The 244,725-nt window shown below is 42.9% G+C and overlaps 15 protein-coding genes and 1 long non-coding RNA gene across 27 annotated transcripts in view; 7 read left to right on the top strand and 9 right to left on the bottom strand.

Annotated features, from left to right (window-relative positions):
* Nucleotides 1-1,724: 1,724 nt before the first annotated feature.
* Nucleotides 1,725-63,152, top strand: LOC144043022 (disco-interacting protein 2 homolog C-like). Of its 2 annotated transcripts, XM_077556208.1 has the most exons (37): nucleotides 1,725-1,993; nucleotides 23,417-23,482; nucleotides 24,374-24,523; nucleotides 24,692-24,817; nucleotides 25,583-25,876; nucleotides 29,980-30,153; nucleotides 31,129-31,248; nucleotides 32,259-32,456; nucleotides 33,912-34,003; nucleotides 35,076-35,186; nucleotides 35,276-35,399; nucleotides 36,871-36,980; nucleotides 38,732-38,834; nucleotides 38,932-38,996; nucleotides 40,856-40,949; nucleotides 41,015-41,134; nucleotides 42,548-42,662; nucleotides 43,934-44,073; nucleotides 44,372-44,508; nucleotides 44,604-44,812; nucleotides 46,447-46,561; nucleotides 46,645-46,846; nucleotides 47,552-47,652; nucleotides 48,052-48,132; nucleotides 48,236-48,359; nucleotides 49,497-49,618; nucleotides 50,784-50,895; nucleotides 51,000-51,109; nucleotides 52,431-52,561; nucleotides 52,625-52,793; nucleotides 52,859-53,029; nucleotides 58,931-58,992; nucleotides 59,066-59,123; nucleotides 59,771-59,845; nucleotides 59,943-60,117; nucleotides 60,280-60,403; nucleotides 62,030-63,152. In XM_077556208.1, exons 1-37 carry the CDS (start codon nucleotides 1,912-1,914, stop codon nucleotides 62,280-62,282), a joined length of 4,815 nt encoding a protein of 1,604 aa, XP_077412334.1. In that variant the 5' UTR covers nucleotides 1,725-1,911; the 3' UTR covers nucleotides 62,283-63,152. The 2 variants fall into 2 exon arrangements, with proteins under 2 accessions (XP_077412334.1, XP_077412335.1); XM_077556209.1 differs by lacking the exon at nucleotides 1,725-1,993 and having other exon boundaries at nucleotides 23,429-23,482; nucleotides 24,357-24,523.
* On the bottom strand, nucleotides 54,812-57,714 carry LOC144043023 (uncharacterized). The gene is made up of 4 exons (XM_077556210.1): nucleotides 57,703-57,714; nucleotides 56,102-56,214; nucleotides 55,279-55,365; nucleotides 54,812-55,200 (listed from the first exon to the last, which is right to left on the bottom strand). Exons 2-4 carry the CDS (start codon nucleotides 56,172-56,174, stop codon nucleotides 54,935-54,937), a joined length of 426 nt encoding a protein of 141 aa, XP_077412336.1. The 5' UTR covers nucleotides 56,175-56,214; nucleotides 57,703-57,714; the 3' UTR covers nucleotides 54,812-54,934.
* A 2,040-nt stretch (nucleotides 63,153-65,192) lies between the features above and the next one.
* zmynd11 (zinc finger, MYND-type containing 11) lies at nucleotides 65,193-95,058 on the top strand. Its single transcript, XM_077556979.1, has 16 exons — nucleotides 65,193-65,416; nucleotides 71,231-71,366; nucleotides 75,531-75,690; nucleotides 77,727-77,750; nucleotides 81,242-81,460; nucleotides 81,539-81,616; nucleotides 82,587-82,679; nucleotides 82,847-82,934; nucleotides 84,543-84,598; nucleotides 84,669-84,746; nucleotides 85,523-85,641; nucleotides 86,583-86,949; nucleotides 88,299-88,370; nucleotides 90,990-91,271; nucleotides 92,075-92,260; nucleotides 93,464-95,058. Exons 2-16 carry the CDS (start codon nucleotides 71,236-71,238, stop codon nucleotides 93,584-93,586), a joined length of 2,076 nt encoding a protein of 691 aa, XP_077413105.1. The 5' UTR covers nucleotides 65,193-65,416; nucleotides 71,231-71,235; the 3' UTR covers nucleotides 93,587-95,058.
* Nucleotides 95,059-96,009: 951 nt separating this feature from the next.
* On the top strand, nucleotides 96,010-111,928 carry LOC144042658 (vasoactive intestinal polypeptide receptor 2-like). Of its 2 annotated transcripts, none has more exons than XM_077555529.1 (13): nucleotides 96,010-96,254; nucleotides 97,970-98,075; nucleotides 101,549-101,662; nucleotides 102,745-102,836; nucleotides 104,095-104,168; nucleotides 106,570-106,702; nucleotides 106,767-106,917; nucleotides 107,781-107,841; nucleotides 107,909-107,978; nucleotides 108,760-108,851; nucleotides 110,199-110,328; nucleotides 110,452-110,493; nucleotides 110,917-111,928. In XM_077555529.1, exons 1-13 carry the CDS (start codon nucleotides 96,204-96,206, stop codon nucleotides 111,088-111,090), a joined length of 1,290 nt encoding a protein of 429 aa, XP_077411655.1. In that variant the 5' UTR covers nucleotides 96,010-96,203; the 3' UTR covers nucleotides 111,091-111,928. The 2 variants fall into 2 exon arrangements, with proteins under 2 accessions (XP_077411655.1, XP_077411653.1); XM_077555527.1 differs by having other exon boundaries at nucleotides 104,071-104,168.
* A 1,364-nt stretch (nucleotides 111,929-113,292) lies between these two features.
* Nucleotides 113,293-117,043, bottom strand: cavin4a (caveolae associated protein 4a). The gene is made up of 2 exons (XM_077558243.1): nucleotides 116,371-117,043; nucleotides 113,293-115,050 (listed from the first exon to the last, which is right to left on the bottom strand). Exons 1-2 carry the CDS (start codon nucleotides 116,767-116,769, stop codon nucleotides 114,424-114,426), a joined length of 1,026 nt encoding a protein of 341 aa, XP_077414369.1. The 5' UTR covers nucleotides 116,770-117,043; the 3' UTR covers nucleotides 113,293-114,423.
* A 1,699-nt stretch (nucleotides 117,044-118,742) lies between these two features.
* Nucleotides 118,743-137,303, bottom strand: LOC144042659 (tomoregulin-1-like). The gene is made up of 10 exons (XM_077555530.1): nucleotides 137,138-137,303; nucleotides 133,957-134,066; nucleotides 132,516-132,645; nucleotides 132,331-132,360; nucleotides 123,926-124,028; nucleotides 123,502-123,650; nucleotides 122,521-122,580; nucleotides 122,325-122,448; nucleotides 121,186-121,347; nucleotides 118,743-121,064 (listed from the first exon to the last, which is right to left on the bottom strand). The coding sequence occupies exons 1-10, from the start codon at nucleotides 137,301-137,303 to the stop codon at nucleotides 120,980-120,982; spliced, it is 1,119 nt and encodes a 372-aa protein (XP_077411656.1). The 3' UTR covers nucleotides 118,743-120,979.
* Nucleotides 137,304-137,384: 81 nt separating this feature from the next.
* Nucleotides 137,385-166,803, top strand: slc39a6 (solute carrier family 39 member 6). The gene is made up of 13 exons (XM_077555525.1): nucleotides 137,385-137,528; nucleotides 143,400-143,480; nucleotides 146,594-146,777; nucleotides 150,618-150,933; nucleotides 154,172-154,310; nucleotides 156,590-156,649; nucleotides 156,715-156,884; nucleotides 158,429-158,599; nucleotides 160,111-160,180; nucleotides 161,187-161,552; nucleotides 162,217-162,297; nucleotides 162,389-162,579; nucleotides 163,648-166,803. The coding sequence occupies exons 3-13, from the start codon at nucleotides 146,596-146,598 to the stop codon at nucleotides 163,798-163,800; spliced, it is 1,899 nt and encodes a 632-aa protein (XP_077411651.1). The 5' UTR covers nucleotides 137,385-137,528; nucleotides 143,400-143,480; nucleotides 146,594-146,595; the 3' UTR covers nucleotides 163,801-166,803.
* crfb16 (cytokine receptor family member B16) lies at nucleotides 164,315-177,099 on the bottom strand. The gene is made up of 9 exons (XM_077555526.1): nucleotides 176,926-177,099; nucleotides 175,580-175,707; nucleotides 175,369-175,516; nucleotides 174,433-174,550; nucleotides 172,580-172,770; nucleotides 170,550-170,677; nucleotides 170,345-170,486; nucleotides 168,722-168,873; nucleotides 164,315-168,353 (listed from the first exon to the last, which is right to left on the bottom strand). The coding sequence occupies exons 1-9, from the start codon at nucleotides 176,981-176,983 to the stop codon at nucleotides 168,045-168,047; spliced, it is 1,374 nt and encodes a 457-aa protein (XP_077411652.1). The 5' UTR covers nucleotides 176,984-177,099; the 3' UTR covers nucleotides 164,315-168,044.
* A 3,528-nt stretch (nucleotides 177,100-180,627) lies between these two features.
* On the top strand, nucleotides 180,628-184,976 carry cldn15la (claudin 15-like a). The gene is made up of 5 exons (XM_077555989.1): nucleotides 180,628-180,955; nucleotides 182,459-182,623; nucleotides 182,945-183,026; nucleotides 183,092-183,205; nucleotides 184,844-184,976. The coding sequence occupies exons 1-5, from the start codon at nucleotides 180,739-180,741 to the stop codon at nucleotides 184,890-184,892; spliced, it is 627 nt and encodes a 208-aa protein (XP_077412115.1). The 5' UTR covers nucleotides 180,628-180,738; the 3' UTR covers nucleotides 184,893-184,976.
* A 1,523-nt stretch (nucleotides 184,977-186,499) lies between these two features.
* Nucleotides 186,500-196,853, top strand: saga (S-antigen; retina and pineal gland (arrestin) a). Of its 2 annotated transcripts, none has more exons than XM_077555986.1 (16): nucleotides 186,500-186,591; nucleotides 186,679-186,730; nucleotides 186,957-187,017; nucleotides 187,421-187,465; nucleotides 187,528-187,727; nucleotides 187,820-187,879; nucleotides 190,359-190,426; nucleotides 190,486-190,618; nucleotides 190,710-190,794; nucleotides 192,280-192,349; nucleotides 192,920-193,057; nucleotides 193,126-193,203; nucleotides 193,340-193,354; nucleotides 195,712-195,779; nucleotides 195,874-195,883; nucleotides 196,492-196,853. In XM_077555986.1, exons 2-16 carry the CDS (start codon nucleotides 186,683-186,685, stop codon nucleotides 196,616-196,618), a joined length of 1,206 nt encoding a protein of 401 aa, XP_077412112.1. In that variant the 5' UTR covers nucleotides 186,500-186,591; nucleotides 186,679-186,682; the 3' UTR covers nucleotides 196,619-196,853. The 2 variants fall into 2 exon arrangements, with proteins under 2 accessions (XP_077412112.1, XP_077412113.1); XM_077555987.1 differs by having other exon boundaries at nucleotides 186,555-186,591; nucleotides 187,377-187,465.
* A 372-nt stretch (nucleotides 196,854-197,225) lies between these two features.
* On the bottom strand, nucleotides 197,226-202,949 carry LOC144042908 (uncharacterized). The gene is made up of 3 exons (XR_013291009.1): nucleotides 202,813-202,949; nucleotides 197,513-200,486; nucleotides 197,226-197,419 (listed from the first exon to the last, which is right to left on the bottom strand). It is a non-coding gene; the product is annotated as an uncharacterized LOC144042908 (long non-coding RNA).
* Nucleotides 198,323-204,304, top strand: proca (protein C (inactivator of coagulation factors Va and VIIIa), a). The gene is made up of 9 exons (XM_077555985.1): nucleotides 198,323-198,454; nucleotides 199,788-199,869; nucleotides 199,949-200,106; nucleotides 200,231-200,255; nucleotides 200,332-200,442; nucleotides 202,092-202,232; nucleotides 202,298-202,416; nucleotides 202,865-202,982; nucleotides 203,696-204,304. The coding sequence occupies exons 2-9, from the start codon at nucleotides 199,800-199,802 to the stop codon at nucleotides 204,271-204,273; spliced, it is 1,320 nt and encodes a 439-aa protein (XP_077412111.1). The 5' UTR covers nucleotides 198,323-198,454; nucleotides 199,788-199,799; the 3' UTR covers nucleotides 204,274-204,304.
* Nucleotides 204,305-206,169: 1,865 nt separating this feature from the next.
* On the bottom strand, nucleotides 206,170-210,816 carry dusp28 (dual specificity phosphatase 28). 4 transcript variants are annotated; one of them, XM_077558306.1, is made up of 4 exons: nucleotides 210,775-210,811; nucleotides 210,582-210,659; nucleotides 209,078-209,490; nucleotides 206,170-207,139 (listed from the first exon to the last, which is right to left on the bottom strand). In XM_077558306.1, the coding sequence occupies exons 3-4, from the start codon at nucleotides 209,423-209,425 to the stop codon at nucleotides 206,990-206,992; spliced, it is 498 nt and encodes a 165-aa protein (XP_077414432.1). In that variant the 5' UTR covers nucleotides 209,426-209,490; nucleotides 210,582-210,659; nucleotides 210,775-210,811; the 3' UTR covers nucleotides 206,170-206,989. The 4 variants fall into 4 exon arrangements, with proteins under 4 accessions (XP_077414432.1, XP_077414433.1, XP_077414431.1 ...); XM_077558307.1 differs by having other exon boundaries at nucleotides 210,443-210,659; nucleotides 210,775-210,809; XM_077558305.1 differs by having other exon boundaries at nucleotides 210,582-210,816.
* A 2,880-nt stretch (nucleotides 210,817-213,696) lies between these two features.
* On the bottom strand, nucleotides 213,697-223,629 carry vcpip1 (valosin containing protein (p97)/p47 complex interacting protein 1). Of its 4 annotated transcripts, XR_013291275.1 has the most exons (5): nucleotides 223,529-223,629; nucleotides 218,857-221,698; nucleotides 218,123-218,209; nucleotides 215,409-216,184; nucleotides 213,697-213,868 (listed from the first exon to the last, which is right to left on the bottom strand). XR_013291275.1 is itself a non-coding variant. In XM_077558869.1 (4 exons), exons 2-4 carry the CDS (start codon nucleotides 221,444-221,446, stop codon nucleotides 215,505-215,507), a joined length of 3,357 nt encoding a protein of 1,118 aa, XP_077414995.1. In that variant the 5' UTR covers nucleotides 221,447-221,698; nucleotides 223,529-223,629; the 3' UTR covers nucleotides 213,697-215,504. The 4 variants fall into 4 exon arrangements, 3 of the variants coding, with proteins under 3 accessions (XP_077414995.1, XP_077414997.1, XP_077414996.1); XM_077558869.1 differs by having other exon boundaries at nucleotides 213,697-216,184; XM_077558871.1 differs by lacking the exon at nucleotides 223,529-223,629 and adding an exon at nucleotides 222,305-222,320 and having other exon boundaries at nucleotides 213,697-216,184.
* A 933-nt stretch (nucleotides 223,630-224,562) lies between these two features.
* LOC144044622 (GPI-anchor transamidase component PIGS-like) lies at nucleotides 224,563-235,444 on the bottom strand. The gene is made up of 9 exons (XM_077559146.1): nucleotides 235,440-235,444; nucleotides 234,413-234,519; nucleotides 233,917-234,006; nucleotides 233,732-233,823; nucleotides 232,743-232,986; nucleotides 230,494-230,606; nucleotides 230,238-230,316; nucleotides 229,793-229,885; nucleotides 224,563-228,549 (listed from the first exon to the last, which is right to left on the bottom strand). Exons 3-6 carry the CDS (start codon nucleotides 233,951-233,953, stop codon nucleotides 230,569-230,571), a joined length of 411 nt encoding a protein of 136 aa, XP_077415272.1. The 5' UTR covers nucleotides 233,954-234,006; nucleotides 234,413-234,519; nucleotides 235,440-235,444; the 3' UTR covers nucleotides 224,563-228,549; nucleotides 229,793-229,885; nucleotides 230,238-230,316; nucleotides 230,494-230,568.
* Nucleotides 235,445-239,044: 3,600 nt separating this feature from the next.
* The window catches only part of adcy8 (adenylate cyclase 8 (brain)), a 58,454-nt gene continuing 52,773 nt past the window's right edge, over nucleotides 239,045-244,725 (bottom strand). For 2 of the 3 annotated variants that reach the window (XM_077556311.1, XM_077556313.1), the window contains 2 exons: nucleotides 244,536-244,725; nucleotides 239,045-242,674 (listed from right to left, as the gene is read on the bottom strand). The exon at nucleotides 244,536-244,725 is cut by the window's right edge and continues 96 nt beyond it. In XM_077556311.1, coding sequence (XP_077412437.1) covers nucleotides 242,178-242,674; nucleotides 244,536-244,725 — 687 coding nt within the window. In that variant the 3' untranslated portion in view covers nucleotides 239,045-242,177. The remainder of the gene's footprint in view (nucleotides 242,675-244,535) is intronic. The other variant, XM_077556312.1, reaches the window with a different exon arrangement.

Raw genomic sequence — 244,725 nt, 5'->3', positions numbered from 1 at the left:
TCACATTTAACATTCTTGTCAAGAAATGTTTTAGGTTGACTTCCCCTTTAAAGAACATTGCACCTGATTGGCAAACACATTTCATTTTATTTAATGTAATTCCAATGAACTCATAATTTTACCCATGTGATTGAAATATTGAATTCAAATGTAAATTGGTTTGTTTTACTTTTTTTAAATGTATAATTGAACATGAACAATTATTTAATGCAATGAAACAACTAAAATATTCACAATGTTTTAATGAAAATTCACATTCACTTATAAATGACTTAATACACAAATTTTAATTTCATGCAGTATGGACTTGTATTTATGGAATTGTGTTTATCATCAATCAATCTTATTTAATGTAAAATGCAAATGGTAATATATGTTTAATAACATTTGTGTCATGTCATTTGCAGAGTTGACCCATTTAATAAAAAACAAAGTACAAAAATGTATGTATTATTTAAACCATATTTTTATTTGCAATAAATCAATGAACCAATCAATTAATACAATACTGTAAAATACATTTGAACTCATTTCAGTGAGCGACTAAAGGAATGCCGAAAATGTTTCAGGACTTTTGCACATGTGAACATTCGGTGAGCCGTGGCAATGATGGCAATGATGGCAATGATGGCAATGATGGCATGGATCGCTGGTGAAGTTTGATTCCTGGCCTTAGCGACCACGTCAACGTGTGCTTGAGCAAGGCACCCAAGCCCCTGTTGGAAAAATACTATGCAAGTGAAATCCCATACCTTTTGATCAAGGTTATTTTAGTTAACGAAAAAACGAAAATTATAATTTCGTTAATGAAATAAAATGTTTTTTTAAAAACAAACTACATTTTATGTTTACAAAACTAATAAAAAATTAAAATGCCCTTCATTTGACTCTTTGGTAATTAATTTAATACATGAGCCTTTGGGGATGATTTTAAACGTGATTTTAAGTACATTTATTTCGGTATCAACCAGAATAAAGACATTTGAAAGTAGTGTAGGTCACACGGAAGTGACGTCATTTAGCAACAGCCAATAGAAAAACATCTTCAGATGACGTCGCAGCAAGGCGACAATTTTGAGTGCTTGACTTTTGGCTGCTTTTTCATTGAACTCTGCTGAAATGCAACGCTAGGTAAGAAATGTCTTGCTTTTTTTGTTTTACTTTGTTGTTTGTTAAAAACTGCGCACAAATAATACACACAAAAAAATTAATATTGAAACTGACTAAAACTAAGCATTTCTTTTTTAACTAAAACTAATCAAAACCACCCTGAAAACTAATTAAAACTAACTACATTTAAAAAGCAAAACGAAATCAAAACTAACTAAAAGGAAAATTCCCAAATTCTAATAAGCTGCTTTTGATGCACCGCTACTGTAACTTTTGCCTGGAAACTGCGTGCTCATAACGTTTGCTTAGTCCGACTCCAGGTGGCGCTAGACTCCAAATTAGAATGAATAATGGAGTTAACTTTCTGAACACTCAAAACGGGGCTTGACTCACTTACTTTGCGAATTGAAAGACCTTTTTTCACCATCCCGACTTGTATTCAGTTTTCCTTTTAGTGTTTAAACCATGATTTTGAAGACGTGTGTTGCTAACGGTCGTTAAGAGCGAAACCCGGAAAACGACGGAGGTTCCTTTCAAAGTTAAAGCATGGTTGGAGCGCAGTAGTTGTCGCTAACATTTCAGTTGTTTTGACAGACAAAACACCGGAAGTGGCTGTCTCGCATATCGGCCAACTTGTCGCCTCGGACGAGGAACAAATCCGCGCCGACGGACGGGCGACGAGGTTCCGACTCGGCTTGTTTCCCCCCTTGGATCTTTTTCGAGAGGATTTGACGAAGGGAGGAAACGCCAAAAGGAAGACGCGCGAAATCAAGGCGATTGAAGGCGCCCGACGACGGCGCAATGGCGGACAGGGACCCGCTGGTGCCGATACCCGCGGAGGTTCGGGCCAAACTGGCCGAGCTGGACTTGGAGTTATCCGAAGGTGAGTGGCAACGCTTGCTGGTTCCGCTCGGCCTTGCGGCTGGGCTGGGTCGGGCTGGGCTGGGCCGGGTTCGGCTCTGTGGTTTGCTGTCGGACGGGCTGGTTCGGAGTTGAAGCAGGAAAAGTGCAAGTTGTGCTGTGGCTTTTTCTTGGATGAAGTCATGAAGATGTTCTCGCGCGGGCAACGCAGCAACGCAGCAACGTCACTGTCAGGACAGCAGACAACTTTTAGGTCCTCTTCAAAGACGCTTTCTAGTTTTGAGTGGTTCACTTTTACATTTTTTGGGGGTTTGTTTGTTTTTTGCTACATCGTACAGAAGCGTATTGCATTCACTTGGGGAAAAAAAAGACTCCTGTTTTCTGACAGATTTTTTGGGGAGAGCTTTTTTTTTTTTTTTAAATAATATATTTGGTTTAATTTTCTGTTTCTCTGAATATTTTTTTTACAGTCATAAAAAAAAATTATAAAAAAAAAAAACAGGAAAAAAAAATTCGGGAAAACAAAGCTGGTGCTTCTGTTTTTGGGAGTATATTTTTTTGACCTCTGAACTCCAAGTGACTTGTTGCAGACTTGCTAATAGCAGTTTAAAAAAAAATAGAATTCTTTTTTTATAAAACGTTTTTTATAAAATGTTTTTTTTATAAAACATGGAAAAATTACTCAGAAAATTAAAAAAAAAATACTCAAAAAAACAAAGCTTCCCCAAAAATGAGTCAGAAAAACGGAATTTTCATTTTTTTTCCCAAGTGAATGCAATACGCTTCCGTAGCGTTGAATTTCATATGTGAAGTCAACATTTTTGGACTGGCGAGTACGTTCCAACGTACTTGAAATGCCACAGAGTATCACTTACGCCTGCGCGAGTGAAAAAAAGGTACGGTTTCTGTCTCCAATGTCCAACATGAGACGCTAATGCCACCTAGTGGCAGAAAATGACCTCAACGTAAATCAATCACTCATTCTTTTACACTCCTTTTAACTGTTTAGTGTATATTTTGAACACCAAATAACTTTATGAATGACTTACTATAAAGTATCAAACTAGGTCTGGGCAATGAATCAATCAAATTGATATGATTAATCGTCATTTTAAAAATGTGCTAAATCGTGAAATGATGATTATTATTATTAAGAGTTGTTGTGTTACGAACTTACATCCAGATATTATATGAATGCTAATTGTTTTGTGTTGGATGAGGGAGACACTTTGAGTGAGCTGACCTTCGTGATGGTTTTCATGCTGTATGTAATCATAACAATACTAACGTTTTTTTTTGGACAACTTTCTATCAGGGCTAGTCATGCGATAAGGCCAAAAAATACAATCTCCCAATTTTTTTCGGTCCTTCAGGACAATTTTGATTTTAATTGAAGCAATAAACCCAACAAATATTTATTTAAAGGTTTGGTTTATTCAAAAATGAATCCTGTGCAAAATGTATGCTGATTTTAAATAAGTTAACGTAAACTAGTGCCGTCACTATCGGATATTTTTTTGAATCGATTAATCTGTCGATTAGTCAATCGATTAATCGGATTCATTTAAATTTTTCATTCAAATGTATTACAAAAGCTTTTTTCCCCCCCGATTACTGTTCATTAACCGGTGATTGTTTTTTGTTTTTTTTGTACTTTGTATTCGTATAGTGATTAAAAAAAAAAAGTAAAGGTAAAAACAGGTGTTTGCAAATGTCTAATTTTGATTAACCACAGAAGATAATCAGTCTTCTTTCATGAATGACTACACAAATCAGTGTACAATTACTGTTGATATGCTGAAAATGTGAAGTTTTGGACAATGTTAAATAAAATAAAATAACGATTACTCGATTATTAAAGTAGTTGTCGATTAATTTGATAATCGATTAATTTTGACAGCTGTAACGTAAACGTAACATTCACAACTTGTACAAATTTTACAAATATTTATTAGTGTATATATATATTTTAATGTTTACTATTATTATTACAATATTATATTTAATCTATATTTTAATTTACATATAATTTTAGGTCAATGTATCATATTTATATGCACCTTGATTTCGCTATTTAGCAAATTTTCAACGATTTAATAAAAAAAAAAGATGATTAATGGAATGAATTTGATTTATTACTCTCTGTATAGTGGACTTGATTAATCTATTGATTATCCAATTGATTAATCAACTAATCGGATTCATTTTAATTTTACATTAAAGTTTATTACAAAAGCATTTTTTTGCCCTGATTACTGTTTATTAACCAGTGATTGGTGTTTATTTTGTACTCCATATTCATAAAGTGATAAAAAAAAAAAGGTACAAGTAAAAACAGATGTTTGCAAATATCATATTTTGATTAAACACAGAAGATAATCGCTTTTCTTTCATGAAGGACGACAAAAAATCAGGAAACAATTACTGTTGATATGCTGAAATCAGAGAATTTGGACAATTTTCAATTTAAAAAATGGCTCCAAACGATTACTCGATTATGAAAATAGTTGCCAATTGATTTGATAATTGATTACTTGTCGATTAATTGTGACAGCTCTGCTTGGCTCGGCTCCTAAAATGCCTGCTAGAAATCCCGTCGTCGCGATTCGTGAGCCATTCACTCATTCCCGACTTCTCAAATCCAACAAAAGTATTTTTAGTCGATCTGAACGGACCAAACTCGGCTAAAAGTCTCAAAAAGTCTGAAAAGAAACGAGGCCTTTTTTCTTCAAGCTGTTTAATGTTTACCTCCAAACTAAACATAAAACAAACAGAGCTTCACCTTGCGTGCCGCACCCAAACTGCCTGAATTTCCTGCCAGCTTCATGCTAATGCTAGTTAGCATCTGTGTGGCGACACTTGAACCCGCTGCGCGACACAATGAACACTGACGCTTGAGGCAGGCAGACGGCAGAGCGACACGCACAGACACGTTTTCTTTGTCATCGGCGTAGAAGCGCTCACGTTGGCGCTCAAAGCGGACATTTAATTGGACGCCAGACATGGCCGCTATTAAGCCGCCTGCTATGGTCGCGCGCACTTTGACCTCATTCTGATGTTGACACGTGTTCGCGGAAGACGTCTTCGTCTTGGCTTTTTCTTCTCATGCTTTTCATCGTCTTCATAATAACGCACGCACGCACGCACGCACACGCACTCACGCACACACACACGCACACACACACGCACACACTCCTCCCGCAGTGCTTCCCACCTGCTCCAAAGATGACATCACCTCCTGGACAAAAAAAAAAAAAAGTGTCCGTTTTCTTTCACACACTTCTGATTAGTTGCGTGTGTGCGTGTGTGTGTGTGTGTGTGTGTGTGTGTGTGTGTTTGACTTTGTGTCTTTGTGTGTGTTGGGGCTGTGCAATTAATTGAAATTCAATTACAATTCCACTCCACAATTACAAAATCAGCATAATCGCCCAAAAAAATTAATTATTAATACTAATTTTGAGTTGCTTAAATGTATACATTAGCCTCTTTTTTAAACATTTAAAAATATTAAAATAACAAATTTAATGAAATTTTGTTTCATCCAAAAGGAACTTACACAATTAAAGTGTTTCAAAGAATTGTAAATGTCTTAATAATTTTAAACATTTAATGTTCTGGTTTTGTACCCCAAAAATAAATGATCGTCCTAATCGTGTTACCAAAATCATCCAAATGAATATTTTCTTGATAATTGAGCATCCCGCGTGTGTGCGTTGGCGTTTGTCTGCATCTGTTTGTGTGTTCGGGCTGTGCAATTCATTGAAATTCAATTACAATTTCAATGATTACATTTTATTTTTATGAAAAAAATATTAATGCTATTTTTGAGTTGTTTAAATTGATAATTTTTTAGATAACTAATTTAATCAAATTCAGTTTCCTCCAAAAGGAACTTGCATAATGATCGCATAATTGTATTTGTTGAAAAAAAAAATTACGTTGAAAGATTTTTTTTTGTACCCCAAAAATAATCGTGATTTCAATCATGAACAAAATAATGGTGATGAATATAGCGAGCACGTTAGCTTAGCGGCCGGTTAGCATCACGAACTCACGTCAACGAGATGGCGGCTTACCGGTCACGGTCAAATAGCCGCCGCCGATTGTTGATCCTGGCGGAGTGCGTCGAGTCAAGAGTGCTGAAAAGTCATCAACTTTTGAGTTCCCGCCAAACAGCAGCAGTATTTGTATTCATGTATTTAAATATATTTATTATTATTTTATATATATATAAATATATATATATATATATATATATATATATATATATATATATATATATATATATATATGGGGTTGTCAATCGCAACCTGGCGACCAATCAGCAGTCTGTCTAAATTTGGCATGTGATATAATATATAATTGTATTATTATTGTTATATATTATATATATTTTATTACATATACATATTTTATTATATATAAATATATTTTATTATATATATATATATATATATTTTTTTTTTTTAAATTATATATAATTTCCCCAGTTCCTTCCCAATTTCCTGCTCCCATGATGCTTTGCAGGACATGTGGTGTTTCTTTTTGTTTAGTTTCTGATGTCAAGCGAGCAACACACCAAATAGTTGCTGCCAACCCGGACACAAATACATTTATTGTTGCCGTGCGTGCGTGCGAGATTCCCCGAGAGAAGCGGCGGGATTTCGGTTTCAGATTTCAGTGTTTGCATCTTCATCATCTTCATCATCGTCTCATGTCTGTCTGGTGTCGCTTCTCCACGCATGGGATGCGAAAATGCAAATTGCTGCCATTTCTCACCAAAACGGGTTTTCCTTTCTTTTTCTTTCTTTCTTTTCCTTTCTTGCCGCTTGCTTTTAAGCTTCTCAAACTTTCTCACCAAGGATTTCCATTTCACAGCATTTTTTTTATTTATTTAAAAAAAGTCCCATCCCTACTTAGTCACATCTTTTTTGGAGCAAATTTCACACATCTTTGTGTTTTATTTTAGCCAATCTAATCATGACTTCACTCTTTTGCTCCCAAAAACGTATAAATACGTTCTATTTGAAAGGGTTACAGTGTCCTAAAGTAGTAGAGGTGGCTTAAAGCAATGGTAGTTATTACAAAAAACGGCCAGCAGGTGGCAGCAGAGTATAAGAGCTCAACACGGGCCATGTTGCAAAAAGCTCTTTTCCCACCGTTTTCAACACGTTTGTGAAGAATGATGCAAAAATTGCTGCAAAACGGAAACGGATACAAATCTAATTTTTTCCTGACGAAAGAAGACACTCAAACTTTTCTTTCCATGTTTTTATAGCAATCAAACACAATATTCTGCGGACCTTGCCATATCGGTCCAAATCCAGTCAAACAGCCGGGAGCAAAGGGGGTTGCTTCAGTGGGAATGGCTGCCAGTCATTGAGTTAATCACATCCAAAAAGTTACGTAATAACCTGACCAATAAATGGTAATCAATTGATCGGATCGCCAAAATGAAAACATCCAAATTAAGGCGATCATGTTAAAGCGACAATTATTGATCGTTTTCTCAATGTTTGATCTTCTCCAACGTCAATTTCAGCCAAAATCCTCTCATTGCGTTCGTTTTGGCTCGTCGCGCTCAAACGGCGTTTGCGGTATTTTGGAAGGCTCCAACATTGCGTGTGTGTTTGGTTTCCTGACTTTTCTGTGCCCTGATGGTTTCAACACAGTGATGGCAGTTTGGACAAAAGTATTGGGACACACAGGAAGTGAAAAGATAAAGAAAATGCAGTTTGGCACAAAAGTATTGGGACACAGGAAGTGAAAGAGTGAAAAAGGGATCAAAGTATTGGGGTCAATAAAGGAAACAGTCAAAGTATTGGAAGCAAATAAGTGGAAAAAATGTCATTTGTTAGCTTTTCCTGCTAAACACACACACCTGTTTCAATCCCGATTGTTGTGAGGTTCGTAGGAGGATTATGAATGTGGCGAAGGACACTCAGACAGCGGATAGACGTGACTTTTGAAGACTTTTTCAAAATGGCGTACTCATCAACGTCTTGACATTTTGAGAAGAAGCTCTCGTACTCTCACTGGGTTGCCTTGAACATTTGAGGAAGTAAAGGTTCTTCTCGTTACTTTCCCCAGGAGTAATGACTGAGTCATCAGATTGACTTTTTTCAAAGGCAACAGCGGTGGGCGGGGCTTAGTCGGGGACTCGTTGACCCAGTTGCTTCGCCGTTCCGCTTTGGAGTCCGTCCAGCAGATTTAACGTCCTCAAGTGAAACAATCCCCGGCTCGCGCTGACGGGAAGAAGCGCACGACGTGACCGCCTGCTGCGACAGAACCAAAACCGCAACATGCCACTTTCAACTGGATCCCCAAAAAAATAAAAAAATAAAAAGGAAGAGAAAGACTGGCATCGTTTTCAACTTCCAAACTTCTCCAGAGGTGCAAATCCAGGTCCAGAAAGTAAAAACCCTGCCACAGTTTGGCTTTAGCCCCTCGTGCTAGCTCGCTAGCTCCCTAGCAGGTAGACTAGCACCCGGGGAGCTAGCTAGGAGGCTAGCTAGCTAGCTAGCACGAGGGGCTAAAGCCAAACTGTGGCAGGGTTTTTACTTTCAGGTGCTAGCTCGCTAGCTAGCGCCCATGGTGCTTGTTTACCAGCTAGGGAGCTAGCTTGCTAGCTAGCATCAGAGGCTAAAGGCAAAATGTGGCAGGGTTTTTACATTCAGGAGGTAGCTAGCTAGCTCGCTAGCATCAGAGGCTAAAGCCAAACTGTGGCAGGCTTTTTACGTTTAGGTGCTAGCTAGCTATTTCACTAGCTAGCTCCCATGGTGCTCGTTTACCTGCAAAGGAGCTAGCTAGCATCAGGGGCTAAAGCCAAACTGTGGCAGGCTTTTGACTTTCTGGACCGGCATTTGCCACCTCTGAAGTTCTCAAATGGACTCATTGCCCTGATGATGATGATGATGATGATGATGATGATGATGATGATGACGACGCGAGTAAACGAGCGCGGATGCTCGGCAAGCAGCCGTTGCCGCGGGCGAGCAGCGAGCGAGACACCGCGCGAGACGCCCGCGTGACTCCCGCCATCAATGCGCTCTTTGTTGACAATTTGCGACGCCTCATCATATTTTCTTCGTATTTACCAGCAAAACCTTCCTCACTCTTTGCTCAAAGGCAAGCACAAAGAAAGCCACGAGGTGCGCGAGAAAAAACGGAAGGTTCGGAGCCAAATGTCGATTTTGAGATTTCTCCACAAAAAGCCTTCTTCGGGTTTTGATCGTCATTTCTCAGCAGCACAAAATATTTGAAAAAATGGTTTGAAAAGAAGCAATTATTGGAACAAGTGCGTCTTTAGCCGACATGTTTTTAGCTGACTTGAGCTTCGTCTCGGAAACCTTTTTGGCCAAATTCCGAGAAAAAAAAACTCACAAGTTTGCCACTTTAAAAACTTAAAAACAAATTTATTAAGTGGCAAATTTGCAACTTTATAAAGTTTTTGTCAATGTTGAATTTTTTTAATTTATCTTGCCGATGAACATTCATTCATTCTTTTTTTTCATTCGCATCCCAAAAGTCCAAATCCAGCGTCATGTGTCCGATCAGCACAAAAGTGAGTAGAAGGACGCACGCCGCTTTGTTTGGCGCAGAAGCGAACGTCGTCGTCCAAACGGACAACGCGGATCGTCAAACGGAGATCGTCTTCATTTCCGGGATCTTTTTCATCAACGAGTCCATTTCTACTTTTCATTCAAACGAAAGCATTCATGCAATCGAGCGCGTCCGCTGACGAGTGGCAAAGTCGGGACGAGCGTCGTTAAAAGTTGTGAAACGTGCCAACGAGTTGAGGACCCTTTCGCCATTTCTTATCCGCGACAGGCCGACTTGGGCGACCAATCAACTTTTGAACAGTGCTATCACATGCTAAAGTTAGCACACGCACATCACACGCGTGTCACACGCCAAAGTGCAAATTGCCTGTTTGTCGCTGGCGAACGGACAAACAGGCTCATGATCGCCTCCGGGCCGAAACGAGCCGCCGCCATGTGATCGGCGCTCACTTCAAACACACGCTCGCTCGTTGAATAGCAACAAAGGACACTCGATTAGGTACGTTTCGCATGTACAGTCTTGGATGTATGTAGTTACGCGCACGCAAGTGTGTTGTTGAGGCTCCAGCGAGGGAGACGTCTGCTTTCTCTTTTTGTATGGAAGGCAAAGAATGTGTGTGTGTGTGTGTGTGTGTGTGTGTGTGTGTGTGTGTGGGCGCGAAGGCATCAGTTTGCATATTTTTGTACTCTGAGTAGCAGGAATGTGCTCAGTGATGACCAGCGACAGATGCCTCGCTTCAGGCCCCGCCGACATCTGTGTGTCGTCGGTGTGCGTTTGAGATTTGAGATTTTAGGGTTGAACTGGGTTACGGTTGAGGTTAGGGTAAGGCAGGGGTGGCCAAGTTGGGTCTTCGAGAGCTCCTGATTCATGATCAGGAGCGTTATCGGGCTTCTGCAAAGTGTGCTGATGAGCTGATCATTAGATTCAGCTGCACTGTAAGAGGGAAACGTGGAAAGCAGGCTGGATAGGAGCTCTCCAGGACCGGTTAGAAAGATTCCCGCAGAAATTTTGAATGGGACTGCTGACTCTTGCAGTAGTACTTGCAGAAGGAGTAGTAGCTGATTTTAGGCCACTTCCTGTGGGAATCAAGTCACTTCTGGGTCACTTCCTGCTGAAATCAGGTCTCTTCCTGTTGATTTTAAGCCACTTCCGGGTCACTCCCTGTTGAAATCAGGTCACTTCCTGTTGATTTTAAGCCACTTCCAGGTCACTTCCGGTTGATTTTAAGCCACTTCCGGCTTACTTTCTATTGCAACAGGCCACTTCCTGTTGATTTTAGGCCACTTCCGGGTTACTTCCTGTTGAAATCAGGTCACTTCCTGTTGATTTTAAGTCACTTCCGGTTGATTTTAAGCCACTTCCGGGTTACTTTCTATTGCAACAGGCCACTTCCTGTTGATTTTAGGCCACTTCCGGGTCACTTCCTGTTAAAATCAAGTCACTTCCTGTTGATTTTAGGACACTATTGGGTCACTTCCTGTTGATTTTAAGCCACTTCCAGGTCCCTTCCTGTTAAAATCAAGTCACTTCCTGTTGATTTTAAGCCACTTCCAGGTCCCTTCCTGTTAAAATCAAGTCACTTCCTGTTGATTTTAGGACACTATTGGGTCACTTCCTGTTGATTTTAAGCCACTTCCAGGTCCCTTCCTGTTGAAATCAAGTCACTTCCTGTTGATTATAGGACACTATTGGGTCACTTCCTGTTGATTTTAGGCCACTTTTGGGGTCACTTTCTTATAAAATAATGTATTGCTATAATAATTCAATGACAAGTCCCTACTTGGATAGTCAGGTGGGACTGTGTGTGCGTGCGTGCGTGTGTGTGTGTGTGTGTCTGCATAAGTGTGTGTGTGTGTGTGTGTGTGTGTGTGTGTGTGTGTGTTGATGCTGACCTTTGGACACAGCTGACGGTCTGACAAGTGTACATGCCTTCACCAGGCCCACATGACGCAAGCACACTATTTGACATGATGCATTTGCTAGCCCCTCCCCCTAACCCCAACCGTCCAAAATGATTGCCTACTTCTATTCCTGACCCTAACCTCAACCATAACCCAATTCAAACCTAAAGTCTAAAACCAAGTCCTCAAAAAGAGGTCTGAACTTGTGGGGCCCAGCAAAATGGCCCCACATGGACGGGTGGGCCCCACAACTCTGAAATCCCGGGATGTTGGCCCCCACTTTGTAACAAAAACAAGACCACACACACACACACAGGTCATGTCAGGTGACGCGGTGGTGTTGTGACATCATCACGTCCAATTCGATCCCTCTGATGTCAAATGATGGATTTTCTCGATTCTTGACGAAGAAAACGTCTTTTGCGCTTTTTGTGTTTCTGCGTTTGCTGCCGACTCGCGTTGATGACAAAAGTGATGCCATCGTGCACGTTGCAAGTCACGAAGGCAGCCTGTTGCTCTTTTGGGTTTTTGCGCTTTTGCTGACTCGTCAACACTCGGCGCTCATTAGCAAGCTAATTAGCAAGCTAATGAGCTAGCAAGCTGTTTTGCTCATTAACGCAATGCGCACACGTGACACTTTTCTCAGATGTGCTCAGAAGTTCTTTCTTTCACATGCTGCCTTCATTCTTCCCTTCCTTCTCTCCTTCCTCCCATTCTTCCTTCCTTCCTTTGACTGTCTTCTTTCCTGCTTTAGTCACTTTTCCTTCCTTCCTTCCTTCCTTCCTTCCTTGACTTGTCTTTCTATGTATCTTTGCTCCATCCATCCTTCTTTCAATCTTTCCATCGCTTCCTTCTTTTTCTTCCTCCATCTTTTCCTTACTTTCTTTGTCTTCCTTCCTGCCTTACCTTTCCTCCTTGCTTCCATTCCTTCACAGTCATCTTTCTTCCTTTTTACTCCCTTTTTCTTTTCTTCCATAATACCATCAATCTTTTCTTCTTTGTGTTCTTCCTTTCTGCCCCCATTCTCTTTGTTCCTGTCTTCCTCCTTGCCTTCCATACATCCTTCCTTCACTTACGGACTTTCCTCTTACCCTTCCTTCCTCCCGTCCTTCCTTCCTCTCTGTTTTTCCTTCCTTCCTTCCTTCTTTCTTTGCTTTCTGCCTCTATTCCCTTCTTCCCTATTTGTTCCTTCTTTCCTCATTGCCTTCCATACAATTTTCCTTCCTTCCTTCACTGTCTTTCCTCATTTTAACTCCTTTCTTTCCTTCTTTGTGTCTTTCCTTCTTTCCTTTCTGCCTTCATTCCCTTCTTCACTCTTTGTTCCTTCTTTATTGCCTTCCATACATTCTTCCCTTCTTCCTTCCTCCACTGTCTTCTTTCCTTCTTTAACTCCCTTTTCTTTTCTTCTTTTACACCATCCATCTTTCCTTCTTTGTGTCCTTTCTTTCCTTTCTGCCTCCATTTCCTTCTTCCCTCTTTATTCTTTCCTTCCTCATTTGCTTCCATACATTCTTTCCTTTCTTCCTTCCTCCTTTCCTCCTCTCCCTCCTCATCTCCTTGCTAAACGCAACTTCATTTATATCGCGCTTATGAAGCTAACAGGTGAACCGAAGCCTATCGCTGCCAACTTTTGGCGACCAGTCCGGGGTGTTACCCCAGCAGAGCACATTTGGACCAACGTTTCAAGCATTCCCAATTTGCAGTCTTGGATTTTGGGGAGAAGCCCCAGAAAACGATAACAAGCCACAAAGTCCGCACAGGAAGGCCGTCACAACTGTGAGGCAGACGTGATGGCCACTAGGCCACCGTGCTGTTGCCAGTCAAGTGGAATTAATCCACTCCTCCGAATATGCACACACACACACACACACACACACACACACACGCACACGCACGTGGCGGACTTTGGATGGAGTGCGACGCTATGAATAGAAGTGCGATGGTGTGGCATTGATGTCACGTGTATGTCATCATGTACGCGATTCTATCGTTCGATAAAATTCATTTTTTAACTTGAATAAAAAATATATCGGAAAGAAGACATTTGTGTTTTATTCATGGTGATAAATTAGCATTAATTGCTCTATAGCTCAAATTATGGAGAGATAATCCAATCGAAATCGAATCCAATTTAAAAATGAATTGATGCATCGAAAAACTATTTTCTAGATGAATCGATTGCAAAAATAATCGTTTAACCTAGCCCTAGAGTAAATATGGGATAACTAGAGAGGAAGTAAATATGGCATAGTTTTTATCCCACAGCAATAACGGCAGTAAACAACTCTACAAGGTAACACTGGTTGCTACTGCGAGATGGCACTATGTGCTTATTTTACTTGGTTTTATATTTCAAGTGTTTCTTTAAAAAAATGTCTTTTATAGTTTTATAGGACTTGAATGTTTTAGCACTGACTGGTTTGGCACGAATCTTTGTTGTACATGTTACAATGACAATTAAGATTCTATCTATTTTATGAACATTTATTCTAACATTAGGTGCCTTTGGTGTAGTACCATGTTGCGCCACAACATGCCTAGGCAGCACCGAGCTACTGGGGGACGTGCAGCATCCACAATTTCGCCAACCTGATTTTCCTGCCACAGTCGTATATATTGCTCGACGAGCGGTCCCCGAACAGGTTACGCCGATGCTAATTTCCATTAGCCCAGCGATGGTGCTTCGTGTTATATGTTAGCATCAGCTAGCTTTGATACTTAATTGCTAGAGATTGAGAGTGTCAGCAGGCGTTCTGATGTATGTTTCTGATTTTCTTCCTCAATGACATGAGACAATCCGGAAACAATGTGGGCCACTGGCGGGCGCATGCATTATTCCCTCACTGGAGAGCTTTGTTATCTTTGGAGCGACGCACTCATGCTCTGTGCTGCCAAATGAGCTCACAAAGCTCCTTTTCTCCATGACGCCGACTGCGCTCGGCCGCGTCCCAGCTTGCTTGACACTCCACTCTGCTAAATGAATGAATGAGACACGCACACACCAGCAGCCTCACTTAAATTGATTTGATTTGATTTGATTAGGAAATGATGCAGAGCTTCATCTTGGCAGAGGAGAGTTCTTAGAAAAGAAAAACAAATCCACGTCTGCCACGTTTCTCTTCCAGGAACTCTTTTCTTGAAACTTTCTGGAGGTGTCCCAATACTTTTGTGGTTCAATGTGTGTTATGTGTTGGTAGCTCACGTAACTTTTAATTGCCTCGTTTGCGTAGTTGAAGCTGTGGTGCTAAAAATAGAACGATGCTGTTACGTCCTCGCAGACGCTAATTTTCGCTCTCATACATACGACATGATATTTGTAATGAATGGAGAATGTGAAAACAGGAAACGGAAAACAGAGCAGCCTTCCAAATTAAGAGCATGGATTTCAAAACAAGATATCATTAAACACACACTAAACAGCTTGAGAAATTCTCAACATGGCGGAAATTACTAAATGACTTGAAGCCAAATTGTATTGAATTGAATTCTTTGCACTTCACTGAATTCCTTCAAAAGTTGTACAAGCACATCTTTTGATTGGGACTTTTTTTTTCTGGCTACTGGATTATTTGTTTCATTTTATTTATCGATTAAAAAAAATAATTTTATTGTGTGCTCTATGCAAAATGACTTTTATGAGCAAATTGTAAAAAATATACCGTATTTTTCGCACTATAAGGATTATAAGGCGAACTGTCGCTTTTTGAGAAAATGAAAGGCTTTTAGGTGCGCCTTATGTGCGGAAAATACGGTATATAATTGAATGTTTTTAAAGAGGCCATTCATTGAAGGTGCGCCTTATAATCCGATGGCCTTATAGTGTGAAAAATACGGTATATGTCATTTAAAATAGTTTTTTTTGGGGGGGGGTTATGTATCATAAGTACGAAATGGTATCGGCACTTGGTATCCGTATCGGTGAGTACTGAAGATTTAAATATTGCATCGGTCCCCAAAAAAAAGGGTGTCAAAAATCCCTAGTTTTGATGTCACTTGCCTTACGTATAGCAAATATTTGTCATCTTTTCTTCCATCTTCACCTCTTGTAGGTGTCCCAATACTTTTGTCCAAACACATTTTCTTCACTTCTTACTTCCTTTGAAGACGGCCCACATCTTTAATCATTGTTTCTTTTCTTCACTTCTTGCACGCGTCCAAATGTTCATCTCCTGTCGGTGTCCCAATACTTTTGTCTCCCCGTGTTGTTGGCGTGCCCATAAATGGAGACGGCGTGAAGAGAAGGATAGGGGGGTGGGGGGGGGGATGCCAGTGAAGGGAAAGAGAGAGAGGGGGAGAGAATTAGCAAAAGACAAAAATAGGAGAGTCAGGACGGCCAAAGAAAACAAAAGACGACAAGAAAGAAGGAGAAGGGCAGGAAGTCGTCTCTCGCTCGGCCAATCAAAACACAGGAAACTCCAAAAACAACACGATTTCACCCAATTGGAAAGTCATCTTCCACACGCTTACATAGTAACTAAATAGACACCTCAACATAAACTTGATTTACACTCCAACAGAGACTTGAGATCGTCTCAAACACAAAAAAAGGCAGTATTGTCTATTGATTAAAACAAATGTCTATAATAATATCATATATCATACTGCGGACTGCAAGCAGCCTCCAATCACACTCTGAGTGGCCCCTTAATTAATAATAATGATAATAATAAAAAAACTTGTTTTTCTCCAAATCCAAACAATTCTTGAAAACACGCTGATAAACATTCATTGCATGTTTTTTTGGGGAAAAACGTGGAGAAATGGGTAACAAAATCCCGGAAAAAAAAAACAAAACGAGATATATATATATATATATATATATATATATATATATATAAAATTCCCCATTTCGTACACATTTTTACAAGTTACGTTGATCACATCATATAATTTGCAACATTGACATCCGAAAAAAGGGCTGACGGGTAGAAGCCATGGCTTATATATATATATATATATATATATATATATATATATATAGCTGATATGATTTAGCACCAAATGTAAATGAGTGGAAATGTTTTTATCTTTGGCAATCAATTTCATGAACCTTCAGGGCAGAATTGAACGTGACGATGTGTAATCCTTAGCACCAGCTAATATTGAACTAATAATCCATTCCATTTAAAAACCCATATTGTTTTTAATAATATACCAAATTGAACCCCCAAAAACTAATACTAAAACTAAAATCATCACTTCCTGTTGATTTCCTGCTGCAGCGCGACTACTTCCTGTTCATCCGGGCTGGACGGCAACCAGCTCTCGCATGTGTCCCAATACTTTTGTCCACATTTTCTTGTCTTGGCAGAAGTGCGAAACAGGAAGTTGTCAAAAGGGCAACGGGGGTCAGGACGCACACATCCTGCGACGCACACGTGCGCAACTCCGCACGTCCACGCGCACCCCCGTACCCGCTGGCCAGTTCATCCCAATTTGCGATTTACATTTTGCTTTCAAAAGTGTTATCATCGGACAAAAAAAACAAAACGATGATTGTGCAGAGCGTCGCTAACAACTTTTTTTAAAAATCGACAATAATTGATTCCAATTTTTTTTAAATAAGTTTACTAAGTTTGAATGTGAGTTGAATTTAGTGGATATAAAGACCACCAACAAAACGAGCCTATGCTAAACGGTTAACAATTGTGGTTAGCATCGGCCCCGGATCAACTCGAATCACACAGCATAGCAACCGCACTTCCAGGTTGCCGCAAATGTGTTTTTTAAAATGATTTCATTTTTGAAATCAATCAATAATTGTTTTATTAATTGTAATTTAAATAGCAATCAGAATAAATGTGATTATTATTTTCATAATCCCAAACACACAAATACGCTCATACACGTCCACACATACACACATGCATGTACATTTACACGCATACACACACACACACACAAAAAATTAAAATGTGATCAAAAGTTTTGGAACAGCTCCAGAGGTGGCAAATCCAGGTCCAGAAAGTCAAAACCCTGCCACAGTTTGGCTTTAGCCCCTGAAGCTAGCTAGCTCCTGAGCTAGCTCTCATGGTGCTTGTTTACCTTTCAGGGAGCTAGCTAGCTAGCTAGCATCAGGGGCTAAAGCCAAACTGTGGCAGGGTTTTGACTTTCTGGACCTGGATTTGCCACCTCTGGACAGGTCCAGGAAGCAAGAAGAAAAGTTTGTGCGTGTGTGCTGAAAGTGGGTCAGTGGTCAAAGTGGCATCCGACACCGAGCACGCTTAAAATATCAACAACAAATGCGTGTGAGTGTGCGCGCATCTCAATTGAGTTGCCGAGGGTTTGACCCCGGAACCGATGAAGTGCAGATCCAAGTGTTGACCGATGAGGTTTGAAAAGGTGCCGGTTGATTGTGCCGCTTCTTCACTTCCTGCTTGCCTCGCACCAACTGCACTTTAGTACTGCCACGGAAAAAGGAAGGGAACGAAATCAAAAGTGAACCCGCAGCGCAACTCTTGCCGTCTATTTGCGGACTTCAGGGGAGACGTCCGTCCCCACAACACCCTCGGGACAAGTCTGCGATGGAAACACACGCGCGCTTGCAATTGGCTTCCGTCGAGAACGCTCTAAAAAGAGAATTGTTGAAGCAACTTTAAAAAATGGCTTCAGTTGGTAACACACATTTAAATAAAGTTCATCCAAAGTGAATATATTAAGTTGAATTAATCATAAGTTCATTCAACTTAATATATTCACTTTGGATGAACTTAATTAAATTGTGTGTTACCAATTGAAGCCATTTTTTTTTAAGTTGGTCAATAATTCAATTTGTAATCTTACATTTCTTCAACAATTCTCTTTTTTCGAATGTGTGTCCTGAAAGGAGCCGGCTCGGTAAGAAGGAGCAGGAAGAGGAGGACATCGACGTAAAATAGGAATAAAACATATGCATCTCACTTTGGCCTGCTAAGGAACAAACAGGGCTGCCTATGTGACTTCATTAGCTTTACTTTAGCATAGAGATCGACTGAGCTGCTTTTTTTTCAGGGCCGATACCGATTCTCGGCAATCAGGGAGGCCGATAACCGATAAGTGAAGCCGATAAAAAATTGGTGTCAAAATGTGCAATAATAATAAAAAGTCCAGCACATGACTTCTTAAATACTTTTCATCACATGTTTATTAAACAGCTTTTGTGATTTGCAACATGTTAAAGTGTTTTTAGATCTTAAAAAACAGACAACAACGAGGCTCAGCATGATGTCTTATGAAGTTCAATGAAAACAAATGTCTTATTACAATTGACTACAGTAAATAAGTTTCCCCCAAAATAAATATAACTGAAATGTTCAATGTTCATCTTTGACTTCTCTTTGTTTTCAAGTTGTAAAACAAAAAGTGTTTCCTAAACGAGCTGCTGGCCAGCTGAGAAACGAAACGTCCGATCAACGCGGCTTGTCTTCTCTCTTTTGCTTTTTGGGGAAGTTCGGTTAGCATGCAAGCTAACCGTTAGCTCGCGGGCTAACCTAATAGCCGTTAGCTCGTGGGCTAACCTAATAGCCGTTAGCTCGCGGGCTAACCGTTAGCTCGCGGGCTAACCTAACTCTTTGACTGCCAGACGTTTTCAGAAAAGGGTTGTCGCCAGTGCCAGCCGATTTAAGCATTTTGACTGATCTTTCAAGGTCCACAGAAAATGTTGTGTTTGGACTATGGAAACACACATACTACCAAATGAAAGATTGGACTCTCATCTTTCATCAGAAAAAAAAAAGTTTGTTTCTACCTTATTCCGTTTTTCAGTAATCAACAATAGAAAATGGTTAGTTTCACCTCTGTTTTGAAACATACGTCTTTTAACGTCTTTGGCACTCCGCCCGCACGCTAACTCCCAAATAGCCACTAATCATTATTAACAATATAGTCCTACAAATTACACAAAGATAATAGGAAAATAAAAACAATGCGCATAAAAAAAATAAGTTGCGCACCATATTCAACTTTCAATTCGAATAAGTGAAACAACAGCTCCTCCTACTGGTGAAACAGAAATTACAGGTAGACGTCAACTGTTGCAAAGGGAGAAAAACTGAGAAGAGAAGATGAGAACGGAAGAAGGACTTTTTTCCCTTTAAAACTTTATTTACAAAGGAAAATGGACAAGACAAAATGTGCAGGAAAATGACAAACTGGTTTTGCTGCTTCTTCAGTGGAGGCATGAAAAGCATCTCAACTTTTTTTCTTTTTCTTTCTTTCTTTTCTTTTGGTCTGCGTGTCAGTGAAGTGACGGTTGAAAGCAACGTCTCCTGTCGGCGTTCCAAAGCTGACTCAACATGTGGCTGATGTAAACACCTGCTGCTCCCTCAGGCGTGTGCGCGCGCGCGCGTGCGTGCGTGCGTGAATAGCAGAGCCCCGCTTATTACTATTTGTGTATTGATTTTGTTTTTGATAAGCTGCGTTTGCCGGACTTCCTGAATTTCCTTTTGAAAAATAAATAGTCCATCCAACTCCTCAACTGACTTTTTGTTTAAAAGCAAGAATGGGCAACTTCAAAGCTTCAATACATTTTTTCATCAGTGGCTTGTATGACAAAAAAATTAAATATGGACAAAATGCATGCATACGTTTTTTGTGTGTGTTCAAAAAAAAAATACATTCCTCAATACAACATGCTGGCATTTCTATTCTTTTTTGCTCTCATGCTTAAAATGACCATTCACACAAAAGTCAACTAAGCCATGTCTGCCATCTAGTGGTTGCAACTTGCAACAACAGTCCACGCATTTTTGCTGTTCGGCAATCACAAATTCGCAAAAAAAAAATTCTAACCCTAAGAAAAATATTTTTTCCCCCACCATTTACCGTAAAGCCTGTTTTTGTTGGAAAAAAATATGAATGTTTATCACCGTTTTATCAAAATATATATTTTTGTCCAATCCAAAATTTGCGGTTTTTAATCCCTGCCTCAAAGCGCTGCAAAATTATTTTGGGCCAACCATAGTTGCCATCTTCACATTCTACACTGTCATATCTGCAACTTTGAATGCGTGCAACTTTGAACTCATTGACTGGTAGCCATTTTCACTGAAGCAACCCCCTTCGCTCCCGACTCTCGTCTTACTGAATTTGGACCGATCTGGCAAGGCCCCCCACGAGATTGTGTTCTACGGACTGACCGGCGGAGGCACTTCGTTGTCACTTGTTAGCATTCGCAGGGATAACCAGCACGCAGTTGTCGACCACACGGGGGCGCCGTTTGTTAACATCACAGCTGTATTTGCAAGCTTCCACTTTGAGGTGTTGTTGCCGCTGGCTGATCTCTTGCTCTGCTGCCACCTGCTGGCCGTTTTTGTAATAACTGTTCTCTTCAGTTCCGAGGCTGCATCGCGCCTTCTTTCTGTATGCGCTAGCATCATTATTATTATTATTATTATTATTATTATTATTTTAAAGGTCTTTGGGAGCATGGCAATATTTAAAATCGAAGGTATTTGTATGTTTTTGGGAGCAAATGAGTTAAAGGCTGGTTCTGTCCTGGTGAGTGCCGTGGGTGGCGCTTTATGTGCCGACTGTGGGTTGTGTCTTGGCTGCAGCTCGTGCTCGTCGCGTGTTTATTGCGTTTGTAATGCTGCATATTTGGAAGGAAATTCCGCTAGAATACGGCGAGGGTCGGACTGCATAGTTTCGTTTTTGAGTTTGAGGTTCCGCGCTCGACTTGAGCTAGCATTGCAAATCTTTCTTTTTTTTGTCCCGAGCCGATTCCTTTCTTCTTCTTGTTCCCTCTCGTACTTCCTGGCGGCATCAAGCAAGAAAATCCGCTGTCTCCATTTCGCCACCTCCTCCTGTTCTCCGTCCTCCTCCTCTTCTTCTTTTTTCTTTTCTTTTCCCGCCGGTCCCGCCTTTGTCCCTGCTGGGTTCTGGTTCCCACAGCCCGGTGCCGGCCGGCTGCCTCTATTTGGTCTTGCAGCTTCACGCACACACATACGCAAAGCCGCTGAGCATTTGAAAAGGGTCGTGTGGAAAAAGTCACCAAGGTTCTGCTGGCGGCGCCCCCTTGTGGACACTCGTGTCCTGCTCCTCAATTTAGCATTTGGGTTAGCAGGTGACTCGTTGCGTGGCGTTCAATCCGGCTTTGATTCTCGATGACTTCCCGACACTCTCGATGAGTGACTTCAGTTTACAGTTGGGGTTTTTTTTTCTGACAAAAACTGGAAACTCTCCACTCAGTTGAAAAGTGGACAAGATGAAGGCCATCGCGAGACGACTGGAGATGATCGGTTCTGCTCTTGCAGATGATTTTATTCTCCGATTGATGATGACGATGGTCTTCGCTTTGAGATGATTCTCTTGTTCTAGAGCGATTCCATCAATTCTACAAATATTCAATGTTGCCAGCACGACTTCTTTTCTAGATGTTTGTCCTCATTTATACACACTTGTCTTCTACTCTAGATGACTTTTTGTCCTAGATTGTTGGGTTCTATTGTAGACAATTGCGTTCTATTCCAGGTGATTGTTTTCCATTCTAGATGGTTCTGTTCTAATCTAGATGGTTGCTTTTTCTTCCTTGTCTAAGACGACTGCCTTCTGTTCTAGATGTTTGTGCTCTTACGATGATGTTCTATTCTAGATGACTGACTATTGTTCTAGATTGTTGGGTTCTATTTGTAGACAATTGTGTTCTGTTCTTGGTGACTGTTTTTCAGTCTGGATTATCTTTTTTCCCCCTTCTTTTTCTTCTGTTCTAGACGTTTGTGTTCCTTTCTAAACGTTTTTTTTTTGCTGTAGATTGCTGTGTTCCGGATAATTGTGTTCTATTCGAGGTGTTTGTTTTCCGTTATTTTGATGATTGCATTGTAATCTAGATGATTGTTTTTGTTCTGGGGGTTTTCTTGTAGGTTCTAGAGTCTTGTACTCCTTCTTGTCTTACAATGTAGACGACTGTTGCTTTTTCTAGATGTTTGTCTTCTGTTGTGCTGTTCCAGATAAAACTTGTTTTTGTTCATTCTAGATGAGAATATTCTTTTGTAGATGGCGTTCTTGTCTCGATGCTCGCGTTGTCGTCAGCGATTGTGCCGCGATGGCCGTGACGTCATCGCGGGCGCATCCCGGCACACAAAACTATTTTTTGGGAGAACGAGCGTCCAATCGGATCATTTGAGTGTCACTTTCAATGACAGACTGTCTTTTGTCTTTGTCCAATTCCAATTAATCTGTCAGCCCACGCACGCACGCACGCACACGCACGCGCGCGCACGTCAAGATGTGCAGCGGTTGGTTGCGTCCTGTCGTGCTTTTGCTGATCCGAGCGGCGCGCGTCTGCTTAAGTCGGATTTGTCAAGTCGTCCGTGCAAAAGTCAGTTTTTTCTCTTCTTCTTTTTGGTTGGGAAGAAATCCTGTCAGGTTGTCACGTCTTTCCACTTCCTCCTTTTGGCTTTGAGGACTCGTCCGGCTGGCGTCCGCCCACTTTGATTAAAAAGCGACACGTTTAAATTGGGAATGACGGGAAGCCCCGCCCCCCTCCAGCGGACAAGACAAATGTAAGCCCCGCCCCCCTCCAGCGGATAAGACAAACGTCGGCTGATTGGAGCAACTCGTGCTGACTCAGCAACTTTTTACATCCATGATTAGTGCTGTCACTATCCAATATTTTTAGAATCGATTAATCGACTCATTGAATTATTTTCAATTTTGCATTAAATTGTATTATAAAAGCATTTTCTCTCTTAAGGACTATTTATGAACCAGCGATTGATGCTTATTTCATACTATATATGTATTTAAATAGTGATTAAGAAAAAAGCGGTGGATTGATGTTGTACTACGTAATCGGTTCAGCGTTAAACACAAAAGACAATCCGTTTTCTTTCATGAATGACTACGAAAATCCGTCAACAATGACTGTTGATATGCTGAAATCAATTCAAAAACCATGACTGGATTATTAAAATAGTTGTCGATGAATTTACTAATCAATGACTTGTCGATGAATCATTCATTCTGACTGATGACCAACGTCCTCTTTTCCGTCTTCTTGTCAGGTGACATCACGCAGAAAGGTTACGAGAAGAAAAGGTCTCAGCTGATTGGAGCCTTTTTACCACAAGGTAAGCACGGCTGCGCCTCCCGCATGCGCGAAGCACATTCAAACGTGTTCAACACGCTCATGTTTTGTTGTTGTTGTTGTTTTTTAAGATGATGACGCATTTAAAAATGTTTCTGTGCTCCAAAGAAGCCAAGTGTGCTCGCTTCAAGCTTTTGATTTCTCCTTGTTGACGTTTACTTTAAAAACAACAACATTGCGTGAGGGCTGCAACGAAGCATGATGTTTAGAATTGATGCATTTCTTGTTCATTTTTCCATTTTTTTTCCTAATGGATGAATCGAATAAAATCAATGTTTTGTATTTTCCATCCTTGCATTTCAAAACAAGACAATATTTGCAAATTGTCATACAACATAAATTGAAGATGATTCAATTACCGGCTTGGCCCGGAACATCCATTGAAAAATCGGTAAAAATAAAGTAAAAAACAAAAACTGATTTTTGAAAATTGTGCATTAAAAACAAAAAAAAACCACACCAAGCTTTTTAGTCTGCTTTCATGGAGGAATATAAAAATGGGGGAATATTTCCTGGTGAGTGGCTGAAATTTAAAGGATTTGCACAATTTTAAGTTAAACAAGGTTTCTAAACGATTGGTGAACAAAATAATTGCCCTCCTTAATTGATCATTAATTTTTGTACCTGCGCATCACATATTAAAACATCAAAACATTCAACACAACCAAATCATTTACCGAACCAAATGATGTTATCTTACCGCTAACATATAATGTGAAACGCCATAGACAAGCTAATGGAATTAGCATAAATGTTACGATAATTATAAGCCTTATAAGGACGCAACATTTTTTTTAACGAGTTAGCCAACCGATTAATCGGTAAGATCTGAACAAAAATGGTTAAATGTGGCAAAGTTGTATTTTGTGTGCAGCTGCGGACGCGTCGGGGGGGCAGGAGAGGAGAGCGCCGCTGGCCACGCCGACCTCGCCGTCCTCGGCGTCCTCGCCGTCCTCGCCGTCCTCGGCGTCCCGCCACCACCGCAGACGTTTGTCGGGTTCTCGGGACGAACGCTACCGCTCAGGTGAGGAGGCGACCGCACGCCGCAAAATCCTTTTGCCATAAAGTCGCCAAATAGAAGCCACTTCTTTTGTTCCCGTTCAAATCGGGATTGGTCGCCCGCCCGCCCCGCCCGGATCGGATCAGTTGTCCGTCCATCGTTAACGGGTTTGTGCGTCTTTTGCGCGCTCAGACATCCACAGCGAGGCGGTGCAGGCGGCGCTGGCCAAACAACGGGAGAGGAAGATGGCCGTCCCCATGCCGTCCAAGCGGCGCTCCCTGCTGGTGCACAACTGCGTGGACGCGTACACGCCGCCAGGTAGCCCACAAAGCGCCGCCTTAAAGGTCAAGTCCGGGCTTTTTTAAAGCGAACCCTAACAAACGTTGGGAAACCATATCAATCACATTACTTGAAGGTCATAGTTTATAGAAACATACAATTACAAAAAGAACATCTGTAGAATGTCTCCAGAGGTGCAAAAAAAGGATATTTTTGGAAAAAAATTCAATATAGCAGATAATTAATTGCTGAATATTGGAAGGGTTAATCCATCCTAGAGGGGTAGAATCTGTCCTAGGACTCTTTAATCCGGGGATTAATTTGTTCTAGGACACTTTAACCCCCGAGGATTACTCTGTCCTAGGACACTTTAATTCCCGGTGATTAATCTGTCCTAGGACGCTTTAATCCGGGGATTACTCTGTCCTAGGACACTTTAATTCCCGGTGATTAATCTGTCCTTGGACACTTTAATTCCCAGTGATTAATCTGTCCTAGGACGCTTTAACCCCCGGGTTAAAGTGTCAGGAGGGTTCACGTGTCCTGTTACACCTGGTCTAGGGCTGCTCGATTATGAAGAAAATATTCATCACAATTAATTTGGTAATAATTGAAATCAGGATTAGGGCGACCATTTGGTTTTTGGTGCAAAACAAGAAAATGTTTAAACCTAAAAAATATGGAGACAAATACAATTCTTTGAAAGACTATAATTATGCACGTTCCTTTTGGATGAAACAAAATTGAAGTATTTGTATTTGCCGTCTATATTTCCAAAGTCCAAACGTCTGCATTTGCTCTCAGATACGTCCTCGGGTTCCGAGGAGGAGGAGGGAGAAGGCGAGGAAGAGGAGGACGGAGGAGGAAATGCGGGCGTGGCGGGAACCTCCTCCAGCCTGGAGGGCGGCACCAACTGGACGGGTGGCGCCGGCTCGCCCGCCGTCACGACCAACTCGTCCACCGCCTCCTCGTCCTCGTCCGGCGGCAGCGGTGCGGCGGCGGCGGCCCGCGGGCGCCTGGCCCAGGTTCTGGCCCAGCACGTCCACATGGCAGCGCACCAGCAACACCTGCGTCTGCACCAGCAGCGCCACAAGACCGGTAAGGAGATGGACCACCGCGGAGTTGCCGCACTCGGGTCACACCAAGAAAAGAAAAACAAATCGAGTTTAAACGTGCGGGAATAAGTGGCGGCGCTTTGGATTGGTTTTGATCCCATTTGGTAAACATGACTACAGTATGTGTGTCTTATGGGGTTCCGCAGGGTTCGGTTATAGAGCCGCTGCTTTTCTCTTCGTATTTGCTGACTCGGGTTCCAACTAGTGCTGTCACTATCAAATATTTTTTTACATCTATTATTCAATCAATTAATCGACAAATCGGATTCATTTTTATTTTGCATTAAACTGTATTACAAAAGCAACCCCCCCCATTATTGTTTATTAACCAGTGATTGGTGTTTATTTTGTACTTATCATCCATATAGTAAAAAATAAATAAAACAAAAGGTAGATTGTTGTTTCCAAAGTGAAAGCAGATGTTTGCAAATGTTTTGATTAAACGCAGAAGATAATCGGACGACAGAAATCAATCAATCAAGCAATTACTGTTGATATCTCTTTGACTGCCAAAAACGTTAAATAACGTTTCGTAAAATCCTATGGAGGAGTGCCAAAGACGTTAAAAGACGTTTTTTTCAAAACAGGTGAAATAACCATTTTCTATTGTTGATTACTCAAAAACGGAATAAGGTAGAAACAAACTTTTTTTTTTCTGATGGAAGATGAGAGTCCAATCTTTCATTTGGTAGTATGTGTGTTTCCATAGTCCAAACACATAATTTTCTATGGACCTTGAAAGATCAGTCAAAATGCTTAAAATCGGCTGGCACCCACGGCATCCCTTTTCTGAAAACGTCTGGCAGTCAAAGAGATATGATGACATCAGAGGATTTGGACAATTTGAAATAAAAAAAAATGTCTCCAAACAATTACTCGATTATTGAGATAGTCGTCGATTCATTTGGTAATCAATTAATTTTGCCAGCTCTAGCTGTCACTATCGAATATTTTTAGAATGGATTAATCTATCGATTATTCAATCGATAACTTGACTAATCGGATTGGTTTAAATTTTGCATCAAGTGTATTACAACAGGATTGCTGTTGTACGATGTTACCGGTTCGATCATTGTTTTTGAAAGAAAAAAAGAGATGTTTGCAAAACACACCAGATAATCGTCTGTCTTCTTTCATGAACGATGACAGAAATCAGTCAACAATGACGGTTGATTTGCTCAAATCAGAAGATTTGGAACATTTGAAATGAAGAAAATGTCTGCAAACAATTACTGGAATATTCAAATAGTTGTCGATTCATTTAACTCAAGAAGAAGAATCGCTTTCATAATGTCAAGATTTCAGCTGTGATGCAACAAAGAATTGACGATTAATTGACAAATAATTGATTATCCGATTATAACAGAATCGTTCTGAAATATTTTATTTCAATTGTCCAAATGATCGCAATTTCAGCCTCTCACGAGAAATGATGCTGCCATTTTTGTAGTCCTCTCAGACTTTGTGTTTTTTCAAAATAAGACATTTACACAACATTGGCTTTTGTTTTGGAAAACAGTGGTCAAAACTTTGGCGGGTCTTCTGAAACCAAAGCAGTACTTGAATAATCTTGTAGACTCTAGATGCCACAAGACACGAGTGGCAAAGCCCTACTTTTGTCCAAATGAGGCTCCTCAACACAGCTGGCATGACAGACGGAAGAACAATTTCTATTTATAAGAAATAAATGATCGTTTCCAGACATATTTAGAGAAAGTGGATCAATGACAGCATTTGACGTCTTAAAGCCCGCCCCCAGCGAACCTGACCCCCAAAGTCCTATAAATGTCTCCAAGTCCAAATGAATTCCAAAACCGTCAGCTGGCGCGAGTGCAGCTCTCTCAAGGTCGCCGTCTGTTTTTTATTTATTGATGCGGACGATTGTCGGACGTCGGAATGCGCGGCGCCGGCGGCCTCCCTTCGTCTTCTTCTTCTTCTTCTTCTTCTTCTTCTTCTTCTTCTTCTTCCCGCCGCCGCCGCCTCGCAATCTGCCGTCCAATCACAAACAGCGCGCGCAAGAATGTCTGCCGCTTGTCAAGGTTAAACATCGCGTCCACGTCGGCAGGGGTCCAAGATCTTTTCTTTTCTTTCTTGCGGCGGAAATACTCGTCATTGTCTTCAACGCACATTTCTCAGCGGACAAAAACTGGACTAGCCAGGACGAAAAACCTCATTAATAAACAATAATTGGGACTGAAGCATTTTGCATTTTTGTCGACTCGTGAAGATGAGACAAAAAAACTTTACTTTATAAAAAAACTGGACTAAAATCAATGGACATTTTAGTTCTTGGACAAAAAGGAGACAAATATGATATGATTTTGTCAAATCCCGTCTCTGCTATTCTGTCATGTGACACGCAGTGACACGCCCCCTTTCAAGGAAGTGAATTCACGGTAAAAGTAAAAAAAAAAAAGAAAAAAGCTATAACGTAACATTAACTCTTTGACCGCCAAAAACGTTTAGTAACGTTTTGTGAAATCCAAATGAGTGCCGCCAAAAACGTTGATCCAACGGCTTTAATGTTCCAACGATAATGTTGATCTGACGGCTAACTAATGCTGACTAACTTATTAGCTGACTAACTTACTTGTTGTTGAATCAAGTCATCAAAAAGATGAGAGAAAATTGCACGTGAAATAGTTTTAGATCCGAAATGTTCAACACGAGCTGCTAACAAAAAAAAAATATACACGGATAAAAAGATTGTCCTGACGAAGACGTTGGCGGTTTTTGTTGACTAAAACTAGACCAATAAAATGATTTTTTTGGGGGACTAAAATAGAAACGAAAATGCTCGACTTCTAGTCGACTAAAAATGGGCTAAATGAAAAGTGGACGAGGTCGACAAGCAATGAGAAAAACCAACAAGCGCGATTGAAACTGGACATTTTAAAAAAGTCGCCTAAAATCAACACTAGTGGAAAAAGTCGAGGTGGACACGTCGGACTCAGTCCGGCTGCGGGAAAACTTGTATTTTCAGACCTCACAAGTCGGGTCATTTATTTTTATTTGTATTTTTTTTTCTTTCTGGAGAAAGAAAGGTCATTTATTTTTAGCTGCTAAGACGCAACAAATTGAGCTGGAAAAGTTCCTAACCATCTTTTCTTTGCGACACGAACACGTCGGGCTTCTCGACGATGAAGGAAAAATTGATCACGATTCTGATCAAGACGATCATTAGTTTTTTTGGTGAAAACGTCAAAAATCTTGAGACAAACACGTTTCTTTCAAGCACTTTAATTCCGCACGTTTCTTTAGGACCAAACGAGATGAAAGCTCTCAACTTTCCCACACATTAAAATAGTTGTCAAATGTGTCAAAGACGACACGTCTGTGACTCGCTTTCCTCAAAATTGACTTTTTTTGCTGTCCCTAAATCAGCCCAAAACGGCTCTGCTCAAAGCAGCCTGTTTTCGGGGCGTGTCCCTTTTATGTAAATCGCTGCACCAGGCCACGCCTTTTTGAAAATTGTGGAGTGTCGTTGTGTCAAATTGTCATTGAATTTCCAATCGTCGTTCCCGACCGACACGTTCGGCTTCTTCACACTCAAACGAAAAGAAATGCCTCAAAACACAACGAAAAAGTTTGTCTTTTTTAGAGGGATTAGGAAATGAACACGCACACTTTTGTGCTTTAAAAAATATACAATACTAATAATAAGAATACAATGATGATGATGACAGGGATAGGTACCAAAGACCTACTTTTTTTTTTTTGTTTTTGTATGGCCCAATTTGGGTCAGCACGACTGAGCCGCGATTCACTTTTTTTCTGGTTCCGGATTTTCCATCGGGCCATTTGGAAGAAGTTTCATTTGGAAATGGTTCTTGTGAGCAAACGCGCTCATCGATCGGCAATTTGCTGAGCTCGTGGAAGTTTTCTCTTTCGGTCATGATGTCATCGAGCGATGACATCATCCGTCTCTGCTGAAAATACAAATCGAGGCCAGAAGTTGACTTTTCGAGTAAAAAGAAAAAAAAGATGCGCTTGCAAAGTGTGGAATGTCGAGTGAGTGTCTCATTTTTCACTTCCTTGAGGTGTCCCAAAACTTTTGTCTCCCATTTCCCAACGTTTCCCCCCCAGAGCCGCACGGAGCCCCCCCGGACGTGACAAGTTACACAAACAACGGCGCAGTGGCCGACAGGATCCAGGCGGATAAAATGGCGGCGGACAAAATGGCGGCGGGCAACGGCGGCGGCGGACACAGGCAGACGGCGGCCAAGTACGGCAACGCTGAGCTGATGGACACCGGAGACGGTAAGACGCTAACCAGGAGTCGGCAAAGTGGAAAGGAACGACTCGTCACTAACCAGTTATCCATTAATGGATGACGATTGCATCATCAAATGAATCCGAAACGATTTTGACTCGGGATGTTTGATCTCACTTTTTTGAGACCGATACCATACTCAAATACTCAAAAATATTGATACCAAGTGCGATACCATTTCTACTTATGATACATAAAATTGCACCCAAAAATGTTTAACGGATGTTTTTGTTTTTTTTAAGCCCCGTGTATCCCAATTTCCTTAAAATGGCTTGAAATGAACGGCCATCAAATGTTTTCAATTAAAATGCAAAATAACCATTTTAGCTTTCGTTCATGTCCGATATCAGTACCGATATCTGTCGTGTGGACCGATTCCGTGAAAGTCCCGGCATCGGCCCAATGCTGCTACTCGCCCATCCCTAATTTTGACAACCGATTAATGATTTTGAGACCTAGTTTGACTTAAAAATGCCGTATTTTTTGATTCATCGTTAAATAATAATAATTTAAAAAAAAGCAACATTAGTTCTGTAGTGGCTGATAGAACACTTATGGCGTTCCACAGGGTTCAATTCTAGGGCCATTATTCGACTGATAATCGTAAGCAAATATATTGCAATAACGCGGTATTAAAATCACAGCTCTAAAATGACCTTTTAAAAAAAAAAAAAATATATATATATATATTTGGGTAAATAAAAACAGCAATTTTTCTCCCTGATTGGACACAATCTATTTTATTTTTTAAACAAAATACACAATCTTTGATACAGAAGAAACATGTAGCATGTGAAGATTAAATAAAAATCAAATAAATCAAATGTTAGCATTGCCTTTTTGTTTTAATTCTTCTTCCGAGCTATTTCTAGAACAGATCCGACAAGATGCTAACCGCTACAAGCTAGCAGGTTTCCAGGTCTGCCGTTCATGGTCACACTTTGTGCTGCGTTTGTCGTCAGGTGTTCCAGTCAGCAGCAGAGTTTCGGCCAAGATTCAGCAGCTGCTCAACACGCTGAAGAGGCCCAAGCGGCCTCCGCTGCCCGACTTCTTTGTCGACGACTTTGAGGAGATGCTGGAGGGTAAATCATCTTTACGCAATTTGACCGCCCCCAAACATTTCTTTCATGTCGAAGAGTTAGCGCCGATTAGCATTAGCTTCGGTTAAGAATGTTGTGCTAGTCGGCGTTTGTCCGAGTCATCCGCTTGAAAATGCACATTGCGCATTTTTTCTAGATTTGCCCGATTACGATAACCGTTGAATCGAGTGCTGGGTAAAAAAAACAGCTGTAATAAATCAAAGAAGTAGCATTTTGGTTGAGCAAAGATGTGAACGGCGCAACGTTTTGGTGGTCACAGTGCAGCAGGGTTAGCGCCGATTAGCATTAGCTTCGGTTAAGAATGTTGTGCTAGTCGGCGTTTGTCCGAGTCATCCGCTTGAAAATGCACGCAAATTTGAACAATGCGCATTTTTGCGATATTTGGCTGATTACAATTACGATAACCGATGAATCGAATGATGGGTAAAAAAAACAGCTGTAATAAATCAAAGAAGTAGCATTTTGGTTGAGCAAAGATGTGAACGGCGCAACGTTTTGGTGGTCACAGTGCAGCAGGGTTAGCGCCGATTAGCATTAGCTTCGGTTAAGAATGTTGTGCTAGTCGGCGTTTGTCCGAGTCATCCGCTTGAAAATGCACGCAAATTTGAACAATGCGCATTTTTGCGATATTTGGCCGATTACAATTACGATAACCGATGAATCGAATGATGGGTAAAAAAAACAGCTGTAATAAATCAAAGAAGTAGCATTTTGGTTGAGCAAAGATGTGAACGGCGCAACGTTTTGGTGGTCACAGTGCAGCAGGGTTAGCGCCGATTAGCATTAGCTTTGGTTAAGAATGTTGTGCTAGTCGGCGTTTGTCCGAGTCATCCGCTTGAAAATGCACGCAAATTTGAACAATGCGCATTTTTGCGATATTTGGCCGATTACAATTACGATAACCGATGAATCGAATGATGGGTAAAAAAAAAAATATATATATATATATCCAGCTGTAATGAATCAAAGAAGGACCGTTTTGGTGGTCACAGTGCAGCAGCCGGACCCCGACCTGCCCAAAGCCGAGGGGGCCCAGATGGCGCCCGCCCAGGGGGAGGATGTGGGCGTGGTCAGCAGCTGGCCGCCCTGCCTGGAGGCGGCCCTGCAGCGCTGGGGCACCATCTCCCCCAAGGCCCCCTGCCTCACCAGCGTGGACGCCAACGGGAAGCCGCTCTGCCAGCTGACGTACGGTGGGTCACGCCCCCACCGCTGACGTCCAATCAGATCACTTGTGGCCTTTCTTCGCTTCACCTGCCCCGATACAATTTGCTTTTCACATTTTTGCACATCTGTCCCAATATTTTTGTTCACATCTTCACTCTTCTACGTCTCCCAATACTTTTTTCCACACTTTTTCACTTATGTGCAATATTTGTGTTTTTTTCTACCTTTCTGTATGCGTCCCAATACTTTCGGCTCCATTTTTCTTTTGACGTTTTCACTCTCTGTATGTGTCCAATACTTTTGTCCCGTCTTCCCTTTGGCTTACTTGAGTGTTTTTGTTTATGTTAAATTGCACACAATGGGGCCTTTGTAAGTCAATTTCGTCACGCACGCGCACGCGCACGCGCACGCACACGCACACACACAGATGATGTTGCTGTGATGTGAGCTCACCCGACTGTGAAATGTCGATAACATGGAGAAGGGTGTGTGTGTGTGTGTGTGTGTGTGTGCGTGTGTGAAGCAAAAGCTCCATCTTTGTATCTTATCATCATTCCTGTCTCGCAAGTTTCGTGTTTTTGCAGTTCTAACGTTTTTACTTGAGAATAATCTGACTGGCGTGAAAGGGAAAGTAGTTGTCCAAATTTGATTTGAGTAAGTTGTTTTTTTGGCTTAAAAGAGAGAAAGAAAAAAAGTAGCTGCTGAATAACGTGATGGCAATTGAGTGTCATTTATTTTGGCAAATCTGTTTGGGGCACTTACAGAAAGTGAAAGAAATGTAGTCAAAAGTATTGGGACACGTCCAGGAAGTGAAAAAGTGTGAAATAAAATGCAGAAAGTGGAAAAAAAAAATACTCTGAAACGACTCCGAAAAGTACAGTTGAGTCCTTCAAATACTTTTTCCTAGAGATGGACCGATATGTTTTTTTTCAGAGCCGATACCATTACCGATTACTAGTAGCAGTCAAGGAGGCTGATCGCCGATATTCATGTTCACGTAAAAGAGAAAATATTGGCATCAAAATAAAAAAATCCAAGCTCTAACTTTTTTTTTTAAGCATATGTTTACTGAACAACTGGATTTTACGAGATTTACAAAATATTCAATTTTTGTGTGCGCTTTCTATCGAAACAATGTCGCAAAAAGTTCCTCCCAGCCTCATTTGCATATCTTCATGTTCAAAACGTCAACCAATAAATCGCTCCCTGTTGCGTTCTGCAGTCAATAAAGTTTTCCCAATTTCAAATGATCTGACATTTGACCTCGTGAAAGTCAACAAAACATCCGTTGCGTCACGATACCGTCCGTACGCATGAGCATGAAAAGCCCGCGTTCACGTTTATATTTACTTGTGATTATGATCGTATTCAACACACGCACATCGTCGAATTCTTTCTTTTCTTGTTTGATGCGTGTGTGCGTGTGCGTGTGCGTGTGCGTGTGCGTGTGCGTGTGCGTGCGCGTGCGTGTGTGCTTGCAGGTAAACTTTGGTCCCGGAGCGTGAAGGTGGCCTACAACCTGTCGCACAAGCTGGGAAGCAAACACGATCCCGTCATCAGACCCGGAGACCGAGTCAGTCCACTTTTTATTTTTTTTATTTTTGAAACATCAAATTTCCTTCTTTTTAGCATAAAAATAAATCAGTCTGGAAAATTCAAAAAAAATATCGTAGTATATATATAATATAAAATAATAATAATAATAAAAATAATAATAATAGTAAAAATTACAACATCTGTTAAAAAAAATCAGTAGAAGTGTTGCTGGTATAAATAAGCTTGTGGTGTGTTTTTGACATCCAATTTTGAATTTGAATTTAAAACATCTTTTACTCCGACTTTTTGTTTTGCCACCATGATTTTTTTTGTGTGTGTGTAAAAAAAAATATTTCTAAAAAAATTAACAGCTTGAAAAAAAAAGATCAGCTGATACAGACATTTTGTTTGGGAACGCATTTTATTTTTATTTTTTTAACCAGCAAATTTAAATGATTTATTAATAATATTTATTAATTAATATTCATATTTATTAATAGAAATAGATTAATATTACCATTTATAAATAGAAATAGAAATTTAACGACCAAAAAAATCTGCATTAGAAATCAATAAAGGTTGCGTGTAAAAATAGTTGTGGATTAATTTAATCAATTACTTTTCGATTAATCAATGAATTTTGCCAGCTCTAAAAAAAATTAAAATAAAAATAAAAATCAGTAGAAGTGTTGCTGGTACAAGCTTGTGGTTTGTTTTTGACATCCAATTGTTTTGCCCCCAAGATTTATTTGTTTTTAACCAGCAAATTTAAATGATTTATTAATAATATTTATGTTTTAATATTACTATTAATTAACAGAAATAGAAATTTAATTACAAAAAAAATCTGTGTTAGAAATCAATATAGGTTGCGTGTGAAAATAGGATTAATTAATAGGATTAATTGAATCGATTACTTGTCGATTAATCAATTAATTTTGCCGGCTGTAGTTGAAAGCAAATCCATGCTAGAAATGTGATGGCTAAAAAAGCTGTACAAATTCATTATCTTCAATTCAAATTTGAACCCGGGTTGTCCTAAAAGCGTCAAAGCACACAGGATAAAAATGTCCTGACGACAACGTGCGTGTTTGTCCTCCTTCCTGTAGGTGGCGCTGGTGTTCCCCAACAACGACCCCGGCTCATTCATGACGGCGTTCTACGGCTGCCTGCTGGCCGACGTGGTCCCCGTGCCCATCGAAGTGCCCCTGACCAGGAAGGCCAGTGCCCACTCAGGACTTTTCTTTGCGTCCGCCGGCGTGATGCTAACGCGCTAACGCAGCCGGCGCCGTTTTCTTTGGTCTTTCAGGACGCGGGCAGTCAGCAGATTGGCTTCCTGTTGGGCAGCTGTGGCGTCAGCGTGGCTCTCACCAGCGACCTCTGCCACAAAGGACTTCCCAAAAGTGCCACGGGGGAGATTCTGCACTTTAAAGGTCACGCACACGCGCAATAGTTGCGACGCCTTCGCAGAGTAAAAGTATTGGGGCGCCAAGAAATGTCAATGCTTTTAAAAAAAATAAAAAAAATTTATTGATTAATTGATTTGGTTATTTATTTACTTAAAATAGTAATAAAATAAAATAAAAAGGAAAATGTAAATGCTGAATTTGGACAAAAGTATTGGGACACCTACAGGACATGAGAAGTCATCAAGCGTCTACAGGAATACATGAACTCTTTTTTTTAGTCCCTAAATGATATCATAAAGATCTGAATTTCATGGAGAAGGTTTGATTGGTTTACAGACTTTGTCCTGAAGTATTTGCTGGATTGTTGCAAAAAAGCGAATATCGGCGGATTTATCGATTATTCGGTTGGGCTCGGTTACTCACCACAGAAATGAAACTCAATGAGGAAGTGAAAAGTTGCTCGTGTAGAGAAATAGAAAAGTTGTAATGTTAGATAAGAAATTATTTGAAGGAAAAAAGGTGGAAGGCCATCAGGTTTTTTTCCCCTCAGAAACAAAAGAGAAAAATAATCAAAAATTGGCAAATTTTACATTTTTTTGGGGGGGTGAGAATGTTTGAATGAAATTGTTGTTGTCAAGCATTAAATCTATCTGATGCATTCATATTAATATCATGTGTAGAAAACATAGGGATGTCTATAGGCGACTAAAATTTTAATCAAATTTATCACATGACTTTAATAGTTTTGTATCTATATACAATAAAATATAGAAAAATATATTCTTCTTAGTTTTCATATTCTTGTTAACATATAAATGGAAAAAATGAAACAAATAGAAATATGGCTGCATCTTTGTTATTGATACAGTAATTTCATAGTAATGAATGAAATTGAATTAAAATTAAAAAGACGTACTGAGCTGTAAAAACGAGTTTGATCTTGATTTGTGTTGAGGTCCTTTTTCTGCCACTAGATGGCAAAATTGCATTTGTAAGACGTTGGTGACAGCTCAGTGCATTTTTCTTTTCATATTAAGAGCTATCGAAGTAACTTTTTCAAATTGTAAAATACAACTTGACCCAGTCGACACAAATTAGCGTTACATTTATTTGTGCTCAATTTTGGCGCGGACGTGTCCGCGTCGTTGCCACGTGAATTCCCCCACTGCGGGCTTTCCGAGTAAGGGACGCTCATGAAAAGAAATGAGTGGCGTTAAAGGAAATTTAAATGAGCTCAAAATGAACGCACTCATTTTGCCACCCCGAGTAAAAATACATAAAAAATAATAATAATAATTAGCTGATTTTGAAGCAGCTATTATTGGCCAATGAAGTCTGCTGGCCGATGAATTGTCTTGAGCCGGCGTCCACCTTAACGGATGATTTTGGTGCGTGTGAGGCAAAGACACATGAAGTGAAAAAGGAGCGTTTGTGCGTGTGTGCGCGCGTGTGTGTGTGTGTGTGTGTGTGTACATTTGCGTGTGCGTGCTGGCAGGCTGGCCCAAGCTGCTGTGGATCGTGACGGAATCCAAACACTTGTGGAAACCCCCCCGAGACTGGTTCCCGCACATCAGGGACGCCGGACACGACACGGCATACATCGAGGTGACACACGCAACATGGCCGCCGCGATACTAAATACGGCTACATTTAAAAACAAAACAACAAAAACAACAAAAACACGGGCAGCACGGTGGCTGACTGGTTAGCACGTTCGCCGCCCAGTGCAGAGGACGTGAGATCGAGTCCGGGCTTCGGCCTTCCCGGGTGGAGTTTGCATGTCCTCCCCGTGCTTGCGTGGGTTTTCTCCGGGTACTCCGGTTTCCTCCCACATTCCAAAGACATGCACGGCAGGTTGATTGGACACTCCAAATTGTCCCTAGGTGTGATTGTGAGTGTGGTTGTTGGTCTGTGTGTGCCCTGCGATTGGCTGGCAAGCAGTTGAGGGTGTGACCCCGCCTACTGCCCGAAGCCAGCTGGGATAGGCTCCAGCAACCCCCGCGACCCTTGTGAGGACAAGCGGTCAAGAAAATGGATGGATGGACAAGAAAAACAAAATACGGCTTCAGGTTCCACTCGAGTGAAGTGGGGGAAAAAATGGCATCTTTATGCTACTGGTTGTCTAGAAAGTGAAAATACAAACGGATATAAAAAATATTATTTTGACCTGGCAAAGCGTCTGCAACATGAAATAAATAAATGTGAGAGCAGAACGTTTTTATTTATCAATTGATATTTAATTCTATTTATGTATTTATTTTTGCATTGGTTTCTATTTTTATTTTTTGAATCTCGTTTTTATTTTCTATTTTTACTCTTGTGTATTTATTTATGTTTTTAAAAAATTTTAATCTCGGTTTTTTTTTGTATTTATCTTTACTTTTTATATATAGTTTGATGTTTTTATTTCCATTTATATTTATTTTTGTATTTAATTTTTGAATTTTATTTTTTATATCAGTTTTTATTTTCACTTTATTTATTTATTGATTGATATTTAATTCTATTTATGTTTTTATTTTTATTTTTTGAATCTCGTGTTTCATTTCTATATTTATCTTTACTTTTTATATGTAGTTTGATGTTTTTGTTTCCATTTATATTTATTTTTTGTATTTAATTTTTGAATTATATATTTTTTATCTGTTTTTATTTTCACTTTATTTATTTATTTATTTATTTTTAATTTTGGCAGTTCTGATCCTCCATAACTGGAGTGTCCTTTCATGTGGGCAAGGAAACCCGAGTTCAGTCCTCCCCATTTTGCTGATATCTCTTATACTCTTCTTCTTTTTTTGTCTCCTTTTGGGGGAGCGCGGATTATATAGGGTGTAATTCCACTATTGACCACTAGATGGCATACTCTTATGTTTGGGGCAGAATTTGAAAGAAGAGTGAAAACAGGAAGTATTTCTGATTTTCGCTGGACACGAGTGAATGTCAAATCCTCTTCAATCCTGCTTTTTCTGCTTACAGACGGTTTATAAAGTACTAAACTTGTCCGTGATTATTGATGTATGTCATCAGATTACAGGGGATTTATTTTATCTATTTTTTCATACGGTTTGGTTTTGCATTTCTAAACCAATAAAACACATCATTTGGTTGATGTCAACACTTCTGGTTCCTGATTGGATCTTAGCTAACCAATCACAACCACAAGTTGATTTTTTAATATAATATAAGCTTGGTAAGTTTGCAACCTGTACAGTATTATCATATTATTATTATGATCCACTATAACAACTAAAAACATGAGATTTTTTCCCATCTTGTTATTAAATCTGAATAATATGATTGCGCTAAAAGCTTGACTTGAAGTCGGCCAATGAAAAGAATTGTGTGTTTGCGCGCAGTACAAGACGTGCAAAGATGGCGGCGTCCTGGGCGTGACGGTGACCCGCGCCGCCATGTTGTCTCACTGTCAGTCCCTCACGCAGGCCTGCGTCTACACCGAAGGTGACATCATCATCATCATCATCATCATCATCATCATCATCCTCCTCTAGGTGGCGCTCACGTGACGTTTTTGTGTGTGGGGTGTGTGTGTGTCCAGCCGAGACCATGGTCAACGTTCTGGACTTCAAGAAGGACGTTGGACTTTGGCATGCTGTCCTCACTGTGAGAAACGCACACAAACATCGACATACAGCATACACAGTGGCTAGCAAAACTCTACACACCCCTGTTGATAAACAATTCCTGTTTTCCCCGAACACTTTTCACTTTCATAATAATTAATTTCTTTCCATATTAACTCATTCAAACCCAAAAACCTGTAAATGTTTGTTAAATACTTTGTCCTTCATTCCCAAAAACGCATTTATACGTCTTTATGGTTTTTTGTTTTGTTTTTTAAAGCTAGAACATATAGAAGGCTCTGATGCAGCTTCTGACATGAAGAGGTCGCATAAATGGCAGTTATAACAAAAACGGGCAGCAGGTGGCAGCAGAGTATAAGAGATCAGCCAAGGCCATGTTGAAGAAAAAAAAGCAAATTTCCCCCACAGTTCTAAACTGATTTGTGAATAATGATGAAACTTGGCTATATTCTAATGCTAACTGCTGCAGATACAACCGAAACAAATACAAATGTACTTTTTTTCCTGATGAAAGAAGAGACTCTAATCTTTCTTTTGGTGGTTTCATGTTTTTATAGCAATAGAACACAATATTCTGTGGGTCTTGAAAAATCTGTCCAAATCCAGTAAAACAGCCGGGAGCGAAGGGGGTTGCTTCAGTGAAAAAGGCTGCCAGTCAATGAGTTCAGCAATTTCATTTGTTGACTTTGAAAAAATAAAAATCGAACTTTAATTTTGCTCAGATTAAAACAAAAGCAAAAAAAACAAAACAAATTCTTAGGGAAAAAAATTACAACTTTATTCTCAGAACATTATAACTTTTTAAAATCTAAATCCTCAATTTGCAACAATAAACCGATGAGCTTTTTGTTCCTCGTAAATCGGCAGCATTTGAACTGAACGATGACGACGTTTCGGAGGACGCACAGAAGTTATGTTGCATATTTTTGGGGTGATGATTTTCTTCCCTGGTTAAACTTCAAATTTCGATTTATTATTATTTTATTTAAGTATAATTTATTATATAAATAATACATATTTGTTGTTTTATTATTTTATTTTTTTACAATATATTATTCACACCATTTTCCTTCATTTTTTGGGGTGTTTCTTTATTTGCTTTCTCAAAATAGGTAACCTTTAACTTGTGCTTACGTCTTCTTCTCCTTCAGGTTTAGGAAACGGCAGTTGAGCCCGAATGGATAATTGGCTAATATTAGCCCTTGTAAAAAATTGGCAAAAATCTTGTCCTGATTTTTTTCTTGGTGTGTCAAAACAAGTTGTATTTTATAATTGACTTCATGTTAGATCTTAATATGAAAAGAAAAATGCACTGAGCTGTCACCAACGTCTTACAAATGCAATGATGCCACAAATGACATAAATCACACTTTTTTTTAACAGTACAAAACATCTTTTTTATTTGAACTCAATTTTATGAATTATTATGAAGTAATGATGATAGAGTAAGAGTATAAAAACAAAATATTTTTTTAGAACAGATATAAAATTTGAGATTAATCGTGAGTTTAACTATTGAAGTCGTGCGATTAATTACGATGAAAAATCGTCTGACACAAAAATGTTGTTAATTTTTTTTAATCAATCTTTTATTCCTTGGCTTTTAGTTCAGCATGAATTGTGTGGTTCTCGGGGTCTTTTTATGTTTTATTTATTTATTATTTTTTATTGTACATTTAGAACTGATATTAAATTTGCGATGAATTGTGAGTTAACTACTGAAGTCATACAATGAATTGATTGATTTAATCGGCAATTTTTTTCACATTATGACAAGACAAAAACAATCACATTTAAAGCAACGTCAAACCAAAGCACGTCGCGGACGGCGAGCCTTCGTCTGCGCTAACGTTGGCCAAACGCGTGTTTGTGCGTCAGAGCGTGATGAACATGATGCACGTGGTGAGCGTCCCGTACGCCCTGATGAAGATCAACCCGCTGTCGTGGATCCAGAAAGTCTGCCAGTTCAAAGGTAACGCAAGCGACCGCCGCCGCCAATCGCGCGACGCCACGCCCACGTGTGTGTGGCGTGTTCAGCCAAGGTGGCGTGCGTCAAGTCCCGCGACATGCATTGGGCGCTGGTGGCGCATCGGGACCAGCGCGACGTCGACTTGGCCTCGCTCAGGATGCTGCTGGTCGCCGACGGCGCCAATCCCTGTAAGTCCGCTCGCGCCATAAAACGCCGCCGACGCCCGACTGACGTGCAACGTACGCACGTGCCACTGAAATGCTCTCATGCGCACGACTGAAACTCTCACATGTACGCTGCTTACACATTCTCACACAGCTGACATAAGCACTAGTGAAATGCTCTCACATGCACTACTAAAAACACTCTCACACACAACTGAAACCTCTCACACAAATAACTGAACTTCATTATCTGACACAATTGACATGCTCTCACACGACACTAAATTCTTCTTCCTCAATTTATTCCCAAAACGCTTGCATATATTTTACAACGCTCTCACACATTACTGACATTTAATTAGCTTGCGTTCACAACTGACATTCTCTCACACTTTTAACAACACTAATGAAACACTCTCACAACACCCCAGAATAGTTTTTTTTTCAGCTCACATTCACACATAAAATGCCCTCACATAGTACTGATTTAGTTTGCTCATAAACCGTACACTACTGAAACGCTCTCACGTGCGCACCTGAAACTCTCAGTCACACAACAGAAACGCTTAAATGCACACGACTTAAACATTCGCACACACAGCTGACATAAACACAACTAAAATGTTCTCCTAACACTATTAAAATGTATACACACACACTACTGGAAGCCTCTCATTTGCACTATTAAAAACACTCTCGCACACAACTGACTCCTCTCACACAAATAAATGAACTTCATTATCTGACACGATTGATATGCTCTCAACACAAAACTTTTCTTGCTCAATTTATTCCCAAAACGCTTGCATACATTTTACAACAACGCTCTCACACATACTGACATTTACTTAGCTTGAATACACACAACTGAAATACTCTCACTTGAATAAAACACACACTAATGAAACACTGTCTCACCTCAGAACAGTTTTTTTTAGCTCAATAACACAACTAAAATGCTCTCACATTCTACTGATTTTTGTTTGCTCATATACAGTACACTACTGAAATACTCTCACATTCACGACTGAAACTCTCTTTCACACAACAGAAATAAACAAATACTACTGAAACATTCTCACACAAAGCTGACACAAGCACTACTGAAATATTCTCGTAACACTACTAAAACATTCGCACACACGCAACTGAAAGGCTCTCATTCACATTCTGAAAGATTCTCACACGTATGCTCTCACATGACAAAAAATTCTTCTTGCCTACATTTATTCCCTTGCATACATTTGACAAAAACGCTACTGACATTTAATTAGCTCACTTACACACAACTGAAATACTCTCACACACATATACAGTACACTACTAAAACGCTCTCATACACGGCACTAATGCACGTATTTCAGTTCATTTTGTGTTTCAACGTGATACGTGAGTGGATTGTACTCGTGTTGTGACTGCCGTGTTCCTCTCTCGTAGGGTCCGTCTGGTCCTGTGACGCCTTCCTCAACGTCTTCCACGCCAAAGGTTTGAAGTCGGACGTCATTTGTCCCTGCGCCAGCTCGCCCGAGGCGCTCACCGTGGCCATCAGGAGGTACGCGCGCACGCACGCGCGCACGCACGCAACATGCATGTGAGAGAGACGAATGGGAAAATTCCAAAATTATTGATTTATAAATAATTGCATTATCATTAACTCATTTGTTCCCCCAAAACGTATAAATACGTTCTATTTTAAATGTTTTAAGTGTCCCAAATATGTATTTATATGTTTTGCTATGCATGTTTAAAATACATGAAATAAAAAACAGCAACATTCCAGCAGTTGAAATGTTAGAAATCAGAGCTCATTCCAATTGGATCCAATTCATTTTTCAATGGTAGTTTAGCCTACCCACAATGCACCACGCCGCTACCCACAATGCACCGTGCAGTCCAGATGCGCACTTCACTTATTGGTCCGATATTAAAAAAAAATATTTTTGGACTTTACAAAATCGTCTTGCGGGCCGGATTAAACCCCTTTGCGGGACTAATTCCGCCCGCGGGCCGTATGTTTGACACGCCTGTGCTAGCGCATACAGAAAGCTTTTATGTAGCCAAACAACTGCAAAGAACGGTTGAGGAAATTGTAGTTTTTACACAAACGGCCAGCAGGTGGCAATAGAGTATAAGAGATCAACCAGGGCCATGTTTAAACCCCCCCCCACACACACACAGTTTTAAACAGATTTGTGAATAATGATGAAACGTAACTATATTCTAATGCTAATTGCTGCAAATCAGAAACAGATAGAAATATACTAATTTTCTGATGAAAGAAGAGACTCTAATCTTTCTTTTGGTGCATTCCATGATTTTATAGCAATAGAACGCAATATTCTGTGGGCCTTGCAAAATCTGTCCAAATCCAGTCAAACAGCCGGGAGCGAAGGGGGTTGCTTCAGTCAAAATGGCTGCAAGTGAATTTTTCGTTTTTTAACCCCCCAAAAATATTTTTTTAATTGACGTAAACCTTCCATAATTGTTTTTCAAGAAAAACAGGCATTGACTTTACCCAAAAATAAAATAATAAAAAGACCACACACAAAAAATGAGCCCATCAAAATTGGGCGAAAATTTGCTAACAAGTGACCCAACTTTCTGGGGGTTTTTTTTAATATACAAAAGGACCCGATTTTTTGGACCCAAGTAGAGGATCTGACCAATACTTATGAGTTGTTTTACACTAAAAGACACATTTTTTGACTCAAATGTACCCAAGTAGAGAATCGGTCCATTTGGAACGATCGTAAAAAACAGATTTTAGAGTGTAATAATCGACATCGATGATGAGGAGGCGGCGCGTGCGTCTTGCGTCGTCAGGCCTGCGGAGGACGCCAGCGGGACGCCACCTCGCGGCGTCCTGTCCATGCACAGTCTCAGTCACGGAGTGGTGAGACTGGACTCGGACGACAAACTGGCCGTGCTCGCCCTGCAGGACGTTGGACGCGTCATGCCCGGAGGTCAGCAAATGCACGCACGCACGCACGCACGCACGCACGCACGCACGCACCAACTACATTTGGACAAAAATATTAGGACGCCTACAGGAAGTGGGGAAATTGGCAAAATGCTCACACATACGCGCACACAACTTTGAGGAGATATTGAAAACTATTGGGACACCTTATAGGAAGTTTCAAAAACACTACGCAAACCTTTTGTCCAAAAATATTGGAAGTGCAAGTGTGAGAAAAAGACAACAGAAGGCAAAAGTGTTGAAAGTGTTGCAAGCGTTTCAATGTGTGTGGACGTCCACAGCGGTGGCGTGCGTGGTGAAGATGGACGGCGTCCCACAGCTGTGTAAAAGCGACGAGGTCGGCGAGTTGTGCGTGTGCACGCTGGCCACGGGGACGTCCTACTACGGCCTCAGCGGGATGACCAAGAACACCTTTCAGGTTGGGAGGGGCTGCATCGTCTTCTTCTTGGTCTTCTTCTTTGGCTTGTTGCCGACGTCGCTAAAGGGCCGAGCGCTCGCGCTGTCCGTCCGCAGGTGGTTCCCGTCACCGGCGCCGGCGCCGCCGTGGGCGACTTCCCCTTCACCAGGACGGGCCTGCTGGGCTTCGTGGGCTCGTCGGGCCTGGTGCACGTGGCGGGCAAGACGGACGGCCTGATGGCGGTGGGCGGGCGCCACCACAACGCCGACGACATCGTCGCCACCGCGCTGGCCGTGGAGCCCATGAAGTTCGTCTACAGGGGGCGGTGAGGAGACGTTCCGTATGCGGAGGTCCGGAAAGGAAAAACAAGGCCACAGTTTGGCTTTAGCCTCAGGTGGCAGCGAGCTAGCTAGCTCCCCGGGTGCTCGTTTACCTGCAAGTGAGCTAGCAAGCTTGCGCGAAAGGCTAAAGCCAAACTTTGGCAGGGTTTTGACTTTCTGAACCTGCACACATATAACAAGGATTGATGCCCTTATAAGGTCATGGTCTATTATTTACTAGTTTAAAGCTTGCTAATCAAAAGGTGAGATTAGCATTTAGCTTCCGATCATCGTTTGGATGGCGGCAAATCGTTTTCTATTGGGCGGCGCTCGCTGTCGCTTTGTGTCCGTCTTGGATTTGTCAACAACCAGTTTCTTTGTTGTCTTGTTTTCCAAACTCTTATTTTTAATTGTCAAATATAAAATGAGAATACATTCACAAATCTTGTCAATGTAACAAAAAATGAAGAAGCAACCACAAAAAGAGATCCAATCACTCGTTCCACTTTAATGTTACATCAACAAATAAGAATATCTTTTGGCCGTTTTTATTGTTTACAAATTTAAGAGACTGAATGTAACAACTAATATTGGTCAAAAATACGGTAAACGTAAAGCACGGATTACATTTGAAAACATGGAATTTCGCTCAACAAATGAAAAAGATCAACAATGTTGCGAATATCTTTGCATGCAAAGCAAGTGATGATATTTTTCATCTCACTTCTTTTTTTCTTTTCAGCTCAGCTATGCAATGAATGAAATCAGAGGAGTTCTTCTTCTTTGAGCGCGGCATTACGTGGCTGCCACCTAGTGGTCAGATCGAGACACCACCATTGCCAATGAATTCAACGCTGACTGACAATTTTGTGTTGCCACAACTCTGCTCTTTACGAGAAATTCTTAAATGTTATTTCAATTTGATTCATTGCACTTCAAAACAAAAAAAAAATTTTTACAACCAGATATATTGATTGGGACTTTTTCTGGCCACTGGTTTATTTGTTTCATTTTATTTATTTATTTAAATTATTTTTATTGTGTGCTCTATACAAAATGTGTCTTTTATTCTTATATGAACAAATGGAAAAAGATCATAGAAAATTGTCATTGACAATTTTAAGGGAATTTGCTATTTTGGGATATGTATAGGTCTTTCTTTAAAATGATCTGTCATTGTTTAAATAAAAAAAAAAAGAATATATATATATATATATATATATATATATATACTATATTATGGTGAAAAAATGTAGGATGTAAATCAAGCACTGCAGACATAATAATAAACCATAAAAATGACTGGTAAATAATATTTACTTGTTTTTGAATGTATTTGTATATAGGACAAAATGGTTCCAAAAATTCTCCTTGCGCATGTCAATACCTTTTTGGGGAGAAAAATGCTGTCTTTTTAGCATTTAGCTCACAAGTAGGTTGCTACGTAAACGGGATCAAAAAGTTTGCCAGTCAAAAATGTCGATTCCACATTCCGTATATTGATTGATGGCAAAACGTGCAATATCATATTTTAAGGTCATCCATTTGAGTGCTGACATTCAAATGTGAAAGTGGCCTGGTGGCCGGTGAGTGACATGGACGCCGGTGAGTCAGCGTATGTTTGCTGTGCGTGCGGCAGGATGGCGGTGTTCTCCATCGAGGTCCTGCATGACGAGAGGATGGTGGTGGTCGCCGAGCAGCGACCCGACTCCACGGAGGAGGACAGCTTCCAGTGGATGAGCCGCGTGCTGCAGGTACGAGCGTGCGCGCGCCGCAGGTACCAACGCGCCGGGTATCAACGCGCAGATAAACCGGCATGTGCGTTGGCGGCGTGCAGGCAATCGACGGCATCCACCAGGTGGGCGTGTACTGTCTGGTTCTGGTTCCGTCCAACACGCTGCCCAAGACCCCCCTGGGGGGCATCCACCTGTGCGAGACCAAGCGGCTCTTCCTGGAGGGGGCGCTGCACCCCTCCAACGTCCTGATGTGCCCGCACACCTGCGTCACCAACCTGCCCAAACCTCGACAGAAGCAACCAGGTGGGATGCGCGATGTTGCGCAATCGCCAGGACGGGACTTTGACATGGTGGGCGGGGCCTGAAAGCGTTCATCCAGGATTCCGAAATCACCACCCGCGGATTTCAATAGAATTGCTGAAGCATTCCCACAAATGCTATTGTGATTTTTACCCTCCACACTTTTTTGCCGTCAAACAATTCCCACATCATACTTTGGATTGACATCGTTCACGTTTCAAAATTCTCGCCTCCCGCTGGAAATATCGTCTGATTTTCACTTTACTTACAGTATTTGCACAATTTAACCTTAAATATCAACTTTTCCCCATTCATTGACATTGAACTTTTTCTAAATTTCAATGGGACTGCGATACAGACACATTTATATATAGTAACCAAACGTGTCCACTTTTATGTTAGCTAAAAAACTTGACTTAATTAGCGTATGAAAAACTTGCTAAATATATTTAATTGTCCGTTGAGATCAGATTGATTTATGATTAATCCTGGGTTAACTGTGGAAATCATACGATTAATTACGATTAAAAATGACAATGGACTGACAGCCCTAATATATAAACAGTAATTATGCATATGCACAGTTTGTGTGTGTGTGTGATGAAATGAGTTTGAAGTTGCTTTAAAAAGCATGAAATTTGATTTGCCGAAACCTGCAGAAATCCCCGTGGAGTCAAATGTCATGACCATCTTCTTGGTCCTCCGCAGAGATCGGTCCTGCGTCGGTGATGGTGGGAAATCTGGTGTCCGGGAAGAGGATCGCTCAGGCCAGCGGGAGAGACCTGACCCAGGTCGAGGACAGCCACCAGGTGGGGACACCTGACGCTAGCGCTGCGTTTGCATGGCTGAGACTGAAGCAGTACCGATGTGCGTCCCAATACTTTTGTCTAGGTACTGAGTCCAAGCAGTTAAGAGAATTCCAATAACTCATTGATGGATCGATCAACTTTCAGAAAGATAAACTTCCTTTTTGGGCCCTTAATGGTCACAGCGACCGCAACAGAGAGAGAAATCGGCAAAATCGGTTGTTGTTGTTTTTTAAGGCCTGACGTTTTTGTTTAAATGTTGTCATCATCTTTCTCTTGTGTTGTGTTAATGTGCACAAATACAAAAAACAAACCGGCCCACGTCTTTGCTGATTTGAAAAGGGCTCATATCGGCCGATTAATCGGTTGAGCCCCAACAAAGAGTACGTTTGTGTGTTCCAGTTCCTCTTCCTGTCTGAGGTGTTGCAGTGGCGAGCACAAAGCACACCTGAACACGTGCTGTACACGCTGATCAACTCTCGGGTTGGTACACGCGTGCACAAAACACACTCGCGCGTGCGGTCGCGCACACACACGAGCACACAACTATGCTCAAACATGTCCTCTGACCTCTGACCTCCCCCAGGGGACGACGGCCAGCTCAGTGACGTGCTCGCAGCTCCACAAGAAGGCGGAGAAGGTGGCGGCCATGTTGGCCGATCGCAGCAACCTGCAGGGCGGCGATCACGTTGCGCTGCTCTACCCTCCAGGTAAACACGCGCGTGCGCGCCCGTGCACACACGTGCACACGCGTGCGCACACGTGCATGCTGGGGGTGTGACAAAAAGCATTGCAAATTCTCCCAAGAACACAGAAAACATTCAGTACACTCAATTTTGGGGCACGATACCGTAAGCGGATACTTCAGAGTCCCGCCAGAGTCGTGAAGTTGTCAGGAGACCAGAAGAAGGATCAAAGGAAGGAAAGATAAAGCAAAGTGAAATCCAAAACCAACCAAACCAATGACTGATTTTCCATGTCAAATATCTGCCTATCCGATCCAGCCGATCAGAACTGTAAAGTCTACAAAAAAACAATTTGAATCGGAAAATCAATATAAATAGTTGTCTTGTCGATTGTCGATTGATCGATTAATTTTGACAGCTCTAGTTGAATCAAACCGAATCCAATTGTTACATTTTCAAATGATTACAGCCTGGACTTGGGTCATCAAAAATTGTACGGAATCGTATTTTGTGAGTGATCCATACTAGGGGTGGCAACCTCTGGGTACCTCACGATACAATACGATATGCGAAAAACAAGGCTCACGATAACGATTATCTCACCATATGACGATACCGCGATTATCGATATATCGGTCAGGAAATAAGTCCACGATAATCTACGATAAAACTACCCAAGATATAAATTGATGTTTTTTCAATGAGAAATTAGTTTTTTTTTTTTTATTACTTAAATATTAAATCCAATTAAATCAATATGAATCTTTTTCCAGAAATGATATGCTTCAAAAAGTCGAACCATAAAATAGGTTTTAAAATGTTCTGTATGCAAAACTGAGTCTGTTGCTGGACAGATAATAAATGTCTTACGCAATTAAAAGTAAGCTGACGAGTCTTCTTCGCCTGAAGACGTCCATACATTTTGCTGCCACTCTTATGAGAGGCTCCCCCTAGTGGCCCGCCAAGTAATTGCTCAATAAGTAATGAACAATGGAGCCGTTATAGTGACTGCATTTGAACTACAAATATCGCGATACCGATACGATTGATTGCGATATCGATAAATCGTCACACTCCTCATGCACACGCCTCGTGCGCAGCCATACATACAACCCCCGAAGAAGAAGCTGCTGTGACGTCACTTCCTGTTTGCGTGTCCAGGCATGGATCTGATCGTGTCCTTTTACGGCTGTTTGTACGCCGGCTGCGTTCCCGTCACCGTGCGTCCGCCTCACCCGCACAACATCGCCACAACGCTGCCCACCGTCAAGATGATCGTGGAGGTAATTTGTCCTGCCATCTACGGATAAACGTGCAAGCTCATTTCATATGCCAATATCATCATGTATATCGTATCCACGTCATATATGAATACATTGGCTGAACAGATTTACCAAATGAAAAACTGGGGCGCTACAATTCATCTAAAATCAATTCTATACTCGATTGAATTTGCTTTTGAGTAGGAGTGGAAACTACAATATTCGGTTGGTAGGACTACATTTCCCATGATTCTTAGGCACGAAAGCAGGAAGTCATTCTCGTTCCACAACTTCTGCCGATGAGATGTGAAGGACAATTTGGAAGTTAGTAGGAAAGAATTGAACATTAAATTCCCTTTTAAACATCAGACATCAAAACCTACCAAAAAAAAGATTCAAGTCTTTTCTTTCATCAGGGAGTTAATTTATAATATAATATATATATAAATGTGGAAATGAATCCGAAAATAAATGTATAAATAGAATGAAATATCAATCGATCAATAAAAATGCTCTGCTCTCACGTCACATTTATTTCACGCTGCAGATGTTCTGTCAGGCCGAAATGTTATTCAAATGAGGGGGCGGTCCTAAGCAGGAGAGCATTGGAACCTCTGTCCAAAGCTATTTTTAATCTCTGCCGTGGGCCACTAGAAAATGGACGACGGGCCGCAAATGGCCCCCCGAGCCATAGTTTGAATGGAGTCTGGTAGGAAAATCAAATTTGTTGGAGAAGAGCATCACAATCTTTCTTTTGTGGGTGTCATTTATAACATGTTCATTTGTTATAAAGAGTTCCCGGTGAGAATTTCTGCTATATTTGATTTTCAGCAAAATTGTGGTGTCCCAGTTTTTGGGTTTTGAAAATCTGCTCACTCCAACTATTGTTGAGACATCGTCTGTAAGTGACTTTGAAGACACTTTTACATGTGGAATGTAGAGTAACAGAAGTTAGTGTTTACATGAAACAGTCATCGCTAGCGCTAATGCTAATTGCCATTGCTAACCATTTAGCATAGGCTAATTTTCTTGGTGTTTAATAATGCATATGTACAGAATATATATGTAGCAACTATATAGAAGTAAATTAATGCAGAGGTCAGGGCAATTATTTGATGTCATAATTGATAAGATAAAAAAAAAAGAGTTGCTAGCCCGAGTTCCATGTTGCCGCTCCGCGTTGCAGGTGAGTCGCGCCGCGTGTGTGCTCACCACGCAGGTCGTCTCCAAGCTGCTCCGCTCCAAAGAGGCCTCGGCCGCCGTCGACCTGCGCACGTGGCCGCCCGTCCTGGACACGGGTACGCGCCAACACGCTACATGCTACATGCTACATGCTATGTGCGTGTTGATGCCAAAACAATATTAGGACATAGTGTGTGTGTGTGTGTGTTTTTTTTTTTAGATGATTTGCCAAAGAAGAAAATTCCTGCGCTGTACAAACCCAACAATCCTGACATGCTCGCATACCTGGACTTTAGCGTGTCCACCACCGGCATGCTCGCCGGAGTCAAAGTACAAAAAGCACACAAACACACAAAAAACGCACAACACATAAACAATAGGGGTGTCAGAATGAGTGCGTTAACACGTCCACGTCAAAATTGAGCAGTAATAAATCATATTTTACTATTTTAAAAATGTGACTTCATGTTAAAGATTAGCTAGCGCTTAATATGAAAATGATGCCATCTAGTGGCAGAAAAATGACCTCAAAACAAATCCATATCACACTCGTTTTTGACAGTACTCGACATCTTTTTAATTTGAACTCGATTTTATGAATTATTACTAAAAGATGCAGCCATATTTCTATTAGTTGAACATTTTTTCCCCCTGCTTTTATGTCAACAAGAGAACAAAAACTTGGAAAAAAAATTTGGGGTGTCAAAATGCTTGTGTTCATTTTGAGTTCATTTCAAGTTCCTTTCACGCCATGAATTTTTTTTAGTCGTCGCAAGGCAGCAGACGCGTCCGCGTCAAAATTCAGCAGTAATAATATTGCATATATTTGTGGAGACTGAGGTTAAGTTATTTTTTTTAAAAATGTGCAGAATTTCACAAGTTAATTATAATAAATAATAATGCATTTTATTTGTAAAGCACTTTCGGTTTGACATCAAACCTCAAAGTGAAACCGTGGGTGGAAAAAAAATAAAAATAATAATAAATAAATAAAATATCAGGCAGTAAAACCAATTTAAAAAAAAAAGTGACTTCATGTTAAAGATGATATTTGAAAAGATACCCTCAGTTACACAAATGATTTTTAAAAAATGGCAAAAAAATGTGTGATTTTTACATTGATTTGTTAAATCCGAATGGCCGTCAGAAAACAACTGATTTTATAAATACAACGTACACGAATAATCAATTCGCTGTAATTATGAAACCCACTAGAATAATTGATACAGCTTCACTTCTACACATGTTCAGAAATAAAATTTACCATAAAATAGAAAGTTATAAAAGTCTTGTTATTAATGATACAAGTGACCATCTTGCGGTCTTTGCGATCAACCAAGACTATTTTGATCAAAACAAATAAAACCAACAATAACGTCAGAAACAAAACTAAGAACACAACGCTGCATGGCTGCCTTTTTTTTTTTTTTTTTTTATTAAAAAAATTTAATTTTCCACTTTTATGTTATCAACAGTATAATTTTTTTTAAATGATTATTCCATCATTTTCTTGTACGTTTAGAACAGATATAAAATGTGCAATTAATTGCGAGTTAACTCTTGAAGTCATGCGATTGGTTCCGATTCCAAATGTTAATGGGCTTAAAAAAAGCCCAACGGTGAGTAAGGGCATGTTGTGGTGTCCGTCCAGATGTCCCACGCGGCCACCAGCACCTTGTGCCGCTCCATCAAGCTGCAGTGCGAGCTGTACCCGTCCCGGGAGGTGGCGGTCTGCCTGGACCCCTACGCCGGACTGGGCTTCGTCCTCTGGTGCCTCTGCAGGTGGGCCGGCGCAAGTGCGCGCTTGCGTTGTGGCTAACGTGCTAACGTGTGGCATGCGCGCAGCGTGTACTCGGGCCACCAGTCCATCCTGATCCCGCCGTGCGAGCTGGAGAGCAACGCGTCCTTGTGGCTTTGGGCCGTCAGCCACCACAAGGTGCGAGACACCTTCTGCTCGTACAGCGTCATGGACGCCAGCGCCAGAGGGCTCGCCGCGCAGACCGACGTCCTCAAGGTGAGAGTCAGACGACCGACGCTCCGTCCGGCAAAGGCGTGACCCATCCGCCGTCCTTCCGGCAGAGCCGCGGCGTGGACTTGTCCCGCGTGAGGACGTGCGTGGTGGTGGCCGAGGAGCGACCTCGAACCTCGCTGACTCAGTCCTTCTCCAAACTCTTCAAGGACCTCGGCCTTCACTCCCGAGCCGTTAGCACCGCCTTCGGCTGCCGGGTCAACATGGCCGTCTGCCTGCAGGTGAGTCCGCCGGACGGGAACCGCCGCCGCCGCCTTCTTTCATGCCGATGGCATTCACACCATTTAACGATTTGATTTGAATTCTCCTCACTCCACATTTCTTGACCGATTTTTCACCGATTTCCCACAATTGTTTTCACCCACAAATTCATTACCAACTGTGGGGTTTCCATCCAATTGTTTAAAACATTTTAAGCAAATTGACTGAAAATATGCAAAAGAGACATGAGCCCGTTTCCATTTGTTCTTCTTTTGCCAATATTGAGAGGGGACTCCGCCGCTGTAGGTGGCGCTATACACCATAGAGATGTGATTCCGTAGCGTTTCTTTGCTGTTTTCCAACTAAAATTGCATTCATTTTCTCTTCTTTAACTCAAAAAATGTATAAATATGTTTTAAGTATCTCAAAGACGCATTTATACGTTTTTTTTATGTTTCTTTATGCTAGAGCATACAGAAGGCTTTGATGCAGCCTCTGAGCTGAAGAGGACGCTAACCAATGGTAGTTTTTACAAAAACGGCCAGCAGGTGGCATCAGAGTATAAGAGATCAACCAGGTTGACTATTGGCGTCAAAAATTTTTTAAATACAAATGCCAATTTGACTTTGTTGCAAGGTTCTTTTAGTTAACGAAAACTAACAAAAAATAAATAGTTCAAAAAAAAATTGCATTAACGAAATAAAATCAAAACAAAAATGCTTTTTAAAAAACGAAAACTAACTGAAACGACAGTTACGTATGTTACTACGGTTCTATGAGTCCCGAACGACCACCAGGTGGCGCTGCTGAAACAGCACGAAACGGCCAATACCAGCCATGTTTTGGATGGTTTGGATGGTTTGGATGGTTTTGATTTGAGAGCCAAACAAAACTTTGGCCACAAAAGCAGAATTTGGCCACAATGTGACCCCTGACCCCCGTCAGGATGCCAGCGAAGGCATTTGGGGCTAACAGACTTAGCGGATGCTAGCGCAAGTAGAAAGGCCGTCTTACAAGACAGCCAGCCAAGTTCCCCTTCGGTCAACGGTTCGAAAGGGGACCTCCGCAGTGCGTGGAGCACCAGACGAAGGTCCCAGGCGGGGACTCGAGGCGGATCCTTCGAATGAGGGCGAAGGGCACCCCTGAGGAAGGAGGTCACTCGGTTATGGCAACCCACAGACTTGCCATCCACTGCAACGTGGCAGGCCAATATGGCCGCCACGTAGACCTTCATCGTAGAAGGGGAACGCTCCTTATCAGAAGCAGATTGGAGGAATTGTAGAACAGTGGGAATACGGAACGTCACGGGATCGATCCCGTAGCTTGCACCTACCTGTTAGCATACATCGAACCAGTGGACGGAGCCCCCAAGGGTCGTTTGTAAGCTGAACAGAAGACGACTACACGTGATTTGTCCACGTTTTGGACGCTTTGCTAGCTTCGTCTCCTCTCAGGTTATTTGTTCTCACCCGGACCTTTTTGGAGTCTGCAATCCACTTTTCATTCATTCAATAATGTCCGACCTTATTACGGTACATTCTTGTTGATCGATGACATTTTCTGTCGGGTCTTTTTCACGTCAAACGCGAGCGCTAATGTTATTTTCAGTTCTCCATTTTGTGTTTGGAGAATATGAAAGACGATGACGCGTTCACAACCAAAATTGGAGTGTGAAAACGTTGGTGTGAAAACGATTCGGATTTGAGTTCAAGCCCTAAAAGTGTGACGGTCCGAGGTCAGCGTTGGAGTCGTTTGACAGACTTGATTTATTTCGTGTTAAACCAACCGAACACGTCTTTGATTGTTAAACAATAAGAAAAGAATACAAAACAATATTGAAGTAACGATAAATAACACGTAGCGGATTTCGTCCCCGCATTCCTGCTCGGACGCTTTTCATTCAGCAACACTGGAAGGTTTCCCTCTCAAAGGGCCTGTTGAAGGTTCGGCTTCGGCCGCATCTTTTCCTGTTGGAGTCTCATCTCGGCGTACGGATCGTGTTCGACGACTGTGACGGCGTCGGCGGCTTCGCTTTCGGCGGCAGGTTCGCTTTCGGCGGCAGGTTCGCTTTCGGCGGCAGGTTCGCTTTTGGCGGCAGGTTCGTTTTCATCGGCCGTCACGCCGGCGAAGTTTGCTTCCTCGCGAACTGTCGGCTGCAGTCGGCGACCTTGGCTGACCTCTTCGTGGGCTCCTGAAGCCGGCAACAAGTTTGGGTCAGTCGTCCCACGTGAGGACATCCAGATTCACTTTGTGATATTTTTTTACTCACCAAGAATTAGAAATACCAAAACAAAAGTGTTGATGGTCATCATTGTGATGCTTTTTGATCCTCTAGCAAAGCAAACCTGGTGATTTTCTGTAAAAAAAAAAAAGATGAAAAACATTGAAAAGTCAAGTTCAGTTTGTTTTTCAAAATATTTTGTCTTTCGTCAAAAGCGACTTGGACTTTGTCATGTGATGAAAAGTGCGGCAAGATCGCTTTGTCGCGGCTGACGCCTGAAGCACGAGTTGACGGCAGAACGTTTGCATTTGCAACATTCATGAGGGACATTTGGACATTTGTCGGTCTGTCTTGTCTTGTCTTGTCTTGTCTATCTGTCTGCCATCGGCGCAAGCGTCTTTTCTCATCCGCTTTAAGTCCAGCAGCCACAAAAAGGCTATTTTGGACGCCGGCCGTGCCGTAGCAGTCGGTATGAAAGCCGTCGGTACCGGTCAAACCCGCTTCACTTACCGAGACATCAACACAATCCTCACACACCTGATGAAAAAAATCAATTCATTTTCTTTCTTGTTCTTGTCTTTTTTCTTCTCTTTATACATATATATATATATATATATATTTTATTTTCTGTCTTTCAAAGTCTTTTTTTTTTCCCGTTAGTGCCAATCAGTGTCTTGAAATCTTGAAATCCGAAACTATCGTCAATTTTGGACTTTTTGTGCTTTCAATCAGCTTTCGTCCTTTTGTCACTTCAATTGTGTAAAATCTGCAATTTCAAATTGTCCCAGAATGCAACCAGCAAAGTCCGCTTTCCCCGTCCAGTCCAAAATTTCCATCTTCTGAAAATTTTGACGATAAAGAAATTACTCACTGCGATCGATCAAGTCCGCCGTCGAAGTGCAACTGGAATGGATTTTGTGCTCCTCGAACCCTTTTTCTTGCATTCGAGCTCTTTTGTTGACCACGTTTGGGTTTTCCCCGCACCTCCAAACAATCATTTTAAAAATAAATGAATACATTTTCATCACCTGTCTTTGTCAAAGTCCAAACCTGTACCGGGTGGTTTTGGATTTGCGGTTACGCTGGTCACGTGTCACTCGAATTCTTGGAAGGAAACTTCGATGGAATCTTGTCGAGCGACATTTTTTTTTGCCGTCTGGAAATAAAACAATCCGACTCGATTTGGCACAAAAACACAATAGGTGACAATTGGATGCCATAAAGGTCTCAGATTATTCAACATTTCCGCGTACGAAAATAGTTTTCAAATGTGTTTGTGACAAAATTGTCTTTGGATCAAATTTTTTTGCTGTCCTTAAATCAGCCCCAAAACGCTCCACGTGAGCAGAAGAAAAGAAAAATGCTCATTAATGTTTTTGACACATTTATTTGAATATGTGAAAAAGTAGCATAACGTTATTACAGTGACGATGTTGTCGCGTTAGTTTGCGTGATTATTTTGCCGTAAGCGGCAAATCTGCCGCGAAGGTTATTTGGCCGCGAATCTGTGTCAAGAAGGGGGGGAAGCTTGGGGACCCAAATGCGGGAAGACAAGGCGAGGAGGCAGAGGTTCACTCGAAAAAGAATTTCATTTCTATGACAAAAAGATTTTCAAAGTACAAAGCAAAACATAAAACAAAACCATGAACCGAAACATGGGAGGGCAAAACTAGGCAAAAACAAACCGCATGACAAGACGATGCCAAAACGGGCAGCATGACGTGGAGAAAAACATACAATGAAGACAGCAGACTAAATACACCAACACGAATGACACAACAAGACACACCAGGGCAAGACACAAGTGGCTGAGGGCACTGATTGGTTGACGCGAGGAAGGGCGGGATCACAATTAACAAGACAAGAAGACAGAAACTAAACATGACAGAACAAGGAAGACACGCAAGGAAAACAGAAACGAAACATGACAATGTGTCCGATTTGCTGCGAATGCTTGTAGACATTTACAAGCGATTACGACTCAAACAAAAAGTGCACATTTGGGCCACCGCGACGTCGAGACCACTTAGCGGCCGCTTCACGTCACAAAGTCGCGTCAACTCGCTGGCGAGTTGCCAGTCACGGCAAAATAACCACCGCCGATTGTATCTTGACAAAATACGCAAGCGCTTGATCTGATCTGACCTCTCGTAACCAAACAAACTCCACACGGCAAACGTCGCTCCCACTTTAGGCACCAAAAATACAGCAGTAGTAAAAACAGGTCGAAGGTGCAAATCTCGCATTCGAAAAGATGGGAAGGAAGTTGAATCTGCCCGTTTGAAGCGCACATTTGAGGAAGGAGGAGAAAGATAAAGAAGTCGCCGATGGACTTTTTTCATAACTGCTTGGATTGTAGACAGGCCGCGGATGCATATTATTATTATTATTATTATTATTGATAGAAAACCACACTCAAGTGCATTTTCACACGATGGGACCTTTAAAATGATACGAGCAAAATACCGATACCTGCTATCAGTTCCCGCCCATCCCTGGTCAAAACGTGAGTGAAAACTCATGAAAGTTTGCACATCCATCAGACCTGGCACAACAAATCAGTATTCTTGTGCGATTTAAAAAAAAAATAAAAAAATTGATTGATATCAAATTAGACATGTTTAAACAAAATAAAAATTGGGAGGCAAATGTAGCAGCCCAAGAACTGCCAGAAAGTATTTTGTAGCCGTTGGCTAAACTTAACAGCAAGTCGGCCATTTTGACGCGCCATTTTCTACCTTTGATCGAGGTCGTACTTTAACCAACTCTCGATTTCATCTGACGGTCTTCAAACTTTGAGTATTTCATCTAAACATGATTGAGATGAGAAGTTATTGAAAGGTATTGATTTTGTGGAATGCTGTTGCCATGGCGATGCACTGTTTGTTTAGAAAATGGAGGCTGTTTTTGAGGGGGGCAAAAAAAAATGATAAAGAAATCTATTTTAAAGAATTCTAGCGCTCTTTTTTTTTATATTTTTTTTTGTTTTTGGGGGGACCAAAGTCACGTTTTTTGTGGAAAATGTATATTGGTTGGTTGATTCATTTTAACATATTGGAAGTTTTTTTGGTCTTTTTTTTTTTTTTTTTTTCTGGAGGGGCTTCAATAATACACGTGTGTAAAGTTGTGGGTGAACTTTGACCTGGTCCTTTTTATCTTAAACGATCCCAATATTATTGACGAGCAGAAGTCCGCATCTTCTCATTTGAGCAATTTAAATGGATACTTGACGTATTGAGACATTTTCAGCAGTAAAAGGTGAATATTTTGCCTCTAATGAATACGATAACTTCCTTATTTTTCATGTACAAAAAAAATATCTTTAAAAAGCATTTTTTTTCCCACTTGCTGTCGACTGAAGAGGACGTCAGCTGTCGACCAATCATGGCTCAGTTTGCTGACCAAAGCCAGAAAACAGGTGAGCCGTGATTGGTCGTTAGCGACTTCCTCAGCACAGCTGACGCCATCTTCAAAAATGGCGACGCACACAACTGCAAAGCCTTTTTCTGCCAGATGCGGAAGAAGGTCTAATCTGTCCAAAATGGTTCCTACTTTTCTACGGTGTGCCTGTTGTGGTCACAGTTGGGTTACGTTTCCCACGCTAAGTTGTACTCGCGTTTGCTTGTGGCTGGGATGTGTCGTGGGAGGAGCTAACGCGTCACCGCCAATCAACAAACCACTTGTGGAATGTTCTCCTCAGGGAACGTCCAGTCCTGACCCGACCACCGTCTTCGTGGACATGAGGGCGCTGCGCCACGACAGGTGCGCTAACCCGCGGCGGCTAACGAGCACGCGCTGACGTGCTGATTGAGAAATGTTGTTGTCGTTGTTTCAGGGTGCGGCTCGTGGAGAGGGGGTCGCCTCACAGTTTGCCCCTGATGGAGTCTGGGAAGGTGAGGGCAAATTTGTCTTTTGCTTTTTCTGATCCAAATCCAAAGTGCAAATATGGGCTTTCATTCATCTAAGCTCGTCGTAATGCCAGAAAACATTGAATATAAAACACGGTCTTACGCGAGCGTGGCTTCTACTTGTACGCGATGAAAACGTGTTCTCGTGCCATCTGGAATCTGGAAATGACGTCCAGACAGCTTTTAGAAATGATTATTTCTTCTTTTTCCCCAAAAAAAAAAGTAGGTCAGCGTTTTACGTATCTTGGTTCCTTAGTGTTCAAATAACGTCCTGAGCTGTAAAAGCTTGCTGGTAAAAATAATAATAATAATAAAAATTATAGTTACTTTATTATTTATGATTTGTCAAGACGTCAAAGAAAGCTTGCGTATTTTTATTTTTTTTATTTTTTGCTGTCTTTCTGCCAGAATCATCCAAATTGAAACTAATAAAAGCTTGAAATATTTCACTTGAGCTGATATAACAGATAAGCTTCACTTTTTCAACAAATTATAATTGCAATAAATGGACTTTCCCTCTATTTGTTTTATTATTTCTAATAAAGCTAATATGTTTTATTTAGTTTTTATAATCTAATAATAATATCGATATCGTATTTTTGCTTTGATTTTCGCATTCTTTGCTTGCTCAGATCCTTCCTGGCGTTCGCATCATCATCGCCAACCCGGAGACCAAAGGACCGATGGGAGAGTCTCACCTGGGCGAGGTTTGCATCCCAGCGACGGCGCGACGGCGCGACGGCGCGACGGGCCACGCTGGCGACCGCTCGCTCACGCCTCACTCGCTGTCTTGTTTTTGTGGAGATTTGGGTTCAGAGCGGCCACAACTCCAGCGGCGACGTCAGCGTGTACGGGGACGAGGCGCTGCGTTCCGATCACTTTGCGTGCAGGCTGAGCTTTGGGGACACGCACAGCGAATGGTCGCGGACCGGCTACCTGGGCTTCCTGCGCAGGACGCAGCTGACGGACGCCAACGGAGGTCAGCCGGCGACCGATCACAACATCCCAAAATATGTCGACGGGCAAGACATTGAATGGCGACCGATCCCTCGTCTACGTTGACTGGCGAGCGGTCGTCCGTTTGTCGAGATGAGTGTCGGACGGGAAAATGTGACCTTTGCCCTTCTGCGTTGGCCCGCAGAGCGCCACGACGCGCTCTACGTGGTGGGTGCCTTGGAGGAGGCCATGGAGCTGCGGGGGATGCGCTACCACCCCGTCGACATCGAGACCTCCGTCGTCAGGACGCACAAGAGCATCACGCAGTGGTCAGCAGCAACATTACACTCGCTCACTCACATTTCACCACATCTTTTCCTTGATTTATTTTATTTGATTTATTTAGTTTATAGTTATTTTTTTTCATTATTTCATTTTTTTTAATTTATTTATGTATTTCTTAATGATTTATTTTATTTATTATTCTATTAAGATTAATATGTTCTTTGCCCAGAAGAAATGTACTAAATTACTTTTTTTTTTTAAATAAAATTTATTTATTTTTTATTAAAAAAAAAAAAAAGAACTAATGTCACTGGTACTGTTTTGAAACATAAAATGTTCCCCAACAAACAATGTCAGATAATTATAAATAAAGACGTGAGGGCCTGATATCGGTACTTGCCCATCCTTAAAAATATAAAAAAAATGCACAAAACTTTATTCTCTGAAAATTAGATTTCTTCTTTTATAAATCAAAAAAGTACTTATTAGATGACTTTTTCTCTTAAAAAATACTTCTCCAAAAAATGACCCTTTCTTAGTGGCCTTTTTTTTTTAATTGAAAAACGCTCTTTCATTTGAAAAGAAAAAAAATTCGGGCAAACAAATCGTAGCATTCTGGAATTTTAATTTTTTTTTTTCTGTAAATTTCTGTTGAATCTTCGAAGTATTGACTTGATTCTCATGTTACAAATCATCAAATAGATTTTGTAAAGCAAGACTTTAGATTCTTCTAATTTGAATATTTTTTTCCCACTCTAAAATATTTTGTCTTCGCTATCGTATTTTTTTCCCTGGAAGAAATATGACTTTTACTGAGGAAAAACAATGCAACGTTACTTTCCGGAAAAAAAGTTTCATAAAAAGTAAAAAAAAAAAAATTGAGAATGGAAAATGACAACAATGGTCATACAGTGCCTTGCGAAAGTATTAGCCCCCCCTCATCATCAGTCATTTCAGTCAACGTTTTTCTATAAAATACAAAATTTCTATATTACGAGCTTTATCTTGCGTTGTACTTCAATATATTGCAGATTTTTCAAACATTATATAACCCCCTGCCAACTAGTTTTAATTTTGTCAACGAAAACTAAGCAAAAATAATTTTTCACCCGACTAAAACTCTCGTTAATAAACAATAAGAGGGACTAAATCAGTCTGCATTTTTGTTGACTCATGAAGACGAGATTCACATCTGGACATTTAGTTCTTGAACAAAGACGAGAGGAAAATGAATTTGGCCAAATCTTGTCTCTGCTCATCTGTCACGTGACTGTCATGTGACACACAGTGACACGCCCCCTTTCAAATCTGCAGCTAGCATTGGACAGACGGGAGGTGGGTTCAAGGTGAAATGTAAAAAAGAAAAAAATTGTTATATAATTATTACGTAGCATGAATCCAACGGCTATAACATTCCAACAATAATGTTAATTAAAAAAAACAAAAATTAATTATTTATTTATTTTACGTCCCCTACTTTGCGGATGTTCACCTAAAAGTGAGGGACACCTTTTGTAAACAAAAACAAAATGAAAATGTCATAAAAATGTTGATTCTCAAGCAAAAAAAAAATCCAATTTTATAAAATTGTGTGGGTGGCCAAAGGTTCAAAAGTTCAAGTTTGACTTTTTGTGTTTTTGATGCGTTTTCCTGCGCTGCGTTTGTGTCAGCGCGGTGTTCACGTGGAGCAACCTGCTGGTGGCGGTGGTGGAGCTGGCGGCGTCGGAGCAGGAGGCGCTGGACCTGGTGCCGCTGGTGACCAACGCCATCCTGGAGGAGCACTACCTGATCGTGGGCGTGGTGGTGGTCGCCGACGTGGGCGTGGTCCCCATCAACTCGCGCGGCGAGAAGCAGCGCATGCACCTGCGCGACGGATTCCTGGCCGACCAGCTCGACCCCGTCTACGTGGCCTACAACATGTAGACCGCTTGGGGACGTCCTCGCCGCAAGAAAAAAGGTGCGAGCTGTCGGCGAACGTTAGCGGCTTTGAACGAGCAGTGATGACAAATCAACATTAGCTCACAGGCAGATATTCTCTCTGCAACGTGCTAACGAGAGCTGGAGATGAATTAAGGACCTCCTCAACTTGCCAAAAACAAAACCAAAAAACAATTTGCGCTTTTTGTGGGGTCAGGAAGGATGAAACGCCATCTAGTGGAGGAACAGCAGAAGCCTGCCAACAATCAGCCTGGTGGACCGTTTTGCCATTTAAAAAAAAATTTTTTTTTTAAACAAACAAAAGCAAAACTGCTGAGTGACATTTTGTAATATTTTTGATACAAGGCCTTTCCAGTTGAATTTTCAGGTACTTTTGCCTTTTTTTTGCATATTCACAAGCCACACAAATGTGTAATTATGTACAAAAAAAAAAGTGATTTAATTTATTTTGTCTATTAGCAGTCATACAACAAAGAATTTAAATATTTGCTTATAAAAAAAAAAACTTTTGCAATCTAATGTTGGAAATGTTTAACTCCAACTTTTGTTTTCCACTCCGTCCGTCCGTCCGTCCATCCTTGTCGCGTGCAAACGTCCAAAACATTCGGCAAAGTCCTCCAAGACTTGAATGGCAGCAATTTAGATTTTCATTTTCAAGATTTCTTTTGTGTGTGTGAGTTGCAACGGGAAAGGAAAAAAAAAAAGCACTTTGCTCACACTGTTTGTCTGTTTTTTTTTTAAATGCTCGTATTTGGGTTTTAATGTCAATAAATGTGTCAATTGTTGCCTTCAATGTTTTGTGCACATTTGTGGCAGAAAGCGCCATTTTAGAAGAAATAAAACTTTTTGCCTGAATTCAAACCTCATGTCTAAAAAAAATCTGTATTACGGTTTTTGTATGAGTATAACAAATTTGAGAGGAAACGACTAGTCTTTAAGAAAAAGGGTTCTTATTAACATTTAATTTAAAAAAATATACATCTCCATTTAAAAAAGTATTTGTAAAATTAAAAAAAAATGAAAATAAAAATGTGCATTTTTTCAGCAAAATGACTTCTTGTCATGATGCTAAAAAACAAAATATTTTATTTCGGGGGGGAAATGTAAGATTTGAACAGTTGTCCTTTTTCCCCTCCATACAAATGTGACTTAAAAGAAATTGAAGTTGCACTAACGTGCTCCAAGCATGATTTGAACCCTCACGGCCCACTCGCCAGTCTTTTGCTCGAACCTCGGGACTATTTTCCACTTCAATAAATCTGTGACATGGTATGCGATAGTATTGAATAATGCAGTACAAATTTCAATGTTAGAATACAGAACGGAATGATATCGAAAAAAACATTGACAATGAGAAATGTTATTAAATGTCATGGATGTGAAATAATGAAACAATGATTATTATTAAAAATAAATTCAAAAAAGGCTGACTTGTTGAAAGTCTCAGCAACTTGCGTATTGAGATTGGAAATTGTATAATACAAGAAGCTGAATAAAACGTGTTCTGCTTGTTTTACATCTTTGACAGTTGTTGGGGGGGTCAATTTGTATTACCTGGCTAAGTTTTTTTCCCCCGGAGATAAACAAGAACAAAACAAGCAGTACTAGCATTGGTTGTCAATTGAGCCGGCCACTTTTTGACCTCCTTCCAGCTCAGAAGCAATTATTGACTGAGATCGATGAAATGGGGAATTTTTCAAGATCCCGGAGATTGTGATTTCCGCAAAAGCAGAAGAGCGCATTTCGCGAGGATGGCGTTGGCACAATGTTGTATCCATTGGTGCCCTCGTGTGGCTGCTGCTTGTATTACAATGCAAAAAGCCCACCTCGTTAGGGTTACAGGCACAGCTGGTGTCAAAGCCAAGGCCTGGGGGCCAGATCTGTCACACCACATTATTTTATGTGCAAAAGGGCATCAACTTCAAGGTTCTTGCTGAAATAGAAAAAAAAATTGCTAATTGTCTTCACTTTTACAAATGTTTTTTTTTTTAAATAAACAGTTTGTTTTGGCTTCCAATTTTGATAATTTTCAATTAATTTAATCTGCTCAACAGTGATTTAGATGCTGGCTCCCTCTAGTGGTATGCAAAATAATTGCCACTTAAGTCCAGTTTAGTTCTTGTGTTCATGTTTTGACTTATGGTACAATTTTATTTAACTCTATTTCATATTAATTAAATAGCTGCTGATGCCTTTTTCTTTTCCTGTATTTAAGAGCATTTGCATGTTCAAACTACATCGTGGCTTACAACCAATACAAGTGTAATTTGTACATTTTGTTCAACTCTTGAGCTTACAATGTGTTCAAGATTAGTTTTTGTCATATAACTTTACTAAACAATTTCAAACAGAATACACAAACAAATTGTAAACACGACACAAACACGTTATTAATACAAAAACAAACAAACAAAGAAGCCAGGGGATATTTAAATAAAAACATTTTTAAAAAAAAGAGCATAAAGCCACAGTTGTCATCACTTTCTTGTTGATAGATCTCAATATAGTAATAATGTATTGTTTGGTTTCCATTTCAAAAACTAAAAACAAAAGTTTTGAATAAGATGTCTTCAAGATGGCCGCAAATTGGTACGTCCGATGACATCATCGTCATGCCACGCCCATTGCAAGATTTTATTTTATTTTATGCCCAATGCAAGAAAGAAGAAGCACACATGGACATACACACACACAACAATAAAGTATACTTTTTTAATTATTTTATTAAAAACAAGCCACCATGTTCAAAGCGAATGTGACTCGTCTGCAAACTGGCTGTCGTCTGTTTTAAGAAATCGCAGCAGCGCATACAAGCGCTAAATTACCATACGGTATCGATTTCGTCGCCCTAGTATCGATCCGGTAATGATATTGGCTTAGTATCGTAATTTTCGATCGATCCGCCCACCACTAGTGTGCAGCAGCAGCAGACCGAGCGAGCGAGCCCTCTCCTCTCCTCTGTATTTACCTCCCAGCCGCGCGCTGCTCCACAGTGGCCGGCTGGACACGCACCGCCGCCCCGCCTCGCCCGCTACGGGTGTGAAAACCGCGCCCCGTCTCGCCCGCTACGGGTGTGAAAACCGCGCCCGCGTGGATCACGGTTGTCGACTGACCCGGAGGTGAGTAGCGCCAACAGCGGGCTCCGTTGACAGACAAGCTGACGGTACCGACCGCCGCTCGGCTCGGCTCGGCTGTCCGGGCGACGTGAGCTGCTAGCGGCTAATCTGGAGCTCCCTCCGCCGCGGTGCCGTCAACATGGCGCCCTCCAAAACAAACCATGACCTGCCAGTGTCGACCTTTGCCTGATAAACACATTTATAACAAAAGCGCGAAAGGATGTTATCATTTTCTTCTTTTTTTTTATTACTTTTTTTTTAATCGCTTTTCAAGCTGTCTAGCCAGACGGTAGCAACGTCACAACATTTTAGCATAGCCAACTTAAGCAACTTGTCGTCGCGTTACGTTTGCGGCCACCCTCGCGTTGAGCATATTTGACATTTTAGACAAAAATACAATCCAACAGTCCTTATTTAAGACGCCAGTCGGGATTTTTGAAGCAGTTTGTCTCGTACGTCAGCTATGTAGCTTGCTAGCTGCTAGCCGCAGTCCGTCTCCTGTATTGCAGCGTTCGTGGCCTGCCTTCATGCCCGCCTTCACGCCTGCCACGGTTGTTGTCTCTTTGTGGTCGAAAACAACTTGTTGTATTCATCAGCGTTCGGGTGTCCTTTCTGTGGCATTTGAAGAGTTTGACGACATTTGCCGAGGTTCAAGCGGTGGCTAGCAAAGCGCGCGATGGGGCTCAGCATCAGCGAGTGAGTGACAACGCCACATTCTCTTGTGTTTTGCTTCTTCTACAGCATTTGCTCTGTGTTTATGCGTATCCAATTTACAAAATGAATTGATTTACGCCAACTTGGCCTAAAGACCTTTCTGGTTATTTCATTTTCATTTTCCCGTCACGAAGCTTGAAGAATCGATTACAGTCAAATAATCGAGATTTGAGTTGGGACCTTTTTTGTTGAAGGGAAGCTTGTTTGACACAAAAGCATACAAAATATAATTATGTCAATAATTTTACAAAGCCAAGGGTCCAGGTTTACAAATAAATGACAAAATAATGTTGAAGAGCTAAAGAGAGTTGGCAGATGGCTGTTTGTGAGGTCCATTATGGTTTAATTTGGCACTCAAACATAATGCACAGAAGAAGAGAAAAACTTTAGTGGAATTAGCGTTGAAAACGGTGAAAAATATGAACCACGATGCCAGGTCGTAGTAACTTCGCAAGGGAACTGGCAAACTGGAAGCTAAATGTGTTGGTTGGCTAATTTGCTTGGAATTTGGCAGAACTACAGAAAAAACGTCCCCTAAATATGGACATCTGGATTTGAAAACGGGCGTACTTAGCTTAATGTTTTTGAAGATATTTTGTCAGTTGAAGCCACCATCATTTTGGAAAAACACAATGGCAGACATTTACACATGGTGGCATAAAAGTATAGTGCTAATTGTGCTATAGATAAAAATTTTTTGATCCTGCATTTTTCCGTAGCCTCTTTCTCCGCAATGATGCAATCACTCACCGTTCATTTTTCCTAAATGTGGCACAAACAACCTCTTTTTACTGTCCTCGGTCTTCAGTTCAATTGTTTTGGATCAGATCATCTTTTCTCCTTGTGTAAAAATGCTAGGAATATACAAATAATCGGCACCGATATTCAGCATTTTATGACTATCAGCATCTGCTTCTTTTTTTCTTTTGATGGCCGATATATTAAAAACTGTTATTTTTGCTCTTTTTTTCCCCTCTCCGACGTCAGCAGCTATTGGCTCCCCGCAACATTGGCCCGCCCACAGCACCATCTGATTCTACAGTACAGTGCTAACAGCCAATGAGGAGCAATTAGCGGCTATTAGCCCGCAAGCTAACCAGCCACCTTGCAAATGAACGGCTATTTGGCTAAAAGCCGCTAATTCGTGATCTAACGGTTAGCTCGCGGGCTAACCTAATAGCCGCTAAAAAGCGTCTATTTGGGAATTATCCCAGGGTTAGCATGTGGGTGATCGGTTAGCCCGTGAGCTAACACCTAGCTCGCGAATTAGCAGCTATTTGCCAGTTAGCGTGCGGGTTAGCCCACGAGCTGACCTTTAGCTCGCGAATTAGCGGCTATTAGCCCGCGAGCAAACCGGCTAGCTCGCGATTTAACGGCTATTAGGGTAGCCCGTGCGCTAATGTTTAGCTCGCGGGCTAACCTAATAGCTGTTTTTTAGCGGCTATTTGGGAGTTATCCTGGAGTTAGCCCGCAAGCTAACGGTTAGCCCGCAAATTAGCGTCTATTTGGGAGTTAGCCTGCGGAAGCTAAATTATAGTTGGTGCAAAAGCTAATGGCAAACAGAAAACCTTTAAGATTTTGCGAATCTCAAAAGCTGTGCTTGAAGGCATTTAAGCAGTCAAGTTTTAAATTATTTTATTATTAAAAATTTTGACACAAACTTTTTTTTTTTAAAAAATTATCGGCTTTAAATATCCGTTATCGGCCTCCCTGACTACTGCTAATTGGTATCGGAGCTGAAAAAAGCATATGGGTCTATCTGTAAATGCTCCCAGCCGTGTTGCTCGGATTCCCTTTCACGAAAGCGACACACTGGCTCGCTCACGCTTTCTCCGGGGGGGGGCACATGAAATGAGTGTCGATGAATTTTTGGAGGGAAGGTCGCTCAGACCTGTGCAGCCGACCGAGCATGAACACAAACACTGGCTTGAAAGAAATATCCTTGAAGGTCTCGTATTTTCCAGGAGGACGGCCAATCTCCATTTTGGTGCATTTTTGATGGTGTCGTAGGACGTTCTGGAAGTCGAGCTCATCTTTCAGTCTGTATTCTGAAATATCTGCAGCACAGACTGAAGGTGGGATCAGTAGATGGTCTCATCAACAAAATGCACATTTAGTAGCGTGTTCAGTATGTTTAGGGGGCCGTGCAAGTCATCAATATTCAATTACAATTTCAATTATTACACTTTACAATTACAAAATCAGCATCATCGTAAAAAAAAGATTATTCCAATTTTTGAGTTGTTTAAATTTTTCCTTTGCCCCTTTTTTAAATGTTAAAATAACTCATTTAAAAATTGTGTTAATTATAGTGTTTCAAATAATTTATTTTTTCTTAATATTTTTTTTAAATTGTTTTTTATGTTTAAACATTTTCTTGTTTTGTACCAAAAAAATAAAGGATCGTCCTATTGCACAGTGCACATGCTGCACTCCAACTTCCAAGTTTTTGCCAACATAAACAATAATAATAAATAAATGTTATTATAAGTATGTAATATTATTAAATTCTGTTTGCTCCAAAATGAACTTGCGTATTTAAAGTGTTTCTATTTTTTTAAATTGGTCTTAATATTTCTAAATGTGTAAATATTTTGTACCAAAAAAAAAAAGATTGTTCTGCAGTGCACAAGCTGCACGCCAACTTCAAGTTTTTGCCAACATAAATCAATATATATATATATATATATATATATATATATATACACATACATAGGAACTGACATAATTTTTTTTTTTTTTAATTGGTCTTAATATTTTTAAATGCTTAAACAGTTTCTTGTTTCATACCAAAAAAATAATCGTTTGGATAATCATGATTTCAATTATTGTCAAAATAATCATGATTATTATTTTTTCCCTAATCGATCAGCCCTATAGGAAGGGAAATCAGACAGCAAAAATTCACCTCTAATCAATTACCAAATTCATTAGAAACATTCAATGCCACTTTTTTTCTCGACCATTTTTTGATCAGGAACTAGAATTTAGAAGAATAGAAAATTGCTATTAATTTCACACAATTTTAAGGAAAAAAAGCCATATTGGCATATACAGGATGTACCGGTAGGTCTTATTTATGCTTGTATTGCATTCGTGCACTTATAGTACCTTCAGGTGGTTAGTTTATTAGTGCAGTTTAATTTTAATTAGGAATGTTTTGGCCACAGCGGCAGTTATCGCTCCCATAAATCAGTCATGTCAGCAAATCTTTTTCAACTTCACGTCATCAAAAAACATGACATTACGCCTGCCTGCTTTACGCCCGATTCACACGATAGCCGCACTTGTCTGTTGTCATATCAATATGCTTTTTAAACATTATTTCTGTGACTTCTACCATGGCTAAGTACGTTTTGTTTTGAAATAGTGTTTTGTCATGTTGAATTGAATCTGAGCTTGTTTTCTGTCTTAAATGTTTCACTCATGTCATGCTATGTCGTTAACGAGCTTCCCTTGAGTTGAAATGAGTTTGCAAACGGTTTTATTTTGAAATATACCGGAGCTACCTTGATGTCGACGCTTGACTTCCTGTCTGGCTCGGGTAATTTCTTCAGCTTCATGAGAATCCGCAAGCGTTCCGCATGCGGCGTCCGGAAAAAATCCGTACTGCAGCTGGTGCGAATCGACACGCAGACTCGGATGCTTTCGATTCCTTGCGGCGGCCGTATGGGAAACGCACCACGTCCGTTTCGCAGTCGGTCTGAATTGGCCGTTAGACGAACACAGCATTAACTAAACATACTTTGTGAAACAAAATCTCTATCCCCCCCCCCCGTCATTCAGTATGATTGTGAATTTTGAAATGAAAACCCAACAAACATTGAATTTATTAATAAATAATTCCTGTGCAAAATGTTCAGACAACAATAATGTATACTGATTGTAAATCAGCATCAACTTAACATTCATTGTTTGTGCTTAAATGCCGCAATAAAGCAGTTGTTGGCTATCGTAAACATGTCTTGTGAAGCTGCCAGCCAGCATTTTTCTCACAAAAAACATTCAAATATAACAGAACATAAGAACAACAGAAGACGAAACTCGATTTCGCAAATTTAGCACATTTTCAACGATTGGATTTTTAAAATGACAAATCATTGAATTTATTTGAATTATTGCCCAGCGCTACGTTGCGCCAACGAGCCAATAGGAGCACGTGACTTTGACATTTGACACGTATTTGTAATTTGTATTCTGGATTGTTAAGCGCTGTTGTTCTTATGTTGTTACATCCAGATGTTATTGTGAGTTGTCATTTTTCTAAATATGAATTAGGGCTGGGTATCGATTCAAATGTCCTCAATCGATTCGATTTCAATTCACAAGAGTTCAGTTGGATTTGATGCGATTCACTTGGTTCAATCCGATATTGATTAATTATGGAACATCAATTCTTCCCTAAATTACAAGGACATGATTTAAAAAAAAAAAAAAAACTCCACAAACATTAAATATAAATTTAAAAGATTCTGAATTGTCATGAAGTGCAATAAGTCCGGTCTTCGATAAATATAAGAAAATACTTTTAAATTCACAGTAATTCATAAACAGTCAATTTCAAGAAAACAGTAAGATGCAAAAAAAAATTGGCCTTTAAAATTCTATTTTGTTGTCAAATTAATGGGAAGAAATAGATATTAAAATAATCGATTCATTGTTCTATGAATCAATATAACGTTTGAAAAGAAAAATCGATTCAATATCAATTATTCGATTTTTAAAACCCAGCCCTAATATGAATGTTAAGTTTATGTTAAAACCGATTTAGAATCAGTTTACATTATCGTTGTCTGAACATTTTGCACAGGAATTTTGTTTGATTAACACTAAATGAAACCTTTAAAAAAATGTTTGTTGGATTAAAATCGTAATCATCCTGAATGGGGAAATTTTAATTTTTTTTTTGCCTTATCGCCCAGCCCTACATGATTGTTGTTAACAATAGCAACTAATTAGTCAAATAATAGGCCAGCAAATATTATATGGTGGAAAAATCTAAAGTTAAGTTTCTTTTGACAAAATTGAACTCATTTCCAGGAGGCTTTTTGGCAGATTTTTTGCGCTAACAAATGTGTTCACTATGTTGTGTTGTGTTGACAGTCGAGATGAATAAGGAAGTGATGTCCCGCGTTGAGAAGAAGAGGTTGGCGGACCCCAAGGTGGTCCAGTACGTGTGGGCTGCCATCGAGGTCATCCGCAACCAAAAGCAAATTGCCAACATGGATCGCATTTCCAAGTAAGTTTCCGCTTCCACCGTGGGATGATGTCGTCGTTATTTGGCGCCGCTTCCAGACAGAAACTCCAATACCGATAAACCAACCAATTAGAAAGTGCCGATGTCGTACAAATATTCTTTGGAGTCCTTCTATAAGGTTAACGTGTACAAATACTGTACGTTGAAACATTGTGTAAAGCACCATGAAGCGTTATTTTAGTGGTTGATAATTGCAGATAATTATCGGCGGATTTCTTTTAGAAATAGACCAATATTTGAAGCCGGTATACAGCTAACTGTTAGCTCACGGGCTAACCATTCACCCACACGCTAACCCCGGGGTAACTCCCAAATGGCCGCTAAAAAATGGCTATTAGGTTAGCCCGCGAGCTAACCGTTAGCTCGCGGGCTAACCTAATAGCGGTTAATTTGTGAGCTAGCCGGTTAGCTCACAATTCAAACGCACGCTAACTCACAAAGAGCTAGCTAATTGCTGTCATTATCGCAAGATTACACGTTGATGTCGCCGCGCGGTGGCGACATGTACGCTAGCTCGCACTTAGCGGAATGAAAGACAAGCTTACTTTCGCTCGCCGTGCCGGTGACACTTATCATTCTCTGCGTCGTCTGCGACATCAAATCCTTACGAAATGTAGTATCGTGGGCTGGCAAAGCTGATAACGGCCTATTTTCAGTGACAAAACAAAGTGAAAGGAGATCTATAGAAGGGCTGAACTTGGTGAAGCGGACTAATCACGGTAAAATAGCCGATGTACGGCAGGCCAAGACTTTCTTACTCGGCGGATTGGCCAATCAAATAACCCTAAAAGGAAATTTGCCAGCCACCTCAATTTACATAACAGTACTTGTACCTCGCTTCCTACAATAAAGCCTAAATGTGATGTTTATTTATGTCATATTGAGGGACACAAAAAAGTTTTACTTTTCTACTTTATCATCACATAGATTTACATTTCCAGAAGTATTTGATTCAAGGTAGAAGTTTTTCACATTGATTCCAAGAGGAGAAATATGGTTACTTTTGTTAACTGATCAAATAAAAACATCACTTTTTAACTTCTTGGTTTATGTCAAAAGAAATAAATAATATAAAATCGGGGCGGAAACATTGTAAATCCATTTTTTTTGTTAAAAAATCTGAGATTTTCTTTTCAGGCAAAATCGCCCGATGTCAAATTGGTTGATAATTGCTGATAATTATCGGCCTATTTCTTTATTTTCTGGTGTATCTGTTTGACGTCAAATTGGTCAATAATTGCCGCCAATTATCGGCCACCGATATTATCGTGCACCCCTTATTGAAATGTAAGAAAAGTTGCAAGACTGGATTTGAGATCAGGTTTCCTTCGTCTGAATCTCAGTCGCCGTCTACCGGAATGAAGCGTGGGGGGGGGGTGTGTGTTGTTGGCGGCGAGGATATCCATGGCAGTGTGCCGCTTGCCTGGCGTTACCGTGGCAACAAGAGTCGCTGCCAGCCAGCCAGTGCCGGCTTGGCAGTCGGCGAGCGTCGGCCCTTTGCCAACGTGCCGTGTCAAACAGCCCAGCAATCGTTTTGGGATTCGGAGAAGCATCCGAGAGCCTGACCTCAGCTTGCGGCCATCTTTGTTGTGGTTCTTCGCATTTGCGCAGGCAACGCCCACAAAAAACACTAGTGCTGTCACTTTCCAATATTTTTACAAATGATTTATCTATCAATTAGTCAATCGATTAATCGACTAATCGGAAGCATTTTTATTTTACTTGATTACTGTTTATTAACTCTTTGACTGCCAGACGTTTTCAGAAATGGGTTGTCCCCAGTGCCAGCCGATTTAAGCATTTTGACTGATCTTTCAAGGTCCACAGAAAAAGGTGTTGTGTTTGGACTATGGAAACACACATACTACCAAATGAAAGATTGGACTCTCATCTTTCATCAGAAAAAAAAAGTTTGTTTCTACCTTATTCCGTTTTTCAGTAATCAACAATAGAAAAGGGTTAGTTTCACCCAAATGCTCTGTTTTGAAACAAAAAAACGGCGAAATCAAGCTTTTTGTGAAACGATATTGTTTCATGCACTCTAGTGAATTTGAGACCTTTTTTTTTCGCTGCCATCTAGGGGCCAAAAATAGGCATTATACTAACTAGATCTGCTTGATACTTTCAGCACAGCTGGCCAAGGCTTTCCTCCACCCGTTTCCAAAAAAATAAAAATAATGATGTTGTACTATGTTACCAATTTGGTCATTGTTTTCCAGAGTAAAATGTAAATGCCTTATTTTGATTAAGCACACCTCTTTCATGAAGGACAACAGAAATCAGTGAACAATTACTGTTGATGCACTAAAATCAGAGGTTTTGGATAATTTGAATAAAAAAAGGCTCCAAACGATCACTCAATTATTAAAATAATCGTTGATTAATTTGATAATCGATTACTTGTCGATGAATCGAGTCATTTTGGCAGCTCTAAAAAAACACTAGTGCAGGGATGTGATTTTTCCGCTAATTCGCGGAATTCCGCTTTTTTTATCCCCCCCACCACCCCCCCAAAAAAAATCCGATTTTTTTAATTTTTTTTAGTAGTTCATTGTGTATGCATATGACTCCGACAGATAACATCTTCTGCTATAACAAAGACATTTGTGGTATGCTCTAATATGAGTTACTTTTCATTTGGTCATGATACAATTATTTGTTCATGAAATTTGAACTCTTCAACATTATTTATGTGTTAACTTAGTAATCACATTAGTTAGATATGATGATATTCTCAGTGATAGTTTTTAAAAGCAAAGGCAGTCCAATGTTTTTGAATGTGACTGATTTTGAGTTGACTAAAACTGCCATTTTATATGGGATAGTTTAATATACATTGAAAATTTATGCTGTTGTTTTGTCTATTTCTTTGTCATGTGAGTGCATTGAAAGTACTTAAAAACACGGACCCTGGACCTAGCTGGGTGCCAGCGGCCCCCAGACCCCCGGCTAAATTTTCAGATAATTTCACTTTGGTCAAATCACATCCCTGCTAGTGATGCACCGAAATGAAAATGTTTCGGCGAAACCGAAAATGAAAAATGCTTGGCCGAAAACCGAAACGCTGGGGGAAAAAAATATGATGCCAATGTTTACTGTCATTGCATTTATTCTAATTAATAAAAAATGGAATGTTATTATAAAATATTTATTTAGTACCGGCATTTTAGCCAAGCACAATATAAATTGAAATGTGCCCACACGGCAGACATGTTGGCTAAAACACATTAAACACCAAACAAACATTGAGCATTTTCTGGCGGTGCGATTGAAAAATTTCGATGTTTTCGAATATTCAGTGCATCACGAAACAACAGCAAAGTTTGCTTCTTTGAAACGTGTCTTTAAATCCAGGATACGAGTCGAGACCGGATCCTGTAATAAACACAACCATTATTACTCTATCAGCCGATTAATTGAAAAAATAAAATGACTTATTTTTGGGTCCCTTAACGCTTAGAACAATGCAAATTACAGGAAGAATATTTGCCTGTTTCAAATCGTACTTTGTATTTTAGTTCGAGCTGTCAAACGATAACATTTTTAAATCAGATTAATCACATCTTAGAAATTTGTTGAATCGTTTCATAAAAAAGGCTTTTTTATAAAAACATTTTTGAAGAGCACCGGTTATGTGTTAATTCTTTTGACATTTACTGTTCTGAGGACGTCGTCCACATTTTTGGATCCACCGCACGCGCTCATCCTCCGCTTTTTCTAATCACTTAATTACTCGCATCCTTTAAAATTGGAAAAAATGACCCCAATATTTTTGACGTGAACAAATATTCTAAATGTGATATGTTTTCTCTGGGGAATGTTTGAATGTCATAGTCTTTGTTAAATAATGTGTAAAAACACTTCAGTTGGCCCCAAAAAAAAAAAATCTGCAGGTTTTTGCCGATTGAAGTGTTTTTGTTTGTTTTGGTTTTTTTTTAAATATTGACCAGCCGAATATTCGGTTTTGCCTTAATTAGCTGGAGTGTTTGAACCCTTTGAGCAACAGATACTTCAAAACAAACGATAAACAATGCATATATTCTTTATCCTCAGGCTGGCGTCATTCTAAGCAAGCCTCGTTTTTAAGCTGCTGATCAATTTAAGTGGTGGTGGAGTTTGTGACTTTTGACCCCCCGACCCCCCCAGGTACCTGAGCCGCGTTTTCGGAATGCACCCGAAGGAGACGGCCCGACAGCTGAGCCTGGCCGTGAAGGACGGCCTGGTGGTGGAGACGCTGACGGTGGGCTGCAAAGGCTCCAAGGCGGGCATCGAGCAGGAGGGCTACTGGCTGCCCGGCGACGAGATGGTGAGTCTGCAAACTCCGCCCCCACAACCGCTATTTTGGCACTTGATCCGAATTTAGGAGTCGGGAATCAGTCAATGAACAGTTCTTGCTTTGGGAATCATTCACGCTATGAGAAACTGGGGCAGGCGGCGCCAACCTTAAATACGCCAACAGCCATTTGGACAATCTCACAAGGGGGAAGAAAAAAAGTGAGGATAACTGCATATTTCATGTTTTTTTTTTTTTTGTACCTGAATGTTAATAATAAAAAAAACTGTAAACTGCTACAGAGGACACAAGATATATATATTTTTTTAAGTCCTCGTCATATTCATAAAGCTAAATTGACTTTTTGTTTTTAACATACTGAGAGACCGCAAGAGCAAATGGATAATAAAAATATTCTACAAGTAGTAAAAAAATATATATATTAAAAAAATAAGAATAGAGTAATAACTAGAGCTGCCAAACCATTAAATTTGTTAATCAGATGAATCACGTCTTAGAATTGTGATTAATCACTTAATTATGAAAGGCTTTTTATCATCATTTTTTTCCTGGTCAAAATGGGTGAGCGCTCATTATGTGTTAATTCTTTTGACGTTTAACGTTACGAGGACGTCTTCCACATTTTTTGATCCACCGCACGCGCTCATCCTCCTCCTTCTCTAATCAGCTCATTACTTGCATCATTTAGAATGAAAAATAAATGACCACAATATTTTGACTAAAACTCATATTGTGAATGTCGTATGCAAACATTTATTAAATGATTTACTCAAATGCTGCGCTTCCTTTCGTGTCACCATCCGCTGTCAAGCTAAAGGATCATCTGCACTCAAAATTAACAGTGCGATTAATCTGCATTAATACGTGATTCATGTGATTAGTTGTTTTTATTAATCAATGAGTTAACGCGTTAACTTTGACGGCACTAGTAATAACATTAATAATGCTAAAAAAAAATGTGATATAACAGGACTGCAAAAACTGATCTGCTATAACGGAGGATGAGTGAAATGTTTTCAAATCCGATTTTTCAATATCAGAGTGTTATCCTGATAGCACCATCAAAAGATGTTCGCTGTAGTGCATTTTAGTTTCATCCTGGAATTTGACAGAAAGCCCAAAATCCACAATTTGTTGTCAAAAGTCTGTTATTAACTCATACACTGCCATAAATTCATTTGAACTATTTCTATTAGTTTAAAAAATGTCCCCACTTTTGTTAACAAGAGCATGAAAACCTAGACCTTTTTTTTTTGTACATTTCGAACAGATATAAAATTTGTGATTAATTGTGAGTTAACTAGTGGAGTCATGCGATTTATTACAATTAAAAATTGTAATCGCCTGACGCCCCTAATGTTTAATAATCTTTTCTTTTCTTTTTTTAATCTTTTCTTAAAATAAATAAATAACTCGTGAAGTCAGATTCAGAATATTTATTGTCATTGTCACAAGGGAACGAAACTTTGTTTGAAGCATCCATACAGCAAAATCCCACAAAATAAATACTTGTAAAATAAACAAGTCATGCGATTAATTACAATTAAAAAATTTAATCGCCTGACGCCACTAATTTTTAATGACCTTTTCCTTTTTTTAATATTTTCTTAAAAATAAAAAAAACTATTGTAGTCATGGGATTAATTACAATTAAGAATTTTAATCGCCTGACGCCCTAATTTTTAATCATCTTTTCTTTTTTGTAATCTCTAAAAAAGCAAAGATTACAAAAAAGAAAAGATTATTAAAAATTCGGGGCGTTAGGCGATACAATTTTTAAATTGTAATTAATCGCATGACTTCACGAGTTAACTCAGGATTAATCACACATTTTATAACTGTTTTAAATGTACAATATTTTTTCCCAAGGTTTTCATACTCTTGTTAACAAAAGTGGGAAAAAATGCCAAACTAATAGAAATAGTTTAAATGAATTTTTGACGTCTATATCCGTCAATGGCAGTGAATGAGTTGATTCTGCTTGTGTGTGGGCGTATGAGCTGGCGTCCCTTTTTAAACACTTGCTCTTTGAATCATTGTCATTACAGGAGCCTCAAGCGGAGGGAAGCAAGGTACGTACGTGCGGAATCTTTACTCTTACAACCTCCCATCATCTCTTTCTGTCAATCTCTACTCGCATGAAAGCACCACGGCCACACGCAGCGCAGCCACACATTTTCTGAGGGGGGTGGGGGGGGGGGGGTGCGACTGCACTACATACACTCTAATAGTGGACTGACCAATCAAACGAGACAAAATGTCGTCATCTTCCCAAAGTCTTTTTCAAACATCTCCGAGCGCCGAGTCATTCAATACTGGCTTATTTTGTTAGCCTGCTGCCATGCCAGGATTTTGCCCGCCTGCCAGCCTTTCTTTTATTAGGAATCACAAACACATTAGCCGGCGCCAAAATAGGACAACAGCAGCCTGAGACGAAGAGTACACGGAAGCCGAATGTCCACTCTCACGTCCGCACTTTCAACTCGTCCCTCTCCTTGGTGAAAGACGCTTGGAAATAGGAAATACAAAATACAACGTAGCATGTATACATTAACCAATTTGCTACACTATATTAGTATAAAATAATTATGACAGCAGTAATGTTATTTTGCTTCAGCATTCCCACAAGGAAGTCATTGATTTCGCAAAACTGCTCCACAAACAAAAAAATAATAATTACGGGCCTTGTGCATTTGTTTGGCAACACATCGCGATACTTGTTGACACGATCCGCAGTATCGATACATGAAATGGTATCGCGATACTAAATTGATATCATACATTGCCGTGTAGCCAGCCATATGCTAACGACTTGTCCCGTTGGCAAACGACCTATAGGAATTGCTGGATGTCCGTCGGTTGACTTGTTGAATGAATTGTAACAAGATACATTTTAAGTAATACAATAAAGAGGCTGAATTATGATTGCAAAAATGTTGAAGCCACGCAGACGTCTTTCCGTCGGTAGCCAAATACAATCACACAAGAAAACAAGCAGAAGGAGGCGAGCTGGTTCCGTAAAGTCTGTGGCTGCGCGACGCCCGTCGCTTCCTGACAGACGTGAGCGGGATTTCCGGGAAATACTCGCTCGTTACTCACGCACACATTTTGTCTGAAATGTCTGAAGCCACGTTTCCACTAAGCAATTATAATAAAGGTTTGATTGATTCTGCTAAATTTAAGCGCATTACTGAAAGGAGAGGAAAAGAAACTAACCGGTAGTGGCGAGTGAAGAGGGAACCTGCCGTTTGTCTTTGGTTGTTCCCGGTCCAAGGCCAACATATTGGCTAGTAGGCGACACTCTTGTTCATCTCTTGTATTGAGTTGCCTCTGAACTGCGGTGGCGCAATGCTGCCCCCCCTCTGGGATTGGCGGATTAACATATGGCTGACTGCACGACAATGTATGATATCAATTTAGTATCGTGATACCCTTTCATGTATCGATTCTGCGGATCGTGTCAACAAGTATCGCGATGTGTTGCCAAACGATATTTTGTCCCAGCCCTAATAATCTGTCTGCTTTCATGGAGGACTGAAGAAGTCAGAGAAGCTGAAATTCTGAAGATTTGGACAAATGAATTGAAATAGCGATTAATTATCAATTCATTGTTGAACCGTTACTGTTTTTTTTTAAAATCCGATTTATCCAAAATACAGTCAACACCTGAGTCACTTATTCAAATCGATGTGATTTTGGCGTCTGCTTGGTGGACACGGGGCTTCACGGGGCTTCTGTAATTGTGAGACTTGTGACGTAGCGGAGCCTCACAAGTTCTCTTTTGTGTTTTTCACTTGTGTCTGGCATGCTTCTTCTTTCCTCTCCTCTTCCTTTTGTGTTTACTTGTTCAAAACTCTCCCAGAGTCGTTCTACTAGTGTGCAGAGTGTCACAAGTAAGACCAGCTTCTTCTACTAGTGCAGCCTTTTACTATTGCATGGAAATACAGTCCTACAATAGTGGAAGGCAGTAGTGAAAAAAAAAAAAAAATAGTTTCCCTAGTAAGACGGTCATTAGGGGTGTGCCCAAAAAAAAGAATCCATTCTCATAAGAATAGCGATTCTCATTTAGTACGATTCAAAATCGATTTTATTAAAATTATTTTATACCGTCTTGCCCTTGTTTGTGTGCCTTTTATTGGGAGCGCTGTTCGTGTTGTACACGACTTGGCCACTAGGGGCAGTGTGGTTCCACATGTTCTGATACACTGTTGAGTTGAAGCCACATTAAAAAGTAGAAGGAAAAAGTCACAATCAAGTTATTCCAATAAAAAAATATTTATTTTTTTTTTGCAGCGTAGGAAGAGCTTATGCCGGTGATCATGTTAAGATGCTTCTCTGTTTAAATTCTTGAAGCGTTTTGTACGAATGGCTGCTCTTTTGAGTGCTAAAAGTGCTGCGTGTGGCGCGCTAATTAGCATTAGCAAGTCAGACTGGAGTAGATCATCATCATCGATTATTTGCAAATTTATCAATTGAAGCAGAAATCAGTCAATCAAATAATTTTGAATCAAAAATCGATTCTGAATCAAATCTCAGACCCAAAAATCGGAATCTAATCGTGAGACAGTCAAAGGTGAGAGAGTATCAGAATTTTTTTATTTTTTCGTTTGCCTACTAATGCGAACAAAACATACACGGACACTTGAGTGCACTTGTAGGATCCGGACTAAATCTTCAAACAGGTCAGCCCTTTGGCCCCTCCCCTCCCGCAGGTGCAGTCAATCTTACTGGCTTGCCTCCTTACACAAATCCGTCAATACTTTGTGGGCTGCCAGTCATTTCTGTTGATTGCTGCTACCCATCAACGTTTTTTGTCTTCATTAGTGGGTATGCGATTAAAAAAAAAAGCAATATTTGGTTTACTCCCTTGTCGATCTGTACAACCGACCACACAGCAAGATGTGACCATTTTATCAGATCATTGATTAGATGAAGGCCTTTTACGCTGTACGCGATTCAATGGTTACAATACAGGCAAGTGGTTCTTTTGCCGTCCAGCGTCCTGGAGGGGGCGTTCCCATGAGGGCGGTGACGTCACGTGCAAAAGGTCAATATAAATAAAGCTGCCCCAGCTAGTTGACAATACGTTAGCTCGCGATTTAGCGGCTATTTTGGAGTTAGCTTGTGGGTTAATGATTAGCCCGCGAGCTAACCGGCTAGCTCGCAAATTAACAGCTATTTGGGAGTTAGCGTGCAGCCTAAGTTAGTCGGCGAGCTAACTGTTATCTCGCAAATTAGCGGCTATTTGGGAGTTAGCGTGCGCGTTAACGGTTAGCCCGCGAGTTTTTATTACAAAAAATTTTGACACCAACTTTTTCTCTCTTTTTTTTCCTGCAAATGAATATCTGCTTCAAATATCGGTTATCGGCCTCCTTGACTACCGATAATCGGTATCGGCCCTGAAAAAAGCATATTGGACTATCTCTACTAAAAAGGTTACCGAAGGTCAATTGTTTCCCAGGAAAGGTTCTTTTGCATTTTTGGCTCATCCCATCTAAAAAAAAAAGTCTGCAAGCTTGAATGTGCTTTTGTGTCTCCTTCCGGCGCGCCGTGCGTCGGCCAGGACGGCGAGCAGGCCGCGGCCAGCGTGCTCCCTCCGCCGTGTCCTCCTCAGGAGTGGGAGGCGGAGAGCCACGACTGGTACTGCTTCCAGTGCCACCTGCCCGGCGACGTGCTGCCCTGCGATGACTGCTTCCGCGTCTTCCACCTCAAGTGTCTGTCGGAGGACTGCCGGCCCCGCGACGTCGCCACCGGGCCCCACTGGCAGTGCGTCTTCTGCAGGGTGCGTCGTATCATCCGATATCGCCGCCTTTCGTTCCGGCCGTCCGTACGTCTCCAAAGCCTTGTCTTATGTCCACAGGGGAGTAAAAAGAAGAACCTGAGCAAACAGGAGATGTGTAAATATCTGCGCTTCATCGTCCAGCGCATGAAGGAGAGGGTGAGTCGCCGCCATCGCGCTTTCTATCTCTTCTCCTCACTTTCTATCTATCCGCCTGTCCTTCTCTTTCACTCTCTTTTTAACTCATTTGCTCCAATGAGTTAACTCGATCCTTTTCTATTTCTTATCTACTATCTTTCTCTCTATCTATCCACTTCTCTCTCTACCTCATCTTTCTTTCTCTTATTCTTTCTTTTTCTTTCTTTCCTGCTTTCCTTCTTTCTTTCTCTCTTACTTAGTCGCTAATTTAGGTCCAATCCCATGATTTCCTCTTCACCCTGCACCCTTTGTCTCGTTTATCTCTCCCCTCTCCCTTTCTTTTTCTTTGGCGAGGCAAAGTAAAAAAAAAAAAAAAATCCCTCTAGAAATTATATAATAATCGTTACCTCAAGCCGCCGCAACTGCGTGCTGGTTGTGATGTAACGGACGCGACGATAGCGAGCGTTTACCAAAACACACAATTCCGCCAATTTTTGCCAAAGTATAGAACATTCGATAAAACTACTATCATTACTATCAGTAATCAGTAGTTGATAGACAAATGAAACTTCATGAAGCACTGGCGATATTTTTTGAGTCCTCTAGATGGCACTCTTGGTTTAAGGGTGTAGTGGGAATTAAATCAATTTATGTTTAAAAATCAGCTGCATATTGAATCGATACGAGAATTGCACACTGTAATATCACGATTTATTGCCGAATCGATTTTATTAATTTTTTTTAGCGCCCTAGTATTTCATAAAACAAAATCTATCCAAGGAGCCACCTACTAAAAACAAAACAATTGAATGCTCGAGTTGAACACCGATGAGGTTCGAATGCTGGTGTGGCTTTTGGAAAATTAATTGTTGACCTGTGCTGTGTTTGGTCAAGAAAGATGAGAAATCCGTCGCTATGGCGGAGGCGCGACTGATGAACTGTGAGAGAGCAGAGCGTCGCTTGACTTTCACATCGATTCTCGTCCTCGCAGGCGGTGGACCTCAACAAGAAAGGCAAAGACATCAAGCATCCCATGTACAGGCGGCTCGTCCACACTGCGCTGGACGTCGCCAACATCCAGGAGGTCTCACACACGCACGCACACACAAGCGCAATGAAGGCCACACCGATTAAAGGTGTATTCAAGGATTTTCTCGAAAAGTAGAAACGTTTTAAAAAAGGCGCATGCAAAAGAAGACCATCCTAGCACGACCACTCGAAATCAAAACGTGTGTTTCTTTTGGCCTGCAGAATCTGACGGAGGGCAAGTACAAGAACTTTGAGGAGTTCAAAGCTGACGCCCAGCTCATTGTTCACAACACGGCCATCTTGTATGGAGGTGGGTCTCTTCATATATGCTCAGATACTTTATGACCGAGGCGGCTGTGCATTTTAGGACTTAGTTGACCTAATCCACCTTTTTTGTCTCTCCTACATTTATTAAAGTATGAAGACGTGTCGTTATCAGTGCCTCTCTACTTAGAACAAAACTATTTGGCTCGCAGCACATAGCAAAAACAGCCACGTGACGGCTCAAAACCTAGAAACTCAAATTCACCGTTTTGCTGGATTATTATTCTGCTTTTAATGGAGTTTATTTCCATGAGCCAGAACGACGATATCTTGTGAAGAACACGGCAGCTTGTACGGTAGAAGCTGAGATCTGATCTGACCAAAACAATCGATTGCATGTAAAGGAAGCCGAGCAAGCGAGAGAAATGCTGCAAAATGAAGATGAAAGACTGTTGGGATGCATATATGGGTCTTTTTCAGGTTTTTGATCAATAACGAGGAGGATGCTTAAAGTCCTATTTTCAAAGTTAGTGAAGATTCAAAAGTGTAGGCATTCATATTAAAAGTCATCTTTATTGGCAATGTAATTTGTGGCGGCCCACAGAAATACATAACACTTCTTTAACTCTTTGACCGCCAAAAACGTTTAATAACGTTTAGTAAAATCCAAATGAGTGCCGCCAAAAATGTTTAATAACGTTTGTTAAAATCCAAATGAGTGCCGCCAAAAACGTTAAGACGTTAACTATGTTTTTTAAGGGAAACTGGTGGAGGAAAGCCTTGGCCAGCGGTGCTCAAAGTATCAAGCAGATCGAGTTAGTGTAATGACAATTTATGGGCACTAGATGGCAGCGATGACTCTCTTTGGACAAGATCGGGTAGGAGTCAGTAGTAGAAGACGTGAGGTGGAGCTAGAGTGTTGAGGGGAAAATGGCTGATTGAACACATTTGTAAATAGTTTGACAAATTGTTTTGTCAAATTGTTACACTGTTGAATGGAAATAAACGGATTTTGCAATCTAAAAACACTTTTTCATTGTTGCTGGTAGCGTTTTACAGAAGTAAAGCACTGTTTAGGAGTTTGTGGCATCATTCATGGGAAGAAAAAAAAGGTGTCAAATTAACTAGAGTGCATGAAACAATATCGTTTCACAAAAAGCTTGATTTCTACGTATTTTGGTCCAAAAACAATGGAAAACAATGACCAAATTGGTAACATAGTACAACATCATTATTTTTATTTTTTTGGAAACGGGTGGAGGAAAGCCTTGGCCAGCTGTGCTGAAAGTATCAAGCAGATCTAGTTAGTATAATGCCTATTTTTGGCCCCTAGATGGCAGCGAAAAAAAAAAGGGCTCAAATTCACTAGAGTGCATGAAACAATATCGTTTCACAAAAAGCTTGATTTCTACGTATTTTGGTCCAAAACAGCATTTGGGTGAAACTAACCGATTTTCTATTGTTGATTACTGAAAAACGGAATAAGGTAGAAACAAACTTCTTTTTTTTCGATGAAAGATGAGAGTTCAATCTTTCATTTGGTAGTATGTGTGTTTCCATAGTCCAAACACAGCATTTTCTGTGGACCTTGATGATTTGATGTTATTGATCAAATGACAAATGTTGAAAATGAGCAAGGCCCTTTTGTTTGTAGTGCACAGCGACCAGGCGGAGATGGCGCGTCTTCTCTTCAGCGACACCTGCCACGAGGTGCGCATCTTTCACACCTTCCGTTGGAGCGAAGCTGTCCCATTCATGACCGAGCCTCTTCTTTTCCCAGCTGAACGAGTTGCTGCTGTGTAAGAACTGCTTCTACCTGTCCAACGCCCGCCCCGACAACTGGTTCTGTTATCCCTGCGTGAGTACAAACCGACCCACCCGTGGCCAACATTTAGCAATCTTTATCAGGGATGCCATCCAATCACATTTAGTGCAGCAGTCGGATCCAAAATGGTGACCATCCCACGGTGCAAATAGGAGATACAAGTGACTCCACTTTTGCTGTTGCTGGGCCGTGCTACGTTCAGGTCTTCAATAAACACACAAAATAAAACGGCTAGCTTTCTACTCCCGACAGGCTGCAAGAAGTTGTAATCATAATAAAGAAGAAATCAACTCATTCACTGCCATTGACGGCTATAGACGTCCAAAATTCATTTGAACTATTTCTATTAGTTTCACGTTTTTTCCACTTTTGAAAATAAGAGTATGAAAACATCGATTTTTTTTTAATTTGTGATTAACGAATGAAGTCATGCGATTAATTACGATTACAAATTGTATCGCCTGACGCCCCTAATTTATAATAATATTTTCTTAAAATAAAAAAAGAAAGATTATTAAAAAGTAGGGGCCTCAGGCGATTACATTTTTTAATTGTAATTAATCGCATGACTTCATTAGTTAACTCATGATTAACGGATATTTGAACCTGTGAGGGCTGGAGGGTGATGTCATGCTCATCCCCGCTGACATTTAGTGTTAACACACAACACAATTGCTATGGAAACGGAAAGAAAAAAAAACCTACACAAATTTGAAATTGCACAATTCATTAAGATGTTGAAAAGCAAACGGAGATCTTCCGATTCTTCCGACTGCACCTGTGAAATGATGTACGCGTTTTGTCTCCAGAGTCCGAGTCACGACCTGGTGTGGGCGAAGATGAAAGGTTTTGGCTACTGGCCGGCCAAAGTGCTGCAGCGAGAAGACAACCAGGTGGACGTGCGCTTCTTTGGCCACCAGCACCAAAGGTTTGACGGACCTTCTCGACGCCACTTGTCATGACTTTGTGCCGTTGATCCCAAAACCGTCAGAGAGACTCGCTGCAATTATGGCGCTCTTGTGACGTTTTAGTTTACAATTGTAGATGTGCAACTACGGCACCAACATATATTGAACTATTCACTTGCTGGTAGGCTATAGGGAAAAAAATCTTTGAATTTAACATGTCATGCTGTGCCCTACATAAACTTTATTAAATACAAACATTGCTGGCATCACCTCACAGATGACGGCTTCCAATCATGTGAGTGTGAAGATGAAGGTGATCGTTTTCATTCCTGATTTGCTGTGTTGCCAGCAAGAGCAAAAATCGCATGAACTAAGTCAAATATATATTTTAATTGACTATTCCCTTTGGACCGAATAAAATGTATCAGTTATTTTTTTAAATTGTAATTAAAAAAATGTAAAAGGTGTAAATGTATAAATTTAAACAACTCAAAATGAGTATTAATATTTTTTTCTTTTCTTTTTTGACGATTATGCGGATTTTGTAACTGTGGAGTGTAATTAAATTGGGAACTTCATTTATGGATTCATTTAAATTCCCATTTTATAAAAAAAAATAATAATCCCTACACTTTATTTTTTTAAATAAAACAAAAAAATAAGAAATTATGTTGAAATCTTATAAAACTTTACTTACTTTACTTTACTTTAAAGTTATTAATTCTTTATATGTTTAAAATTAAAAGAAAACGTTTTTTTTTTAATTGACACTAATATTTTCTTTTACCGTAAATAAATATCGGCATGAAATATTGGTTATCAGTCTTCTTAACCACGAATAATCGTTATCTGCGGTCTATCACTAGACTTTAAATGCCGTGGACTACTAAAAACTGGATAGCTGTCTGAAAATGTAGTTTCTTTGATCCTTCATGATGGAGCTGCGTGTCGTCGTCACCAGGGCGTGGATTCCCTCGGAAAACATCCAGGACATCAAGGTGAGCGTGCAGCAGCTGCAGGTGAAGCGCAGCAACGGCTGGAAGAAAGCCTGCGACGAGCTGGAGGTCTACCAGCGCTTCCTCAAGGAGGGGCGATTCTGGAAAACCAAGATCTCGGAGGAAGGCGGTGACGGCGGCGGCGGCCGGCAGAGTCCGAGTCAGAGGAAGTCGCAGAAAGACGGCGGCCAGCGGACGGACAGGACGGTGAAGACGGAAAAGGCGCCCATTTCGGACATGTTGGAGAGGATGCACGGCGGCTCCAAGAGGACGGAGAGGAGCGAAGAGGCCGAGTCCAACATCTCGTCCACCAGCAACGAGCAAGTCCGACAGGTGAGTGCCCTGCATGCTTCTCAAACATTTTGCCATCCAGGGGCAGACATTTGTAGGGCTCGACCCAATATTGGACGGCTGCTTTGATTGACTCTTTTTTTTTTTTTTGAATTGAGGAAAAAAAAGACCATTTTCCCCCCGCTAATTTTTGCAGATTTTTTGGGGGGGTATTTACACATTCCAACACAAGACAAAGATAATGGCATTCAAATCTTCTCTACCCTACAAAATCATCAGATTAGCCATTTTTCTCTCCGTTGTCAAGTGAAATACTAAACGACAAAGTATCGTAAAAAGTCAAATAATCTGCCTAGAATTCATAACTTTGTAGTTGTCTATTCATTATACATTCTTTGAATTCATTCTGTCCAACATCAACAACTTCATGTTGGGGAGAAAGCAGCAGAAACGTCCACTTCAAAATTACCCAATAAAAATGCACTTTACTACGCTGGAGCAAAAACACACAATGTTAAAAATTTACATAGCTCTTAATATGAAAAGAAGACGATCATCTCTTCTGGGTCGTACGCAGTAAAATTGCGTCATTTTAGAATGAGCGTCCGTATTGAACTTAACAAAATAAAAGGATTTAATGTTGTGCAAAGGAGTGACTAACACAATTTAGCAGTAATAAATTAAACTAGAAAAATTCCCGTGGAAATAATGCATATATTTGTGGGGACTGGGGTCAAGTTGTATTTGACAGTTTTTAAAATGTGCAGAATTTCACAAGTTACTTCATGTTAAGAAAAACTAGTCAGCTCTTAAAATGAAATGATGGAAGGTTGATGGTGAGAAAAGCAGTGTGGCAGCAGAACAGGTCGTGTACAGTATGTAAGCAGCCAATAGTTCTTAAAAATATATATTTAAACCCTAACCCTCGGTCGCAGCAGCTCCCGGGGTCATTGCGCACACCCGAGAGAGGGAGAGTGCATTACAGGTGAGCCACTCTTTCTCCTGCAGTGCCCCACTTTCTTTTTTTTTTTTTAAATATAAGAGCCCTTTTAACGCTTCCACTTTTTCACCGGCATCCGGATGGCCATGCTAAGAATGCTAGTACTATTGCTATCAACAGTTTTAAACACACAAACACTTAACGCTATCTCCGGGTGGCGACAGACCCGTACAGGACGCCAGGTGTGACTTTGCAGTTCGTTCCCAAAGACGATTAGCTGGACTATAAAAGCGTTTCGGTTTTTGGCCAAGCATTTTTTATTTTTGGTTTTCGGTTTTGGCCAAACATTTTCATTTCAGTGCATCCCTACTTTTCAACCATGTGCAGTGTAACATTTTTGCAACACGCCGTCTTTGGAAGTGTTAAATGTGATCGGTCTCTCTCTCTGCAGATGAAAGGCAGCCAGGAGCCCAAAGCCAAGAAAAGTCGGCGGACGCCACAAGTGGAGCTCAAAGAAGCCAGTGTAGGTTTCTTCATCATCATCACCATCACCTAACACTCTTGAGCAAGATAGTGAAACCCCATTTGTATAAGCTTTTTGAATACCTCCAAGGTAGAAAAGTGCTACAAGTAAAAGTCTACGATCAATATGTCGACATGGCAACAACAAGCGATAGGACGGGGAAATTCCACTTGGCAGACCTCATTCGGAACTGACATGGCTGGCAAGCAGTCCGTGGTTTGTCCAGATGTGCACTGACATTGACTGCGGTAGTGGTCAATCGTTTGTGTATATAGTCAGACATGAACCCAGGCTCGAAATAAGCGGCACAGTTTGCCGGGCAATAAAAGCTTGACTGGGCTCAGGTGGTCGGAGGTCGAGGGAAGCTCGGCGCTGCTTACGCCGCAGCAGCTCGTTAGCAACAAGCTTCGGCCGGCGACGAGTGCGCCTGCAAATGTTGCACAATTGATCCGAAAAGTCAATTGTCATCGCCTCCGTGGCGGCCAAATAGCTACATTTCTGACAAGTATCATTCTCACAAACCAATGACCAGGAAAGTATAGCATAATTTGCCATCAGGCAAGGCAGGCTTGCTTGGGGCCCCTAAACCAGCAGCGGCTCCCAAAGGACCAACAGATTTGACACAAACGGCATAACCTTCGCGTTAGCAGTGCAGCAATCTCAAATTCCCCGAGTCAAGTGTAACATGCATCGTAAAGCTGATTATTTTGTATTTTTTGTAAATGATCGTGAATAACCCTCTTGCCATGGGCTCACCACTGGTGGGAGGGGTCAAATGGGTCAGGAGTGGGCTGGGCGGCAGCCAAAAGCTGGGACTTTGGCGGACCGATCCTCGGCTACAGAAGCTCGCGCTTGGGACGTGGGATGTCACCTCTCCGCCGGAAGGAGCCCGAGCTGGTGTGTGAGGCCGAGAAGTTCCGACGAGACGTAGTCAGACTCGCCTCCGCACACAGTTTGGGCTCTGGTACCGGTCCTCTCAAGAGTTGCCCACGGTGAGAGGCACAGAGCAGATGTGGGCATACTTATTGTGCCTGTGCGTTGGGGTTCACACCGGTAGACGAGAGGGTAGCTTCCCTCCGCCTTCGCCTCCGCCCCCCCCCCCCCCCCTTTTTCTGGAGTCCTTGGAGGGTGTGCTGGAGAGCGCACCCTCTGGGGACTCCCTCGTTCTGCTCTGGGGGACTTCAACGCTCACGTGGGTAATGACAGTGAGACCTGGAGGGCCATGATTGGAAGGAACGCCCCCCCCCCCCCAATCAGAACCCGAGTTATGTTCTGTTATTGGACTGGCGTGCTCGTCACGGATTGTCCATAACAAACACCATGTTCAAACATAGGGGTGTCCATATGTGCACTTGGCGTCAGGACACCCGAGTCCGCAGTTCCATGATCGACTTTGTAGTCGTGTCATTGGATTTGTGGTTGACACTCGGGTGAAGAGAGGGGCGGAGCTGTCAACTGATCACCACCTGGTGGCGTGTTGGCTCCGATGGTGGGGGAAGATGCCGGTCAGACCTGGCAGACCCAAACGTATTGTGAGGGTTTTCTGGGAACGTCTGGCGGATTCCCGTCAGAAAGAGTTTCAACACCCTCCTCTGGAAGAACTTCTCCCTTGTCCCGGGGGAGGCGGCGGACATTGAGTCCGAGTGGACCATGTTCCGCGCCTCCATTGTTGAGGCGGCTGATCGGAGGTGTGGCCATAAGGTGGTCGGTGCCTTTCGTGGCGGTAATCCTCGAACCTGCTGGTGGACACCAGCGTTAAGGGATGCCGTAAAGCTGAAGGAGAAGGCCTACCGGGCCTAATTGGCTTGTGGGACGGCAGTCGCTGAGGCAAAAACTCGTACATGGGAGGAGTTTGGTGAGGCCATGGAAAACGACTTCCGGACGTCTTCAAGGAAATGCTGGTCCACCATCCGGCGTCTCAGGAGAGGAAAGCAGTGCACCATCAACACTGTGTATAGTGGAGACGGGGTGCTGTTGTCCTCGACTCGGGATATCGTGAGTCGGTGGGGAGAACACTTCAAAGACCTCCTCAAGTCCACCGACAAGTCTTCCTTTGAGGAAGCAGAGTCTGGGGACTCTGAGGTGGGCTCTCCTATCTCTGGGGTTCGAGGTCACTGAAGTTGTTGGAAAGCTTCTCGGTGGCAGGGCCTCGGGGGTGGATGAGAGGCCGGAGTTCCTAAAGGCTCTGGATGTTGTGGGGCTGTCGTGGTTGACACGCCTCGACAACATCGCGTGGACATCGTGAACCGTGCCTCTGGATTGGCAGACCAGGGTGGTGGTCCCCCTTTTCCATCTATAGAGGGATCACACTCCTCAGCTTCCCTGGTAGGGTCTATTCAGGGGTGCTGGATAGAGGGTCCGTCGGGAAGTCGAATCTCGGATTCAGAAGGAGCAGTGGCCGGCATGTTTAACGCCGCAATTAAGAGCTCGTGTGATCAATTGCACTTTTCACAATAACTACTACATCGGCTTACCGCTCGATTAGGGAAAAGAGACATCATTGTTTTTTGGAGATTAAATGTGTGTCTAATGTGCCCTGTTGTTGACTGGCGACCATTCGCACGTTTGCCGAAGAGGAAGGCAAGTTGTTGAAACCTAAGCGCAGGTTTCTGTCAGCAGGACCCTGAGCCCGAAATGGAGGCGGTGAGCTCGAGCCAGGAGGTCCCCGTGTTGTGCGCGCCGCCGCCGCCCGAGAAGCAATCGGTGGCCACGCAGACCAAGAAGGCGAGCGGCGGGTCGCCGCGCACGCTCCACCGCGGCACGCAGACCAGCTCGGACGCCGCCACCTGCCACAACATGTGTCACGAAAAGTACACCAAGGTCTTCAACGACGTCAAGGACAGGATGAAGGCCGACAACAAGCGCGAGACCGAGAGGCTCGTCCGGGAAGCTCTGGAGAAGGTCAGACCGACGGCCGCCGCCGTTCGCGCTTTTAGGGTGTTTCCCGGAATTTTCCCGGAAGTTGGAAGCCTTCCATGGCAGTTAACGGCATTTTGGATTTCAAAATTGAAATATTCTTGAGCAAAATAAAAAGAGTTTGGACTTGATACAAAAAGGAATGAAAACAAGTGGAATAAAGTAAAAAAAATATATACAAAAAGGAGAAAATAAATGGAAAAAAAAGGAGCAATATAAAGTAAAACAATGTGAAAAAAGTTTTAAAAAAGCGCAAGAAAAAGTGGGGAAAGAATCAAGCCAAAAATGGGAAAATAAAAAAAGAGAAAAAGTAGGTGTAAAAAATACAAGTGAAAATTTTTTGACAGGGAAAAATGTCGGTTACAAAAAAAGTGGGTGAAAAAAAGGATTTAAAAAAACCTCATTGAAGATAAAAAAAAGAGCAAAAAAGTCATAAAAAACAAATCCTTAACGTGAGTTAACGCACAGACTTCTCTTTTCTTCTTTAAATGTTTTTTTTTTACTTTCTTCCACTCTTATTCAACCTTTATTCTTGCTGTCCATTTTCCCTTTTTTTTTTTACCTTTTCAGTTTCCAAATGTTTTTCAGTGTGACATTTTTCAGAATCTCTCCCTCTTTTTACTTCTTCTTCTTCTTCTTTTCTTTTTTTCTTTTTCCATCTCCCCCAGCATTCATTCGCCGCTTCCCAACTTTCGGCTTGCGACCGAGTCCGAACCTTCGAGTCCGAATCTGCAAGTCACGTGGCGGCTTTAGTTTTTGATGGCGTTTGTTTTGTGTGGTGGCTGCAGCTGCGCGGCGAGATGGAGGAGGAGAAGCAGGAGGCGGTCAACAAGGCGCTGAGCGGCGCGCAGGCCGAGCTGGAGCGCAAGTGCAAGCAGGTGAAGGACAAGTGCAAAGAGGAGCTGCTGGACGAGGTCAAGAAGCTGGTGGCGCAACACAAGCAGCTCGTCTCGCAGACCAAGAAGAAGCAGTGGGTAAGGACGGCCGCCTTCCAGCAGGGGGCGCACTTTGCTCTCTACTGAGACAATTGCGACCTCGCCATTCAAAGAAAGGGGCAAAAGGGGAAAAAAAAATGGAAACGGTTGGGGAATAAAACTCGAAAAAGAAAAACAAACAAACTTTTCTTTTAACATAATTTTGTTTGGTACGTTTTTCACTTAAAAAAAAAAAAAAACCCCGCTTTCATCTACTCTTTAAAATAAATCAATGCTACTTTTGCACTTAACTCTTTGACTGCTAAAAACGTTAAATAACGTTTAGTAAAATCCTAGGGAGGAGTGCCAAAGACGTTAAAAGACGTTTGTTTCAAAACAGAGGCGAGACTAACAATTTTCTATTGTTGATTACTCAAAAACGGAATAAGGTAGAAACAAACTTTTTTTCCTGATGAAAGATGAGAGTCCAATCTTTACTTAGTTTTCTTTCTTTTGTGCGGATAAAAAACATAATAATAATAATAAATAATATTAATAATTAAATAGAAATAATAAAAAGCAAAAAGTTCAACAATAGTTTTTTGTTGTTTTAATCTTGTTTGTTTAAAGTTCTCTACATTTTAATAAATGCTACTCTTTAGTTTTTATATATTTACCTTTTTACCTGCATTCTTCTGTCACTTTTTCACTGCGAAAAAGTTTTGGTCTCAAATTTTGCCCAAAAATTGTGGAACATCTGACCCCAAAAAATGTTATATTGAAAAAGTCACAGTTGGGGGGGTAAGCACCCCCAAAAGTCAAACTAAACAAAACCAAATTTTCATTTTACTTTTCTTCTAATTTTCCCTTTTTCTTATTTTTTTTTATAAAACAGTCTTCTTTGCATTTTTGACTTATTCTTCAGTTACTTTTTTTTCCAGTGAAAGAGTGTCGGTCTCAAATTTTGCAAAAAATGGTGGAAAATGTGACGCAAAAAAAATTAAATGACAGTCACAGTGGAAAAAAGTAACAATGGGGGCGAAAGCACACGCTAAAACTAAACCAAACCAAAATGTCCTCGATTTTTTTTCTTTTTTTTTTCTTTACCCACCGATCTTTTTTTTTTACTCAGTTTCACTTGTTCTTTGCATTTTTACTACCCCTGTCACTTTTTCACAGTTACTTTTTCACTTGTTGTTTTACAAGAGCAAGAAGTGTGATTTTTGGTGTGTATCATTTGTGAAACTGCGTGCGTGCGTTCAGTGTTACAACTGCGAGGAGGAGGCCATGTACCACTGCTGCTGGAACACGTCGTACTGCTCCATCAAGTGCCAGCAGGAGCACTGGCACGCCGACCACAAGCGCACCTGCCGCAGGAAGAGATGAAAAGCATCCGGACACGCCCACTTCCTTCCTCCTCGCACGCCATTGGCTCCTCCTGTCGTCAGTCAGTGTCTGCAACACACACGCTCACTCGTGTCTCTCTCTCTCTCTTGCTTTCCTTCTTTCCTTCCTTCCTTCCTTCCTTCCTCGGTGGCGCCCGTGTTTGCAACTTTTTTTAAATTTTCTATTATTTAACGTTGTTTTTATTTAGCGGCAATGATTTGTCTTTGTGTCACAGAATGTTATTTAAGCGTGTGCAACATTAAACTTTTTTTTTATATATATATATATATAAAATGCTTTTTTTTTTTAAAGTGCAGCAAGTGTGCGCGCTGCTTTCATGGAGAAAAGGCAAGAAAGCGGCTGGAAAAATGTGAAAAAGACGACGAGCGGACGACAGACGCAGGCAGGCTTCTTTTTTTGCAATCAATTCTTTCTACCTAAAATGGAAAAAACGAAAAGTTGTCGGTTTGTTATTGGCGACAGGGTTGCAGCATCGATGCTGACTAAACTAATCTTCCCGTCTTGTTTTGAATTATTCTGCACATTTTTCAATTTGCTAGACACTAAATTTGAGCGGTGAATTTCTATTTTTGGGATTTTAACAAGGCTTGGATTTGTACAAAGAACATTTTTAATCCAATCGAAACGGAATAACAAAAATGGACTCGTGATGGGACGATATTGAAATTATGCAAATGAGATGACCCAAGCGGTCTACAGGTGAGCCAGAGGATGTTTTTATTTTTCCTTCTGTGATGAGAGCGGACTGAACGGGGGCGAAATCATTCAACTATTTTTCTCATCCTTTGTTGTCTTTTTTTAACGATTATTTGTATTGTTAGCGTCAATTCATCAATTTGTGGCCGATGCACTACATGTAAATAACATGTTCCCACACGCCACGTCATGTTTGACTTCGGCGTTTCTCAACTCGCACTCAAGCTCCTCCTCCTCTTCTTCTCTCAAACTTCTTTTATGTTTAAAGGCTAACAAAATGTTGTTTTCCAGAGTAAAAGTTGAGATGTTTGCAAATGTCTTCTTTTGTAAAGAAGCAAAAATGCTTTTTGCGGAGGACGAGTGTTGAGCGGCTGAAATTCCAACCCGCATTCGACGTTATGCTTCAAGCAATCCTTCATCATCATCATCATCATCTATGTGTCATTCCATGATTTTTTTCTTTCTTTCTGTGTTTGGCAGAAGATGATTGTCGCCAACTCTTGCGCAATCACCTCGGGAGGCATTTTTTTTTACAAACCAATTGGATTGGAGCAAAAAAAAAAAAAAAGTCTCTTTGGCCAAGACGTTTCAACGTGCGCTCTCACTTCCTGCACGCTCGCCCGCTCGCACGCACGCACGCACGCGTCCTCGTGCTCCAAAATCAATTTTGGGTTTTTGATGCTCTAGCTAGCAATATGTATATAAATCTGTTCTATGTGCTAACATGGAGGAAATAAATGTATCAACAAGTTGCACACTTTTGTCTCCTTTGTTGCTGCTCTCTAGTGAGTTTTTCTTCCACACAAAAAAAAGCAACATGGACTCGTTTACTTACTTGGCACGACCACCAAAAAAAAAAACTCACAATCTTCCCGGGTGAAAAAGTTCCAAATATATATTTTTGTGTATTACAACACTAAAGTTGAATTTTGCAAGAAAAGGAACAATTGAGCTTTAAGGTAAAGTACATCGGATTTGTTCCGTTTGAATTTTTTTTTTAAATTTTATATATTTTTTTACAAAAATCTTTTAAATGTGGTGACGCATATCTTGCGTCATTAAACGCCTTTTAACACAAACTGGTGGACGACTCAAGTCAACATCACAATAATGACAGATTAATATTCTTTACCCTCTGCTAAGAATGACTTCTTTGGCTTACTCAGGACCTTTGACCCAAATGTGGTAAAACCCGTTGAAATCTTCACATTTGATTCTTTTATGTCATTACTGCGTGTGTGTTTTTTTTTTTTTTTTACGAAGCACACTACAATATTATTAAGTAGTGTTATTGGCTGGCGACCCGTTCCGCCCACTGACGGCTGGGACGAGGTCGCTGATCTGAATAAAGGACTGGATAGCCGTTAGGCCAAGACTTTTTGAAGCCGCCAGGCCGCCATATTGCTCCTCCCAAGAAACGTTTCTCGGCATACGATCCTATACACTTACAGTCTCAAAATTGGAAAACATTTGAGAACTTCAGACAATTTACAACTTGCCTTAAATAAATGTATAAATTATATGCTTAGTGATGAAGAAACTTGTATATTTTTATTAAAGAATTTGAACTGTTGAACTGGGGGGGGGGGGGGGCGTTGAGCCATGGGGAGTCCGTTTTGAATTGGTTGTTTACAAACACAAACGGACAAAACCAACGACCCCACTTTTATGCTTTACTTTGAAAGGATCAGGGGGAAGTGCTTTAGCCCACTGCGGGGAAATTGACAGCTCGGGCGTTGCGTGGGAAAGACGTGCGTCGTTCTCATCCCACTGGACCTTTCGGGTTCTTCTTCTTTTTCTCATTTTTTTAATTGGATATATATTTGAAACAGGACAGCTAACCTTCATCAGGCCAATTTGAATGATGAACACTTTTGCTTGTTGCGACTGAAGAGCAAAGATGAAAAGTTTCATTTTCTTCCTGGCTTTTTGCTCCGCGTCTGTGCTGATGGTGAGTTCATTGATTTTTTATTTATTTTTATTTTTTATTTTTTGTCCTCGTCTTGAATGATTCATAAGCGTGAGTCGTTTCATTTCGCCAACTGTAATTGTTTCATACAATATTAGGTTGGGATTAGAGTTTCAATTCAGCGTTTCAAACTTGAGCTAGTGTAATAAATGAGGGATTGCAAATAAGGTGTTTAGGCCTTCAAACGGGGGTGGTTAGGGGTTCAAAATGTGGTTTTCAGGAGATGGTAGGGTGTTGAGGGTCTCTCAGCCCAAGGTTAGAATTTCTAATTTGACTGGATGTTCAAATTAGAATGTCAAAGGAGAGTTCGGGTCTGCAATAAATGTTTCAATTAAGGGTTCAGGGTTTGATATTCAGCGCAAGGGGTTTGGGGTTTCAAACCAGGATTAGCCTTTAAAATTAATAAATAATCAATTTCAAATTAATCATTCGAAAATTAAATCCAAAAAAATCAATATAAATGCAAATAAAAACAAATAAAATATAATATAAAAAACAAAATATACATACTAGGGGTGTCAGAAAAAATCGATTTGGCAATATATCGCGATGTTACAGCGCGCAATTCTCGAATCGATTCGATATGCGGCCGAATCGATTTTTAAGCATTCATTTTTTTTATGGGAATATTCAACAAAATGTCTTACTTAGGGTTAGGATTCAGACATTAAACATGGAAGAATGTTAAATTAATGGAACATTAAGCCTTAATATTTGATTTCAGTGCTGTTCAAACATGAAACAAACTGCAACCTGTTTGTTAAATGCAGTAACTCAGAAGTCAGAATTTTCAGATCAAATACATTTTCATACAAATCTTGCAGTGTACATGGACAAATTTAAATACTGATTAGTATATTCTAAATTTGAGTAAAAAAAAATTGAAATAATCAATTTATAGATTCGTATCGGGATTAATCGGTATTGAATCAAATCGTGACCTATGAATCGTGATATGAATCGTGATACGAATCGAATCGCCAGGTACGAGGCAATTCACACCCCTAATATATACACATAAATAAATACATTTGTATTTAATTTTTGAATGATATTTTTTATATTCGTTTTTATTTTCATTTGCAGTCATTTATTTATTAAGTCATTTATTTATTTTTAATTTAGGCAGTATTGGACCCAAACTGCTAATAAATAAATAATAAATAAATGACTTAAATGAAATGAATAAATGGACTAAAAGTGAAAATGGATATAACGGATAAACGGATATAAACTATATAATATAATTAAAAAATTAAACACAAATGTATTTATTTATGTATGTATATATTTTTGTGGTTTTTATTTCCATTTATATTTATTATTTTGGATTTAATTTTCGAACTATATTTTTTATATGCATTTTTATTTTCACTTGTAGTCATATATTTATTTGGTCATATATTTATTTATTTAGTCATTTATTTATTTTGAAATTTTGCAGTTTTGGTCGCCCTTATCGGCCTTCGGAGTAAAATGAAGAATTTCTTTGTCCTCGTCGTTCAACAGGTCGCGAAGGCTGAGGGTTGCCGTGGCAACACGTTTGCTTCCAAACACTTATTTCTTGCTCTTCAAATTGCACATTTAAAACATGTGCAAAACATTTAGCATTTTTAAACGTAAAACACGTTTACCGTCGTGCGCGCGTCATTTGTGATTTTGAACATGACAAGATGTTTGTGTGATGCGCTCGGCAGGTGAGCGGTCGCCACCCCACTTGCAACTTCCTTTTGGAGGTGGAAAAAGATCGCGCCGAGTGCGTGAAGCGACTGGCCAAGCAAGAGAGACGAGCGCCGCACAAAGGTACCGAGGACAAACATCAACAGGAACAATTTCGAACCCGAACCCAGCCGGCTGCAATTTGACACCCTAATACTTGTTCAACTCATTCACTGCCATAAATTCATTTAAAAAAAAAAAAAAAGGTTATTAAAAATGAGGGGCGACAGGCCATCAAAAATTTTAATTGTAATTAATCGCATGACTTAACTAATGATTAATCACACATTTTATACCTAAATGTACAATAAAAAATGTTTAGGTTTTCATACTGTTTCTAACAAAAGTGGAAAAAAATGTTAAACTAATAGAAACAGTTGAAATGAATTTTTGACGTTTATAGCCGTCAATGGCAGTGAACGAGTTAAAACCCTAGCCCAGGCTTCAAGCCCAAATTTGAAAGCCCAACCCTGGCTTGAAACCTTATCCCAGGATACATTTGAAATGCGATCCCTGGTTTGAGACCCTCATTTGAAATCCCAAATGAAAATTTTGACCAATATCGGTATCGGCCTTTTTTCAAAATCTGACGGCCGACAAAAGGTCAATCTAAAAGCGTTAAAATATCGGGAAATGATTTATTTAAATTTTCAGTTCACTTTATAAGAGATGCTGCTGAACCTGGGAACCTTCGGAACCGTTTGCTTTTGTTTGACATTAGTTTAAGATTTCATGATTTTTTTAATTTTGGAAAAAAAACGGAGCTATTTTATTTACTTCAAGTTTCCATTTGACTTTTTAAGACGTACTGAATATTTTTTTGAAATTTAAAATGAAGTCAATTCTCTAAGATTAAAAAAAAAATCTACATTTGAAAAATGCCGGAAGAGGATTCGGGCCAGTGGAGAGAGAAACAAAAAAGTTTGTCGGGATTCTGCCTTCATTCTCGGGATTCTGAGAACAAACTTTTTTTTCCTCTTTACTGGCTCTCATCCTCTTCCGTAGAAAAGTTATTCAATCAGCATTAAATGCTTTAAGACATTAAAACAAAGTCAAGATTGGCATTTGCATTGAAAACAATCTTGTTTTACTGAAAATGAATCTGGTTTTTAAATATCGGTTATCGGCCTCCTTGACGACTATAATCGTCATCGGTATCGGCCCTGAAAAAAACATATCCATCCATTTGCCAAAAACAGTAGAGGGCGCTGTTGAAGCAATCTTACAAAATGGCGCCGTCAACCTTGAAATATTAAAACATATCATATATTTCAATAAATATCAGCGCTGTCAGTCAATTCAGACTTTTCAATCGTAATTCATCGCATGAGTTCCATAATTAACTCATAATTAATTGTAAATTAATCACACGTTTTATATTTGTTTAACGTGTACAATCAAATATTTTTTGAACAATTTTCTCTTGTTCAGTGCAGGCTTATCATAGTTTGGGAATTTTCATTTTGTTTTTTTAAATGTAGTTAGTTTTAATTAGTTTTCAGGGTGCTTCTGGTTTTAGTTTATAAAATGCTTAGTTTTAGTTTAGTTCAGTATTAGTTTAAATTTTTTGAAAAATGTGTATTACTTGTGCGCAATATTTAATAAACTGCTGCTGCTAGATGACATATTTTACTTCATTAATAAAATTGTTTTTTGAATTTGAATTAGAGTTTTTTCATTTTTTTTTGTTAACTACAATAACCTTGGTTGCGCGTTTCCACAATTTTTTTTCCAACACGGCGGCTTATTAAGGCCACTTCTAAAAAAAAAAATTAGAGCGCGGGATGAAAAAAAAGTGGCAAATTTGTGAGAAAAAAAACTCCCCAAAAATTTGAGAGTTTATAAAATTTCGGAGTTTTTTTCTCTAAAATTGGCCACTTTATAAAATATATTATCCTCCGAATATTGCTCCTGACCTCTAAAAAAACCAAAAAATAAAATTAGACGTGGCTCGAATACGTCGTCGTACAACACGGACTGCTTCAATTCATAAAAAATGGTGTTTTTTTTCGGGGGGGGGGTCAAAAGGGCGGTCAACTCCGTGAAAAGAAGGTCTACAACATCGACTATGATTGGACTTTGCATGGTTGTCATTTGCTTATTATTATTATTATCGAGTTGCATTCGAGAAATGTCAGAAATGGCAAATAATCTGATGCGATATTTTCATGCTGCAAAAACGGTGTTAAAGTAAAGTCTTGATTTGCGCGAGCTCCGAAATGACGCACACGAGGAGACGCGACTTGTGGCTCCGGGACCAGAACAATTCGATGGGAATCTGCTTTGTGAAATTGCTGAACAAACGAAAGCTGGCGTTTGAGAAAAAGCCAACGCGTTGACAATCGAGACGACGCGAGGCAGACGGACGCGACCTCGCAACGGGATCGATGCTAACTGCTAATCGGCAGCTAATCGGCAGCTCGGGGGAATTGAGGCGACTCCCGCCTTCCGACCTCGAGCGCCTCATGACCTCCAAGCGGGACAAGATGGCCGCCCGTGCAGGATTGCCAATGTTGCTCTTTAGACAACAATAACAAATCATACGTTATCCGTAAGCTCACGATTCTAAACATGACATTCTGACGAATATTACATTTGTGGAAGCAAAGTTGTGAAGCCAAATCCAGCCATTTTGATTCATCTCAGGGGGCGGCCATTTTGCCACTTGCTGTGGACTGACGATGTCGTCACCAGGGGGCTTTCCATCCAAATGGTTCGAATGTTTTAAGCGTGAAAATGCGCAAACGGGACCTGCCAACTTCTGCCCGTTTCCATCCGTTCTCCTTTTGCCAATATTGAGACGGGCCTCCACCGCTGTAGGTGGCGCTATACACCATAGAGATGTGATCCACCAGTCATTTAAAAGAAGAAAAAGACGACAAGGAAGCGACTTTTGTCATTCTTGACCAACCGCAGCGTTTCTTTGCTGTTTTCCATCTAAAATAGATTTTACATTGAATTCCTTCCAAAAAGATTTCTGTCGTCCCCCAAACAAACCTCACTTTATGGTCCGAATGTATAAATGTATATAAATGTATGTTCTGTTGAACTAAAATGCTAGATTTATAGGCCACTAAAAATCACAACCGCGATTGAAACTGTACTGAAACTGAGACTAAATTTTATAATGGCGGATAAAATTAACACTAGTGCAGTCAGACCATGTGAATAAAGTCCTCAATATACACCTGCGAGTATTGTTATATTGCCAGTTTTTTCCCCTTATATATATTTTTTTATTTATTTTTAAATACAGTTCAATATTATAGTGCTAATTTTCTTAATAAAAACTTTTTTTGCTTGGGTTCTCAATCAGGTTGGAACGGATTAACATCATTTCCGTTTATTTCAATGAGAAAAGATGATTTCAAATACTCTAAAAAAAACATGGAGGTGCCTTCAAAATTGGGGTTCAAGGGGTCAAGGCCAAGCTAACGCAAACGGCTTCAGATGTGACGAGGGTCGGATCAGCGACGATGTAAGAAGTCGTTCAAGTGCAGTTGATGCTGATTGGTTGACAACAAACGCTGGATGCTGATTGGCTTTTGCGCAATCAGAGGCGGGCTGCAAAGGCGCCTGGGACAACATCACGTGCTGGGACCGCACCGGGATCGGCCAGACCGCCTCCGTCCAGTGCCCGCGCTTCCTCACGACCGTCTTTGGCACCAACGGTAAAGTCGCACCCTTCCAATACTTTTGCACTTTTCGCTTTCGATGCGGGAATGCCGGAAGAACTTATTGTGGTTTTTATTCTCCACACTTTTTGGCCGCGTAACAACTCCCACATAAAACTTCAGATTTAGGCCATTTCAATTCCAACTTGCGTCAAAAATTCCCACTTTATGGTCTGATTCCACATCATTTACAGTATTGGCACATTTAAACGTTAAATATCAACTTCTCCCCACAATGGGACTGACATTGAACTTTTTCCTTCTTGCCACGCCCACTTGCAGACATTCAACTTACCTTCATTACCAGCTGATACCGCTCAGTAGCGCATTTGCTAAATTGCCTTGTCCAGTAACCAGGAGGTTGCGAGTTCGAATCCCACCTCCGACTGTACATTGCAAATAAATCCATGGCAATTATGCTACGGGACAGAAATGTATACCAACTGACTATCATAGTTCCACTTTCCATCTAAATGAATGGAGGGTACTGCAAGCCTAGGTGGCGCTACTTTTTTTTTTTTTTTGATCCATATAAATTTTAATTTGCTTCAAAAATTTACGCCTCCCGGATTCAAGTGTTCTTTTTATTCATTTATCTTTCAAATACAATCAATACTTTGTCATTTTCACATCATTTATCTTTCAATTTATTTCATAAGCATTCAGCTATTAGCATTCAGCTATTAGCATTCAGCTATTAGCATTCCCACGCAATTTGTGCAGAAATTGCACTTAGTCCAGTTTGCTTTGTCATTTGTTTTGAGAGCAGGTTTGTTGACATGTTTTCAAATGCTTTGTTTTAGTTGTGACAATTGACAAACAACTGTTGCCACGTAAGAACAAGTAATGCAAATGCTAGTTAGCCTTCAAAGCTTATGTATGGAAATAATTGAACAAAACATTTTTGCTGTCAATATGGTTACAAAATAAGTTTGAGTTACTTTTGTAAACATAAAATGTAGTTTGAGTTTGTTATTTTGTCAACTCTGGCTTCACTTGTTTATTTTTTAATGAACTCTAAGAACCTTGACCAAGACTCAAAACTCCTCCTTGATTTCAATCCCGATGACCTCCTGCAGGGAACATCAGCAGGAAGTGCACGGCGTCCGGATGGTCCGAGGTGTTCCCCAACATAACCAGCGCGTGCGGTTCGGACAGCGGCCAGGACAAGGTGCTTTCGGGCTCGCAATCCGCTTCACTTGACGTTGCCAAAAATGCAAAACAGCAAAACAGTAACGTGCAACGTAGATGCTAATTGTTGCCTGTGCCTGTTTTCCGTCGTATGTTAGCATTTCAGCTAGCAGAGGTTTCTGTGTTTGCTTCAAATACACAACATGTTATCTTTGAAAAGTGCTCGGTTTCGAGGCTTGGGTTGCTGATGCCAACTTTTGCCAGTCTGATCGTGGAAGTTGTGAACAAAGCCAACGTGAATTTGCATCCTTCACGTCACACCTTTCGCTAAAAGGAAAACAACTAGAAACATTGCTAACAAATCAGACACTCGGCATTGGTATCAACGCTTGTGCTAAGACTTTGGCTAATGCTATTGCTAATGCTATTGCTATTGCTATTGCTATTGCTATTGCTAATGCTATTGCTATTGCTAATGCTATTGCTAATGCTATAGTTTGGCTCACAGTAATCTACAACCAACAGCTGTTAACAAGTAACATAAATATTCTCGGCAGATATGACAACTTCCTTGCTCATCATTCTCCAGGCCTCCTCTTGTCTTTTTTTGTTGTTGTGTTTTTTTTGCCGTGTGTTCCTGTATTGGTAGCAGAAATGACCCAAAAATTGCAGGTACCCCAAAACAGGGAGTGCAACTATAACTTGTTTTCCTCAACAATTCCAGACATCGTGTGTGACATTTTGCATTCACAAACATTTGCTCAAACAAAAAGTGTGTCTTTGCCACGTTGTCATTTTTTGGCAGCACGTCCTTCTCCGCTAATTGCGGCTCCTCGCCTCAGTTGTGGCTCGAGTTCACTTGAGTTCATTTGAGGTCGCCAATGTCTGCTTGTGAACTCCTGCTTGTGTTTGTTCACTTAACTGGATAACGCACTGCATTGTGCGCCTCAGACAGCAGAGAGAGATACACAAAGGTACAAAAGATATCCGGATGCTCAGTTAGCCTAGCATACACTCGGCTTTGATAGACCAAAGTCTGTAAACTCACGTCCCGAAAATGCTTTCGGCCAGTACAAACATTGCAACCTGGAGCATCTAGCTAGCTAGCATCGTAGCGTTGTTGTTAGCGCCACTAATTGCATTTTAGCAAGGTTATTGCTTCGTAACATTATTGTTAGCAATTTGTTGTCAGCATCACTCAGCATAATTGTTGATGGCAATTTTAGTCCAACTATTATTTTAGCAAGATTTTGAACGTGCTTGTGTGTGTTCAGCTGGTGTTTTACGTTCTGGTGCAGACGTTGTACACGTTGGGCCACAGCCTGTCGCTTATCTTCCTCACCACCGGGAGCGCTGTCCTCTGCCTCTTCAGGTGAGATGCAACTTCTTATCAGCCTCCTTCACACTAGGGGGCGCACATGAGACATCGCAAAAAGTGACAAGGGAACAAAATATAGAGCACTTTTACAGGAAGTCAAAATAAGATGTGGACAAAAGTATTAGGACGCATACAGATATTGAAAGTGTGACAAATGTTGACTCCAGGACAACTCCAGGAAATGAGGAAAATGGGGACAAACAAATGGGACACTTACAGGAAGTCAAAATAAAATGTGGACAAATGTACTGGAACAAATATAGGACGTGAAGAAAACATGGACAAAAGTATTGAGGCACAAACAGAGAGTAGAAAAAAAGATGTTGACAAAAGTACAGGAAGTCAAAATCAGATCTGGACAAAAGTACTGGAACAACAACAGGAAGTGAAGAATACGCGGACAAATGTATCGGGACGTCCAATTGTCCAAAATTTCTTGATAAGATAAACAATTTGAATTCCGGGAAAACTCAAGCGGATTCATCTTTTCCATATTTTCGTGCGTCTGTAACGAAGCCAAATCCCGCATCACCGCGACGATCCCAACATGTGGCAGGACTTGCTCGTTATTGTTGCGCAGGATTAGGAAAAAGGAGAAAAGCACTCGATTGTGTCGGAGGAAGGAAAAGCGGCCGGCGTTTGTCATAAATCTCAAAGTTGTCTCTGAGCTTGATGCCTGGAGGACAAGTTGCCGCGTGTAGGAGAGATTAGCCGAGACGCTATTATGGGCCTGTCGCTTCCTGTGTGTGCGTGTTTGCAGCGCGTGGGTGCGTGTGGCTGCAGGTTTAGCAGATCGGCCCGATGAGATGATGACAAGTTGCCAAATTGGACAAATTATGGAAAAATAGAGGGACTCAAATCATTCTGGGACTGCTGAGGAGCAAAGCAGTAGCAGTAATCATACTGCAATGTAAAGTCATGCTAGCACCTGATTTCAACAGGAAGTGACTTGGAAGTGGCCTGATTTCAACAGGAAGTGACCTGACTTCAACAGGAAGCACCCGGAAGTGACCCGATTTCAAAACAGGAAGTGACCTGATTTCAACAGGAAGTGGCCTGATTTTAAAAGGAAGTGACAAGGGACCCAATTTCAACAGGAAGTGACCTGATTTCAACTGGATGTGACCCGGAAGTGACCTGATTTCAACAGGAAGTGACTTGGAAGTGGGCTGATTTAAAAAGGAAGTGACCCGGAAGAGACCTGATTTTAATAGGAAGTGGCCTGATTTCAACAGGAAGTGGCCTGATTTCAACATGAAGTGACCCGGAAGGGACCCAATTTCAACAGGAAGTGACCTGATTTCAAAAGGGAAGTCACTTGGAAGTGACCTGATTTCAACAGTAAGTGACTTGGAAGTGGCCTGATTTTAACAGGAAATGACCTGATTTCAACAGGAAGTGACCCTGAAGTGACCTGATTTCAACAGGAAGTGACCTGATTTCAACAGGAAGTGATCTAAAATCAACTACTATTACTGCTACAAATACTACATGCGACTTTCCACCTTGCAAGAGTTAGCAGTCAGTACCATTAAAAATTTCCGCGGAAATCTTTACATTCTATTTGATTATGCCGTATGTTGTCATGCAGTACAATGAAAATGTTCGTATTAAAAGCTACAGCATCAATTAAAAAAAGGGGTGAGATTAGAGATATGAGCCTTCCTTCGGCCGATTTTACTTTAGTTTTTACTTTAACTTATGATCAGTTTAGCTCAGTGCTAACACGCAATGCAAAACGCCATTGAACGGCTAACAAATAGCATCAATGTCACCCTTCATCTTACTGAGATTGTGATCGGCTTTGTGTTTCTGCATGTTTGCAGTGGCCAAGATAGTTTAAAAAATATATAGTTTTAGTTATTTAAAAAATGCTTAATTTTAGTTCAGTTTTGGTTGGTTTCAGTATTAGTTTTCGTTTTAAATTCTTTTTTTTTTAAATGTATATTACAGTTGTGCTCAATATTTAAGGAACACCATGGTCAAATGAAAAAAGTAACTTACCTAGCGTCTGAATTGAATGAAATAAAATAAAATATTGAATGGAGTCTTTTCTAATGACAGGGCACATTTAGACAACGGATTGGTCGGCAGTCAATGTCAAGACACATAGAGACAGACGGTAGAGTGGTCGCCATCTAATCACAGGGCACATATACAAACAATTGATTGGTCGACTTGCCAGTCAAAGTTAGGGCCCATACAGACAAATAATGGATTGGTCGCCAGTCAACAATGGATCGAAACTTTGAAAAACTATAACTAAGGACATTTTGGCTACAATTAGTTTTAGTTAGCTTTGTTAACATAAAATGTAGTTTTTCGTTTTTCGTTTTAACGAAATCCTTTTTAGAGTTGTATTTTTTCCATGAGTTTTGTTTTGTTTGCGTCACAGGAAGCTGCACTGCACCCGCAACTTCATCCACCTGAACCTGTTCCTGTCGTTCATCCTGAGGGCGGCGGCCGTGCTGGTGAAGGACCACTTCCTGTTTGACCGGGCGGCGCGCTGCTCGGCGCAGCCCTCGCTGGTGAGACGACCAACGATTGCGCGCCGGCGCGGACGAGCGTGACGTCCCGTTTTGCGCGTGTCAGGCGGCGTGTCGGGCCAGCCTGGTGTTGTTGCAGTACTTCATCATGGCCAACTTCTACTGGCTGCTGGCGGAGGCCTTGTACCTGCACACGCTTCTGGTGGCCATGTTCTCGCAGAACACGCACGTGGCGGTCTACATGCTCATCGGATGGGGTAGCACGTGTCATCGTCGCACACCAACGCCACAACATAAACAGACACATGACTTTTTTTTAGAATCCATATCAATGTCAAATCCTGTCAATAACTCTTTAAAAAAAAAAAAAGTAAAAGCACAAGTTGGCCTCTAAATGATGAATCGATTTTCTAAATATCTATTGATAATTTGAATACCGATTACTTCTCGATTGTTTTCTATCCACTAGGTCTGGGTATCGATTCAAATGTCATCGATCAATTCAATTTCGTTTCACATGAGTTCAGTTCGATTTGATTTCGATTTTTCCCGATTTGATTTCAATCCAATATTGATTATGGAACATCAAGTCTTCTTAAATATCAAGGACATGATTAAAAAAAACTTTACAAACATTATCATTTATCATCCACTGACACCACAATAAAAAAGGTAAGGTATTTTTTATTGTTTAAATGCTGTACTGTACTGTAAATGTAAAAAACATAAATAGAAATTAAAATAGGAATTTTCTGTTTTTGGAGCTTGGGAACGGATTAATGGCATTTTCATTATTTCTTACCTGAAAAATTCGGACTTTGAACACTTTGCAGGAACGAATTATGTTCAAACTCAGAGGTACCGCTGTGTGTGTGTGTGTGTGTGTGTGTGTGTGTGTGTGTGTGTGTGTGTGTGTGTGTGTATATATATTAATATTACATAATATACTAATATGAATTATGATCATGAACAAAGAATGACTACCGTAAAATGATCGCAATTTACTGCCCCCTGGTGGCCAAATGTAGTGAATGCAACCAAAAAGCCTGATCCAAATTCTTTTTCTTGATGATGTCATGACGAGAACCAAATTTGACATGAAATGCGGGATTTGCCGCAGGAATCCCCAGCGTCTTTGTGCTGACGTGGGTGCTGACACGAATTTTTCTGGAGGACACGGGGTGAGTGACAGGCCGCCGCGACCAATCGCACGTCGACGCCCCCTCGCGCGTTCCTTTCCATTGACAGGTGCTGGGAGAGGAACGACAACCCCGTCCCCAACTGGGTCATCAACGGACCCATCGGAATCGCCGTTGTGGTAAGAAGCCAGTACACGTATGCAGACTGGTCGCCACTCAATGGTGGGGGACACATGGAAGACAAACGGGGACCAAGGACGGGGAATATTTACACAAATAATTGACTGGATACTAACAACGGATTGGTCGCCAGTCAAACTTAGACATTGGACTGGTCACCATCTAATGACAGGGCACATACAGACAATCAATGAATTGGTTGCCATTTACATATATGCAAAGAATGGATTGGTCGCCAGTCAATGTCAGGGCCCATACAGGCAATCAATGGACTGGTCATTTACATATATGCAAATATTGGATTGGTCACCAGTCAATGTCAAGGCACATATAGACAAACAATGGATTGGTCGCCACGCCATGTCAGGGCAAGTTTAGACAGACAGACAGTGGGCTGGTTGCCATCTAATGACAGGACACATATCGACACTTGATAGGTCGCCGGTCAAGGTCAGGACACATATAGACCGACCGTGGACTGGTTGGCATTTAATGACAGGGCACATTTAGACAATGGATTGGTCGCCAGTCAACGTCAGTGCAAATTTAGACATCGGACTGGTCACCATCTAAAGAGAACCTTCTTTATATATACTCACAATTGATTGGTCGACTCGCCAGTCAATGTCAGGGCACATATGGACAGACAACGGACTGGTCGCCAGATAATACAAACAATGGACGGATGGTTAATCCCAATACCTTGCTCAAGTGATTGGGCACCAGGGAGGTGGAATGTTTTCCAGTCGTGTGAGTTTTTTGCATTGTGTCTTTTTCCAGGTCAACTTCCTGCTCTTCATCCGAATCGTTCGCATCTTGGTGCAGAAGCTGCAGTGTCCCGACGTGGCCGGCGGCGACCACTCTCAGTACGGGTGGGTAGCCGACTCACACGTTTCACGCGCATCATCTCTTTTGTCGTCATTTGAACGTCAGCGCTGCTAAACGGACGTCATCGTTTATCTTCAATAAAAATGGCTTTCTTGTCTGAGCACGTTTGTCGCGTCACGCATCGTTAATGAGTTACGCTGTCGGTGGATTAGCAAGATTAGCTTTGTTGTATGTTGACAACGTTCACATTTGCATATCGTCGCAAATCAAATCAATGTTCACATTTTTTAAATGATCCAAACAAACAAAAATATGTCAATATTTAAAATCACAATCATCGTCAAATATTTAGTGCATTTGTACAATGTTGACAAAAGACGCTACATGGAGCTGAGGATGATGACACATATTGAAAGACAGTGGACTGGTCGCCATCTAATCACATATACACAAATAAACAATTGATTGGTCGCCAGTCAATGTCAGGGCTCATACAGACAAACAATGGACTGGTCGCCATCTACATGTATGCAAATAATGGATTGGACGCCAGTCAATGTCAGGGCACACACAGTGGGCAATAGACAATAGACACTTGATTGGTCGCACTAAGTAGCACTAGGCATAACAAAACTGTTTGTAAGTTCCTTAGTGTTAAATGGCATTTTCCGATGGGGATTTTAATTTTTAACCATCAAAATGGATACAGTATTTTTTTATCTGTTTTGGGGTGACTGGAAGAGATTAACGGCTTTTGTATTCATGTCAACAGGAACAGAATCTGTTCAGAATCTGAAACGATTCCGTTTTTTAGGTCTGCGATTTTCGATTCAGAATCCATTTTTGCTTCCAAATGATTTGATTGACAATGATTTCTGCTTCAATTTATAGACGTTCAAAGAATCGTCATGATCTACTTGCTAATGCTAATTAGCGCGCTACTCCAAAGAAGGGCTGGTCATACAAACGCTTCAGGAATGTTTACAGAGAAGCATCTTAACCGGCATGTGCTCTTCCTACGCTGCAAAAAAACGACTTTTATTGGCATAACTCGATCGAGACTTTTTCCTTGTACTCTCTCATGTGGCTTCAACTTAACAGTGCATCGGAACCAGCAACCCTAAGTGGCCAAATTGTGTACAACATGAACGGCGCTCCCAATAAAATCAATTTGGAGACGTTTAAAATGGATTCTGAATCGTACTAAATGAGAATCGATTTTTTGGCACACCCTGAGAACAGATGATTTGAGATACAACTGTTTGGCTTTCTGGGCGTAATCACAGGACAAATCCAATTCATATCTCAAGGCACGGCTGCATAGTGTTGATTTTTGCTCGTTTCACTTTTGACAATTTGTTGTCTTTTTGCGATTTTGTTGTTTTTTTCAGACGTTTGGCCAAATCGACTCTCCTGCTCATTCCGTTGTTTGGGATCCACTACGTGGTCTTTGTGTCCCTGTCGGAATCCATGGCCGAAGACTACAAGATCTTTTTCGACCTGGCCCTCGGATCTTTCCAGGTGACGACAGAAATGTTTCGCTACGTGACGCTAATGACGCCGACGTTACCCTGCTTCGCCTCACGTGAGCATCCTGACGATTTGTCCTCCTTTTTTCATCCACTTGCTTTTGATGCCTTTCAGGGCCTGGTGGTTGCCGTCCTCTACTGTTTCCTCAACAGCGAGGTTTGTAGTCCGCTTTCAGCGATTTCTCGAGAATATTGTGTTCTGGCCAGCGTTATCATAGTTTGGGAATTTTCATTTTAGCTTTTCGTTTTGAGTTTTTGTTTTTTAGTTGGAATTCGTTTTCAGGGTGGTTCTGTTCGTTTTTGTTCGTTTTTACGAGTTAAAAATTCCAAATCATTACAGTTACTGTTTGTAGAAGCTTGAATTTCACAAACAAGCTGAGCGAGACCCTCGTGCACGCCCCCCCCCCCACCTTGAAAATGTATTTGACGAAAATATCCGTCGGTGGCACTTAACGCTTTGATTCCACTTGATGTATTTAAAAGTCCGTGGCAGAGAATGACTCATGAGGCAACCTTGTTGTTTTGCGTGCGTGCGTGCGTGCATGCGTGCGTGCGTGCGCGTGCGTGTGCGTGCGTGCAGGTGCAAGGCGAGCTGAAGAGGAAGTGGCGCAGCGTGTGCCTGGACTTGGGCCTGAAGCGAGCTCAAGGCTTCAGCATCACGCTGACTTCCAGGAAAGGTTCTGAGCACGCGGTCCACTTCCAGCGCACCTCCAGAACTCAGTCCATCCTCCAGTCCGAGACCACCGTGCTGTGACCGCCGCTCGCCGCCGCGTCCACTTGAAGGACTTTTGGCAGCAGTCTTTTCCACTGAGCTGGTCCGTATGGCAGGGGTGCTCAAGTCGGGCCCTCGAGAGCCCCTTTTCAGCCTGACGACAAATTGATTCGTATGCGAGCTCCAACCTACAAAAGAATTTCCACTCAACGGCATACTTGACTCATTGAGACATTTTCAGCTGTAAAAAGTTTGTATTTTTGTCCAGAATGAATTTGATAACTTGATTTTCTTGTACGATGAACTTTCAAAACGAACGTTTCCGCTTGCTGTCGACGGAAGACGATCGTCCTCACCTGTGCTGAGGAAGTAACGAGCGATCTCGGCTGACGGCTTTTCTGGGTTTGGTCATGACCTCCTTCCTCGACACAGGTGAGGCCATCGGCAGCAAATGTCAAACTTGGGGTTTGAATTGTACGTGAAACATGAATTGACCAAATTCATTCTGGACAAACAACGAGTCAAGAATCTTTTTGAGTGCAGTTCGCTTGTATTTGACTTTGATTTGATCTCGGTACAATTTTATCAATTGAACTCTAATGTTAATTGAATAATGACGTTTTCCTGTATTTAAATGCATTCGTGTGTTCAAACTGCATAACGAAGTGTATTTTGTACATTTTTGATTAACACTTGAGCTTGTGATGTGTCAGTTTTAATATTGCCCTTTTTTTTCGGGAGGGGGGGGGTGTTACTGTGTGTCAAACTGAGCCATGTATTTCCTTACATTGATGAAAAATCTGACTTATTGTATACTTTAAGACAATTCAAAATCTTTTTAATTTATACGAACAAATATTAAATCAGAATGATGAAAATATTTCCATCTCATCCTTGCTGATGACAATGTTTGTGTAACACTTAAGTGATGATAACACGAAATCATTGAACCAGTTACTGTTAAACTTTATTTCGATTCGCTTTTGTGCCTGAACGTGACCGCAGAGAGCAGGCGGTGATGTCGGCGGCCACCCACAAGGGGGCGTACCAGAGCACGCCGCTCCGAATTGCCGCCTGTCTTCTTCTACGCACACACCTCACCAGCTAACTAGCTAGCTAGCTAGCTAGGTGGTTGTTTGACTTTGTCAGACTCAAGTTGGAGCCCGTTGGACTGAAACGCGGACAAATGGTGACGAATAACCGTCAAAAGGATTCAACTCAAATGGAGTCGGACTTGCGGAAAAAAAGAAAGACTGGCAACAATCTGGATTTAGATGCACAGAAAGATGAAAATGTCATCAGACTTCATCTGCAAGTGAAGGTAAGACAATAAAAACTTTGAGATTTCACCAAACATGACATGATCAGATTGATCTAACTAAAAACCTGAGTTGGATTTTGTCTTTTGTCGAGCAGTCTTGATGTCAAACATTTTGAAATGTCTCTGCTTCGTCTGTCCTTCCTTCCTTTCCTCAGTCTCTCCTTTGGTCTCTTGAGGTCTCCCTAATTTGTTGGAATTTAAATGTTTCTGGGGTTGGTGAAAGACTCTGGTTGGTCACCCGGTGGGTGGTCGGTCATGTCTGGTCGCTGCTGGATTTCACTTTTTTTTTCTTTTCTTTGATCCTTCCTCGGGTCTCATGACAACTTCACGACTCTAGCGGGATTCTGAAGTATTCGGTTTAGGTGAATGGTATGGGATTTTTAATAGGTTTTAGGTGAACTAATGAATACACACGCACACACACACGCACACACACGCAAAAAATAAAAAAATAAAAAAAGAGAGCAATGATGATGACATGTCAAATCGGTAAAATTACCGAATGAACAATACTGAGCTCTCCAGAAAAAAATGATTAAAAATTTTGAAATGACAGTGTTCCCTCGACCGTCGCTATAACACGATTGACCTTTCACAGTCTCACTGTTTGCAGATTTTTGTTAAAGTGCCATTCCGTATCTTTTTGTTAGTAGTGTACCTATTTTTCCAAATCTTGAGCTTTGAGGGTGTTTAAATGAGAGAAATGTGAGAAAATGTTCATGCATGTCTGAGAAAAGTGTATTTAATGTGATGAGTGGTTTTGCAGTCTTAAAAGTTAAAGCACATAAATGTAAAAAATCAAATGAAATAATATTGAAGCTGACTACTTTGCAGATCTAATCGAACCTCTCTCATCTTAAAGTCATATGCCCCACCCCCAGATGATGGAATGTTAATGAAAACAAGGAGAGAGAAAAAGAGTCTCAAATTCCACTCTTTATTCTTTTTTTACGTCCAACTCAGCTAACACGTGGTTGAGTGCATCACCAAATGAGGCCACGGGGGGGCGACCTAACACTGACTTTACAATTACATCAACAACCACACATTGCACGTTGTAACAAGTCAAGTTGTCTCGCTCTTTCTCTCTCACCCACACACACACACACACACACACACACACACCATTTTGACGTCATCATTTCCAGAAGTCATCAATTGATTGCAAAACAGCTGTCAATCATGATGTCAAGCCCCTTTTGACTTTTTCCATCCACGTAATGATAACCAAAAGTGACATTTTATGTTATAATGTGCCACAACCACTTAAAGTCACATTTTTAATACGTTATCATGTGCACAAACCACCAAAAGTGACATTTTTTATTGTGTGTAATTTAATGTGAAACGTGTAAACCACCCAAAGTCACCCTTGTCATCATCCGTGTATGATTAAAAAAAAGATTTCTACATGAACGTGTTAGCATAAACGTGGTCCAAAGCAGCAAAGCATGAAAAGCGGCCAGCAGGTGTCACCACTTAAAAAAATAAAATAAATAAAAGGCACCGCGTCCTCGGCCATTCACAGAGCAGCTCACTTCCTGTAAAGGTGGTTTACTTCCTGTGTTTACTTCCTGTTATGGTGCTTTTACTTCTTGTGTTGGAGGTCCACTTCCTGTCATCTGACTGTAATGGCGGTCTGCCTCCTTTAAATGGAGTCCACTTCCTGTAAATGTCATCTGATTTATGTCATCACTCTAATTGGGCTTTAAATCGGGTATTGTTGGTCTACTTCCTGTAATGGGGCTCTACTTCCTGTCAGTCCACTTTCTGTAAATGTTTTCTGTTTTCTGTCATCCATCCCTGCAATTGTTTTGTTGTTGTTCTGGTAATGGCGGTCTAATTCCCATTATGGGACTCAACTTCCTGTAATTTTCCCATAATGGTGGTCTACGTCCTGCAATGGGGGTCCACTTCATGTCATCTTCCCATAATGGTGGTCTGCTTCCTTTAATGGCGGTCTACTTCATGTTGTTTCCCCGTAAATGTGCTCTACTTCCTGTAATCTCGCCGTCATGGTTGTCTACTTCCTGTCCTCTTCCCATCATGGGTCTCTAATTCCCGTAATCTTCTTCTAGCTCGGCCCTCCTGGTGGCGGTGGCCTGCTCCACCGGCCCCTCCCTCTTGACTTCGGCAACAACTTCGGTGTAGGCAGGTTGGGGTTGGGCCTGGGGAGCAGCGGCGACCCCAGCGGCGACCCCAGCGGCGACCTCGGCGGCGACCTCGGCCTCTGCGTCGGCATCGGCGCCCTCTTGGCCCTCAGCCACGGCTCGCTCCTTCTTGATTTTGATCTTGAAGGTTTCCTTGGTGGGGGCCTTCTTGGCGAGGTTCTCCTTGAAGCGCTCGCCGCTCTGCTTGAGGCGCTCTCCCGCCTGGTGCACCTTCTCGCGGCGCTCCGGCGGCATGACCTTCTCGCCCAGGTTGTGGAACTTGGTGCCGAGGTTGCCTTTGGTCTTGCTCATGTTCTCCTTGGAGAAGGCGGCCTTGAGGGTCTCGCTGCTCTTCACCATTGACTTCTTGAGGCGCGCTGTCCGGGACGGGTCCGCCTCCTCCACACTCAGGTACTCCTCATCTGAGGAGAGGTCAGCGGGGACCTCGTAGGAATCGGGCTCCAGCTCCAGAGCATCCAGGCCCCCTTTGGGGCTCTTGGTGACGGCCACCGACGGGACCTCAGCGTCGCCCTGAGGAAACCACAACAGTAACAAGGAATGAGCCTTCTCGGTCTGCACATGCGGAAATTGACATTCTTGGGGGTCAACGCTAATCGTTAGCCTTGGAATTCTTGTGGGCAGCGTAACAGTAACCTTGAAATGCTAAAGGCTAGCATAACATTGCCAGTGACTGTTGCCTTCCATGCTAATGGCTAGCCTGAGCATGCCTGCGCGGGTGCGGCTCTTTTTGACGCCGTTGAGGTAAGCCTGTCATAGTTTGATGAATATTTTTGATCACGGCTGTTTCCCGGCCTGCGATTGGCTAAGCTGTCAAATGGCGACTGCGCTAGACAGCAGGTGGTGGTAGTGGGGCGCTTGGGGGCAAGCATGAGGTGCCAGGGCTCTCAGAATAGGACCCGCCGTCGATGACTGTCAGCAGCTGCTGGCTGAGCTCCGGTTACACTCGCCGCTAACAACTTGAGGAAATCAAAGAAGGAATGTTTTAAATACTTTGTTCGGTTTCAAGATGAGCTCATTCAAAAGTACAAAGTGTTTCCAATGTCACTCAGTAGAGTGCGGACCTGGACATTCTACTAGAAATTCAAGTGGTAATCCGAAAGGAAGTTCAACTGCTTCTAATGTTAGTTCTATTAAGGTGAAATTTAAGGTTTGACTGGAGGTTGTACTAGAGGTTCCATCGACTTCTACCGGGCGTTCTAGTGCGAGTACAATTGGAGGTTTTGCTGGTAGACCTCCGAGTTCTGCTGCAGGTTTCACTGGAAGTGAGCTGCTTTCTACCAGAAATTCATTTGTACTGAAGTGAGTTTTTTTCCGCAGGGTGTCCGGGCTCTCTCCCTTAGAGATCGGGTGAGAAGCTCAGTCATCCGAGTCAAGTCGCAGGCTCCTCCACGTTGAGATGAGCCAGTTGAGGTGGCTCGGGCATCTGCTTCGGATGCCTTCTGGACACCTCCCTGGGGAAGTGCTCTGGGCATGTCCCACCGGTAGGGGACGAGCCAGAACACGGGGGAGAGACTATGTCATATGGGAACATATTGGGATCCCCCGAAGGGGCCGGACAAAGTGGCTGGGGAGAGGCAAGTCTGGATAAGCATCAGAAGACGGATGGATCTACTGAAAGTTGACACTTGAAGCCTTTCAGAGTAATTCAAGTTATTTTACATCTACAGGGCCTAATAATTGCTTTTGTTTTGAAATCCTGCGTGATGTGATGTGTAGAAGATGAGGAACAAGATGAAGTGAGGTTTAAAGAAGAGGAGAAAGCATAGCAAGTGAGGTGTCGAAAAGGAGGAAGTGAAGTGAGAAGAAGCGCATGCAGGAGAAACTTCCGACCTGGTAGATGACGACCCTGAACTTGTTCCTGGTGAGCAGCTCGTCTTGGGTGCTCTCCACCTTCTTGACGCGCCCGTTCTGCTTCTCCACGCGGGCTCGGACATCTTTGACGTTGGCGCTGACTTTGCGCGTCTTCTGCAGCACTTTGTCCAGGCAAGCGCTGGTGTCGGCGTGCTCCTTGGCCAGCTTGAGGACGTCGCCTTGGATGCCGCGGATGTTGTTCTCCAGGTCCAGCTGGCGCTCTTCCATCCGCTGCTGGCCCGACTGCACGTTGTCGATGATTCCGGCCACGCGCTCCAGCAGAGACAGGATGCTCAGGGCGCTGATGGGCTTGCCGTCCTCGTCCTCCATCCCCGCGATCTCCAGCTTCTCCTGAGCGCCGTACTTGTGCTGATCCATCTTCTTCTGTAAAGATTGCAGAGGCTCGAAAATCTGGATTTGGGGATCAAAAAGGCTCTGGTTTTGGGAAAAAAAGACTTTTCCGGCTTTGGAGAAGGTTCCGACTTTGAGGAATAAGAGTCTGGCTTTCAGATGGAAGGTTTTGGCTTTGTCAAAGGTTCTGGCTTTCGGAAAAAAGGCTTTGGTTATGGGGTAGCGGGTTCTGTTTTTAATGAAGGCGGCTTTAGATTTCAGGATGAATACGCCAGCTTTGGGATGAAGAAAGCTCCGATTTTGGGATGAAGAAAGCTCCGATTTTGGGATGAAGACTCCAATTTAGAAAGTTCTGGATTTAGGGAAGAAGTCTTTAGCTTTGGGAAAAAAAGTCCACTGGCTCTGGGGTAGAAGGTTCTGTCTACGGGGGAACACTGCTTGGGCTTCAAAAAGATCCGAGTCCACTGACCCACAGGGAGGACTGGTCGCAGGAAAGAGGGGAACTCCGCCCCGCCAGCCCTCTTTAAAAAAAGGGAACGTGATCCCGCTCTGTCAGAAGCATCCAGCAGTGAGGCCGGCAGCTAAAAAAAAACTCCAGTAAGGAGACACTTGGACAACTTTGAGAATGATAGACCTCCATGTCCAAGTCCTGCTGGGATTGGTCTTCCTTTTGGTCCACCATTTGCTCATTCTGAGGCGTAGGAAAAGCTCACAGCTGGCTGACGTTTACGTCAACGAGTTTCACGTTAAACATATTTTGCCTTTTTGAAGTCGGCGCCGCCACCCAACTCAGTAGAACCCCCAAGTGTCCAAAGACTGACCGGCTGGTTTATTCTGGGAAGACTTGCGGTCCAAAAGGATCTCGTTGGTGCTTTGACATGTCAGGAATGCGACGGCTCGTCCGACAGGGAGAACTTGCGCACATCAGGACTATTTATCTTACAGTATTTTTTATTTTAGTAGCAACTTTCAAGTCACGATGACTTCCTGTTTGGTGCACAAAACATCAAACTTTTGGCAGACAATTACAAACACACAAACACACAAACACACACACACACACGCTACTAAATCTAAATTTACAGCGGTAATCCTGCCCCGCCCAAAAGAATTAAAATTGTCATGTGATGACCCTTCCTCTCATTCCACACTGCACACACACATGCACACACACACACACACACACACGTGTGCACATGCATGCTACCTTGCCCCCCCCCAACTCTGACTCAAAGATGCTATACATAACATGCCTAGAAAATAAAGCAAAAAATATAACTCTTTTTAAGTCTTACTTGACAAATGATTGACTTATAAATTTTTTTGAAGTGAGGTGAGCCAGGATCAAACCCGCGTCCTCCGGTATGAAGCGCAAGCGTTACCAGTGAGTTAAAGTTCTGAGCCAGCAACGCAGCACATGACCATATTTGAACACGCAGGAAGTGAGGTATGCTAAAAAGCCGATCAACTTTTTTCATTTCTTTAAATTTTCAAAAAATGGCATTTATTTGAATAAATATATATTTAGTTCTTGGTTTCCAGTTGCGATAACATGGTCCACTCCGCCTCACATTTGCCGCGCAATCGAAACAGATATTTTCAAGAATTTCAATGAATATGAAAACAATGACCGAGCTTGCAGACGTCATTGCTAGCTGGGTTTCCGTGACAGTTTTTTCACAAAATAAAAGTGACATTTCCACAATAAAGTACAATTCCTACCTCATAAGAACACAAAAACGTACTTGCGGTATTTGAGGGTTGTTGTTTTTTTCCCTCCTGTTTTTCCAGTACCACTTTGCACATTACTGAAGACGATGGAAACCCAACTACTGCGAGATTGCGTAACATGTCCCCTTCATTTTGAACGTGTTTGCTGGTCTGTTTCTATATTCATATTTCTGCACATTGCCTCATCCAATAAAGGTTAAGGAATTTTCAAGCAGTAGAAAAATGCCAGATTTTGGCGTTAAAAAACAAAACAAGACAAAACCAAACCATTTGTGCGACATTTTGTTGAAAAACCCCACAAGTTTTTATTCAAAGTTGACATGCATCACGTTAACACATTAAAGTCACGTTGGGACGAGCAGTCACGACAAGACAAACGTTCACGGGGGGGGGGGGGGGGGGGGGGGCGCCGCCGCCGCCGCTGGGGTTGGGGGTGCTGGTGATGATCATCAAAATAAAATGACAACCGTGAGACAGGTTTTCCGACTCAACACTTCCTTCGTGACCCCGCCCCTTTACCGCCACTACGCTGCTACATGCTATGCTAATGAACGCGACACAACATCACCACTACAATCATTTCCTTTTCAACCACAAATAAATAACTACGCATGATGACGCTAACAAATGTTTTGTGATTGTCACTTTGGCTCTCGTGGAACAAAAAGGAACATGAAAACATTTGTGCTGGCCAATAACAACAACCAAAAACTAAAGAAAACATGTTAGCTTGCTAAGCTAAAGGCGCAAATGGCCTGAGAGTAAGCTTGAAATCAAAGCGTGTGTGTTTGTGTGTCGATGTACGCATGTGTTTGCATTTGTCTTTGTGTTTTGTGTGTCTATGTCTGTTCTGTGTGTGTGCACGTGTTAGCCTCACTAGCATGACCAAGCTAGCCCAAATAAAGCTCCGACACTTGCGGCTGCTTAGCCTCGTTAGCTCAAACATGCTAACCAAAACAAAGCCAGTGAAGAATTGTTTTTGTAGCCAGGCAGCGGTTAGCGCTTCAGCTATATCCGGCGTAACGCGTGATTCTAAATGATTTGACTTCCAAAATGTTGTCATTCACCACTTTTAGCAAACTACGCTAGCACATTAGCCTGCTTTGTTTAGCTGCTTCCACAACCGTGTTGTTTCAATTAGCTGTCGGCGTCACATTCACTTTGCTTTCTTCTTGATGAAATGTCACACAATTCACAATTTTTCAACAACAATGTTTCCATCATTCAACAAATAAAAAAAAAAAACATATAAATACGTTTAATCTAAGTGTGTTGAAAAAAAATAAAAACGGTCCCTGAAACCGGAGGCAACCATTTGGACAGAAACGTTTTTTTTTTTTTTTTCAGTGAATAAAGGTATATTTTGCAGAAGAAAAGGTTTACTATTAGGATGAGGCTTTTTTTTTTTTAAATTCAACCATTAAAATATGACATTCTGGTGACTGCGTGGGTTTTCTCCGGTTACTCCGGTTTCCTCCCACGTTCCAAAGACGTTCTTCATCAGCTCGATTGAACACTCTAAATTGTCTCTCGTGTTATTGTGAATGTGGATGGTTGTCCGTCCCTGTGATTGGCTGGTCACCAGTTCAGGGTGTGCCCCGCCTACTGCTTGAAGACAGTTGGGATAGGCTCCAGCACCCCAAGACCCTTGCGCGGAATGAGCGCTTCGGCAAATGGATGGACATTTAGGGCTACACGTAGTTATGTTTAATTCCCGTTAGAATTATGAGGGGTCCCTGTAAGGGGTCCCTGGACACAAAAAGTTTGAGAACCCCTGGTAGAAACATTCAAAGAAAACAATCCAGCAGACACTTCCTTTAGCAGCCTTCAAAGTAAAGGAAAAAGATCAAATAAATTAAGGGAGGATGGTTGGCATTTCCTGTAGCAGCCTTCAAAGTAAAGGAAGCAGGCAGACACTTCCCATAGAAACTTTCAAAATAAAAGGAAGAAGGCTTACGCTTCTTTGTGGCCTTCAAAATAAATGAAGAAAGCTGACTTTGAAGAAGGCTCATACTTCCTGGAGCAGCCTTCACAGTAAAGGAAGTAGGCAGACACTTCCCATAGAAACTTTCAAAATAAAGGTCCAATAAGCCAGCTGAAAGTAACTGTGTGTAAATGAAACTGGGGTGAAATGAAAGCTACCGTTTGTGCGTTTGCTGAAAGGGCAACACGGGAAACACGTTACAGCGGTTGTCATGCCAACTCAAGTCCAATGGAACCACTACGATGACATCAGGAGAATCAGAAATAAGTCGCCGTCATCGTTGTTATAATTATTATTATTATTAGCGTTATAAGACATTTCGTCATCAAGAGTCTTTCATTTGGTCGTCGTTGGCGTTCCTGAAGCTCCAAAATACGAGCGCAGGATGCGGAAACATTCCTCAAAGTTGTTCAAGGGCGGTGAGCAAAAAAGACGAAGAAATAAGGCAGCCGACGCTCGTCTTTTTCTCTCAAAAAAGAAATTAAAAAATTAAAAAAGAAGAGGGGAGGAGGAAAAAGGGGGCTATACCATCCGAGAGTTAGTGTCCGCAGAAAAATGCCCCAGGTTGTGTTTGTGTCGACGGCCGCGGTTGTTCTTTGGGCATTTCCTGAAAGGGGCACACACACACACACACGCACACGCACACGCACACGCACACGCACACGGAGAGCCAGTTCGTCAAGCAGCGCGGTGGCGAGGCGGGCAGCGGGCGAGTGCGTGTGGCGTACCTGCTGATGCACATGACGACGGCTACGATGACTGCGATCTGCACGGCGCCGATAACCGACGCGATCAGGACGTAATGCAGCTTCTGGCCACTGGGGACCACGTAGAGCACGTTGAAGTCCTGAAGCTCGTCGCAGCGGACGCCTTTGTACCCCGACTCGCACCTGCACACGCCACACGCGCAGCTTGACAAGTCCGATAGCTTACGTAGTGGACCTAGTTCAGGGACGGGCAACTTTAAGGCTGGAGGGGGCCACAATTTGTCAGCATTGCCACATTGGTAAAAGAAGCAAACCAAAAAAATGATCACATACTATCGTTTTTTTCCCAGTTCATAATAACCATTCAAGAAGGTGTTGTTGTCGTTGTTCATATTTGTCAACTGCAACTGTTTGAGACTCTTTTGTGATCAAGGGCTATAAATAAACGTGACTTGACTTAACAGCACAAAAGTGCTCAACCACAAAACGAAATTTTATGCAAAATAGATTTTTTTTTCTTTTAAAAATCAAATCATTCAAAATTTTATTGAGGTTCTGCATTTCATTTCCAATCCACATAAAAATATTATTATTATTATAGTATAGAGACTCGGTGCAAGCGCAACTAAGCAATGTCTGCCACCTGGTGGTGAATAGTGGTATTACAAACTACAGCCATACTCATGGTCCCAGATTTAAAAAACAACAACAAATTTCCTCAATATTTTTGTTATATTTTGGGATTTAGACCATTTTGAATTCAAAAATAGCTCCAAACGATTACTTGATTATTAAAATAGTTGTCGATTAATATGATAATCGATGAATTGATTCCTTTTGACAGCTCTACTACAAAGTGCACTCTATGCAGGGACAATTGTTGCTATAGTGAACACACAAATTTGGAATTTGTGTTGTGGGACGCAGGCAAGACGGTAGCCATAAAAATGAACCGATAAATAAATACATGTAAATGTTAAATCTGCCCCGGCAGTGCAAATGTCAAGATTGCGCGGTTCTTTGGAAATGCTTTGCCTGTTCGATTCCTCTGATTCTGCTTTTTCAAGAGGAGGGATTTGCTTTCCACTCTTTGCAAAAAGACAACCCGGTAAGACCTTTCATTGCTAATGGTGGTTAGCACAATGAGTTAGCGGCGTCACCTGCAGGTGGGCATGTTGTAGTGGATTTCGCAGCGTCCGTGCAGACAAAAACCCAGGTGCGAGTCGCTGCAACTGTTTGGCGTTCCGGCGTAGAATCCGTCTCCGTGCTCCAGTCCTTTGGTTTCTGGCCAAAGCAACAAAACGTGATCACGGGAAGTGATGTCATCGCCACGCGGCGCCCTGGCGGCGGCCTTACCGAGGACGTTTACTTTGAAAGGGCCGCCCTCGTCCTTCCTGCCCGCTTTGTCTTTGTCGGCTGGCGAGCGAGAAAAAAGACCACAGAAGACACGGGTTCCGTTCAGGAAGGCAGCACAGTGCACAAGAATTTCCTGTCTTTTCTTTTTTTCAACCCAATCCCCCAATTCTTTGCAATTTTCAGTGAGCCTTGTTCCTCATCCCCCAAAATGGAGTGGCGGCTTCTCCTGTATTTCTGAACCCAATCTTGACCTGCGGACCGTGGACTGATTTTGCAAGGTCCGCAGAATATTGTGTTCTGTTGCTATAAAAACATGGAAGCTACCAAAAGAAAGATTCGAGTCTCTTCTTTCATTGGGGGGAAAAAAATCTATCTGTTTCCATTTTGCAGCAATTAGCATTAGAATATAGTAAGTTTCATCATTATTTACAAATCTGTTGGTTGATCTCTTATACTCTGCTGCCACCTGCTGGCCGTTTTGGTGATAACTACCATTACTTCAAGCATTCTCTTCAGGTCAGAGGCTGCATCAAAGCCTTCTGTATGCTCTAGCATAAAACAACAACAAGCCCAAAAAAAAAAAACACGTATAATTACGTCTTTGGGAGAAAATTTCTTAAAACATTAAAGGTCATGACTGAAATGTTTTAAATTGCATTCCAAATACTCCGAATATGATGTCCAGAGGCATTAAAAATTTAAATACAGTTGACGTATACAATTGAGTTGAGTTTGAAAAGTTTGTGGAACAATCTGGATTATAAAAGCACAATTTCTGGAAAAATATAATGAGTACAAGTCATTCTATTTATTGATTTTTGTCAAATTTTTACTCATAAAGCGTCTTGACTGTTTGCTGTCATTTATTTTGTGTTGACCTTTTTTTTTGTAAAAAATGAAATGTTTTTTGAATTGAAAAAATGCATTTGAATGGAATTTGAAGAGCGGCCATTTTTGTCAGTGCGGACATTTTGTGCCGACCTCGACACCTGCCCAGGTGCTCCACGTCGATCTGCTCCTGCTTCATGCAGGACGCCTCTCGCACCAAACACGGACTGTTGTAGGAGTTGCCGTCCGTGGCGCAGACGGCGTTCTCGTTGTGGCCGCTGCAGTCGATGTTGCAGATGCACCTGCAGCCACAAGGGGGAGCATCCTGGTGGGTGGGGGGTTTCGGGGGGGACACACCAATTTCACACGGTCTTTGTCTGCTCTCATGGTCATGCTCATCTTTCCCTAAAAGCGCTACGGTCTTTGTCGGATCTTGTGGTTTTTGTCAGGTTTCGTGATCTTGTCAGGTCGCCAGATGTGTGTCAGGATTTGAGATCCGGTTTGGTCTCGCAGTCTTTTGTCAGGTCTTACGGTCTTTGTCGAGCGTGGTGGGTTTTGCAGGGACGTTGCATCTCACCATACGTCCTCTGCGTCTTCGTCACATTCTGCTCCGTATTTGCAAGTGCTGCACTTGCTCTTCTTGATCCCGTCCGAGGCAGAACCTTCTTCTTCTTCGTCGCCTGGAAGGAAGAACAAGAACAAAGAATGGGAAAAGTGCTGACGCGGCTGCAGGTGCCGAGCAGTCGACAAGGAAAGGCAAAAAGAAGATGTACAAGGCGAGGACATCTGGCAGGAGTGGCCAAGAGACACTTTTTTGGGGGGGGTTTTGACCTGCCCCCCCAACCACCTCCATCCAGATCTCTTTTGCATGTTTTGACCTTCTACCCTTCTTTTTTATTAAGAATAGACCGATAATTGGGCATTTTGACCAATATCGGAATCGGTCTTTTTTAAAAATCTGACAACCGGTATAAGGTACATCTCAAAACATTTTTGTCACGTTTCGGTTCTGTGGGGGTTGGGTTGGTTTTTCTTTGTTATGGCTCATGAGTGTTGGTGTATTTAGTCTGTTTTGTTTGTCCAGTCGGGTTGAATGCATTGCATTGGAAGTTTGTGCGTCAAGTCTTCGTCACCGCCAAGTAGCCCTCGTCCTCGTCACAGCAAGTCAAGTCAAATCAGGGCCAGTCACGTCCTGTCCAGTCAATGCCACCAGTCTGGTCACGTCCTGTCCAGTCATGGCGACCAGCCTTGTCACGTCCTGTCCAGCCATGGCAACCAGTTTTGTCATGTCATGGCGACCAATCTTGTAACGTCCTGTCCAGTCATGGCGACCAGTCTTGTCACGTCCTGTCCAGCCATGGCAACCAGTTTTGTCATGTCATGGCGACCAATCTTGTAACGTCCTGTCCAGTCATGGCGACCCGTCTTGCCACGTCCTGTCCAGTCATGGCGACCAGCCTTGTCACGTCCTGTCCAGCCATGGCAACCAGTTTTGTCCAGTCATGGCGACCGGTCTTGTCACGTCCTGTCCAGTCATGGTAACCAGTCTTGCCACGTCCTGTCCAGTCATGGTGACCAGTCTTGCCACGTCCTGTCCAGTCATGGCGACCAGCCTTGTCACGTCCTGTCCAGCCATGGCAACCAGTTTTGTCATGTCATGGCGACCAATCTTGTAACGTCCTGTCCAGTCATGGCGACCCGTCTTGCCACGTCCTGTCCAGTCATGGCGACCAGCCTTGTCACGTCCTGTCCAGCCATGGCAACCAGTTTTGTCATGTCATGGCGACCAATCTTGTAACGTCCTGTCCAGTCATGGCGACCAGTCTTGTCACGTCCTGTCCAGCCATGGCAACCAGTTTTGTCATGTCATGGCGACCAATCTTGTAACGTCCTGTCCAGTCATGGCGACCCGTCTTGCCACGTCCTGTCCAGTCATGGCGACCAGCCTTGTCACGTCCTGTCCAGCCATGGCAACCAGTTTTGTCCAGTCATGGCGACCGGTCTTGTCACGTCCTGTCCAGTCATGGTAACCAGTCTTGCCACGTCCTGTCCAGTCATGGTGACCAGTCTTGCCACGTCCTGTCCAGTCATGGCGACCAGCCTTGTCACGTCCTGTCCAGCCATGGCAACCAGTTTTGTCATGTCATGGCGACCAATCTTGTAACGTCCTGTCCAGTCATGGCGACCCGTCTTGCCACGTCCTGTCCAGTCATGACGACCAGCCTTGTCACGTCCTGTCCAGCCATGGCAACCAGTTTTGTCATGTCATGGCGACCAATCTTGTAACGTCCTGTCCAGTCATGGCGACCAGCCTTGTCACGTCCTGTCCAGCCATGGCAACCAGTTTTGTCCAGTCATGGCGACCAGTCTTGTCACGTCCTGTCCAGTCATGGCGACCAGCCTTGTCACGTCCTGTCCAGCCATGGCAACCAGTTTTATCATGTCATGGCGACCAATCTTGTAACGTCCTGTCCAGTCATGGCGACCAGTCTTGTCACGTCCTGTCCAGCCATGGCAACCAGTTTTGTCATGTCATGGCGACCAATCTTGTAACGTCCTGTCCAGTCATGGCGACCCGTCTTGCCACGTCCTGTCCAGTCATGGCGACCAGCCTTGTCACGTCCTGTCCAGCCATGGCAACCAGTTTTGTCCAGTCATGGCGACCGGTCTTGTCACGTCCTGTCCAGTCATGGTAACCAGTCTTGCCACGTCCTGTCCAGTCATGGTGACCAGTCTTGCCACGTCCTGTCCAGTCATGGCGACCAGCCTTGTCACGTCCTGTCCAGCCATGGCAACCAGTTTTGTCATGTCATGGCGACCAATCTTGTAACGTCCTGTCCAGTCATGGCGACCCGTCTTGCCACGTCCTGTCCAGTCATGGCGACCAGCCTTGTCACGTCCTGTCCAGCCATGGCAACCAGTTTTGTCATGTCATGGCGACCAATCTTGTAACGTCCTGTCCAGTCATGGCGACCAGCCTTGTCACGTCCTGTCCAGCCATGGCAACCAGTTTTGTCCAGTCATGGCGACCAGTCTTGTCACGTCCTGTCCAGTCATGGCGACCAGCCTTGTCACGTCCTGTCCAGCCATGGCAACCAGTTTTATCATGTCATGGCGACCAATCTTGTAACGTCCTGTCCAGTCATGGCGACCAGTCTTGTCACGTCCTGTCCAGCCATGGCAACCAGTTTTGTCATGTCATGGCGACCAATCTTGTAACGTCCTGTCCAGTCATGGCGACCCGTCTTGCCACGTCCTGTCCAGTCATGGCGACCAGCCTTGTCACGTCCTGTCCAGCCATGGCAACCAGTTTTGTCCAGTCATGGCGACCGGTCTTGTCACGTCCTGTCCAGTCATGGTAACCAGTCTTGCCACGTCCTGTCCAGTCATGGTGACCAGTCTTGCCACGTCCTGTCCAGTCATGGCGACCAGCCTTGTCACGTCCTGTCCAGCCATGGCAACCAGTTTTGTCATGTCATGGCGACCAATCTTGTAACGTCCTGTCCAGTCATGGCGACCCGTCTTTCCACGTCCTGTCCAGTCATGGCGACCAGCCTTGTCACGTCCTGTCCAGCCATGGCAACCAGTTTTGTCATGTCATGGCGACCAATCTTGTAACGTCCTGTCCAGTCATGGCGACCAGTCTTGTCACGTCCTGTCCAGCCATGGCAACCAGTTTTGTCATGTCATGGCGACCAATCTTGTAACGTCCTGTCCAGTCATGGCGACCCGTCTTGCCACGTCCTGTCCAGTCATGGCGACCAGCCTTGTCACGTCCTGTCCAGCCATGGCAACCAGTTTTGTCCAGTCATGGCGACCGGTCTTGTCACGTCCTGTCCAGTCATGGTAACCAGTCTTGCCACGTCCTGTCCAGTCATGGTGACCAGTCTTGCCACGTCCTGTCCAGTCATGGCGACCAGCCTTGTCACGTCCTGTCCAGCCATGGCAACCAGTTTTGTCATGTCATGGCGACCAATCTTGTAACGTCCTGTCCAGTCATGGCGACCAGTCTTGTCACGTCCTGTCCAGCCATGGCAACCAGTTTTGTCATGTCATGGCGACCAATCTTGTAACGTCCTGTCCAGTCATGGCGACCCGTCTTGCCACGTCCTGTCCAGTCATGGCGACCAGCCTTGTCACGTCCTGTCCAGCCATGGCAACCAGTTTTGTCCAGTCATGGCGACCGGTCTTGTCACGTCCTGTCCAGTCATGGTAACCAGTCTTGCCACGTCCTGTCCAGTCATGGTGACCAGTCTTGCCACGTCCTGTCCAGTCATGGCGACCAGCCTTGTCACGTCCTGTCCAGCCATGGCAACCAGTTTTGTCATGTCATGGCGACCAATCTTGTAACGTCCTGTCCAGTCATGGCGACCCGTCTTGCCACGTCCTGTCCAGTCATGGCGACCAGCCTTGTCACGTCCTGTCCAGCCATGGCAACCAGTTTTGTCATGTCATGGCGACCAATCTTGTAACGTCCTGTCCAGTCATGGCGACCAGTCTTGTCACGTCCTGTCCAGCCATTGCAACCAGTTTTGTCATGTCATGGCGACCAATCTTGTAACGTCCTGTCCAGTCATGGCGACCAGCCTTGTCACGTCCTGTCCAGCCATGGCAACCAGTTTTGTCCAGTCATGGCGACCAGTCTTGTCACGTCCTGTCCAGTCATGGCGACCAGCCTTGTCACGTCCTGTCCAGCCATGGCAACCAGTTTTATCATGTCATGGCGACCAATCTTGTAACGTCCTGTCCAGTCATGGCGACCAGCCTTGTCACGTCCTGTCCAGCCATGGCAACCAGTTTTGTCCAGTCATGGCGACCAGTCTTGTCACGTCCTGTCCAGCCATGGCAACCAGTTTTGTCATGTCATGGCGACCAATCTTGTAACGTCCTGTCCAGTCATGGCGACCCGTCTTGCCACGTCCTGTCCAGTCATGGCGACCAGCCTTGTCACGTCCTGTCCAGCCATGGCAACCAGTTTTGTCCAGTCATGGCGACCGGTCTTGTCACGTCCTGTCCAGTCATGGTAACCAGTCTTGCCACGTCCTGTCCAGTCATGGTGACCAGTCTTGCCACGTCCTGTCCAGTCATGGCGACCAGCCTTGTCACGTCCTGTCCAGCCATGGCAACCAGTTTTGTCATGTCATGGCGACCAATCTTGTAACGTCCTGTCCAGTCATGGCGACCCGTCTTGCCACGTCCTGTCCAGTCATGGCGACCAGCCTTGTCACGTCCTGTCCAGCCATGGCAACCAGTTTTGTCATGTCATGGCGACCAATCTTGTAACGTCCTGTCCAGTCATGGCGACCAGTCTTGTCACGTCCTGTCCAGCCATGGCAACCAGTTTTGTCCAGTCATGGCGACCAGTCTTGTCACGTCCTGTCCAGTCATGGCGACCAGCCTTGTCACGTCCTGTCCAGCCATGGCAACCAGTTTTGTTATGTCATGGCGACCAGTCTTGTAACGTCCTGTCCAGTCATGGCGACCAGTCTTGTCACATCCTGTCCAGTCATGGCGACCAGTCTTGCCACGTCCTGTCCAGTCATGCCAACCAGTCTTGCCACGTCCTATCCAGTCATGGCGACCAGTCTGGTCACGTCCTGCCCAGTCATGGCAACCAGTTTTGTCATGTCATGGCGACCAGCCTTGTCACGTCCTGTCCAGCCATGGCAACCAGTTTTGTTATGTCATGGCGACCAGTCTTGTAACGTCCTGTCCAGTCATGGCGACCAGTCTTGTCACATCCTGTCCAGTCATGGCGACCAGTCTTGCCACGTCCTGTCCAGTCATGCCAACCAGTCTTGCCACGTCCTATCCAGTCATGGCGACCAGTCTGGTCACGTCCTGCCCAGTCATGGCAACCAGTTTTGTCATGTCATGGCGACCAGTCTTGTAACGTCCTGCCCAGTCATGGCAACCAGTCTTGCCACGTCATGTCCAGTCATGGCGACCAGTCTTGCCACGTCCTGTCCAGTCATGGTGACCAGTCTGGTCACGTCCTGTCCAGCCATGGCAACCAGTTTTGTCATGTCATGGCGACCAATCTTGTAACGTCCTGTCCAGTCATGGCGACCCGTCTTGCCACGTCCTGTCCAGTCATGGCGACCAGCCTTGTCACGTCCTGTCCAGCCATGGCAACCAGTTTTGTCCAGTCATGGCGACCGGTCTTGTCACGTCCTGTCCAGTCATGGTAACCAGTCTTGCCACGTCCTGTCCAGTCATGGTGACCAGTCTTGCCACGTCCTGTCCAGTCATGGCGACCAGCCTTGTCACGTCCTGTCCAGCCATGGCAACCAGTTTTGTCATGTCATGGCGACCAATCTTGTAACGTCCTGTCCAGTCATGGCGACCCGTCTTGCCACGTCCTGTCCAGTCATGGCGACCAGCCTTGTCACGTCCTGTCCAGCCATGGCAACCAGTTTTGTCATGTCATGGCGACCAATCTTGTAACGTCCTGTCCAGTCATGGCGACCAGTCTTGTCACGTCCTGTCCAGCCATGGCAACCAGTTTTGTCATGTCATGGCGACCAATCTTGTAACGTCCTGTCCAGTCATGGCGACCAGCCTTGTCACGTCCTGTCCAGCCATGGCAACCAGTTTTGTCCAGTCATGGCGACCAGTCTTGTCACGTCCTGTCCAGTCATGGCGACCAGCCTTGTCACGTCCTGTCCAGCCATGGCAACCAGTTTTGTTATGTCATGGCGACCAGTCTTGTAACGTCCTGTCCAGTCATGGCGACCAGTCTTGTCACATCCTGTCCAGTCATGGCGACCAGTCTTGCCACGTCCTGTCCAGTCATGGTGACCAGTCTTGCACGTCCTGTCCAGTCATGGCGACCAGTCTGGTCACGTCCTGCCCAGTCATGGCAACCAGTTTTGTCATGTCATGGCGACCAGTCTTGTAACGTCCTGTCCAGTCATGGCAACCAGTCTTGTCACATCCTGTCCAGTCATGGCGACCAGTCTTGCCACGTCATGTCCAGTCATGGCGACCAGTCTTGCCACGTCCTGTCCAGTCATGGCGACCAGTCTGGTCACGTCCTGCCCAGTCATGGCAACCAGTTTTGTCATGTCATGGCGACCAGTCAGGTCACATCCTGCCCAGTCATGGCGACCAGTCTGTGTCACATCCTGACCAGTCATGGCGACCAGTCCAGTCACATCCCATTAAGTCCAGGTTGTTTGCTCACCGTTTTCTCACTATTGTTAATTAAAGTTCCACGCATTGCAGCTGATTCCTGTTTGGCTGCTTTTGGGTCCCTCAACCACTCACGTTCCCACATGACAATTTTAATCTCAGGGAACTATTTATTTAAAATTTCTGTGAACTTTATAAGAGATCCTGTTGACCCTGGGAACCTTCTGAATCTTTTGTTTTTGTTCGACAATAAAACAAAAGCAATGTGAAAGTTTAAAATTTCAGGTATTTTTAAATTGTGGGGAAAAAAAACATATTTACTTTAGATAACTATAGAAAGCTCTGGTTAAGTTTCCAATGAACTTTCTAAGACCGAGGTGGGCATGAAGGGCCGGAGTCCTGCAGGTTTTGCATGTTACAGTCATGATTTATGATCAGCATAACCCTGATGACGATTCTGTTGATTGGAATCAGCTTGCGTTGGAAGTGAGAAACCTCCAAAAGCTGCAGGACTCCGGACCACCAGGACCCAGACTGCCCACCTCTCTTCTAAGACGTTCTGACATCCTTGAGAGCTCCCTGAACGTTTTGTTAGACATTTAAAAGGATGTCAATTGACTAAGATTTAAAAAAAAAAAAAAAAAATCTACATTTTGAAAAGTCTTAAAAATGGTTCAATAAATAATAATATGCTTTAAGACCTTACAACAGAGTCAAGTTTGGCGTTTGTATTTTCAGATCCAGGTCCGGGAAGGAAAAACCTGGTCTTCAAGCGCAGGTGCTTGGACTCAATCAGCACGTAAGATGCTTACCTGCCACAGTTTTTGCATTCTGGACATGGATTTGACACCTCAGCGTGCGTGCGTGCGTGCGTGCGTGCGTGCGTGCGTGCGTGCTCACACAATCTGCTGCTCTTGCGGTCTTCTTGTCTTGGTCTTGCTGGTAAGCCAAAACTACTCAACGTTTTTTCCAAGTCATTTAATGTCAAAGCGCACTGAGATGCCCGTACCCGGCCGACACCAACGTCGCGTTCCAACCAGCCCTAATCAATCACTCGCAACAGCGTGCCCATATTTGGAAGTGATGACGAACTACCAGGAAGTCAAAAGTGAGGCTTTTGATGCTGAACTAGACGAGAAGAAGACCGCACGTTGGCAAAACGTGTCTTTCGTTGTTGCAAAGCAGAAGAACTAGAGATTACAGTACAACCAGACGGAGAACTAAAAACATTGTTTTATTTGTATTCCTTCTACTATGAATCATTTTTCTATTTAGTGCCGACCCTCCTTTACCCGTGGTTGGCTTATTTCATTCTATTCTTAAATATCCTTTTTCAATGATTTTCTTCTTCTAATTGACATTCATGTTACTGGGCTGATAATTGCTTTCAAGTCAACGTTTCAATGAGCATCAATAATGGCTAACGTCTAAGCAGGGCACAATGTGATTGGCGGCTTGCTGCTTGAGTTGAGTAAATCCGTCGCCTCTTTCAAGTTAACTGCCTCCAATCAACTTTTTTTGTCCTCACTAGCAGTTAAAAAAAAAAAAAAAAAAACACAAAAAAACGCGCCACCGTGTACTAGCTAGCCTCAAGGACAACATGAGTAGCTCTCAGTTCTAAAAAATAGTTGACCAGTAATGGGACACTGTGACTTAATGTTAACATTTATTTATTTATTTCATGAAAATGTTACATGTTTCTTTTGAAAAAAATGCTGTTAATATTTCTAAGAAGATCATTTCAGAGCTCTCATTTGATAGCACAATATTGTGGCTGCTCTGTGTTATCACTTGCTTTCATTAGTTTTAAACATATTTGAAAACTGGACAAAAGTAAGATGAACTCACCGCCTGGATCTCCAGAACCGGAACCAGGATCTGCGAATGAAAGAAATCAATGTTGAACAACCTTATGAAGATCATCAGTGAGTCTTTTTTGTTTTTCTTTTGTTCAAAATTATGATGAGATATCAGGCCATTTTCAATGTTGTGATTGCGATAAGCAAAGAGATGAAAATAAAGAGAAGCGCGACCGTCAGAACAAGGCCCGTGCGCCACCCTGGAGATGATCCGCTGCTGCTTGCAGGACGCTTGGCGCCGGTAGCACTCGTTTTGGTACGTGTCGCCGTTGGAGCCGCACACCGGAACGTACTTCTTGTGACACTGAGACGCCACAAGAAAGTCACAAAAACACAACATGAACACCATCTGATACCCCAAAAAAAAGTCAAACCTAGTCATGAAATCATTTGTAATTGTATTGTGGTCACTTCCGTTAATCGTCAATTCCCGCCCATGGCGATGTCCGCCTTTGGCCGCGTGCGTCCGCATGTTCGCACGACGCTTTATGATGCAAAGGCTCGTAACAATACACAGAATGAGAAGGACGTACGTACGCAGGCCGACGGACGGACGGACGCAAGTTGGGCATCGTAATAATAAATAAAACACTTGTATTTGTAATGAATTTAGTTAGAATTATCCAAATGTTACATTATTTTACTATTACTTCTTTACGTTATTTACAATAAATGTATTAACCATTCATTTAAATGGCGAATTTCATATACTGTATACAGAAGCGTATTGCATTTATGTACTTGAAAAAAATCACTGCGGTTTTTCTGACTAATTGTTTTATTTTTATTTATTTTTTTCTGTTTTATTGAATACTGAATAATTTTTGTCTCTGTTTCGTGAAATATTTTTGGGGTGTTGTTTTGAATATTATTTCTGTCATTAAAAAATATATTCAGAAAAACTGAAACAAAAATGAGAAAAATGGGAGGAATTCATAAAAGCAGGAAAAATTATTCAGAAAAACAGAAAAGAAAATATTTTTAAAACAGAAAAAAAATATTCAAGACAGAAAATATACTCAAAAAAACAAATCCCCCCTCCCCCAAATTACCCAGAAAAACAGGGAAAAAAATATTCACTAAAACATTTTTTCATTAATTGTATTTACAGGTACTCAAAAAAGTCCTCGCCAAAAATTACTCAGAAAAAAATGAGCTTTTTTTTCCCCACCTGAATGTACGCTTCCGTAAATTTAAACCAAGTTAAAAAACAATGTGAAATATACAAAATATTTATTTTACCGATAAAATAATTGTCATTTTGAAATTGTATTTACAATGAATTTAGTTATGATTGAAATGTTTTATTATTTTGATAATAAATCACCTAACTAGTTATTGTATTCCAAGTGAGATATGAACATAAACCTGATTAAAAAAAACAATGAAAAGTAAACAAAACATTTTTACAAAAAATCTTTCTAATTTGTACATTTTTATTTATAATTAAATTACAATTGATGAACCCAGTATTTATTTTTTTTTAATGAATGAATACATATTGATATAAAAACAGTGAACGCAACAAAAGTGACAGCCCACGTCAACTACTGTCAATCATCCGCCGATGGATGGACGGATTGGGCGACGGTGTTTGCGATTGGTCGTCACCCACCTGGAACTGACAAACACATTTGATCTGCGAGTCGTCGTCTCTGCAAACGCCCCCGAAGCGGCACGTGGATTGGTCGCACGCCCGCAAGTCGCTCTTCTTCTCCGACACGCCTGAACATCAACAAAGCCAAAAAGCGGGAGGCTCAATTTTCATTTTGTCAATCACAAATGTTGTCCAATACGGATTACTGGCACTTTAGCATGACTGTTGCCGTGATTATTTTGTTTATTTTCTTTAAAAATAAAATAAAAATTGTGTCTTATTGTGACGTTCAAAAATTTTTTTTATTAATTGATTAAAAACATATATTTTGGTACACAAAATGTCCCCGCAAAAAAAGAATGAAAGCATTTCAGTGTATATCTCAATATAGCAATTTTCTATTCTTCTCATTTCTGGTTCCTGTAAAACAGCCATAAGAGGGGTGCAATCTCTCTCTCTTTCTTTCTCTTTGTCTCTCTCTCTTTCCACATTTAATCAACTCAATCAGAAATACTCCCCTTCTCATGTTCATACTTTTAGAATGGCTATTTGTAGGAGCCCCACGTTTAAGTGATGTTTATTTGATCTCCAACCACTAGGCGGCAGCATTGTCACTGTTTCCTGACCTGAGCCGGCCGGTGTTGGCGGCCAGCCAACTTCAAATTGGCTTTTCCGCTTCCCACGACTTGACACTTTTTTTTGTGGCGAAGCAAACCATTTTCCACCAGCTTGTCTTGTTTTTTCTTGTTGTGGATGCATTTTATCTGACTTTTCAAGTATTTAGCGCCGCTATTTTTTTTCTAGACACTTACCAATATGGCCTGAAATTCATATCCTACTATGAATTGAATATTTTGGTCTTAACCATAGTTGTGTAAAATCAACTTATTGTAGTATTATACAAAGAACATGTCAATTTGTACAAAATGTGAAACATTTTTGGCTATTATTACTGTCATAGCTTTTATTGTTTTGAAGTTCTCATGTTTGTATTATGAGTATTTGTAATGTAGCTTGATTTGAAGAAAATCAGGAATCAAATTGAAATCGCAATATCGCTCCTAAATTCGATTTGCTCCTAAAATCATGGGGTTGACCCTAGACTGGTCGCCAGCCAGCGACAGGCGACTGCATTGCTGGCACACTTTTTACACTTTCACATCATATTTAGCTCAACCTCAAAAAGTAAGCAAATTGCCTCTTGCCTTGACATCTGCATTTTGGCCTGTTTTATTAGACCCCCCCCCCCCCCCAAAAAAAAACAACAACAACAACTGATGCACAGGTTGGCAGTTATCTTATCAATAAACAATGGATTCACTGGTCGCCATTCAGTCAGTGACAGGGCACAATGCACATTTCTAATTGCCAAATAATGGACTCACTGGTTGCCAGTCAATGTCAGGACACTTATCGAGCAAAAAATGGCTGGTCGCCAATCTGTCGGGGTATGGACAAAAATTGACTGGTCGCCAAGTAAGGGTGTGCCAAAAATCGATTCTCATAAGAATCGCGATTTTTTTTTTAAATGTCCCAAAATCTATTTTATTTCAATTATTTTATACCGTCTTGCCCTTGTTCATCGTGTCCCGTTATTGGGAGCGCTGTTCATGTTGTACACGATTTGACCACTTAGGGGCAGTGTGGCTCCGCGCGTTCTGATACACTGTTAAGTTGTAGCCACATAGAAGCAAAAAGTCATGATCAAGTTATTCCAATAAAAGTTTTTTGTTTTTTTTGCAGTGTAGGAAGAGCATATGTCGGTGACTAATGTTAAGATGCTTGTCTGTTCATTCCTGAAGCGTTTTGTATGAATAGTCGTTCTTTTGAGCGATAAAAGTGCCACGAGTAGCGCGCTAATTAGCATTAGCGAGTCAGACTGGAGTAGATCATGACAATTCTTTGCATTTCTATAAATTGAAGCAGAAATTATTGTCAATCAAGTCATTTTGAATCTAAAATCGTTCTGAATCAAATATCGATTCTGAATCGAATCGCAGACCCACAAATCGAATGGTGAGACAGTCAAAGAGTCCCAGCCCTCGTCGCCAGTCAACTCAGGAGGACCATTAAGCAAAAAATGACTGGTTGAATATCTGTTTGTCAGGGCTGTTGGGTCTGATATTACAGATCCCCTTAGTTACTGACCGTGCACCAAGGAAAAAGGAGGCAGAAGCTGTTGCTTTGTTTTATTGCAACCGCGGCTGGGAGAGGAGAGGAGGCGCGAGACCTTAACTCACGCTCGGCTCCTTCCGACTCTCTCCCCTCCCCCGGCCACCTCGTCGCTTTTATTACAGTTAAGTTTCAGTTTCGTTTCATACGTCATGGAAAAATACAAAACATTAGAGAAAGTTGAGCGGCGCCTCTAAACGACAGTTGATAATATAAAAACACAAAAATATATACAGGATATTCTTTAAAATACACATAATGTTAAGACTACTGTTTTAAGCAACTTCACAAGGGCACATATAGACAAAGGATGGATTGGTCTCCAATTAGTTTCAGGGTATACAGTATAGACGAACAATGGACTGGTCACAAGTCAATGTCCAGACACTTAGTCAGCAAAGAATCACTGGTCGCCAGTCAATGTCAGGACCGGTATGAAGCAACAAAAGACTTGTTGCCAATCTGTTTCCTATAGACAATCACTGGACTGGTCACCAGCCAACATCAGGGCATATTGACAACAAATAGACTGGTCGCCTGACTTTCCACAAAGCCCATCTAGAATGTTGAACAAAGTTTGAGCACACAAACTCCACCCATGGATTGAAGACTCGAACTTTGACCCCGACACCGACGAGGCGGATGTGCCATCAACACGATCAGTGCGCCGGCGCTGCTCACATCCAGTTGATGCTTTTCAAACTCCACTTCATTAGATGCCGACAGACTATGAAGTCAAGTGACGTCATCATAACGCACGTGTCACTGACAATTCGTCGGACTTTTTTTTTTTCTAATTTCAAATCACCATTTATTTTCCATTTGGCCTCTGATGTTGTTTACATGTGATGTTAATCCAAACCACATTATTGATGGATTGTTGGGGTTTCAGTCACATGCACGCGCCCCAGGAGAGGCTGCAGCAGGTAGCATGCACGCGGACGCGCGCCACGGTGTGAGGAAACCGTGCAGCCTTCACCCTCCTCGTCACAATGATGACAATTATGAATAATCATAATCATCTTACCTGCGCACGTTTTTCCTTGACACTCTCCGCCGCCCTGAGGCGGGAAGGACGCGCGCGCCGCGGGCACGCCGAGCAGCATCAGCAGCAGCAGAAACGGCGTGCGCGCGCGCAGCCGGCGGCCGAGCATCCCACCGGCGGGAAAGCTTCCCGCGCCCGACGCCATCATGCAGGAGGAAGAGGAGGAAGAAGAAGAGGATGAAGGACGGAGGAGGGAGATGACAAGAGGGCGTTCACGAGGCAGCGGCCTCCGCGCGTCCTCCTCCTCGGCGTGTGCGCGTGCGCGTGTACCGAGTTCCTGCGAGAGGCACCGCCTACTTCCGCTACGTCAAGCGCGTGCGCGGAGGAGGAGGGGGAAGACGATGAAGAGGAGGAAGGACAAAGTGCGGCACAGGTAGCTAGTGGTTAGCACATCTGCCTTACAGTTGATTTGTTCACGGTTTGAATCTAACCAGGGAGCTTCCTGCTTGCAATTAGCGATGCGTGTTAGCATGTTTGCAACACACATTGTGCAAATTCCTTAATGGTGACTGACAGGGAAAGTTTTTTTTTTTTTTTTCACACACTCACACAAACACGGAAGCGAACCCACGCCAACCTGCATCGTACACCTGGAGCCCCCCTAGGCGAAAGTGTAGATTGTAGCCCTCCCCACCACCACGGCAAAAACAACAACAAAAAACTGATATCATTGATCTGTGGTCAGTTTGGATCAGGCCTCACGGTTCGGATCAGGCCCGATTCGCCAATTGGTTGGTGGGGGGGGGAACAAAAAAAACAATTCACTGTCGATTACCATTCTGACATGTCAAGGAAGCTGAAACATACTCAACGTAACACGCTAAGCCTCACTTCAAAATAAAGTTGACCAAATCCAGTCATACATGGACGGCAATGCAAATAGCCTTAGTTCGCTTTTACTTTAAAGTTAGCCCACGTCGTGGCGCGATGGCTAGCTTGACTTCCCTTTTACTGTAGACGTTACTTTATCATAGTTGATTGACATTGTAGTTGCGACCAACATCAACATAACGCTATCCCGAACTCGTGTTCAATCGCTATTTGAGGATGTTAAGAAACCGCTAGTTAATTACGCCATCATTGTAGGACACGGCAGAAGTCTCCGATTTAAGTGGCTAGCGGCTAGCTGTTAGCATGAGCAATACAACGAGTGTCTGGCTGCCGGCTGGTAAATTTGACAGCTGCTACGTCTGACCTTCTGTCATTCTTTTTCAATATTCTGGACCACGGCTACTTTGGAATTCACTCTCCATGTTTAAAGGAGGGGAAATTAAAAATAAATTGCACGTTGAGGTCTTTTCATTATTATTATTATTATTATTTTGAAAAAAATAAATAGAAGTTTGTATTCATTTATTTTACAAAACTTTTGCCCATTAAAAAAAGCAAAACATTCAACTCAAGATGTCAAACTTAGCTGTTTAGATTTTAGGAACACAACTTTAAGCCATTAATACCTTTTTATTTTACACATGAACCATGTAAAAATAAGAATGTGTAAAAATAAGAATGTTTCTGCCTCATATTGCACTTAAAAGTTGTGTTCCTAAATCCTAAATGGCTATATTAGACATTTTGAATTGATTTGTTTGTTTTTTTCATCTAATGGAAAAAGCGCTTTACAAATTTAATGACGATAAAGTAATATTTATCTTCTTTTTTTTTGGCTTATCCGAATAACGATCTGATCTATGACTCAAATTCGTGATCCGAACCAGCGACCAATCATTTAATGTCTGTGCCCTGACATCGACAGGCGACCAAATCCACTTTTTTGTCTATATGCTTACGTGGACTGGCAAGTGGCGACCAATCAATATTTGGTGTGAATTTACCTGGCATGGTCCAGCGACCTATCCCCATTTTGGCTGTGTACCCTGACATTGACTGTTGACCAATCCACTTTTTTGTTTGTATGCTCTTTGGTTGATGTGGACTGGCGACCACTCCCCTTTTCTGTCTTTATGTTCCCTGGCATCGACTGGTGATTAATCCGTTTTTGGTCTTGCCCTGACATGGCAACGGATCCAGTTTTTGTTTTATGGGTGCCGACTTGGACTGGCGGCCAATCAATTCTTTGGTCTTTGTGTCGTAACACATTGACTCATGATGACAAATCACCAACCATTTTTTAATCTATATGCGCTCTGACAATCCATCGTTTGTATTTATATGCCTGGGCATCGATTGGCGACCCATCCGTTTTTGTTGTGGTTGTTTTTTATGCACATGCTTGACTGGCGGTCTGTCCCTTCTCTGACATGAAACCTGGAAGCACTTGAGTTGAGTCCAGTTCAAATGCTGAAGAACATCATCAATTTAAATTGGACTCGGGTGGAGATGTGCGCTGAGCTTTTAATTTGGTAGCTAATCTTCATCCGCCTCGCTAGCCTCTTGGAAGATTTAAACGAAATCTCAGATTATTTGAATCGCCATATGCCTGCGTCCTTGCGAGCGCTCTTTTTGCTGACTCGGCACCCACCACGCCCAACACCGGCACATGCCTGTCACATGACATGCTTGTCGCATGCTTATTACCTTTTATAACATGGTTATTACATGCTTGTTGAGGGTTGGTCGCAGGGTTATCCTGTGTTTTATCATATGGATTTAACATGCTTATTACCTGTTAAAATGTTTTGTCACATGGTCATGACATGCTTGTCACATGCTTATTACATGTTATACCATAGTTATTACATGCTTATTAAATGTTTGTCAAGGGGTTGGCCTGCATCTTATCATATCGTATCGTATCGTATCGTATCATATGGTTAAAACGATCACATGGTCACGCATGAGAATCGTTCACGAGAATCTGATCACCAGGCCTTATAGTTGGGTTTGGGGAAAACTCATGTCACGCGAGAGAAAAAGCAGGAGGGTCATTGTGGGCAAATGTGCAACAAGACCACATTATTGGATGAGAAGAAGAACGGCTTTTCGGACGGGATCAGAATAATCAGGATGAGAAGCGGACAGACTGCGGCTTGAGCTCAAAGAGGATTTTCATTACAATCCACTTAGGAGAATTTTTCTTCTCTTTGCGAGCCTTTTAATTGTTCCCATGGCAGCCGCGCAACTCATGATATTGAAATGATTTGACCCGACGGCGACTTCAAGCGTCGGCAACATTCCCACAAGACTTCCACGCCTTCACAATGTTCTCCTTTTTCTTGTTATTAGAACCTTGCTTGTGAGTTCTGCTGGCCGAGGGTCAGTCAACTTCTGAAGCCCGCTGGTGTTTGCTGGCGTAACCGTGGCGACCAAGGCCAAACGTCAAATGTTTGTGAATCGCTCAGAAATCCAAAAAGTAATCGAGGATGTCAAAGTGTGATTGGTTTTCATGAAACAAGGAAAATGACGTGCTGTGAATTCAAAACAAAGACAACTACTGTATGAAGTTTTATGAACGGACCTTACTAGCTTAATGCTAGTATACATACAAATGCCATCGATGTGCTAATGTTAGCATAGTTGCGGTTTTACAACCCTTTAGGGAACGCAAATTGTCTAACAACTAGAGCTGGCTAACGATTATATTTTTAAATCAGATTAATCACATCTTAGAATTTTGATTATTCACGAATAATCATTTAATTGAAAAGCTTAAAGGGACGCTGCCCACTCGCTGCCCACTCGCTGCCCACACGTCGCAAAGCGGAAACAAAGTTGATGGGTGAAAAGCCGCAAGTCGGAAGTCCCGCCTCCTCCGTGGCATATAGTCCATTCCTCCTCGTGTGTCTGCATGACTGTACAGAATTACGCTGCCTCCCAGTGGTCAATGCAGGTACAACTGAAGGAGAAGTGCAATCCATTCGATTGCAGCATGAAATCATGATGCACAAATTATAATATAATATAATTCTTTATGTTTTAGTCAGTCATTATATGACTTGATGTTTTTGCAAAATCCATCCGTTTTTACCAGTCTCAGAGGGCGGCCATTTTGTCACTAGCTGTCGACTGTAAATGACATCACAGTTGCTCGCGGAACAACCAATCACGGCTCACCCGTTATCTGGAGCTGAGCCATGATTGGTCATTACCTGGGCGGGCCCAGGGCAACTATGTCACTACGTCATCATCTTCTGGTTATGTTTAAGCCTTCCGCTATTTTGCTCTGAAATTTTGAACACGTTCTCTCATATTTGTAAGAAGGTAATAATCCCGAATCCTCCGTGGCTCGATATACAAAGCCCTACTAAATGAAGCTGCAATAAGCGTTTTCCATGAAAAATGGGAGTGGTCACCACCAAAATAAACATTTATAAATATTAAAGGGGGTTGGAAACAACACACAAAAAGCGCCAGTATGTGCGGGCTGCGCTATATTTATATACTGCACTGTAAATCTGTGACTTGAAAAGGACTCTTCTTGCACGACAGCGACACTTTATGGTCACATTTAGAAACGACAACAACGCTGACAGTCAACAATGTCACTGAAATGTTTCCAAATGTCTTTGCAAAGCACCTAATATGTTTTTGTAACACGTGAAGCATGTGCAGTGTTTGAAATGTTTAAATATGTTGCCTTGGTTTTTATTTACTTTTGAAGTATTTTTAAGGTTGCATTTGCCCTTGGCGCGCAGATAACTTGTTAAACATTCTCTCAGCTGCGATGTGGTGAGAAAGCTTCAGCTGTGAGTGTCGTCGTCAACATCATCTTCTCGTCTGCCCTTTTTTGGGTCTCAATCGGTTTGCTTAAGAGAAGAGGTGGCAAATCCAGGTCCAAAAAGTAAAAACCTGCCACAGTTTGGCTTTAAAGCCCGCTGCTAGCTAGGAGCTCCCTAGCTAGCTCGATTATCTGCTAGGGAGCTAGCACAAGGGGCTAAAACCAAACGGTGGCAAGTTTTTTATTTTCTGGGCCCGGATTTGCCATCTCTTAGGGTTTTTTGTGACCTCCGATGATGAAAGCAGGTCCTGGCTGCTGATGTGCACTGCTGACACTCATAATAGAGAAGAATTGGCCACTAGTTTTTATTTTTATTTTTTTTTAGGCTAAAACAGTCACAGAGCTGTTTAATATTATATTATATTATTATTTTTCATTTATAATATATATATATATATATATCTGTTTTCAATTATTTATATTTTATAAATGCATATATTAATATTAAAAAAAACTAATTTAGTCACTGGACACAAATAACCAAAATGTGCGCATAATTGACGGCCAATGAAATGCAATGGTGGTTAGAAAGAATAACAAACCCTCGACGGCTCCCCTCTTTGGTGGAGGTTTTTCATGCATGCCAGATCCACCACACCAGCATCTACTGAAATTTAAACACAATCTGTTTCTTTCTCTGGTCGCTGGATCAGTGGAGGCTGATGTCTGTGGATCTCACTCTGCTTCATCTATCCTTCCTTCCTTTCTTTAGTCTTTCCTTTGGTCTCTTGAGGTCTCCCTAATTTGTTGGAATTTATATGCTTCTGGGGTTGGTGAAATATTCTGGTTTGTAACCGGGTGGGTAGTAGGTGGTGCTGGATTTCACTTTCCTTTCTTTTCTTTGATCCTTCCTCGGGTCTCTTGACAACTTCATGACTCTAGCGGGATTCTGAAGTATTCGGTTTAGGTAAACGTATGAGATTTTTTATAGGTTTTAGGTGAATTAATGAGCACAAACTCACATGCACGCACATATGCACACACACGCACATACAAAAATCTAATAAAAGAGTGAGCGCAATGATGATGACATGTTGAATCGGTAAGATTACGTTTCGTTACACAAAGTTGGCATGGCAAGGTGAAGTGCTTATCTTAGTCAAATATGTTACTGTTTTTTAAATAAACTTTACTTTTTTTAAACAAACGTACAGTTCAGCAACTTCAGCATTAAAAAAAAAAAGATACCTAGAGTAATAATACGCAAAACAAATATGACTCAATTACAGATAAATACAATTGGCAACTAAAGCATGTGTAATTGTTCTAAACTAAGTAGTTCAAATTAGTGGGGGGGTGTTGTGTGAACATGAAGCCCTTTTTGTGAACCAATTTGATGGGAAGCTTCGAGTGCTCAAAATGCTTCATCTATTCATCACGAATGCGCAAACGTAAGTGGACGTGTCAGTTCGTGATTGACACCCAAACTCAAAGACAATAAAGGGACGGTTGGTTTAGTTGACATGGCCTCCAGCCAATCACAACAGGAGTTTGGGAGCTCTGCCCCGCCCCTTCGCCTCTCCGCCCGGCCCATCTACTTGAACTCGTCTCTTTGATTTCCCGCAGTCCCCGAGGCACCGCCGAACCCACTCAAAATCCAGTTTGGACGCAGCAACGCGCCGGAGGAGAACGACGGACAAGAAGAAGGTAAAATGTGTTTTTCCAGGCGTGGACGCGACGCTTTGTGTCGTTGGCGCGGCTGCGGACATGATGGCGGCAGCGGCGTCGTTTCCGGGTTGAACGCCTTTTGTGCACACGGCACCGAGCTGGGCGACTTGGTGCCGAGCGCACAAAGCAACGTGCTCGTGTTTACAGTAACTCGAGTTTATGTGCGCTGAGCGCATATGACGTTAGCGCGGCTCGCTTTTCACAGTCCGGCCGATTGGGTTCCAATTTTGGCGTTCGCTCGGAGGCCGGAGAGCCTCGGCCGGCCAGCCGGCTGACGTCCAGAGGCGTCCTCAGTGGAAGTTAACGCTAATCTGCCGCTAGCTCGATGCTAACGCAGCAAGCTGTCTTTAGCATCACACGTGCTAAAGAAGAAGAAGAATAAACAACCCTAATGTGGATGTAAATGTTGTATATTGGAATAAAATAGGAGTTTAAAAGTCCGCGTCCACAAGCCTGGCCGCTCGCCGAGCATGACGACACCAGACTCCATGCAGAAAAGTGCCCATAAAAAGTGTTAGCGTCTCATAAGGCGATACGTTCAATATCACAACATTTTTGATCAGAAAGGGATGGAACAGAATACCGTTCTTCAGTTCGGCATCATTCTGAAACCGTTTTTTCTTTAGTTTTTTCTTCTTCTTATACGTGATCAGAATTTATACTGTGATTTGTTGTGTGACTTTTTGGGTTATTGGGTTCATTTCAATAAATACTTGCAGGTGAAACGTTTGATTTTCTGCTTATCTTTTTAAAATTACTAAAACAATTAATTTTTTCTATTTTTTATAGATGGTTTTCAAACATGAACTATTTTGGAAAATTCAAGCACCAAAGCCAGTTTTGACTGAGCAACATGAAATTTGCTAGGGCAGTCTAGTGAAGGTGTACCAAAAAAGTCTCAAGAAGCCGAACCGGTGTCGGTACCAGATGTGATCGGGCTGCGAGATTGTTTCGGGGTCACCTTCAGATGACAACACGCTACAGGCTTGGCTGGAAATTGTCCGTTTACAATTGTTTAATAAAGTTATATGACAAACATTTACGGTAAAACATTGCAAAGAAATGATTAAAGATGTCATTGAAATAACAAAATGTATGGACTAAATTTGTAAAAACGTGAATATAAAAGCAGGATACTTAAAGATTGAAGAAATAATTAGAAGCGTCTTCGCGCTTGCCGGTGACGTCACTACTGCAGCGCTAACGAATGCGCGATTTACTTTGGTTTCTTTTTTAGCTGTTCACAATCACAATACATCACAAAAACAGTCTTAATAATAGGAACAATTAACAATCTAAACTCACAATATTTGTCACATCTCAGGCAATTATTTTGTGTATTTGTCATTTATTCAATCTACTTTATTATTAATTCAATATATCTTGCGTTTATATTCTTAGGTTTGTTTACGTTTTTACAATTTCAGTCTGTACATTTTGTTGTTTAAATGACATCTTTAATTGTTTCTTTCCAATGTTTGCCGTCAACTGGATCATTTCCGGCCAGTCTTGTAGCGTAACGTGTTCGTTAGGCGACCCCGATATGATCTGGCAGCCCGATCGCATCTGGTACTGACACCGGAAATGAGACAGGAAGTCTGGGTTGTGGAATTTTCAGTAGTTAGGCGAGATGAATAAAACGGTGTGGAAAAACAATTTGTCTTTTGGGATTTTGTATATTTGAAGCTTCAAAAAGACACAAGTCTTACAGAGCAATCTACAAGAAGAAATGATCTGTGAGAATCGAGTTCTTTATGCTGCCTGCTCAGGGTTTTTTGGGAGGAGAAAGCGAGGTCAGCGAGACAGGACAGCAAGCAGTTTGTCTCCAGCAGGCTTATCAGTCACGGCCACTTCCATATTGCTTCATGTACCAGAAATGAAAAGCCCATTGTTAAAGAACACACAGGTGTCCACAACGGGAAAAACAAAACATCTGCTATTTTGTTTTAACTCTTTGACTGCCAAAAACGTTAAATAACGTTTAGTAAAATCCTATGGAGGAGTGCCAAAGACGTTAAAAGACGTTTTTTTCAAAACAGAGGTGGAACTAACCATTTTCTATTGTTGATTACTCAAAAACGGAATAAGGTAGAAACAAACTTTTTTTTCTGATGAAAGATGAGAGTCCAATCTTTCATTTGGTAGTATGTGTGTTTCCATAGTCCAAACACATAATTTTCTGTGGACCTTGAAAGATCAGTCAAAAATGCTTTAATCGGCTGGCACCCACGGCATCCCTTTTCTGAAAACGTCTGGCAGTCAAAGAGTTAACGGTTGGACATTTCCAGAGGTCCTTCAAATTCTCGAAAAATTCCGTCCACAGAGCCAGTTTGACTTTGCAAAATTAAATTTGGTAGGCCGGTCTTTCTTGTGTAGAACTATGAAAAAGTCTCAAGAAGCCATGCTGGAAATGAAACAGGAAGTTTGCTATTTTGGTCCAAAGTGGGAATTAGATGCTCATTTTGGACATTTCCAGAGCTCCTTCATATTATTTGAAAATTAAGCCTCTGGAGCTAGTTTGAGTTAGCTCTTAAATAGTCAAGTCTTAAAAAGCCATGCTAGAAAAGACACAGGAAGTCTGACATTCTGGTTCCAAAGGGAATCTTCATACCTTAACTTGAGAACTATTTTTGAAAATTCTGCCTCGCCCCAAAGCCAGTTTGCCGTACAAACATGATATTTGGTAGACTATCAGTTGAAGTCTAATCAGTTTGGTTTTGTTCTAAAACTATAGTTCTTTTGTTTTTGATCAAAAGTCATCTATCCCTCTGTCTGTCTCCCTGATCAGTAATTGAACTACAAGGTGATGTTGACTTTGTCGTTATTGTTGACTTCCTTGTCTCCTGGTTTCTTGGTGTCCAAACTACCTTGTCAATTCCCTTCTCTACCCGCCTCCTTATTCCCTGGTTTCCCTGCCCCCTATTTTTTCATTCCCTTGCTTCTTTGACGCCTCGTTTCCGTGTCTCCTAACCTTCTTGTCACCTCCTTGTTTCCTTATTCAACTGAATAGTGTTTTTTTTCTATTGCACAGACACTTTGAGGACATCCAAGTCCACGCAAAAACTCCAAACTTGCTCAATTTTGTCCTGCAGAGATGTGGCAGGAGGCGAGCTGGGCGGTCTTGGTCCTGATGCTGGTCCGGACAACCGCGGAGGCGCTGTCAGCCGGAGCCGTCTCGGTTGGGCCCGATTGCGCCGTCCGCATGCCGTCGGCAGTGGTCGACGCGCAGCTGGCTGAGCGGAACCAGAAGAGACACCTGGAGGCGCTTTTCAACAGGTCGGCACCTCCCGCATTTTGTGTTTGAAAACATGCAAAAAGCAATCCAATGTACACAACTGGGTGGCAACACGTGCTCAAGAGTTTAGCAACAAGAGCGCTCGTGTTGGTGAAAAATCCAAAAGTTATTTGTGAAATTAGACAAATAGAAAATTGTCCTTAACTCTTTCACTGCCATTGACGTTTAAAGACGTCAAGTAAAAACCTACGGAGGGCTGCCAATGACGTCAAAAGACGTCATCCAATTTTTTTTTTTTTTGAAACGGGTGGAGGGAAGCCTTCCGCATCTGTTGTGAAATTTTCCTGCAGGTCTGTTGTGCCTAAGGACTATTTTTGGCCCCTAGAGGGCAGCGATGACTGTCTTTTGACAAGATCAGGTGGGCGTCAGTAGAGGCGGAGCTAGAGTGTCGAGCAGGAGATCAGAATGGAAAACAAAGGAAAAATGGCGACCGGTTGCGAGCAGCTCACGCCCGAGCCGTTTTTTTCAAAGACCAAAAGCATCGACCAACGCTAAAAGAGCACATTGATGACGACGATGATCATCATCGATGATGATGATGGTGAATCCGAGCTTGACGGCGAAATTGGAAGCGCTGACGCGGCGGCTATGACGGCGTCATAACGCGGAGCACAACCGAGCACGCACAGGCGGACGTTCGATCGGACGACGGAGAGTGCCCCGAGTCCGATGCATATTCATCGGAGAAGTGTGTACAGTTTGCTACTTGCTTTTTATTCCCCGGAAAAAAAGGCCGTCAAGAAAGTGTAACGTTTGCACGCAAAACGGACAAAGTGAAAGTGAAACTATAATCTGTTGTGCGAGTCCAGCGGCGTCTCCTTGCACGCAGGAGAGCGTTACAAAAGGAAAAACTGTATTTGAAACATCCACATAATTGTAAGTAGTACCACAGTTGCACACATTTGTAAATAGTTTGCGAAATTGTTTTGTCAAATTGTTACACTGTTGAATGGAAATAAACGTATTTTGCAAACTAAAAAAAACGTTTTCATTGTTGGTGAAAGCGTTTTACAGAAGTAAAGCACTATTTAGGTGTTTGTGGCATCATTCATGGACAAAAAGAAGTGTACAATTCACTAGAGTGCATGAAATAACATCGTTTCACAAAAAGCTCTTTTCCTACGCTTTTTTGTTTCAAAACAGAGCATTTCGGTGAAAGTAACCATTTTCTATTACTGATTACTGAAGAACGGAATAAGGTAGAAACAAACTTTTTTTTCTGATGAAAGATGAGAGTCCAATCTTTCATTTGGTAGTATGTGTGTTTCCATAGTCCAAACACAACATTTTCTGTGGACCTTGAAAGATCAGTCAAAATGCTTAAATCGGCTGGCACTGGCGACATCCCGTTTCTGAAAACGTCTGGCAGTGAAAGAGTTAATTGAATGCAATTTTAAGGGAAAATGCAGTCTTGGGATATATAGGTCCTTCTTTACAATGATCTGTCATTGTTTTTTGGGACGGGGCAAATTTTATGTATCAAAACTACTACTGGTATCGGTATTGGTGGCTACTCTAGAGTTGAGTACTTGTACTGGTAGCCGTCTGGGGGAAAAAATGCTTATAGACGTCCCTATATTTCTTTTACTGTTTCTAATAAAAATAAAAATAAACTACAATAAATTGCAATTCAAGTTTTCTTGTACACTTAAAAAAAAAAGATCTAAGGTAGGCAAGGAGTATTAGCTCCCGTGTAGAGGCGTACTTATGACAGTTTTAGAGACGAATTTACGCTACAGTATTTGTGATTGCAGCAGTGGGGATGGGGTGCGCAAAATATTTTCTTCATTCCGGCCGTATGAATATTTTTAAAAGCCACTAGCGCCGGTGACGTAATGCTTGAAGTACTCCGGCACTGTGCTGGATTTCCGGCGTAAGCGCCACTAGCGCAATTGACACGTCTGGCAAAACACGAAAGGCCAACTTCAAAATAAACCTAAAGTAATACGTGGAGCACAATGCCAATGAACGCGTTTATTTTGAAGTTGTTACCAGAAGCGTTTTTGCCGTCGCGGCGCAACGGATGACTTGGCGCGTCCTGCGGAACGTTGCCGTTGCCTACCGTTCTTATTGCCGGCATAAACTATTGCGAGCAAAGTCAACAAAACAACTTCGTGCAGAAATCACGTTCGGTAGCCAATTAAGGACACTAAAAGAAGACTTAATTTACGCTGACCATTGTATTGCACGGTGTCTTTTGCCAATGTTTAGGGAGTCTACAGTGTTGGCGTGCTAACGGTGCTAGCGGCTGCGGCTATCGGGCGACTTTTCAAAGGCAGTCTAATCGACGTGATGATTTGCACACTTTGACGCTGACAGCCGGACACAGTTGCCGTTGCTAGAGATCAGTTTAATAAACCGAGCTCACTCAATTTGTGCACTTGACGGTCGACAAAATCACAACTGTGGTTGTGACGTCACTTTGTCTCACAGACCAAAAACGACTCAACTCGGAATTTTATTTGATACAAAGTGCTGCTGTACATGCAGTAAAAATCTGTCCTGGAATAAAGAGAGGTAAAACAAAAAGAACACCAAATAAATTAATACTTATCTTAAGCGGGTAAATGAATAAGTCAATAAAATAACACAAGTAGGTAAATAAATTACTAATAAAATACAGCAGGCTCCATAAAACATTGAAACAAAGATGTGTTTTAAGAGTGGGTAGAGAGGGAGGTTGCCTAATATTTAACGGAAGGTCATTCCAAAATCCATGGGGAGAGTTTTGTCGAAAATCTCCTGAAGGAAAATAATGTGCTGTTAAGTGTAAATTTAAGTATTAAAAAAAAAGTTGATTATCTAGAAATGAAAGTTGGTCAATCATTAGTAAGTGGAAATATATTTTTTAATGTCTTCTGTATTGATAATTGTTATTTTACGATGTGAAAACATTCATTTTATCAAATACCTGATTATTCAATAGAATTTTCCGTAGAATATTTGAATACCAAAATATTCGATAGCTGCAGCACATAATGTCAATTCTGTAATCATGTTTTTCTTTTTTTTCATTGTCTAATTATTTTATTCAACTTTTTGTACATTAAAAAATAATTGAGAACTAAATGTGTGACATTTTGTGGCATTCACCAAATAAAGGCAGTCAGTGTGATACATTAAATTTTTCAATAATAAAAATGACGTCTTCTGTACTCAGCCACCGTTCCGCCTATTCAATTAAGTCATTAAAAATAAAATAAAAATCAGGCTTTTGCAAATTAAACTTTGACATGAAAAAAAATGAATATAATCATGTTTTTATCTCTCAATTTTGAAACTTTTTTTTAAAGGTATTTTTTTGGTGGGTATTTTGCCTTTAACTCTTTGACTGCCAAAAACGTTAAATAACGTTTAGTAAAATCATATGGAGGAGTGCCAAAGACGTTAAAAGACGTTTTTTTTTTTCAAAACAGAGGTGAAACTAACCATTTTCTATTGTTGATTACTGAAAAACAGAATAAGGTAGAAACAAACTTTTTTTTCTGATGAAAGATGAGAGTCCAATCTTTCATTTAGTAGTATGTGTGTTTCCATAGTCCAAACACATAATTTTCTGTGGACCTTGAAAGATCAGTCAAAAATGCTTAAATCGGCTGGCACCCACGGCATCCCTTTTCTGAAAACGTCTGGCAGTCAAAGAGTTAATGGATGCAGCACATTAGGAAATGTATGATTGGAATCTGTAACGGAGGCCCACGGGACACACTTTGCCCCCCCCCCCCCCCCGTGCTGTCAAAGTTGAAGCTTGAACTAACTCAGGAGTTAAAACTTTGACAGCACTAAAATCTTGTGACAAGGGCTCACCCGTCTTGTTTCAGGTACGGCGAAAACGGGAGCATCTCCCTGGCGGGCCTGAAGCGGCTCTTGCAGAGCGTAGGCTTGGACCGCATCAGGAGCGTGACGGTGCAGCACCACCATCATCACCATGACGCAGAAAGGCAGCAGACCCCCGACACCCCCAAAGAAAGGCAAAAGCGCAGCGTGGACGACCTGCTCAACGACGGCGGATCGGTCAGCCCGAGTCAAATGCACACGGCGGGAAACCACACGCATGATGAAAGCCATCACCATGACGACCACGACCATCACCATGACGACCACGACCATCACCACGACGACCATCAGCATGTTGAGGTGCAATTTGGAGGGGGTCCGCAAATTAATTTGCCAACATGTGGGGTGGGTCATATTTGGAGGTGCCACAATTTAATTGATTCATGATTTGATCATCAGTAAACAAATAAAAACCAATAAGCGGTCAATGTATTGCGAACGACAAACAACATGCTGCAAATATTATTCATCAATGTGGGTTTGGGCGCATTTTCTGCAATCACAATTTGAAACTAGAAAAATTCCCGCGGAAATTTTGAATGGGACTGCTGACTCGTTGGTAATGAGCTGAACAGTTTCAAATTTAAACGACTGGAATCGGTCAAGAAATGTGGAAGTTAACTATAATCAACATCAACTAAAAGTATCTTACTGTCCCTTTAAGAAACATGCACATTCACGCACGCACATTTGACTTGGAGACGTCACGCGCCCCACATTCCATTGAGATTGCGTGAGAGAAGCACCCCTTGAACAAAAGCCTCTCACGACTTAACGGTTGAAGATACAGATTCAAGAAATGGCTCGTTAGAACGGCAAGGGTTTGGGGAACACGAGCATGTTCTCATTTTCTTAATCGGATAAAAAATGACCAAATGAGAGCAGGTTGAAAACTTATGATTTATCAGAAATGGAGAGAGGAAGGCGCCTGAAATTAACATGGCAGAGATAGGCGAGTTGGTCCGACTTGTCCGAGCTTAAAAGGAAAATAAAGGTACTAAATGACACCTTAGCCAAATAAAAGTTAGTTTGTCTGAAAGAAGACACTCGTGACTACAAAATGTGAGAATTTGACGTCTAGTGACAAAAGATTGTGTCCATGGTGACGAGTTGAAGTGAAATTTTTTCAAATACATTATTTGGTTCCCGGCACTGGATGGCTAATTAGCCAACAGAGTGTGCGAGAAAGCTAATTCAGTCACTGTCTTTGAACCCGCACAGGGGGGGGAGCTTTCATTCCTTAAAAAAGATTTCGACACTGAGCTAAAGATGGGAAAAATTCCTACAAAATGAGCTAATATTCGTATCGGTCGGATAACGTATGCGCGCGCAGCGTGTCTTGGAAAAAGGTGCTTGATGTGTGATCTTCTCTTCCCTTTTCCCATTCATTCCCAATGGGGAGTTAATTTGGGAGTTTTTTGGGAATAGCGTCGCCATGGTAACTGGGAATTCTTAGAAAAATAATAGCCTAGCGAGTCAGATCGAGCCGCATCGTTTGATACCTCATTTGTGCCGGTGCGATGTACGGTACGGGCCACATTTTAGCGGAAAAATCGCTGGAATAATAAATAAATAAATAAAAAATAAACCACTGTCCTAGGTAGAATAACAATATGTGCCTGCTTGCTTCGCAAGCAGTCCCATAATAAGCCCATTTTTCTAGGAATAGTAATATGTGTTGCTTGCTGTGCTACGCAAAGCAGTCCCATAATAATTTTTTATTTTTTTTTTTAAATAGGAAAGGGATCTAAATCATCATTCTTTTTAAATTAGATTAGTTGACACATTAATTTATTATTAAAATAATCTTTATAGAACACTTTTGCAGGGTTTCTGCGGATCATTCCAAAGTATTAAAACTCATTAAATGGATTTTGCTTGAATGAATGCCCTAAATGGGACTAAAAAGTATTAAATACAGAGGCATTCAAACTGAAAGGATCTTTGTGCAGTTTGTCACTTTTTGACTCACGACTGCCACCTCTGGCCCAAAGCGTAACTGCAACAAGTGTATCAGGCTGGTTCATGGTGCGTGTGTGAGTGTGTGCATGACCTTATAGCGACTTGACTTCCGTAGTTGCCGCCGCTGCCGCAACCGCCATGTCCCGGTAGGACGTACGCTTCGGGAGATACGATGATTTCAGGATTTCAAAGACCTTCAGGAGACCGATGATTTTCAAAATGATCATTTCAGCTTCTCAATGTAAACAAGCTTGTTTGAGCAACTGGCTCAAGCCAGCGTTAGTTGTCTGTTAAAATAGATTCATTCGATTAAATATCACGATTCTTAGGTCACTATTCGATTTCTATCCCGATACACATCTATAAATTGATTACTGCGATATTTATTTATCTATTTATCTTTTACTCAAATTTAGAAAATACTGATCAGTAAACTTGTCAATTTGTTTGAAAATGTATTTATTTATGTGAAACGTCTAACTGTGAACCACGCTATTTAATAAACAGGTTGAAGTCTGTTGCATGTTTGAACAGCACTGAAATTCAATATTAAGGCTTAACATTCTTTCATGCTTAAAGCGTGAATCCTAACACTAAGTAAGACGTTTGTTGAATATTTCCATCAAAAATTGATGCTTAAACATCGTTTCGGCCGCATAGTGAATCGATTCAAGAGTTGTGCATTGTAATATCGCGATAGATTGACGAATCCATTTTTTTTAAACCCCTAAGATCAATTAATTAAAAATCCTGTAATTAATTAGATTAATTAATTAATTATTATATAATAAAATTTCTCTGAATTTGAAAAGAAGACTACTATTTCTGTCAACATGAAACACTATAGCCACCTAGTGGCAGAAAAATTACTTCAACACAAATCTATGACGCAATGTACTTTTCACACTCCTTTCATGTATACATGCATGTATGTGTGTATATATGTATACATGCATGTATGTGTGTATATATATATATATATATATATATATATATATATATATATATAGTTTTCTTCAAATAACTTTATGAATGAAATTACTGAAAGATACAAACGTGTTTGTTAACTGTTTTTGTCCACTTTTATGTTGACAAGTGTATATGAAAAACTTGAAAACAATATTTGATTGTACATTTACAGCAGATATAAAGTGCAATTAATCGCGAGTTAACTATGAGAATTATGCGATTAAATAATTGAATCGACTAACAGCCCTGATTTGAACAGTGTATGTATTGTAATTGTATGAATGTGTGTGCGCGCGTGCAGTGCAATGTCATTTGAAGTCAAGTTGCATTCAAAAGAATGACATTAGATTTGCTGATGCCTGCACAACTCCTGACCCACGTATCGATTAAAAAAAAAAGAAAAAGCCAAGAGTCAATCTGTGACTCCTCCTCGCCTTGTCGTCGCTTTAGGCTAATGAAACCCTCTGATACGAAAGGCGGCTTTTTCGAGCCAACAAAATGCAACGTTGCTTTCAAAATGGGTGAATGTGAAGCTTGTGTCAAATGAAATCATTTTTTGCCCCCCTCTAAAGAATTTTGAATCTTTTTTTTTTGTGTGCATCATCAGTGTGAGAACGCGTCCAGCATCTTGTGGTCGCACGGGATGACGCAGGAGGGCAGCGTGAGCCCGAGCGACTTGGCCTTACTTTGCCCGGCGCTCCTGCACCAGATTGACGCCGGCGCCTGCGTCCGGCACCAGGATGACGGTGAGCTTGGCATCAGGGCTTCCGCGCACTAAGCAATCACCACGTTTTGCATGTTAAGCCCCACAAAGCTATAACAATCATGACGTTGCTTCTGCAGCCAAAATGGAATTCATTTGAAGGCGTTTAACGCATCTTAACCAGGCTTGCCTAAAATGGTGCTGAGAAACGTCTCCTGCGGATGAGTTGGTGGAGAAACAAAAGAAAAAAGCACGTTCACATGAAGGCAACGTTATCAGGCCACATTGACGAAGTTGAAAACCCTCGGGAGCATTTTGGCAACCGGGAGTGAAATGAGTTTTTCTTTTCCCGCCTCTTGTCCCCGATGCCGTCATGTGAAGGAAGTTGGAAACACATTCAACTAACTTCAAAATAAAACTTAGCAAATAAATGCAATAGACTTAGACTGAGGTCATTTTGCAAAAAAATTGGATGCCACATATACGAAAGTGAGCCAGGTCGGATATGAAAAAATTGGATTTGGGCCGTTCACAATGACATAAGAAAGTCCGATATTGGTCACATTTGGGCAAAAAAAAAATCCCATCTAGGCTGATTTGCCTGCCGTGTGAACGTAGCCTTACTTTGAAGTTGGCCCGCACGGTGGCGTGATGGCGAGCTTGACCGAGCTTAAAACGAGTTTCCACATTTTGGGTGACCTTATTATAATTATTATATTTTTTTTTGCAACCAACATCAACACACCATCCCAAAATCATATTCAATCGCTAATTTAGGATGCTAAGAAAGCGCTAGTTAATTGCGCTGTCGTAAAATGCAGTCGCCGATGTTACTGCTTAGTGGCTAGCTGTTAGCATTAGCAAGGAGTGGCTGGCTGGCAACGGGTCACAGCGGTTCCCGCTGCGACTTGGCTTGCTTTCTTGACTCCTTTGCCAATATTGGACCGCGGCTACTTTGTCATTCACTCTTCATGTGTAAAGGAAGGGAGTGCCTTCATTTGCGCTTTGAGCTGTTTTTCATTCTTAAAAAAAAAAAGGTAAATAGTCTGTCTTCATTTATTTAAAAACAACAACAATTCAGCTCAAAATGTCAAAGATGGCCGTTTAGATTTTAGGGACACAACTTAAAGCCATTAAAACCTTGTTATTGTATACATGCACAAATCAGATTGCATTTAAAATCCCATTTTGAGGTGATTTTTTAAAATTATATATAATATCGTTTTTTGATTTTGATTGGATTTGCCTATTGAATGTATAAACATATAAAAAAGTAGCAGAAAAAAAGAATAAAGATTTAAAGAAGAGGAAAACACTTTATACAAACATTATTAATAGTTACGGTTCAAAAGGGAGTCGGAAGAAGTTGAAAACTGATCTCGTCCCTCCCCTTATTCGTTGCATGTTTTGACTTTTTTTTTTTTTTTTTGGTTTATGGTTTTATTGAACATATAAACACAAAACGCATTACAAGTTTAAAATATAAATGGAAGTAAAAAAGAAAAACAAGAATAGGAAGAAAGAAAAGAGTTTATATGTTCAAAAGCGGAAGGAAGAAGCTAAAAACGTATCTAGTCCGACCCCTTATTGGTTTTATGTTAATACAATAATAAGGTCATGCATTTCCACAAAAGAAAAATGTATAAACCTAGTCATATATAAAGTGCACTTTAATATACGCACATTTGCCAGCGACAAATGGACATGAAATTCATAGGCATAAACCATAATACATTTAGAAATCATATCTTCATACTCACATATACAATTTTCATTACACTCGTACCGAGACATCTTAAAAAAAAATACAGCATATATACAATTTTAACAGCTCATTTCTGATTTAAGTCAATTTTTTTAAGTTTGCTTTTAAACAATTTTTTTTAATTCAGCAAATAATGGAACTCCACAATATTTGTTCTTGTTTTTTTTGTACCTCTTTTGACTCAAATTATTTTATTTTTTTATTTAATGCGCAAAAGTGTTTTACAAAATAAATGAAGACAAAGTTCTATTTGTCTTGTTTTTTGTTTTGTTTTGCAAATCTAAAAAATGATTCAGACTCTAACTCAAATCCAAGAACTGATCCTTGCGGTACTCCAGAGTTAATGTCGCATACTTGGGATTTTGCATTATTTATCTGAACTAATTGTGACAGTTGGTGTGATATTTTTATTTTTTTTTCCTATATTCTGAAAGTTGCCACATTACAAAATGTGAATTAATTCCACAGCATTTCAATCCAGCTTTTCAGTCTTCGTTGTCCTCCATTTGATCGGAAATGTCGTCGTGTCGTAAACGTCACTGTTTGTCTCCCTTCAGAGCATCCTGACCACGATCACGGCGAGGACCGCGGCGACGGCAGCAGAAGTATCACAGCAGGTAACTGTCAGGAAAGTCCACTTTGAAGACTTGCGACTGATTTGCGTGTGTCCGGCGGGCGCCAGCGTGGGTGGGCGGCTTCCTGTCCATCACCGTCATCAGCCTGCTGTCGCTTCTGGGCGTGGTGCTCATGCCGCTCATGAACAAAGTCTTCTTCAAGTTCCTGCTCAGCTTCCTGGTGGCGCTGGCCGTGGGCACGCTCAGCGGCGACGCCTTCCTGCACCTCATCCCCCACGTGAGCACGCACGCACGCACGCACGCACGCACGCACGCCACCCTGCTTTTGCATGGCCGGCCGCGGGAATTCTTGGATTTGGACTTTTCTGAAGCTATCGGTAATTGTGATCGGTTGCACTCTTGTGACCGTTTTACGATCAGGAGCTAGAAATGTGAAATTAGATGGGAAAAAAATTGCCATTCATTTCATGCAGTTTTAAGAAGAAGAAAAAAATGCTACAATGGAATTTATAGGTCGTTTCGGTCAACAAAACCAGCATTTTTTTTCTAAAGACAATACTGTTTCATTTTAGAATATTTAGAAACATATACCATGTTAAATAAATGAATGAACGTTAACATTCTTCTTCTGTTTAAAGTTTTCTTAGAAAGTCACAATGTCCCATCACTGGTGAGCTATTTTTAGAACACACCCGTGAGCTATTCATGTTGACTTTGGAGAAAACTTGTACGTACATGGCTGCTCTCAAACAGGATTTGCATATAGTGGACAAATTATTTATTTATATATTTATTTTTGTTATATAGTAGATAAGTATGGAGGACCAAAACTGCCAAAAATAAATAAATGACTAAAAGTGAAAATAAAAACGGATATAAAAAATACAATTCAAAAATTATATACAAAAACTAAATACAAAGGGAGATAAAAACAACAAAATATATATCATAAATAAACAAATAAAAGTAAAAATAAAAACGAGATTCAAAAAATAATAATAAATATAAAAATATGTGTTGAAATAAATACAAAAATAAATATATAAATAGAGCTGAATATCAATCAATGAATAAAAACGCTCTGCTCTCACATTTATTTATTTCATGATGCGGATGCTCTGCCAGGATGAAATGTTATTCAAATGAGGAGGCGGTCCTAAGCGTGTCTTGGGTTGGACTCCGCCTTAACTTGCGACTTGAGTTGCTGGACAACGAGTGGAGGTGACAGTGGACAAGATAGTCGTCCGTTGCTGGAGCTCGCCAATGCAAGCCGGCGAGACTTCCTTGTTGGCTGACCCGCTCACTCCACCAATGAAAGGCAGTTTGCAACGGGGAGTCCAACCCTAGCGTGTACCAAGACACGCCCCCTCATTTGAATAACATTGCGTCTGCAGCATAAAATAAATAAATGTGAGAGCAGAGCATTTTTGTTTATTGATTGATATTTAATTCTATTTATGTATTTCAACATTTCATTTTACATTTATTTTTTGAATCTTGTTTTTTTTTTTACTTTTATTTATTTAAGTATATATATATTTTTTGTTGTTTTTATTTCCATTTATATAATTTTTTTGTATTTAATTTTTGAATTCAATTTTTTATACAGTATCTGTTTTTATTTTCACTTTTATTTATTTATATATATATTTTTTGTTGTTTTTATTTCCATTTATATAATTTTTTTTGTATTTAATTTTTGAATTCAATTTTTTATACAGTATCTGTTTTTATTTTCACTTTTATTTATTTATTTATTGTTAATTTTGGTCCTCCATAGACGGGAGTGACCGCTAACGGTGGTTTGTTTTTCCCGCGCAGTCTCAGGCGGGCCACCAGCATTCCGGGCATGACGCGCACGGCGGCGGCGACGACCTGGACGACCTGGACGGCATGTGGAAGGGTCTGACGGCCCTGGGCGGCGTCTACTTGATGTTTCTCATCGAGCACTTCCTGACGCTGGGAAAAATGTACAAGGATAGGAAGAAGAAGGTGAGGCAGGACAAAAAAGCTCAATTGCGGCTCCCTTCGCACGGGACGGTCCGAGCAGGTTTTCGCCATCAAGTGTGAAAGGTACAGATGAAGGAAGGGGGCTTGAAATGGACTCCTGCAATTGCTGACTGGAGGAGCTAAAATAAGAACTAGGAAGTCTCGATATGCTCGATCAGGGCTCAGCAACCTTTACTGTCAAAAGAGACATTTTAGGCCAAATAAATAACAAAAAATCTGTTTGGAGATGTAAAACTTTTGAACATTGTAATGAATGAAACATATGGTACTTTTTTGCCTATCTTCCTATTTTTTAAAATATTTTTTCAGCTTTTTTGCTATAAATTTTCTGATGTTTTTGGGGCAATTTTATGGTAATCCTTGGCATTTTTTGTTTTGTTTTTGGACATTTCATTTTATAGTTACTTTTTGAACCTTTTTCCTTTCCGCCTTTTTTTTTTTTAATAATGAATTTTCTGATTTTTGGGGGGCAATTCCAAAGACATTATATGGTCATTTTCTGCCTTTCTTCTTTTGCTTTTGGACATTTTATTTTTGGAAAGCTTTCTTTTCTGCCTTAAAAAAAGATAAATTTTCTGAAAATTTTGTGCATATGTTGATCCTTATGTTATGATCACTTTTGGACATTTTTAGGTATTTTTTCTTAAAGTATTTCATCTACCTTTTGGCACTTTTTCCAACAATTTACAGATTTGGACTGACATTTTTTGAACATTTAATTCTTCTTTTTTTTTTTTCTTAATTGGTAATTCATTCATATAATATTTTCTCTTAACTCTTTGACTGCCAGACGTTTTCAGAAAAGGGATGCCGTGGGTGCCAGCCGATTTAAGCATTTTGACTGATCTTTCAAGGACCACAGAAAATGATGTGTTTGGACTATGGAAACACACATACTACCAAATGAAAGATTGGACTCTCATCTTTCATCAGAAAAAAAAGTTTGTTTCTACCTTATTCCGTTTTTCAGTAATAAACAATAGAAAATGGTTACTTTCACCTCTGTTTTGAAACAAACGTCTTTTAACGTCTTTGGCACTCCCCCCTAGGATTTTACTAAACGTTATTTAATGTTTTTGGCAGTCAAAGAGTTAAAAAAATGAATAGGTATGTAAAAAAAAATCCCTACTAATTTGTACTAATGATTTTCGAGATCCACAGGAGAGAGAGAGAGTCCAGAGCCGCAGGTTGCATACCCCTGCGCGAGAAGACCCCCCCCCCCCCATCAGTAATAGCGTGTAAGGGGTGGCATGCACTTGTCTCGCCTGAGGCGCTGACGTCACCACATACCTTAATGATCCAAATGCTTAAAGCGGCGCGCGTGACCAGGCACAGGAATGTCCCGCTTCGCTCTCGTTTTTGCTGAAGGCGCTCGCCACGGCCCCAGAGTGACGCCGCCGCGCCATCGTAACGATCTCAAGCCGGAAAGCAGCAATGGCTGTGTGCCTCCTTCAGCGTGAAAGGGGCTTGACGATTTTGTTTGTTGTGTGCAGGAGCAGAAGAACAAGAGCAAGCTGGAAAAGCCGCCCCCCCCGATGGACAGCTCGCTGAAGGCGAGCGAGGGTGAGTCCACGTGACGAAATAAAATGATTGGCCAAGTATATAAAAACACACAAGCAATTTGCCTTAAAAGTCACAACCTGTCCAAGAAACATGACAAATATCAATGACATATTAGGGACACGTATAATTATTATTATTTTTTAAGGTGGGGGCAATATTCTGAGAAAAAAACTTGCCAATGTGCCACTTTATAAAGCGGCACATTTGTGACTTTGCAAACTGGCAAGTTTTTGAGAGAAAAAACTCCGAAACTTATGACAAATCCACGTAGCGTAGCTTTAGTCTAATTTGAGGATTGGTTGGTGGTTAGTAAGACACTGTTTATAAAATGAAAAGGCAGGATGGAGACGGATTCATTCTTAATTGAAACTTTACTGATCTTACACGGCAGCTAGAACGACAACACTTCCTGATCCCCGATCAGCTGACTAACACCAACCAATCAGACGCTAGCATACTTTAGGTCAATGCAAGTGAATGCCGGAGAGCAGCAGATTTATAAATAATTCTGGAAACGCACAAGTAAATATACATCTGAACAAATGAACTTCAATGCTTGATGGTCCGGGTTTGGACCTTCGTAAAGCCAGGCTTTTTTTTTTTTTTTTTTTTCTTTGTCGCTGGCCGTATCCAACGCTTCAAAGTGCAAATGCTTAACATGATATGGTTGAAGCCATTTCTATCTCCTTATTTGAAAACCCGTCCCAAAAGTATTGGCAAAAACATCCCAGTAGTTCGCTGCGTGTATTTCTCGTAAGTTTCTTTTTGAGTTTTTTTTTCTCATGAATCTGCCACTTCATAAACTCGCAAATTTACCTATTTATAAAGTTGCACATTTACAAGGTTTTTTTTCTCTCGCAAATTTGCGACTTTATAAAATGGCAAATTTGCAAGTTTTTTACTCTGAACATTGCCCCCACCTTCTAAATGTTTTAAAATAAATAAATAACTATATATATATACATACACATATACGTTGGCCTAATACAATTTTGTGGTCCCACAGACGCGGAGCCCAACGGCGCCGGGGTGTTTGCCGAGCGCCCGGACGAGGACGGCGTGGCGGAGGAGGAGCAGGTGATGCTGACGGAGACGCCGTCGGAGGCGGCGGCTCAGGGCTACACGGCGGAAGACTGCGAGAACAAATGCCACTCGCACTTCCACGACACGGTGGGCCCGGCGGACAGCCTGCACCACCACCACCACGACTACCACCACATCCTCCACCACCACCACTCGCAGAACCACCACCCGCACAGCCACACCCACTCGTACCCGCAGCACCACTTCCAGCAAGCCGGCGTGGCCACGCTGGCCTGGATGGTCATCATGGGCGACGGTCTGCACAACTTCAGCGACGGCCTGGCCATCGGTGAGCGACCGCTCCAAAAAACATGAAAAAAAGTCACGTCCCATTAGTCGACTTTCAAAATAGTTTGACTCCAATTTTCTGCCTCGAAACTCCGGCGGAACCATATTTGGGCCGTCCATGTTTCATACACTGACTTTTTTTTTTGCAGACGTTCAGCAGTATCGAATGCCGGCTGTGATCTTGAATATCTTGATATCTTCTGTTAGAGCACCATCTAGTGGCCAAATTGTGGATGTTAATTGTCTGCTTAAAAAACGCGCACTAACTTATTACTTCGATAATTCCACGTCGATGAATCGATGGTGGATCGTCGGGGCTTGCCATCATTCCGGGAGAATTCAACCGCTGGACATTGAAACTTCGCGTTCCAAGTTGCGAGAAGCATTGGAAAGCGCTAAAAAAAATTTCCCCGCTCCGTTTCGAGGCAGAACTTGTATTTTTTTTGGTCAACTTTGCCAAAATTCTTGTCCAGCCATAATAATATTGTACCAAACTGAAAGTCTGCTGACCCCTCGATTAGAGTGACGTGTAACAAATAATGAAAGCAGCGTTACTTGCGTACATAAAATGAAAGTGATCAACAATGGCCGACGTTCGAAGGGCCGTCATCGGCAGTCAAGATTTTGCGGTACGTTGAGCGATTGATTGTTTGATTGATTGACAGGCGCCGCGTTCAGCGAGGGTCTGTCCAGTGGCCTAAGCACGTCGGTGGCCGTCTTCTGCCACGAGCTTCCTCACGAGTTAGGTAAGTGTGACCCCGCCCACCGCCACGCCCGCCCCGGCGGCCACGTCCGTTCGCCGTCCGTCCGACTGACGCTTGCGTCCGTCTGCGTCAGGCGACTTTGCGGTGCTGCTGAAGGCGGGCATGACGGTGCGGCAAGCCGCCCTCTACAACCTGCTGTCGGCCACCACGGCCTACCTGGGCATGGCGACGGGCATCCTCATCGGCCATTACGCCGACAACATCTGCATGTGGATCTTCGCCCTCACCGCCGGCCTCTTCATGTACGTGGCGCTCGTCGACATGGTGAGTGGCCGGCGCTCCAAAATCAGCCGTTGACAGCTGCCCCGGACATGTGACGCCGTCGGCTGGCCTCTTCGCAGGCCCGCACGCGCGCACGCGTGCGTGCGCGTGTGTCACTAGCAGCCGCTGAGCTACGCAACAAGCGTGCTAAACTTGTTTTAACAAGTGCGTGCGTGCGTGCGTGCGTGTCACTAGCAGCCGCCCAAAACACGGTAACGGTGCGCCATGCTTTTAAAGTGCAAGTCAACCTTTAACATTTCTTGTCAAAAATATGTCAAATGTGACCTGACTAGTCTAAACATGACATTCTGATTAATATCATATTTGTCAAATATGAGTTTGTATCCACCTCAGGGGGCGGCCATTTTGTCAGTTGCTGTCGAGTGAAGATGACATCACAGTTGCTCAGGTCTTAGGTAACAACACATCACAGCTGAGCTGTGATTGGTCGTTGCCTGAGCAACTGTGATGTCATCTTCAGTCCACAGCAAGTGGCAAAATGGCCGCCCCCTCAGATGGAGAAACAAAAATAGCTGAATTTTGCTGCTTAATTGTATTCCACGAATGGAATATTAATCAGAATGTCTTCCTGCATAGAACATATTGTTGGCAAAAATATTTGGGGGGGGGGGGGGTTCGACTTTCCATTTAAGTATTTAAGAAAAAAAAGTGCGTGTTTGAGTGTGCGTATGTGTGTCACTTGTAGCTGCTGACCTTAAAAATAGTTGATGGGCAACTTCATTTTCTCATTTTTCAATTAATTAATTAATTTTCATATTGTTCCCAACAAAGCCTTCAAAAAACACTGATAAACATTTAGTATACTTTTTTTCCCCATGAAAAACGAGGTGAAAAAAATTGTTTGGGTACAATATTTGATATTTATTCTCATTTATTTACCAGAAAACTTTGTGAATAAAACATCGATTGTTTCCATATAAATGATCTCCAATTGTGTCGCTGTACGACACTCAGCTAAAATGTGCCAACGTGTCAAAGCGGGCAATGTGATTTTGTAGGCCTTTTTGCGCCCCCCGGTGGTGACGCGTTGCATGTGCCGCCTGCCGGCAGGTGCCGGAGATGCTGCACAACGACGCCGGCGAGCACGGCTTCAGCCACTGCGGCTACTTCCTGCTGCAGAACGCCGGCATCCTGCTGGGCTTCAGCATCATGCTCGCCATCGCCGTCCTGGAGCACCGCATCCGGCTGGATCTCCACTTCTGACGCCGGACGGCCGCGCCTCGTCCGCTTTGGTTCTGCTCTTCTTCCTTTTGTTTGTTTTTGTCCTCCATGACAGGTCAACCCAAGGAAGCCGTCAGTCACAGCCGGCAGGGCAGACTGACGGCCGCCGCCGCCGACACTTTCCTCTTCACGACCTCCAAATGTGCTCGGACTGTCGGAAGCGAGCGAGCGACCTGCTCCTGACATACCATAGGTCAAGATGTTACACTTTTTTTTGTATTCTTATTTTTTTTATTTAAACTTGAGTCGTCGTTTTTTTCTTTTCTTTAACTTAAACCTTTTCATGTTTTCAAGTCCGCAGGGGTGTCAAAGGTCTTTATGTTTTTGTGGTTTCCCTCAGGGAGCCGTTTTGACTGTGAAATTCCCGCCACTGTTGAATGACTTCCTCCTCATGTGACACAATTGACCCCGTAATTTATTGTTTGCCTTGAGATACGAGTGAGCCCACTTGCAAGTTTTTGGCGACATCAGCCGTCCTTTGGCTGATGTTGAAATCTTATTTTTGTTTTGTTTTGAGCCCTCCTGTTGCGTCAAAATGACCCACTTTCACTTTAAAGAGCAAATGTTAGCTTTGTGCTATCAAACTTAGCACCAACGGACAATAAAACAACATTTACCGGCTCAAACTGACCCCACATTCACATCAATAGACTAGAAGAAATGCTTCATTTTGACGTGTAAATACAATTAAAAAAAAGGGTTCCTAATAAGCTCTAACGTGTTTGTTTTGGAATGCTAAACATTCCTCGTCAAATTGCGCCATGATTTGTTTATTTGCTATGAAAATCACATCGATGGACAATTCAAAATTGCTCACGTCAACGTTTGTCAGGAGACTTTTGGAACGTTAAACATAGCCTGGTTCAAGTGGACCCGTTTTAACATTGAAAACTACAATGAGGCTTCATTTGAAATGTTTGCTTAATATCGTTTATTATTATTATTATTAAATCATGAACTCTAGCCCGGTTCCAATCTGACCCGGTCCCATGATTGTGCTGTTCCTGAAAACCAACCTAACAGGAGGGTTCGCGCCAGAAAAGAAAGACAATTGCACAAAGTGTATTTGAAAAGAGCCACGCCTTTTCCTTTCAGCTGCTAGCTTGATGCTATTGCTAACAGCAACTAGCATCCGTGTTACTGTCTGTATTCTGTTTTTCCTTCTCGTGACGTTCCACTCGGATCTCGAGGCACCGCCGGATTTTTTATTTTTTTCCACATCAAACTGAATGTGAACTCACGGCAAGTCGTGACAAACCAATTGAAATCGTCCTGTTGAAATGTTTTAAACAATTGATGCTGACCGAGTGAAGAAAAATGTCTGCCATCGTGAACACAACAAATGTGGTCTCCAAAAATGTTTTTGTACGAGCACAAACCTCGCTGACAAAATCTGGTTTGTCATTGGATGAGGCAAGCGTGTCGAAAGTTGCGAGTGCAAATGCCAATGGCGTCACATTCCCACAAAACAAGTTCAAGTATGAAAATGGCGAGCGAGCCTGCGCAACGTCATCGCACCTGCTGCAACGTGACACTCTTCATTTGTCACTTGCTTCCTGCTCCAAAATGGCCGCTTCAAGTATTAGCGCAATTGACTGCCACAATTTGCAATCCTCTTGACGCCTGACATCAGGATGGCTTTCAAAACTCGTCGTGACCACTTTGAATCTTGCCATGACCATTTTAAAACTTGGCGTGACGACTCACTGCCGCATATTGTGACGGCTTCGTGACAACATCAATCTCGTGATGACTTAAATGTCGTCGTGACGACTTCAACTTGGCACGACTCTAAAAATCATTGTGATGACTTTGTAACTAATCTCATGACAATTAAATGTTGTGACGACTTAAAAACCCATGACAATTTATTGTGACAACTTAAATCTCATGACGACTTAAATCTTGTCGTGACGACTTAAACATGGCACGATGCTAAAAATCATTGTGATGACTTTGTAACTAATCTCATGACAATTAAATGTTGTGACGACTTAAAAACCCATGACAATTTATTGTGACAACTTAAATCTCATGACGACTTAAATCTTGTCGTGACGACTTAAACATGGCACGATGCTAAAAATCATTGTGATGACTTTGTAACTAATCTCATGACAATTAAATGTTGTGACGACTTAAAAACTCAAAAGTGACAATTAATTGTGACGACTTAAATCTTGTCATGATGACTTAAACTTGGCACGACGCTACAAATCATTGCGATGACTTTATAAGTAATTTCACGACAATGAAATCTCGTCGTGATGACTTTAAAGCTCATCGTGGCAATTTAAATCTTGTGACAAGTGAATCTCATCGTGACGTAACTTTAAAGCTTGTGCTGACTGATCTCAGAATGACGACTTAAAAACTTGTGACGACTTAACATGACCGCTTAATCTCGTGGCCACTTTAAATGTCGTCACGACAACTGATCTCATGAAGACATTAAAACTTGTAGTGACAACTCTAATACTTGTCGTTATAATTTAAATGTCATGATGACTTTAGTCTCATGACGATTTTAAATCTCGTAACAACTCTAAGTCTTGTCGTGACGACTTAAACTTGTGACAACTTTAAATCTCGTGACAACTTTAAGTCTTGTGATCAATTTAAGTCTTGTCGTGACGACTTTTAAACTTGTGACAACTTAAAAAGACAATGAAGAAGCGACGTTGGAACCCGGCTTCTAAAAACCCGAATTTTGTGACTTTCCTTCAGAATGTGATTTGGGGCCGATTTCGAGCGTGCAACTTGTTTTCAGGGAATCGGATGCCGTCGATATTTGCACGATTCATGTTCCTACACGCTCATCCACTGAAGGAAAACGAATTTTTGGTGTGCCGCTTGAAGGATGAATTTTTGCTGGAAGGACTCCAAGGTGCTGTTGCCAATCTTGCGGTTTGAAGTTGTCCGTTTGTTTGCAAAGCGGCTCGCACCCGCTGACATTCCTCAACACAAATAAACGTGGTCTCCACACGCGCCGCCTGCTTTGTTTTCACGGACCGCGCCTCGCACCGTTTGCACTTTTCGCAAGAAATTCCCTTCGACAACTTGAGACCGTCAATCTTTGAGCGTGTGAAGCTGGCGTGGGAAATTCTTTCTCATCCCAGTTGGCGAGATTGAACCGTTGGATGGAAGACTTTTCCATGAGTGGGGTAAAAAAGGACAATTCCAATCAATGGCTTTTATGCCGTAAACTTAAGAATGGCCTCTCATTTTGCTTAAAGGTGGTGATTTTGGTCAACAAAAGAATTATTTTTATTATTTATTTTGTAAATTGCTTTTCCCATTAAATATTATTTTTTTTAAATCCATTCAGAATGTCTAATATGGCCGTTTTGGATTTAGTGTCTTCATTTATTTTGTAAAACGCCATTTCCCATTAAATGATATATAAAAAAATCGATTCAAAATTTCTAATCTAGCCGTTTAGGATTTAGTAACAACTTATAAGTGCAATATGAGGCAGAAACTTCCTTTTTTTTTTTTTACACATTCCTATTTTTACATGGTTCATGTGTGAAATAAGGTACTAATGGCTTAAAGTTGAGTTTTTCTGATTTCTGTTATGGAACCATTTATGTCACCATTTTTTTCTGATGTTTTTTGTTTTGTTTTTCATTTCTTTTAAAAATAATATTATGTTTTTCTGAACTTTTTCCCAGTTTTTTGTTGTTTTATGGGGAAAAAATATGTGTTTTAGAAGGTCTTGTTTTGAGTATAAATATTTGTATGAAAAAACAAAATTGCCCCCCCAACAACAACAAAAAACGGGGGGGGGGGGGGGGTCAATAGACAAAAAATATTCTGAAAAACGGGGGGAAATTCCATAAAAACCCCAAAAAACAGAGTCCAAAAAAATACTCAAAAGGTTGGAGGCAGGGAAATGACGTCATTTGTGTCATTCCGTCGTCATGCATGTGTAGCGCCCTCTAGCGAGCAGCCGTCAACACTGAACGTCAACAACTCCAATGCATTTGTTGCCTTCAAAAGAAGTCCGCAAGTTGAGCTTGTCCTGCCTTCAGCAGGTCAAAGCCGGCTTGGAAAGTTCTTCACAAACATTCCACCTCTTCTCGGACCACGTCAACTCAAGTCTGCTCAACTGAAATGCGGTGGAGGTTCTGGACCAGATTCTGGACCTTGCACATCAAATTGACTAGAAACACAACAACTAAGTCTTGTTCAAAGATCCAAAAGTTTTGTTGTCGTTTGTTCCGCTACGTCACAACTTCGTGCTTCGCTGGCGCCGAACGTTCTTCTTGGCCCACTTGCTCAGAGGCACAATCATTTATGAGCACGTGTGTGACTGCGCACGCTGGCGGAACCTTCTGGACCTTCCCTGGTGCCGTCCCGCAAGAAGAAGAAAGCTGTGAAGGTCCGACATCTGCGCTCTCACTCCCGCGCTGTAAACCGTCACCGTTGTGGACCGCTTGGAGGCGCTGGTCCTTCGGCACCACCTGCACGGCGGCGCACAACTCCAACTCCTCACGTTCGACCGGCACCAACGGCGCCGGCCCCTCCACAAGCTGCGAGAGAAGCATCATCAACATCATCATCATCATCATCATCATCATCATACTCGGCACTATCTTCGTCATCATCATCCTCATCATCATCCTCTTCTCATCGTCATCCTAATCATCACCACTTTCATCCTCCTTTTCATCCTCATCATCATACTTGTCACTATCTTCGTCATCATCATCCTCATCATCATCTTCTCCTCCTAATCATCACCATCTTCATCACCCTCATCATCATACTTTCGCCATTTTCATCTTGATGCTTATCGTCATGCTCTTCAGCATCCTCATCATCCTCATCCTCACTCTCATTGCCAGTTTTTCATCCTCATCCTCATCTCTCTTCATACGCTTCATCCTCATCAACTGACCAGTGAGGGCGGCAGCGCCTCCTTGTGGACGCATCGGTAGTAGCGTTGCGAGCGGCAGCGGACGACGCAGCAGTAGGTGGCGAAGGCGACCCCAGTCATGAGGAGCAGCGTCAACACGACCGCGGTGGGAATCTTCCAGGAGGCCCGGGTAACTGTTGGGATGGGGTGGGGGGGGGGGGGGGGGTTGATTGACATTCAGCATCGAATCCGTACGTCCAGAAAGCCACTGCTTGTCGGCCAACCTAATGCTAATGTAGCTAAAGTTGTTCATAGGCTGGGGTTGGCCAATTAGCGCTTTGACGCTTTAGGATGGTTTGGAACACAAACACATTTGCATAGATTTGAGTTTTATAGCATAGCTGCTCATTTTGTTACGTTTTTTTTTAATTTTATTTTTTATACAGTCTTGGCCTTGTCCTGGTCTCAACCTTCAAAAGTCTTAGGCCTTGTTTTGTCTTGATCATTTCTTGGTCTCACTTTCTGTGGTCTTGTCTACCACACTAGTTAGCATCAAGCATTGTACTAAAAATACTTCACCAGTGACAGGACACTGTGATTTACTAAGAAGAATTAAAACAGAAGACCATTTTTTTTCTTGTCACCATCAAACTTTGAACATGTTCAAAATTCCTTTGCAACAAGAAAACACGTGTGTGGGCATAAAGTATGGAAGGCCAAAAATGCCTAAATAAAATTAAATAAAAGTGAAAATAAAAATGGATTAAAAAAATCATGAAAAAGTGAAAATAAAAAATAACAAATTGTAATAAAAACAACTATATATATATAGAAATATATAATAAAATAAATGTAAAAATAGAATTAAATATTAATCAATGGATAAAAACGCCCTGCTCTCGTGCTCTGTATTAATTTATTTCATGCTGTAGACGCTGCCATGAATTGCTATTACACTTTTATTTCTGTGTATATATTTTGTTGTTTTGATTTATATTTCATTTTTGAACTACATATTATTATTATATCCATTTTTATTTATGTCTTTTTTATTTGAGTGGTTTTGCTGCTCCTTATGATGAGGGTTTGAGAGCGTCTGGTCGTGGCAACGTTTTGTGACCTTGAACGAACCCTGACCCAAAAACCTTTGCTATGTGCACACACTCTGGCAAGCAAGCCTGCGCAAGCCTGCGCCGTTCAGTGAGATACGGACTTTAACATTTATTTATTGTCTTCAACTTAACATGCTCATTAATCTGCTATATTTTGTTTCAAAATAAAATGCGTGCATATTTCCCAGAAATGCAAAGCCCGTATCTCACTGAGCAGCGAATGCCGACAAGGCAGCGCCCACGCGGCAAATGTTTTTTTCGTCAGGGTTTGTTCAAGGTCGCAAAGCGTCGCATTTTTGTTTTTCTTGTTGCCCGAGGACATGAAAAACTGTCGGGACCGTTGAACCCGCTGGCGAGAAAGTCTTTGCGATGGTTGGCGTCCTGAACAAACCCCGATGAAGAAACAACACTCGCGCATGCTCATTCATCAATATACAATCTTTGTACTTTTAATGGCGCGACATGTCGATGTTTTTGCTCACAGTTGTCACAGCGCCAGAACGCAATATGGGCCCGAGATGCCGAGTTGCTAAAAACGTTTGTCATGTTGTACCTGTGACACATTTCTCTTTGGTATCCGGACTGCGCAGTTCTTCCTTGAGCAGGACGCGCGCCCGCACGCAGTACTCGGCCCCGACCTGCAGGTCGTGGACGGGCAGCAGCTTCTGTTCGGCCGGGATGACCAGCACCAGAACCTGCTGGACGACCGGCAGGTTAACGGCTCAAGTTGGCTCGGGATGGCGACGCTAAGCGCTAACCTGGCCCGGGGCGTCGCCGCGCTTCCACACCTCCACCTCGATGGATGTTTTGGGCGGGGCCTCCTCGAAGGACACCTGGAGGCCGCCGCCCATCGCCGACACCGTCATCTGGGGCACCGTCAACACGGCTGAAAAGACGTGAAAACAGGGAAATGTTTCACATTCTTTAAATCGAAACGTATTCTATTCACTTGGGGGGGGGGACTCCTTTTTTTCTACTTTTTTATTTTTATTTGCAGTTTTTCAGAATTTTTTTCTCATGTTTTTCTGACTCTTTGGGGGAGCTTTTTTTTTTCCACTTTTTTTGAATATTTTTTGTGGGGAATATTTTTTCCCCTCTGAACTCCAAGTGACTTGTTGCAGACTCGCTAATGGTAGCTGCTTTACTGCATGCAATTCAGTTAGCAATGCAAGCGTTAGCCGATGGCGCGACATCTCCGCAAACTTACATGCTCCATAAAAGCATAAACCTTACATTAGAATATTACAGTAAAAAAGCATAAAACATGAACCGATACTGCGTGTGTTACTAATTCCGGTACTTAACCGAGCCAGTAAGTCACGTAGGTGAAGGTACGTTGGAGTTATGTGGGAACGTGTCCGCCATTAACGACTCTGCAACAAGTCGCTTGGAGTTAAGAGGGATACAAATAATAATTAAAGACTGAAGAAAAAAAGATTCAGAAAAACTGAAAATAAAAATTAAAAAAATACACAAAACAAAGCTCCCCCCAAAAATTGTCAGAAAAACAGGAGTTAAAAAATCTGTTTTTTAAATGATTTTCCTCTTGTTTTTCTGAATATTTTCCCCCCGTTTTTCAGATTTTTTTCATGACAGGAAAAAAAAAAATCGGAAACAGAAAAAAAAAAGCAAAAAAACAAAAAACAAAGCTCGCCCCCCAAAAATTGGCAGATTAAACAGTAAAAATAAATAAAATTAAATCTTTTCCCCCCTGTTTTTCAGTTTAATTTTTTCGGAGTCATTTTTGCCCGTTTTTCAGAATATTTTTTAATGACAGAAAAAAAAATCAGTAAAACAGGAAAAAGTACGACGGCGTATTAGGGCCACGTATAAATATATATATTTTTTAGAGGGCGGGGGCATTAATTCCGAGAAAAAAAACCTGACAAATTTGCGAGTTTATTAAGTGGCAGATTTGCAAGAAAAAAAGTCCAAAAGTTATGAGAAATACACGTAGCGTACTACGCAACTGTTTTGTGCCAATACTTTTGGGTCGGGTTTCCAAATAAGGAGATGTTAGCCTAATTGCTTTAGCAGAGACGAACCATCTGACGTGAAGCATTCGCTCTTTGAAGCGTTTTGTGCGGCGGCTGGCCAGCAACGACGACACCTCGTTTTGCGAAGGTCCACCAGCAAACATTTAAGTTCATTTGTTAAAATGTATATTTACGTTTCCACAATTATTATTGACCTCTAAAGTTGATGTGTCGAATCTGCTGCTCTCCGTCATTCACTTTCATTGACCTAAAGAATGCCAACTTCTGATTGGTTAGTGTTTAGTCAGCTGATCGGGGATCAGGAAGTGTCGTCACTCGAGCTGCCGCGTATGACGAGTAAAGTTTCAATTAAGAATCAATCCATTTTCATTTTAGAAACTGCGTCCCACCAACCAGCAACCAATCCTCACATGATTAGACTATTGCTACGCTACGTGTATTTCTCGTAACTTTTGGAGTTTTTTTTTCCTCGCAAATCTGCCACTACGTAAAGTCACAAATTTGCCACTTTATAAAGTAGCAAATTAGCGAGAAAAAAAATCGTAAATTTGCCCGTTTTTTTTCCTCTGAATATTGCCCCCGCCCTCTAAAAAAAAAGAAGAAAATTATACTTGGCCCTAATACGCCGTCGTAGAATTCTGAAAAACTGAAAATTAAATAAATAAATAAATAAAACAACAAAGTTCCCTAAAAAAAAAAAAAAATTCTCGCCAAATTGAAGACCTAGCGTTATAGTTTCTTGGTGCGTTTGAATTGGGCATGTTTTGGCCACTGCGGCGGTTATTCCTTACTGTGCCTCCTGTTGAATGGCGGCGCCAGTTGCGCCCACGCCGACGTGTTGTGGGCGCAGCGCGCTCGCACGCGGATGTTGTAGTCCGACTCGGAACCCAAGTCCAAAGTCTGGTCGCAGTGCGTTTGCGTCACGTCCTGACACTCGGGGGAGTCCGTCCACGTGCCGTTGTGGTGCGTCCGCTCAAACTCGCTGGATGAGGCCCACAAAAAAACAGAGCAAAAAGTCAAACAAAGCAAAGCCTGGAAGCGCCTTTTGAGTCCTTCTGAGATTTTGAGATCCTTCCATGCACTTCCTGGCCTTCAAATCCACACTTTGATAAAATGTCACGTTTAAAATCCACGATGAATAAAAAAAAAGCCAGTTGAGAAATGAACGTGTGCGCCACAGAAGGTCCTCTCTTGACTTTGTCCTCTTTGTCTTCAAATGGCTTCCCTGAACCACAAAAGCAAATGGCCACCACAACATCTTCTTCTTCTTCATCATCATCATCATCATCATCATTTTTTCGTTATGTTTTTCCTTTTTCCCTTCATTTCTTCTTTCTCTTTCCTTTTTCTACTTTTCCTTTATTTGTTCTTTTGTCTTCATCTTTTTTCTTCATCATCTTTCTTCTTTTTCTTCAAGTTTTTCTATTTTCTTATTCTCCTTCTGCATCTTTTTTCTCCCTTAATTCTTTTTTCTTTGATTTCTTTTTTAAAAAATCTTTTTCCTTTTTTTTTAATACTAAACCTTTCGTACTAGAAGAACAAGAATGAAGCTTCTTGGCTTTCCGGCAGGCTTAATTAGCAGCTTTGCGCTTAATTGTGGTGACTCACGCCGACAAGACGTTGGGAATGTCACCCGTCGAGCTGTTGCTCGTCGTGCTCCGTCCCTCGGGCGCTTCCCGCCCGCGCCACCTTTCCCGTTTGGGTTTGAGCCAACAGGCCGAGTAGCGAGTCCATTTCTCAAGAAGGCACTCGGATGAATCTTTTGTGCGTTTGTGGAATACGAACCAAGGATCACATTTCAGCCTATGATCCGTCCCGGGGGCGGCCATTTTGCCACTTGCTTTCCACCGCAATGACATCACGGTTGCTAGGTGGGCTCAGCTGCCGAATGTCACATGATGACCAAAGCCCCCAAAACTGTTGAGCCCGTAATTGGGCTCCAGTCTGGAGCATGCACAGTCGCACCCTTACCTGAAATTTTAGTACAACATTTAAAGGCACAAACTGTAAGTCGGATCGGATGGCGAGGTAAATATTAGGGTTGGGTATCGATTCAAATTTTTGGAATCGATTTGATTGAAAATGGATGGATTTGATTTGGATTCACAAGAGTTCAATTTGATTACATTTATGCAATTCGATTTGATTCAATTCAGTCCAATATTATGGAAACATCAATTCATCTTCAATATCAAGGACATGATTAAAAACGACACAAATATGAAATTCCAAATGAAATGATGCGGAAGGCGGTTTGGAACATAAAACATAAGCTCGGGTCAAACTGACCCCTTTCAAAGTTGAAGAAACTACAAAGAGTAATATTTCAGGATAACGCTTGTTCAAAATGGCTCATTTGAAATATTTGCAATGAAAGCGCTTAATAATGTTTACTGGGCTGCGTTTGAAATCGTTCAATATAAGATCAAGCAAGCAAACAGGATTGTTGATTGATTTGTTGAAAGGGAAGCAAAATGCAAAACCTTTTTGCTGCTGCCGGTTTTGGGGCCGTCAGTTAGTGATGGCAAAATGAAGCTTCATCAAGCTTCATTTTGCCATCACTACCGTCAGTCACGTTGGGCTCGCTCGTCCGCAAACGCCGTCACGTGACGCAACTTCTGCTGAACGATGGACTTGAACGCACCCTTGAAACTGCACCGAGTAACGGCGCGGCGAGCTGCACGGCGCTGGCGGGGGGTCCCACCCGAGGATGTGCTTCATGTTGATGGAACCCATGGTCACGTGACCCGGGGCGCTCCAATCTGAAGAAGAAGACAAATGGATTGCTTGCCATATTGCTTTCAAAAGGAATTTTTACAGGCGTCATATGAATAGCGTGATTTTTTCACACATTTTACCATCAGAATGGAATATTTATGACGGCGTATTAGGGCCACGTATAAATGCATAAAGTATATATATGTTTTTTATTTTATTTTATTTTTTTTAGAGGGTGGGGGCAATATTCCGAGACAGAAACTTTATAAAGTGGCACATTTGCGGGAAAAAAAAGCCTAATAAATTTGCAACTTAAATATAAAATGTGCAACTTTATAAAGGAGGCAAATTTGCGACTTATTTACACATTCATGCTTTGTTTTTTTTTTGTATCTAAGTTGATGTGTCGAATCTGTTGCTTCCGTCATTCACTTGCATTTACTTAAAGTATGCTAGCATCTGATTGGTTAGTGTTGGTCAGCTGATCCGAAAGTGTTGTCGCTCCAGCTGCTGCGTAAGACGAGTCCAATTTCAATGAAGAATGAATCCGCCTCCATCCTGCCTTTTCATTTTAGAACCAGCAACCAGCAACCAGCAACCAGCAACCAATCCTCACATTACACTAAAGCTGCGCTACGTGTATTTCTCCTAAGTTTCTGGAGTTTTTTTTCTTGCAAATTTGCCACTTTATAGTCACAAATGTGCACGTTTAGAAATTCACAAATGAGCAAAAGTGGCAAATTTGTGAGTTTTTTTCTCTGAATACCAAAAAAAATCAATCATTAATTATACGTGACCCTAAATATCGGCCCGTGCCGAGTTGCTAATAATGTTGCTGTTGCAAATGTTTGTCATGTCGTACCGGCGACCCGCACACATTTCTCTTGTGTATCCGGACTGCGCGGTTCTTCCTTGAGCAGGACGCGCGCCCGCACGCAGTACTCGGCCCCGTCCTGCAGGTCGTGGACCGGCAGCAGCTTCTGTTCGGCCGGGATGACCAACACCAGAACCTGCGGGACGACCGGCAGGTTAACGCCTCAACTTCGCTCGGGATGGCGACGCTAAACGCTAACCTGGCCCGGGGCGTCGCTGCGCTTCCACACCTCCACCTCCATGGATGCTGTGGGCGGGGCCTCCTCGAAGGACACCTGGAGGCCGCCGCCCACCGTCGACACCGTCATCTGGGGCACCGTCCGCACGGCTGCAAAGACGGGAAAACAGAAAAATGTTTCACATTCTTTAGCTCAGTGCTTCTTAACTTTCTTTATTGAAAAAGGAAATGTGATCGTTTTTCAAATTGAAAACATAGCTCGCACCCTCTGGTAATTCATTGAATTTGAATGAGGAATGTTTTGGCCACTGCAGATTCCATAAGCTTGTAAAACGCACCCTGCTTGAGAGACAATCCAGAAAGTTCTGTAATGTCGGTGTTTTGTAGTCGTAGGTGTTAGCGTGTGGCTAATGCTACGTGTGGATTTAAAAAAAATGATTGTTGTCATTTTACACCTCATATCACACAGAGTTTAAATTGTGCCTTGTAAGCATGTCTCGACTTGATGCCATTTACGGAGTTGCGCCGGAGTTCGCACATCGCCAAATGGGCGGGTCCAAACGGGGTGCTTTCATTTGATTTCTTTTTATTCACTTTCTGGTTTCATCTCCACATTTGAACACATACAGCCACAACTCTTCTGCCTTTGCCGCCGCCGAACCCCCCACCCCCCCCCCCCCCCCGCAGTCCCGACACAAGCCGGCAGCCAACGAGCGTGAACCAGCCCACCAATCAGAAACGTGCGTTGACGCAGCAACATTTGCCCCGAAACTTGGCTAGAAGGAAAACGTCTCCGGAACTCGGTGCACTCAGAAGACACATTTTAAGTGCGCCTTATAGTTTTAAAATACGTAACATTTTCTTGAGAACTTCTTGGGCGCCCCGCCCAAGTATTAACATGGTGTGGGAATGGCTGCTATACAACCATAATGAAAAGAAGAAGAAAATCAAGTCAATCTTGAATGTGCAGAGAGAGATTTTTGTTTGAAATTTTAGTTGCAGTTTTCTTGTTTTTGTTTAAAAAAATATATCATTTCGATTTAATTTCAACAACAAAAAATGTTTATGTTGTTTTGTTGGTTTTGTGAACTATAATGACCTTGCTGGCGACCAATCCAGGGTTGGGCTAAAAAATACCCTGACGCTGACAGGTCCATTGATTTTGGCTGTGTAATTTATAGTCATTTATAACTAGCTAGTAGCAACACTATTAATAACGCCCAGCCATGAACTCATTCACTGCCATTGACGACTATAGACGTCAAAAATTCATGTGAACTATTTCTATTGGTTTAACATTTTTTCATTTCATTTTTTATGAAAACCTAGATGTCCATTCAGCCATCGTTTGTCCCTCGGCGTACTCACAGTGGATGAGGTGGACTCGGACCAGCAGCAGAGCGGAAGCGATGGCAGCAGTCTTCATCCTGGGCGGCCGCCGAGACACATCCTCGCCTCGGGTGCGACAGCCGCGGACACCGAACGCTCTTTTGTGGGATTTTGCGCATGCTGAGAATCAGGTTGCGGGATGCTGACAATCGGTCGCCGGGGCTCAACCGGTCCGGCCGGTTGGCTCCGCCCTGCGATTGCGGTGCCGCGAGCGAGCCGTCATCAGCTGCTGGAGCCGGTCCAGTTTGGCTTTCATGTTCACAAACACAATGCCGTCAATTCAAAAAGAGCAAGATCCGAAACAGGGAAGTCCATTTTTGTCATTTTTTACATTTTTATGTTTTTTTTTTTTTTTGGGGGGGGGGGGGGGGCATATCCGGTAAGTGTTTTTCACATGGCAGCAATGATATAGTGTCTTCATTGTGATTACAAATAATCAAATAAAAATATGTCTTTTTTTTTTTAGGACATCTCTAATTTTGGACTCACATCTAATATTCAAATTCAAATGTAAATATGTATTGGTTGGACAAAATGAAGATGATTTTTTATTTATTTTTTTGTCAGCAACATAGTAGATAGTAAAATAGGTGACAAATGTACTAGTTGCTCTCGTGCGTCTTGAGGATGATGCAAACTTCCACATGCCTTGGAAGTCTCAAATCGGTTGTTTCCTTTTGCTCGCGCCACATGACTCACATGTCCTCTGGCAGGCAGCAGGGGGCGCCCACGTCACAATTTCATCCAGTGCCTCCTCGAGCCTTCATTTCTTTTTTTTTTTTTTTTTTTTTTTGGGGGGGGGGGGGGGTCATTTCTTTGGTATAGCTTTCATGACTTCCAGGCTTCATTTTTGCCCGTTTCACCTTCGTGTTTTCTTGTTAGTGACAATTCCGTCTCATTTAGCGTTCTTGACTTGAATTCCTTTTTAGTCTTCATTACTTTTTGTCTAGCTTTATTTTCTTCTTATTCAGCTTTTAGGACTCTCTGCTGTTGTGATTTAGCCTCAATTTCCTCTTATTTAGCTTTCAGCTCTTCTTTAACCTGAATTGTATTTGTGTTCAGACTTTCTCTTTTTTTGCCTTCAATGTTTATTATTTAGCTTTTTTTGCTACTTCTTTAGCTTTTACTTTTTTAGCCAATTTACCATAATTTTGACCTGTTGTGTGGTTTGTCTTGTACCAAAAACTATAAACTTGGTTTTGTTTAAGTTTAATAATTAAGTTGAATAATTTGTTCAAGTCAAACCATTTTTTTAATGTGTTCAATTTATTCTCCCACGGTAGTCAGAAGCTGCTTCAGGTTCTCTCCTGAACAGTAGAAAGTTGCGTCTTGGCGAATAAGACACTTTTGAATATTTTTGAGACACAACAGATATCAATAAAAAATATAAATAATTTGGGGCCTAGCACAGACCCTTGGGGGACTCCATGAGTAATCTTCAAGTGTTTTGATTGTATATTGTTAAACTGTAAGTACTGATATCTGAAACTGTAATCTAGTTGACAAGTAAGTACTAGTTTTCTTGTAATTCTACGTCATTTATAATTGATAAATTCCTGTAAATACACCATACTAATAATGTGTCGTTGTAAAATCCATCCATCCATTTTGTATTTTTTTTTACCGCTTATTCCTCAAAAGGGTCATCGCAGGCAAACAACCCCAACAATCTCACTTATGGACAATTTGGAATGTTCAATGAACCTGCCGTGCGTGTCTTTGGAATGTGGGAGGAGACTGTCGCACCCGGAGAAAAGCCACACAAAGTCGAGCCGGGAAGGCCGAAGCCCGGACTCGATCTCACGTCCTCTGCACCGAGAGGCGGACGTGCCCGCCAGCCAACGTGCCGCGCTTGTCGAGTGCATGAATGAACGTCGGCTGTTTATCGGAGAAATGCGACGTAAGGACGATGCCGACTGCCCTGGCGCCAAAATATTGTCCTTGCGCCGGTGACAACATCTGATCCGCTATTTGCTTCTTCTAGCCGCCAAAATCCAACAATCTTGCCAGCATTGACCTGTAAGCCAAAACATAGTTGCTGTCAAATTGACAGTATTTTACAGCATATGATTGTACTTTGTTTTGGACCCATAATGCATTGCTGTATACATGTAAATACTGTCAAATTAAAAAACGGGAACATGTTGTCATCTTTTACATAAAAGTGTTCCAGTGTACTTTATAGAATTCATTTCCCCTTTTTAGCCTCCCAAACGTCCTCTTCAGCTCAATTTGTCTCCCGTTTCTTTCTTTGTTGATTTGACTTTTCCAAACAAGTCGCGGTCGGCCCGACGAGCTCCGCCGCGCTGTTCTTCTTCGTTTTGTGGTGACGGCATTTGCGTGACTTGCTGAACTTTGACCTGCGCCGGTTACGAAACATTGACTCTGGCTGGTTGTAAAACTATAAAAGGCACACGCGCACAAAAGGGTTGCCGTTGTTGTGGTCGCCGATGACGACCGCGTTGCCGCCGTTTGGTGCCCTCGGCAGGACGTCCTTATATGGTCGTGCGCCGGCTTTGGGATGAATTTGCTTTCTCCGGACGCCTCGCCGTGACTCAATCCCAGATTGTCCTTGGATTGTTAGGCCAGTCTTGTGTTCCTGCACTCCTGTCAGATCTCAGACTGTAGACCTTAGTTCAGGTCAGGCAGAGACCTGCCTGCTGTTTTTCTTGGTTTCATTTAGCAGTTTTTCTAGAGCGTGGCAAAATGGTCGTTACATTGGTAATTCATTTAATGCATGAGCCTTTGGGGATGATTTTAAATGTGATTTTAGATTCGATTTATTGAACCGGAATAAGGACGTTTGAAAGGGTCGCACATAAGTGACGTCATCAAGCAGCAGCCGATAGAGAAGCACCTTGAGATGACGTCGCTCCGAGGCCACAACCGAATGCAGCGTTAGCTAAGAAATGGAGTTACTTTTCTCATTTTATTAAATATTGCGCACAAACAGAGGTGGCAAATCCAGGTCCAGAAAGTCAAACTCTTGTCACAGTTTGGCTTTAACCCCTGGTGCTGCCTAGCTAGATAGCTAGCTAGTTCCCTGGCTAGCTCCCATGGTGCTCGTTTACCTGCTAGCTAGCTAGCATCATGGCTAAAGCCAAGCTGTGGTAGGGTTTTAACTTTCTGGACCTGGATTTGCCATCTCTGCGCACAAGTAAATACACATTTGAAAAAAATCAACCTAATACTGAATCTAAGTAAAACTAAACTAAAGCATTTTTTAAATAACTAAAACTAATAAAAACTAACAGAACCACCCTGAAAACTAATTAAAACTCAATTAAATTTAAAAAACCAAAACCCAAAATGAAATAAAAACAAAGTCAAATGAAAATTCCAAAACTATAATAATAGTTATAACCCTGATTCACACGCAATTACAGTGTCTCGAAGTGGCTGTATGCTTTGAGCTAGTTAGTCTGCTAGCATTAGTTAGCGGTCGGATTAGCATTATTGTTGGAGCAAATCCAGTGTGTGTGTTGATGCAAATGTTTGTGTTGACTTTTGTTTGATGAAACGAACAGCGGTCGTGAGGCCCCCTGCCGAGGGCTCGGGATGCTCCCGAGGGTGCGGCGCCTCTGCGGCAATCGATACTGCGCGAGACCCGTCAGAGGGCGGGCCGGCCACTTTATGGCCCCCGTCAGAGGGCAAAGTCTCCCGGCGCCAACGCGCCGTCGTCATTCGGCGCCAGGAGAGCAGCTGCATTGTTCCTGGTAGACTTCTCGGCGGTGGAGATCCAAACTCGTCTTTCCCTTCTTGTCTTTGGTCGGGTCGGTTGAGGCGGCGACGATGTCGACGGCGGTGGAGGCGACGGGCTTCATCATGTGCCTGCTGAGCTGGCTGCTGACGGGCGCGGCGCTGGCCAACGACTACTGGAAGATCTCGACGGTGTCGGGCAGCGTCATCATCTCGCAGCGGCAGTTTGAGAACCTGTGGCACTCGTGCGCCGAGAACAGCGCCGGCATCGCCGAGTGCCGGGACTTCGAGTCCTTGCTGTCGCTGCCCGGTAGGTGGCCGAGCCGTCGGGCCGCAAGTCAACCGCTTCGCAGCCACTTGCCGGCGAAGGCGGTGAACGTTTCGCTTTTAACGCTTTGAACAAGAAAAACTGTTGGCGACCATGAAATGTTTTTTTGTTTTTTGTTGTTGCTGCCACGCAAGAAGCGGCGCGAGCGTTAGCGGCGCGAGCGTTAGCGGCGCGAGCGTTAGCGGCGCGAGCGTTAGCGGCGCGAGCGTTAGCGGCCTTTCGTGCTGTTTTGCGTGGCAGCTCGTAAAAGATGATAAGCGTCAATCATTAACTGGCTTCGTTACCGAAACTAACCCGTCGAGTTCTCACACTTTTCATCCTCAACTTTCCAATTGGATTCATTAAGCCTTCATTTCTTCTTGGTTTGCTTTCATTCTCTTGCACTTTTAGCCTTCATTGATTCTAGTGTGGCCTTCGTCTCTTCTCCTTTTTTCTTCTTCAGTTTGCCTTCATTCTCCTTTTCTGCTTAAGCCTTCATTATCTTCATAAGCCTTCCTTTTTGTCCTTCCTTGGCCCTCACTCTGCTAAAGCCTTCAAGTTCTTTTTTTTCCTTCATCACCCCCCCACACACACTTTTAGCCTTCATTTTACTTGAGATATTTTCCCTAATTCTTTAGCCTACTTTTATTCTTCTTTGGACTTCATTTATCCTTCTGTCGCTTTTTCTATAGCCTTCATTTGTTTGGTTTTTAGGCTTCAATCTTTTTGTCTGTTAGCTCTTTTCTACTTTTTGCCTTCACTGTCTACTTCTTCAGCATTCCTTCCTTCTTCTATTGGCCTTCATTGTTTCCTTCTTAAGCCTTTGCTCTCCTCCAATGCTAGCCTTCAATTTGTCTTTAGCCTTCAATTTGTCTTTAGCCTTCAATTTGTCTTTGGCCTTCATTGCGAACTTCTTCCTCCTGACTCCTTCATTGTCTCCTTCCCACCCATTTGTTGGCATCGACCAGAAGAAAAGGCTAGCATTAGCATTAGCATTAGCATCAGCATGAGCAAGCTTTCTTCCTGCAGTTGGCGGGTAGTAAAAGGGCGCGGCGGCCATTTTATGATGACGACGGGTAAACATTAACTGGCCTCATTAACACCTCCTGTTTGCCTTCATTCTCCACTTTGCGTTGCCGTTCACGTGCCGCTTCCTCTTTAACCTTCGACTGTCCCCTTTTCTGGCTCAATTGTTTCTTTTACGTTTTGTTTTGTGCTTCGTTATCTGGATTGATGTCAAATGTTGATTTTCTCCTTTTCGCTTCCTTTACCTCCATTCTTTTCTTCCATTAATCTTCATTTTCCTCTTTTTTTTAAATCCCATTTTCTCTTTCAATCTCCATTTCTATTTCTTGAAATCTGATCCATTCCATATTTTTGTTCTTTCGCCGTCGATGTTGTTTTCGTTTCTAGTCTTCTGTCTTGGTTGATTTTTTTTTTTTCTTGGCTCTTGGACATTATTGAGGCGGTTGTGTTTTTTTCTTTTTCTTTTTTGCTTTGCGTCAGGTCACGTGCAGGCGTGCCGAGCCCTCATGATCGTTTCTCTGCTGCTGGGTCTGGCGTCCATGGTGGTTTCTCTGCTGGGCCTGAAGTGCATCAAGATCGGCGCGGCCGGAGACGCCTCCAAGGCCAAGATGGCCGTCACCGGCGGCGTCCTCAGCATCCTGGCCGGTTAGACGCATTCAAAGAAACCTTGATTTTGGCAGACATTTCACTTTTGCTCTTTTTGCGACACGTCATCTTTTTAGTCAACAAAAAAATCCAAATGGTTTTGGTCTAGCTTTAGTCGCATTTAAAACAATATTAGTAAGAGTTGAAGAAGCCCGAACTATCAAAATAGCACAACAGAAATATGAAAGCTTAGTAACCACATGACTAGCTTGATCGATACCCAGCCCGATAATTCTGATTTATTTTTGGTATTTCAATTCCAAAGTGTTGATTATTGTCCTTGTCGTCTTTGGTGACATTTTGCCGGCTTTGTGCCCGCAGGTGTTTGCTGCCTGACGGCGGTGTCGTGGTACGCCAACATGGTGGTGCAGGACTTCTACAACCCGCTCTACATGGGCGTCAAGTCAGTCGCGCACACGCACGCACGTCAGTCACAACTCGTTCTCACCGCTGGCTTTCGTGTTGCAGGTTCGAGATGGGCGTGGGCCTCTACTTGGGCTGGGGGGCCGCATGCCTTTCCGTACTGGGGGGCGGCTTGCTGAGCACTGCCTGCAAGAGGGCGTCGCCCGCTGTCCAGAAAGGGTACGGCGCACACCCGCCCGCCGGCCAGCTTCCAAGGGGGGAGGGGTTAGCATTTTCCATTGGGGTGGGGCTTCAAAATAGGGGTTGAAACTACAGTTACGGCTTCAAACTATGGGTAGGGTTTGAAATGAGGGTTTCAAAGTAGGGTTTAAAATGAGGGTTTAGACTTCAAGGGGGAGGAGGGGTTTTGAAATGAGGATTTAAAACTTGGCTCAGGGTGGGTTACAAAATAAGAGTTTCAAGATGGGGGTAAGTTTCAAATTTTGTTTTCAAATGAGGGTTTAGCATTTGGGTTCAATTTAGGGTTTGAAACTAGGGTTAGTGCTTCAAATGAGGTTTTCTAACAAGGTTTAGACTTCCAGGTGGGCTTCAATTTACGATTTAAAATTAGGCTTAGGGCTTCAAACAAGGTTAGGGTTTCAAATTAGGGTTTCAAAGTAGGGTTGTGGCTTCAAACTAGGGGTTTACAAATGAGATTTTCCAACTGGGGTTTTTAATTCGGATTTTGCATTGGCGGTCGTCGTGCTTCAATTTAGGATTCAAAACTAGAGTTCGGCCTTCAAACTTGGTGTAGGTTTTCTGTGTAGGCTTTCATGCTAAGGTTGAGGTTCCAAATGAGGGGCGTGTCTTCAAATGAGGGTTTCAAACAAGGGTTAGGATTTCAAAGTTTCAAAATAAGGCTCAAGGTTTGAACTTGGCCACTATTGTTGAGGAGGAGGAGGAGGAGGAGGAGGAGGAGGAGTCATCAGCGGCCGCACCTCCTCAGGAAACTCAATTCCTTTGAAGTGAGCGCACGCATGGCGATGACCTTTCCTCCAAAGCATCGCGACCTTCGCCATAACCTGCTGGCTTGATTCCTTCAGCCTCCAGAACAGAAACAGACCGCAGCACACTGCATCCGCGTGCTCCGGGGTCGTTGGTTCGAACACGTTTTTTAAGCAACCATCAATGACCCCTCTCACGTACTTCAGCCCGCATTTCAGTGGCTCGCCCTCTAGGTGGCGCCTTTGCTGCGTTGCCTGCAGGACAGAGAGAAGAAGAGCCACTTTTGTCCCCAAAGCAATTTTGCTTTTTAATACGCCTGCAGATCTTCTTCTTAATATATACTGTATATGAAATATGCATATTGTTGCCACTTTATCCTACTCATTGACTCACTTTATTGATATTATGTATTTACATTGCATGTTTTTATATTGAGTATATATTCATTTATACTTTTTATTCTCTTTTAACTCATTCACTGCCATAAGTTCATAAAAAAAAAAGATTATAAAAAATTTGGTGCGACAGGAGGTTCATTTTTTTAAATAGTAATTAATCGCTTGACTTCACTTGTTAACTCACGATTAATATTTTTTTTTTGGATCTGTTCTAAAAAAAATAGTTCAAATGAATTTTTTATGTTTATAGCCGTAAATGAGTTCAATGTAAAGCTGCTCAGTTGCTATTTCTCAATTGACCCGAGGATTAAAATTGGGTTGGGTTTCAAAAGAAGACCTTTTTAATCTTTTGATTTGTGGTTTTCAAACTGGATCAAGTTGTCTACGTTTTCAAATGAAAACGGGTTTGAAAGTTTGGCTTCAAGAACGAGTGAGGTTTTCTTTATCCTCACGCTGTTTGTTTGCTGTGTTTCAGTGTTTACAAGGCCCCGCCCACGTCGGAGACGGCCAGAGCTTACGTCTGACGCGTGCGCACGCACGCACGCACGCACGCACGCACACACACACACACACACACACACACACACACACACACACACACACGCACGCGCTTGAAGTGAAAATAAAATGGTAATAAAAGAAAATTTTGTCTTTTCAAAACATCTCTTTCACTGTGTGTGTACTTTTGTTGTAATCCGGTGTGAGTAATCACGCTGACGACGACGCAGGACGTAATCCAGGCCAGCTGCTGACAGGCACAAAAGCAGATTACATCCTGGCACGCGTGCGGCCTGCGCTGAAAACTCGCACCCGGAACCTTTCCAAGTCCTCGGTGACAATCAAGTCATCGTCGCAACAAACAAAGAAGAAAGAAGAAAGAGTTGGGGGGGATCCAAATCCCGTTGGATTGGTTTCTCAAGAACAGCAATCATTTCCGACTCAATTTGACCCGGGCTATATTTAATGAAAAAAACAAAAGCCTTTTTAATGAAGCCATTAATCACGAAGAATCAAAATTCTTAGATGTCATTCATCTGATTAAAAAATGTGATGCTTTGACAGCCCAAATAAACATGAGCCGCTTTCATTGCAAATATTTGAACAAAATCATATTTAACAAGTTTCATTATGAAATATTCCAATTTGAAGTTCCTCAACTTTGAAATGGCTCCGTTTGATGTTTCATGTTCCAAAAGCGGCCTGAGAATGAATTGAAGCTCACGATCAACACTTTTAGATGCAAATACGTCAAAAGCAAACATTTTAAGTTTCATTACCAAAAAGTAGCTACAAATTTGAAAATGTCGCGTTCCAAATGCACGCCAACGGCCTTGTTTTGGGCTCCCCGGTTTTCGGCAGCAGTTGTAAAGTTCCGATGGGAACTTTCAGCGCTTCGTTGATTTCGAATGCTCGCGATACTGAAAATAACAAGCGGGAGGACTGCAGAAAGATCCGTCCAGGACACCGCTGTGGAGTGTCATGTGCTCAACGTGGAAAAAGGTCTCATCTATTCAAATGAGTCTCTACTCTTCTACTTGTACTTTCTCGGCCACCCGCGCAGGGGACGGCATGTGAAAACGTGCGACCCCGACTGCCAGCGAAAAGCCAACCACAAAAACACGAGCAGGAGGAGCAAAAACATCCCAAGATGAGACGACAACCTCGACTTTCACACCGCTCATAAATTGGACTGGCATGATATGCAAACACACACTTGTCTTTGTATCATCGTGGGGACGTCTCATCGACGTGATGCATTTGCTAGCCCCTCCCCCTAACTCCAACCATCACAAATGATTGGCTACCCCCATTCCCTACCCGAACCTCAACCATAACCCAATTCAAACATAATCTCTAAAACCAAATGTTGACCCTCAAAAAGAGGTCTGAACATGTGAGGACCACCAAAATGGCCCCACTATACCAAGTTGGTCCCCACAATGGTAGTTAAACCTGGAAAAAACGCACACACACACACACACAACCTAATCTGCGCGGTTGTGCTGACGCGGTCAGCAGACTTTTCAATCCTCTCAGCGGTTGATTTGAGTGAGCTGCAGTGGGCGTGGCCATGGGGGGGGGGGGCGGGTCCAGCAAAACGGAAGCTTCCGATTGGCCGTTTCCAAGAAGGGAGCCGTGACGACCGTCCGTCGTTGACATATAGAGACGACGCCCGCCTACGTCGTCACACTCGTTCTCATCTTCATCATCGTCTTGCCGCAGGTGAGTTGCGCGGGCGTCTCGGCGGCGTTGCCGCGGCAACACCCACAGGCACGGTGACCACTTCCTGTTTGTCTTGTCGCTTGGCAGCATCATGAGCCCCAAGAATGTCGTCTTCAAGAAGATCTGCAAGGACAAGTCGGTCAGTTCATGCTAATGTGCTAACATCATCACCATCATCATCATCATCATCATCTTCGCGCTGATCGATAACACGGCAAACGCGTCGTCACGGTCACGCGTGCTTGGATGGACGACCAACAGATGAATGAATGGCAGATGCATGATGGAGGGGTTGATGGTGATGATGAATGAATGAATGACTGGCTGGCTGGATGATGTCATCATTCTGGTGTGGTGCTCTTCAGGTGGGCGTGTACATGGGGAGGCGGGACTTTGTGGACCGCGTGGACTCTGTGGATCCAGTAGGTGAGGCCACTTTGCCACTGATGCACCGAGCCGCCTCCACACCTCACAGCACAGACCCCTAGCCACCTCGCCACATAGCTACAATGCCGCCTAGCAAAATGGCCACCTTGCCAGATAGCCCAAGCTACATAGCTACCATACTGCCTAGCCACATGGCCACTAACTGCTTAACTACATAGCCGCCTAGCCACATAGCCGCCTAGCCACATAGCAGCCTAGCCACATAGCTGCCTAGCCGCCTTGCTAGCTTGCTACCTCGCTATTTCAACACTGAGCTGCCGATAAACCTTGCCAACTAGCCACCTATCTAATGAGCTGTCTAGCCGCCGAGCGACTTAGCCGCCTTTCCGCCTATCCAGGCAGCGTCGGCAACGCTAACCCGCCTGTGCGGTCGCCCTCCTAGACGGCGTCATCGCCATCGACCGCGAGGCCCTTCAGGGGAGGAAAGGTGAGCCCGTCGGCCGCACCCGCCGCCCTCCGGTAGTGACCGCGCTGTCTGGCGCCCCCTAGTGTTCGTCACGCTGTCGTGCACCTTCCGCTACGGCCGCGACGACATGGACGTGATGGGCGTGGCCTTCCGCCGCGAGCTCTACCTGTCCACGCGGCAGGTGTACCCGCCCCTGCAGGACCGCGAGCAGGGCGTCCACACGCGCACGCAGGCCAAGCTGCTGCGCAAGCTGGGCGACGACGCGTACCCCTTCTTCTTCGAGGTACGCGCGTTGGCGCCGGCGTTGGCGCCGGCATCGTCTCGAACCGTTGGCGCCAAGCCACACGCGTCCTGTCCTGTCTGCTTTCCTCGCAGTTTCCCCACAACCTGCCGTGTTCGGTGGCCATGCAGCCGGCGCCGCACGACGTCGGCAAGGTGACGCCGCCGCCGGTTCTGACTGTGCGTGTGCGAGTGCAAGTGTGGCGAGTCAAGTTAAGTGTTTTCGAGGCCCGTTTCGGCTTTCCGAGCGGGCTTTAAAGTGACAGTGTGTAATAGATGTCGCTATATCGTGTCATGCAGCCGAAGCGCACGTATTTCAAAGTACGCAAACTACGGCGACACTTTGCGAGCCGACCACCAATTCTCGCCGAGTGAGCCGGAATTAGCCGAAGCAACTCATAAGAGCTGCTAGCGGGAGTTAGTTGGAGCCATAGGCCGGAGTTTCCAACAAGAGCGGCTAGCGGGAGAAGCTAGTAAATAAAAAGAAGTAAAAGCTTGCAAGAGCAAAGCAGAAGGTGTCAAGTGACGGGAGCCCGAAGCAATCAGAAGGTACGAAGCGCTCGACCCATTGGCTCAGACGTCCAATCCAGGCACCGCCAGGGCGAACGACGTTCGGCATCCGTAGCAGGAAAATGGCGGCGAAACATGTCAGCCGCTTGTAAAGTGAGACTACAACCATGTAATATAATTAGTCATTACTACACCTACGATAATACATATATATTAAAAAAAAAAACGTTCATGCTTAACTCTTTGACTGCCAGACGTTTTCAGAAACGGGACGTCGCCAGTGCCAGCCGATTTAAGCATTTTGACTGATCTTTCAAGGTCCACAGAAAATGTTGTGTTTGGACTATGGAAACACACATACTACCAAATGAAAGATTGGACTCTCAGCTTTCATCAGAAAAAAAAGTTTGTTTCTACCTTATTCCGTTCTTCAGTAATCAACAATAGAAAATGGTTACTTTCACCGAAATTCTCTGTTTTGAAACAAAAACGGAGAAAAAGAGCTTTTTGTGAAACGATGTTATTTCATGCACTCTAGTGAATTGTACACTTCTTTTTGTCCATGAATGATGCCACAAACACCTAAATAGTGCTTTACTTCTGTAAAACGCTTTCACCAACAATGAAAAAGTGTTTTTAGTTTGCAAAATACGTTTATTTCCATTCAACAGTGTAACAATTTGACAAAACAATTTGGCAAACTATTTACAAATGTGTGCAACTGTGGTACTACTTACAATTATGTGGATGTTTCAAATACAGTTTTTCTTTTTGTAACGCTCTCCTGCGTGCAAGGAGACGCCGCTGGACTCGCACAACAGATTATAGTTTCACTTTCACTTTGTCCGTTTTGCGTGCAAACGTTACACTTTCTTGACGGGCTTTTTTTCCGGGGAATCAAAAGCAAGTAGCAGACTGTACACACTTCCTCCGATGAATATGCATCGGACTCGGGGCACTCTCCGTCGTCCGATCGAACGTCCGCCTGTGCGTGCTCGGTTGCGCTCCGCGTTAAGACACCGTCATAGCCGCCGCGTCAGCGGTTCCAATTTCGCCGTCAAGCTCGGATTCACCATCATCATCATCGATGATGATCATCGTCGTCATCAATGTGCTCTTTTAGCGTTGGTCGATGCTTTTGGTCTTTGAAAAAAACGGCTCGGGCGTGAGCTGCTCGCAACCGGTCGCCATTTTTCCTTTGTTTTCCATTCTGATCTCCTGCTCGACACTCTAGCTCCGCCTCTACTGACGCCCACCCGATCTTGTCAAAAGACAGTCATCGCTGCCCTCTAGGGGCCAAAAATAGTCCTTAGGCACAACAGACCTAATTGAAACTTTCACCACAGATGCGGAAAGCTTCCCTCCACCCGTTTAAAAAAATAAAAATAATTTAAAAAATTGGATGACGTCTTTTGACGTCATTGGCAGCCCTCCGTAGGTTTTTACTTGACGTCTTTAAACGTCAGTGGCAGTGAAAGAGTTAAATTTGTATTTAAATTAAATGAATTATTAGTTCACCACTAGATGGTGCTAAAAATGACACATTGTCACTTTAAGATGAGGGTTAGGGTTTCAAACTAGGAGTCGCGTTTCCATTTAAGGATTCAAACTATGCGTAGGGTTTAAAATTAGGGTTTCAATCAAGGAATTCAATCTAGGATGACGATTTCATAGAAAGTTTTGGGTTTCAAAGTTGTGTTTCCAAATGGGGTAGGGCTCCAAATTAGGGTTTAACGCTAGGGTTAGGGTTTCATGCTAGAGTTTCAAAGTTGGGTTAGGGTTTTCAAACAGGGGTTCAAGTTTGAATTAGGGTTTAAAAGTAGGCTTAGCTTTTGGAATTAGTGTTTCAAACTAGAGTTAGGGCTACAAATTGAGGTTTCAAACTATTGGGTTAGGGTTTCAAATAAGGGTTCAAAATAGTGTTAAGGCGTAGAGATTTAAACTTGGGTTAGGGTTTAAAACTACGATTAGGATTTCAAATGAAGGCTTACAACTAGGCTTGGGTTCTCAAGTATCCATTTAAGGTTTCAAAACAGGGTCAGGGTTTTGAGTTTGGTGGCTCGTCTGCGTGTGCATGTCCGCCACCACGTGGCATCCCACAACGCCTTGCGTCTCGTCCCCTCAGCAATGCGCGGTGGAGTTTGAGGTGAAAGCATTCAGTGCCGAGAGTCAGGACGGCAAAATCCGCAAACGGTAAGGTCAGCCGGCGCCGATTCTGTCGGGCCCCATCTCACGTGGACTTTGTCCTCCAGGAGCTCGGTCAAGCTGATGATCAGAAAGGTGCAGTACGCCCCCGAGACTGAGGAGGGCGCCCCTGTGGAAATCTCGCGGGACTTCCCCGTGTCGGACAAGCCGCTACACGTGACGGCCCGGCTGGACAAAGAGGTGGGAGGGGGGCGTGGCCCGGTACCAGCAGGCCCGTTGCCACGGCCGCGTTGCACGCTCCGGTTGACTTCCTCCTGCTTTCCATCTGCAGATTTTCTACCACGGCGAGACCATGAGGCTGCACCTCAACGTGGTCAACAACTCCAGCAAGAATGTCAAGAACGTGGTCGTCTCTGGTACCTTCTTCTTGTTTCGTGACGCGCGCCGCTTGCATTGTGCCGTGACATCATAGCACGCCGACATAACGCATTTTTCTTTTCGTTGTTGATCAACTCAGGTTTGAATGGGAGTTCAACTGAGGGGATATAACTACTAATTATGAGAGATAGACCGATATGCTTTTTTCAGGACCGATACCAATAAGATAAGATAAGATCAGATAAGATCCACCAATACCGATTATCGGTAGTCAAGAAGGCCGATAACCGATGTTTGAAGCAGAAAAAAAAGAAAAAGTTGGGGTCAAAATTTTTTGTAATAAAAAACTTGTGAGCTAACCGTTAACGCGCACGCTAACTCCCAAATACCCGCTCATTCGTGAGCTAGCGGTTAGCTCACGGGCTAACTTAGCCTGCACGCTAACTCCCAAACAGCTGTTAATTCTAATTTCTGGCTAATCATTAGCCATTAGCCCACAAGCTAACTTCCAAATGCTAAATGGTTAGCAAATTGTGGTTAGCATTAGTGCGCTTTTTAAAATAATTTAATATTAGCATTAGCACGCTAGGGGTTACCATTTAAGGTTAACAAACACTAACTACGATTTAGTTCACGCTTCACACAAACATCATGACGTGTATGTTACACGTAATCATGCTTTAAAAAAAAAGTCAGCTCAAAAACTTCCTGTCCAATGCGTGTCTGCAAAAAAGGTCCGTGCAGAAATATGGGCGGCGCCACAAACACGATTCCGGCGTACCTTTGAGGCAGACATTTTCAGTTGACCTATTTTTTAAGTATCCAACTTCGTGGTGGTGTCACAGCGTCGTTCCATGCCAAATCATTCCCCACAAAAATCTGAAAATCTTAACCAATCAGATTTAGATTTGAATGAAACTTGGTACACTTGTTGATAGTGATGGAACAACACTACATTTAAAATTTGAGGTCACTGGTTGCAGGGGTTCGGGAGCTACGGCCCACTGGATTCTGGCATTTTTGGGCAAAAAGGGGCGTGGCTTTATTTGAAATCTTCAATTAGCGGAACTACTGGGTCAATCTTCACAAAACTGTACTGTTGGAAAGCAAAAGCAAATGCAACAAATTGGATCCCTTATGATTTTGCCTTTCCAGAGATTCTTCTTTTTTTTTTTTTTTTTTAAGACCCGTCATTTTGAAATTCGCAGTCGACGGCCATTTTGACAAAAAAGTCAGCAAGCGTTGATCGTATCAAACTGGGATTTGAGATGTTGGCTTTCGAGTCAACGAATTACACCAAATTTCACTGAAATTGGAGGTGGTGGGGTTTCAAAATGCTTTTTTTTTTTTCTGGGAGGCAAAATGACCCAAAGCAATATGGACGCTGTCTCAAGGAAACGACAAGGTCGTATTCTGCCCGGCAACCAACACACTGCATTGTGTCCAGCTAACCCACAGCTGCTTACTTGCCACTTGTCGAATGCATCATGCAGTAGCTTTAGTGTCGATGTTGTTGTCCGCAGTGGACCAGGTGGCCACGGTGGTGCTGTACTCCAACGACAGCTACGTCAAATGCGTCGCCATCGAAGAAGGGTGAGAAGCCGGCGTGCTGACATGAGCAGGCCAAGTTTGTTTTTCAAACCGAGGCGAGGCTTTCCAAACCAGGGTTAACATTTCAAACTGGGGTTCAACTTTCAAATCAGGGTTTTGAGAATTAGGTTTTCAAAATAGGCTTTCAAACGAGGTTTTCAAACCAGTGGCAGGGCTTCAAACTTGGATTGGAGTTTTAAGGTAGGCTTCCAAAGTGGGGTTTTGAACTCCTGTTAAGGTTTCACGGTAGGGTTTTAATTGGTAGTTTTTAAAGTAAGGTTTGAAGCTAAGGTTAGGGTTCTAAACTCCCGTTAGTGTTTCAAGGTGCGGTTTTAAATAAGTTAGGCTTTTCATTTTTTTTTAAAGTAAGGTTTGTTGCTATGTTTAGGCTTTCAAACTCCTGCACGTAGGGTTTTAAACTAGGATTAGGGTTTGGAAGTAGGGTTTCAATTCAGGGTTTGAAAGTAGGGTTTTAAAGTATGGGTTAAATCTAGGGTTAGGGTTTCAAACTGAGATCGGATTTCAAATGAAGGCTTAGAACTAGTTTAGCCTTTGAGCAAGTTTGTCGTTCAGGGAAACGGTGTCTGCGGGCAAGACGCTCCAAAAAGACATCCTGCTGCTCCCCCTGCTGGCCAACAACCGGGAGAGGCGGGGCATCGCCCTGGACGGGAAACTCAAGCACGAAGACACCAACTTGGCGTCATCCAGCACGTGAGCGAGAGACGACAAATCGCATTGAGCTTCTGATGCTAATGCTAATGCTAATGCTAATGTTCCAGCATCAAGCCGGGCGTCCTGAAGGAGGTTCTCGGCCTCATGGTGTCCTACAGGGTGACGGTCAAGCTCATCATCGGAGGGTGATTAACTCACAAAACTCACAAAACTCAAAAGACACGAGCAAGAGCGCTACTTTGTTTTGTTTTCCGCAAAGTGGAAATCTTTAAAGGTCTCATTTTTCACCTTAATTCTTCTCTCCTTTCTACAATGTGGCAGCCTGATGAGCTCAAGGTGCGTATACACGCTTGCTGACACACCCGACTCTGGACCAACAATGCTGCTTGAAGCCAATGGCAGCCATCTTGCATTGCCATTTTTAAGTTTTGTCTCAGTTTTAGTCCAGTTTCAATGATGCTCGTTAGTTTTTATCATAGTTCGTCGACCTCATGCCCTTTTTTTAGTCGACTATAAATCTAGCATTTTACTCTTTGTTTTAGTCCAAGAAAAGCTCATTTTGTTCATCTATGTTTAGTCAGCAGCGCCGTCCGTGGCTGACTGCTTAGCTCACTATAGAATTGACTTTTTTTTTTTAACCTTTCACGGTCGGTCTGTCCCACGTTTGTGCATGTTGCACTCGCTGACTGCCGATTTAAAAGGGGACGTGTCACATGACAGTGTCACGTGACACTGTCATGTGACACTGTCACAGTGGCAGATTGGCAGAGACAAGATTTGACAAACACATTTTCCTCTCGTTTTTAGTCATGAACTAAAACGTCCGTAGATTTGAGTCCAGTTTTTATGAAGTGAAGTACATCTTCGTCTCGTCTCTTTTGTCCACCAAAAGGCCGACTGATTTAATCCCAGTTAATGATGGTTTTAGTCCAGTCTAGCCTAGTTTTCGTCGACAGAATCGTTTTTGTTTCGTTTTCGTTGTCCAAATGAACACTCGTTCAGCCTGCCAGACAAAATCCGATTTTGAGCCCGTCCCGACTGAAAGCGGATGTCTCTTTTGTAGTCTGAACAGTCACAAAGCACATGAAATCGCATTTTTGCAGGCCCGATTGAAACCGCATTCGGGAGGTCGTTTCGTATCCGATTTGGACAGGAAGCGTCTCAGTCGGAACAACCACAAACACACAGATCGGGTTTGACTGTCCGTCACGTCAGTATCGCTTCGGTTCCACCTGCCCGGTTCCTCGCGGTCAAACACCCGGATGGCTCCGCTAGCCCTTCAGTTTTTCACATGCGCAAGCAAAAACAGCAAATTACTGCCCAGTCATAGCCAGAGACATAATGTATGGTCGTTAAAATAAAAAAAAGTGCGTAATACGCTTGTGAGGAAACGACAGCACAATTATATGACGTCAGACACTCCAGGCGCCAGGCCGTGCCGCTGTTAGACGCCGTTGCTACCTTGTCGGGCCGAGGTGGACGAGCCCTCCCCTCTTTGGTGGAGGTTGCCAGATCCACCACAGCAGCATCGACTGAAACTCAAACAGAATTTGCTTCTCCTACTGGCCGCTGAATCAGTGGAGGCTGGCGTTTGTGGATCTCACTCGGCTTCATCTATCCTTGCTTCCTTCCTTTAGTCTTTCTTCTGGTTTCTTGAGGTCTCCCTAATTTGTTGGAATTTAGATTCTGGTTTTGTAACTTTGTGGGTGGCAGGTGGTGTCTGGTTGGTGCTGGATTTCACTTGGTTTCATCTTTCTTTCCTTTGATCCTTCCTCTGGTCTCCTGACAACTTCAAGACTCTCTCAAAGAGCCTCTTTGTATACGGTTAAGGTGAAGGGTCTGGGATTTATGACACACACAGGCAAAAAAAAGAAAAAAAAGAGAGCGATGATGATGACATGTTGACTCGGGAAGGCTGCCGAATGAATAATGCTGAGCTCTCTCTCTTTCTCTCTCTCTCTCCCCCAAAAAAGACTTTGTTGCTACAGCAACCTGTCAGATGGGTCAATAATGTGGCTCAGTCTGAACAGGGCCAGATCGGATTTGGACACTTGCTAAAAACAGTGTGGACCGTCTGCCCTAAAAATCCAATTTGAAGAGGATTGTGATTGGAATCAGATATGCCTGCAGTCTGAACGCAGCCAAGAACGATTGGTCTGCATTATGTTGTCAGAAGCATCAACACTGAAATGAAGGCAAAGACCGGCAGGAAAAAAAAAGGGAAGTTCCTTCTTTGAGAGGCTCTCATGATTCCACGCAGGGATCCAAGTGTCAAACACGCACTTTGCAGAAGTTGTCAGTAACAGTGGCAACGTAAAACGGCTGCCGTTTGGCTTCAGGCCGCAAGGGTGCAATTGTGAGTCCGTCCATATATAAATCCGCGCTATGGACGCATCAGCTTACAGACAACACCCGCCTAGCATGCTAAGCTAGCGAGGCTAACCGCTGTTGTCGTCCACCAACAGCATATTTTCACCCGCGTAGACGTATGAAGTCTGTTGTCGCCTGCCGGACATTTTGCGGCTCCACAGCGTCGGCGGCAGACAAGCGATTAGCGCTTGGCGGACTTCAAGCTATAAACGTTGACGTGGTGTCGTGAAGTCCACTCGTCGGCTAATCGTTCTGACAAGTCTGACTGACAGCCGCCATGTAGCATTTAGCATCGATGAGGTGTTGTGTGTTTGTTTTCAAAGTTGTTTGTGTGACAGTGAAGTGTCCTTGGAGCTTCCCTTCAAACTGATGCACCCTAAACCTGACACAGGTGAGGATCACGCTCCTCATCTTCTTGAAGACGTCAACAAACATTCCACAAATCTCATTAACTCTTCTTTTCGTCTTCTTGTTCTTGCCACAAGTCAAGGAAAGGTGACTCGTTTTTGTGTATGTTTTTGTGTGCGTGTGTTTTTTGCTTTGTCAATTAAATTCCAAATCAATACTTGCGACATTTATGCTAACACATAGTTCAGAGTTTGTGTTCAATGCAACGTGTAGTTTGTCATTTGTGTAAACATGCTAAAGCTAATGAGCAATTTGATGTTGGTGCTAATGCTAACGGGGAAGTTCATGTTTTCTTTTGATGACAACAGGCAGCTTGACATCAGTGCTAATGTGCTAAAGCAAATCAACTGGGCTACTAACATGCTATTAGATGCTTGTACTAGCATACAGGTTGACATTGGTGCTAACATGCTAATGGCCAAGATTGCTACTTTTAGTAGTAGGCTAAAAGAAAGAAAGGTTTTATGCCAACATGTTGATGCTAATACGCCGTTTCACCTTGGTGCAAAAGTGCTAATGCCAAATAGTGTCAGGGTTTGTGCTAAAGGCCACAAGGGGCAATAATTAGCTTGATGCTCATGCTAATATGCTAATGCTAGAAACTAGTTTAGCATTTGTGTCAACATGTTATTTCCAGTAAGTCATTTGCCGTTGTTGCTCAAGTGCTTATTGAGTATGCCGGGTTGTGTGTTAAGCGAAATGGAGGAGGAGCTTGTGTTCCAGGAGTTTAAGCGATCGTACCTTCGAGGCATGATCGGCGACGACGACGACGAGGAAGGGAATGTGTCGGGCGGCGACGACATGGCACCCAAAGAAAACTAAAAAAGGCTGCTTGGAGTTTTGTGTTGAGTTAGCCACAGTAGCTGCTAATTAGCATGTGCAACAATAATAAAAAAAAAACAATTTGTTGTCATTCTCACGCTCAAGCATTATAATTATTGACATGCCGCTAGCATGTAAACTGTGATGATAGCTGAAGTCAGCTGAATTTTGCATTTGTAAGTCACGTTTGATATGCCCAATAAAGAACTTAGACACATGACAGTGTCGGATTGAAGACTGTTCTTCGACTTGAATGATTACATCATCAAGGCAGCTAGAAGCGGTTCTGCATCACCCTGTGGCTGGAGGTGGAATCGCTGGTTCCTTTAGTTGGCAGTTGCCTGCCACCGGCCCTCGAGAACCGGAGACATGCGTGTTTGAGATGTTTCCCTCTTTCAACACGCCTGATTCAAATGATCAGGATCATTATCAGGCTCTTGCAGAGCTTGTGTGTCGGAGGAGGGAAACATCTCAAACATGCGGGTCTCGAGGACCGGAGTCTGACACCTGTGCTTTAGTTGTTTCAATGAAAAAAGTGAACAACAAATGTTTGTGCTAACCTGAAGGGTTAACGAGTTGAGAATGAGTGAAGGATTCTGTCATCATTCCTTACTCTTCAATCACTAGATCATGATTTTATTTTTTTTATAGTGGACTTAGACATTTCTGTAAAATGTCCATTAAATAACCCATTGCAGTGATTCAGCAGAAAAGAAGGAGTAAGCAAAGGAAACATACCTTTTAGTCCCCTTGCTGGTCTCAACGATACCAGAACGTCCAGGTGGCCCCTTCTCCCCCAGGCTTCCATTCCAGCAAGATAGCAGAAAGAAAGAAAGACATGAGGAGAAATGAGATCCACTCATGTCTCTGGACAGGATCAGAGGACAGTCTTACCCTAGCCGTAGATGAACCCCAGATGCCCTTCGTACCAGGTCACTCTTCTTCCGGGACTTCCTGATTGACCTAATAAAAGGTTGACATGTTTTGGACTTTTCCAAACAGTCACATATCAAACAAACCTTGGCAACCCGGCTCTCCGCACTCTCCTTTAGGCCCCGCGGAGCCTTCACACTGCAAGCACGAACACCAAACTGGAGTCTGCCGGGCGAGTGGCGACTTCAACAATCATCATCACAAATGGTCTTAACATGGTGGGAAGGTGTTGACCTCCCGCTAGTCGCTAGCATGCTGTCTGACCCTTGCAGCCCTTTGACCCCGTGGGCACATGCTGGTCCTGTGGTGGTCATCTCCAAGGGAACAATGAGGAAGAGGTGCTTTTTCCACTTTTCATTTGTGGACTAGATCCCGCCTCCTTTCTCTGGGTTGGCCCAGTTGACGGCCAGCGGCCCCCAAAATATGGAGGTTCTCCGAGCTCCCCGGCACAACTCCTTGGTGGGCCCACAGTAGACATCTTCAGAGGGGGAACGCGGGAGACCCGGGGAAGTCTTCCATTCGTGGCCCAACTCGGACCTCCTTCCTCTGGGATCGGGGGCGGCGTCCTCCATCGCTCGTCTTGTGACTGACACGTGATCTTTGCTGGGCACGAAGATGATGAAGACAAAAAGATGAAGATGAGAAGATGATGAAATGAACAGTGGTCCAAAAAATAAATACTCAAGTAAGAAGTCAAGTCCACTCTTTGTACTTGATTGCGGGGGCGGGGATGGGGGGGGGGGGGGGGTGGTGCTACTGTGTGGACATTGTGGGGCCGCAGACTGTGGACTCGCAGTAAACATCGCTAGTCACTCATTTACGCCACACAAACACGCAGACGCACCACGACGACGTCCCAAGACATCAAAAAGCCATCGGAAAAAAAACAGCCAACGCCAACAAGTAAGACGTGCGCCTCCGCCTTCGCCGCCTTTGCGTCGTCGTCATCGTCTTTGTCTCGGTTGCGCTTGAATTTGAGAAGTCTGGTTTTGGCCTTGGGTTCAGTTGCCGGCTTGAAAGTCCACCACAAGTAGATTTGCTTTCAACGTGGATCCCAACTTGAGTTGGATTCAAAGTCGTTTGGGGTTGAAAGTGGGTTTAGGTTTCAAAGTGAATCGGAGCTTGATTTTGGATTGAAAGTGGATCAGAAGCACTTGAGTTATTTATTGTCGGATCACAAATGGCGCTGTTACAGCTGTAGGTGTGCTCTGTGAATGAAATCGAGTTGGTTTGGGGTCGAAGGAGAGAAGAAGTTTGGGCTGAAAGTTCATGGACGTTCCCGCCATTCCATAATGTGGACTTGTTTACGATGATGATGAATGACCTGCAATGAGCTGAACGTGTTGAAGTTTGCTTGAATCGGTCAACATTTGTGCAAACTGGATGTGAATAAGTCATGTCGATATTTAGAGTTTGGGAATTTTGATATTTGTGTGAATTTCTGGAATGGAAATCACATATGAGATGACTTGGATGACGTCAACATGTCGACGTTGGTCAAGTCATGTGGAGGGAGGAGTGAAAAATGGACAACATGTATTAATATAGGAATGAAATTAGGAATTCTTGGTATTGTACAACATTTTGTCATGTTGAAAATCCTTCCAGGGTGAATTCAATGATTTTCAAATGTGATCCGCGTCAATTAGTTTCATTGAATAGGTTTGAGAATGAACAATGAATATTTTTTGCAGGCAAGTGAAAATGCAGAATTTTGATTTTCGTTGATTTTCATTCCCAAGTTGAATTAAATGAGCAGAATGATTTCAGTTTTAAATGGAAAGAATGCATATTTGTGCAACGTGCCAACGGGAATGATCAACAATGGCATGCATGAAATCGATTCCATCTAGCTATCCGTCCATTTACTACCGCTTGTCCGGGGTCGGGTCGTGGGGGCAGCAGCTGCAGGAGGGAAGCCCACACTTCCTTTTCCCCAGCCACTTCAACCAGCTATAGGAAATATATTATCATGAATATTTGGGTGAAAAATGGTGAATTTGGGGAAAATGGAACATTTGGAATGAGACAAATACTATTCATCATGACGTGAATTTTTGGAATGCGTTGAAATTGAAATGTTGTGAATTGGCTGAATTAAGTGGAAGGAGAAGCGCGAAGCGCGTCAAAAAGTGAAAGGAATAATAGCAATTTGTGTCATCTGTTGATCACCTGCGGCGTCCGGGCAGCCATGTTTGTAGTCCGAGCACTGAGCACCTGATGTGATCGACCGCAGGTTTTGAGGAACATGCGCCGGCCGGCCGTCTGCGTGTGCCTGACGCTCGCCGCGTGGGCGGCGTCCGCGCTCAGCCTATCAGGTGAGTCCCCCGGCGGGCGAGCGGAGGGGAGCAGCCCACGGCAGGTGAAGCAGCGTGCGGTTGTGCTGCGCTTCCTCAGTGTTCTCGAGGCCGCCGGAGGCTCACATGCTGCTGCGCTCGCGCCGCGCAAACTCCTTCCTGGAGGAGCTCAAGCCGCCGTCCATGGAGCGAGAGTGCGTGGAGGAGACGTGCGAGTTCGAGGAGGCGCGAGAGATCTTCAAGGTTCGGGAGGCCACGGTAAGACCACGCCTCCAAAGGAAGGCCAGAACACTTATTTCAAAACATTAAAAATTGGTTGTCTTTTTTTTTTGTCCATTAAAAATGCACAAATGTTTCTCAAAGTTTTCTTTTTCTTTCCCAGCTGGAGTTCTGGACGGTGTACCGAGGTGAGACAAGAGGGACGGCCGCCGACGCAAAGCATTGCGAGAAAGGGGCCGACCGGTCGCTTTGTGTGAATTTCAGACGGCAACCAGTGCGAATCCAACCGCTGCGTCCACGGGAGGTGCGTGGACATGCTGCAGGATTACGTGTGCAGCTGCCACCAGGGGTACGAGGGCAAGTTCTGCCAACACGGTCAGTCCACATTCTTTGTTGACACCATTTGGAAAGCGCCGCACCTGCAAATACATCTTTTTTAGAGGGTGGGCTATGGGGGGCCACAACACTGACAATAACATTTGGTGATTTGTCATTGTGGAAAAAAGCTGCATTGACACTGAAAAAGGTCGTATTGAAAAAAATATATATATTTCTTTAAACTTTTTTTTTTGTATTATGTCTTTTTCAATGCCAATTTGCACATTTTTTTCTTTTACACTCGTTTTTTTTCCCGAATGTCAGGTTTTCAGTTTCAACTTAATGGCAGTGTTCTAAAATGAAGGGGAGGGGGCGGAGTTGGGGCGGGGCTTTGAGCGCGAGAACGCCTCTGTGGGCCGAATTCCGTTCTGGCAGATCAACAGGAACTCCTGAACCGCGTGCAAGTCTACATATGAAACCACCATCTTTGAAATGACTTTATGCATCATGTCACGCTAATTTAGCAAACATGCTAAGTGGTTTACCACTGAAACATTAACACAGGAGGGATTCTCTCTCTCCATCAATGTTTCTATAGTAAACCACTTAGCACGTTAGCACGTTTGCTAATTAGCATGACGTGATGCATAAAGTCATTTCAAAGATGGTGTTTTTTTGGAATATTACCCCCTACTCTGAAAAAAAATGATACGTGGCTTTAATTCACAGTCAGATAGAAACAAAGTTGTGTTGATTTTCTGTTGACGCAAACTAAATGTGGGATGCTGATTCCAAAATGGCTGCCACTGATGAACTGTAGCCAGAAGAAGTGATTGTGATTGGACGACACCATCGGAATGACTTTTGTGTTTGTGCGTGCCGCTCCGCAATAGTTCAATGCCAGCAAAATCGAGTAGCAATGATTCGTGATGGCGGAATTCTTAACCTTGGAATCGCACGCAGACTAATGAACATTCAATTAGCTTTGATGTTGATGTTCGATGAAACAATCACATTTCTTTCATATTTTGGAAGTAAACGGGGACACGATGGCTCAAAAACGTGACGTAGTTGAAAAAAAAACACACAATCCGTTTTGGATTCCACACACAAAATGTAGTTCAAAAGAGCCTTCGGGCCTAACTTAACAAAAAGCATGATTATTATCAGGAATATTTATCCTTTTGAAATTGTTCACTATTTGTTTTTTAATTTGTCACTTTATAAAGTGGCAAATTTACAAGTATTTTTCTCACAAATTTGCCACTTTCTAAAACTGCAAATTTACGTTTTTTTTCTCACAAATTTGCCACTTTATAAAGTGGCAAATTTGTGAGCTTTTATATATATATATATATATATATATATATATATATATATATATATGTAAATGTACGTGGCCCTAATACAGTGTGGTACATGCATGATGATTCAGTTGTGTCATCTAAATTCTGGCAATATTTGATGATGGTATTTTGGGAGCAAAATCTAGCAGGGAATAAATGAAAAAGTGTCACTCTGACGACGTCACCATTTTCATACTTAATCGACTTGTTTTCAGAGAATCGGATCCCGTCGCCATTTGCACTAGTCACGCTGCCTCACCCAATAAGTCAAGCAATTCTCAGCGGCGTGTTGCTTTGAGCAGCAAAAGTGCTCCCGGCGCTCGGTTGCTCGCCGTTTCTAACGACGGCGCTTCTCGGCAGTTCAATCGGCGACCAACTGCAGCGTGAACAACGGCGACTGCGACCACGAGTGCACGGAGAGTGGGGACGGCCTGCGGCGGTGGTGCGGCTGCGTGGGCGGCTACAAACTGCACGACGACGCCAAGAAGTGCGTGGCCAAAGGTGAGGAAGCGGCGCCGGCAACAGACGCGGGCTCCACCCACCGCCGTCCCGTCACGTGTGCTCAGGGCCGTCGTCGTGCGGGCAGCTGCTGATTGGACGCTCGTCGTACAGCAAGCCCATGGACGGCCTCATGCCCTGGATGGTGGGCGGCGAGGTGGGCAAGAAGGGCGAGAGTCCTTGGCAGGTGAGCGACCGGCGCCGACCAGCGCCACACTCGCACCTTGACTTTGACGTTTTGTCAGCGCTCGCTGATACGATACGGCTACATGCTAATAGCTAGTAAGTTAGCGGTGGGATTAGCATTATTGTTGGAACGTTACAGCCGTTGGATTCAAGTTACATTCCAAACTATAATGTACTCCCCCCCCCCCCCCCCCCGTGAATGCACCTCCTGTCTGTCCCGTGTGTTTGCGCATGTCGTACTCGCCAGCTGCAGATTTGAAAGGGGTCAGTGACAGCGTCAGTGACAGATGAGACCAAATCGCCAAAATGGTTTTCCTCTGGTTTAGCTTCATGAACTAAAATGTCCTTAGATTTGAGTCCAGTTGTTCTGAAGTGAGGTCCGAATGGCGACTCGTACCTCAGGCCAGCCGCGTCCTCCGCTTTGGAAAGTCATGCCGTTGTCCCGCCAGGTCCTGCTGCTGAACGCCAAAGGTCGTTTCCACTGCGGCGGCGTGCTGATTGACGAGAACTGGGTCCTGACGGCCGCGCACTGTCTGGAAAACAACCTGCACTTCAGAGTCAGACTGGGTGAGTTCACGAGCGCCGCCTCCGTGCTCGGCGCTCCTTTTTCTACTCAAAAGTGCAGGAAATTACGAATTCTTCCTCTCTTCCGAATGACGATTATGTATGTAAAAAAACAAACCAACAAAAAATAACTTTGCTTTTGAATCTTTTGATTTTAATTGCAATATTTTTGTTGCTGGTTTATATGTTCAATAAACAAGCAAAGGTCTTACAAATGCAATAATGCCATCTAGTGGCAGATAATGGCCTCAACACAAATCAACCTCACACTGTTTTTTTTTACTGTACAATATGTCTTTATAATTGTAACTTTATCTTATGAATTATTATGGAATGACTGTATCAATAACTAAAATATGCAGTTACAAAAAAGTTACAAAAACAAATGATTGTGAAAATATTTTCATAACTAATTCAACAATTGTGCATATAAACTAAAACATATTCGGAATTGTCCTAAAGTGCAGGTCTTCCATGAATGTAAGACAGTGAATTAAAAAAACAACACCTATCCTTTAAAATCCTATTTTCTCAAGAATTTATGGGAAAAAATAGATATTTAAATGACAATTCACGGTTTTATGAATCGATCATGGGCTCGAAAAGTAAAAATGAATTCGATACCGATGATTTGTTTAGTTTTTTTAACTCAGCCCTCTTTTCAATGCTGCTGTCAGAGAAGGAGACGATCGGAAACTGAAACTGTCCCCACGCAGGTGACTACGAGCGTTACCGGCACGAGGGCACGGAGGTGATGCTGAAAGTCAGCAAGGCCGTCCCGCACCCGGCCTACCACAGCTCCACGGTGGACAACGACATCGCCCTCCTGCGCCTGGAGAGCCCGGCGCCCTTCTCCGACTACATCCTGCCGGCGTGCCTGCCGGGCCGCGGGCTGGCCGAGCGGGTCCTGCACCGCAACGGGACCCAGACGGTGGTGACGGGCTGGGGCAAGGAAAGCCAGGAAAGCCAGAGCTTCAAATCGGTGCTCAACGTGATCCGGGTGCCGCTGGTCAGCCGGGACGTGTGCGCCCCCCACATGTCGCACAACGTCTCCGACAACATGCTGTGCGCCGGCGTCCTGGGCCAGAGCATGGACGCCTGCGAGGGCGACAGCGGCGGCCCCATGGTCACGCTGCACGCCGGCACCTGGTTCCTGGCGGGCCTGGTGTCGTGGGGCGAGGGCTGCGGCCGCCGGGACAAGCTGGGCATCTACACCAAAGTCTCCAACTACAACCAGTGGATCGACGGCGTGCGCCGGGACTGGGACAAAAGCGAGCAGCAGCCCCAAGCCTGATGCCAACCTTAATAAACTCATTTACCGAAAATGTGTGCCCGTCTTTTTATTCACTTTCAACAAGTCGCTGAGAAGTTGCACGTCTCTCAAAAAGGCTGCTTCAAACCAAAATGGCCGACTTTCAAAAAGAGTTCAGCCGTTGCCCATTGAGGCTTTTTTGCCGCATCCTGAAATGATAGGCGCGTTACACGTCAATCGGTCAAACTGTTGTCAGGGGCTGATTTTTCCTCACGTTCCAACCGGCAAAAATGAGTGCAAAATGGCTGCTTCAAACCAATATGGCTGACTTCCTGTTGAATTTGGGACCTGGGTCATTGAGACTTTTGTGCGTTCTGTTCTAATAGACATATCCACACATTTTCACCTCAATTGGGGTGTCAGGAAGTGTTTTCTGCTAACTCGTCAGGGGATGCGACTGAGTGCAAAATGGCTGCTATAACCCAAAATGGCCGACTATCAAATATATTTCAGTCCTGGGTCCTTGAGACTTTTTGGGAGCGTCCTGAAATTATAGGCACGTTACACGTCAAGGACTGATTTTTCCTAACGTTCCAAGCGGCTTGAGTAAGTGCAAAATGGCTGCTTCACACCAAAATGGCCGACTTTCAAATATGTTTCAGCCCTGGGTGCTTGAGATGGCCGACTTCCTGTTGAATTTGGGTCTGTTGAGGAGTAGGCCTTTTCCTCCGCGTGTTCGTTTTCTTTCGGGTAGTGAGAATGTCGGTTATCCGAATGCAGGCTGGAGATCGATGAACAGTTGCTTCGAAGCTTTTATTTCTAAAGAATATTCCAGGCACAAGTGAGTTCCAGACAATGGCTGCAGCCTCTCACAAGTGCCAAGATTAGTTACTTACAACATTCTTATACTATCTTGAAGGGCGGTACCACAAAGCCCCCAGCAAACAGCCCACCCGGAGTTCACCGGACATGAGAAAAGACTTTAAAGACATCAATACTAACACATTGACTTCAAGCACAGACAATGGCCCGTTGTTGCGGAAATGGAGGAGGCCCCCCAGCCACGACGGCACCTGGCAGAAATCGCGACAACACTCACAACGGCACATCCGCAGATAAAAGCTCTACTGAGGAAAGAAGGAAATTTTCATAGACCCTCTTCAGGTCCCGGGTCCTTGAGACTTTCTCATGCTTCCTGATCTTACTGGCATGTTTCACGTCAATCCGTGCAACTGGTGTCAGTGGCTGATGTTTGCTCACATTCCAAGGGGCGGGCTTGAAAATGGCTGCTTCAAACCAAAATGGCCGACTGTCAAATCATGTTCAGCCGTGCATTTTTGTGCGTCCCTGTTGCAACAGCCCAGGGTTCAGCGAGCTTTACTTTCCCGGGTCTGGCCGCACACCCTCTGCTGATCAGACGTGCCCCAAAAATGGGACCTCTTTTTGACTTGTTTCCACACTTTTTGTGCGTGATGCGAGCAACGGCGGTTTCCCGGAGCTCGTGTAGCACCGCATGAAGCCTGCTGTCGCGTTCCTCGTGGTTTTTGGCCCACACAAGAACATGATCCATGTGACAGACCACACCTTGTAGCCCGTCGAGAATCACGGCCATCCGACGTTGAAAATGTTCAGGTGCCGAGGCCATCCCAAAAGCTGACCTGTTGAAGTGAAAAGGTCCGAACGGCGTTCTAAATGTTGTGTACTTTGCCGACTTGGGGGACAATGGGATTTGCCAGAATCCTGGATTTGCTGAGAACCCGCTCGTGATCCAAGTGTGTGATCCACAGAAGGTAAGCTGTAATTCTCTCTGCAGAGGAGTGAGATCCACGCAAATCCGTTCTTTGACGCAGCCGGTGTCATTTGAACAAGCGGATCAAATGGAAACGAATCGGCTGCGCCGGCGGAGACGCGACGCACGCGGGGTGACTGTGACTACATTTCATTTTTACAAAACTAACTAACTTTATAGCAAAAAAAGTCCTTCATTTTAGTCTTTGGTAATTCATTTAATGCTCGAGCGTTTGGGGATGATTTTAAATATATTCATTTTGATATGAACATTTGAAAGTGTGTGACATGCACAGAAGTGACATCATCTCGCAGCAGCCAATAGAAAAGTACCTTGAAATGACGTCGCTCCCACGCTGTTTTTTAAATATTGCGCACTAGTAATACACTTTTTTTTAAAACAAAAACTAATACTGAAAGTAACTTAAACTAAGCATTTATTAACTCTTTGACTGCCAAAAACGTTAAATAACGTTTAGTAAAATCCTACGGAGGAGTGCCAAAGACGTTAAAAGACGTTTGTTTCAAAACAGAGGTGAAACTAACCATTTTCTATTGTTGATTACTCAAAAACGGAATAAGGTAGAAACCAACTTTTTTTTCTGATGAAAGATGAGAGTCCAATCTTTCATTTGGTAGTACGTGTGTTTCCATAGTCCAAACACATAATTTTCTATGGACCTTGAAAGATCAGTCAAAATGCTTAAAATCGGCTGGCACTGGGGACATCCCGTTTCTGAAAACGTCTGGCAGTCAAAGAGTTAAATAACTAAAACTAATAAAACATAACAGAACCACCAAAGCTAATTAAAAGGAATAAAATTTTAAAAACAAAACTCAAAACGAAATCAAAATGGAAATTACAATGGAAATTGCAAAACTATAATAACTCTGGTTTTAATTTAGCTCCAAGTGGTTGAGAAACCGTTGTTGATGAGCAGAACCCGTCCAGCTCCAAAACCCCATCAGCTCACCGGACGGTGTTTTGTTTCGTGGCCGCTGCCGAGTTTGCGTGCGACGCTTGTGAACGTCGCCTCCTCCTCAGCTCGTCTTCGTATCGCTGCAGCTGCGTCAGGAAGCCCGGATTGGGGGCGATGACGGGCCGGGCCGCCTTCACTTTCTGTCCACGACAAACAAACGATTCACTTGATAAAGGCGCGCCCTCGCGACTTCCTCCTCACGTCACGGCCAAAACTCAAACGATATCCGACTCGGACTCCATCTACATTATTGAATCTGTTTACCAAACCTGCTTTCGATTCCGGCTCATTTGGACCAAATCTTGACAAAGACTTGTTCAAATTCAAGGCCTGCAATGGTCCCAAAATGGCTGCCAATCAGCCTGTAGGACAGCTGCTTGTGATTGTGGCTCCTTTGGGTGAACTCCGTGGTTGGATTGGTCGAAGTTCAAGCCCTGCAATTCACCACTGAGGCCAACTTCAAATCAAAATGGCCGACTTGGACTGAGTTATTTTCCGGTGTTTTCCAAAGTCCATGTTGATTGGTACAAAAAGGCTCATTTGTCCAAGTGTTCGAACCGTGAGGATGGCGGACACTTTGGTGGCAGGAAAACATATTTGCATGTGCGGAAACATTTCTTCTGGCCACATATGAAAAGAGATGTTTTTGCTTTGGTCAAAACCTCATGTCTTGTCATGTCTGTCAGTTGACAGGGAAGCCGAAGCAGACTGAAGTTCAAAATCTGGCAGTGAGTATTTACTAACCAAAGCAGGCGTTATCCGGCTGCGTATCCGCTGCGAAAATCTGTGGTGAAAGCGCTCACTCAATTGGTCTGTGCATTTGCTATTCCCAAAATTGTCCAAAGTGATCCGGGCTCCAATTTGACATCCCAAATGTTTGGGCAGGTCCTGAAAATGTTGGGAATAAAAGCATAACAAGTCCTCCGCTGATCATGCGCAAAGCCAAGGTGTGCTGGAGCGTTTTTCCTCAAACCTTGAAATCTTTTCTTGGAAAGGGACTGGGACGGTGACGAGGGTCTTCCCTGGTTGATGTTGGCTGCGAGAGAAGCAGTCCAGGAAAGCACAGGATTGAGTCCCACCCAGTTGCTTTTTGGGCCCACTGCGCGTAGTCCACTGTCTGTCCTCAAGGAGGATTGGGGAGAGAATATTGATTTTGCTCGCGGGTTCCGCCATCGCTCGCTGGTCGCCGGTGCCTTGGCGAAGGAAAAACGACACGTGGCCTAGCACAAAATGGAAAAACGGTTTGACCGGCGCTCGGCACGTCATGAGTTCAGTCCAGGAGATGGAGTTCAAGTGAGTCCTAATAAGTGCTAGCTCTGGGTCTGTGCGGCCGGCGCTGGCCGTGAGCTTCGTGTTGGAGGCTTCGGAGCAAGAAGGGCTTCCTGAGCTCGATGGTCGTCTGAAGAACTCACAATCGCTTTGTCGTTTACATCAAGTTCTGTTACGTCTGCCCGAGTCCAAGCGTCGCCAGTTATCAGAACTAATGAACGGAGGATGTTTATTTGGCAGTCTATTTAGATGACTTGGCGGTTTATAGTGACACACGGCAATCACCTCCGCAGCGGGTCCGAGGACTTTTTGAGAGGCTTGCGTTGGCGCGACTTACAATAAATTTGGCTAAGTGTGAATTTGCGATGGCGAAGGTGACATATCTTGGCCGTGTCGTAGGACAGGGTTGTGTCGCTCCGGTTGAGGCAAAAGTTCTTGCAGTCTCGCCGTTTCCTAGGCCAACCACTAAGAAGGAACTGCAGCGATTTCTGGGGTTGGTGGGTTACGACAGGAGTTTGTGCAAGAATTTCTCGTCCGTTGTTTTCCCATTAACGGAGTTGCTAAAAGCCAAAGCAAAATGGTTGCGGTCTTCCGCATGCCAACGGGCGTTGGACAATGTCAAGCAGATGCTCTCCTCTTCTCCCCTGAAAATCTGTCATGGCTTATGAGCCGGGTTATGACATTATTTATTTATTATAATTATTATTATATTATGAACTCATTAAAAATTAAATTACTAATACAATTAATGAATACTAATTTTGAACAAAGGCAAGTGAGTCAGTAGAGAAGCCCCGCCCCCGCGTCACCTTAAGTGCGTCCGCCAGCGCCACCCGCTGGTGCTTCATGAGGTACGCGACGCAGACGGCGGCCGAGCGGCTTCGCCCGTTCTTGCAGTAGACCAGGCTGCGGCCGCCATTTTGGGCCTCGGCGTGGATGGCGTCGGCGCAGGTGTCGAAGTGACGGTAGAGGTCGTCGTCGGGGCGGTCGCTCACGGCGATTCGCGTGACGGCGACGGCGGCGACGGCGGGAAAAGGCTGCCGCCGCGTCACGTTGATGCAGAGCGTCACCGCCCCCCGCTGGAGCAGCTCGGGACTGCAGGCCGAGCGGGAGTTGCTGATGGCGAGCGAGCTGGTCACCTCGCACAGAGGCTGCATGGCCTTCCTCCTCCTCCTCCTCCTCCTCCTCCTCCTCACTGTCAACGAACCAACGGATCTGCGAACTACAACAAGTTGTGTTTCCCTTTCAATGAAATCAACAACATGGCTGGTCAACATGCTAACGTGCTTTCATTTTCTGCCGTCTTTCTTCATTTCATCCACGCAAACATTACAATGGACTGTTTTGTTTTTATTTCCTTATCACTTTTGCTTTGTTTTTCATTCTGTTCAATCGCACTCGCAAACGTTTGAACGCACTCGTCAAAAATGTTGACTCCATTTTGGCACTTCCTCGTTTTGCAATGAAGGAAAAAAAATAACAGTACAGTATGTTTTTTGGTTCTTTGATTCAAACCCTTTGTTATTGGTTTAGGATAGTGGATCTTTTGAAAACATTGATTTTTAAAGGTATTAATTGTACATGAAAAACAAAAACGAAGTTAGTCAAATTATTTCTGGACAAAATATGAACTTTTTACTGCTGAAAATGGCTCAATGAGTCAAGTAAGTATCCCTTTAATTGTCTGTCAAAAAAGGGAGATAAAAATGGGTAAAGGGTTTGGAAAATGGATGGATGGGGTTGACCCGGAATGCTGAACATTCCAAAACCAACACAATAAACATGATAGCTTGCGTGACAGCTTATCAACCATTTTCATGGCACATCCAATGAAATGAACCATTTTGAAAGTCGATGTGAATGTTGGTCCAGTTTGACCCAGTAGCCAACACGCTCAATGTTTCAAAAGCATTCAGCGACACATTTTTACAGCTGCAACTGTCGTCATATACATGTCGTCATTTATGTTGAAATTAACCTTTTTTTACTGTCTGTTGGTGGCGAGTTTAATAGTAAAAAGATAACATTTGTTCTTGAACTTGTAAGTGGGTCATTTTGACCCGCAACATAACAAGAGGGTCCAAATAATATTTTGGTCATAGATGTGGTTGGTAAGTGTACGCTCCTATGTGGGCCCCGAGTAGCACTGATGGAAAACGGTGGCCCGCTCTCACCTGCTGCTGCAAATGTGAATGCTCGTTTGTCCGAGTGTGGCCTGCAATTGGACCGGACGGCAAGAGGCGGGGCTTCATTCAGCACACCTGCGACCACAATGAGGGCAGTTTGGCTTGAGCCACACGCGCTTCGTCTCACCTTCGCTCAGTGGAGTCCAGCCGAACCCTGGCAGGATTTTCACTTTCTATTTCTGGATCTGGATTTGCAGTACAGCAACTGGTGAAATCACGCACACGCACACGCACACACAACACTGCTGTTTGCTTTGCTTTTTGGAAGTATTCTTGCTAGCTTGACAATATTTGGATTGCTCTGGTCTTGTTCTACTCACTCATGCCCTATTCTGGTTAGTAGCAAGTGTTCCCAACTCGCCTCAGCAACAACATAAGTTGAAATGGCGCTGTGCACTGCATGCTCAGTTATTTATACCCGACGCGCCCTCTAGTGGTAAAAAGTTCTTACAACAGCAAAGAGAAGACGAGATGACTGTACTGCACTTCCAGTAGCTGAAAAGTGGATACTAATTGGAATATTACAAATGTAATAATAAATACAAAGCGTAAGGTTATCAACACCTACTAGCATTAATGTACTTGTGTTTCGATATGACATTGGATTTGTCCTTCAAATATTTTAGACATCACTTTCCAATCGGTACCAGGTCCTCAAATTGAAAATATTTTTGTGCTAGTGGACACCTCTGATGGCGTACAGTAAGAGAAATGAAGTCCATGTCCTGGGCAGTGCCGTTGAGAAGCGGCTGGAGACCACCAGCTCGCCCGCATACATATTAGGATTCACCCCAAAATCCCACACCCGGTGTCACGGGCTAATAGAGAGGTCATCAACATGGGAATGAAAAAAAATTGGAGGGAGAACACCATCTTGTCGGACCCCATGACCCAAAATGGCGCGGACACACACTGAACCCATTTGACACGCGTCGACTGCTTGGCACAGCAGCCGACATCCATGATTTCAACGCTACTCTTGCCTCCTCATACTTATTGCAGCCAGGCCTCATGTGTAGCCCTTTTATTTTTCTGCTCAAAATAAGGTCTACTACTATCATGTAGAGCACTCACAACACGACTATATAAAGAGAAAGAGATTTCTTCCAGTTATTACAATTAACATTGAAGGGAGTAACTCTTTACTTGACAGCAATAATTACGGAGATCCACATATCCGTAATTGACTAGTAGATATGAGTGGATATGTGGAATGACGAATCCCATACACATGGATGGCAAAAGTGACGTCATTGTCCCATGCCAAATGGCGTTTCAGATATCTGGTCAAACATTTTGCTCGGGCAGAATTTCATCCCAGATATGTCCATGTTTCGTCTAGTCACAATGACCTTCGCGATATCTGGATACGTGATCGTCAGAAAGGGCAAAAAGGCGAGCTCAAAGATGGCTTTGAAATGTTCAGGGAAGACTCGCCATACTCGGGGCCGCCATCTTGTGGCCGCATCGGAGACCTTTCAAGAGGAGGATGAGAAAGCCCGAGGAGAAACAAAACTGTTTGCAAAGTGTAAAGCCATTTGGAGAAATGTTGGGGGGGGGGGCTGTGGCGTTATTAAGACTAATAATTACACGTTGTTGCAATGTAAGAAGAAACTGACAGACGTGACAAAGTCAACACACTCACCTGGCCTCCTTCGGGGGTGTTTGTCACGTGATTGGCCGGGTCGCACGTGTCCACCGCACTGCTGGCCTGTGGGTCCTAAAGGCCGTTCAGTACACGTGACAACAAACCACTAACACAACTTGTACTTGAGCGTGCAGGTGCGAAGGAACCAAGTTCTGGTTGTATTTGAAGGGAATTTTCTGTGGAATAACTTTCTTACTCCTTACTTTTGAAACAGAAATCATTTCTACTCCTGACATTTAAATATGTGCTTGTGACTTTTAAAAGTGCCTAAATAAGGTGAGCAATTACATTTATTTCACCACTTCTAATTTAATGCTTTTTAATGCAGTTTTCAATGCAACTTAAAACTAGGAGTGTGAAACGTTGAGTCATAGATTTGTGTTGTTGTCATTATATGCCACTAGATGGCATTATTGTTTCATGTTGGACGTTGGTGATCGAAACAGTACATTTTTCTTTTCAAATTCAGAGCAATTGGTGCTTGGAACATGAAGCATGAATATTATTGCTAAACTGTGTTATAGTAATGTTGTATTTAAAATAAATAGTTTAACGTTTTTCCATTAATTGTATTTTCATCTTTAATGCCCCCGGACATATTTGATTTGTTTTAATGCAATTTTAAGGCCTTAACTTTGGCCAAATCCATTGAATGGCTTAATTTTTTTTAATGACCTGCGAAAATCATGAAGAAAAATCATTAAAACATTTTGAGATGGTTTAGAAAACATTTAGGTAACCTGAACAAACCCTGACGTGAAATCAACATGTGCCAGCAAGTGTGGGATGCGGGCTTACAGTCATTCCTTCTGAAATAGGGAACATGCTTTATTGGGGAGGGGGGGGATGCATACTCACATAAAGTGTCATTGCAGATCCACTACAGTAGGTGGCATTGTGCAGGGAGTATTAGGTCTAAAGTGTAGGATTTTTTGTTTTGTTTTTTACAACAAGCAGACGCACACACAGCACAGAGCAGGAGATAAAAAGTGCAGTGAACAAACCCTCAGCAATGGCAAAAGTTTGACAACAAAAAGATGAAGCAAGACTAAAAATGTTCATAAAGTTACCCCAAGTTGATCTATTTTTTTTTTTAACTGTTGATAAGAATACAATGGTGTACTTATATTTTATAGACAAATGATACTATTTATAGTCGAGGTGGAAAATATTTTCTTCTTTCTAGCCCTAAATGAAAATAATCGAGAGCTCAATGAGTCATTTCTAAATCCCGTATCCCACTGAGAGGTGAACGTTTGCGACGCTAATGTTGATGTCACGTCAGGGTTTGTTCAAGATTGCAGCGTTTCCTAAACAGTCTTGTTTTGTTCACCGCGTTCAAAATTTCCTTGCAACAAGAAAGACCATTAGAGAACATTTAGGAAACGCTGCGACCTTGAAGGAACCCCGACAGGAAATCAACATTTGTTAGCCTTGCAAATGTTCACCCCTCAGTGGGATGCAAAATTTGGTTTCAGTCCTTGTACTTGAAACGTTTCTTTTTTTTTTGCACAAGCATCATCCGTACTTGTACTGCGCTATTTTTTCATGGGCCTGCAATTGGGACTAAAAGAAGCAGATTGGAAACAGGAAAAACAATTTGAATGATTTTATTGTCAATTCATCACGCGTGCAAACAACAAAAGGATGAAATTGAGTTTGTGGTTGACTCTTGGCATCAGAGAAAAGCTTCAAATTCAAACGGGATTCCTTTCAAACACCCAACGGACTCTTGATGATTTTCTCTTCAACGTACTGTGGTCATCCTTTATTGTGGCAAAGTTGGAAAACAAATAAGCAAAACTAAGTCCAAGGTTCACGCGATGGAACCTTCCTTCCTTTTTCACGTTGGAGCAACATTTGCATATGAGCCTCGTAAAATATTTACAAATGATGCAATTAAGACCGGTGCCGGCAAAAAGAAAGACCGACGACGACGAGCCACTCTGCTGGTCACGAGCAGTCGCCAAACTCGCCGGTGCGTCCGCTTTGCTGACCACGACATTTTGCCCGCTTCTTTTTTGGTGACCGTCAACTAGTTGGTTTCCGCGACAAAGTCACTGGAGGGCGCCAAAGTGCGGTGTGCCGCCTGAGCGACTTTTCTTCTTCGCTTTGTTTGAAACGCGGCCACGGGAGAAAACAGGAAGTGTTGGATAGGAACGAAACGGATGTGAAATAAAACAGATCCTGGCTGACGACATTCATTCGCGTGTTTTATGGCGTTTTATGTTAAGGTGACGAAACTCGCTTGACAAATCCCGTCCATTCAACTTGCACGTCAAATGTGATGATTTGATGGCAACGTGCCGCACAAGGAGCGAGCGTGACTTTGCAAGTTACAATCTAAAATTTTCTCTGAGCACTTTCAAGATCTTAAGACGCGGCTGCGACTCCCAAAGTTGCACTTGCGAGATGTGCAAGTGGCGTGCGCGGCGACTTCTAAAATCAACAACCCAAGGTTCGTGTGTGCAAAATAATAAGTCACGCTCATGATATGCAAGGCACGAATCTTGCCTGTACGAGTTATACATTTTGTACGATCATTTGGTTACACAAAATAATAAAACGTCATCTCCCTTGTTTGTATAGCGATTGTTAATAGTGATGTCATCGAATAACAAGTGTCATGGCAGTGAAAGCAACGTGTTTGCTTGTTGGCCTGGCTAGGTCATGTCAGTTAAGCTCTGCCTACTAACACTTGTCAAGCATATCGCTGTTCAAAAAAAAAATTAAAAATGAAAAAAAATGTCGTTGCAGTCACGTGCTCCACCATTGGCAAAAAACAACAAAGACAAATGGCGACAAAAACGTTTTTTTCCCCCCACCTGCAGTTAGCAGAATGCAGGAGCGCTCACCCTGCTCTCCATCTGGTCCTCGCCCTCCAAGCTTCCCAGGAGCGGTACACGCGCTTCCTGCTGGCCGACTCGTCCCGGAAGTGGTGTGCGCGAGCCGTGAAAAGTGCGGGTGCGACTTACAAAGCTGCGAGTAAAACGAGTAAAGGAAAACTTGGGCGTTTTGTTTTTTACGAGCGCAACGTCGTTTATCGCAGGTGTGACTTTTGAAGTGACGCACACGAGATGCACGAGTGGCACGTGAATCTTGCAGGTGCAACTTCATATGTCACGCGCGTCTTTTGACCTATCTGGGCCACCTAGTAAATCCCAATCGCATGATGCACGAGTCGCGCTGGTAAGTCCAATGTCACGCAGCACAATTTAGTAATCTTGCATATCTCGCAAGCGCAACTCAAACCCGTGCCGTTCGTATTTGTGCGCAAGCGATACATCAAGCGTGCGCACGACTTACGTATGTTGGGAAGCCATCTTAGTCAGCGCGCTTGGGAACGTGGCGAGCAAAGCGGCGTTTTCCACCCGCCGTCGGCAGCGCGGCAAGGGCCCGAGATCAGGAGTGGTCCATGGGCTCGGCCCGCTCGCCGTCCTGGCTCTCCATCTCGTCCTCGTCCTCCACCTTCCCGCCGGCGGCCTCCTGCCCGTCGATCGTCTGTGCGCCGGACGCGGGCTGTCGGCGCAGTTGTCGCTCCACTGAGGCCTGGATGGAGGAGACCATTTCCTGCAATTTGCGGCGCTGCTGCTCCATGAGGACCGGGTCCAGGCCGCGGCCGTCCTTCACCGTCACGAAGCCCGGCGCCACGCGCACCGCCTCGGGGACGCGGGACGGGTCGGGGGGCCCTCCGCGGGACACGCCGGCGGCGAGGTCCACGCCGCTGCTGTGCTGGCGCGTGACGGGCCGGCGCTCGGGCGGCGGCGGGGAGGCGCCGCGGCTGCCCAGCGAGTGGCCCTTTCCCTGGAAGGCCTGGACGGCGTGCAGCTGCTCCTTTTTGCGCACGGCGCCGCCGCCCAGCCGCAGGGCGCCGTGCGACGGGCTGCCCTCCCGGCTGCCCCCCCCGGAGGCGTCCGAGCGCAGCCGGGCCAGCGCCTCCTTCACGCGCTCCTCCACGTCGGCGCACACTTCAAAGTGGCCGGCGGTGTCGGCGCACAGCTCCACGCGGGCCTCCGCCGCATTGTAGACGAAGGTGCGCCCGGTCAGGTGGGGCAGTGTGCAGTGCTTCCCGTTCATCAGGCCTAAACGCGCACACGGTGACACGTCACGTTAGAGCCAAATCTGGGTTACATCTTCATAATCTGCTACCCGCTGATCCCATTATTGACACATTTTGTTTGGAATCGTCCCCCGCTATTCACACACTTGCCCCCCACCTCCTGCTTATTTGCAGTTATTCTATTCCTGACCCCCGCTAACCCACTTGTTGGATTCATGTGGTCTCTCTACAACTATTTGGAAATAAAAAAGAGAAAACAATTCATTTAATCATAAATAAAGCTTTGTGCACATCAAAAGTGTTCTTCATTGGCATCATAGTAAAGATCTGTTCTAAAAAAATGCTTGGTTTTTAGGACATTAAAATTGAATACTGAATATAGCATTCTTTTTATGAACTTCTATTTTTCTGAAATATTTGCATCCAGGGTGATCTTTGTGCAGTTTGTCACTTTTTTTTGTTTACTCGCGACTGCCACCTCTGGCCCAAAGCGTAACTGCAGCGTCGGTGTCAGGCTCGTTTATGGTGCGCGATCTTAAAGGGACAGCCGCACTTGACAAACGAAGACACAACTTCAAATGAGGTCAGAAAACTGTGGAGCGTGAGGCGCCGCACACTCTACTATAAAGGGAAGATCAAAGCTGATTGGTGCAATCAGAGTCAAACAGTCAGGGCTCTTCGTACTCATTTGGGCATTGGTAACATTACCTTTTTAAACGGCACAATGCACCTTTAAATATCATTTAAAGTCTCACGCTGGGGTGCCGCTGGAGGCATTTTGATTTTTTTTTCTTTCTCAAAATTTTCATTACTTGTTGTGCAATTTCTCATCAATAGTGGGCGAACCCCAAACTCATTTGAAAGACAGCATCTCCCGGCTGGCCTAAAATAAAGTGGCGGGGGTGAGGGAAGTGTTCTGTCCCCCGGATAAGCGGTAGTAAATAGTTGGATAGATGACACATAACATAAAACTGGGGCTGTCACTATCAAATCTTTTTTTAAATTGACTATCCTATTAATTATTCCGTCAAATTATCAACACTCAACCCATCTCACATCATTTTGATTTCTTTTTTTCTTTTTTAAATCCACTACTCATTATTTACTATCGTCTGTGCATTAGAATTATTAAAAAGTTAATATTTTGCCCAGAATGAATTTGAAAACCTCATTATTTTTCATGTACAATTAATACTTTTAAAAACACATTTTTCCACTTACTGTCGACTGAAGATGACATCACCTGTTCAGTCTACAGCAAGTGGAAAAAAAATAGTTTTTGAAGGTATTAATTGTACAAGGAAAATAATGAAATTATCAAATTCATTCTGGGCAAAATATTAACTTTTTACTGCTGAAAATGGCTCAATAAATCAAGTGTCCCTTTATCACACGCAACACAATTGGTCTATGCTAAACAGTTAGCAGATGGGGGTTAGCATTAGCCCGCTAGAAAGCACCATTTAAGGTAAACAAACACTACCATTTAGTTAACAAATACATCATGAGATGTACATTACACAGGTAATCGTGTTTTAATAATCACCAACACAATTAGCCGAAGCTAAACAGTTAGTGTTCGGGATTAGCAGATTAGCTCACTCGTGATCACCATTTAAGGTAAACAAACACTACCATTTAGTTGACACATCATGATATGTACAAGCACACACGTAATCGTGTCTTAAATGTCATGTACAGACTTCAAATATTTCTTTAGTTATGTTGAACTTTAAATTTTCTGGCGCAGTAACAATACTCCATCCACCACACCTTTTTAAGTGCAGTTGCGGTTTGATGCCACAAGGGCGGGTGGAAACACTTCAAAGTTGTTCACCGAAAGGAAGGAAGCAAGCAAGGGATTTCATTCAACAATTTTGTGGATTTCCAAATGTTAAAGGCGAACTAGAGGATGTTTTTGCTGATGGCCGTGGATAAGAAAGCGCCTTCACGTACGTACCCATGTCCTTCTTGACGATGTTGTAGAAGACGCCGCCCTGCTGAAACAAGTGTGGCAGCTTCTTGGCGTACGACCACACGTCCTCACCTGCGACAGCATCAAAGGCGGTTAACTTAGCGCACGCTAGCAGGAAGTGCAACGTCAGCAGGTAAGGCTGGCTGATCAATCGATGTTTGATGAATGGAAGTTCATCAGGAAAAATAAATACATTTCTTCTGTAGTTCAGAAAATTCAAAATAAGACATTTGCAACATCTGCTTTGACTTTGGAAAACAATCATCAACATTTATGCCGATTTTCTAACAGATGTTTTGGACCACACTAGTAGTAAGGAAGGGGGGGGGGGGGGGTAATGAAAGGATTAATCGATTATCAAAAGAATTGTTATTTGCAGCCCGAGTCATGAGGCTGGTGTGTTTTCACAACGCTGTAGCGACCTTTGACACAGCTGGCAGGCCAGACGGCGAGGCGTCCAGAAGCCTCAGTCAGCAAACGCGCGCACACACAAACACAAGCAGAGCTTGTTGCCGCTGTTTAGAATGTATTCTTCTCATCAATAAGCAATCAATTCGTTGGTCTTATTTTGAAAGGCGCGCAACATCAAGTCAACCAAATAAATAACAGCGAAAATAAAAACTGATATAAAAAAAATATCATTCCAAATTGAAATGCAAAATAATAATATAAATGGAAATACATTTTTGGTCCATTTTTGGTCCTCCATACATGCTTACCCATCAAGGTCGCCAGCAGACACAGCGAAGACATCTCAAGGTCGATGCTGTCCTGAAGGTCACGCTCACTCATCACGTTGGACGTGACGGCCTCCTGGCACTCGGGCGGCGGCCCACAAGCGGGCGGGGCCTCCTCGTCGGCGCCCCTCAGGATTTCCAGGGTGACCCGGTCGCCGTGCCGCAGCGCCACCGGTTCCTTCTCGTGGCCGGCCGCCGGCGGCGGCAGCTCCCTGGGCGGGAAGCCGTAGCGGATGCACAGACGGGCGGGCGCCACCCCGAAGTGCTCGGCGATGCTGTCGCGGAGGTCCGAGTAGGACGCGCGGGGCCCCAGGGTCAGGGTGGCCGTCCGGCCATCGCCAGCGCTCACGCGGATCTTCTTCTCCCCGCTGGCCGGCACCGGGGCCACTGAGGACTTGGTGGGGGTGGCCGGCGCAGAGGAAGGCGCGGGGGTCCCGGGGGTCCCGGGGGAGCGCTCTTTGGGGTCCGGCTTGGCGCGGCGTTGCGAGACCGAGGCCCGCTCGCTGATGCTGTGCTGGAGGTCGCGCTCGGCCCGGCTCATGGTCAACTCCTCCTTGTGGAGTGTCTTGGCTTTGGGCCCAGTCAAGATGATCTTGGCGGGCGGGTCTGGTGTCTGCGGCGTGGTCTCGGCGGCGAGCCGCCGAGCATGGGCGCCGTCCACCGCCACAGGGTTGTACTCGTCCGGGTTCCTCTTGGCGGTGTGGCGCAGGATGGTGTCCACCACCTTCTGCACCAGAATCTCGCTGCCAAACTCGCCCGGGAAGTGCTTGGTGACCAGCTTAGTGGCCACGTCGTACACGTTGCTGTTGAGCGGCGGGTCGTCCTCGTACTGGAACCAGTGCACCGTCTCCCGGACCGCCCGGCCGCCCCACTCCAGCGTGATGGGGAAGGCCTCCGGGAGGTTGTCGTACTCCTTGCCCTCCCAGAAGTGCTTGAAGCCGCAGCCGCACTTGCCGCCCCGCGAGCGCGTGTCCGTCCGGTCTCCGTCCAGGTAGACCACCAGGCCGTCGCCCCGGACGCGGCGCACCGAGGTGCCGCGGCACCAGTTGCACGTGTCGAGCGAGCTGAGCTTGTAGTCGGGCAGGAGGGCGTCGCTGAGCGGGTCGTAGGAGCACACCAGGTTGTTGAGAGGGAAGCTGTAGTTCTTGTCGGGCCGCAGCTGGCCGTGCGTGGACTTGGCCAGGTTGTGGAGCTTCCCGCCTGGCACCAGCCACTCGGGCGGCACGTGGAGCTCCGAGAGGGCGCCGCATACCAGGCAGCGGTGCAGGCGGTGCTCCGCCACCGACTTCTTGGCCGCCTCTGTCACCTCCTCGGGCTGGATGCCGATGACGCCGGTGCGCCGGTAGACCCACTGGTGCATGTCGGCCACCAACGTCGGGTGGATGCCGTGCTTCTCCATGAACACTTCCTCCATGGCGCCCACCAACCGCATGACGTACTTGTCTTGCAGGCTGCGGTCGCCGCCGATCACGCAGCCGCCGTCCGCCTCCGGCTTGATGTACATTTTGATGAGCTGCTGCGGGACCCCCCAGGCCTTGGGGAGCAGGTGGGCGGGCAGCCTGGGCAGCGCCGTGTTCTTGATGCCCACCAGTGGGATGTAGTGGTTGCGCCCGGAGCTGCTCCAAGCGATGCAGATGGGCTTGTTGAGCTCGCCGTCTTTGGCACGGCAACGCTCCTCGGCCACCAGGCCCGGCAGGAAGGTGGCCGAGTAGTCCCCGGAGCTCCTCATGCCGCTCAGAGAGTCCAGCAGGATGATGGGCCGGTGCAGGACGTTGGCCAGGCCGAAGATGTGGATGTTGCGCAGTCCCAGCGGCACGCCTTCGGGCGGGACGAAGAGCGGGTCGCACTCGTTGACGATGTCCTCCCACTCAGCGGCGTCGATGAAATCCTGGAACAGGGCCTTGTAGCGGTCCAGGTTCTCTTTGAAATTCTGCTTCAGGTTCTCCCGCAGGGCGTGCCAGAAGAGTTCCCGGCCCACCAGCGCCCGCGACACGGCGTGGACCAAGCAGTGGCCGTCCCCGTCCACGTGGACGGGGATGAGACACTCCCGGTGGCCGTTGGCCCGCTTGACCTCGTCCAGGGTGTCGTGGAGGTAGAGCAGACTTCCCGAGCGGTCCTTGCCGTAGCCCACCGTGGACACATGCTCCGGCTCGAGGAGGAAGGCCCGGTCGCCCAGCAGCGAGCAGTCGAACGTCTCGCCCTGGTTCATGTCCCTCAGCAGTTTGGCTTTACCACTCTGCTTGTCCATGCCGTAGCGGGTCAGAACCGGCGAGAGCAGCTTGCAGTGGTAGTTGGACAGCCCCATCACCTTGACCAACTCGGTGCCTTTCTTGGGGGCGCCCGCGACGCCCAGCAGGGCGTTCCTGAGCAGGTTGTGGAGCACCACATCTGGATCGGTCACCTCCTGGACGTTAAGCAGGTTCTTCTGCTCGTGCCGCTGGCCGCACTCGGTGCACTCGATGCTAACGGTACCATGAGCCGGGAAGAACAAGCTCGCTTGACACTTGGCGTCCGGGCAGGTGGCCGACAGAATGCGCTTGTCCTTCTTCCTGGAGCCGCGCGGCAGCGACATGTCGGGACGAGGAGGCTGTCGAGTGAAGTCCGAGCTTCACAAAGATTTCTTCATGGCAGCGCGGGGCCGTCAAAAGTGCTGCTAGCCGACAAGAACAACACGGAAGCGGCCGGGTGTCTGGAGCCAGCCACTCGCCTTGCCAAACGAGCGACGTCACGCCGGGGCATTATGGGACTTGTAGTTGTGCTCGAACGCGACGTCGTCGAGACACAGACCAGCCGTCGTGAAAAGACGTACTCGCGTTGTGCGCGTCTAGAAAAAAAGACAGTAAGACAAAAGAAAAAGAAACAAACAACAAAAAAACGATTAGTCGAGGTAGACTCTTTTACACCCACCACGTAATTCCGCCTACAGCGTCCACAATGCAACGCGATCTGGCGGAGTTTGTTGAAACAGGAAGTGAAATCACACCAGCCGTCGTGCTGTGTTGTGACTTGCAGATAAAAGTCACATTTATTTAACCGGCACGCTCCACAAAAGAGCACATTCGGCATATTTCGTGGTTGGGCTCTTTTTTTGTGCTTTCGCCTAATGAGGACAAAGACGAGCTAAGAGGCTCACTTAGCTTATGGAACCTAACTTTGATTAGCTTGTGCAAGGTGTCCCGTTTTTTTTTTTTTTATCTTTGATTGTTTGTTTTGGTCCATTTTGCTGCTTTGCACAAGTTGACGGTCAACCATTTTTTTCTTCTCATTTTTTTTTTTACTCACTACTCTCACAAACATGCATACAAACAAACATGGTCTCCCGCCAGGCGGTGAAGCGAACCGCAACTCATGCCGTGACGTCATCATACGTCGCCTCGTTTCTTTGTTACGTATCAAAATTAAAAACACTATTGTAGTGTAATTAACTTACCTAATTTTATCTGTGCGTTTGTAGAGTGTGTAGAAACACTTAGTATATTTGTGACAAATATTGATAATTTTAGCACAAAGGCTAGCGTGTGCGTGCGCAGCATTTTGCGCCACCCACGAGATGTCGCTGTACTACTGGAACGTCAGCACTTTATTACCATGGCAACCGAGAACAGCGTCAATTACGTTTCCATGCAGTAAATGTACATACATACAAACATAAATGTATGTGCATACATACATTTACAAATATTTGTTTTGTTTTTTACATTGAACACATTTTTGCTGCTATTTTTTGTTCTTGTTTCTGATGTAAGAGGATTTATTTTTCATATTGTAACATGTATTTGTGGAGGATCTATTTTGGTTTTGATTTATGGGGACGGAACTATATTATTGTAAATGTGTTGCATTTTGGATGTACTATATTGTGTGGTTAATGGCAGGCGTTAATGTCTGTCGTCTGTCACCATTGCACTTTTACAGAAGCGTAGAACTGCCAATGTAGAGTCAACGTTTTTGACTGGCAAAGACCTCCGAACGTATTTAATACGTTTAAAAGTATGTCTTAAACCTACTCCAAACGTGCAAAACCATCGAACTACATGTAAAACACGCTGTTTCTTAACACCCGAATGGTGTAGTGGTTAGCGTGCTCAGCCTGTAAGCAGAAGGTCCTGGACTATATACGGAATCATTATTTGCCAATATGTGGGTTGCAATCACGTGATTTCGGCGGCGAGCGAAATTCAACTGGGGGTCAGGAAGTAGGGAACACCCATTGAAAATGATGGAAAGCGACTATGCAAAAGCGTGATCATATCCAGGCTTTACAGGTTTGAACAACCCCAATTTATTTCCTCTTTATATGTGGTCAAAATGCCATCAAAGTTAGCACTTTCACGCAAGTGTTATTCGGGTACGTTAGCAACTTAGCAGCTACTAATTCGGACGCCATCATTGATGCCATAAAAAGTCTTCTTTATGGTGTTGGTCAGTTAAAATCATCGGTGTAGTATCTATTAAACCATAGCAGCCCAAACAAACAAACTGATGATTTCCCCCACATTTTGCATATGCTAACTTGCCTGAAGCTAGCTAGCCTCCTACCGTAGCTTCAGGCAAGTTAACATCTGCTGATTTAGCCACCATTTACAAAGTGCCCAATCACGTATTTTGCCTTTATTTAATAAGTATACAATCGAGCTGCATCCACACGACTCACCTGATATGAAGCGATCGCTACACAAGCAACGAGGAGGATCCCAAATGCTCCGTTTTGTTGCTCACCCTTTTTATGGCTGCTGTGATCCATTGGCTACACTTTGGTTCCTCTTTTGGTAGCCTGAAGAATCCTCAATCCTTTTTTTGGCAGCTGGTCCATAACAGCTGTCAATCATTGTTTAAAGTGTGGCGTTTGTCGTTTTCTCAAAATGGCAGACGCGGTTTCTATGCTGCCAAAATGGCGGCGCTAACGCAATGGCTTTTACCTGCATGGGTCACTCTCACGTGGTTCTGAAAGAGGCATTTGAGTACATTATATGAGTGCATTTCATAATGTGTGAGAGGATTTCAAATGTGAGAGAGCCACTCTTGAATTGTGTCTTATGGCCTCTCATACCTTTGTTTGTGACAGCCCAACAGCGACAGTCACACACTTCAGGATTACCTCTCATACGATACGGGTGAAATCCTCTCACACGTTTTTGTAATACACTCATTTTCTGAAACTCCCATTTCAGTCATGTGTGCACTGTGAGTTAAATAATTTTAGTAGTGTGTGTTATAGTGTTTCACTAGCATGTTAGTGCTGAAGAATGTCAATAGAGTGTGAAAATAAACAATTTCAACAATGTGTGTGAGAGGGAATCCTGAATTGTTGACAGGCCCTCTTATTAGTGTCGTTTGTGATATGAGGGACTGTCAGTGATTCTACTGAAATCCTCTCACACATCATGAAATGCACTCATATAATGTACTCAAATGCCTCTTCAGGTCCACGTGAGTGAAAAACCACTCGGAAGTACGTGTGAGAGGTGTGTTCCATAAAGCAGACATGAAGTAACAGTTTTTTTTAATTGTAAGAACAAGATGGAGAATGTGAAGAATTGATTTGATGATGTCATAAACCATGTGATGATGATGAGGATGATGAAAAGTTGCAGTGTCTCCTCTTCTTCCTCGCCTGCGCTCACGGCCGCGAGCACATCTTCGTCAGACACGTCTGCTTCACTGCTACACAAACAGCCGCAACATGATGTCATCGGCATGACGTTAGAAGATTTATTTTTTTTAAATTTAAAGGTCAATCATTAAATTCGCCAAGGAAAAATAAACAAATAATGGTGCTGTGTGGGGGGAGTCATTTAAGTCCACCCCACGTTGAGCCACACCCCAAACCATAATTAATTTTGTCTTTCAAAACAAGAATATTAAACAGGAAGTGTGGTTTTAGCTGTGTAAATGCTGCTAATGCAAACAGGAAGTGTTGCATTAGCTGTCCAAATGTTGCTAAAGCAAACAGGAAGTGTTAGATTAGCTGTGTAAGTGTTGCTAAAGCAAACAGGAAGTGTGGTGTTAGCGGTGTAAATGTTGCTAAAGCAAACATTAAGTGTAGCCTTAGCTGTGGAAATATTGCTAAAGCAAACAGGAAGTGTTGTATTAGTTGTGGAAATGTTGCTAAAGCAAACTGGAAGCGTTGTATGAGCTATGGAAATGTTGCTTAAGTCTTGCATTAGCTGTGTAGCTTTAGCTGTCCGAATGTTACTAAAGCAAACAGGAAGTGTTTGCTTTAGCTGCCCAAATTTTGCTAAAGCAAACGTTGTCCTTGATCTCATTTGGAGTCATTTCATTATTGTTGACTTATTTATCCTATGTTTGGTTTTCCTTACCAATTAGGTATTCTTTCTCACGCTCTATGAATAAAATCACATCAAATCAATCAATCAATCAATCAAATCTTTCTATGTATCGCACCTTTCATACTTTAAAAGCAACATAAAGTGTTTGACCAAAAATACCCAATAAAACCATAGACATATTCCCACACACCAATAATTTGTGGACCCCTGGAATACTCGACACTTTGTTTTTTTTGTGCTTGAAAAGAAAATTGTTCTTATGCTGCTCCCAGAATATTTGTTTTGATTGATTTTGTTTTCTTCAGCTGTTTATTTGTAGTTTACATGGAAATGACTTTTGACTTTCGGGATTTCAAATGAAAATGGCCATTTTAAATCCAAAAATGTGTTAGATGTGGCCTGACTGGCCTCAATAAATGGACCTTTCGTCATTGAAAAATATTTAGGATTTGCCCCTTGGTTGTGTCAAGTATGTGAGATCATGTTGATAGCGTAGATGACAAAATGCGTTTGCTGGTTGGACTTACTGGCTGAAAAGGAGATTCTTTGGAGTTCGTTGGTGTGCTTGCGGTACCACGAGCCGCTGTCCTCGCACCACCTAAACACGGACATGATCACGTGCGCGGCTAATGAGATTATTTATCAGATTGAAATAGATATGACGGACATGTTTCAAAAGACATCGACAGCATGCACGCGGTGTCTTTAAGAACTGTGTTGTTCTATTTTGACTGACGCTGCAGCTGTTGCCATGGGAACACGCCTCCGCTGCCATCATGCCTTTTATGGTCATCAACAACAGAAAGGGTCTTTAGCGCCTTTAAGAATACAGCCTGCGCTCGCTCACCCTCACCACAACTTTTTTTTTGTCACATTGAAATGCTTAGCCACCACACTGGTGATGTATTTTCAAGTTTAAAGAAGAGTTACAAAATACAACTCAGAAACGCAGAGTCCGAAAAGAGGAGTCAGAAGAGTCGTGAAAGAGTTGGGCAAAAGAGGCAGAAAAGAAGAATGAAATAAGAAGGAAGGGTCAGGGGGAAAAAGAAGAGCCTTGAATAAAGAGTCAGAGAAGGATGAAGAGAATCAAATAAAAAGAAAAAACAAGTCAGAGAACAGGGTCACGAAAGAAGAGATCAAGAGAAGAAGAATCAAAGAAGAGTTAGTAAAAAGAGTCAGAAAGGACGAGTCAGAAAAGTGTCAGAGTCACATATAAGAAAACGTCAGAGAGAAGAATCTTTAAAGAAAAGCCTGCTAGGAAGATTAAAAAAGGAGAGTCAGATGAGGAAAGTCAGAAGAGAAGGGCTTGAAAAGAAGGCCGGAAAAAGAATAGAAAAGATGGAGAGAAAGATTCGGAGACGAAAAATGAAAAACAAAAAGCCAGAAAAGAGTTAGTAGATAAAAAGAAAAAGTGACAAAAGAGGAGAAGAATCGGAGAAGATGTGAAGTTGCTTAAAACAGTAGTCTTAACATTATGTGTATTTTAAAGAATATCCTGTATATATTTTTATGTTTTTATATTATCAACTGTCGTTTAGAGGCGGCGCCTAAGGCGCGGCTCAACTTGCTCAAACTGTTCTGTGTTTTTCCATGACGTATGAAAACAGAAACTTAACCATGTTTATATGAAACGAAACTGAAACTTAACTGTAATAAAAGCGACTTGTGGCCGGGGGAGGAGAGGGAGTCGGACGGAGCCGAGCGTGAGTCAACGTCTCACGTCTCCCCTTCTCTCCCCAGCCGCGGTTGCATTGAAACAAAGCACAGCTTCTGCCTCGTTTTTCCTTTGTGCACGGTCGGTAACTAAGGGGATCTGTAATATCAGACCCAACATTTAACTGGTGCCGAAACCCGGGACCTGCATCTGGACGGACGACCGCCGCCGAACCGAGGACACCGAGAATCTGTCGACAGCGTCTCCCCTTGCGGGACGGGTCTCCCCGCTCCGGCCCCGGCCGTTCGCCCGGACACCGGGTCCTGCGAACCAGACCGGCACCGAGGACTAACAGGTATTATGCTGTTTAATTATCACGATTTACACAAAAGTTTGAAAAAGGAACACTAAATATACTGTAGAAGTAACATAAAATAGAAAAGTGGGGAGTAAAAGCAAAGCGCTTGGGCGTTGGCCCGTGAAGATAGAAAAACCCATGGTATATATGATCCGGGCATCAAAGGGATCACGGTTTTATTAGATGAGATCCATAATACTTTTATTGACTAGTTTTTAACTTGTTAAATAAAAGTGTAGTTTTCGGGTGCCCGGGTAGAGGAAATTAAACGTTGCCGTAAATACGTAATAATTTACACCTCCCCACTCATTGTTTACCAAAATATCTGTGTTCAATATAACTAAGATTTATCAGGTCAGAACAGAACTGACTGCGATTAAAAATAATCGCCTAAAACACAAAACATGGTTTTAAATTAGAAAATGGTGCACCACAGAAAAGAGTGAGTGTGTGTGTGTGTGTGTGTGTGTGTGTGTGTGATAAGGAAAGGGAGTAACTGCTGCCCGCTCTGGAGTAGAAACAATGGGCCAGTCATTGAGAAAAGAAATAGAACAACACCAGGATGTTAAGTTTATTGCAAGCTTTGACGCTAATGCGTGCAAGTATCTGGAATCCTGGGTGACCAAGTATGATTTTAACCCGTCTTTGAGAGAAGCCGTACAAGATCAAACAAACCAACAGCAGACGTCCTGGCTGCAACAACAAAATTATACCCAGACATCCAGCAGGTGGCAGAATATCCCATGGTAGCTGTAGCCAACCCAGCTTATGGAATGCCAAACCCTGGCCAACCCGCCCATCCACAGACCTTGCTGCTCTATCGCCCATGGACTGAAGAAGAAAAAGTAGCCGCATGCGCATCAGTTCCTCCCATTGAAGATAACGTTGAAAAATGGGCAGCTGCAATTAGAGAACTACATGGATCCTATCACCTCAATGGCAATGAATTACTAAGCGTCCTACGTCTGACCGCAGGACATCGAGTCGGAAGATTCCAAGGAGCCTTTGCTCCAGCCAGCCAACGAGGCCAGGTCTACCAACCAGGCCAAGAACTAGACAACGCCCTAAATACTCTTTTAGAAAGAGCCATCGCAGTGTTCAAGAAACCACCTGATTTAACTAAAGTCCGCCAATGCCGCCAAGAACCTGAAGAGAGCGCACAAAAATATGTGGACCGCCTCCAAGACGTACTGAAACTACATGGTGGCATCGAAGAAAGCACTGAGGCACAAAGCACATACCAAACATTACTGCGGGCAACATTCCTGGATGGACTAGTGGACGGTACAGTCAATTTTATCAAGAAACATTACCACACCTGGAGAACTGCCCCGGTGAATGATCTCGTAGCTTGGGCCTCACACGCTGAAGACCTAAAAAGACAAAAAGCGCAATCAACAGTCTTCAATGCCATGCACACATTTTTTCAACATGCCTATCCTCCACCTTCTGGACCAATTTACTACCAAAACCAACCCAATCGGGGTAGAGGACGTGGACGCGGAAGAGAAAGAGGCCGACCAGCCACCAGACAGGATGTGTGCTACAATTGTGGCAAGTACGGCCACTTCGCCCGAGATTGCCGCTCCAAACAAAAAATTGAGACCCCAAAATCTGACCACTGGGATCCAACCGAATGACGCGAGCAGGAAAGGTCAAGTGATGAAAACCCTGATGACACCAGAACGATCGTCGAGGTGCTTGACCTGACAGTCCTGTTTAGCCAGATGTCCTCTATTGACCCAGCAGTAAGAAAACTAGGCTTAGGGCCATTTACTACAATATTGAAATTCATTGTGGATTCAGGAGCACAATCCTCCATGAACACAGTGAAACCACTCAAATCTTGATTTACGTAGATGACATTCTCATCGCCAGTCCAACCAAAGAAGAAAATCAAGAAGAAGCAGTGAAACTGTGTCAACACCTGGCAAAGACAGGAAACAAAGCCTCACTGACCAAACTACAGTGGACTCAGACCGAAGTAGTTTTCTTAGGTCACATCATATCGGCAGAAGGAAGAAAACTAACCTCTGATCGGAAACAAGCTATCCTTGATGCCCCCAAACCAAAGACCAAAAGACAGATGATGGCCTTCCTAGGCCTAGTGACCTTTTGCCGTCTACGGGTTCTGGACTTCGCCGAAATAACGCAACCACTGGTGGATTTAATTTACCAAGAAGACATCGCCCTGGCCGATCCCATCACATGGACGAAAGAAGCTAATGAGAAGTTCAATCAGATAAAACAGACCATCACAAGCACAGGCCCCTTGGGCCTACCCGACTACAAGAAACTGTTCACCCAAACAGTGGACTGCAAAGACGGATTCATGACATCCGTCCTACTCCAACAACATGGTACACAAATGCGACCAGTGGCCTACTACTCAAAGAAACTTGATGCTGTCGCCAGAGCCCTGCCCCAGTGTGTCCAAGCAGTGTGTGCCGCAGCAATGGCTGTCCAAGCATCCGCCGAATTGGTGTTGTTCCATCCCACCACTCTACTAGTAACACACTCAGTAGATGTTCTTTTGACTCAAACAAAGATGTCATTTCTCTCACCAGCAAGACATCTTGGCCTAACAGCTGTACTGTTGTCCCAACCCCATCTTACCATCAAGAGATGCAGCACTCTCAATCCTGCAAGTCTCCTCCCAGTGGAGACAGATGGGACACCACACAGTTGCACAGAAGCCACCGAGGAAATCTGCAAACCAAGAAGAGATTTGTTAGACACACCCTTACAAGAAGGAGAAGCAGTGTTTGTAGATGGTTCCTCAAGCAAAGATGAACTAGGCAACACCAACACAGGCTATGCTGTGGTCACACAACAAAAGACACTGAAGAGCGGACGATTAATAGGAAATCTGTCAGCACAAGCAGCAGAACTCATCGCGCTAACAGAAGCATGTAAATTATTCAAAGACAAAGCAGTAACAATTTGGACCGACAGCCAATATGCCCACTCGACATTGCACATCTTTGCCGCCATGTGGGCTCGACGAGGAATGAAAACATCAACAGGAAAACCTGTTCAACACGCCAAATTACTCACTGACCTTTTGGCCGCTGTACTGCTACCCTCCAAAATAGCAGTATGCAAATGCAAAGCTCACACCTCAGCAAAAGACGCCGTTTCTGTAGGAAATGCAAAAGCAGATTTGGCAGCCAAACAAGCAGGCCAAGTCAAAACAAAGATCGTCATGCTCGCCAACCACAAAGAAACACAACAACATTCCAAAACAAGTACTAATTGACATGCAAAACAACGCTCCAGACAAAGAAAAAACACTAAATGATGAACATTGAACTCACCCCAGAAGGCCTCTACCACAAAGAAGACCGACCAGTCATCCCCCGCAGTCTGTTCCACGCAGTAGCCACATTGAGTCATGGGAAGTCCCATGTCTCAACAGGAGGGATGATATCTATGGTAGAACAGACAATGACAATACCACAGGGCTTACAAACCTATTTTAAAACTTTTTGTAGGTCATGTATGGTGTGTTGTCGTCACAATGCTCAGGGAAACTTAAGACCACAGAGAGGGAAATGCCCAGTGGGCTCCTACCCATTTGAAGTTTTACACATGGACTTTATTGAACTACACAGAAGTGGTCAGCACAAGTACTGTTTAGTGTTAGTAGACTCACTAACTAAATGGGTTGAACTTGTTCCTTCAAAACATCCAAACGCCCCTCACAGTAGCTAAAGCTATTTGTAAACACATAATACCAGAACATGGCATTCCACGAGTCTTGTGGAGTGATAACGGTAGCCATTTTGTAAATACCATCGTTGACAATATGGCCATCCATTTAGGGATCACCCTAAAAAATCATTGTGCATACCATCCACAGAGCGCAGGCTTAGTTGAACGGACCAACGGTACTATTAAACTAAGACTCAAAAAGACCATGGAAGAAACCAAAAAACCATGGCCTGAGTGTTTATCTCTAGTAAAAACTTACATGAGAATAACGCCAAACCCACAAGGGATCACGCCCTTTGAGGCAGTAACAGGCAGACCCTTTGTGCTCCCCTTATGGGAAAATCAGCCATGGTCAGACAAAACAGGAGAGGCAGATCCACTGACTAAATGGTTATGTGACTTGTTTAAAGAACGGACTGTGTCAAGAGCAAATGATCTGCCCTCTACCTCTCTTCCCCCTGCACAGGAGACGGTGACCCCGGGTGACCTGGTGTTGGTGAAGGTGATAAAAAGGAAAACATGGTCGAGCCCACGCTGGGACGGCCCATTCGTTGTTCTCCTGACCACACCCACCACTCTCAAAATCGCTGAGAGAGAGACGTGGATCCACCAGAGTCACTGCAAAAAGGTCACCGAACTCAGGTAAGGGATTACCCCCTGATTCTTGTCAAAAAGAAGAAGAACAAAGGAGAAGATGACCCTTTTTCAGACATTGTTTGGACTTTGCCTGTGGCTAACCATCACCACAAGCGCCACGAAGATAAAAACGCAAATCTGGGGCCCTGAAGCGTCACGTTTACAGTGTCCAACTTGGCTGAACCCCAAAACCCTCAAGTACGCCTACACCGTCTGCTCCCCACAGGCCCCTGGAACTGTAGATCTTGTGGTGCCCCTAGAAGGACTCAGAAGCAGGTGCACTCCCTGTAGTATGGGGTACTTCGATACTACTACACTGGTGACTGGAAGCGCATATCCAACACCACAGTGGTATGCAGGGATTCAACCAGAGTGGGACGGGATGAAATATGGGGAGGGGTGGGATTCAGTTTTTGCCATGTCCGATTCCATCATCACCTGGAGGATCACTGACACTGTGGAGACCGACACAAAAGTGTGACCCTCATCTTATTGTGTTTTCCTAACTTCAACTTGTTGTGAATCTATTAATGAAGTAATACTGAGAAAACTTAATTGTTTTAGTATTTACTGATGTCCTTTTAAATCCACAACAGGAGGGAATGTGAAGTTGCTTAAAACAGTAGTCTTAACATTATGTGTATTTTAAAGAATATCCTGTATATATTTTTATGTTTTTATATTATCAACTGTCGTTTAGAGGCGGCGCCTAAGGCGCGGCTCAACTTGCTCAAACTGTTCTGTGTTTTTCCATGACATATGAAAACAGAAACTTAACCATGTTTATATGAAACTGAAACTTAACTGTAATAAAAGCGACTTGTGGCCGGGGGAGGAGAGGAAGTCGGACGGAGCCGAGCGTGAGTCAACGTCTCACGTCTCCCCTTCTCTCCCCAGCCGCGGTTGCATTGAAACAAAGCACAGCCTCTGCCTCGTTTTTCCTTTGTGCACGGTCGGTAACTAAGGGGATCTGTAATATCAGACCCAACAGTGACCAGAGAATTCTGCCTGGCAACAAGTGACAAGCAACATGGCATGACGGAAAATTCCGTCCATATTTGAATTGAAATACATGGAAGGATTTAGCAGGGAAATAAAAGTGTGTGGCGAAGGCTTGCAGGGCCTGTCCACAAGTGACAAAGCAATTCTACTGCTATTTTTATTGTCTTTTTTGAATGATGCTGGCCGTGTGTACAACGCGAGCAGCGCTACTAACCCGGACTAGACTTGAATGTTGTCATGCTGTCAGCTTTGCTTTGTGGGCTTCCCGGGCCGAGTCGCACTCTGTCGCTGAGTGCGGCCGTGATGTCGTCGTGGCTGAACGACGACATCACCTGCAGCACCTCTTTCACCTGTGGCTCCAACGCCGCCAGCACTTGATGCGACGACTTGCCCGCCTTCATATTTGCGTCCACGCGCAGCAAGGCCATCCGCCGCTGGCCCACGTCCACGTCCACATCCTGTTGGCAGCAGGGAAAAGCGGCATTTCTTTCAAACATTTCCAGCGTACTTTCTTGAAAATAGGACTTTTCTCAAAGTGCACACACTCAAGAATGTGCCATTTTTTTCACTTTTCTGACCAAAATTGTTTTTTTCCTCCATTTTTTTTTATTAAACTTCTCCCCCTCCCAAATGACTTTCTAAAATGTTTGCCTTTTCACAAAAATCACACTTCAAAAATACGCATTTTTGTTGGAAATATGACTTTCTACAAGATTTATTACTTACTATTTGTCTGAGTGTGACTTTTCTGTCAATAACGGATTTGTTTTTCAATAGATGACTTTCTGTCTTTTTTCACAAACTATGAAACTTTTGAATTGTATGACCTTTGTCTAAATGATGACTTTTCCCTCAAAATTTACTGTAGCATCTTCTTTGCTGAAAATATACAACTCCTTTCTCAAAAAGTGTCTTTGTCCTTTAAAAAAATAGGACTTTTTTTCAAAAACATGATTTTCTTTCTTTTTCAAACATAAACATCTTTTTCTCTTGAAAATATACATCTTGTTTAAATATACAATGTTTCCTTTTTGCAGATTGTAAAAAAACAAGTAAATACTACAAATATGAAGACAGAATGTGGACTACGACTGCTAACAAAGCAAATGGAATGAAAAATTGCATTTTTCAAACATTTATTGTCTGGACTTAATGCGTTAAAGATGAACACTGCATATAGTGGTACATAAGTACAGTTCTAACCTGAGGCAGCAGCGGAGAAGATTGTGCTATTACGTAGACCAGCAAAGAGCCACATGGACTCTCGCTGAGTGTGTGCATGGAAAGATCGGTCTCTACGAGACGAGACAAAAAAGAAAAGGCAGCATTAGTATCAACAAAAGACAAACCGATGCGAGCAAGCGAGGCAACAAAACTGTGGCACTGACCAGCAGCAGAGGGCTTGTCCAGGGCGTCCTCCTCCATAATGGTCGCTGTGCGATATCGCGTCTCATTTCTGTAAATCAAAGATGTCTCTCCTGGAAAATAATTGTTCAAAATGAAACACGTGTAAGTACAGTGAGTAAAGGTTTCGTAATGAATGAATGACATCGGAATGGAATAACCGACAACGGCATCAACACCTCAATACATTTACTAGCTGTGGGACTTGATTCCATTATGATCGATTATAAAATCATCTGTCATTATTGCATCAAAGGATAAGTGGTGAAAACGCACACTATCAACACACCGTCAATGGTGTGCGCCTCATCCCGCGAGTGCATCACGGGCGGGGATGATCTTCTTGTGATGTTCCGGCGTCAGCGTCCCGCGTGCAAACACCGCCTCCACGTCGGTGCTCAGAAGGAGCTGTGAGCGTGTCCATAGAGAAGTCGATTGTTTTGAGAGACGGAAAAGAAAGGAGGACCACAGAGAACCCACCTGCAGCTCGGCCAGCTCTTGAATCTGAGCCATGGGCAGCCAAGCGCCATAGGTGGTGGTGGTCCCAAGAAGACCACCACGGCGGCGAAGGACAGGGCGGCGTTTCTCTGAAAGACAAACAAAATATCCTCATCTACTTTTAGGACTACATTTTGAGGACTAACTTAGAAAGAAAGAAAGCTAACTTGATATGATAAGGCTGCGTAATTGTGCATATAGGCCACAAGATGGCAGCAAAGCAAATGAAATGCAGAAGATCATTCAAGCACCAAAGTGCAAAACATGAACCCATGTTACATCAACGATTGATTCAACACAAACAAACCACCTTCACATGAGGCTCATCAATAGTATTAAATATATTACTTTACACAAAAGGGGTCATTAAAAACTTACATTTTGCTCTTCATAGACAGTAATAAATGCTAGGTAATGTGGGGCAAATTGTAACAGCAAGGTATGAAAATCAACCCCGAAGAAAGAACATTTATTTGATCAACTCATTTTGGCTTACTCGTCAGGCTTTTTATTTTATTATTATTATTTTTAGTGGCTACTTCAAGCGCTAGTGAAACCAAATTAGTGACTTTGTTTCTATATTTCTTTCGATTATTTTCTGTTGACATTGATGCAAGTAAAGCCTTGATGCTAAAGCAGGGACAAGAAACAGTGTTTTGTCAAATGTCATTGTCAGTAACTTTGTACTTTGGTAAAGGGAAAAGCCAATTTGGAACCGGAATTTATCTTTTAAAGACAAATTGTCCTGCCCTATCTCTAGTTCAAGTTATTAATGATGACATATTAGGCAGGTTTTGTGTTCATTGGTTTCCCTCAGTGCTAGGCTAGCACTGCTAGCTAACAGCAGCCAAGGCGAGTTTTCTTCAAAACGCGATCGCCACAGAAAGTGCGCGACTGAATGTCATATTAAATATAATAAAAAAGTATTCAATTCCAACAAAGTTGCATTGTTGAATGAACATGGAAGAGTAATATTGACAAGAAAACGCACTGCTCTACAAGTACTCACCTACTTCCGCGGTAGCCATCTTTGCTGTTGAATGCGATTGGCGGAGCAGATACGTCACGTGCTCAAACACGTGAACACTTCAATCTGATCACTCCTGATAAGGTCGGTGTGCTGGCTGTTTAAAGTTATGTATATAGATCAGAATCAGAAGAAAACTTTCATTGTCCCCGGGGGACAATTTTTTATTTATTTTTTTCAAGCCGCAAATTAAAAAGAAAACGTTTTGATTTGGACAGGAATGGAACCCGAGTTACCCGAGTGGCAGGTTTGGCTGTAAAGCTTCTGTAAATAGGCTTGACCTTTTTTACTGTCTTTAATTGATTTGACCTCAGTCAGGTGCATGTGTAGAAACAGTAAAATATGTAATATGATGCCCGCCAGCATCGTCGGTCCCGTGCGAGCGAGTTTTCTCTAAATGTGGAGAAGTGGTGAGCAAAAAAAGAAACCGGCTCAATCCAAAAACAGAGGAAAAAATAATGTACCTCAATAAAAATCTTTGAGTGCCCCCCATGACCCCCTGCCAGTTAGCACTTTCTCTTCAATAACAAAATACACACATTCATCCGTCTTTATTTGTCAATAGAACGTGAACATGCTATTCGGTCTTAGTGGGAGTCTATCAAAGAATGTTCAAAGCAAAGATGCTTTAAATCCACTGCAGCCTTGCAGTTGACCAGTAGAGGTCGCTGTAACTGAAGCTTGGAGTAATGAAGCTATTTCCAAAACAATTGGCTCAAGTGGTTCAGTGCTTGACCAAAGCTTCATTTGCCCATCACTACAAATGGGATCCCATTTCAACATCAACATTTCAACAGAAAGTGGTGTTTATCCTAACCATTTTCTGCCTTTCAGACCAACGGAACACACGCCATCTACTCCAACAGTTTCTTTATCTACCCATTGAGCAACACATCTTTCTCTCCTGCTCGGAGACTTCCTTTCTCATGTGGACGCAGACAGCAGATTGAATTTGGCTGCCAGACCATTCCTTGCGTAAGTAGTCGTCACAACGATAGCCATTGTCAAATAAGTAGCATTGTACTCTACTAACTTAGTATCAAGTGAAGCAAATAGGTATGAAAAAATCGGCATTTTAAATGACATCATCATGATCCGTGAGAGTAGAAACTATGACCTACAGTAGGTTGACGATTTCTTGACAGTCTGGATGGTGCAATTGTTGGCTCGGGTGACAAAGCCAGCGCGTCCATGGTCCTGTACCGCAACTCCAGTTACACAGAAGCGTATGCACACGGTGCAGTGATCCTTCCGGTGGGCTCCCTATTGTATGTGGGGGTCTCCGTGGTCTCAAACCTGGGTCTCCCACACACTAGGCATCAGCTCGAGCCTTTGGACTATAAACTTTGGACTTGTTTGCTTCTTAAAACACCACTTCATTGTATCGAATAATGTGGAATACAAAAGCCATTACAACATTTATGTGATTAAAAACTCATTTGCTCCCCAAAAAATGATAAATACGTTCTATTTTTAAGTGTCCCAAAGACGCATTTATACTTTGTTTTGTTATGCTAGATTCTCGCAACAGTGCATTTGTTTGGGCCCCGAATCCCACATTTTCTTCGAAAGAGCATTTCCGGGTTGTTGTTAAGGTATTTCCTCAAAGCTCAATGCAATAGCTCAAGTATGGAAAAATAAGTGAGCAATGTGGAGAGATTTTCCATCAAATTCTCTAGTGTTACGTGGAGTTAAAAATGTAGTGTTAATTATTTGGAGTTACTGGCTGTTGATTTGGGTGTTATTTGAACACTGAGAGAGAATTGAAAGCTCTGCGGCTGTTGTTATTTCTGCCAGTCCAGGCAGCGTTTGTCAACTCTGGCTCTGGATTGTTGCCTTTTATAAAGTGAGGACGAAATGATACACTTCTTGAATTATTTTCTTCAAATTGTCATTGCACCTTGGATATGCGGTTTTTATGACATCGGTTGGCACTCTGGGGGCCCCTCTGACTAAGGGAGTCGACTTTCCTTAAATTTAAATTTAAATTTCAAATTGTTATCTTGCTACCATGATTTTTTTTTTTTTTTTTACCCCAACATTTTTTGGGGTCTTCATCATCACTTGAGAATTCTCAAATGTGTTTTTAACACTGAGATTTCCCTGAAATGTAAAGCGCATTATTTAATTGAGTAATAATAAATAGTATAACAATATTACTAGGTTATTATTATTATTATTGTTTGATTGCTACACGTTGTCGTCATCATCATCATAAGCAGCAGCGGCAAGTGAGTGACGTTCGTTTACTGCCCTCTAGTGGAAGCTTGCACACACTACACAAGACTTTAGTGTCGCCACGGCAACACTGAAACGAGGGACCGGAGTCACGTGACCGGACTCTGGTCTTCCTTCCATCCTTTCTCCACTCTCTTTCCTTCTCTTCTTCCCTCTGTCCAATTTGCCATTTCCTTCCTTCCATCCTTTCATTCTCTGTCACCACTTCCTTGAGTGTGTCCCTCCATTCTTCCTCCTTTTCTACCTTCCAACAATCCACCATCTTTCTTGATTCCTCTCCTTTTATTCCTTCCTTCCTTCTGCCTTTCTACTTTTTCTCAATTCTCTTTCCTTCTTTTCATCCATCCACCCTTCCGTTTGTTCTCCTTCCTTGGTTTTCTTCTTTCCTTCATCCCTGTTTGTTTTCTGTCCTCCATCCTTCAGTCTGTCCTTCACATTTGTCCCTTTCCTTTCTTCCTCCAGCTGTTCTTCCCTCCTCCCTTACTTTATCTCTTCCTTCTTTAGTTCATTCCAAATCTTCCATTCTTCCATCCACCCATCCTTTCTTTTTTCCTTCCTTCCACTGTTTTTCATCAGTATTTCCTCTTTTTTCCTTCCCAACATCCTACCTTCTCTCTGTCCTGAAGAAAGGATCCATTTCCCATTCTTTCCAGCCTCTTCCTTTTCTTTCTGTCCGTACAATCTTTACTTATTCCCCTTCTGCCTTCCTTCCTCCATTCGCTTATTTATTTCCTTCCTTCTCAGTTTCCTTCTTTACTTCCTTTGTTTACTTATTTCATTCATTCTTTCCTTCCTTCCGTCTTTCATCCCGTTTACTTCTTTCCTGCCTTCGTTCATTTACTTATTTCCTTCCTTCATTCCTTTGTTTACTTATTTCATTCCTTCTTTCCTTCCCACCTTTGTTCCTTCATTTACTTATTTATTTCCTCCCTTCTTTCCTTCCTTCCTTCCTTTACTTCTTAATTTCCTTCCTTCTGCTTCCTTCCTTCATTTACTTATTTCCTTCCTTCCGTCTTTCACCCCGTTTACTTCTTTCCTGCCTTCCTTCATTTACTTATTTCCTTCCTTCATTCCTTCCTTCCTTTGTTTACTTATTTCATTCCTTCTTTCCTTCCCGCCTTCGTTCCTCCATTTACTTATATATTTCCTTCCCTCTTTCCTGCCTACCTCCATTTACTTTTTTTCTTCCTTCTTTCTTTCCTTCCTCCGTTTACTTATTTTCTTCCTTCCTTCCTGTCTTCCTTCCTCTGTTTCCTTCCTTCACTTATTTCCTTCCTTCCCATCACTCCCTCCCTCCCTTCCTTCCAGGAAAAAAAGCCAGCAGCAACAAAGAGAGCAGAAGGCGATGGTATAAAAAAGTAAACATTTTAATTGAGCAGTCGCATATAAAAGAAATAGAAAAAAGAAAGATAAAATGGTGGCAAGGGAGAGAGGGGCAAAGTTTGCAGGGTTAAAGGTCACATAAGAAGAGGAAGTGACAAACAACAGGAACATCATCGGGACGCTCCGGGGGGGGGGGAGGACATTTGGACACACGGCAAGCGGATCCGGTCCCTCGCGTTGCACCCACAACATCGCTGAGTGTCCGGTGGGAGCGGTTGTGGGTTCCCGCTAGGGTTGCATAATTCCAGGAATTTTCAAACTTGTAAACTTTCCATGGGAATTTATGGGAATAAACCCGAAATCTACTACACAATCACGCTCACATTCAGTCCTTAAAGACAATTTCCTGTTGAGTCTTCAATGAAGCTAACACGCTAATGTGAATTTGGAATGTACTAGGAGACGGCGGCCACTTCGGCAAACGTGCTAACGACACCCACAAGTGTTCCAAACTGCACAAAAACAAACAAAAAAAGGTCTGGAGCCTGAATTCAAACCTGCAACGTTCTTGTCACACATAAAAAAAACATTGAAAATGATGAGCAATGCGAACTAAATTGGGATGAGCCGATTTTCAAAATGCTAAACTAGCACACGATAATCTCGCTCAACACCAAAATACAGAACACAATACATTTCTCACTAGGAACTTTTTATAACAAAATGAATTGCTAGTCAATCTTGTTTTATTGCTTTTGCTAATGCTAAATGCTATCTTGCTTGACAGTTCAACAGCTCTAAACAATGAAATGCGCTCACCATTCTGCAATTTTGGATTTTTTTTTGCTCGTCCCGGAGATTTTGGAAGCCGTCTGTGCTGTTGACCTTGCGCCGCCGGTCCCGCATTGCAACACTGGAAATATGGAGCCACAAAAGCTCAGCTCGCTTTAGGTGTGAGTGGCAACCGCAGCATGAGCCTTTTAGGACTACATTTCCCCTGACTCTCAGACACGGAAACAGGAAGCAGTGACGAAATCCGCCGGTACTCGAGACAGCAAAGATATCCATCTTGTAGTCAAGACCACACCGACCGAGTCCAAGACTAGACTATCCAGACCGATACAAGGCCAAGATTTTTGGAGGTCAAGACCCAAGACAAGACCAAGGCTGTATATGGCGTTGGTATCGCAATATTTGGTCCCAGTATTACTTAGTATCGGATCAAATTCCAAATGATGAATGAAAAATTCCGAGTCCGTCCTGTCTGAAAAAAGCTTTCAATTTTGAGACGAGACCAAGACCCTTCAAAAGTGGTCTTGAGACCGAGCTTAAAGACTACAAGACTAGCTAGCTCAAGGCGGAATCTGTAGCGTCATCACGGTTCGGCCATCTTAGGGGAGGGGCCTGCTCTGGTGCGTTGCGGTGTCGTCGGTGGGAAGGTTGACACAAATACTCGCAACTCTGGATTTGGACTGATTTTGCGAGGCCCACAGAATATTGTATTCTATTGCTGTCAAAACGCGGAAGCTACCAAAAGGAAGATTAGTCTCTTCTTTCATCAGGAAAAAAAGTATCTTTGTATCGCATTTTGTTTTGCAGGATAAAACAAGTTTCATCATTGTTCCCAAAGCTGTTGAAAACACTGGCAAAAAGAGCTTGTTGCAACACGGCCCTGGCTGATCTCTTATACTCTGCTGCCACCTGCTGGCCGTTTTTTTGTATGTATGCTCTAGCACAATAAACAAACGTATAAATATGTTTTTGGGACCATGGTAACATTCAAAAGAGAAAGTTTTTAAATGGGGTTGAGGAAAAGGGTTGAGCAATTTGGAAGTTCGTGCTCCATTGACTGTAATGTTATGAGTGCTGGAGCAGCCCTGTTCCAAGATGGCCGCCCTGTGACCACTTCATTTGCCTCACAGTGCGCACAGGCCATCTAGTGCTTGTATATTTCTATGCGGGACCCAAGGCTCAAAACCGGGAAGGTTCCCATAAAACCGGAAGGGAGGCCGGAATTAGCTGGAATTTTCGCTTTCTTTTACTTTCTGGTCACATGGCAACAAATTGGCAGTTGAATTTGAAACACCAACTTTCTTGTTATAAATGTAAAAACCTCATTTTTCTTAACGGCAAACATGCCAACTACTAGTGGTGCCACAGATCGTCGGTTTGGATCAGGCCCGAAGGTTCGGATCAGGCCCGATCTGCGGATTGGTTGGTGGTGGGGGTGGTGGTGGGGGGGGGGGTCGGGATTAGGGAACCAAACCAAAAGAAAGTGCGCATTCACAGTCCATCCTCACATGTCAAGCAAGCTGAAACATACTCGACTCAAGTCTAACTTCACAATAAAGTGGACCAAATTGACGGCAAAGCCTTTTTACTTTGAAGTTAGCTCACGTCGTGGTGCGATGGCTAGCGTGACTTCCCTTTTAGACGTTACTTTATCGTAGTTGCGACCAACATCAACACAACCCCGAAGTCACGTTCAATCGCTGATTGAGGATGTTAAGAAACCGCAAATGAATGACGGCGCTATTGTATGACACGGCAGAAGTGGCTAGCGGCTAGCTGTTAGCATGACCAAGGACTCTCGGGGAGTCTGGCTGATAAGTAAGTTTGACTTTGGCTTACTTGAATTCTTTTTCAATATTCTGGACGAAGGCGACTTTGTCATTCACGCTCCGTTTACTGCCTTCATTATTCACAAATCTGTTGGAAAAAAAACTGGCAAAAAGAGCTTGCGGCAACACGGCCCTGGCTGATCTCTTATACTCCGCTGCCACCTGCTGGCCGTTTTTGTAATCACCTCTTCATGTCAGAAGCCTTTCAAAGCCTTCAGTGTGGTTTTGAAAGGCTTTGGGAGCAAACGAGTTGATTTCATGGCAAAAGAAAGACAAAGTACTATTGATCTTTTTTCTTCTTTTTGCTGATCGGAAAAACGACCGGATCCGGGATTCGAATCGGCGATCCGAACCCTGACTTTTGAGATCCGCTGCCCCGCTACCGCCAACCGCACACTTGCCGGATTCAAACCCCCGACCGCAAAACTACGAGGCGGATGCGCTGCTACCTTTGCTGCAAATTCCCAAGGAAAGTTTCCCGTTGCGAATATTTGCCAAATTGGCCGGCTCACGGTCCCGGGGCACATTTGCGCCGACCTCAGGACGCCTCGGTCTTGTCGGGGGCGTCGGCGTGGTGCGCGGCGCCCCCGTCGTTGGCCAGCAGCGTCCTGCGGTTGTAGTGGTGATGGTGGTGCGCCTTCATGATGGCCGAGTTGTTGTTGTCGTTGAGGATCTGCTTCTGCTTCTGCCGGTTGAGCGACTGGACCAGCCCCAGAACCACGGCGGCCAGCGAGTACTGACCCGTCACCTTGCGCGGCTGCATGATGAGCGGGTTGGGCAGCACGCGGCCCGACAGGAAGTGCGTGCGAATCTTGCCCTCCTGCTCGCTGATGCCTTTGACGTAGATCTCGCCGCGGTACTCCAAGGCGAAGCCGCGTTCGCCGAGGACGGCCGACGTCTCCTCGGGGACTTGGATCTTGCCGCTCACGCCGGTGCTGTCCATGCGGCTGGCCAGGTTCACCGTCTTGCCCCAGATGTCGTACTGCGGCTTCTTGGCGCCGATCACGCCCGCCACCACCGAGCCCTGCGCCATGCCTGGCGAGGGGGGGGGAGAAAAGTCAGCTTTCCTTGGGGGAGGGCGGGCAATCGGAAGACAATTCAAGGTTTGCGACGGCAAACCTAGCAAAAGACGAACCGTCAAATTCAGTCAAAAATACGCTACTGGGATGAAACCAGTCTCAGAGGAACTCAAGGACTTTGATATATAATGTTTTTATTTGCATTTTTATTTATGAATGTATTCTTTTATTATTTTTTATATATATATATATATTATATTTTTATTCTCTTATCTAGCGCAGTCTTTTCTCAGTGACGTACCAGCTGGCAAATATTTTTACCAGTGCAAAGCTTTTCTGGTTGGAAAAAAAAACGTACAAACTTAAAATCTGCGTCATAATTGTCAAATAAAGATTTGTGCATATAAAAATGATGATCAACATAAAGTGTCCTCATTTGGGATCATAATAAAGCTCTGTTCTCAAAAAGAAATGATGAACGGAATTTTAAATAAAGTTTTCAAGTGATTGATTTTAGGTGGCATAATAACAAGTTGGGGAGTTGCTGGATTTTTAGGATACGGAAATTGAATACGCTACTGAACATCAAATGAATTTTTCTGAAATATTTACATCTACTTTTCAAATATAATCTGACGCACCCCATTTGAGAAGCACTAGATCTCGCGCCTCGACGTCTATAAAGACCAGATGGCTTACGGCGCAGAATCCAACGTCCGCACGGGGCGGCCATCTTGTCGCGTTGACGGCGAGCGAAGGCGAGCGATGCGAACAAACGTCAACTCGTCATCTCGCTTCCAACTTGACGCATTTACACACGGTTGACGTTTAAGATCCATTTTGGATGGGAAATATGAACAAAACTTCTTGCTTGGGTTTAGCATTCACACTTTAAGCATGGAAAATGTTATATTAATGAAACATTAATATTTGATTGCAATGTTTTTCAAACCCAAAACAGATTGCAAACTGTTTGTTAAATAGCGACTCAATATGCAAATTGTACAGTTGACTGGTGAGTAGTGATGGGAAAATGAAGCTTCATGAACCTTCATGATGCACTTGCCAAAATGTTTTTTACTCCTATAGATGGCGCTCTTGCTTTAAAGAGAATTCATTACAATCCCACTGCGTCTCTAAAACAAGAGCGCCATCTCGAGGAGTCAAAAATATCACAAATGCTTCATGAAGCTTCGTCTGCCCATCACTATTGATTAGTAGGAGCTGGGATAGGCTCCAGCAACCCTTTTGAGGAAGAAGTGGTCAAGAAAATGGATGGTTGGATTTTGGACAACGACAATCTGTATTTGTGTATTTACAGGAATTTACTGGCAACTTTAAGAATGTGCACACACGTGAAGGGAAACACGTTAACGTCACGCCAGAGGAAAAGTCGCGGAGAAATGACAAAAGTCACAAAACCAGACAACAGTGAGACACGCTATGTCACAAAAGTGACCACACCCCTCACATTTCTACCGAAGAGGATTAGGGCCAGTAAAGAGTAAAAAAAAAAAAAGGTTGGCAGGATTCGGACTTTAATCTCAGAATTCTCACTTTTAAATTTTAGAAATAAATTTTACTTTATTCTATTCTGACACTTTAAAGTCAGAATTGTGAGAATAAAATCAAAATACTGCCAACCTTTTTTTTTTTTTCTCAGTTCAGTGTTCCCTTAATCTTGGTCTCATCAGACCGCAGTACATGCTTCCAGTCATCTATTAATCAGTAATCATTTTGAGGGAACAATTACACTAAATTGTCACTGTTATAGTTTTTCAAGATATGGTGAAATATCTGCAGAAATGGGAGGGGTGTGCTGACTTTTGTGAGACGGCCCAGACGTGCGGCGGCGTGCGGCGGCGTGCGGCGCGTACCTATCCGCAGTTCAAAGTTGTTGAAGGAGTGCTTGTTGATCTCTCGGATGCTTTCGTTGAGAGCGATGGCAAAGTCGGCCAGCGCGCACAAGTGACCCCATTTGTCGTCGCACGGCTGTCGACGCAGCGGCGCCACACGCGTCAGCCAATCACATTCAACGTTTGCCACCGGCGGCGGCGGCGATGCGCT

Source organism: Vanacampus margaritifer, chromosome 2, assembly GCF_051991255.1.
Source record: "Vanacampus margaritifer isolate UIUO_Vmar chromosome 2, RoL_Vmar_1.0, whole genome shotgun sequence".
In the NCBI taxonomy this organism is placed as follows: domain Eukaryota; kingdom Metazoa; phylum Chordata; class Actinopteri; order Syngnathiformes; family Syngnathidae; genus Vanacampus; species Vanacampus margaritifer.
The sequence above is the reverse complement of the archived record's forward strand: the minus strand, read 5'-3'. Positions and strand labels throughout refer to the sequence as shown.

Bases quoted from the DNA above. Each gene is read 5' to 3' on its own strand.
- LOC144043022 (XM_077556208.1), top strand. From the start codon at position 1,912: ATGGCGGACAGGGACCCGCTGGTGCCGATACCCGCGGAGGTTCGGGCC. The intron at 24,818-25,582 runs GTAGCCCACAAA...ATTTGCTCTCAG, and splicing joins GGACGCGTACACGCCGCCAG to ATACGTCCTCGGGTTCCGAG. The intron at 44,074-44,371 runs GTCAGCAAATGC...GGACGTCCACAG, and splicing joins TGGACGCGTCATGCCCGGAG to CGGTGGCGTGCGTGGTGAAG.
- LOC144043023 (XM_077556210.1), bottom strand. From the start codon at position 56,174: ATGCAAGAAAAAGGGTTCGAGGAGCACAAAATCCATTCCAGTTGCACT. The intron at 55,366-56,101 runs GTGAGTAATTTC...TTTTTTTTACAG, and splicing joins GGCGGACTTGATCGATCGCA to AAAATCACCAGGTTTGCTTT. The intron at 55,201-55,278 runs GTGAGTAAAAAA...TGCCGGCTTCAG, and splicing joins TTTGGTATTTCTAATTCTTG to GAGCCCACGAAGAGGTCAGC.
- zmynd11 (XM_077556979.1), top strand. From the start codon at position 71,236: ATGAATAAGGAAGTGATGTCCCGCGTTGAGAAGAAGAGGTTGGCGGAC. The intron at 84,599-84,668 runs GTGCGCATCTTT...TTCTTTTCCCAG, and splicing joins TCAGCGACACCTGCCACGAG to CTGAACGAGTTGCTGCTGTG. The intron at 91,272-92,074 runs GTCAGACCGACG...TGGTGGCTGCAG, and splicing joins TCCGGGAAGCTCTGGAGAAG to CTGCGCGGCGAGATGGAGGA.
- LOC144042658 (XM_077555527.1), top strand. From the start codon at position 96,204: ATGAAAAGTTTCATTTTCTTCCTGGCTTTTTGCTCCGCGTCTGTGCTG. The intron at 104,169-106,569 runs GTGAGATGCAAC...TTTGCGTCACAG, and splicing joins GCTGTCCTCTGCCTCTTCAG to GAAGCTGCACTGCACCCGCA. The intron at 107,842-107,908 runs GTGAGTGACAGG...TTCCATTGACAG, and splicing joins ATTTTTCTGGAGGACACGGG to GTGCTGGGAGAGGAACGACA.
- cavin4a (XM_077558243.1), bottom strand. From the start codon at position 116,769: ATGGATCAGCACAAGTACGGCGCTCAGGAGAAGCTGGAGATCGCGGGG. The intron at 115,051-116,370 runs GTCGGAAGTTTC...TGGTTTCCTCAG, and splicing joins TCAGGGTCGTCATCTACCAG to GGCGACGCTGAGGTCCCGTC.
- LOC144042659 (XM_077555530.1), bottom strand. From the start codon at position 137,303: ATGATGGCGTCGGGCGCGGGAAGCTTTCCCGCCGGTGGGATGCTCGGC. The intron at 132,361-132,515 runs GTCGCGCTTCTC...TTTCATTCGCAG, and splicing joins GCACGGGCCTTGTTCTGACG to ATCCTGGTTCCGGTTCTGGA. The intron at 122,449-122,520 runs GTAAGGCCGCCG...TGCTTTGGCCAG, and splicing joins TTTCAAAGTAAACGTCCTCG to AAACCAAAGGACTGGAGCAC.
- slc39a6 (XM_077555525.1), top strand. From the start codon at position 146,596: ATGTGGCAGGAGGCGAGCTGGGCGGTCTTGGTCCTGATGCTGGTCCGG. The intron at 146,778-150,617 runs GTCGGCACCTCC...GTCTTGTTTCAG, and splicing joins CTGGAGGCGCTTTTCAACAG to GTACGGCGAAAACGGGAGCA. The intron at 160,181-161,186 runs GTGAGTCCACGT...GTGGTCCCACAG, and splicing joins CTCGCTGAAGGCGAGCGAGG to ACGCGGAGCCCAACGGCGCC.
- crfb16 (XM_077555526.1), bottom strand. From the start codon at position 176,983: ATGAAGACTGCTGCCATCGCTTCCGCTCTGCTGCTGGTCCGAGTCCAC. The intron at 175,517-175,579 runs GTTAGCGTTTAG...GTCGTCCCGCAG, and splicing joins GCAGCGACGCCCCGGGCCAG to GTTCTGGTGTTGGTCATCCC. The intron at 168,354-168,721 runs GTCAGTTGATGA...CTTCTCTCGCAG, and splicing joins AGGCGCTGCCGCCCTCACTG to CTTGTGGAGGGGCCGGCGCC.
- cldn15la (XM_077555989.1), top strand. From the start codon at position 180,739: ATGTCGACGGCGGTGGAGGCGACGGGCTTCATCATGTGCCTGCTGAGC. The intron at 180,956-182,458 runs GTAGGTGGCCGA...GCTTTGCGTCAG, and splicing joins GTCCTTGCTGTCGCTGCCCG to GTCACGTGCAGGCGTGCCGA. The intron at 183,027-183,091 runs GTCAGTCGCGCA...TTCGTGTTGCAG, and splicing joins CCGCTCTACATGGGCGTCAA to GTTCGAGATGGGCGTGGGCC.
- saga (XM_077555986.1), top strand. From the start codon at position 186,683: ATGAGCCCCAAGAATGTCGTCTTCAAGAAGATCTGCAAGGACAAGTCG. The intron at 190,427-190,485 runs GTAAGGTCAGCC...TTTGTCCTCCAG, and splicing joins GACGGCAAAATCCGCAAACG to GAGCTCGGTCAAGCTGATGA. The intron at 193,058-193,125 runs GTGAGCGAGAGA...CTAATGTTCCAG, and splicing joins AACTTGGCGTCATCCAGCAC to CATCAAGCCGGGCGTCCTGA.
- proca (XM_077555985.1), top strand. From the start codon at position 199,800: ATGCGCCGGCCGGCCGTCTGCGTGTGCCTGACGCTCGCCGCGTGGGCG. The intron at 200,107-200,230 runs GTAAGACCACGC...TTTCTTTCCCAG, and splicing joins TCAAGGTTCGGGAGGCCACG to CTGGAGTTCTGGACGGTGTA. The intron at 200,443-202,091 runs GTCAGTCCACAT...GCTTCTCGGCAG, and splicing joins GGGCAAGTTCTGCCAACACG to TTCAATCGGCGACCAACTGC.
- dusp28 (XM_077558304.1), bottom strand. From the start codon at position 209,545: ATGTTGACCAGCCATGTTGTTGATTTCATTGAAAGGGAAACACAACTT. The intron at 207,140-209,077 runs GTGACGCGGGGG...TGTCGTGGACAG, and splicing joins CGCTGGCGGACGCACTTAAG to AAAGTGAAGGCGGCCCGGCC.
- vcpip1 (XM_077558869.1), bottom strand. From the start codon at position 221,446: ATGTCGCTGCCGCGCGGCTCCAGGAAGAAGGACAAGCGCATTCTGTCG. The intron at 218,210-218,856 runs GTAAGCATGTAT...ATGCTGTCGCAG, and splicing joins TCTGCTGGCGACCTTGATGG to GTGAGGACGTGTGGTCGTAC. The intron at 216,185-218,122 runs GTACGTACGTGA...GTGCGCGTTTAG, and splicing joins CATCGTCAAGAAGGACATGG to GCCTGATGAACGGGAAGCAC.
- LOC144044622 (XM_077559146.1), bottom strand. From the start codon at position 233,953: ATGGAGGAGGACGCCCTGGACAAGCCCTCTGCTGCTG. The intron at 233,824-233,916 runs GTCAGTGCCACA...CTCGTCTCGTAG, and splicing joins GGACAAGCCCTCTGCTGCTG to AGACCGATCTTTCCATGCAC. The intron at 232,987-233,731 runs GTTAGAACTGTA...TGCTGCCAACAG, and splicing joins CTTCTCCGCTGCTGCCTCAG to GATGTGGACGTGGACGTGGG.